General features: G+C 43.3%; 2 protein-coding genes across 2 annotated transcripts; both read left to right on the top strand.

Moving 5' to 3' along the window:
* Positions 1-50,445: 50,445 nt before the first annotated feature.
* Positions 50,446-201,960, top strand: C1QL1 (complement C1q like 1). The gene is made up of 2 exons (XM_082271256.1): positions 50,446-51,720; positions 201,013-201,960. The coding sequence occupies exons 1-2, from the start codon at positions 51,112-51,114 to the stop codon at positions 201,190-201,192; spliced, it is 789 nt and encodes a 262-aa protein (XP_082127382.1). The 5' UTR covers positions 50,446-51,111; the 3' UTR covers positions 201,193-201,960.
* Positions 90,992-92,950, top strand: LOC309566941 (uncharacterized protein; the record flags this gene model as incomplete). The annotated part of the gene is made up of 2 exons (XM_082272266.1): positions 90,992-91,321; positions 92,156-92,950. 2 exons carry the CDS (start codon positions 90,992-90,994, stop codon positions 92,948-92,950), a joined length of 1,125 nt encoding a protein of 374 aa, XP_082128392.1.
* Positions 201,961-288,358: the final 86,398 nt, after the last annotated feature.

Genomic DNA, 288,358 nt, shown 5'->3' on the forward strand with positions numbered 1-288,358 from the left:
GTAAAAATCTAAATTTTTTTAAATTTTTGGCCAATTTGTTTTCTGCTACCTATGTTTGGTAAAAAAAAATCACAATAAGCGTATTTTGATTGGTTTGCGCAAAAGTTATTGCGTTTACTAACTAAGGGAAAGATTTCTGTCATTTTTGGTGTTTTTTTTTTAATGAGTAATGGCGGCGATCTGCTATTTTTTTTGTGGGACTGCTACATTTCGGCGGACAGATCGGACCCTTGACTGACATTTTTGACACTTTTGGGGGTACCAGTGACATTTCTACAATAATCAGTGCTATAAATATGCACTGTTACTGTAAAAATGACACTGGCAGGGAAGGGGTTAATTTTATTGGAGAGGGAGGGGTTAATGTATGCCTGGTGCTTACTGACGTTTGTGGGGGGAGGTGACTAAGTGACACAGTGACAGATCGCATGTTCAGCTATGCTGAACCCTGCAATCTGTCACTGTTTGTCACTTAGGAGATCCGCCCGCTTTGTTTACACAAGCGGGCAGATCTCCAGACTCGATTCGGGGAAGAGCGGCGGCGATCGCCGCTGCTCCTCCCCTGGCCCGACTCCCGCTGTGACTGAAAACAGTGGGAGCGAGCCTCCGGCGGCGCGCGAGCGCCGCCCACAAGGGGATGAGTCTAGCGACGTAGGTCTACGTCGCTGGACGGAATCGAGCCACTTTGCCGCAGTACAGTCCCAGTGACTGGTCGGCAAGTGGTTAATGCTTGAACAAAGAGAAGTTTATTTCTCACAACAGGAAAAATGTGGGAGAGAGGGGTAGGGCACAGGACACCCTTAGTCAAAAACAGCAGCAGACTTGCAGATTGGCAGACTCCTTGGACAAAAATGTAGAAAAGGTAGACAGCAGTAAAGAAAAACTGGATTTTTGACTTACCGTAAAAAACAATTTCTCTCATCTTCATTGACGAACACAGCTCCTGATATTCTTAAAGTGGAGTTCCACCCTAAAAAAAAACTTTGCAGCCTCAGATAGAGTAAAAAAACCTGAAAAAAATTTTGATAATTAATATTTTTTTTTGTTTCACTTACCTTATTATTAATGAAAATTAACTTACCTTCCTTCCTCTTCCTCCTTATGCGTCCGCGGCCCCCGACATCACTTCCTTCTTTGCATTGCATCCTGGGAGATGAGCGTCATCAATCCCAGGATGCAATGGGAATGGCCAGTCGCTACTCTGATTGCCGATCGCAATCTACAGCGCATGCGCGAGATTGCGATCGGCATTCTGGGTAGCTGAAACCAGGAAGAAGCACACAGCGGGGGACACAGTGGCTTCAGACGCCCACACCGTAGATGGCTGCGCTCTTCAATCAATTTTAAAGGTAAGGTTTTATCTATATTCATTTACTGTACTCTACTGTAATGTGGGAATAATATAAGTGTTATTGGGGATAGTTTAGGATTAGGGGGGGATTTTTAGGTATAAAATGTTTTTGTGGCCAGAACTCCGCTTTAACCATTGGATTATACTGCCCCCTACAGGAGTAGGACACTAGGCAGAAAAAACATCTATGGACAGTCCCAGGGGGTATGCTCCCTCTCTCTGCTATAGGTACTCAGTTTTGCTACAAGCAGTGTCAGTGAAAATACAACTCCACAGAGGGGTGGGTGCTGTGTCCGTCAATGAACATCAGAGAAATGGATTTTACGGTAGGTCAAAAATACCATTTTCTCTTTCATACATTAACGGACACAGCTCCTGATATTCTTAACCACTGGGACGTCCCAAAGCAGTGTTAAACATGAGGGGTGGGAACAGCAAGAAATTCCCAAGGCTAAAAACAGTAGCCAACCAGGCAACAGGGGCTCAACCAAAACAACTGAAGCCCACCTGAAAAAAAACAATACACCCTCAAAGAGGACTAAGTCCTCTAAACAGCAGCCTGCAAAACCTTACGGCCAAAAGAGGCATCTGCAGATGCCAACACATCCACTTTATAGAACTTTTTGAAAGTGTGCACAGACGACCAGATGGCTGCCTAGCAAACCTGCGTCACTGACACCTGATGACGGAAGGCCCAGGAGACACTGAGCGCCCAAGTAGAGTGCGTCTTGATAGGGAAAGGAGAAACCTGACCCCTGATGGAATCTGTCTGATCCATCTGGGAATGGTCGCAGAGGAAGCAGACAACCCTGTCCGAGACCCATCCGTAAGCACAAATAGTGAGTCTGGCTTCCTAAAAGACTCCATAGCTGCCAGGTTCACCCTAATTGCCTGAGCCACATCCAAGGCATACAAGACAATTTCCTTAGGAAGTTTTGGCCTGGGACACAGGGAAGGCAACACAATGTCTTCATTCAAATGGAAATCAGAGACAACCGTTGGAAGGAATGACGGACAGGAGTGAATAACCACCTTATTTCTGTGAACCACCAAGTAAGGTGAACAACAGGATAACGCCGCCAGTCAACACAATGTCTTCATTACCACCTTCTAAAACAGCGTAAACAAGGGATTCTCCCAAAGGATCTCAAAGGTAAACTTCTGGAGGACCGATCGCACTGGAGCAACCAAATGGTGAACACCCTGAAGAAAGGTACGAACCAGGGAGTGTGTGGCCAAGGGTCCATGAAAGAAGACAGCGAAAGCCAACCCCTGGCCATTGATAGTACTCAAGGCCAATTTCTCTCCAACCCCCAGTGAAGGAAGGTCAAGATCCGAGCCACCAAGAAGGAGTGAGGATTAACTCCAAAGGAACTCACACCACGCGATATACGTCTTCCACGTACGATGGTAGATCTTCTTAGAAGTAGATTTCCTAGCTTTTAACAGCGTTGGGATCACCGATTCAGACAAACCCCTATCCTTCAGTACCTGGCTTTCAACAGCCAAGCTGTCAAAAGGAAAAGAAAGGATCCAGAAGTCAGCACCAGGGGATGAGGAGGGGCTCCCACTGCCGAAATCATCGCCCATAGGGCTCCACTGTCATGGCCACTGCTGTTTTCTATGGCAAACCGCCGCAAAATGGCCGCCAGACTGCACAAACATGCCCGCTGTGCATTGTAGCACAAAGGCTACAAGAAAATGGCGGCCCCGCACGGCATCACAAGGCTCCCAGGTATTCAGGAGGGATCCCTAGGCCTCAGAACAGGCACAGGCAGGTTGGGGGGCCCTGGCAGCCCTCCACCCCCCTGCACAGCCGATCGTCCAGTCGGCGGCAGCGCACCCCCCCCGCCCCAATTGCCAGCACAGCACAGCACCCTTCCCCCACACCGAGAGGTGTACCAGACCACCCACACAGCCCCAGCATTAGTGGAGGGGGGATAGGTGACGGGGGTGCCTAACAGGAAGGAGGGGAACCTAGGGGACCATGGAGGGGCCAGCGTCAACCTCAAAACCCTCCATGGGTAGAGGGGGACAGCTACTTACCATACCAGGAATCAGGTGGGCGCCGTTCCAGACAGAACCCCTCGCCATCAAAATGGGGGGCTGTCGGCCAGGAGGAACACCATGACTCAGGTCGAGACCCGATCGTATGCAACCTTGTGAGGCGTTTAACCCATATGTCCTTACTCCTGACTAGGCAGAAAAAAACTGAGTACCTGTAGCATAGAGAGGGAGTATACCCCCTGGGATTGCCCATAGATGTAGCCAGACTTTATTTTGCCTAGTGTCCTACTCCTGTAGGAGGCAGTATAACCCAATGGTTAAGAATATCAGCAGCTGTGTCCGTAAATGAATGAAAAAGAAAAGAGCTTTTAAGCTGGAACCAGCAATCTGTACTTTGAAGCATGAGCTGTCTCCTATAGGAACAATATTCAACTCACGGAAGGTGCAGGAACTCTCTGGATGATTCCATCTTGATGCTTTCCCAGGCTCTCCATGGTTCCCCGATCCATGGCAGAGTCACCTCTGGTAATTCATCTAAGGTCTCCATCCTTTTCTTTATGCTTCCAGGTAGTGAGCAGGCTCTCCCTTGCAGAGCTCTGAGCACATGGCTAGGCCTCAGGCTTTGTGCCTATCCTGCAGCAGCTGTTCCTCACACTCCCATAGAAAGGACCAAGATCACCTGACTTCCTTCAGATAAATACCTTCTCCCAGCATGCTCAGCGACCAGTGTGATTGGCTGAGAAAAGTATACATATTCATAACCTCAACTCACTTTAAGTCATCACACTAATCCCAAAGGTAACAGTGCCACCTATTGACAAAAGGTAGAAACCACAGCTAAACCAGGCTTAGGAGGAAATCCAATGATCACAAAGACTACAAATTAGCCAGGCTAGCTACCACCAAGCACAGCTAAATTTATTAGCAATCCTGTTTAGGACAAGGGTGCTCATATAATAAACCACATTTTCTCGTATTAAAAATACAAACCCTTGCTTTCCAAATGTTTAATGCTTTTCATTACTGTTTTTTTTTTTTTTTTACAATTTAGTAAAGTGTACTTTTTCCCAAAAAACTGCGTTTGAAAGACTGCTGCTCAAATACTGCGTGACATAAAATATTGCAATGTATGCCATTTTATTCTCTAGGGTCTTTGCTAAAAAATATATATAATGTTTGGGCTGGTGACAGGTATTTGGGTACCCTGATGACAGGTACTTGGGTACTCTGATGACAGGTACTCAGGTACTCTGATGGGCTGGTGACAGGTACTCGGGTACTCCGATGACAGGTACTTGGGTACTTGGAGTACCTGTCATCGGAGTACCCGAGTACCTGTCATCAGAGTACTCGAGTACCTGTCACCAGCCCATCATTTTCCCAAGAATTGTGGGAAAAAATTAAAACTTAAAAAAACTCACCATGCCTCTTACTAAATAACGTGGAATGTCTACTTTCCAAAAAGGGGTCATTTGGGGGGTATTTGTACTGTCCTGACATTTCAGGGCCTCAAGAAATGAGATAGGCCGTGGGTACATCAGGTGTGATCAAGTTTCAATAATTGGCACCATAGCTTGTAGATTCTATAACTTTCACACAGACTAAATAATAACCACTAATTTGGGTTATTTTTACCAAAGATATGTAGAAGTATAAATTTTGGCCCAAATTTATGAAAAAAAATTACATATTTGCAAAATGTTATAATAGAAACGAAAACAAAATGTGTTTTTTTCAAAATTTTCACTCTTTTTTCACTTATATCGCAAAAAAATAAAAAACCCAGTGGTGATTAAATACTACCAAAAGAAAGCTCTATTTGTGTGAAAAAAATTATAAAAAATTTGATTGGGTACAGCGTTTTATGACTGAGTAATTATCATTCAAAGTGTGAGAGCGCTGAAAGCTGAAAATTGGTCTGGGCAGGAAGGAGGTCTAACTGCCCTGTATTGAAGTGGTCAAAGTACTGGCACTTTTTACCCTAATGTTATAACTGCATTAGGCTAAAATAAAGTGTAGCCTTAAAGAGTAACTCCACTTTTGTTGAGAAAAAAACATTCCCCTCTGGGTGATCTCTGTACATTACAAGGATTTTAACAAACTTTGTTGTAGATTCCTACCTTTTGTTACTCTGAAAAAAATCATTGTTTATTCCTCTGTGCCTCTGTGCTGAGTGAGCCTAATGGGAGTGGTTTCCTAATTATCTGTCAGCTGTGGCAGCTGCGGGGCACTAATGAGGAACGCTGCTGGGCCTGCATCCCTTTAGACGTGTTCCTATTGGGAGGATCTCACCAAAAATGACATTTTTGTTGCAGGGGATGCCAGAAATCTGACTTGTATCTTAGTGCAGACTTCTGGGAAAATTGGTGAGCCAATCACACAAGCAGGAAATTATGTTTCTGGGGTGTGGTCAGTATACATTCTGTGTACAGAACACCTCCAAGTAGCCATATTGCATTGCATTTTCAGAAAAATACAACAGCTGCATATTGAAAAGGAAAGGTCATTTTTAATAGCAATCAATTACAATATGATTTGAGTCACATTTGTATATGCTATATTGTTTTTTCTTTATTTGCTGTATTTTTTCTCCTTGAAAGCGAAGTTACCCTTTAAGTACTCCTTTAATCCATAAACAATACAGAGAAAAAGACAGTAATCAATATTCTAACATTCGTAAATTTCCTCTTTCCAACTTCCATTACAATCATTTTCCTGATAATGTTCCTTTACAGAGAACAATATGATTTAAATGTGTGCTTCTCTACCAGTTTCCTTCCCCACATTTAAAAATATACATCTGCTTTTCAGCAAAATAAGCATCGTCGGGAAAAGCAAAAAGAGGTCACATTTATGATAGAAATAGTCAATATTACAATATCTATAAAATAAACATGCATTTGAGTTTAACTGCCAATATAAATGTGGACACATAATCAAAGAGGCCAGAAGGTTTCTAACATCATAACTGTGCATGAGTAATAAAATACACATAAAGTGCTAAAGTGGTAGTAAATCCAAAAACAAAAACAGATTATATTGCATTGAACATGTTAATGGGTGGATGTTCCAGTAAAACCGTACATTGCACCACACCCTCGTTAACTTGATTAGAGAGCAGCATTAACCACTTCTGGACAATAAGGATTTGCCCCCTTAAAGACCAGGCCCTATTTTGCGAATTCGGCACTGCTTTATTTTAACGGGCAATTGCGTGATCATGCGACGCTGTACCCAAACGCAATTTATGTCCTTTTTTTCCCACAAATAGAGATTTCTTTTGGTGGTATTTGATCACCTGTGCAATTTTTATTTTTTGCGCTATAAACAAAAAAAGAGCGACGATTTAAAAAAAAAAAAAAAAAAAAAACAATATTTTTTACATTCTGCAATATAACATTGTCAAAAAAAAAATTAAAAATCAAATTTTTTTAACATTTTAGGCCAATTTGTTTTCTGCTACATATTTTTGGTAAAAAAATCGCAATAAGCGTATTTTGATTGGTTTGCGCAAAAGTTATCGCGTCTACTAACTGCGGGAAAGATTTATGTCATTTTTAATGGTTTTATTTTTTTTTACTAGTAATGGCCTCGATCTGCAATTTTTTGGGGGACTGCGACATTGCGGCGGACAGATTGGACCCCCTAACTGACATTTTTGTCACTTTTGGGGGGACCAGTGACATTACTACAGTAATCAGTGCTAAAAATATGCACTGTTACTGTAATAATGACACTGGCAGGGAAGGGGTTAACAGTATAGGTGATCAAGGGGTTGTGACCCTAGGGGAGTGATTCTAACTGTATGGAGGTTGGACTTGTGAAATGACCATAGAAACATGTGATCCTATGTAGAAGGATCACATGAGCTCTGTGATCATTGCAGGGAGGACGGTCAGCTGTGTTTACAGTAGCCGACCGTCCTTCTCTCTCAGCGAGGAGGGATCGCCGGTGTCAGGCGGCAATCGGAGCCACCTGACACCTGCAGCCGCTTCCCAGCTGACGATCGGGGGCGGGAGTGCGCCCCCTAGCTGCCTTCAGGCAAGTGACGTATCCCTACGTCACTTTGCCTGTAGGAGCCAGACTGCCGCAGTAAAGATACTGTAGGCAGTCGGCAACTGGTTAAACAATGTTTAGGGCTTTTAAGGTGCAAATTAACACCAGGGATAATAAAAAATATATTTTATTGATGTCAATTTAAAAAGCATACATAATAGTATACCTTGTAAGCTTGGACATGTAATAAGCAATTTTCCATATTTGTCTCAACATGTTTCACTGTATCAAAACAGCTTCTTCAGGAGATTATGGGAAATGCTTTCCAATTAGTAGAAACAAACATTAATCAATTCAACATTTACAGAATAACATTAAAAAATTGCAACAATTCAATTAATATAAAAGAAGGTGCTTACATGCATCAGGTTTACTTGAAGGAATACATCCTCTCTGCAAATACAATTAAAAAAGGTTTCAGATATTACCTACTATTATGTAGGTTGCTGCATACAAGATGACCATATGGGAGACACTCCAATAAAGGTATAAATGTTTGAAAAAAAGCATTTGGTGTACCACAAGAGACAACTAGGTCCAGGATCTATTCATCTATGGAGGAAAAAAACATATATCTGAGCAACTGTAATGCATCTCAAATGTATACCTGGTTACAGTTGCCCAGATATATGTTTTATTCCTCCATAGATGAACACTAGATCATACGATTTTTGTTTAATCAGTACAGTTTTCATCGGAAAGTACAATACAACACATCACATCACTTCCAAATTTTTATTCTGTCGTAGGAGAATTTTCATACTTTAGTAAACCTCTTCATTTTCCATATGGAGACTAGCATGCAAAAAAAAAAAAAAAGAATGAACATTTGTCCAAATATATCATCACGTGTACTAGGCTTAAAGGCTATGGACATTTTCACATTTGCATATTCTTAGCAAGCAGTAAATTAGCTTGAAAACAAGCCATTTGTGGTCTATGTAGCTACCTACAGGCACTGTGGGACAATTAATCCTAAAATTTTACACTTACATCATTCAAGTTAGTTATCTCAGCAGATAACCCTCAAACCCTCACCACCCCACCACCCCCCACCCCCACACACACATCCCAATGTCCCTCCTTAGTGTTTATTAAGTTGTGTAGGATTTTAGGAATTTAGAACGCTAAAAGGCTCCAGAGCAGGGGTCTCAAACTGGTGGCCCTCCAGATGTTGCAGAACTACAATTCCCATGAGGCATTGCAAGGCTGAAAGTTACAGGCATAACTTCCACAGGCAGAGGCATGATGGGACTTGTAGTTCCACAACAGCTGGAGGGCCACCAGTTTGAGATCTCTGCTCTGGAACTCTCCAACCTTCCTATTGTCTACCTCCACACCTCCCAAATGTCCCTCATTTGGAGGGACTGTTCCTCATTGTGAACCAAATCCCTCTGTCTCTTGTTCAACCTCAGTTGTCCCTCATTTTGAACAGATGTGTTGGCCTCTATAACAAATACAATATTTAACTCCCAAAAGTGTTACACTACACTAAACCCTCCACACAAACCTTTTTAATATCACATTATTGTTTTAAAATCCACTATAAAGTAAACATAATGGTAAAAAAAGCAATTTTGGGTTTAACCAACCATTACATTTTTTTTAAATTATTTTTTCTTGTTTTTCAAGCAATATTTTTTTTTTGCTTATTAATTCTTCATGGGCCCTGTCAATAGGGGCATGGCAGGGGGTGTGTCCTTTGCCTACTCACTTTGTGCTAAAGGATGTCCCTCATTGTCATCTCAGACTGTTGGGAGGTATGTCTACCTCTGCTCTGTGAACTCTTCTGTACATCACCATCCTTCCCTATTTGTTATAATTGTAGACCACAACCCTGGAAATGTCCAACCTTCTCTATGGACCCTACCTTGAGCAAAAGTGTCTCTAGTCAATGTAGACTATGTAGAGGGCAGTTAGGTTGTACTTAGCCTGAGCAATAATTGTTCTTGTTTTATTTGTTTGTTGGGTTTCCTCTAAGTTTCAGATATTGTTTAATCTACCTGTCAGCTGTTAAATTATGAATATTTATTTCTCACTGGCAAATCACTTGGAGGTTTATTGCCATGCTGGGAAAGGATATGAATATTTGGGATGACATTGAAGAAGGGTCTTTTGCCTTCTAAGCTGTGGTCTGGAGAGGAGGCTTTGCTGGAAGCCTGTGCCTCCTAGGCCCACTTCCTGGGAAGGATAAAGCTGAAAGAGCAGCCTGAGCCTGGGCCAAGGGAATGTATGCTGCCTTGCTGGTGGGTACATTCCGAAGGCAGGGCCAGATTAACGTAGGGGCTATTGGAGCTGCAGCTCCAGGCCCCTACCTTTTATATAGGCCCCGGGTTGGCCATATTCACTGTTACCGCTCTTCTGTCACTTGTAAACACAGAAGTCTGGCTTCTATGCTCGCTTCCCCAGGCAGCACCCTCAGAACCTCCCCACACAGCAAGAAGGCCGGACAAGGAGGGACAGTTGCCGATGCATGGATGTGTTTATGGGCTTCAGAGACAGCATCCCATGTTGAATTAGGCATGCATGGCTGCAACCTTCCTCCTCTGGGTGCATGCCAAGGCACGGCCCTTAAGGCCCTTCAAAATCCTCAGCACCAAGCCCATGATGCTCTTAATCCGGCCCTGTCCGAAGGATTGGAGCAGGAAGATGGATGCCCGTGTGGAGAATCTTGGGAAAGGCTTTTCTGCTGAACAGGTCATGGAGAGCTTGGAACAAGCTGCTATCAGTGGGCATTGCAGGAAGTTTTGGCTGCTTTTTCTAGAATGTACTCTTTGCTTTTAGTGGTCCATTAATACAAATTCTCAGTCTTGACCTAAAGGCTCACAACCTGTATTGACTGATTGCTATAAGGCCAAATACTTTCTTTTTTAAAAATGAAGTGTTCTGAGACTTTTTTTACCTGGTTTGGGTATTTTGTGCCCTATCCCACTTTCCTGGAGTTTAAAGGATTTTAATACACCCCTTAACGCTCTAAAGTGACTAGCACACAATTTCCTGTTTGACTCATAACAGGCCAAGGATTATGCCCTGAGAGTTAAAATACTAGGGCACCAATGAGGAGAGATTCCCCTCATTTGCCCAGGAGTAAGGGAGTGCTACACTTTTTATTGTCTCCCTCTGATCTGTCAACTTGTCTGTATGGAATCTTCCCCATCTGCCATACTGACAGACTACAACCCTGGTGCTCTTCCTCTTTCTCTTCCTTCATCAATGCCCTGTCAACTCATCAGTACAACGCTATTAGGACCTGTGTCATGGCTCTTCTCCTAACCTGGCATCATTACATCTTACTGTCTGTTATGCTACCAGGCTACAACCCTGGTTTCATCAATTTCCTTCTCCTCTCCCATAACTGCATCACTGGCCTGTTAAGTCATCTGTATACTACTAGGAAAAAGTTGTCATGTGAAAGAAGGAAACACTGGCCCTTGGTGACAGGTCTCATTGTCATCAATTGATAGTGCAACCATACTCCTACTACATGGGGGCTTCAGACTCATTATAAGGTAGTTTTTTGCTTCCTGTGTCCATTTGAGGACATTTTTCTTTGCCTTGCCCTGGATATGCAACAGCATATGAGAGTTAATCTCTCCAAATCTACCAAAATTACCGGAGAGTTATCAGAAGCACAGGTGGAGGATTTTTCCTCCACACCCTTGTAGCCAGGTAGTCTACTGCAAATGTAGTTAGCACCAGGGGAAAAGGATTAATGCGCTATGTGCTCAGTGGGACCCCATTCTGAGTGAGGTAATAAAGGTGACTGGTAGAGTGGGCATTGGCTCAGCCTGTCTCTCCGAATGCAACACATACATCAGTAAAAGTGTGTAGAACATTGGATGAAGCAGCTTAACCACTTAAGCCCTGGAAGATTTTACCCCCTTCCTGACCAGGGCCTATTTTGCGATTCGGCACTGCGTGACTTTAACGGACAATTGCGCGGTCGTGCGACACTGTACCCAAACAAATTTGACGTCCTTTTTTCCCCTCAAACAGAGCTTTCTTTTGGTGGTATTTGATCACCTTTGTGATTTTTTGATCATGCGCTATAAACCAAAAAAGAGCATCAATTTTGCAAAAATAGCAATATTTTTCACATTTTTTTATATGAAATTCCCCAAAAAAAATGTAAAAATCAAAATTTTTTAACATTTTCGGCCAATTTGTTTTATGCTACATATGTTTGGTAAAAAAAAAATTGCAAAAAGCATATTTTGATTGGTTTGCGCAAACGTTATCGAGTTTACTAACAAAGGGAAAGATTTTTGTCATTTTTGTTGTTTTTTTTTTTAACGCGTAATGGCGGAGATCTGCGATTTTATTTGTGGTACTGCGAAATTGCGGCGGACAGATCGGACCCTTGACTGACATTTTTGATACTTTTGGGGTTACCAGTGACATTTTTACAGTAATCAGTGCTATACATATGCACTGTTACAGTAAAATTACACTGGCAGTGAAGGGGTTAACTTTTTTTTGAGAGGGAGGGGCTGTGTGTGTCCCTAGGGGCGTGATTCTAACTGTGATTGGCTGTGGCTTGAGCTGTAGGAACAGTGATCAACGGTCCTACATAGTAGAACCGTATGATCAGTGTTTCTACACAGGGGAGAATGACAGGCGGCTTGTTTACATTAGCCGCCTGACTTTCTCCCTCTGCAGCGACGATCGCTGAGTGACCGGCGGACATCGGGTCCGCTGGTCACACGCGCGGGGGGTCCCGTGACCAAGCGGGAGCGCGCCTCCGGGGGCGCGCGCTCACTCCCTAGACCCTACCAGGCTAGCGACGTAGATGTATGTCACTTTGCCTGTGAGGGGCTGACTGCCGACGTAAATAGTCGTGCGGCGGTCGGCAAGTGGTTAAGGAGGAACTCTGTACTTTGGGTACTGCACACATGTTGCTCATCTCTGAGTTTGGAGGCCATCTTAATGTTTGACTCTTACATGACTGCGGCCCCAAGCTGGTCCCTGGCATTGATGAGCACACCTTTGGGCGAAGTGTTACCCCACATGCAAGGGATAATGATCCAGTTCAATGCCTGGCATAACCCCAACAACCCACCCGGCGTAGGCATTTCATGTGACCCTTGCTTGGTGCCCAACAAGGAGGAAAAACATGGAAGATGTAACGACCACCCTGTCTCCTGCCTACCCTACACCCTTGCTCTAGTGACAACCCAACATTTTTTATCATCAGGATACATAGAGCGGCAAATCCCTCCAGCAGGAACACAGGCAACAATACAAACTAGACTAAGCTTTTAACCCCTTCCAACTCTTTTCAAAACGAAAAAAAATTAAAATAAAAATTGCCTTCACATACACTTTTATTTTATGTAGCTCTGGTCTACTTTCCACATAAACATTGTATCCTTTTCAGTACTCAGATAAGAGAGTTGATTGCAGAACGCAAATCACTGGATCAATGGTTCCTCCTTTATCGGAAGGCTGATTCTGAGGTTTCAGTCAGTCAAAGGGAACTACATAGCAGGCAGCATCTGCTGTGCTGTGTTTTTAGATTACCCATAATACTCTAGAAATCATTTATCATGTGTTTTTGTTTTGTTTTTTATTTGCGAAACAAATATAATAAAAAAAAAGTAAAAAACAAAAAAAAATATATAAAACAACAGTTAAAATATACATAAACTTAAAAAAACAACTATAAGTTTATGATAATACAGGGTATATATTATATTGAGATTTTCTACATTTACCTACAGTTCTTAATTATAAGGCAGCAACATGTATCACTGGCTATACTTTACAGGCCTAATTTATGACATTCAGTTGTCTTTTGGTGAGTTTGTTTTATTTGTGCGTTCAGGCATTTTCTTAGATCTTTTACTTTTGCTTTTATTGTTTTGTTTTATTTGATTATGGCAAGTTATAAAATGACTTCTCTAAGACATCTGTTGTGCACTCCGGAGCCTGTGAAGCAATTATTACACAGGCCAAGTTTTTATTTTGCCTCTCCTGTGTGGATGTACTTTTTTTTATTCTGCTTGCTGAGGTCAGGCAGGGCATTGCGCAGTTGATAATAATGCTCAGGAGATCAGCCGCTGGGAGTCGGCGGTTTACTACAGCAGTACGGATTTACTTTCATTGTTGTGTTTGTGTGAACCCCCAGACCCTCCCCATCAGACCAGAGGGCAGCAGACATTATTCTTCCCTATCCATGGAAGATTCCTCTAACTGAGTTGCGTAGACTTATTCTGTTCTCTCATTCACTGGTCGGGTCTAGCTCAGATCTCAAGGGTAGAAGGGCCACTGGACTTACTGCAGTCTAGCTGAAAATCAGGATATTGTTTTGGCAAAATACACAATGTAGTAATATGAAAAATAAGTTTGTAACACCCTTCTAGTGTAGGATGCTGGGTAAATTTTGTTTTGGCTCCTTCTGTAATCAAGGGAGCAGTGATCGTTTGTCTTGGTCTGTTCAGGGTTTCACAGACTGGAAGTTTCACTGCTTCCTCCTGCTTCTGGAAGAAGCTTCCATGTCTTAGGGAGAGAGATGCAAATAGACGGCCTGAATATTTATCATGCTTCAGCCAATCCCTGGAGAGTAATGTCCAGAAGGAAAGTGGAAAGTTGATAAATAGTTTGAACTACTGGAGAGCTGGGTTCCTTCTCCCCAGGAGGGTTCCAGAGCCTGAGGAGCTGCTGCCTTTGGGCAGCCAATGGACTGTGCATCTGTTCTAGAGACCTTTGTGGTGTAAGAGCTGAGGGCCTGGATGGATTTGCTTAGAAACTGATTGCAGTACCATCACCACAACAAGGCACCTGGTCTGGAAAAGGACTGTCTCCTTACTGGACCATGTCTGGAGGAAGCTAAAGGGTAGCAGCTGTCCTGGGGACTTGTAAGTAAAGACATAAAACTGATCCCTGTGACTGTGCAGTGTGTAGGCATGTGCAGTCTGCTTTCTCCACTGCTAGATTAATGCAGAGGGAGAGGAAGTAATGAGGAGCATGGTTCCTTTATGGGTTCCTGAGTCACTAAGACGGTGATACAATTGGATGCTGGATGCCCATGTGACTCTGGTGGGCATGTGACCCAAAAAGACAAAATTTTTAAGTGCCTCTTCGGTAGAAATATAAAGTCCAACTAGACTGCTGTGAAAGCAGGCAGGGACAGGGAGCTTGTCCTAGCTCAAAGCTGAATCAGTGTCAAGGGAAAAGAGCCATAAGCCGCACATCATGAAGCAGACCCATGTGCATGAAGTGAGATCAGTGGCAGCCTCAGCCTGGACTCATGCCAGGCCAAGGCCCCAACGTGTTTCACTCTGCCCCTTGGAGCTTAACCACTTCCCACAAACCGACAAACCTGTACGTCGGCTTGCAGAAGAGTTTTACCGGGGGGATGCCTGCGGCTGCAGGCATCACACCGGTACCGCTTCTTAGAGTCAGCAGTTGGCTTTCAGGCGATAAAAGCAACAGCCACTCGGCCAATATCCCAGCGAGCGGGAGGGGACAACCCCCCATCCCGCTGCCTTCGGCGGCTCTGCCAGGGTTTCCTGTCCCAGCGGGAGACACAAGCAACCAGTCGGCACCTCCACGTATTCAGCTTTGATCGGGTCTCCGATGTAGTAACCCAGAATCGGCATCACAATGTCACTTCCGGTTTACTCGGCTGCTAACGGCACCGATTTTAAAAAAGTGTCAGTATACAAAAATGCAGATTTTGGCATTTTGAATACTTTGAAGTGCAGTGGAGGGGTGTGGGGTCTTTTAGACCCCCGATCCCTCCATAAAGAGTGGCCATTACTGTCATGTGAAGTATCACCACGATCGCCAGAGCGAGAGCAATCATTCTAAAAAGAAACCCTCTCTGTAACTCTAAACTGGTAACCATTAAAAATTTTTAAAGCGTCGCCTATGAAGATTTTTAAGTACCGTAGTTTGTCGCCATTCCATGAGTGTGCGCAATTTTAAACTGTAACTTGTTAGGTATCTATTTACCTTAAATTGGGCTAACTTTACTATTTAGTTTTTTTTAAATGCAGTGAAATGTATTTTTTCCAAAAAAATTGCATTTGAAAGACCGCTGTGCAAATACCGCGTGACAAAAAATATTGCAATGACCGCAATGTTATTCTCCAGAGTCTTTGCTAAAAAAATATATATAATGTTTGGGAGTTCGAAGTAATTTTCTAGCATAAATAATAGGGATAGACCGATTATCGGCAAGGCCAATATATCGGTGGCCGATATGCACTTTCCCCAATATATCGGTATCGGCCCCCGGAACTGCCCGATATTGCAGATATTTTTGTGATGTCATTCTGCCTTTTTTAGGCCACCTCCCTCGCCTTGGACAGCCTCATCTGGAGTTGGGACTAGTCTTGCGGGAGTGTATCACAGCCATACACCCACCCACAGCAGCCCGGTGCCAGCCAACCACCCACATCCACAGGCCCTGTACCAGCCAGCCACAGGCACTGTACCAGCAAGCCAGCCACCCACAGGCCCTGTACCAGCCAGCCACCAACAGCCCCTGTGCCAGCCAGCCACCCACCACCGGATGCCAGCCAGCCACCCACCACAGGGTGCCAGACAGCCAGCCACCCACCACAGGGTGCCAGACAGCCAGCCACCCACAGACAGCGTGCCAGACAGCCAGCCACCCACAGGCCCTGTACCAGCCAGCCACAGGCACTGTACCAGCCAGCCACCCACAGCCCCTGTGCCAGCCACCCACCTACCGCAGGGTTCCAGCCAGCCAGCCACCCACCACAATGTGCCAGACAGCCAGCCATCCACCACAGGGTGCCAGCCAGCCACCCACCACAGGGTGCCAGCCAGCCAGCCATCCATCCACCACAGGGTGCCAGCCAGCCAGCCATCCATCCATCCACCACAGAGTGCCAACAAGCTAGCCACCCACCACAGGGTGCCAGCCAGCCACCCACCCACCATAGGGTGCCAGCAAGCCAGCCATTTTGCATTAAACAAAAATTAACATGTTGAGTACTAGATTTGTGTCAAAAATTGTCTTTATTTTTCAAAACTTTAAATGTACAAAATATCGGCCGATACCGATATGTTGTGACCGAAATATCGGTATCAGCCCTGAAAAAACCATATCGCTCTATCCCTAATATAAAATACTGATGGTGTGGGTGTGGAAAGTGGGGTCCCCCAGGGTTCTGTACTGGGGCCAATCCTGTTTAATTTATTCATAAATGATTTAGAGGAGGGGATACCTAGTACAATCACAGTATTTGTGGATGATACTAAACTAAGCATGCCAATATTTTCAATGCAGGATGTGGAAACCTTACAAGCGGACCTGAACAAAATAATGGGGTGGGCAACTACATGGCAGATGAGGTTTAATGTTGAAAAATGTAAAGTAATGCACTTGGGTGCCAGAAAACAGAAAGCAAGCTACTCCTAGGTGGGGAACCTCTGGGTGAGTCTAGGATGGAAAAGGACCTAGGGGTACTGGTAGACAACAGGCTTGGCAGTGGCATGCAATGCCAAGCCGCTGCAAGCAAAGCCAACAGAATACTGGGATGTATAAAAAAGGGGATTCACTCCAGAAATAAAGAGATTATTCTCCCTCTCTACAAGACTCTGGTCCAGCCACATCTGGAGTATGCTGTCCAGTTCTGGGCACCGGTCCTCAGGAAGGATGTGCTGGAACTGGAGAGAGTCCAGAGAAGGGCAACAAAAATAATTAGGGGAATGGAGGACATCAGCTATGAGGAAAGACTACAAGCACTGAACCTATTCTCTCTGGAGAAGAGACGATTGAGGGGGGATATGATATCAATACTGTACTGGCGACCCTAGCATAAGGAACAAACTATTCAGAGAAAGGGAATACAATAAGACACGTGGCCACTCACTACAACTAAAGGAAAGGCGGTTTAACCTTAAAATACATAGGGGGTTCTTCACTGTAAGAGCAGTAAGGATGTGGAATTCTCTTCCGCAAACAGTTGTATCAGCAGGGAGCATCGATAGTTTCAAAAAACGATTAGATGGGCACCTTAAAGACCACAACATACAGGGGTATACAATGTACAGTTAACAGTAAACACACACACTCATCATAGGTTGAACTGGATGGACTGATGTCTTTTCTCAACCTCACTAACTATGTAACTATGATTTTTACTTGTAAACAACATGTGTCAGAAAAAAGCTTGGTCCTTAAGTGCCGGTTCACACTGAAGCGGCACGACTTCGGGGGCGACCTGTGAAGTCGCGTGCACCGCGACTTCGGCACGACTCTCACAGACTTCATAGAATGAATGTCTATGCAAGTCGCTCCAGGTAGCCCCAAAGTAGTACAGGACCCTTTTTCTAAGTCGGAGTGACTTGTTTCGCTCCTATTAGAACCGTTCCTGTACTACACTATGGGATGCGACGGTGCGTGACTTGTCAGGCTGACCAAGTCGCCTGACAAGTCGTACTGGTGTGAATGGAGACTAAGGGCCTGATTCATAGTACGGAGAATTGGCATTTCGGTGGGATTTTGCAAACCGGTGAATTTTTAAGTCTGAAATTGGTATTCAAAGAACGGCGGGCGGAAAATAACGCCAACTGTGAGATTCATTAAGATCAACTAATGTCAGGACTGGACTTAAAAACAGTCCAGCTAAAAGGTGGACTAATTTTTTCAAAATCACAAAATATGGCAGGAAAAAAATAAAAAATGTGTGGGAAAGATGTGTTATATGATTTTGAGCTAAATTGCTTTTAAACTGTGTGAAAATGTTAAGTAGAAAAAAAGATATTAATAAAAGTGTAAATTGCAAAAATAGCTCCAGAGTCAATTTCTGGCAGATAGCTCATGTGAGCATGCTCCAAACCAAAAACTAGGCTGAAAATAACGTTTTTGAAAACGTTAGTGGGAGTTTTATTGAATTTGCGGCAAATACCGCCGCAAATTCGCGGTAAAACGGCGCTATTCCGGCGCTAATAAATTTTTTTTTTTTTTTAATTTTTTTTTTTTTTAATTTTTTTTTGCACATATCTATGTATGTCTATATATATACATGAATCACAAAAATATATATATATATATATATATATATATATATATATGTGTGTGTATGTATATATATGTATATATATATATATATATATATATATATAAACACACACACACACACACATATATATATATATAGATACCCAAAAAATAATTATATGTATATATATATATATATATATATATATATGTCTTTTATTTATTGATTTGCCTATGTGTATATATATATATATATATATATATATATATATGAAAAGGAACACTAACACGGCTCCTCCCCGAAAATTAAACATTGTATATGTGTGAAATTAATATATTTTTGGGTTGGTTAGATATAGAAAGTAACAATAATATATGTTTTTTTGCATATGTATATATATATATATATATATATATATATATATATATATATATATATATATATATATATATATGCAAAAAACAATATATTATTGTTACTTCCTATATCTAACCAACCCCAAAAATATGTTAATTTCACACATATACAATGTTTCATTTTTGGGGAGAAGCCGTATTAGTGTTGCTTGTCATATATAACAACATACAGTTGTAGGTAGTTCAGGGATTCGAACACCCAAATACACTGTTGCAAGGCAGCGGTGCTAACCACTTAACTACCTAAAGCTAATGACATTTTCTACAAAGCATGTGTGATTTGTACTTTAAAAAAAAAAATGATATATATATATATATTCTATTTAGACCCAATTCAAGCTCAAATCATTTTTATTTATTAAAATTTTTTGATGGACTAATTTAATCAAACTATATTAATTTTTAGAGCCCATTCACATTAGCGCGACTTGTCAGGCGACTTGTCAGCCTGACAAGTCGCGGTATGTCACGGTCCATTGAGTAGTACAGGACCCGTTCTAATAGGAGCGACACAAGTCACTCCGACTTAGAAAAAGGGTCCTGTACTACTTTGGGGCGACCTCGGAGCGACTTGCATAGACTTCCAGTATGTGAAGTCTCTGCAAGTCGCGGTGCACAGCGGTGCACGCGACTTCACAGGTAACCCCCCGAAGTCGTGTCGCCTCACTGTGAATGGGCTCTTAAGGTGCCAGTGCATGTATGCTTGGTATAAAGATAACAAGAAACAAAAAAAAAAAAAAAACCTCAGAGACCACAATTCCCAAATAATTAACCTAGTTTAGTAAAACTGTATATAATCAACAAATTTTTAAAAATAATCCTGCATGCTGGAAATTATATATAGGTGTTTAAAACATTTATTTCTGTGAAAAATTAGTATTTTAAACTTAAATTGATAGGCTAAGAAACTATCAGTGGCATATATTATGAAATAAATGTAACAAAGTGATTATGTTTGTGTAAATTGTGTTTTGCAAAAATGTTGCAAATATGTATTGAGCTTGAGCTTGATTAAATAAACTGACCAAAATATCCAAGTGGTTAGCACAGCTGCCTTGCAACAATGTATTTGGGTGTTCAAATCCCTGAACTACCTATAACTGTCTGTTGTTATATATGACAAGCAACACCCCAAAAATAAAACATTGTATATGTGTGAAATTATTATATTTGTTGAGTGGGGAGCCATATTAGTGTTGCTTCCTATATAGAGCTACATTACACTCTGAAAAATAGCAGTGTTTGAGCTTGCAAATCTAAAGCCCCGTACACACGTACCGATCGTCATCATACAAACGTTCGTCTTTTCTCCCCGGGATGTCGATGTCTGTTGAAAAGTGCAAAGACAGCACAAGAATTTTGTCCGCCGACTTCAGCTGACTGCAGAAGTGATGTCATGTAATGGTTAACTTTCCCTGTGTTTTTTCTTTTCTGAGCATGCCCAGTCTTGCAAATCTGCGGTCTGTCGGCTGATTTCTGTACTGACTGGCGAACAATCGTCCGTTCTGGTGTCGGCATACAAAAATTTTTATGTTTGCAAGAAAGACTCTTGTCCGCAGAATGTGCGCAGACAGCTGTCGGAGGCACCATACTAACAAGCGTACAATCGGCAGATCTTTCGTCCGCCGACGTTTGTATGACGACGATCGGTACGTGTGTACGGGCCTTGAGAATTTGCAAATTGATTGAACATATGCAGTGCAACCTCAGAACTCAGAATTCAACAACCCAAAAAAAGATATATAGATATAAATATAAAAAATTACTACATCAAGTCAACACACATAGGAAATGCTTTCAATAATCTCAGAATGAGCACAAAGTGGCTTTTTCATTTAGACTAATGGACCATACACACTATAAGATTTTCTGAAGATTTTTTCCTTTAGATTTACCAAAACCAGATAATATGAGGTCAAACCTAAACACTTTCAATTTGTATGCAATCTGGCAGGCCCTTGCACTACATAGAAAAGGTAAATCTGAAGGAAAAAGTCTTCAGAAAACCTTATAGTGTGTATGGCCATACATGATCCAATTTTCTTACAATTTTCTGTCCAATTTTCTTGAAATTTACCTTCAAGTATGTAGTACAAAGGCCTGCCTAATTGGATACAAGTGAAAGTGTTGTTTAGCTTTGACATCACATTATGTGGTTTGTGGTTAATCTATCAGAAAATTGTACAACAAAAATTGAACATGTATGGCCATACACACTATAAGATTTTCCGAAGACATTTTCCTTCAGATTTACCTTTTCTATGTAGTGCAAGGGCCTGCCAGATTGCATACAAATTGAAAGTGTTTAGGTTTGACCTCATATTATCTGGTTTTGGTAAATCTAAAGGAAAAAGTCTTCAGAAAATCGTAAGCCCCGTACACACGTACTGATCGTCGGCCGAACGATCGGCTGTCTTTTGTCCAGGGCTGTCCTGTCTGTTGAAAACTGCAAAAGACTGCACACGAATTTTGTCGGCCAACAACAGACGACTGCAGAAGTGATGTCATGTGATGGTTAACTTTCCCTGTGTTTTTTCTTTTCTGAGCATGCCCAGTCTTGCAAATCAGCCGATTGTCGGCCGAATTCTGTACTGACTGGCGAACAATCGGCCGTTCTGGTGTTGGCCAACAAAAATTTTAATGCCTGCAGGACAGATTCTGTTCGGCCGAAAATGCGCTGTCGGAAGCATCATACTAACAAGCCTACAATCGGCCGATCGGTCGTCGGCCGAATATTTACGGCCGAAGATCGGTACGTGTGTACGAGGCATTATAGTGTGTATGGCCCATTAAGCTGGCCATACATGTTCAACTTTTGTTGTACAATTTTCTGGTAGATCTACCACAAACCACATAATGTGAGGTCAAAGCTAAAAAAACACATTCACTTGTATCTAATTAGGCAGGCCTTTGTACTACATACTTGAAGGTAAATTTCAAGAAAATTGGACAGAAAATTGTAAGAAAATTGGAACATGTATGGCCAGCCTTAAGCCTCGTACACACGTACCGTTTGTCGGCCGTAAATATTCGGCCGACGACTGATCGGCCGATTGTAGGCTTGTTAGTATGATGCTTCCGACAGCCGACATCGCATTTTCGGCCGAACAGAATCTGTCGTGCAGGCATTAAAATTTTTGTTGGCCAACACCAGAACGGCCGATTGTTCGCCAGTCAGTACAGAATTCGGCCGACAATCAGCAGATTTGCAAGACTGAGCATGCTCAGAAAAGAAAAAACACACGGAAAGTTAACCATCACATGACATCACTTCTGCAGTCGTCTGTTGTTGGCCGACAAAATTTGTGTGCAGTCTTTTGCAGTTTTCAACAGACAGGACAGCCCTGGACAAAAGACGGCCGATCGGTCGGCCGACGATCGGTACGTGTGTACGAGGCATTAGTCTAAATGAAAAAGCCACTTTGTGCTCATGCTGAGATTATTGAAAGCATTTCTTATGTGTGTTGACTTGTAAGAAACTTGGATCATGGACGGCCAGCCAAACACTCATTCATTAGTGAACTGGTGATTTTGGTTTAGGAACCGACAGACCCAATTAATTACTTTGCTGGGCGTTTCCTATACTGGGTGGGTGTAGTTTAACCAAGGTTATATAAAGGGATGTATGAGATCATATCATTTGGCCTGTGGAAGGGCCACAGGTCTTTATGTCCGAATTTGCTTTTGGGGGGTGGGGGGGTTTGCTGGCATGCCTAAAGATCCATATTGCAGTAAGTGTATTCTGTTGGATGAATACTTTTCATGCTCTAACTGTTTGGTATAGTTTTTGCAAAGTGTGTCTTTATGTACTCTATACATGTTTTTTTTTTATTTTCATGCCTCTGTGTAGCTGTATGTTCTACTGATTTGATGGTATTTAAATGAAAAGGCAGGCTCATGCAAACAATTAACATAAAAGTATGTTGGGTATGTTTTATGCTTAATACTAAGGTGTCTACAACTTATTTTGCTTGACTTTTGGATATTGTAAGCTCTATCTATCCATCATATGTTGTATCTTTGCACTGTAATTTGAATAAAAATTACTTGATTTGGGGGTTTTGGGGGGGGGGGGGGCATTGCACATTTCACATTTCACATGCTTGCTTGAGTGATTACTGATGTTTTATACATGTTCAATAAAGCTTATTCATTTGTACACAGCTCCTGTTTTTTTCTTTTCTTCATATTTGTCTAGATGTAATTCAGATATCTTTTGTCTATTGAATGTAATCCATTTCTTGTACTTTTTGTGTGTGTGTGCAATGGCAGTACAGTATGAACATGGGTAGGGTTTCTCCATTTACTCCAGCGAAGTGTGTGTGTGTGTGTGTGTGTGTGTGTGTGTGTGTGTGTGTGTGTGTGTGGGGGAGAGGTGTGTGTGTGGGGGAGAGGTGTGTGTGTGGGGGAGAGGTGTGTGTGTGGGGGAGAGGTGTGTGTGTGTGTGTGTGTGTGGGGGGGAGAGGTGTGTGTGTGTGTGTGTGGGGGAGAGGTGTGTGTGTGGGGGAGAGGTGTGTGTGTGTGTGTGTGTGGGGGAGAGGTGTGTGTGTGTGTGTGTGGGGGAGAGGTGTGTGTGGGGGAGAGGTGTGTGTGTGGGGGAGAGGTGTGTGTGTGTGTGTGTGTGTGTGTGTGTGTGGGAGAGGTGTGTGTGTGTGTGTGTGTGTGGGGGGGGGAGAGGTGTGTGTGTGTGTGTGTGTGTGTGTGTGGGGGGGGGGGGGAGAGGTGTGTGTGTGTGTGTGTGTGTGGGGGGGGGGAGGTGTGTGTGTGTGTGGGGGGGGGGAGGTGTGTGTGTGTGTGGGGGGGGGGAGGTGTGTGTGTGTGTGGGGGGGGGGAGGTGTGTGTGGGGGGGAGGTGTGTGTGTGTGTGTGTGGGGGGGGGAGGTGTGTGTGGGTGTGTGGGGGGAGGTGTGTGTGTGTGGGTGTGTGGGGGGAGAGGTGTGGGGGGGGAGGTGTGTGTGTGTGTGTGTGTGGGGGGGGGAGGTGTGTGTGTGTGTGGGGGCTAAATTGTAAGAAAAAATTAAAGTGTTCATGTATATATTTAGCTAAAAATATATAAATTAAGGAATAATACAAAATTTCCATTCAGTCGCTGTGGATGAATGTAACCAAAACATTTAATAAAAAAATCACTAAAAATGATTACTAAATAAAAGATTGCTACAGCGCTCACTCACCTTTTTAGTTGGCTTAGGTAAGTGATGATGAACCTTGGCAACACAGGTGTTTTGTAACATTTCCCATGATGCTCACCTACACTGCAGAGTACATGAGCATTTTCGGAAATGTAGGGCAAAAACATCTTGGGGGGGGGGGTTAAGGGTTACCGTCACTGGCCTAGGTAAAACATTTTCAATACATTTTAGTTGTCTGTGTGCGCCATTTTTAAAATAAAGCAAAATCTCTTTACAATAAATTGCAAATGGCACATTGGCGTTCGCCCTGGACCAGAAATTACACCAAATTGGCTTGCACACATTCCAGCAAGTGGTCACTATCAACTGGCTAATCATGGTGAGGGCCACCTTCAGCTGTGAAGAAATGGCATTCATATGCAAAGTAAGTGTGTGTGTGTGTGTGTGTGTGTGGGGGGGGGGGGGGTCTGTGCTTGTAATCAGAGCATTGATTACCAGTGCAGACCCTTGGGGGATGCCACTAGAGCCACCAGTGATGCCCACCCATGCCACCATTGATGCCAATCAGTGCTCAGGGAACCTGTTAGTGCCCTCCTCATCAGTGCTGCCCATCATTACCATCTTTCAGTGCTGCCCACCAGTGTCAATCATTGCCCATCAGTGCCACCTATCAATGCCCATCAATGCTGCATATCAGTGCCACCTATCTATCTATCAGTGCTGCATATTAGTGTCTCATCAGTGCCTGCCAGCGCAGCCTCATCAATGCTCGTCAGTGCAACAAAAAACATATTGATTTACCAAATTTTATTACATAAACAAAAACACATTATTTTAGGGGTCAAACATTTAGGTCTTCTTTTTGCCAATAGATAAAAAACCTTGCAGTGATCAAATACCACCAAAAGAAAGCACTATTTTTTATGAAAATACTGTCATACATTTGTGTTAGGTACAGGGTTGCATGACCGCACAATTGTCATTCAAAATGCAACAGTATAAAAAGCTGAAAATTGGCCTGGGCAGGAAGGGGTGTAACTGCCCTGTAAGGAAGTGGTTAACTATTGAAACATGGGAATAAATATTCCAGGGGTAATCATGCTCAGCTCAATGGTTTAGTGGTTAGTGTTCCTGGCTATAAACACTGAGAGCATGAGTTCAAATCCCAAGTGTGCCATCACCTTCTTAAATTTTAGACAGCTATAAATAAATACTGAAACTTGGCAAATGCATAATTGCACCCTGCACATATGCATGTTTGCTTCTTGAATATACAAGGCCATTGACATGCAATTTTAGGTGATGTAGCCAATGTATTACTATGTGGCCAAAAAAAATTATGGCACACAGGGTGTTATCATGGTTGGGCCTTGAACTCATGACCTGGCAATCTTTGGCTGTGAGCTTAGCCCACTACACCAAAGTGCTGAATACAATCAGATATGCCTGAAAGTTTCAGATGAATAAAGAATGAAGACTGCTAATTAGACAGCTGTGTAGTCTGCTATTAGAAAATCTAAAGGTTAAAACACATAAGATACATAACTATACCTTAAAATTAAAATAAACCATAATAAATGACATTGCTGTGTTATAGTGATTCAGAATAGACAAATTTCCTTTTATGAAAAACACAAAGGGAATTTGGCTAACTCCAAACTCAAATTCAGCCTAAGTTAACTCCAAACCCGAATTCAGTCTAAGTTAACTCCAACTCCGAATTCATTAAAGCATCTAGTTGATGGTTTAACTCCAGCCACTTACCTAATTAGGATGCAATGAGTTTAGGCTGGAGTTATTTCTGGAGAAGTGAGCAGCTCTACTCCAAACTTATACTGAATTAGGCCCTAAGTGTTTAATCAGGGAGGTCATAATCTACTCTGGTGCATATCTTAGGTGTGGCAGAGTCTATTTAAGACCCTGGCTCCTGGAATTGGCGTGCATTCTTACAAGCGGAGAGATGAGGGACAGGTCCCTCATCTGTCAGGGAAAGTGTCTAGTGGTAGGGAGAGGTTCCTGACGAGTAGGGACAGACTAGGGATTTGCCATGCTTCTGCAGAAGCCTCCCCTTTGTGTCTGGACCTGCCAGAGACAACCACTTTGGTGAATCTGAATCCACTGTGAGTGTTTCCCTGGTGTGGTGCTGTCCTTCTGGGTTGTCTGTTCAGTTCAGCCTTTTCTTCAATACAAGTTCTACAACTGGACTCACTTCTCGCACCATGCTGCATCTACCCATAAGTGTTCTGTAAATCACATTGGCTGCCATTATTTGTGCATAATCACAAGGTGACCAGATACTAAAGAAACTTGCCACATAGTCTTCAACTGTAAGGCTATAAACTGCTCAGAACCTCGCTCATGGTCCGCAACTCTAAAGTCTTAGCTTGTTCAGAAAGTTACCTCATGGTTTTCAGTTGTGAGGGCTTACATTGTGCAACATTCACGTTTACTCAAGAAGACTGTCGTTTAATTGCAATGTGTTTATCATTTCGGAGTATATTATGCTCTAAACCCCTCTCCTGTTTAAAGTTTTCAAGCAATTAATCTTAAGTGGTTGTAAACCCCCCTGTATTGTTTGTACCTATAGGTAAGCCTATAATAAGGTATTTGTAATATAGGTATTGTAAACAGGTGATATTTACATTGATGCAGCTGATGACATCATCGGCGCATGTGCTCTGAAGGAACGGCCCCTCGTGCCGTTTCTTCAGAGCCCTGTGCCGTGATCGGCGGCTCCAGCATGCATGCACGGGAGTGACGTCATGTGGCTCTGGCCAGTAGCACAGTCGGAGTCCGCAGACCCAGAAGAAAGACAGGTGAAGATGGATGCGGCCTCCAGCAGGGACGATGCGGGCTTCGCTTGCAGGTGTCACATAATGTGCAAGTATGCGTTGCACACTAGCACATTATGCATTTACTTTGCAGGTAAACAAAAATATTTTTTTTTCCAGACTTTACTTCCCCTTTAAAAAAGCATCCTCTAGATCAGTGGTTCCCAAAGTGGGGGTCGCGACCCCCCGGGGGGTCGCGGAGTGGGGAGCGGGGGGTCGCGAGATGCGTGTTATACGCCGATATTAAAAAAAAAAACAGCCAGGAAGCATCGCCGAGAGCAGAAGGGGCGGGCCGGGCCGAGGAGAAGGAAGGACTAGCTGTCATTAGAGCAGAAGGGGCGGGCCGAGCCGAGGAGAAGAGAGAACGAGCGAGCGCAGTCATCGGTAGTCCCGCCTATGACAGACGTCACACGTCTCGGCAGAGGAGACGGGACTTCCGATGACTGCGCTCGCTTGTTCTCCCTTCTCCTCGGCTCGGCCCGCCCCCTTCTGCTCTTACGGTATGACAGCTCGTCCTTCCTTCTCGGCCCGGCCCGCCCCTTCTGCTCTCGGCGCTGCTTCCCGGTCTTTTTTGAAACAAAATGAGGTTAGTTCCAATGGCGCTTGCGATGCTGCATATTTGGACATTGCGCTTGCTAGGCTGCATGTATGGACACTTGGTGGGCTGCTTATATGGACACTTGGTGGGCTGCTTATATGGACACTTGGTGGGCTGCATGTATGGACACTGCTGGTGGGCTGCATGTATGGACACTGCTGGTGGGCTGCATGTATGGACACTGCTGGTGGGCTGCATTCATTGACACTGCTGGTGGGCTGCATGTATGGACACTGCTGGTGGGCTGCATGTATGGACACTGCTGGTGGGCTGTAATTTGTTAATAAAATAGCCTGGCTTAGAGATTGTGTTCCTTTTTGTTTTAGCTCTGTCAGTATGTAACCAAATCGCAAATCTTACATACGAGGGGGAGGGGGAGGGGTCGCGGGTCGTCAGCAATCTAATATTGGGGGTCGCGGTCTGAAAAGTTTGGGAACCCCTGCTCTAGATTAGGCATCAATAAATGTCATACCGTAGTCTGGACACGAACCAAATGACAGTCCTATCTGGACAGTAGCAGTCTGGATGTCCTCTCTTGGATGATATCCTCCTTCCCCCACCGCTGCCACATCAGTCATCTTAACAGCAGGTAGAAGGCATGGCATGTCTGAACAGAGGGTGGGAACTGCCCAACTTTTCAAGTTAAGTGGCCCATGATTTGTTGTTGGACGGTCCTTGCAAGCAATCACATGCACGTTAACATGAAAAGGGCACCGGCAGCTCCTGTCCTTTGTCCAGTCATGCTGTGCCTTCTGCCTTCTACCTGCTGTGTAAGGTGGGATTGGTAAGGTTGGAGGAAAGGCAAGGAAGGGAGGCTGTGAAGGAGACTGGGGTGCAAAGAAGGTGGGCTGTAAAGGGAACTGGGGTGCAAGGGAAGGGGGAGCTGTAAAGAGGAATGGGGTGAAAGAAAGAGGGGGTGTAAAGGAGACCGCAGAGCAAGGAAGGGGGGCTGTAAAAGGGACTGGGTTGCAAGGAAGGGGGGTTGTGAAGGGGACTGAGATGCAAGTAAGGGTGAGCTGGAGTGCAAGGAAGGGGGATGTGATGTGAAAGGATGACAGAGGACACTGAGGTCTTATCTTAGCCTGGGTTCACACTGATGTAATGCGGGAACCACAGCGATTCCTGTGTAGGTAACCGCATTGTATTTGACACGTAGACAATGCGCACTGCTTCCTGAAAACAAAATTTAAAGTTAAAGTAAAAAAACCTCAAGAGGGAACAGCCCCTCTTAAACAGCAGCCTGCAAAACCTTGCGGCCAAAAGAAGCATCCACAGATGCCAAAGTATCTACTTTGTAGAACTTAGTGAAAGTATGCACCGAGGACCAAGTGGCCGCCTTGCAAACCTGAAATACTGACGCTTGATGATTGAAGGCCCAAGAAGTACTAAGCACCCGAGTAGAATACGCCATGACAGGGAAAGGAGGAACCTGACCTTTAATAGAAGAGGTCTGAGTCACCATCTGTATGATCCACCTAGAGATGGTAGCCGAAGAAGTGGCCAGCCCTTTCCTTGGTCCTTGTGTAACCACAAAGAGCGAGTGAGTATGACCTTCGAAAGGACTACGTAGCTGCCAGATACACCAGAATTGCCCGAACCACATCCAAAGTATGCAGACAAAACTCCTTGGGAAAAGCCGGCTTGGGACACAAGGAAGGAAACACAATGTCCTCATTCAAATAGAAGTCAGCGACAACCTTAGGTAGGAACGATGCACAGAACCACTTTATCTAATGGACCACTAAATAGGTAGTACCACAGGATAATGCAACCAATTCCGACACCCTGCGGGCCGAGGTAATAGCCACTAAGAATGATACCTTCTGGGACATCGAAGGCAAGGGAATCTACAAAATATTCTCAAATGGAGGTCTCTGGAGAACCGAGAGACATGGACAGATCGGATTGACAGAGAGGACCGCCAGCTGCGTATAGAAATACCGGGGTTATTGCAGCTATCTGCGATACCAATGGTATTTAACACCAAAGTAGCGACATAAATACGTGGCGGGCGGTCCAGAAGTGGTAATGACACCCCCAACTCAGTATCCAGAACGCAGTGCGAACTGTGCAATCGGATGGTATCGGATTGCATGGGTCTGAACACCCATGCGATAGGATTCTAGTGCGGAAACAAAAAAAGGGTCCTGCACCATTTTAGTGAGAATGCGATGTAATTTCAGCCATACAAACTGCCAGACATTGCATGTCTGCATTGCACCAGTGTAAACCCAGCCTTAGAGTTAATCTGAGTTTTGCTTATTCAGGTTAAAGTTACAGGTTCAGTTAAAGCCATACTCTTGTGTTGCTTGGTTAATCCTTGAAGCCCAGCATGTATATTTTATGTGTTTTTTTTTATATACTTAAAGTGTAACTAATGGCAAAACTTTTTTTTTCTTTATTGCTGTCTATGACCCTGTTAGGGAGATTCGCCCTTCCTATTTGTCCTGTTTACCATTATCAATGAAAGTGAAAGTAAAAGAAAATTCCATATTTTGGGTTGCCCCCAGAAAAGTTATAGAGGGGAAATGTTCCAATGGAGACCCTAGTTCTGGTGACCTGAAGGTCCCTAAGGAATTCTCCTAATTTGCAAGGATTTCCTCTCACTTCCTGTTTGGCTATAGGACAGGAAGTAAAGAGAAGTCTCTGTAATAGGACAAAGATTGCAAAAAAAAAAGTCTGACAGGTGGTTATAACCCTCCCTTGCCTAATCCAAAATGAAAGTTTTGCCTGTAGTTTTACTTTAACTTTAGGCAGGCAATGTGACATGTAGGGTTCTCTTCCCCTTTTCTTCATTGCTGGCTCCCTTGTGAGAGCCATTTCTGTTCGTGGACCTATTGGCGATCTCACTGTCTAATGACATCTGGATCATGTATGCACATTTCACCTCCTTCCTAGGTTTGCATGTGTTGTGACAGTGCAGTGCCCTGCCACTAGGTTAGAAGAGGTAATTCTCAAATAGGGTTCCCATGGAGGCAGATTGATGGGCTTCAGCCTGGCTGTACTAAGCAGAGAAAATTTAAGGTCTGCTAGCTCCTGGTTTGGGTTCTGGAGTTTGGAGGCATTAAAGTCATAGGAGGGATGAAACCTCTAACCCTGTGTCCAGGTCAAACCAGAAACCAGCAGCTTAACAGGGCAGGTGTGCACAGCCCTTATAATCAAGTTCCTGGCAGTGATTCAGGGCTTCATATGGGAGACAGGAGGTCCACTGCCCAGAGGTCAGGACATGGCCCAGTTCAGTAGAGGGCTGCACGAGGTATGAAGAGCATGCATGAAAGAGAGGTACAGAGTTTGCATGTGAGCACACCACTGTGGTGGGAGGAAGATGGTTGGAAGGACCAGACAAGGCCTAGACTTGAGGCCTGAGCAGTTGTACTGCAAGAAGAAACCAGGGGGCTTAATAACAACAACTTGCTTTTGTGTTTGAAGTGGTGTTGGAACTCCCTGTTGACATTTTTGAACGTTTCCTGTCAATAAAAGTTGACCACTAAGCCCTGAAAAAATATTTCTGGCTGGACTGAACTCACTTGAAAGCCCTACACCTTGAGCGAAGCATCTAAAAGAAAGATCAACCCAGGAACATCAGCTAGGCCTTGCAAGAAAAACAGTCGAAATTAAGGAAAAAAATAAACCCGCATTTCACTCTAGAAGGACTGATATCATAACATATTGGCTACATTAATAGAGATATCTTATGTCAGGCAAGATTAAAGGGAAAAGAAGACAGGGATATAGAGGCTAAGGTGGATAGACAGCATTACTAAAACAATGAAGACAGACCAGCATGGCATACAGCTGCTGACTAATTCAAACTTTACAAGGTCATGAAAAGTCAAACCTAACCAAACTACCACACAATACAATCTTTGCAATAACAAAAATGATGATACACATTTCTTTACATTTATTTCCAAGACATTTAATGAAATAAATTGATGGTGTACCATATATATTTGGTTTTATGGTTTTATATGGAAATTATGAAACATATACTGTATACATCTTTCTAATTGCAACATTGAGTTCTTAAAGGTTTTGTTTTACAAGCTTTTTAGACATATGTTTTTACAGCTGTATTGCACTTTACTTAAAGCGGAGTTCCACCCTCAGAATCAATTTTTAAACAAAAATAGCCCATTAATATTAACCTCCCCCCATCCGCGCTACAGCCTATATACGGCTGCAGCGCGGATTTGAATTTTCGGGAGGCCGTTTTTAAACGGCCTCCCAGTGACACGCCCCCCGCGCGCTCCCGCGAGCGCACAGCGGGGAAAATCTGTGTCGGCCGTGTCCAAGGGATCGTGGTGAATGGCCAATCACAGCGGCCATTCACCACGTGATCGGGCCGTCCAATGAACGATGATCTCATATGTAAACATATGAGATCATCTCTCATCGCCGGCGCTCCTTCCTCACACAGAGCCTGCAGTGTGAGGAAGGAGGGGGAGCCTCACAGCGCCGGGGACACAGAGACATGTAATCAGGGCACTGATCACCAGTGCCCTGATTACTAAAAGGTAAAAACATACACACAGTGCCCCCCATCAGTGCCCACAGTGCCCGCCATCAGTGCCCCCATCAATGCCCACAATCAGTGCCCATAGTGCTGCCAGTCAGTGCCCATCAGTGCCTGTTCATCTAGGCACTGATGAGCACTGACTGGCAGCACTATGGGCACTGAGTGTGGGCACTGATGGTGCTGCCCATCAGTGCCGCTCATCAGTGCCACCCGTCAGTGTCCAGTGCCATCCGCCAGTGCCCATCAGTGCCGCCTATCAGTGCCCATCAGTGCCGCCCATCAGTGCCGCCTCTCAGTGCCCAGCAGTGCCACCTCTCAGTGCCACCTCTCAGTGCCCAGCAGTGCCACCTCTCAGTGCCCAGCAGTGCAGCCTATCAGTGCTCATCAGTGCCGCCTATCAGTGCTCATCAGTGCCGCCTATCAGTGCCGCCTATCAGTGCAGCATATTAGTACCTCCTCATCAGTGCCCATAAGTGCCACCTCATCAGTGCCCATCAGTGCAGCCTATCAGTGCCCATCAGTGCCGCCTCATCAGCGCACATCAGTGAAGGAGAAAAATTTATTTTCAAAATTTAGTCGCAGAAAATAAGAAAAACTTTTTTTTTTTTTCAAAATTTTCGGTCTTTATTCTTTTTTTTTGTAAAAAATAAAAAACCCAGTGGTGATTACATACCACCAAAAGAAAGCTCTATTTGTGTGAAAAAAATGATAAAAATTTCATATGGGTACAGTGTAGCATGACCGCGCAATTGTCATTCAAAGTGTGACAGCGCTGAAAGCTGAAAATTGGCCTGGATGGGAAGGGGGTTTAAGTGCACAGTAGGCAAGTGGTTAATACATCTCGCTTGACAAAACCGCTATTTGCATATTTATGAGTTGAACAGTGTATTTGTTTAGTGAAAATCTTACTTTATAAATTGGTGCCTGTGCGTTGTCATTTTTACTAAGGGCATCTGAAGCCGCAGTGTAAGACTTGGTGACCTTCTTCCTGCTTGCTGTTCATTCTGGCTACCCAGAATGCAGCAGGCAATCCCGCACATGGGCAGTACTATGCTTTAGGCATAGTACAGGTTGCTATATAGACGTCGGCTGAGGAGGAAGTTGCCGCCCTCTATATCCCTTCCCCCGCCTCCAGAAAGACACAAGTGCAGGAGACAGAGAGAGAGAAAGAGTCAGACATAGAGCCACATGATGCCAACTATTTTTTTTTTTTGTAAGGAATTTACGTTTTTATTTATCCGCACTTCCGGGTTCGGCCGCCTATAGGTGCTTACGTCACTCGGCAATTTGCAAGTGCTCCTGGGATAGCGGCGTCATGTTACCCCAGCAGCCCTTGCGAATCGCCTAATAATGAAATTTTACGTTATTTCCAGACCGGTGTCCTGTGGAATAATGCATGGTGGGACAGAACGGATTATTCCGCAGTCACACAGCTCTTATCGGGGCACATTAAAGGTGAACTCTCACCGCACGGGGACACGATATAAAGGAGAACTCTCATGGGGACACGGATGTAATATATGAATATTAAAGGGGAACTCTGACTGGAATATTAAAGAGAACTCAGACTGGAACACTAAAGGGGAACTCTGACTGGAACATTAAAGGGGAACTCTGACTGGAATATTAAAGGGGAACTCTGACCGGAATAATAAAGGGGAGCTCTGACCGGAATATTAAAAGGGAACTCTGACCGGAATATTAAAGGGGAACTCTGACCGGAATAATAAAGGGGAGCTCTGACCGGAATATTAAAAGGGAACTCTGACCGGAATATTAAAGGGGAACTCTGACCGGAAAAAATAAAGGGAAACTTTGACTGGAATATTAAAGGGGAACTCTGACCCCAATATTAAAGGGGAGCTCTGACCGGAATATTAAAGGGGAACTCTGACCGGAATATTAAAGGGGATCTCTGACTGGAACACTGGATGTAAAGGAGGACTCTGGCGGGGACACTGGATGTAAAGGGGCACTCTGATGGGGACACAGATGTAAAGGAGGACTCTGATAGGGACACATTAGATGTAAAGGTGCACTCTGATGGGGACATGGTTGTAAAAAAGGACTCTGACGGGGACACACTAGATATAAAGGAGCACTCTGACGGGGACACGGATGTGTCCCCGTCAGAGTCCTCCTTTACATCAGTGTCCCTGTCAGAGTGCCCCTTTGTTTGTTTGTTTCATCATACAAACAAACCTGACTGGATACATTTACCCTTTTTAAAAATTTTCATACACTTGATCTTGGTTGCCTCTGCATTCTTCGCATGGTGTACAAATGACCGCCTGCCTTTTGGAAGATGATTAATAAAAATTGAGTTGACAAGGATTTTTTCTTTAATGTAGATGACAAGATATTGTTTTCACCTTTTTTTGTCTTTTTTTTTTCCATCTCCTGACTGCTGATCTCCTCCTTCCTCTTTTAGCCATTTGCTGTTCGTTTTTCTTTCATTCCAGCACAGGCTGTACATCATTGATCTGTACTGACTTCCTGATGGTGACCATCCGCAGGAATCAGAGTTGACGTTTGCCCCCCTCCCTCTTTCCCCCGCAGCCTTCCGGGACATGTCACAAGTCCCAGAAAGCTGTAGGACCATTCACAAAGTGCTGCCCGGCTCGTACATGAGCAGTGGGTAGCCTGCTGTGAAGCCACAAGTAGTCACAGTTGGCTTTACAAAGTAAACATGCCAGCTCCTGGATCCGAAGACGGCCCAAGAGCCGACTCAGGTGAGGACAGCGCTGGATTCCTGGACAGGTAAGCATCCTTATATTAAAAGTCAGCAGCTACAGTATTTGTGGCTGCTTACTTTTCATTTTTTGTTTTAATGGTGAAGAAACACTTTAAAGCTGAACTCCAGGTATGAATTTTATTGCATAGTTACATAGGTCCAGTTTGGACTAATGTAAGTATACATACTCCATACATATGTGACTGCTGTGGAAGCGGAGAACCACTGTTGTAGTTGCCACTACTACAGTGATCTCTGCTTGTCTTCTGTGTCCAATGCCGAGCAACAGCTGCCCTGCTACATAGTAACCACAGGGAGTTGCTTGATCAGCATGGGTTCCATTTACAGAAAGTCTTGCATTGTTCTCAGTGAATGCATTGCATTTTCTGATTGGACAAGGTGGAGATTGTGATGCCAGCACCCTGCTTCTCTACCTCCTCCAATCAAATGATGCTTATCATTTATTTAGAACTAATGCTAGACTCTCTGTGAATAGTGCCCGTGCTGAGAGAGCAGGGCCACTGATAAGGCAGTACAACTTGTCCTGTTGTACTGGGCCCAGGCCTCAACAGCTAAACAGAGGGGTCCAGGGTAGCTTTGTTGTTCATTTTTGCCTAAATTAATCATTTCATTTTTTAAACCACACCCCATTTCTACTTACTTACCAGGGCTTAAATTACATTTCTCTGGGCCCCATCAGGTCAACAAAGGTGCCAAGGAGGTGGGAACAGAGGAGGGACTTTTTTCATTTTTGGGGGGAAGGCAGATAAAGTCAGTGCTGCTGTTCCACTGCACCCCAGGGGGTGGGTGGGTGTAGATGGGGTTGGGTGTGCCACATCAGGAAGGTTGTATGGGATCCCATGATTTCCAACAGCTGTGAGAGAGCAAACCCCTGTGAGCACCAGGGTTGCCACTCAGCACGGGACCCGGAAGACAGTGGCGATCACTGTAATACTGATGACTGCTACAGTGGTTTCCAGCTTCAACATCAGTCCCACAAGTATGATATATACACTACTGTGCAAATATTTTAGGCTTGTGTGAAAAAATACTGTAATTCAGAATGTTTTCAGAAATAGAAGTGTTAATAGTTTAATTTTATCAATTCGTAAGGGTGTATGTTGCAGTAGGTGGATGTCATCTCTTACATATCTTTCCCATGAACTCATTGGCCGCAAAGCATGGGTCACACAGGTCGCCTACCCTGGATTGGGTTCTTCTGGGCTACGCCAGTCGATGACCAGGACCACTCATTCTAGCACAGGGGTTACACCCTGCCCAAAGGGGTGTTCACCAATGCCAGAGACCAGGCAAGGGCCACGTTCGTGTGAAAGTCAAACATTAAAGTAGTCCCCCATCTCAGAAATGAGTCACTTGTGTGTAGTGTTGTATGCAAAATCTATCCAAAATATCCAAAGTTCATTGTCCTACACACTTGAATATGTGTTTGTGCTGCATTAGTAGGGAGCCTATGTCCACCCCACCAGTCAGTGTACCTCACTCCCAGTAACAGAATTGGGTCCTGCCGAGCATACAGCACAGACCTCATACGTGTTCTACTTAACGCTTGCCTCTCCGTACCTGGTCATTAGGCCATAGATCTCCGTAATGCCAATCCACTCCCAGGGACCAACAGAGATGGACCACTACGGAGGAACTGTAACAACGGACCCTCTTGCTACCGCAGGACCTGTCACCTAAACAGGTACCACGCCAATGACTGGTTGCAGTTCTTCCTGCTGTTTACTCATGAAGATTCCCTTCCCTCTTTAGCATTGTAGCTTAAACATTTGTTGTTGTAATGTGCAAAACCCCTAGTGTGCGGTTGTAGACTCAGACCCCTTAATAAGCACCAGGACCCCACATGCACCTCTTGAGTAACTTAAAGTGGAGTTCCACCCATTTTAGTAACTTTAGATGTATGTAATCCCCTTTAAAACGACTTTTACCAATGGAAACTTTTTTTTTGCTCATAAATACCTTATTTTCTTGTTTATTCCTCCTCTCCTCACTTCCGGGTCCGATCGGCGATGACGTCATTCAGCGATTCGCAGGGGTTGCTGGGATGTATTCCATGCCAGAAATCTCGCAGTATTACACAGGAGCTGAGCTATACTGTATGTATTGAGGCCGTGACCTGCCCCGCCTCAGCCCCGCCTCCTCTCAGTGAGCTGTACTGTATGTATTGTATTCAGGCCGTGCTCTGCCCCGCCTCCGCCCCGCCTCCTCTCAGTGAGCTCAGTGAGGATATAATGCTTCCAGTCCAAGCTCACTGAGAGGAGGCGGGGCGGAGGCGGGGCAGAGCACGGCCTGAATACAATACATACAGTACAGCTCACTGAGAGGAGGCGGGGCAGAGGCGAGGCAGGTCACGGCGAGATTTCTGGCATGGAATACATCCCAGCAACCCCTGCGAATCGCCGAATGACGTCATCGCCGATCGGACACGGAAGTGAGGAGAGGAGGAATAAACAAGAAGTACAAGAATATACAAGGTATTTACGAGCAAAAAAAAAAAAAAAGTTTCCATTGGTAAAAGTCGTTTTAAAGGGGATTATATACATCTATGTAATCCAATTTATTAAAAATGGGTGGAACTCCGCTTTAAGACCAAGCTTTGTGTGGTTAAACAACTTTTACTGAAAGCTCAACATGGAGTACATAACATGGCAAAACGTCCTTTCCCTAACTAACTTTAACAGCGGCTGCCCCAGTGTACCTGCATAGGCAAAGTTCTTATGGGTGAAGTCCATAACTGGCTCGACTCGACTGGAGAAGTCCATAGCTTCGGTGTATTCCAAGAGGCGGGTGCTCCTGAGATGAACTACAAGTCTCAGCAAGTCCTGCAAGGTTCCTGTTCTTTAGCCCAGTGCCCCACACTCTCATGGGACCCGAACCTCTGTCTTTTATATGTCACAGGATAGGGGGTCAGACCCCAAAAAAGCCCGCAAACATGAGCAGGGAAGGATGAAAAGCAGTACTCTTTTCCCCTAACCTGGGCAGCTACATAAGCCTAACTATATGAACGCAGTAGGTAACTTGCCTACAAATTAACAAAATGGAAAGTAAATTAACAGAAGGGAAACCAAAACAAATAAATAAGTGGTGTTACCACCTTTTGGCTTAAACAGCATCAATTCTTCTAGGTACACTTGCAAACAGTTTTTGAAGGAGCTCAGCATGTAGGGTTGGTTCAAACATCTTGGAGAACTAGCAACAGATCTTCTGTGGAAGTAGTCTGCCTCAAATCCTTCAGTGTCTTCATGTAAACCCAGGTAGATTCAATGATGTTGAGATCAGCGCTCTGTGGGAGCCAAACCTTCACTTCCAGGTTCCATCACGAACCATCACTCCGTTACTCTGAAGATAGTCCTAATGACATTGGCTGTATGTTTCGGATCATTGTCCTGCTACTGAATACATTTAAGGCCAATCAAATTCCTCCCTGATGGTACGGCATATCTGCTTGTATTTCTCAGCATTGAGGACACCATTGATCCTGACCAAATCTCCAACTCCATTTGCAGAAATGCAGCCCCAAACCGGTAAGGATCCTCCACCATGCTTCACTGTTGCCTGCAGACACTTATTATTGGACCACTCTCCAGCCCTTTGCAAACAACTTGCCCCCGGCTACAGCCAAATATTAAAAGTTTTGACTCATCAGTCCAGAGCACCTGCAGCCATTTTTCTGCATCCCAGTTTCTATGTTTTTGTGCATAGTTGAGTCGCTTAGCCTTGTTTCCATGTCGGAGGTATGTCTTTTTGGCTGCAAGACCGCTTCTAGCCAGACTTCTCTGGACAGTAGTTGGGTGTACCTGGGTCCCACTGGTTTCACTGATAAGCTAACTTATCCTTTAAGGCTCTGAGGAAGAGGTACTGCCTCGAAGCGCGTCAGCCGATTTCCTTGACTTAGACAGTGGACTCCAACATTATGGACGTTGTCAGTCGGATTTGATATGCTGGTTTACATCACTTGTTTGTGAGTAGACATTTTTTAACTATGTAATAATAAAAGCCTGCTGAAGATAATGCTCAAGGCTGGTGCGCCCTCTTTTTTTGTGTTTATGTTTACAACTTATCCTTTAATGACTGTGTTTCAACCTACATATGAAATTGATGATTTTTAGTACCTACTTGGTATAATTGGTTAATCATACACCTGACTCTAATCCTTAAAAATCCCTGACTTTGTGCAAGTGTAAGAATTAATGCTGGTTTGAAGCTAAAGGTTAAGCACATCAAATATTGATTTGATTTAGATTGTTCTTCTATTCATTCACTTTGCATTTTGTAAATTGATCGAAATAAACAAATAAAATATATATTTTTGAAAACATTCTTATTTTACAGCATTTCTTTATATTTGGCTAAAAGTTTTGCACAGTACTGTACATACTTTAGTTCAAGCATTGGTTCATAACTATGCAATAAATTCAAGACGTGGAGTTCAGCTTTAATGAAAGCTGCAGAATAAAAAAAGATTGAAAATGACTTTTGAAATTACATTGGAATGTAAACGATTATGTGGGATTTTAGTGAGTGGCTTTGCATATACTTTAACTTCTTGGACAGGTGATAGTAGCTCTGTTAGTGCACTTGTAACAAAAAAAAGTTGGATTTGATATAAAAGAAACTGGACTGGTTAATCTGTTTTTAATTTTTAATTGCTATCAGATACTTTAAAGGGATTGTATAGTACATTTTCAGTTATTATATATTTTAAGTTATTTTTAGTGTTTATTTTTAAGCCATTTTGCGGTGTTTATGTTATTTTTGCACTGGTTCTTCCAATTGTTATTATGATATAAAATGTCAAGATTTATGAATAAGCCACTCGTGGCCAGGGAGATTAGCCACTACAAGGAATCTGCCTAACTGCCTAACAGCTGTTGAGGTAAGATATCAACCACATAGGGAGTGCATTGTTTTCGAAGAGTCAGCATTCTCGTAGATGTGTATTATGAGATGAAGCAGTATAGCACAGCCTTTGTAAAGTAATTGAGCAAAGGTAGCTCATTAAAAAAAAAAGCAAGTCTATATTTAACGAGCATACCTTACACTGTCTCTTTTATTATAGAATTGTTTTTTGCATTCTGTTTATCCTTTGTGTATCTGGAGAGGAGTATGGATCTCTTAAAAAGCTTCTTGTGAGAAGTGACTGCTATGGTCTTATTCAGAAGAAGAAGGAGGACAGCAGAGACTCCTCTGGTGTAGTAATTTCGGGAAAAAATCAGAAAGTAATAGTGGAAAGCTTAGACTCAAATTTCTTTGGGGGGAAATCTGCAACCTAAATCTCACTTGTGAATAATTTGTCTGTTTCCATACATTCTTTAGTAGGAGCCTTTTTGCACTGCAGGCTGTTGTGGAAGATCAAGGGCTTGGTGTTTTCTAATAATTCGGTCCTGGTGTGTGTACTTGCATACCAACTAACTGTTCTGGGACTTGGACCAAATTCTGGGGTCCTGCAGACCAGCCCCATGTTCCAGGGCCAGGTATGGAAATGTGGAAATGCTTGTTTCAGCAACTGATGCCTGATGATGACCAAGCAGGGCCCTCTGATTCCTCCTGTATTGAATTGTATTGTAACTGTACTGTCTGCCCTAGTGTTGTAAAGTGCTGCACAAACTGTTGCCACAAGTACAGAGGAGAGTGGGGAAAACCCATCCCTATTTCCTGTTTCTGGCCATTTGATGATAAAGTCTGGAATAGACTTCCCCTGCTCTGAGGGGCTTCACTGGTCTGAGGCCTGAATGAGGTTTTGGAGGTTGGAAGGAGCTGATCTAAAGGCTGGAAAGTATTTTAAACTGAGCTGAGCTGGAATCTGAAGAAGGCCTGATTGAGGGTCTAAAAGGAAAATTAAAGGGGCTGATCTGAATTTTAAGTGGGTCTGATATTAGATCTGATTGTTAAGAGGGGCTGGTTTGGGGCCAGAGTTCAGAGGAAAGGGGTGTTGGGCGCTTGTGTCAGAAGGGTGGACACCAGTGTGAGACAGCCAGGTGTGCAGGGGCTGTAGTGGACCAGACTTCACTGGTAATGCTGTGGTTCAGGGCAGCTCTGAAAATCCCACTGGCAACAGAAGAAGAAAAACAGGCGCCGCTGAATGTAGCAACAAATTTATTACATGACAATGAAAAGTAGTAACTCACATCATAGTATTCTCAAGTCCCTGTTCCATAGTGTAAACGCTTCCTGTATTCGATCTTCCATGTCCCGACTGGCCCGCAGCCGGGAGATGACGATGCAGGAAGCTTCCCAGAGGAAGCTGGTTAGAGCGGAAGCTGCGGTGGACCGCAAGCTCACCAGAAGTGACGTAACGCGTTTCAGAGCATGCGCACTTAACTACTTCATCATAACCTGGGGTTTGGAACGAGGCACAGACCACTAATCCTAGGGCATTATTTTACTTCCACTGAGTCCTTTATCTACCCCCTAATGGCGGGGCATTTTTTTTCTCTCACTGACCAACAATGCCAGGCGTTTTTCTCCCACTGACCTATGAAGCTAAACATTTTTCCTCCCACTAACCAATAACGCCAAGCAATTTTCTCCCACCGGCCCACAAAACCTTGCATTCTTCCTTGGACTGACCATTAATGCAGATATTTTCCTCCCCATTGATGCTGGGGCATTTTTTCTCAAACTGACACCAGAATCTTTTTTCCCCACTAATGCTTGGACATTCTTACCTCCCACTGGCCAAAACACCAGGCTTTTCTCTTCCACTAACCAATGACTCATGGTATTTTTTTCTTACCAACTCCAGGCATTTTCCTCCCACTGCTCATTAAGAGAAGGGCATTTTTTATCTCTCACACTGACCACCCAGGCGAGGGCCATTTTCCTTTCTAAAGATCAGCAATGTAAGAAGGTCTATTCCATAATTTTAACTGCTGCAACGTTTTCTGTGCTGAATGTTTCTGTGCTGAATTTTGGGTCCTCCTAGCCCCACTGCTGGTTACTTACTGTAGTCACCATCCACCAACAATGGACTGAGCAATCTTTTCCTTGAAGGTGCTCTCCTTTAACATCCACCTTCCTGTCTTCCAGGCCCTAGCATATACCCAATATCAATGCTTCGGATTGGCTGTGGAATGATTTCCCTCATACAGCCCCCCCCCCCCCGCTGAAAGTCGCTGAGGACAGAGATTTATCAGTCCCTTTCTCTGCAGCCTCAGCCGCACAGATAAATGAATAGGACGTGCTCTGAGGCTTCCTGCTCATTCACAAGCTGAAGCATTGTGAACACACCGTTTACTATGCTTCAGTGATGAATGGACACAGGAGTGATTGCTACCGATTGCTTACTGTGTTCATTCAGGAAAGGAAGGGGCCAGTAGATTACATATTTATCAGCCCCTTCCCCATCTCTCCATCCTGAAACATCCTCCTGTGCGCCTGCAGCTGCTGCCGGTGGGAGAGGAGGGAAGCCCACATCGCTGTGGGGGAAAGGGGCACACGAGGGGGCCCGGACAGCAGATGGAAGGGGCACATTCTGTATGCTAGAACAACTCTCCCTGGGGAGGCAGAAGAGGATCAGTGTTTTTAATAAGACAGTAAAGCTGGCCATCCTGCTCAGCAGGTGCCTGGGCCCCCCTTTTAAACTGATGGGGCCCAGACCCAGTACAGGAGGGCTGGCTTTACTGCCTCATCAGTGCCTCATCAGTGGCCACTGGCAGGACATATAAGGTACATAGGCAGCAAGAAGTTAATTACAAAGAGTGTAAGTACCTGTATTTGATCTGGTACCAGCCTCTTGCTTTCACAGCACAGCAGGCCCGACCCGAGGAAGAAGCAGCACTAGGAGCCAATTAGTTCATTTGCTGGTGGGAGGAGAAAGCAGAGTGATATAGAGATGAGAGTGAGAATAGAGAAAAAAAAGAGGGCACACTGGCCTAGTGCATTATCCAACATATTTATTAAAAAATATGAATAAAATAATAAAGATGTATACTCACATCACAAACATAAGTAAAAACACGCTCGTCAGGCCACCTATCTCTCATCGTTTGCTCGAATCACTGAACCTGGCAGTGGGGGGTCCTGGATGAGACCCCTCAGGCTGGCGCAATTGGAAGGACTGCCCAGGACTGGCCTTCTTCTTCAGAGTGCCCTCTTTTTTTCTCACAGCACTGTCAGGGTGACCCCAGTCCTAGAGGGCTGCAAGGCATCTATGAGATTCTCCACGATTTGACCAGGCACCTGTGACACTCCACAGTCAGCTGACTCTAGCGTAGGAGTGTGTTGTTCTTTTCTGTTGGTGATATAGAGATGAACTCATCGCTGTGCTGCTTCTCCTTTAACAGTCCAGTAACAGGCCGGGGCTAGTCTAGGGTGACCTAGGCTCAGAAGAAGTAGGTGGAACGATGCTGGCCAGCAGACTGAGGACATCTAGTGGCAGAAAAAAATAACTCTCTGGATTGAGGGTGACTATTGCAGCAAAAGTTGGTTTTGTTTTTTAATCTTTTACAGGGATTTTATTTTTATATTTTTGTTTTAAACTGGATTTCAGCTTCAAGGATATAGAATCTTTGTTGAAAAGGTCCAACCATGCAAAAGTTTCATACATGCTACTTTTTTCCCTTCAACATTATAAATCAAATGATAAATTGTGACATAGCCTTACCTGGACCCTGTTTCATCACTAGACACCCGTCTGTTGCTGTAGTCTACAGCTGCCCTGACCAGACCTCACCCTCGGTAATGTTCAAAGATACACAACGCTGGTCTTCATTGTGAAAGGCTCAGCTTGATGGCCACCTTATTAAATAACCTCTTATATAGACAGTAGAATGCAGGCATTGCTACACCTTTATATGACACTACACAATGGATTTCTTTTTCAAATGTTATATAAACTGTGAAATGGAAAAACAGAACAGGGTGTTGCGTTGAAGAAAATCATAGTGTACAAGGTCACATTGGAAGCTATTATTGTAATATTTACCTAAAAGTCATCTTTTTTTGTGACTTTACCATTTGTGCTTACTTGCTGTCCCCAGTCTATTGTTCATCTGCATATGCAGGATCATTGCTAGCACTCCTACTTAGAGCCCAACTCTGGGTTCAGTGTTTCCCCCCACCCCCCTCCATTACAAATACCCCCTCTCCCTCATCCCAAATACCCTCTCTCCCTCTTGCTCCTCTGGGCTTGCCTCTTTCGGATTCAGGCTAGTCACATATCACACTGGCTTGCCTATATTCCTATCGCACACATTTCTGGAAACAAGGCTCATCAGTATTGGGTGCTGCAGTGATCACCAGCTGGATACCCAAAACATCAAGTCAAAGTTCATATTCACCAGCACACCAGGAATCTTCAGTTATCGTCCAAAGGTTTTTATTGCAGAACGATCACATCACAAAGACAAGTGCAACATTTCGGAGCCACGCAAGACCCCTTCGTCAGGCATATGATTCATCGCGAAGGGGTCCTGCATGGCTCCAAAATGTTGCACTTGTCTTTGTGATGTGATCATTCTGCAATAAAAACCTTTGGGCGATAACTAAAGATTCCTGGTATGCTGGCGAATATGTACTGTACATTGACATATCATGCTGGGTCCTCTTTGATCTCTTGAAGGAGAAGACAGTCCTGGATGATACAGATTCCATAATGCAATGTCATCAGTGTAGCGCACACCCTTAGGAGCCGCTGGTGAATTTGGTCCTATCTCCCCCTTTAGAGCACACACAACCAGGCACACAGCCTTTTCTTCATTCCTCCAATGGCTCAGAAAACAGTCTAGGGGTTCTTTTTAGGGTTTTTATTGGAACATGAACTTGAATAGGGATAGGGAGCATGGGATACTGCAACTGAAACAACTTGGGAACTCCTCCACTTCTGGCTGTACTTTACAAACTGCAGGCTACACTTCTTGGTGCACACTGAAAGTTTTACAGAATTCCTAATGCTGCTGGTGACTTCTACTCCCTTGGGAGATTAAAAACATGATCACAGGATTACTGGTTGTCAACTGCCGATATCCACCAGGCAGGGCTGGCACTACCGGTAAGGTGACCTAGGCAGCCGCCTAGGGCGCAACTTAGCAGGGGGCGTCGGCATCCTGCACCCAGAATCAGGATGAGGACCTCCAGCATCGCCGAAATTCCCATAGGAAAGCATTGAATAATGCTTTCCTATGTGGAGGTCTAATGCGCGTGCGCGGCCATTACCGCACATGCGCATTAGGTCCCCCCCGCTGGCTGACACGGCGGGGGAGGAGAGTAGGCGGAGCCTGACCCAGCGCCGGGGTAAGTCACTGAGGGGGTTTTAACCCCTTCAGCAACTTGGGATGGGGGGTGAGAGGGAGAGGGGCACTACAAGGTCCAGCAGTGCTAGGAAAAGGAATATGCTTTCCAGGGGGCAGCAATTTTTATTTTGCCTAGGGCGACAAAAATCCTTTCACTGGCCCTGCCACCAGGCTCTTTCTAGTGGGGAAGATGAAGACTCAGACCTCTGCAGGACAGCTAGACTCCTTCCCCCCAGCTTCCTCCTGGCTCTCTCCAGTGAGCTTTCTCTTGACCTAACTTGATCGCTGGACAATTGATTTGCAAAAAGGCCCCCAGCTAAGCCTAGGTAGGACCTTGGTGTCTTCACAAAGGCTTCTCTAGCTCTCCTGCCCAGGGGCAGAGCTCCTGCACAGGGGTCTCCTCCTGCATACCTCCTAACTTTCAAACTAGAGAATGAGGGACACTTAAGGGGAGTAGAAGCATGCGTCGTGCAAGGCGCGCTGCTGCAAAAAAAAATGAGCGTGGCCAAACTGAATGGGGCCGAACCACAAATGTGTGCAGTGCACAGTTGTGCTGTGGTGTTGTGGATTTTTAGGGGTTAAAAGATAACTCCTTTCCACTATCCATTATTCACCCTCTGAAAAGTGATCTACTGCAAATTGCTCTTCAGAGGATGATGCCAGTGTAAATGAGCACCTACGACATGCCATAAGTGAGAGTTCCAGGGTTAGGACAAACCATAGAATGCTTTCAGGGGGATGGGGATTACATTGGTCAGCTGTGTGTGAGTGCAGGAAGTGGGACGGCAGGGAGCGTGGCCGCCTGCGCTTATCCAATCGACTCCCAGGAACTCGGCTGGCTGACAACTCCCTGCCCCTCCCCCTATCATTAAGGGAAGGGAGCAGTAACAACAGCAGGGTGCAATAGGGACAGGTTAAGCAGATGGCTCTGGGGCAGTACTGCGGCCAGAGTCAGCTGACAATGGAGAGAAAGAGGAGAGAAGGTACACGGGGGACCGGGGGGAGGATGAGGGAGTGGGAGCAGGCAAGGGGGATACATGGATGCTGTATACATGATACCACACATTGTGATCCAATCTCTGTATTACAGCTGACATCTCCCCACCGGCTGCCAGACTGTCACAGTAAGTTACTGTGACAGACAGCCAGCGGAGAGATGTTGGCTGCCATACAGAGACTGTGTGGAACCCCATACACCCCACAACCAGTGCCCATGCTACCGTGCCCCCTACGGAAACAAGCCTGGTCTCCACTTCAGCTCCACTTCAGAATGCCATGACTTACATCAAATCCTGGGATGGTCCTGGAGAATCCAGGACGGTTGGGAGGTATGCACATGCAGGGCTGGTCCCAGGAACACTGCACACTGCTGCTCAGGCATCAGACTATTTATGGGCTCTTTCTCCACCTTCTGGGCACACCTCCCCAGGGACTGGCTGGAGTCCCATAAATATTTAGACTGCATGCTCTCCCTCCCAATATACTTCTAGAAACCTCTAGAAGACAGGAGAAAGTAACAGAATAGCCGCCCTAAGCTATAAATCCATGCTCCACTGATTACAGAGGAGCTAAACTAAATTTGTCTAGCAGCCTACCCTATACTAGGAGGGTGCTACATTAGCATTGTTTTCTTTATCAATACCCTAAGAGTACAAAGCACCGTGGTGATACCCCTTCAGGGACAGGTCATAACACTCAATCTTATAATCAGTGTCATTCAACCCAGAAAACTGAGGACATCTTTTGGCAAAGAATTGGTACTGCGTGGCACGGCTTTAAATTGAAGGTGAGTATTACAGCCACAGATTTTTTTTTCCTTTTTAAACCTCTAGGAGGTTTTTCCTTTTTGCAATTAGACTTACAGTAAGTTGAACTTTACATGTGACCTAGCATTGGATGTGTTCTTTTATGTTAGGTGCATGTGTGAGTGTAGCATTTTCAGGTATTTAATACTTTTTCCAAAGATTACAGTATTTCCCCTGACATTGCCTTCATCTTCTTTTACCTCCAGGAGGACGGCGATATCTTTGTTCAGGAATTATTAAGTGTCAACATCTACCAGGAATACTACAATCGTGTAAATCCTGGTAGCTGTGCAAATCATGGCTGTGTTTACAAATATCTAACACAGATCAGCCTCTTACCTGGTGACTTGCTTTACGTTTACAATGTTGCAGTTGGATTACTGGGGTTGAAGAGACTTCAGAGCAGAAGATTTCCCAAAACCATCACACTGCCTCCACCGGCTTGCCTTCTTCCGATACTGCATCCTGGTGCCATCTCTTCCCCAGGTAAGTGACACACACACCCAGCCATCCACATGATATAAAAGAAGATGTGATTCATCAGACAAGGCCACTTTCTTCCATTGCTCTGTAGTCCAGTTTTGATACTTATGTGTCCATTGTAGGCGCTTTTGGCTGTAGAAATGGATCAGCATGGGCACCCTAACCGGTCTGCGGCTATGCAGCCCCATACACAACAAACTATAATGACCATTTTTTATACTTTCAACACATCAACTTCAGGGAAAACATTGCTGCCTAATATCCCACTCACTTTCAGATGCCATTGTTAAAAGATAACCAATGGTATTCACTTACCCTGTAAGTGGTCATATAGTTGACCAGTGAATATATATGAATATATATATATACATATATATATATATATAAAAATAATAATAATTATATATATATATATATATATATATATATACACAGTGCCTTGCGAAAGTATTCGGCCCCCTTGAACTTTGCGACCTTTTGCCACATTTCAGGCTTCAAACATAAAGATATAAAACTGTAATTTTTTGTGAAGAATCAACAACAAGTGGGACACAATCATGAAGTGGAACGAAGTTATTGGATATTTCAAACTTTGTTAACAAATAAAAAACTGAAAAATTGGGCGTGCAAAATGATTCAGCCCCTTTACTTTCAGTGCAGCAAACTCTCTCCACAAGTTCAGTGAGGATCTCTGAATGATCCAATGTTGACCTAAATGACTAATGATGATAAATAGAATTCACCTGTGTGTAATCAAGTCTCCGTATAAATGCACCTGCACTGTGATAGTCTCAGAGGTCCGTTCAAAGCGCAGAGAGCATCATGAAGAACAAGGAACACACCAGGCAGGTCCGAGATACTGTTGTGGAGAAGTTTAAAGACGGATTTGGATACAAAAAGATTTCCCAAGCTTTAAACATCCCAAGGAGCACTGTGCAAGCGATAATATTGAAATGGAAGAAGTATCAGACCACTGCAAATCTACGAAGACCTGGCCGTCCCTCTAAACTTTCAGCTCATACAAGGAGAAGACTGATCAGAGATGCAGCCAAGAGGCCCATGATCACTCTGGATGAACTGCAGAGATCTACAGCTGAGGTGGGAGACTCTGTCCATAGGACAACAATCAGTCGTGTACTGCACAAATCTTGCCTTTATGGAAGAGTGGCAAGAAGAAAGCCATTTCTTAAAGATATCCATAAAAAGTGTTGTTTAAAGTTTGCCACAAGCCACCTGGGAGACACACCAAACATGTGGAAGAAGGTGCTCTGCTCAGATGAAACCAAAATCTAACTTTTTGGCAACAATGCAAAACGTTATGTTTGGCGTAAAAGCAACACAGCTCATCACCCTGAACACACCATCCCCACTGTCAAACATGGTGGTGTCAGCATCATGGTTTGGGCCTGCTTTTCTTCAGCAGGGACAGGGAAGATGGTTAAAATTGATGGGAAGATGGTTGGAGCCAAATACAGGACCATTCTGGAAGAAAACCTGATGGAGTCTGCAAAAGACCTGAGACTGGGACGGAGATTTTGCTTCCAACAAGACAATGATCCAAAACATAAAGCAAAATCTACAATGGAATGGTTCACAAATAAACATATCCAGGTGTTAGAATGGCCAAGTCAAAGTCCAGACCTGAATCCAATTGAGAATCTGTGGAAAGAACTGAAAACTGCTGTTCACAAACGCTCTCCATCCAACCTCACTGAGCTCGAGCTGTTTTGCAAGGAGGAATGGGCAAAAATTTCAGTCTCTCGATGTGCAAAAGCTGTAATCGCAGCAAAAGGTGGCGCTACAAAGTATTAACTTAAGGGGGCTGAATAATTTTGCACGCCCAATTTTTCAGTTTTTTATTTGTTAACAAAGTTTGAAATATCCAATAAATTTCGTTCCACTTCATGATTGTGTCCCACCTGTTGTTGATTCTTCACAAAAAATTACAGTTTTATATCTTTATGTTTGAAGCCTGAAATGTGGCAAAAGGTCGCAAAGTTTAAGGGGGCCAAATACTTTTGCAAGGCACTGTATATATATATATATATATATATATATATATACATATACACCTTTTTACCTGCTAGCCCTGCATTTTTTTCTGAAGAAGGAGCAGGGCTAGCACTCTGATAAATCAAAGGAAACAAATATTATATTACAGCTTACCAATTCTTAGATGTGATGGCTGCATTCATTTTCTTTTTTAGGCTTTCTTCCCTCATATTTTCATCTGGGGAGCCAAATGTCTGTTTTTGTTTTTTTTTTTTTCAAAAGCACAAGCACTCCAGCTGAATTTATCAGTTTACATGGATGTGAGACAAACCATTTAACATTGGCAGGGGTGATTAAAATGATCAGCTTTTATTTATTCATGCAATACCTTTAACCTCAGAAATGGAAAAAAAAAAAAAACTGTTTGCTGTAATTGATTACAAAGTGTGAGCTGGAATTTGGCTATAAATCTTTAAATGCATTTAACTCTCCTCCAACCAGATTGACAATGCTGCTATCTGCTGTGCCTCCTGTTCTCATTCATCCAGAGTTGAGTCTCAAATGATTGGTAAGCTGCACTATAATATATTTTTCAGTTTGGGATTTAATACCACTTTAATTACTTTGCTTTCCCCTCCTGTCAGGAAGCTTCCAATCTTAGATGGACAGTAGTGTGCAATGCAGTAGGACCTGATTAGACCTGCTGCTTCTTCCTCTCCCTGTCTGAACGCTGCTTATAGGAAGCGGATATAATGATATATTCTGTTACTTTTACCAGCTGTATGTAAAATAAATTTTTAATCATTATTACCAAATTTAATTATGTTATTAATATCTGTCAGGTATTCCACTTTATAAAAATTGTCTGTAAACGACTGACATATTGTAATTGTACACACATATATATATATATATATATATATATATATATATATATAAAAACGATATATAAAAAATAAATTTGTTTTGAAGTAATTTTTATTCTCTATCGCTTGCTCTCTCTTCTATAGTGCTTTCATAAATATGCTATAAAGCTAAAGTCACCTTACTTTTTTTTTTTTTTCCTTACTTATACAGTAATAAATTATCCCAATTTGGATTGGATATCTGAAGTGAACAAAAGAGACCTCTTTGGAAAATATGGTCTTAGGTGTATGTACCTGTTGGTAAACCCACCTAAAAAATGTTTTCCAGAAAAAGCTGCATACTGTTATTTAAACTGTAGGGGGCACTGCTCTGTCTCATATATATAAGACTCCTATTGCACACAGCATTCTCTCACAAGTTACATTCCCCGCTGCCTTTTACTGCTTTGCCTCAGCAGCTTTCCCCTGTCTCGTAATCTCCTTCTATCTGGCTTTCTCTTCTGTCCCTCTTCGTCACTGCTGCCTCTTCTCTGTCTATTCTCTCTACTTTAATCCTCTCATTTTTAAGTATTCACATTCACCTGCTCCCCTCCCCTCTTCTCTGCATCCTACCCACCTTCTTATCTCTCTTCTACAATTCCCTTTTTATTCTTAATCTTTTCTTTTCCTCACTGTTCTGTAATATATCATCCATTCACTTTTTTTTGGTGTTACAGTTTTCTGCCGTCTCTTACATTTTCTTTCTCATTTCTTTCTGAAATCTATTTTTACTCTTTTATTTTCCTGAAGTTTGGACAAGTTCTCACCTTTATTAATATTCAACCTTTTGTGCTTTATATTTATTTAACCTTCTTCTGTTTTTTTACTTTTATTACCTGATCCTGTATATTTTTTTTGCTTTTCTTTTTTTGCTACAACGCTGCATTGTGTGTCTCCTCAAAGACCACATATCCTGTTCTCTGGAGGGGCCACTTGCCTCCCCTCCACAAACTCCGGCACCATAGCTCCCCCCAGCCGTGGGTCCCCCCGTCCCTTGGCCCCATTTGGCCTTGGGAGGAAGACCTTGGTGGCAGTGGCAATTGGAGTAGTAATGGTGCTAATTTTGGTAATCCTCATTCCAGTATTGGTCAACTCTGTAGGCTCCGATGGCCACTATGAGATGTTGGGCACTTGCCGGATGGTATGTGACCCCTACCTTAGCAAAGCTGGGACAACAACCACAAGTAGCAGTATTCGAGCTGGCACTGGAGCTGAACCTTTAAGCGACAGAGGACAACCAGCCCCATCGACTTTAGTTCAAGGTCCTCAAGGAAAGGCTGGACGTCCGGGAAAGCCAGGACCTCCTGGAGAACCTGGGCTACCTGGCCCACCAGGTCCTGTAGGTCCACCAGGAGAACGGGGAGAACCAGGCAAACCTGGAACACCAGGACTGCCAGGAGGTGGAGTGACTGGTGCCATCAGTACGGCTACATATACCACAGTTCCACGTGTGGCCTTCTACGCTGGCTTGAAGAACCCCCATGAGGGCTACGAGATCCTCAAATTTGACGATGTGGTCACCAACCTTGGGAACAATTATGATGCTGCAAGCGGACGGTTCAGCTGTACAGTACCAGGCACCTACTTCTTCACCTACCATGTCCTGATGAGAGGTGGAGACGGCACCAGCATGTGGGCAGACCTCTGCAAAAACGGACAGGTGAGCATGCCAGTATTGGCACTTTTCAGATTTAACGTTGATACCTCTGATTTGTTTTAAGATTGCTTGGGTAGAACATTAAAAACTGAACAAAACCATGTTAACAAACTTGTCTGCTAATCTCGAGGCTGGACAACTTGTGACCCTCCATCTGCTAGGAACTACAATTTCAAGCAGACAATGACGATTATTATTATACATTGCATTGGGTTTATATTTATGCACATTGATGTATGTAACACTGCCTTACCTGAGCAGTAAAACATAAACATGTAAATAATTCAAAAATTCAAAATGTAAAATTTAGTATGTGTCTTTTGAGCCGGCGCTGTAGGCTCATATAAATGTAAATAGAAGTGTCACCTTCTGTTTTAATTAACAAAGAATTGTGTTAATTCAGATAGATAGATAGATAGATAGATAGATAGATAGATAGATAGATAGATAGATAGATAGATAGATAGATAGATAGATAGATAGATAGATAGATAGATAGATAGAATCTTTAAAAACAATATCTCGAAATAATCCCCCCCGGGATACTTTGATGTTTAACTATTGTATCCATGTTCATTCTACACTAAATTATCTAATCAGACTACAATGCAATACAAAGCCCATAATAATAGAATATTTATAATAGCCAATGCATGAAGCGTAAATTAAAAGTTAAATGCTTATCTGAATTGCTGTTATTCAACAAATATGTTACCACAAAGTCAAGAAAACACTACTAGGCAATGCAAAAAAAAAAAGCATTCATTTGCCGGGGGCAAAAATCAGGATCAAAAATTTCCAGGGACAGTCCTTCAAATCGAAGTCCCTACAAGTCAGAGACAGCTGGCAACTTTACAATTAGAAATTTGGCGTTTCTCCTTCACTTGCAAACTGCTAAAAATGATTTAACTGTTGAAACAACATCCGTCTACGTGATTGAAATGTAGCTTAATTAATTGTTGTTTAGAATAAAAAAGGACTGATTGAAAGCTAAAGTGGCAGCAGAACACAAAACAGGGGAGGAAAGGGGGGGGGGGGAGAATAGAGGGAAAGTGCTTATATTGTTTTTTTCTTTTTTTTTCGGAATTAGCATTGATCCTGGAACTGAACTTGTGTACAATCCCTTCTGGAGCGATGCCCTGATTGGCACTATCAGAATTAATTACCATGAAAGAGCCAGGCAGCCTGGAGGGAGAATGAGTAATGAAGATGAACTAAGGGGGCTTTGAACTTATACAGGGCAGTTGCATTGCAACCGTCACAATGCATTAAAGGGTCTTGTGTCCCAATAGTACATTATGTGCTGTGGTGCCTGTTAGCCTGCTAGTGCCACCTTAGCATCGAATCATGCAGATCTTTGAGGCACGCGAAGCGTGGTCACAATGGGTGGCTTATTAAATTAAGCGCCCAAGGGACAGTGGTTTTCTCTACTCCAGCGTTTACGTTTTAAATCACCCAGAGATAAAAGTGAGATAGCTTCAGTGGAGCAGAGAAAATGAGTTTACCCACAGGAAAAGAAAAACTAGCAGCCTGGAGCAAGGTAGACAGTTAGCACATGGTAGGAAAGAGAGTTTGCCTAGAGACAGGGGAAGAAGACCTGAGAAAGCAGAAAGAGCCAGCCAAGAATGCAGGAAAACCAGTGTGTATTATATGAAAGATATCAAGGTTTGAATAATGGATATGGGTAAGGCTAAGGTAGGCAAAACAACCTTCACTTTGAACAGAAGACATTCCAAAAAAAAAAGGCAAAATAAAGAAAAGAAAGACGGATGTACTAAAAGTCAATCCTCAAATATGAGTTTTTTTAAACTTTTCTTTTGAAGTGAGGATCATCCCAAAGCCAATAAATTGACATAACTTGGTTGACTTGGTCCAAGAGACAAAAGAATTATTTTTGTCTTTTAAGAAATTGGAAGAAAGTAAGACAAGTCAAAGAGACAACTATGCCTAGGAGAATAGCACTGCTTAGGCAAAGAGCCAGGACTGAAACACAAGACGTACAACAGTAGATGAAAGTCTTCTTCGGAGATAAAGTACTCGGTGAACAAGCATTGGATGAGAAGCAGGCCATAAGGAGTGAGAGAGAAAGAGACCAAAAAGGGACACATGAAAAGATAGATTGGGCTGGAGGTGAGGGGGAATAAGGCAATAAAACCTTTAAGACAAATGTTGATGGGGTCCAGAGGCAAAGTAAGCATAGTGGAAGTCATAAAGCTTATACAATAGACAATAAAAACACACCTTGTTGGATTAGAGAAACCTATGTGACAGCAGAAGTCAAGACTTTCAAATGAAGGGTTCCTTTACTGAAACTTTTGGCTTTTTGTTTATTGACTATAATAAATTTTATATAATTGTTTTTTAAAAAAAACCTGACAATGCTACTTGGATGGGAAAACTAAAAAATAATAAAATGAATAAAGCAGTAAAAAAATAGTAAGTAAGTATATGACAATTAAATTTTATGCTGCAAAGGCCAGCCCAAGTAAAGAAGGGTAAAAAAGAAAAATGTCCCGTGTTGTACTACTGGAAAGTCTATAGCAGGCATGTCCAACCTGCGGCCCGGGACCTCGGCAATGCGGCCCACTGACCCCTGACAATTTTATTTTTTTTGCTGGGGAGGAAGGAAGTCGGGTCAGGGGCACAGCCACAGCGGCTTCCAACTAACGGTAGGCAGAGCATGTGCAGTGTTTCTGACTCCTTCAAATCACTGAAGTGGTCATGGTGGTTACAATGTTCCTTTAATATCTCTCAGAACAAGTAAACCTCTGTATACTGATTCCATTTCATTTGATCATCCTCTAGTTGTATTAAATTAGTGTGGGGGGCGCGGCGGCATTTTATTACTTATATACCTTAATTATAGTAGATATTTTGTATGTGGCCCGAGAAAATTTCTCTATGCTCAATGTGGCCCAGAGAAACCAAAAGGTTGGACACCCGTGGTCTATAGGAAAGTCTCTAAAGGGAACTAATAGTCTTTCCTTCTTAGCAGCAAGAATAATGCAGAGATCTATATATAAAAAACTGTACCCAAAATCTCCCTTTCAGTTTCCAAAAAGTATTTACGCTAACAATGTAAGCTGTATAGCTAGTATTTTTATTTTTATAGTTTTGAATGAAGTGGGAAAGAATTAGAACACCTGACAAGTTTTAATTGCTGTCTGGATAGCTCGATTCCTATTCTTTATTTGTCCTGGTGACTATAGGCACTGAGACTTAAAGTGATAGGAAATCCAAATTTTAGAGTTGTTACTAAAACAGGAAGCAGGGAGAGATCTTCCAATGGGGACATTGGTTCTGGAAACTCCCTTCAGTTTGTAGTAATTTCCTCTTCCTTTCGGGTTGCATCTTCGGGACGGGAAGTGAAGGACGTTACCCCAATGAGGCCCACACAGCAAACAATAAACAGAGAGGTTAAAAACCCCTTCATACTTTAACCAAAGCTAAAAAAATATTTTTAAATTAGGTAGAATAATGCTAAAACCTCTGTCAGCTTTTTATTGTTGACTGTTTTACTTTTGCAGATTTCCCCTCACCTTCTGTCTACCTAGAACAGAAAGTAAGTTAGTCTCATAGAGACTTAAATAGCAGCAAAACCTGAAAGGGCCTCAAACTATCCCCCACCTTATCCAAAAAGTTTGGGGTATGGATACACTTTAAGTTTCTTGTTTTTTTTTTGTGGTTTAACATGAAGAATTCATATTCCAAATTCCTTGATAAACAAAAGGGGAACACTGTTATAACACCCAAGCTGGGAGTATAATGGAGGCAAATATCCTTGATTAGGACAGTATAATAATAGCCTGTGGTAAAAATCATGCAATATTCGTGAACAGGACAGCAGTCATAGGGCATCCCGAGCAAGATAATGTAACAAAGATAAACTTTCAGAGCACAACATAAGAATATGGTCCAGAGAAAGATGATCAGATGAGCCCAAAACAGGATTCTGTAAAATAGTCCAGAGTAGTTTACAGCAGTGTGGTCAATAGGACATACTGTAGGCCAGTGTAGGTTTTGGTGACAGCACTGGTAAACATTCTTGAGTTTAAATGCAGATAAAGCACAGATTAGGGCAGTGTAATATAATATAGAGTGGGACAGTTCATAATAGGGTAGTCTGGGATGGGCCACAGAAGTATATTATGTGATAGTCCAGCAAGACAGTGGTGGAGAGTCAGTTGTAGAAAAAATAAGATAAAGTCTAGACTGGGTTGGTGAATTACATCACAGGCTAAGACAGTGTGACATAGTCTAGATAGGGATAAGAGAAAATCCTATAAAACATTAGTCCACTTTGGGACAAGAAATGTCAGTCCTGTGTAGGACAGGAGAAACTGCAGACAAGTATGAAGCAAGAAAACCACTGTGGGGTCCTGTGTGAGACAAGAGTAATAGGAAGCAAAATGACCTTTGTGTGGTTGTATGGGGCAAGAGTAGTATAAAGCAAGGAGACCTCTGTGTAGGACAGGAGTAGTATGAAGCAAGTAGACCTATGTGTTGGGCAGGAATAGTATGAAGCAAGAAGACCTCTGTGTGGGACAGGAGTAGTATGAGGCAAGGAGACCTCTGTGTAGGACAGGAGTAGTATGAGGCAAGGAGACCTCTGTGTGGGACAGGAGTAGTATGAGGCAAGGAGACCTCTGTGTAGGACAGGAGTAGTATGAAGCAAGTAGACCTATGTGTTGGGCAGGAATAGTATGAAGCTAGGAGACCTCTGTGTGGGACAGGAGAAGTATGAAGCAAGAAGACCTCTGTGTAGGACAGAAGTAGTATGAGGCAAGGAGACCTTTGTGTGGGACAGGAGTAGTATGAAGCAAGGAGACCTCTGTGTAGGACAGAAGTAGTATGAAGCAAGGAGACCTCTATGTTGGACAGGAGTAGTATGAAGCAAGGAGACCTCTATGTTGGACAGGAGTAGTATGAAGCAAGGAGACCTCTGTGTTGGACAGGAGTAGTATGAAGCGAGGAGACCTCTGTGTAGGACAGGAGTAGTATGAAGCGAGGAGACCTCTGTGTAGGACAGGAGTAGTATGAAGCAAGGAGACCTCTGTGTAGGACAGGAGTAGTATGAAGCAAGGAGACCTCTATGTTGGACAGGAGTAGTATGAAGCAAGGAGACCTCTGTGTAGGACAGGAGTAGTATGAAGCAAGGAGACCTCTATGTTGGACAGGAGTAGTATGAAGCAAGGAGACCTCTGTGTAGGACAGGAGTAGTATGAAGCAAGGAAACCTCTGTGTGGGACAAGAGTAGTATGAAGTATGAAGACCTCTATGTGGTCCTGTGTTTTACAAGAGTATTATGAAGCAAGAAGTCCTCTGTGTAAGACAAGAGAAGTATGAAGCAAGAAGACCTCGGTGCGGGATAGGAGTAGATCATTGAAAAGAACATTAAAAATAAGATTTCACACCCAGAACAAAATAGGGCAAATAAGTCCAGAGGGCTTTAATTGGCTTGTTTAAATCCAGCCACCCAGAGGAACTGAAGCTTGGCCAACGCCAAAACTTGAGCTTCTGCTGGACCTTCAGAAACATTAAAAAACTACTATCCCAGGCAAATACCATTCAGAGGCAGACAGAACCACAAGGGAAGAGGTCAAATTCAAACAAGAACTAACAAATTACCAAGGCTGGTAGTTCTTTTGTAGAGAAAAGTACTTTATGAATGTATAAACCCCCTTGAATGGTATCAATTCCCCGTCCACATCTCTCATCTGTCTGACTGCCAGGCAAATGTATTGCTTTTACACTCACAATACACTGCGGTCTTCTCAGAAATGAAGCGGTAGTGACAAGCACATTGAGTAAAACAGCGCTGATTGTGTAATATGGGAAATCTATAAAAATCATGCAGTTGCAATGCGTAACATAATACAACAATGAAAGAGCAATATAAAATGTAATAGACCATACCTAAAGCTATTTAGCACAAAACATGCTCTGCTTTATAAATGATTTTTCCCTATCTTTTGGGGCTAAAGCAAAAAAAAATTGTCTCCCTGTGAAAATGACATTTAGAGATACTGAGAATAGATAGATAGATAGATAGATAGATAGATAGATAGATAGATAGATAGATAGATAGATAGATAGATAGATAGATAGATAGATAGATAGATAGATAGATAGATAGATAGATAGATAGATAGATAGATAGATAATAAAAATAAAGTTAGACATCGTAAGTTAGTTTTGTATTGTTGTAAAGTTCGGTGCATTTTTTTTTTTTTGGTTTCAAATAACATTTTTTTATTGGTCTATTATTACCTTTTTTGGAGAGTGTCCCAAAGCTGGATGCACATTTTAATGGCATTATACAATCTATTAAGTTAAGACACACATGGACAGAAATATGCTGGATCACGTAATAGCCACATATTCATAAAAAGTGAAACAGTGATGTAGTGAGTTGTCTGTAAAATATTAAAAAATTGTAATGTAAAATTAGAGCTAAACAGATTGCATAGGTGTCTTCACACCTTGCAATCTCCCCTTTTAGCCAATAATTCTTACATTTAGATTTTTGTAATATTCCACCCAACTTTAAGTTGTGCCATAAGATTGTAACATAAGGGGCCATATTAATGCATTTTTTTAAGTCAACTTTAAAAAATAGGTTATGGTAACAAATTACATTTTCATCTTTAAAGTGTTGCTTTGCTAAAATAATTTTATATATTCAGCTATATCTAGTGATACTATTTTTTAGTAGCATTCATCAGCCAATTTCATCCAGGGTTCTATGGAATCATAGTGTTCCTCCAGAGGCTGCTTAACCTGCAACTGATTGACCTCCTATTTGATAGTGGCTGCATTACAGGGTCAATGCCACTTAGCAGATCCAGCAGTACAATATCATTGATCTTTTTAGTTGTGTGTAGGGGTGGCATCCAATCATCACTAAAAGTGGGGCCATTTTACCGCCTAAACCCTGATACATTTTTAGAAGGAGTTCCCTGAGACTTGAAAATTATTTCAAGGGTTTCTATGGGGTAAAAAGTAAAATAAAATGGCAGAAAAATGTAGAAAAAAGCACAATTTAATACAGCAATGTCTTTCTTAAAAAACACTGAATGTATTTTTGCACAAAGCCAACATAAGTTCCTTAATCTGTCTTCACATTGGCTGCACTCTAGCTCTCAGACAGGGAACATGCTGACAGGAGGAGGGAGTAGAGTACTTCTCATCTCTTATTGTCTAATCAGAGGGCTGCAGATAGGGCATGCCACTGTAAAGAAAACAGTACATATGTGTATATATATATATATATATATATATATATATATATATACACACACATATATATATATATATATATATATATATATATATATATACACACAGTATAACACAGTATGTATATATATATATATATATATATATATATATATATATGTGTGTGTATATATACACACACACAGTATATATATATATATATATATGTATATATATATATATATATATATATATATATATACACAGTATGTGTAAATATATATTATATATATATATATATATAAAGTCAGTTTTTGGTTTAACTATTTGCTTAGAGTTCAGTTTTAATTAATAATAGTTAAACAGAATGGCTGTTAGTGTGATTGTGGTCACTTAACAGTGAGTATTAATGAATTAATGTTCAAAAAGTAATATGTCTTGTCTCATATATATATACAGTGCTGACAGGGCTAGGAGAATTCTATTGAGTGACAGGTGTGCTGTTCAATTGTAAGTGAAATCATTGTAATTGAATAGGACAAGGGATGAATTGCTTGCTCGGTACCCCAGCACTAACCGACTTCAACCTCCTGCCTAGCATCTAACCGTTCTTGGTGATACCCTCCGTTTTCCAGGCCTCCTGCTAATAACTCTTTAATTTATCCTGCTTGCTCCCTTGAGAAATACTTCCAATCCCATAAATGGTATTGTCAACAATGCAATAAGGAAGGAAAGCAGACAAGAAGGCCAGGAACTAATGAAAAGCAAGAGAGTCAAAGCAATCTCAGCACAGGGTTCAAATTCACTCCGCCAAACAGAGAAACACCAAAAAAAAATATTGAGTGTTTCCCTCATTTTGGTCAACCTTATAATTGGCGGCTCAGATGCCGACCATAAGACACCGGCATTGTAAGTCATTAGAAAAGGATGATCTCAAATAAAGGAAAAAAAAACACATAAAATTAATATTTATTTATTTACATGTTAATATATATATATATATATATATATATTATATATATATATATATATATATATATATATATATATATATATATCTTTCTTTAAAGATTTTGATAGGATAAGAAATTGAGATCACATTCTTTTTTTTATTTTTTTTTATGTTTGTTTTTTTTTTAACCATTTGAGAGATTTCCTATCACTTCTTGTCCTGTAGATCCAACAGGAATGAAGAAGTCTCTCTTCAGTTAAAGGGTAATTCTACTTTCATGGGGGAAAAAAAATAGCAAATAAAGAAAAAAACATTTAGCATATACAACTGCAACATAAATTATATTGTGATTGAATGTTATTAAAAATGACCTTTCCTTTACAATCTGGAGTCAATGTAATTTTCTGAAAATGCAATGCAATATGGCTACCTGGAGGTGTTCTGTACACAGAATGTATACTGACCACACCCCAGAAACATTTCCTGCTTGTGTGATTGGCTCACCGATTTTCCCAGAAATCTGCACTAAGATAAATGTCAGATTTCAGACATCCCCAGGAACAAAAATGTTATCGTTGGGGAGATACTTCCAAAAGCAACACGTCTAAAGGGATGCAGGCCCAGCAGATTTCCTCATTAGTGCTCTGCATGTGCACAGCTGATTGATAATTATAAAACCACTCCCATTAGCCCACTCAGCACAGAGGAACAAACAGGGATTTCTTCAGAATAACAAAAGGTAGGAATCTGCAACAAAGTTTGTAAAAATCCTTGTAATTTACAGAGATCACCCAGAGGGGAACGTTTTTGTCTTAACAAAAGTGGAGTTACGCTTTATGTAAATCCCCTCTTAAGTCCCCTATCAAAAAAGTGTGCATGCTTTAAGCTGTGCATACCTTGCACTGATTGGATGCATGATTCGTGCAATGTGTTGTACAATGCTTTGCCAGTGCTTGCTTTTTTTCTTTTCTTTTTAACGTTATTAAATTTGACAGTGTATATACAGTTACTCTATGCATTACAGTGCGTTGTGATGCGTTATAATGCGTCACAATGTGCTGCACATACAGTAACACAGTTAGTCGGCACACATGAATGTAGCACATTGGTGTGAAGTGAAGCTACAGGAGATATGGCAGACTGCCCTGTATATGTGTTGAGTCTGCATTCGGCAATACGTTGGGCAATGTTTGAACAAGCCCTTAGACAATTGTCACTGGAACCAGCATTACTATTGGAGGATTTCCAGGCTATTTCTGTTCTGGTGACAACATTTTTTGGTTGGATCTTTTTGTTGATAGATCTAAAAGGGATAGTACATTGGTACATGTATGGTTGACTCTGTGTACTATGTAGTACAAAGACATACCTACACAATCCATTTCAATTAACAAAGTCAGGTAGGCCTTTTCTTAAAGTGGGGCTCCAGCCCCCCCACCCAAAAATTAAAAGCCAGCAGCTACACATACTGTAGCTGCTGCCTTTTTTTGGGGGATCCCAAGCCAATTTTTTTAATCGGCTCTCAGGTGTTGCCACCGCCATTTCTTGTAGGGGAAACGGGCAGTGAAGCCTTGCAGATTCACAGCTGGGGTCCCTACTGCGCATGTGCGAAGCGCGCTGAGCTTTAGGAATGGCCCAGGGGTGGGGGAAGGAGGAGGGGGGCCATACTTCCGGGGGACCTCGCACCAAGGGTGTGGGAAAGGGTACCCCCCAGAAAGGTGCCAAATGTGGCAGCGGAGAGAGGGGGAGAAAGCAAACAAGCAGAGCTTCCCCTTTTGGGTGGAGCTTCGCTTTAAGAAGGTTTTACAATCAAACTGTGTAGTAGGTCGTCACCTTAAGCCCTGGTTCACACCAGTGCGATTCGTCATGCGATTTGACAGTTCAAAATCACACCCCATTGCCAGCAATGGAACCGTTTGAATCGTTGCAACTTTGAAAAAGGTTCCTGCACTATTTTTTTTTGGACTTCGTTGAGACTTGCAGAGATGTCTGTTAAATAAAGTTGCAAGCCGCAATGAAATCAGAGGTGCAAATCACACTGACCTGTGGCTTTGAAATTGTGCTAAAATAACGAGATTTCAAAGTCGCACTGGTATGAACCAGGGCTAAAGCAGAACCAAAGTCTGCAGATACTTACTTTCAGGGCTTTTTTTCTCAGAGAATAGGTGCAGGAGCTCCTCCCTTCTGAGTCACCCCTTGACTCTGCCCCTACCCACCTCCAAGCACCGTACCTTGGTTCCACCCCTTACCCACCTCCCAGTACCACCCTTTTTAGAGAATACAGAACCAAGTATCATTTTGTGGTGCTAACTATTTTGTATGGAATTTGTAAATGATAACAAGAAAGGCAGTAAAATAGATCTAGCGACAATGGAGACCCCAGCGACAATAGATACACCCCAGCAACAATTGCCTCCCAACAGCCAGCATCAATAGAACCTCCAGCAGCCAGCAACATTAGACCTCTTCCTCAGCAGTAGAGCCCTCTCAGCAACAATTGACCCCCTGCAACATAAGACCCACCCCCCAGCAGCAATAGATCCCCCACCAGCAACAATAAACCTCCCCAGCAACAATAGACCCTCCTGCAAAAATAGATTCCCCTCCAGCAACATAAGATTCCCCAGTAGCCAGCATCAATAGACCCACCGGCAACCAGCAACAAAGACCCCTCCCTCAACAGTAGATACCTCCCAGCAACAACTGACCCCTCAGCAACACAAAACCCACCCCAGCAACAATAGATCCCCCCTGAGCAACAGAAGACCTCCCCAGCAACAATAGACCCACTTCCTTCACAAAAATAGACCCCCTACAGCAATAATAGATCCCCAGCAGTCAGCATCAATAGACCCTCCAGCACACCCCAGCACCCCTTGCCATTACATACATTTAGTTCTGGAGGTTGCGGAACTGCGTTCCCCTATTGCGCCTGCAAAAAAAAAAAAGCCCTGCTTACTTCCTTTCCAATGATCTGTTGTTGCAAGCTCCCCTGCCAGCACAACATATTTTCTTCATAAGTGCTTAATCGGCCATTTTGATTGGCCATTTGGCCAATGCACATGCAGGAGTTCATTCATCTCTGCACCAAGGCACCATGCCAAGAATGTACGCAGCTCAGTGTACATTTTAAAGAAGACTGCAAACAGGCAGGTACATTTATTTTATTGTAGAAGAGACATAGCTTGCCTCTTCTGGAATAAAGAGCCTCTCTGTTCGCAATTTTCAATTGCTTACCTGAGGCCTCATGCACACGGAGCTTAAAAAAAAAGCAGGCACACAGGCATTCAGCATTTATTTATGCCTGTAAAAGCTTCTCTGTGTTAGTCTATGTGGCAATGCATATAGGAATTTACAGGCTTATGTGAAAAGGAGCATTTAGGGGCAGAAAAAAAAACACACCGAAGGTTCATCCTAGGAGGAGCTTTTGAGCAGAAAAAATATGCATAGGTGGATAAACACGTCTGAACGTGCATAAATGTACACATACTATACAGTATGTGCATAAATGGGTTCCATAAGTTCTTACACTGGGCCTACTATTCCCCTGCTAGATTGTCAAGAATTTACCCCACCAGAACAGCAGTCTTCCCTAAATATGGTTCAGACAATGAGGACTTCTTTCGCGTTGTATGGTCCTGCCCACGTTTGCAAGACTTCTGGAATGGAGTGGTGAATGACATTAACCTTATTGGGAAACTAAAGGTCCCGTTTGATCCTATACCCCTATTGCTAGGTATCTGGGACACATTACAAGCCCCTCAGTCCAAAAAACTGATTGTCTTCTATGCAGCCTTTTATGCTAGAAAGGCGATCCGCTTTCAGTGGAACCAGCCTCAACCACCAACTATACAGCTATGGAAGTCTTTAGTGAATGCAGCTTTACCTTTATTTAAAATGACGTATGTGGGATGTAATTGCCCGAAAAAATTTGATAAGATTTGGACTGCAGGGGTAAGGCGAGTCAATTGACTCTAGGGTTCGGAATACCCCCCCCCCCCCACTTTCTTCTTCTTTCTGCTTTTATGGTGTTTTTTTTTTTAGTGTATATGTGATATATGTATCGCTCATCTGCTTCCCCACTGGTCATACCCCCCTTTTTTACCCTATCATGGGTGTACCTTTTAGTGATCAACCGATATCAGTTTTTCGTTCCCGATACCGATACCAATATTTTGGCCAATGCATATCGGTATCGGCCGATATTTTTGTACGTTTAAATTATTTTTTTTTTTTCTTGACAGATACTCTTGTGGAGGGATCTGGGGGGTCTAAAGGACCCCAAACCCCTTCTCTGCACTTAAAAGCATTCAAAACGCTAAGTTTGGCTGTTTTGAATTCTGTCATTTTTTTAAATCTGGCGCCAGTACCCGGAAGTGATGTCATGACATCACTTCCGGGTTCTTGCATGGAGACCCGATCAGTGCTGAATGCGGCTTTGATCGGGTCTTTGACAGCCATGCATTCTCAGCCGCATCGGTTGTCATTACAAGACAGCCGACCGTCGGCTATGGACGCCGGTACCGGGGCGATGCCTCTAGCTGCAGGCATCACTCTGGTACAAGCACTTTCCCCAAATATCGGCAATATCAGTAACCTCCGGGGCCGATTCCGATATATTGGGGAAAGTGCATATTGGCCCTCGATATATCGGCTTTGCCGATAATCGGTCGATCCCTAGTACCTTTATCCCTCGCATGCCTCGTCCTTCCCATCCTTTGCCCCCCTCCCTTGTTTCCTGCTCAAGATATCCCTATTGTTCATTGAGTCCCGTAACTTGACTAGCTTTTAGTTCTGTGATATGGTTTGCTGGCCAATTTTTGGATGTTGGTTTATACTATGCTGTAGTTCTCACCAATCTGAAATGAATGTACCACTGCTGTTTTTTTGTTTTGGAAACTTAACCGACTGCTCACCACAGATATACTGCGGCAGGGTGGCTCGGCTCTGCAAAATCACGTAGATCTACGTGATTTTGTGCATGCAGCACCGGAGCCACGCTCCCGCTGTGTTTAGACACAGCAGGAGACGGGCCGCGGGAGGAGCAGCGGTGATAGCCACCGGCCTCCCGCGATCCTCAGAGAAACTAACAGAAGACCCGCCTGCTTATGTAAACAAAGCAAGTGAGTCTTCTGTCAGACAGACAGGGAGAGATCGGGAGTTTCAGAAACCCCGATCCCCCCCCCCCCCCCACACAGTGAGTAAGCACCAACAGGCATACATTAACCCCTTTGATCACCCCCAACTTTAACTCCTTCCCTGCCAGTGTCATTTATACAGTAACAGTGCATATTATTTAGCATTGATTATTGTAGTAATGTCACTGGTCCCCAAAAAGTGTCAAAAATGTCAGTTAGGGGTCTGATCAGTTCGCCGCAATGTCGCAGTCCCGCTAAAAATAGCTGATCGCCGCCATTACTAATAAAAACAAAAAAATAAATAAAAAGTCCAAAAATCTATCCCATAGTTTGTAAATGCTATAACTTTTGCGCAAACCAATTAAAATACACTTTTTTAAGATTTTTTTTTACCAAAAATATGTATCAGAATACAAATTGGCCTAAACTGATTTGATTTTTTAAATTTTTTTTTATTGGGAATGTTTTATAGCAGAAAGTAAAAAATATTGTGTTTTTTCAAAACTGTCGCTCTTTGTTTGTTTATAGCGCAAAATCTGTAAACCGCAGAGGTGATCAAATACCACCAGAAGAAAGCTCTGTGGGAAATAAAGGACATCAATTGTATTTGGGTACAGCGTCGCACGACCGCGCAATTTTTTGTTAAAGTAACGCAGTGCCAAATCGCAAAAAATGGCCTGGTCATTAATGGGGTAAAACCTTCCGGAGCTGAAGTGGTTAAATAAACTTTATGTTAAAAAAAATAAAAAATAAATGTGTTCCAATGGGCAGAATAAATTAATATTCTGGCCAGTAAAATGCATTCATGCTCATACGCCATATGTACATAAACACTCGTAAATGCACACATAAATGCTCATAAACAATCATACATATTGTAACATTAGAGTTGTTTTTCTCTGCCAAGTTCTCTGTTTTTCTGTTTTTTTCTCTGCCCAAAAATCTGCTTATTTTCATAAGCCTCTATGCATTAGGCCTTAATTCCATTTTAGGGGTCCCATGTTTCGACTAGGCCTCGCGGCAATCCAACCGTATTTAGGCAAGCCACACCCACTTCACCAAGCTCCACATGGCTTTTTTGGGAAGCTTGACATCAGAACTATCTTAGTAAGAAGGAGATAGAAGGGTGTGATGGTCATTTTTTTGCTCATTTGGAATCGATCCCAACTTTATGACAAGCGTTAAAAGATTTCCTTTGTAATTATTCACGATAAAAGAAATCTTTTATTCTTTTCATTTTAATTTTCATGGATAAGTTCAGCTAAGACCATGGTGATTAGTATGGATAAGCAGATAAGATGAAAGAGTGAAATGCATTAAATGTACATTCTATGCTTGGTTTCCAGGAAAAATCTGTGAGCTGCTATTGACACAAGTGATGGAGTTATTTTATAGATGACCCAATGAATGCAGAAAATGGGAATTCATCCAGTTCACAGTATCTCAATGTTGGCACATGTTTGAAAGGCCTGCTTCCAATAAGGCCAGGGCTGGAAATCACATTTCTTTTAACCACAGGGCTCTTTTCCGTTTCAAGTGATTGGGGACCCAAACGTGTGATTTGGGAAACATTGTATCCACACAGACACAGTCATTGGAGGGGAATTCCTTCCTCCAGGACATGTTCCTGCAAGCTTTCATGGTTCAGAGGGTTGGCCTCTTCCAGTTCCCCCGAAAGACACAACACCCGGACCCTAGATCCCAGGTCCTCCTGGGCAGAGTCCGCAGGTTTGCGATCCTTTACACACTTTTAGGCCCCTTTCACACATACAATCTGTTCAGTTCATCAGTTCAGTATCAGTTTTTCATCCGTTTATCATCCATTTTTCATCAGTTTTTCGTCCGTTTTTAGTCTGTTTTCATACATTTTTCATTAATTTTTCCATCCGTTTTTCATCCATTTTACATCCACTACCAATGCAAAAACGGATGAAAAACGGACCGTTTACATCCGTTTTTCGTCCGATCCATTTTTTTGACGGATGAAAAATAGGGCATTCATCCGTTCCAAAAAACGGACATTGACGGAAGCGGGTGAAAACGGATGTTAACGGATGATCATCCGCTGTCATCCGTTTTTACATAGAGATGCATTGATGTCCGTTTTTCATCCGTCAACGGACCAATGTGTGAAAGGGGCCTTATCCTTTCCTAAGATCCAGGGCTGACACCAGGCAAAACACCCTTTGCTGCAGAGACAGAGCCAACTTCAAACTTTGTTACTCCATATCGCTGTTGAGTACCTTTCTGACTTAATTTTCCCAGTTCAAAAATAAAAGAATGTCCAGTTGGGTTTAGTTAGAAATTAACTCCAGAAGAAGGATAAACTTAAAAGTCTTACCAGTAACAATCCAATCAGAAACCTTTCCAACACAGTGGTACAACAAGGTCCATCCTGTCCATTCTGTCCATTCCTGTGACAAGGATTATTATGATGGGGGGGCACCCCTCTGGTGGGTGTCACCTGGGTGCGATCCACACCCCCCCCATAGCAACGCCACTACACTTCTGACTTACTGTACATAGCTCTGCACTGTGTCCCTATATGGAGACTGCCATCTTAATAGATGCTGGGCTCTGCTTCCTCATTGCAGAGCCTCCAGCAAGGAGAACAGTGAGCAGCACAGTAGTGGCATCACCAAATCTCACTCCAAATCTCCTAAAACTGGTGGTCATAGGCAGCATTGCCTTAAATCAGCCTTTTTCAACCAGGGTGCCCAGGCAAACTGCCTTAAAATTGATCTAAAATTGTATACAAACCAGCAGGTGGATCAAGCCTACCCTTTAGTTACACAAAGCCATGCACCATTACGACTAGACACTGGCATCCTAACAACCAATGACATCATCAGCTGAGAAGGAGGATGTCTGTTACCTCCACAGCATCCTTGTTTGACCCTTCTCTGCCTCTCTCCCTCAGCACTGGGGTCATATTAGCTGACTGATGGAAATTGAGGGAGAAGAGAAACATTGGAATACTAGTTAGTACCAGTGTGCAAAAATGTATTTGCTTTGGAAGAATAAATCACCTCTAACGTTGGGTGTCCTACGTGTAGATTTTGCTGCAGTGTGTAAACATATTAGAATAGTTTTTTACATTTTAGAATGGGGTGCCTTGAGACTGTTCACAGATTTAAAGGGTGCCTTGATATTTTCTATTTTAAAGGGTGCCTTGACTGAAAAAAGGTTGAGAAACACTGCGTTAGATCTCACAATGCAGATTAACTGTAGTCACCGAAGTGCCTAGGTACAATCACATACCAGGAAGTGCACTGCTTTTTTTCAGGGGTACTGCTTAGGCACAATTGGCATTTTTTAGACTTGCCTCTAACATACCAAATCTTTACTTTTTTTAGTTCAGGTCCATTTTCAGTATGTGAAGTGCCAATAGAATGTTCAGGCTACGTTATCCAACAGTACCTCCTTCATATACCTTTAGCCGTTTTGAGGAACAACTCAGAGCTCTGAAGTCTGGAGTACAGTAGGGCTGAGCGAAAAGGGCACAAATGGGGCACAATCCTCCTCTATCTTTGGTTTGGCCTGGTCCTGCTTAAATGTTTTATCTTCCTTTGGCATATTTGTTCTTACAATAAGCCATTTAAAAATAAAATAAAGGTTAGAGTGGTTAGACCTTCATGACCACCACCACTGAATAATATAAAACTACACAAACGTCCTTTAACCCAGTAACGGCAAAGTTAACACTTATTCTAGTTCACGTAGACTGTGATGGAAAAGTATGACCTCCGCTATGGCTGATTACCACATTTACCAATTGCTAATAAATGGCTCCAATTTTGTAACAATGAATGGCGCAATTTCAATCTCTGACAGAACGTAGTCTTATCAGATCTCTGGTCTGTGTCCCGCATGGTTCCTCAGACGACTAGGCCTCCTGGCCAACGACGTTTAATTAATCAACCCGATTTCTGTCAAAAGGCAATGATCCAGTCATTTTATTAAAAAATATTATTATACAGAATGGGATCTGGGCTGGAAATGCCATATTGAATGGGCATTGGGCGTGAATACGAGCAGAGGATCAGCATTATTCCAGAGTCTTCTTGAAGACAAAGCTTCATTTTCCGTTCCATTTCCATTATACAATATTTCATGAAGCATAACCTGGACAAGAAAGCCTATTATTATTGTTATAGGACACTGAGGCTTATTTTGGTCTAATCCATGTAGAACATCTTAATCTTATATACATTTTTGTATGCTGCACTCGGTACAATCATTATTTAACCACTTCTGGACCGGAAGGTTCTACCCCCTAATGACCAGCCCATTTTTTGCGATTCGGCACTGCGTTAATTTAACAGACAATTGCGCGGTCGTGTGACGCTGTGTACCCTAATAAAATTTATGTCCTTTTTTTTCCCCACAAATAGAGCTTTCTTTTGGTGGTATTTGATTACCCGTGCAATTTTTATTTTTTGCACTATAAATAAAAAAAAAATAGCGACAATTCAGAAAAAAAAAACAATATTTTTCACATTCTGCTATATAACATTCCCAATAAATAATTTTTTCATTATTTTAGGCCAATTTGTATTCTGCTACATATTTTTGGTAAGAAAAAATACCAATAAGTGTATTTTGATGGGTTATCGCGTCTACAATCTAGGAGAAAGATGTATGTCATTTTTTTTTTTTTTACCAGTAATGGTGGCGATCTGCGATTTTTAGCAGGACTGCTACATTGCGGCAGACAGATCGGACCCCTAACTGCCATTTTTGGGAGGATTTTTGCTAAAAATATGCACTGTTACTGTAATAATGACACTGTCAGGGAAAGGGTTAACTCAGGGGCAATGAAAGGGTTAAGTGTATGATTAGGGGGTGTTTTCTCACTGTGAGGGGGATGGGCTTGCGGAATCAGCACAAAGACCTGTGATCATATATAGAAGGATCACAGGCGCTCTGTGTTCATTCCAGAGAGAACAACGGTCTGCTGTGTTGACAACAGCAGACTGCTGTTCTCTCTCCACGTGGAGCGATCACAGTTGCCCGGCGGCAATTGCGGCCGCCGGCCCCGTGAATCAGCTTCCCTGCTGGCTAATGGGGGAGCACGTGCGCCTCTAGGATCGCTCCCGTGGATCGTTGTACAGGTACTGTGATTCGTGCAGCCGAGCCAGCCTGCCGCAGTATATCTGCGACGGGCAGACGGCAAGTGGTTAATTCAGTTAATAGAAGAGTTATAAACACTTTCTGCAAGATAAATAAGTGAAAGGGAATGTATTGTCTTTACAGCGAAGATAGGTAGAGATAGTCATTAGATAAGAATGGTCATTAACCCCTTCCTGCAACCAAACTGATAAGAGGCATGGAGGAGCTCAGCTATGAGAAAAGATTAGAGGAACTGAATTTATTCTCTCTTGAGAAGAGGAGATTAAGGGGAGATATGATCAACATGTATAAATACATAAGGGGTTCATATAGTGAACTTGGTGTTGAGTTGTTCACTTTAAGGTTATCACAGAGGACAAGGGGGCACTCTTTACATCTAGAGGAAAAGAGATTTCATCTCCAAATACGGAAAGGTTTCTTCACAGTAAGAGCTGTGAAAATGTGGAATAGACTCCCTCCAGAGGTGGTTCTGACCAGCTCACTAGATTGCTTTAAAAAAGGCCTGGATTATTTCCTAAATGTACATAATATAAATGGGTACTAATATTTATAGGTAAAGTTGATCCAGGCAAGATCCGATTGACTCTCGGGGGATCAGGAAGGAATTTTTTCCCCTGCTGTAGCAAATTGGATCATGCTTTCCTCTGGATCAACTGCAGGTATAGAATTGTGTATATGGGATTGTATGGTTGGGTCTCCTTTTTTTTTTTTTGTTTGTTGGTTGAGCTAGATGGACTTTTTTCAACTTGACCAACTATTTAACTACTACTGATAATAATAAATGCATTAATAAATGTAAAAATAATAATTAATAAATAACAAATCAATACAATAAATTAATACTATATAATAATAAATAAATATTTAACCCCTAACCCTTAAATAATAGTAATAATAATAAAAATAATATTATTAATAATAATAATAATAATAAAGAACTAAACACCCTAACACAAAATAAATAAACAAACTATTACTATCAATAATATTAATACTTTATTATTAATATTTTTTTAATTCGGGTTTGGGTATTTATTTATTGTTATATTATTATTATTATCATTATTATTATTATTATTAATAATAATATATATTTTTTTAAGGTTAGGTGTTATTATTTATTTATGTATTATTACAAATTACTCATGTTTTTTATTTATTTATTTATGATAATTTATTTATTCATATATTATTATAATTTTTTTTCCGTTTGAGCAGAAAATCAAGCAAAAATGTGCGATAGAACACGCGAATGAGCACAAAAAAACTTGCAAATTACAGGTTTCTATTCATTGCTATGGGAATACAAATGCGCACATCTTCCCAATTCGAGCTACAAAAAAAGCTCCAGAACTTTTTTGAGCGTCAGGCGTTTGGTTTCAGGCGATTTGGAGCAGAGATCTGAACCGTCTCCATAGAGAATAATTGTTTTTTTTTTCTCCTCCAGCGTTTTGGAGCTTCAAGCTACAAAACGCTGAGGTGTGAATGGGGCCTTGGTAAGACAGGATATTGTGTGTCATTGACCAAAACAAAATACGTGAAACATAAAAACACATCAAAAACACATGAAAAATGCACAAAAAAGTATGAAAAATTAAAGTGGACAAGTGTACATCTTGGCTTAATGTATTTTCAAGCTTCCAATACAGCCCTGCAGCTGCCAAGACTTCTAGCCCTGGCAGTTTATGGCAAGGCATGCTGGCACTTGTGGTTCCTGCTCTGCTGTCAGCTGCAGGCTGCTGCTGCTGCTGCTTGCTGTGAATACCATTAGAATATTGGTTCTCTATTCCCCAGCTGCAGCGGTTGTCTGTAGTTTTTCTCCCTCCGCCTCTTGTCACTTTTCACCGTGCTGCAAGGCAGAAGCTACCTGCATAATCACTAATTAGGCGCTGGTGTTGTGTATAGCTCACACAGCCTGGGGCAAGGTGCTTTAGTAAATAGAGCAATAGATATTAGCAGGGAAGACCCGAGTCTCTTTATCTCTCAGCACTGGAATGATGGGTCTACGCCTGAATCGAACACCTGTTATGGAAGCTGAGCAACCATGCTTAGGCTTAGGGCCGGCTCACATTTCTGCATTGTGTTCTAGGTGTGTTGCGATTTTAGTGCCTTTTACATGCATTTTAGGTGCATTACCATTGAACTCCTAAGTAACATGCATTTTTTGAAAGAGAAGGTGTGAATGGGGCCGAAAAGAGACTTCCTTCCATTCCCTGCCATGGGATGGACAACCAAACATCTGCTGTGCATTAAATTTCCGGGCCCATGTATAAAGACAGCAAAATAATTGTTACACTATATTACCAAAAGTATTGGGACACCTGCCTTTACACGCACAAGAACTTTAATGGCATCCCAGTCTTAGTCCGTAGGGTTCAATATTGAGTTGGCCCACCCTTTGCAGCTATAACAGCTTCAGCTCTTCTGGGAAGGCTGTCCACAAGGTTTAGGAGTGTCTATGGGAATGTTTGACCATTCTTCCAGAAGCGCATTTGTGAGGTCAGGCACTGATGTTGGACAAGAAGGCCTGGCTCACAGTCTGCGCTCTAATTCATCCCAAATGTGTTATATCAGGTTGAGGGTCTGGACTCTGTGCAGGCCATTTAAGTTCCTCCACCCCAAACTCGCTCATCCATGTCTCTATGGACCTTGCTGTGTGCACTGGTCCAAATCATTTGGTGGAAGGGGGATTATGGTGTGGGGTTGTTTTTCAGGGGTTGGGCTTGGCCCCTTAGTTAAAGTCAAGGGAACTCTTACGGCATCAGCATACCAAGACATTTTGGATAATTTCATGCTTCCAACTTTGTGGGAGCAGTTTGGGGATTGTCCCTTTGCTGTTCCAACATGACCGCACACCAGTGCACAAAGCAAGGTCCATAAAGACATGGATGAGTGAGTTTGGGGTTGAGGAACTTGACTGGCCTGCACAGAGTCCTGACCTCAATCCAATAGAACACCTGTGGGAGGAATTAGAGCAGAGACTGTGAGCCAGGCCTTCTCATCCACATCAGTGCCTGACCTCACAAATGCGCTTCTGGAAGAATTGTCAATTGTTGTGCCAAAAAACTGCCCCAGTAGTCCAATTATTTTATTTTTTTTTTTTTTTTTTTATAAAAACGAGTAAAAAAAAAAAAAAAATACAGTGCTAACACCTATGCTAACAAACCTGTGTAAGAAAATGGTATATACCTACCTAGTTTCAGGTCATTTCATCTCCCCTGAGTCAGCCAGCCCCAGCTGCAGGGGAGAGGAGTGAGTGCTCCAACGCCTGGAGTGGTGACATCACCCAAAGACTTCAATGACCCATCTGTTGTCTGTGCTCCCTCCTCTCCTCTCCCCTGCAGCAACAGTGGCTGACACAGGGGAGCCGGATCACATATCCAGACGAAAGGGGCATGAAAATAGATAAGTATGTAGGTGGGGTGCAGAGTGGTGCAGCGGCAATAATTCACACAGGTGCAATGGAAAACTTGTATTGAAGTAATACAGCAACAAATCACAACAAACCCGAGTGGTACAGCTACCCAGCCAGGCACACTCACAGTTCCAATAATGAGAAGAAGTAGGTTCCAGCCAAACCGACAGCGTCTGTTGCAGAGTTGCCAGCTGTGAGTAAAATTACAGTTTGTAAAATCCAAAGGTTTTGCATCTGTCTGTGAATGTCCGTTAGTAACATTCATGTACACATGCAAAAAATACAGATTTTACAAACTGTTTGTAAGTTTACTGACGATAGGCAACATTGGTAAGTAAGGAGGGGACAGAATGAGGCCTGGCCATCTCTTGCCCAATCAGGAAGGTATCCAGAGAGATAGGACCTTGTACTTGCTCTCCTCATCAGGACCCTTTCCCTATCGCTAGTACTCTCCCTCACAGACAGGGTACCTTGCCCTACTGTACCCACTCGCAAGAAGCATGCCAAACCCAGGGGTCGGGGTCTTAAATAGGCTCTGCCACACCTAAGATGGCCGCCAGAGTCACATGTCCAATTGGATCATTGCCCCAGTGACTCAGAAAACCATAGGAGAACTCTGTTCCCCATTACTTTTTCTCCCTCTGCATTGCTGCCACAGTTGAGCGCCACCTGCAGTGGAGACAGCAGACTGCACCTGCCTAAAAGTATATACATCTTTCTTACACAGTTTAGTTAGCATACAGTAGGTGTTAGAACTGGGGAGGGAAAAGATGTAAGGCAAGTTACAGAAGGTGCAAACTGGAATTCCACTTTAAATTTAAAGAAACAGTAACAAATAATAAATCAACAAATAAACCAAATACACAAAAAAGAGGAAAAAAAACAGAAATACAAAAACATGTAAACATGCTCTAGTGATCACAGGATGATCACATTTAGTGTAAATAACAATATAACAAGGCAAGTGGGGAACATAAGAACCCTAAACTTCAGAAGGGCAAACTTTCCAAAATTGTGCTCATTGATGGAAAGGGTAAACTGGGACCAAACCCTGGGATCACTGACCACAGAGGAAAAATGGGAATGCTTTAGGAACATATTAAGCATATGCATCTTGCAGTGCATTCCTATGGGAAATAAATTTAGAAGAGACAAAGCCAAACCTGGCTGGCTAAACCGTAGCCTTAAAAAACTTATTAGGGGAAAAAAATTGGCCTTCAAGAAATATAAATCAGAGGGCACAGTATCGGCTTTCGAGCAATACAAGGAGGCAAATAAGAAAAGTAAACACGAAATCAAGATGGCTAAAATCAACTTTGAGAGACAAATAGCGGAGGATAGTAAAAAAAAACCCAAAGAAATTCTTTAAATATATCAACAGCAAAAAAACTAGGGCAGAGCATATTGCACACATAATTACCGATGATGGGGGGATGGTTACAGAGGACACTGAAAAAGCAACCGTGCTGAATGCTTTTTTCTCCTCAGCCTTTACACAGGAAAAGGAGGGGTACACTGACCATGACTGTATGGTTAGTAGTAATACACAGGACTTGCTACTATGGCTAACAGAGGGTGAAATCAGGGAAAGGCTGGATAAACTTAATACAAACAAATCACCAGGCCCGGATTGCGTACATCCGAGAGTACTCAAGGAACTCAGTAAGGTTATATCTAGACCACTGTTCCTGATCTTTGCTGACAGTATTAGGACAGGAGATGTACCAGGGGATTGGAGGAAAGCTAACGTGATTCCGATATTTAAAAAGGGTCAGAGGCATGTCCCGGGAAATTATAGGCCTGTCATTTTGACATCAATAGTATGTAAACTTCTGGAGGGGATGATAAGGGACTATATCGTAGAGTTTGCTAAAGACAACAACATCATTAGCAGTAATCAGCACGGGTTTACAAATGGGTGTTCTTGTCAAACCAATCTCTTAACATTCTACGAGGAGGTGAGCTGTGAGCTAGATAGGGGCAGACCAGTGGATGTGGTGTACCTGGATTTCGCTAAGGAGTTTGATACAGTTCCCCACAAGTGCTTAATTTATAAAATATGGTCTCGACAGCAAGGTTTGCTCTTGGATACGGAACTGGCTAAGAGGGTGTGTCCAAAGGGTGGTAATAAACAGCGCATACTCAGACTGGTCTGAGGTAGTAAGCGGGGTGCCCCAGGGTTCTGTCCTGGGACCAACCTTGTTCAATTTATTCATAAACAGCATTGAGGACGGCATCAGTAGTTCGATATCAGTTTTTGCAGATGACAGAAAATTGGCTAGGGCAATAACTGCACAGCATGAAGCAGATATCCTATAGAATGACCTGGACAAAATAACAGAGTGGGCAACGACATGGCAAATGAGGTTTAATGTGGAGAAGTGTAAGGTTTTGCACTTGGGGACTAAAAACATAAAAGCACAATACACGTTAGGAGGGGAACCCTTGGGGGAATCAAAAATGGAGAAAGATCTGGGAGTCTTGGTTGATGATAGATTAGGCAACAGCATGCAATGTCAAGCGGCAGCTGCCAAAGCCAGCAGAATATTAGCATGCATAAAGAAAGGGATGTATTCCAGAGATAAGTCTATAATCCTTCCACTTTATAAAACTCTGGTCCGACCACATCTGGAGTATTCTGTCCAGTTCTGGTCACCAGTCCTCAGGAGGGATGTGTTGGAGCTGAGAGAGTCCAGAGAAGGGCAACTAAACTGATTAGGGTATTGGAGGACCTTAACTATGAAGAGCGTCTGCAATCGTTCGATTTATTCTCCCTGGAGAAGAGACGCCTGAGGGGGGACATGATAGCAATTTATAAATATCTCAATGGGGATTTCAGCTTAGAAAAAAAGCTGTTCAGTCGAAGGGATTGCATGAGGACAAGAGGGCATACAATGCGATTAGAGGAGAAGCGTTTTAACCTCAGGCAACGTGGGGGTTTCTTTACGGTTAGGACTACAAGATTGTGGAATTCTCTACCACAAGAGGTGGTTTCTGCGGGAAGTATGGTGGCTATCAAAAGACTCTTAGACGTACATCTCAAGGATCAGAACATTCAGGGCTATGTGAGATGATTACAGCCACACACAACTACACAGGTTGAACTGGATGGACTATTGTCTTTATTCAACCTCACCTACTATGTAACTATGTAACAAAAACATCAGGGGTCAATTTAGAAATGGTCTCACCCAAGATTCACATATATTCTAACTTGATTCAATTTGAAAAAATATATAAATTCTGGGTGAGTTATGTGACTCTTGTGTAAAAAACAGACACTCCGAAAATAAAAAAAAAAAAAAAAAAAAATCCAAACATATTCTACCTAAGCAGCTTAAAGCAGAACTTCACTCTCTCAATAGGTAATAGATAGGGAATTATATCATATTTACTTGTTTTAAACTTTTTTTACGTTCCTTTAGTTACTTCCTGGTTTCTTTGCCTAAGCAAATGATGTCATACATCCCAGCAATCTTCAGGAGGGGAGGAAGGGTTCTAAGCTCAGCCTATCCATGAGCTAAGGGCAAATGGATTCCAGGAAGTAAATGATACATGAATCATCTGCCCTTACTCAAGATGGCCACTGCCAGAAAAGCCAGGGGGTGTTTTCCAAAATGACTTCTCAGCAAAATAAAGCATGGAGACATAGGTGGATGGGAGAGTTTGCTTTAAATATATAAAAAAAATAATTAAATAGCATTTTTGGTTTGTGGTGCTCAGATGCAGTGCAATTCCACAGAGAGTTACCACTTTGGCCAAATTGCTCAGATGGCAAAAATCATATTTCAAGGTAAAAAAAAAAAAAAGAAAAAAAAAAAACAATATATTGAACAAAGCTTCTTTCCAAGTATTTTTCCTGGAATTCTAATAAGTTACACTTGGTTTGGGGTTGTGTAAAGGGTGAAACATTTGCCTTTATGAATCACCTTTCTACAATATGTACAAATTATATTGGGCTATTTTCATCTTAGCTGGAGTATGGTGAAAATGAGTTGAGAAATTGCTCAGAGATGGTAATAAGTAAAACTGCGAAATATTTCCCATGAAAAAAGTGTCTAAACATGAATATACAACATTTATATATAGGTCCTGTTTTGTTAAAGTAACAGTATACAGTACACTGGTTTAACAAAAAAAAAAAAAAAAACATTTTTCAAACTCTTCCAAATCCCCAAACAATTTTTTTTTTTGCTGCTGCAACCCGCCTTCCTATTAGAGGGTGGCTATGTTCATTCTCCATGGTCTCACTTTATGTAGGAACATAGTAGGGATTGACCGATTATCGGCAAAGCTGATATATCGAGGGCCGATATGCACTTTCCCCGATATATTGGAATCGGCCTCTGAGGTGACTGATATTGCCGATATTTCGGGAAAGTGATTGTACCGGAGTGATGGCTGCAGCTAGAGGCATCGCCCGGTACCGGCGTCCATAGCCAACAGTCGGCTGTCTTGTAATGACAACCGATGCGGCTGAGAAGCCGCTCGGCTGTCATTACAAGGAGTGGGAGGGGACGTTCCCCCCCCCCTTCCTGCCGCCTTCCACGGCTTGCCCGGGTCTCCCGTCCCACCGGCCTGCACGGCCGCCGAAGACCCGATCAAAGCCGCATTTGGCTCTGATCGGGTCTCCATGCAAAAACCCGGAAATGATTTCATGAGTGACATCACTTCCGATGTACTGGCGCCAGATTTTAAAAAATGACAGCATTCAAAACAGTCAAACTTGGCGTTTTGAATGCTTTTGAGTGCGGAGGAGGGGTTTGGGGTCTTTTAGATCCCCATATCCCTCCACAAGAGTACCTGTGAAGAAAAAAGAATTAAAAAAATATATTTTTTTAAATGTACAAAAATATCGGCCAATACCGATATGCATTTGCCAAAATATCGGTATCGGCAACGAAAAACCAATATTGGTCGATCACTAGAGCATAGCCTCTCTCTTTTGCTCATGTGCACAGAAACACATTTCCATTTGGTAGACACGCAGTGGTGCCATTAATTGCTAATGGTACACCCGTGCAACCGCAAAAGCTGGCATTTTCGCACGCATCCAACCCTATGGTTCCTCAGCAGGCACGTTTATGGAAAAGATTCAGGAACGTCTTTTCCATGTTTCACATGTGTAGGGTAGGGCAGTCCATTGAAATGAATAGGCGGCCCTACACACGGCACGTGGGAATGTGCAAAAAAACATGCGGAAATATGCCCATCTTGGTCGCATCTGTGAACTAAACCTTACTGAATGACATTTAGTTTTCTAAAACACTGGGTTTTCTAAAAGACGGTTGTTATTTTTAATAAAGTATTTGATTATGCCTTAATTAATCCCCTGTTACATCTCAGCGCTGCTGATCCCCTCTGCATGCATTCCAGCGTTAGCTACATGGTATTTCTCAGAGCAGGACCATGCCTGCCTCTCATTTACATTGATATCTAACAAAATACAATGAACTTACCATTTTTACAGTTTACATTTTTCTTGTTCAATCTTTTTATTGAGCAAAAAAGGAATGTGTACATAGCAACACCACTTTGAAGATTAAAATAAAGGTGGGACTTGCACCGATTCATGGCAAGATAAACACAGCATATAAACATACACAATAATAGGTAATCATTTACGAGATCAAGTAACCGGAGCACTAAGCCCCGTAAAGTATGATTAACCAATGCACAAAAAATGCAAAAAAATAAATATCAAGTGGTCAATCTACAGCCTTGGCCAAAAGTTTTGAGAGTGACATTAATATTAATTTTCACAAAGTCTGCTGCTTCAGTGTTTTTAGATCTTTTTGTCAGATGTTACTATGGTATACTAAAGTATAATTACAAGCATTTCATAAGTGTCGAAGGCTTTTATTGACAATTACATTAAGTTTATGCGAAGAGTCAGTATTTTTAGTGTCGACCCTTCTTTTTCAAGACCTCTGCAATTTACCCTGGCATGCTGTCAATCAACTTCTGGGCCACATCCTTACTGATGGCAGCCCATTCTTGCATTATCAATGCTTGGTGTTTGTCAGAATTTGTGGGTTTTTTTTTCGTTCACCCGTCTTATGAGGATTGTCCACAAGTTCTCAATCGGTTTAAGGTCTGGGGAGTTTCTGGCCATGGACCCAAAATTTCAATGTTTTGTTCCCCAAGCCACTTAGTTATCACTTTTGCCTTATGGCAAGATACTCCATCATGCTGGAAAAGGCATTGTTCATCACCAAACTGTTCTTGCATCATTAGGAGAAGTTGCTCTCGGAGGATGTTTTTGTACCATTCTTTATTAATAGATTTGTTTTTATGCAAAATTGTGAGTGAGCCCACTGCCTTGGCTGTGAAGCAACCCCACACATGAATGGTCTCAGAATGCTTTACTGTTGGCATGACACAGGACTGATGGCAGCGCTCACCTTTTCTTCTCCGGACAAGGTTTTTCCGGATGCCCCAAACAATCGGAAAGGGGATTTATCAGAGAAAATTATTTTACCCCAGTCGTCAGCAGTCCAATCCCTGTACCTTTTGCAATATCAGTCTGTCCCTGATGTTTTTCCTGGAGAAAACTGGCTTCTTTGCTGCCCTTCTTGACACCAGGCCATCCTCCAAAAGTCTTCTCCTCACTGTGCATGCATATGCCTCACACCTGCCTGCTGTCATTCCTGAGCAAGCTCTGCACTGGTGGTGCCCCAATCCCGCAGCTGAATTATCTGTAGGAGACAGTCCTGGCGCTTGCTGGACTTTCTAGAGTGTCCTGAAGCCTTCTTCACTTCTTCTTTTTATGGGATTAAGCTCATTTTCATGGCACAGAGGGACTTTGCAATTAATTGCAATTCATCTGATCCCTCTTTATAATATTCTGGAGTATATGCAAATTGCCATTATAAAAACTGAGGCAGCAGACTCTGTGAAAATTATTATTTATGTTACTTTTGGCCACGGCTGTAGGCATTTCGTGGTACAGAGTTTGCATTTCAATTGTAGTGCAAAACTTCCTCAAATCGGGAGGAAAAAAAAAGGGGAAAAAGAACAGATGAGAAAAGAAGGAAAGGGAGGAGGTGATGGGGAGGGGAGGGAAGGAAGAGAGAAAGAAGTGATAGAGGGAGGTCACCTGGTTCACAGAGGCCAAAGCTATGATCCCTACATCAAACTGGAATAAGAGATCAGGGCTCAAGTAGAGAAGAGTCAGTCAGGGGGTAAAAAATTATCCACCCAAGCCTGCCAATCCTTAACGTGTTTGGGAACTGTATCTGTCAGGGTGGCTTCAATCTTACTTTAGACTATGGATCAACACTGGGTTTTTATTTTATTTTTTGCAATATAATTTAAAAAAGACCAAAACATTTTGAAAAAAAACTCAATATTTTGTACTTTCTGCTATAAAACAAACCCAATAAAACCCGAAAACAGGCAGCGATGTAAGGGAATGTTGCTTTGTGTGTGCAGGCCACCTGTATGCAGTACATTGCAGGCGGGCCACAAGTGCAATGCATTTCTGTGCATGTCGGGAAAAGTGCGCATGTGTAAATATAGCCTTACAGGGGCAACTACTTGTTGCACAGTCAGAATAGATTTAATGTGACGAGTGGCAGCTGCAGGCTCAGCAACATAAATTTACGTTGCGGGTTCCTTACTGGGTTGGGCCATGCGTTCGCCCCCTGCTGACCCGCGCTGTGGTTGGGCACAGTGCAATTTTTGTCAACAGGTGTTAGCCAATAATTTATGGCTGTAACCTGCTGATTTACAAACACACATGGCTCTGTACACAGAGTAGTGATCTGGTTGTTTCTTCTCCCTGCAAAGCAAGGAGAAAAAACAGCTTTATCTCTTAGTAAAACAAAGGGTGACCTCTACCCGTGCCACACCCCAAAAGAAGAATCAACAAAAAAATGCAAGAACAAATCTTACAACTGGTGGACTCTACTGGCACATTACATAAAAACAGTTTATTTGTACACATTTTTAAAAGGTGCTAACAAAGCGTTCAAAAAACAAACCACTTAAAAACAATTATTGTGACATTGTAGTTTAGAACTCTGACCCCTATATACCACCTTCAAGATAGTGATATGATACAGATTATCCTAACCAATGAAGGTGTCTGCATATTGCGTCTCCTCCGCTGGTCAACGCGTTTTGCTATGGTGTATAGCTTTCTCAAGACCATAAATGGAGGGTGTTACATTCTGTTGAATATAACAAGAATTTTTTTACCCACAAAGATATATATTCAATTTGTACAAATTTATATATGAAATTATACATCATAATAGTTAATAATATCAAATCCCATATATAGCAAAAATATCAAATCACATACATAGCAAGGGGTGAAACGTCTCATTTACCCAAAGACTTACAGCAGCAATGGTGGAGAACATTTAATGGTCACAAATACGTCTGGGGGGTGGACATAGGGACAAAAGGCTCACACTGGATCCACAGATACACTACAAAGGTAAAATCAACACATATTACAGACATCACACATTGTTAGACACACATTTGATCCCTTGATTGCCCCTAGATATTAACCCCTTCCAAGCCAGTGTCATTAGTATAGTGACAGTGTACAATATTATCACTGATCACTGAATACTGCCCCTATTTATGTCAGTGTCAGTTAGTTTACCTTCCAGCAAGGATCTGTTAGCTCCAGATTGCCAACCACACTATCACAGTCCCACTATATGTTGCTGTTGCTCTCCATTACCAGTATAGTGTCATAACTGCATACATTTTAGTACATATCTCAGTTTGTAGATGCCTTAACTTTCACGCAAAGCAATTAATATACACTCATTGGAATTTGTTTTACCAAAGACATGTAGCAGAATACATTTTGGCCTAAATTTATGAAGAAATTAAATTTGAATGCTTTTTTTATAACAGAAAGTAGAAAATATTTTTTTTCCTAAATTTTCTGGCTTTTTTCATTTATACAATAACAGGTGGTGATCAAATACCACCAAAACAAAGCTCTATTTGTGTGAAAATAATGGTATAAGTTTCATTTGCGTACAGTGTTTCATGACCACACAATTGCCATTTAAAAGTTGAGCAATGCTGGGGCATAGCTGGGATTCTGCCGGTAATCCTACGATAATCTTGGGACCCATCTCTCCCTCACAGCAGCACCGATTCTCACCCTTGGCTCCAGAAAGGTGTCAGTCTCGTCGCTGGTGTCCCTGCACTTATCTGGCAGGCTCCGATCATCCTGCTCGTCTCCTCCAGCAGGGGCCATCTTGGACACGAGGTGGCGGTGCCCAGCAATGTCGGTGAGCACATAGACTACCCCAGAACCCAGGGTATAGACTGGTCCTACCTCAGCTGACATCCTAGAGGCTATCAAAGCCTGTATGGACACCCTCATTACCAAGATTGACTTCCTGACGACTGATCTCAGTCTGATTCGCCATGATATGGATACATTTGATCCATGGTCTCTGAAGCTGAGAAGCCCATATTCCAGTTGAATGATTCCACTAGATCAAACTCCCGGGAGATTCATGCCCTACAATTGCAAGTAAAAGCGTTGCAAGAAAAAGCAGTGGATACCAAAAATAGGCTTAGACAGAACAATATTCACATTTTGGGCCTGCCAGAAAAGGCGGAGGGCTCAGGCCTGCTGAGTTTGTGCAGTCGTTTCTAATCAAGCTACTGGATCTCCCATCCATGCCATCCACTTTTGTGGTGGAAAGAGCCCATAGGGTTCCCCCGGCACCTCCAATTCCTGGGGCACCAACAAGACCCTTCCTGCTCCGACTAATAAATTGTTGGGATCCTGGCTGCGGATCATGCAAAACAAGATCCACATTACAGGAATGCAAAGATCCTTCTCTTTCCCGACTACTAACTGAAATCCAACAAAGATGTCGCTCCTTCACAGACGTTTGCAAGCGACTCCGGGAACAAGGCCTCAAATACAGTCTCCTATAACCTAGCAAGCTCCGGGTTGTTTACGGCGACAAAGCCAGATTCTTTGAATCCCCTGAAGCAGCAGTGTCCTGGCTGTATGGTCGTTGAAACGGAATTCCGGCATGATCTCCTAACAAGTGGTTTCCCACGTGAGGGGGCTACAGTAAATAACGAGGCTCTAGAGCCCCTTTTTTGGTTCTGTTATGGTGACCCCCTTTTCCTTTTTTCTACCTCCTTTTTTATTGCTTTGGCATCAAACTTTCTGGGCCCTCTTCCCAGGTGTGACTTGCTTAATCCATTGCGCCCTATCCATGTCATATCCTGCAAAAGGGCTATTTATCCTGCAAAAGACACCCCCATGGGCCTGATCTTCCTGCAGTTTCAAGATGGAGTCTTATTTCTGTAACGAAGCTGCCAAATAGATCTGATTTTCCTACTGATTATTACTACTACATTTTTTTCTTTTTCCCATTGTTTTTCCTTGTTTATTGACGTTACCTTTGGTAGGTTGGCCGCCCCTGGTGGCTCCCTCTGCTGATTCCCCCCCCCCCCTCAACTGGTGTTCTACTAGTGGTGGATACACATTGATCTGCCTTACAAGGATTGAACTCGGTTACTGGACGCAGTAGTCCTGTAGATCAAGTTGGTTTGAACACCTGTTCGTTTTTGGTATAGGCTGTTATCTGGACCCCTCTTCCATTTTAGGGGCGCCAGATACCGGCAGGGGAAGCACAATGTGCTGGGTTGGTTTAATTTTTTTTATGTTGTTTGCATTGTGTTTGGCTGCTTTACACCTCTTCAAAGACCTGTGTCATCATGCTGCCCACTTTGTGTTGCCCTGCGAGATACTTCTTTACTCCTGGTTAATGACAAAACCGGATATCTATGGAACCCTGTGATGCTGAGACAATCTCAGTTCTCTCCTGGAACGTAAGAGCCCTCAATTCCAAAATCAAGAGAGCATTGCTCTTTCGATACGTCAAAACATATAACCCCCACATACTTATCTTGCAGGAGACGCACTTGATGGGCAGTAAGTTGATGACTCTCAAAAGACTGTGGGTTCAAAAGGCATTTCATGTTTCATATTCCACTTATGCTAGGGGGTGTGTCTATACTTGTGAACAAATCATTGGCTTGTATAATTGAAGCAGTTCACACAGACCCACAAGGGAAATACGTAATATTGGTGTTACAATTATGGCAAAAGCACTAAGTTTTTGTTGGTATTTATATTCCTCCACCATTTCAACCAGCTTTGTTGTACTTGAATCTAGAGAGGATCGCCCCCTACCGTCCCCCCCAATTTACTTCTAATTGGTGACTTTAATAATGTGCTTTCACCAGACCTAGATAGACCCAATCCCACAAAGTCATCCACTGGTGATTTACTCAGATGGGCCTTATCAATGGATCTGACGGAGGACTAAGGATGGAAACATCCCACTACCAGGTCATACTCATGTTTCTCCACCCCATATAAGAATTGACCTGTCGTTTGCTAACCTCCCTATGCTAGCTGATATTGTGTCTGTGGACTACCTACCCAGTGGACTATCGGACCATAGTCCTTTGGCCTTAACTCTGAGATCCCATTCGGTGAGTGGTGGCTTTGTGTGGCATCTTGGCGCTCACTGAATCTCCCAACCCGACATATCTGGTCAAACCCCGCCTGCCTATATCGGAACATAAATGCCGGGTCCTCCTCCCCAGAATCAGTCTGGGACGCCTTTACTGCATTCACTAGAGGTCATTATATCTCGCTCATCAAGGCGGTCAAGCTGAAAAACCCAACAGCCAGCCACACCTACCTTACAAGCAGAAGTTCAGAACATGTCTGATGGATATTTCTCAGACCCTTCAATTGTTAATTTTGATTTGCTGCGGACTACTAAGAGGGCATTGCATCTACATATGTCAGAGGTTACCCGTTTAGACTTATATCATTCCAAACAAAGAATATTCGAACAAGGGGACAAAAAAGGTAAATTACTAGCAATGTTGTCACATCATGATGCCCTCCTCACAGTAGTCTCTGAAGTTACCTCTCCCACAGGGGAGGCCATTACTTTTCCCACGGATATCCTTAGTGAGTTTCAAAATGTCTACCAACGCCTTTATAATTCCACGCTGCCATCTGACTTCGATCCAACCTCTTTAGCCTCACTGCTGGACCCAGTAGCTCTGGGATGGCTTTCTGATGAGAAATGGTCGCACTTAGTGAATCCAATCACCTCGGATGGGGTTTTATCAATAATCCAATCCCTCTCTGTATGCAAATCCCTGTGACCTGATGTTCTTCCCACTGGGTTTGAGAAAGCCCACAGTGCTCTGTTAGCCCCTTACTTGCTTCCCTTTATTCACACTGCCTAGCGGAGGGCGCCCTACCTCCTTCGATGTCAGAGGCGCATGTTATTCTCATTTATACATTAAGGATCCCAAACAATGTGGCTCATATAGACCTATTGCACTCCTTAATACCGATCTGAAGATCTTATCTAAACTCCTTGCATCTGGACTTACTCACGTTCTACCCTCCATAATTGATTCAGATCAAACTGGGTTTGTGGCTAATAAATCAACAGATATCAACTTACGCGCACTATTTACGAATGCCAAACATGACAATCAGGGCTCTAGAGTCATTGCTTCCCTGGATATAGAAAAGGCATTGAATACAGTGGAGTGGCTTTTCCTGTGGAAGACTCTTGGGAGAATGGGGTTCTCCTTCGTTTTCATTCAATGACTAAAAGTGATATACCACTCCCCAACGGCTGTCATTAGGCTGATCCCTCCCATTTTAGCTACACTGAGGTACCCGGCAGGGCTGTCTTCTCTCTCCGGCTGTCCTGCTATTGCCATTGAACCAGTAGCTGAAGCTCTTCGTATAGCTCCCCTTATTAGGGGCCTGTGGCTGGAGTGGCTGGAGTTGAGGGTAGCTCTGTACACGGATGACCTCCTGTTATTTCTCAATGACTTTGCAGGGGGCATTGCGGATTCTAAACTCATTCCTGAAGTGACAGGTCTTAAGGTGAAATAGTCCAAGTCCCCGTTATTTACTATTGACTCAGAAGCTAGGGACAGCGTGATGTCTGACCTGCAATTCCAATGGGTAGAAACCTTAACATATCTTGGGGTACTGATCTCTAGAGATATAAATGACTACATGTCACAGAATATATCTAAGGTGGTTAAGCAGGTTACAGCTAAACTGAAAGCATCTGAGAACCTCCCTCTCTCCCTCCTGGGGCTGATTAATCTCATTAAAATGAAATTTTTTTCCAAATTCAACTACTTGTTTCGAAACTCCCTGCAGTGGATTATTAAGTCCTTCTTCTGGCAGCTGAATAGTCTCTTCTTGTCTTTTCTGTGGGGTCCTCACCCTCCTCGGTTCAAGTTGTCTCCATTGATGCGTCCCACCCCCAAGGTGGGTTAGCACTTCTGGACTGCCACAAATATTATTAAGCGGCCCAATTAGTTACTGTCTCCTGGTGGCTAAGGCCAGATTTATTTAACCCCTCTACTGTCCTGGAGGCTGCGGTGGTAGGGTCAGTGGAAGCCCTTAGATGTTTGCTATTCCATGGTCCTAAAGCTCCTTATGACCTCAAGCCCTCTGTGATGACTACTCTTAGAGCCTGGAGGGATGGGCTTAACTGCGTTCGCTACCTATGCACCACTGCAGTCTCTCCAGAAGCCCCATTATGTATAAGTCCTATGTTCCCTCATCTTTTTAGACTTCCTGAACCCATAGCATGGACAAAATGTAATATTAAAATAGTTCAAGATTTCTCCTGAACCCATAGCATGGACAAAATGTAATATTAAATTGGTCAAGACGTATCCTCAGATTTATCTATCTGCCCTTTTGATAACTTTGTTTCTACTCACAATGTCTCCGCTTAATACCTTTTTTGATATTTACAGTTATACCACGCTTTCAGAACCCAGTTCCCCCCTGGGGAAACTCAGCTGGTGGCCTCAGACTTAGAAAGGATCTTGGGTGATGAGAGTCTGGAAAAGCCTACTTCTACCCTATATGCACACCTACTTAGTGTATCTCTGCCTAATTTGGTGGTATTGCACCAATGCTGGATCACGGATTATCCCAAGTTGGATCCCAAGGACTAGGATGGCATATGGGATTTTCCATTCCAAATATTGGTCTCTTTGAGAGACTGCCTTATACAGTTCAAATTGGTACATAGGGCATTTTACACCCCTCACCACCTACATAAAATGGGGCCTATCCATTCTCCAGCATGCTGGAGATGCAGCCAACCCCGGGGAGACTTACACATATATTTTGGTCCTGCCCTGCGATCAGTGTGTATTGGTCTCAGGTGCTAGAAATGATCCAACTAGTAACTAATATCTCCGTCAATCCCTCACTGAGGGTGTGTTTATTGGGTCTAGTGGAAGATTTGGCTCCCAGAGTGGAGGATAGGACTCCTATTTGTCTCTTGCTGTTTTATGCAAAAAAAGCAATCACGCTTCATTGGAAAAAACAGAACCCTTCTTTTCTACCTTACTGCAAAAAATTGGTGAATAACGCTCTCCACTTCTACAAAGATACATATTTATATAGGTGCTGCCCTAAAAAGTATGATAAGTTTGGCCCAAATGGTTAGCGGAGCCCCCCCACGGCTGTGGATGGTTAGCATGTTTTCATTGCTCAAAATTGCAAACGCTGACCCATATTCTTGGTTGAAGGGGGCGAGGCTGAAGAGCCTGATAGATACTGGTCTAGCCACTTATTTGGGTTGCATAGTTTAATGACCTTCAAAATGTATCTAGTCTTACTTCTGTTGTATTGTTTTTTTTTTGTTGTGCTCCTGTGTGGGCTTTATATCTGTTCTTAAAAAAACTATATAAAATCCGCGCTTAGGATATCCTCAGTGGTTAGTATAGCTGGCTGCAGCCTACCTCAAAACTATAATCCTAAGATTAATAGTGCAAATGAACAGATAAAGGGAGGAAATGGCGCTGCCTGTAGCTTCCAAATAGGTTGGGGTGAAAAGTGCTAGGTGCAAATAAATAGTCAGTGCCCTGGTGTGACAAAGTGCTAGAATGCAAAAATAATCCAATATGTACCATATAAATGGATATGATAAAGTGTATAGTGCTCACTAATCCAAAGGTGTACAATAAAAAATGATCAAATGTGAAACAAGGTGCTAGAGTGCAAGTGAATGTGTGTACACAACTCCTACAATAAAAGTCAATCAATGGTAAAGCCTCAGTAAATAAATAATATAGGTGAATTCGTGTATAAATGTGTTAAAATTAAATCAATATAAAGAGCAATGATCATGAAATGCAATATGGGAAATCGAAATAAAAAATGAAATTTAAAAACCAATGAGTGTACCAAAACCACAAATCTTCAAAATCTTGGAAATATTAGAAATTAAAAAATCACAGATGTATATAAAGAAACAGCAGCAGGGACGCCCACCCAGTAGACCTGAAGTGGGTGTAAAAATAAATATACCAATAAATATATAAGGCAGTATGAGAACCAATATTTAGTCCATAGGATCAGAGATTAGTAAAAAATAATAAACACAATTTCCGGTAAAAAATCCACAGTATATGGTCCACAGGGTAAGCAAATAACTGTCCCAAAAGGAAAAACAGCTTTCCCAATAAAGTGACTTCAGTGCAGGTGATCCGGTAATTTCTTAAGGTGCTGGCTATGGTGATCACTCGGTGCTCCCCATGCCCCCTATGCCGCACTCACCAGAAACAATTACCCCTGCAGGGGTGATAGGCCTTGGGTATAGTATCGCCTCAGATGCCTCCGGATGGTGGAAGGACTCTCCGACCGATCCTCTCTACCCTGTATGCTGTCCTATCGCCTGCCTGGGTCCACTTGTACTGTACGCCGTATGGGTACTCCGCAGATGTATGTTGGGAAGAAAGGGCCTCACATAGAGTAGTATTGTACACCTTTGGATTAGTGACCACTATACACTTTATCATATCCATTTATATGGTACATATTGGATTATGTTTGCACTCTAGCACTTTGTCACACCAGGGCACTGACTATTTATTTGCACCTAGCACTTTTTACTCCAACCTATTTGGAAGCTACAGGCAGCGCCATTTCCTCCCTTTATCTGTTTATATCTGTTCTTGACAATCTTAATTGAGGTGTAAGTGTACTGTTTTATGTTTTAACAAAATAACAATAAAAAAGATTTAAAAAAAAAAGTGCAACGTTGAATAGCAAAAAATGCCCTGGTCATGAAGGGGGTAAAACTTTTCAAAGGTCAAATGGTTAAAGCAGATCGATACTTTTACATATAAACAAACTGTCTCTTCTCTCTGTAATACCCACCTTGTCCCCAGCACTGTCCCCTGAGGAAGCTCCTTTGACAGCCAGCAGCATTCAACTGACACCCTGTGAGCCCAGGCTGTCATAGACACACCCCCTGGGAGTGTGTCACCATATCACGCTGGGCTTACAGCAAAATACTGCGGAGAGTATGACATCAGCACCAATCTCTTCAGAACTGAAGATTGCTCCAGGAAGAAGAAGGCACAAGGACATCAAGTAACTGGCCAGAAGACCCCAGGAAAAAAAAAGTAATATGAAGGAAATTGTTTTAAAGAGCTTCGGGAGGGTGGTGCAGTAAGGGGGAAAGAACAGGATGGGCACTTTGTTATTTTAAACTGGAGTTATCCTTTAAGAATAAGTGCACCAAACAGGCTACTGGGGTACTAGCAAACTAACTCTGCTACATTGCATCTGTGCATAAATGCAGCCAGTGTGCCTATTCTTCCAACAAGCAAGAAATGTAATATCACAAAGTATCGTGTCAATGAGCTATTTTATTCCAAAAAAATTGTAAAGCCAAAATTCTGCAATGTTCAACAAACTGTTTATGACAGAATCTGCTAAATCAGCAGTTTGAAGGAAAACCAACATTTAAACACACGAGGAGAATATGATGTTCCAAACTTTGACAATGGTCTGAAAATGTAATATTCTACTGATCAGAGATTTAAAGGGGCCCACAGCACACTTCATAAACTTGGAACTTCATTAAAGGATAAGTCCACCCTAACACTAAAATCTCTTCATCTACAGACATTCACGATCTAAAGCAGGCCATACACGTTTCGAATTTCGTACGATTTGTCGTTCGATAAACGCAAGCGCCAGTCGTGCACATCGTCGAGTGTACCATCAATGTGATTCGAAAATCGTACGACAAAACACTTCTTCCTTCTGCAAGTATAGGAAGTGATGCAATGTTGTCTTGACCTTTTAACCACACCTCCACTGGGCACTCCCCCTACAGTTAAAAGTCGGATCGTGTCATTTGCGAACAGAGCAATCATTCGCCACAGCATACGACTATTCTCAGCAATAAAATGCCATTCAAGAGGTATAATAGGAATCAGAAAATGGCAGCAATGGTTATTGCATTGATTGCTTTGGAGGAGGAGAAGAAAAAGAAGAAAAATAGAAGGAAGAGCAGAGTGTGGGCCAAAGACTGGCTCATGCAACGAGAGCAATTTTCACATGTAAACCTGCTAACAAACCTCAGAGAAAATAATCCTGAGGATTACCGTAATTATTTGCGGATGACCCAGCAGTCCTTTGACATGCTATTAGCTCTTGTGCAGCCACATATCACCAAACAGGACACCTGCATGAGAAAATCTATTAGTGCAGAGGAGAGGCTCATGGCAACCCTGCGTTTTTTGGCAACAGGCAGGTCTTATGAAGACCTGAAGTTCACCACTGGAATCTCTGCCCAATCCTTGGGAAGAATCATACCTGAGACGTGTCAGGCCATAGTGAAGGTGCTCCAGCCACAGTATTTAAAGGTAATTATAAAAATTACAACTTAAATTAGTAAGAATATTACTGCAAACATAAGTCAAATTTTGTGAGTACATCAATTTTATTAAAAAAATATGTAACTTCCTGTACACGGTTGTCTGAAAAAGTTTGTATTTTCTTAAATCAATACATACCCATTTCCAAATCATTATTATGAAAATATATAATTCTTAAACAATAACCAATAAAAAAGGAACAAATACACCAAAGAAATGCAATAATATTGAGCAACATATCTAGAATTTTTTTTTACAGATTTGTGTATTGGGGGCCATGAAACCAAGAACCTTGAGGTGGTTCAGGACGCACTGACCAGCTTGGGTTTCCCTGTGATTGAGACATATTTGGGTGCCAATATTGGCCAGATGTTACAGGTGGAGCAGATGTTACAGGTGGAGCAGATGTTACAGGTGGAGCAGATGTTACAGGTGGAGGAGATGTACATCCCTGATACCCTATTATATCTGTGTTAGGTGTAAGATTGCCCTTTAGTCCAATGGCAATCATTTTATGCATTAAAGCTTCACAAATGTCTCGTTGCTCCATGGACATTCTCCGTAATTTGTGTGCAACCAGATGACCCACAGCATCACATTCATCATCTTTCTGCTTCATGATAGATGATGCATCCTTCAGCAAACTGGCAGTATCGTAGTCAAGATTTCTCTTCTTTCCTCTTTGAGTTCTCTGAGTTGATGTTCCTGGCTGCTCTGATACTGGGCTTGGTGTATCCTATAGAAACCAAAAAAATTAAGAAGAAAATATGATCACTAATTATCATTAAAACATGTTTTAATTTTTTTCTATCTTGCCAACAGTTTCCTTCTAAATCTGAAGAATGGAAAGAAGTTGCCAAAGAATTCCAGGACATGTGGAATTTCCCCAATTGTGGTGGCGCAATTGATGGGAAACATGTGAGAATTACACCACCAGCACATTCAGGATCCTATTTTTACAACTATAAAGGGTTCTTCAGCATAATTCTAATGGCAATTGTGAATGCCAAATATGAATTTATGTACTTGGATATAGGGAAAAATGGAAGAAACTCGGATGGAGGTGTGATAGAGCGCAGTCCATTTATGCATCGATTAAAAGAAGGAATGTTGCATCTTCCATCTTCCAGTGAGACAGTTGAGGGCCTTAATTTTGTGTTCATTGGGGACGATGCATTTGCCTTACATGAACACCTGTTGAAACCCTATCCCTTGCGCAATTTAACTGCTCCCCAGAAAATCTTTAATTATAGATTGTCTAGGGCGAGAAGGGTGGTAGAAAATGCATTTGGGATCATGGCCAGCAGATTCCGCATTTTCCACACCGCCATTAATGTTACAGTTGAAAAAATTGACATAATAGTGGAGTGCTGCTGTATGTTACACAATTATTTAAGAAGCACAACTGTGTCATATATGCCATCAACTGCAGTTGATATTGAAGATCTTACCAGTGGCACAATTGTGCCAGGTGATTGGCGAAATGACAGCAGTGGCATGGTAAATTTAGCTCCTGCAAGGCCTAGGCTACCAACTGCAAATGCACGTCAAAATCGCATTCATTACACAGATTATTTTATGGGTAGTGGTGCAGTTGCATGGCAGGATCGCATATAATCATATGTATTATATTTTGTAAGAAATGACTTGCTCTAAATAAAGACAGCTTAATAAATCATATACAATATATGAGTATTCTTTATTCTAGTTTTTGTTACATTCTACTATGACTGGCCCATGAGGCAGAAGGACCCCTGACCCTATAGTTGTTTCATTGGGCCCTCCAACCCCCCCCCCCCCCCCAAAGAAAAAATATTGTGAATTAAACGAAAATTTGGATATACCTGTGTCTGAGTCTGTGTCTGTGTCTGTGACATTTCCTCTGCTTCTGGGTCAGATATCAAACTGGAGTCTGATGCTGCACTTGGTGGCAGAGTGCAATGGGACTCTCTTGGATCATCTGTGTCAGCAAGAAACATCAGGTCTTTGAAGTACCACAAACGTGGGACATAGACATCATCAGCCCCTGCTCCAGATTTCTTGGATGCTTGTATTTTTTTATACTCCTTTTTAAAAACAGTCCGCAAGTTAGCAATCTTGTGCTTTACATATAGGTCATTTGGATCTTTGCAAACCTCTTTACATAGCTCCTTTAGTTCTTTGATGGCCTCATCACGCTTATATCTATTAGAATAATCCCTGGATTTCACATCCCATAAGCACGAAAATTCTCTGTATTTATCAATGAATTGGGGAAGGAACTCAGTAGATGTGAATGTGAGAGGCATTTTCCTTTAAAAAAAAAAATATATATATATATATATTTTACTAAGTTACCTTGCAAAGCCTTGTTATACATGTGTAAAATATAACACATAATGATTTTGCACATTAATAATGACTAAATAAGAAGAATAAATAATACTTAAGACAATAGAACTAACACGATATGCAAGTTTCATGCAGCCTGTTCATATAATGGATGAGCCATGTGCCATGAATCGTGACTGAGATAAATTTGGACAGGAGTGAGGTCTAATTTTTAGCCTTTTTGAACAGCTCCTATACTGCAAAAGGACTTCTATCAGTAATAAAATAGCATATATTTACATTATAACACAGTATTTCCGTAGAAAAAGTGAAATATGCAATGGAGAGTCAGCATTTTGAACTTACCTCAGGGATGTGTGTTCAGCGTTCTCTGCACGAATAGACTTTCCTACGTCCCGAAAAGTCGCTGCATATTCGTGCAATGCGCACGTGCGTTATATACCATGTACAGGCCCCGCCTCTTCTTTCTTTCGGGGGCTTGTGGGAGAAATCATGGCAGAGGGACAAGACATGGCAGCTTCTCAGAGCGAAAGATCTGGGACAGATGAGGAGCAGGAAATCGTGGAGGTGGAAGAAGGTCACCAGACAACCATTGTGACAAGCCCCAGGAAGAAGAAAGCCACCAACATGTCTTTGGAGGAGATGGTGGACATGGTGAACATTCTTCAAAAGAAGGATTATGACTGTCGGAAGCAAGTCTACCCTAAAAAAAATGTGAGAAAAGATCAAATTCTGGAGAAAGTTCTACGTGTCCTACAGAAAAACCATGGTGTTGAACGCACTAAAGATCAAGTGAGAAAACGCTGGTCTGACTTAAAATCCAGAGAATCCCATCAGCTAAGGAAAATCAAGAAAATTCTTCAAAAAAGTTAGTATAAACTTTTTAACAAGAATGTATGATGTTCTTGGGTTTTTCTGTGTGAGTGTATGTTCTGTATATGCCATGTGACATGTGCATGCAGAGAGTGCATACTACACAGCTTGCATCATTGTGATTTTCTATGCATATCTATAGTGTATTTTTGTCTTCTATACAGAAATAATATGCATAGTGTGATTGCATTTAAATATATGTATAGTATTTGAAGTTAAATACATGTATTTATTAATTTTCAAAGGACATTCTAGAAAGGCCCATGCAGAGGCGGGAAATGAACAGCAGACAAGTGCAGAGTCTGAGATGACGACTGACACAACACTGATATGTCTCACACCAGTTGAAGGCAGTGATTGGAGCAGCATTGCCACCAGTTCAGGTACATAACCAAATGTCACATAAACGTATGCTCATTATAACGTTTAGACTGTGATTTTTATGATTTTTCATGTTTTCTTATAGGCTTTACAATGTCTACTGCTGGCAGTTCTTCATTCACTTCTGCATCTGCAAACCGCATGATTGCTGATTTAATGCAAATCAATTCAGATATTGAGAAAGTTTGCAATAAAATGAAATTGGTTCAAGGCAGGATTTCTGATGTGATAGACCAATTAGCAAAGGTTTAAATACTCTGGAAACAAAAATTTTTTTTTAAGACCATGTTTCGTTATGGCACTTTAAAAAATAAAAATGGTTGTTATAAAGTAGGGGCCCATTCACACTGTCCGCATGCACCCACGTACTCCATTCTGCTGAAAGGGGGGTCCACGCCCAAATCCCCTATGAGCAGGTGTCTGACAGCTCTTTCTCTGCTCTTTGTGCAGAGACAGAGCTGTCAGAACCCCACCGTTCTCTTTTGGGGACCACCAGTCCATTTTCATCATATCCATCCGATCCGCCTGACAGATGTAAATGATAATTTCCATCCGTCAGGCTTTGATCGGGTCGGATAGCAGCGGATGTCAGTGGACATGTTTCCACTGACATTCGCTGCCCTATGGGGATGCATGGAACATTCCAATGAGTTCCGCCTGACAACATGACAGGCGAATCTCATTGGATTGTGTGAAAGAGCCCTTGCTCTGACTTGCACTTTATTAAAAATAAAATTGCACTATGTGACTGTTTATGTACTTTTGTACTGTTAAATTTTGGCTGTATGTACATATTTACTAACTATATTCATGTACATATGTACAAGCTTTTAAGATCCTAAATAGGGAAATGTTTGTGTGCTGGACATGCGCAACTACGCTTTTTGTTTATTGTTCATCAATAAATTGATGGTTATTTTGAAATTGGTTTCAAGTGTCTTTATTTCATGCATTATGTGATATCAACTGTATACACAGCTATTGATCTTTATGGTAGTATAGACAATGACATTCTCATCAAAATAATCTACTGTTAAAATGACAATTAGGATAACCATATGTTATTAATGACAAACAATATTGGAACATATACATCCTGCAGAAAGAAAACTTGCTGTACCATTTATTCTGCAGCTGTACAACAATGCAGTGGGTCCGTTTATTGAAAAAAGGTGTTAAAAGTCATTTTGCAATACACATACTTTTGTGTTTACACTTTTCATGCACACATATTGGCCTCTTAGCAGAGTTTGCTTGAACATATAATATTTGATGTATTGCGGTTTTTCGGCTGAACAGTCGTCCGTGTTGATATTCTTTTTATTTACCTTCCGGGTCATTCTTTTCGGAAACATGCGCAGTTGTGTGTTGTTCTGTGGAATCGAACGACTAAACCACTAATGATACGAAAATTGGACAAATTTCGCGGAAAAACCCAACATGTTGGATATGTGAATTTTTGATGTCGTACGAAAAACGCATAGTTTACATACCACACTAACGATACGAAAATCGTTCGATAACACTGGCATTTACGATTTTCGGACGATATTCGTATCGTCTATGGCCTGCTTAACACTAACCGATCTAGCCCCGTAAGGAAGAAATCCGTATACATACCTTTCTTTTTAGCCGATCCGACCCAACCCCACGCTGAGCTGTCGGACGCAGGTTCGCTGTGGAGGTGGGTGCAGAGGACACAGTAAGTTCATGGGTCACGTCACTTCCCATTCATTTCCCAGCCGTTTTTGGCCATGTCCTCTGCAGAGTTTCCGCCGCTGGGGATCGGGTCAGATCGGTTTCAAAAAAGGTAAGTATACTGATTTCTTCTTTACAGGGCTAAACAGGTTAGTCTTAGACAGTGGATGTCTGTAGATGCAGGAATTTTAGTGTTAGGGTTGACTTACACAATCTATTGGGATGGCAATGGGTGGAGGTTCATTAGATATACCTTATAGCCTAACTCCAGCCTTTTTTTTTTTTAAAGATTTGGATATCGTAGTCACGAGTTCAAGTCTTTATAATATTCACAAGACTAGGTCATCTTCTTCCATTGCTCTGTAGTCCAGTTCTGATGCTCACATGCCCATTGTAGGTGGTTTTGGCTGTGGGCACAAGTCAGCATGGGCATCTTGACTGATCTGTGGCTACACAGCCCCCCCCCCCCCCCCCATACACAACAACTGTGATACCCTGTGTGTTTTGACACCTTTCTATCAGAACCAGCATTAAGGTGTTACTAAACCCACAACAGTAAAATCAGTCTGTAAAGCATGCTTATTATACTGACTGTGGAACCTAAGGGGGTAATCCTCCGCATTGTGTAAAAAGGCTTTTTTATTGTGTCATTTCTGATCGTCCCCTTCTTTTACTGTCCCCAATCCATCTGCTGATAGAACAGAGCCTTGGGGTTGCTCTTTCTTTTTTTCTTTGGGAGGGTACGTGTGATCAGCACAGGGCCAATCAACACTGTCCAGACAGAGGGTCAGGGGTCATGCAGCCTCAATGAAAACTTCTCCTGCAAGCTTTAATCAGACACTCATAGAAGTCACAAGACTGCTATACACTGCTGATGAGTAAAGGTATTTTGCATTTTATATTTACTAAAACAATTGCATTTCCATGTTCTGTGTACTGAGAGAGACCAGATATAGTGAATGCAACATCCTGGGTTTAGTAACACTTTTACTGCTACAGTAGCTCTTCTATTGGACCAGACTACACAGCCCAGCCTTGTCTTCTTACGTGCATCAATGAGCATTGGTTGCCCATGACCCATTCTGGTTTTTCTTCCTTGGACCAATTTTGGTAGGTCCTGATCACTGCAGACCAGGAACATCCCACAAGAGCTGAAGTTTTAGAGTTGCTCTGACCCAGATGTCTAGCCATTACAACTTGGCTCTTGTCAAAGTCACTTAAATCCTTACACTTGAAGCTCTGACATTCTTTATATTTCATCATTTAAGAATCTGTCTCATACCTTGTACCTATTTTGGTCCACTCTGGGTTGACTTTCGTTGATGGTGTATATGTCTACCCCATGTTTTTCTTTTTTGTTTGCATTCCTCAAAATCAAACTCTTTGAAACAGAAAAAAAAAAAAAGAAAAAATCCTTACGTCCCGTGTATTGAATAAGGGAAGATAGGTAATTTCCTCTAATACATAATGACCAGTAATACAACATATTTACCCATAAACACACTTAAATCATCTATTATATAAATTCCTACTACATAAATTTACATTTAAATGGGGATACATCTACTCACTAGATTAAAAAATGTTTAACCACTGCATAGAAACAGGTTTCTTTACAGTAAGAGCTGTAAAAATGTGGAATAGGCTTCTAGACTGCTAGTTCTAACCAACTCAGTAGATTCCCGAATAAAAAAAAAAAGGTCTGAACCTTTTCTATACGCACAAAATGTATTTAGCTATTATTATATATTAAAAATACCACTGCAGATTATTGATGGAAAGGATTATATGGGTGAGATGATATGGGTTGTCTTTCAGAACGGAAAGGAATCGTTCCCCTGTTAATGCAGATTGGTTTGCGCTTTATTTTGCTTTTTTGCCTTCCAGCTGTCGGTTTAGGGTCCTGAGGTCGCAAATTTTTACATTTTTCTTTGAACTTAGCATTATTGAAGGCTGAAAAAAAAAGACACACTAACACCTAGTGGGGCGGCTGGAACTATATTGGATCCCCCTTGCCTGTCCAGAGGCTGCCTGCCCCGTTTTTAGTCCCAGAAGTACACCCACAAACTCAGACTCACTCTAAGGCCCTTTTCACACTGACGGCCCAGTTGAGTCCATCTGTCAGTTTTTCAGGCAGACCCGATGGGACCATCCATAACTCTCTATGGAGCAGTAGATGTCAGCAGATATGTGTCCACTGACAGCCATTTGATCCGGTCTGCTAAAAACAGGAGGATAGGGATACATTCGCCATCCATCCAGCGGATCGGATGACAGTCGGATGGAAAGGACAGGCTGCCTGTTTCAATCTGACTGCCCCAGAGAGAATAGTAGGCTGTGTCTGTGTCCGCTCTGCATAGCGGAGCGGACATGGACCTGTCATCCACCTGCTCAGCGGGGATTAGCGGACAGATCCCTCGCTGAGCAGGCAGATACTTTTTTTTTTGCAGATCTTGAAAAAAATGCAGGGAAGAGGCTTTAGGGTTGCAGGATACTCAAGGCACAAAATCTTGGAGGTCAGCTTCCCTGAAAAGCAGCAGTATTTATCCCTTTAGTAGCAGACCCAAAACAATGCTGGTAGTGGAGGGAACAGCCACTGAATCTGAGCCCTTATGAAAGCTATCACAGTCCTTAAGCAGCAACCTCTGTACGTGTTGCTGAAGAGTAAAGGGAACCCACCTTTCCAGCTGAACTTCCACAGGCAGGTTTCCTCCATTAGGCCATCAGCCTTAACACCTGCTGAGGCCTAGCAGCAAGAACATTTCTGGAAAACAGACATATGCCCCCTTCCTAGTGGGAAGCCCAGCAGAAAAAAAGAGCCTGATCAGAGCTCAAACATTTATCTTCTCCCCAGTCACGCCTTTTGTGTCAACCTAGAGATTGGCTAGGGTCAGATATCTATTCACAACCCAGTGACTGATCCCCCCAATATTCTTCAAGCAGCAGTCAGAAGCAAGCAGCCAACAGAGTTACGTCCTAAATTTAGCTAGCTTAGGACAGGGGCACTACGTCTACTATATAACAAGGTACCAGTGTAAGTGAATGATCATTATTGCTCCTGTTAATTCTAAAATATGGCTATGCAAGCCTAAAGTGGCAGAGGTGGGCAGCACAGTGGCATAGAGGTTAGCGATTTTGCCTTGCAGCACTGGGGTCCCAATTTATTCCCAGCCAGGACACTACCTATTTGGATATTCTCCCTGTGCTTTTATGGGTTTCCTCTGGTTTTCTTCAACACTCCTTATGCATGCTGGTAGGTTAATTGGCTCCTGTGTAACTTGGGCTTAGAATGTGTATGTATGCATGTGTATGCATGTGTTATGATTGCGGGTAGGGACTGATGTGAATATCCAACATTTGGCATTTCATTTGGCTACACTTGTCAGTTTTGTCTGATATGGTCTTGCTGAGTTACTTTTCACTACCTTCAGTTATACAGCAAGCGTACATGTACACAATGGGAATGCTGCTCCCAGGGTCAGATGATTTCTATAAGTATGGGACAAGGAGCCACTCCAGTTTGATGCATCTCAAATCTCATCAATAGAGTTTCTAAGGGCTCATTAGACCGGGCGATCTGGGGCAGATAGACTGCTACGTTCATAGGGGGTTAAACGCATCAGTACCCTGTGCTATGGGTGCATACAAACTGACTGATTATCTGTGTGCACATCCAGAAACGCAGTTGATGGACACAAATTGTCTGTATCCAGGGCTGGTCAGAGACCCCTAATTGCATATAACTGCTACAATTTGAGTGACAGCTGTGCCTGCCACTGATTTGTACAGGTGGCTGTTTACACACACCATGTACAGAGGGACGTTACCGAATCAGTAAGAGTTAGTGTCTTTGTCGGCGGCCTTCCCCAACTGCCTATGTGAATGCAGGCTATGTGATATAAGAAGAGATAGAAGAGTCTGTCAGATAGACACAAAAAATACTGCCCAAGCATATTCATCTGGTCCTCCTTCGCACTGGGTGCTGGCATTATGAGCTCATCCCACTCAGAACATATACAGTACCATGCTATATTTCCATAAAGTCTCACTATGAAGTTTAAACAAAGCAGTTGACTTCCGACATAGCCCCTGCCCTAAGCCAAGGCCCTTTGATGTGTTTCACCTTGACTGGGCTTTATAACCCCAATCTGGGACTATACCAGAAGCCATTGCCAACTGCTTGGATTAAACTTCATGATAAGATGTTATGGAAGTGCGGCTTTGTCCTAAATCTGTCAGGTAGTTTAACTTTCCAGCAACTACCAATAAATAAATTATCTCCTTTGAGTGGACTAACCCTTTAAATGTCAATCTACAGATCACCTTTTGCAACTATCACCTAATATTTTCGATTTGGTAGCACTATAGATCTACTATGGCCATCCTTTCCTGCCATACTGTATCAGCATAGGGATAGTGGTTTACATGAGGTGTAGTACAACACTTTGTCTATGTCTGCGTGTCACCGTAAGCCCTTGGTACTGAAAGTTCGGGTCATAAGACGTGACACATTCATACACGCAGGCCACTACTTTTAGGCACAATTATAATAAAGATTGACGTTTTCAATTCTGCAGTCCCTTGAGGGGTGATGTTCCTTTCCATCACACGTACATAAACCTACAAGCCATCAGATGGAAATGTCACACAGCAGTGATAGGTACAGCGAGAAGGCTCAGATTAATGGTTGCAGCTGGACCCTCAGTCCTAAAAACGGCCACAAAAATTACAGGTTATTTTTTTTAGATTGTTTCTCTATGACACAATGGGGGTTTTTGAAATAAGACCACAATCATGTTTTCATTATCTTCTTTCAGAGGATTATTTAGTATTTTGTCTACCTATTAGAGCATGTGTGCACATTGACACCTCAACATGACTGCCAAGCAGCTAGCACTTTCAGAAGGAGAAGTCAGTAATCTAACTATAACAGATTGTAATTGTGACAAACCCAACCAGGACAGGGGCTTTTGGAGGGGACTGCAGGGTGGCCTTTTGCCTACTGACTATAGGCCCTGGCTTTTAAGGGAGTACTACTCTTTGAGAGGTGTGTGCCTGGGGGACCCTTGGAGTGGTCTTGCTTCGAATCTGGATCTGTGTCTCCCCCGAAACACACCGATTTGGGTCCTTTGTGCCCAAACTAGCAATGACTGCTTTAGACTGTGAGACTCAGAGCAGATGTTAATATGATCGGCTCAAACCAACCTGATACTGGGGGCTTCTGCTATAGTCTTTTTATTAAGGTCCTCCTAGGTGTGCATTCCCATTGTTAATTGAGTCACCTATTGTTTGCCTGTCTGATCATCTCTTGGAGATGTGATTAATTTTGTTGGGACCACGTTACCTTGTTATCAAACCATTTTGGAATGTTTATGCTTATGATAATGTTTAATGTACTTTGTATCCAGGGTTGTAGGCTTGCTGCTGAACAGTCTGGGTGGGCACTGAGTAACCCCGGTAGCTGGTTGTTTAAATAGCTTAATGTTTGTTTATGTTGGCTGTTCCTTAGCTATGTTACTTATATTCCTGTTTTCAATTTGCATTATCATGCTAATATCCCCAAGAGGAGAATATTCCCATGGGGGATATAAAGTATGTGTCTAAGTTTTAATAAAGTGAGTTCCAGTTTGCATCTAAGCAGGTGTCATCTAATCTTGAATGCTCAGCTATAATACTTGGTTCCTGGTTCCAGGCTGGAGGAAGCTATATATCTTACAGAGGCAACCAAGCTGGGTGGTGGACGGTTCTGTCACAGTCATCAAAGATGAGCAGAGAAATTTTGGCTAATGTGATTTTAACGCAAAACCACCCATTTGGCTGAAGCAGAAGCTCTCAACATCACTCAATGAGCTTTGGTAACATTTACTTGAAAAAAGTTCTACCATTTTCTTAATTTTATTTAGAGCAGGGATCTGCTATTTGCAGGTTTTGGGTCAAATGCAGCTCATTGCAAGATTTTATGCAATCCTTTAACCACTTTAAGACCAGAAGGATTTGCCCCCTTAGGCCACATTTTGTGATTCGGCACTGTGATCATTTAATGGACCATTACACAGTCATGCGATACTGTACCTAGATAAAAATGTTCTTTTTTTCCCCACAAATAGAGCTTTCTTTTGGTGGTATTTAATCACATATGCGATTTTTATTTTTTGCGCTATAAACAAAAAAGAGCGACAATTTTGAAAAAAAAAACAATATTTTTCACATTCTGCTATATAAAACATTCCCCAAAAAAATAAATAAATAAAATCAAATTTTTATCACATTTTAGGCTAATTTGTTTTTTGCTACATATTTTTGGTAAAAAAAAATCACAATAAGCATATTTTGATTGGTTTGCGCAAAACTTATTGTGTCTACTAACTACGGGAAAGATTTATGTCATTTTTATTGTTTTTTTATTTATTTTTTTACTAGTAATGGCGGCGATCTGCGATTTTTTCCGGGACTGCGACATTGCGGCGGACAGATCGGACCCATAACTTAAATTTTTGACACTTTTGGGGGTACCAGAGACATTACTACAGTAATCAGTGCTAAAAAATATGCACTGTTACTGTAATAATGCCATTGGCAGGGAAGGGGTTGCCTGTGGGTGATCAAGGGGTTAAATGTGGTCCTAGGGGTGTGATTCTAACTGTGGGGGGGTGTGGCTTCTGAAATGACCATAGAGACATGTGATCCTATATAGAAGGATCACAGGGGCTCTATGATCATTCCAGGGAGAAGAATGGTCAGCTGTGTTTACAACCCAGTACATTGGTTTCCCCGCTAAAAAGCGGAGGCGGGATCGCGCTGCTGGTGGCGCGTGCTTGCCCCCCAGCCTCCTGCTCTTGACCAAGGTATAGCTACGTCAATTTGCCCAGGAGCGGCTGCCTGCCACAGTATAATCAAAATCTTGAACTGGCCGAATTTTAATCCATCTATGGATCGGTTGGTTGTTCTGCAGTCACTCTATCGACTGACTTCAGTACAACCAGCCTGTCTGTTTTTTTGGTACAATCACTGTCACTAGCTATAGCTGCCAAGAGTGATCATTGTATTCAGATGGGGGAAACCTCCAGCTGTTCAAATGCAATAGAGCAGTGGGGGGATCATGAACTGCTTTGATGGGGGAATCAAGCGATTTTCAAGAAAATTGCATAATGTATTTCCAGCCTAAGAGGGAGACTCAGAGGTAAGGAGGGAGGTAAGGAGGGACTGTGATGGGGACCCAGATGTACGAAGGGACTCTTATGGGGACCCTGATATAAGGGAGAACTGTAATGTATGGGGGCTCTGATCGGGACTGTGGTGTAAGTGGGGACTCTGAGGGGCTCCTTTATTTGAAAGTATCTTTGCTTTGTTTTTTGTGAAGTTTTTTCTGTTGTTGTAATTCATATGCTGATTACAAAATTACCTGATGTGTTAACTTAATATTGATTTGTTCATATAAAAAAAGATTTTTTATTTTTTTTGGCCTGTAAACATTTGTAAAATATACAATGTGGCCTTTGCACTGAAAAGTTTGGAGACCCTTAATGGGGAGGGTCATTTTTTTGGAAGGGTGGGGTGTATTTAAGGTTTTTTTTTTCTTTATTTAATTGATTGTCTAATGTATTTGCATTGTATATTTCATTATTATTATTAGTGTACAGTTACTGTCATTTTTAATTCACTTTTTTTACTTTATTTATTACAGGAATATATAAAGCACTTACAATTTATGCAGCACTTTTCAATATTGTACATTTACATTAACCACTTGCTTACTGGGCACATATACCCGCTTCCTGACCAGGTCAATTTTCAGCTTTTAGCGCTGTCACACTTTGAATGACAATTGTGCAGTCATGCAACACTGTACTCAAATGAAATTTTTATCTTTTTATTTTTACACAAATATAGCTTTCTTTTGGTGGTATTTAATCACCACTGGGTTTTTATTTTTTGCTGAACAAACAAAAAAAAAGACAGAAAATTTTGAAAAAAAACCAAACGTTTTTCATATTTTTCAAACTGGAATTTTTCTCCTTCACTGATAAGCACTGATGAAGCGGCACTGATGAGGCTGCACTGATGGGCACTTATAAGGCGGCACTGATGGACACTGATAGCTGGCACTAATGGGATTTTCCCACCAGTGCCACCTCATCATTGCCCATTAGTGCCACCTATCAGTGCCCATCAGTGCCACCTCATCATTGATCAGGAGGCACGAATGAGGCTGCACTGATGGGTGGCACTGATAGTTGGCACTGATGGGCAATGAAAGGTGGCAACGATGGGCTCTGAAAGGTTGTACAGGTGAGCACTGATTGGCAGCACTGATAGGTGGAACTGGTGGGCACTGATTAACAGCACTGGATTGCACTGATTAGCAGCACTGGTGGGCACTTAAGGGACCGAGGTCCCTCTAACAGAAGCCAGTTAACGGCTTTCTTCTTTTTTTATGCTGACAGTGTGGAAAAAAAAAAAAAAGCCCGTAACCGGCTTCTGTTTACTGCTGTGATCAGCTGTCATTGTCTGACAGCTAACTATGTGGTAAAGGGACTGCTGTAATTGGCCCTTTACCCTGCTCTGTGATCAGCCGTGTTCCAAGGACTAGGCAATCACAGAGCGTGCCACCCTCACACCCCCTGGGGCGTGCGGGCGGTGCCAGAACGGGAAGATGTCCATGTATGCCCTCCCGGCATTTGAAGCCCACAATGTTGCCGTCTTTCGTGGTTAATCTCTGCCCTGAAGAAGCTTACGATCTAAGGTCCCTATCCCACATGCATATCTATACTGTATATATATATACTGTACACATACTAGGGCCAACTTACATAGGAGATTTTTATTTTTTTTTACTGTTTCTTTTATCTTTCTATATAAACATAAGTAGGCAACATTTTTGGCTCAAGAACAGGTCCAGGATACTTAAAGAGGTTGTAATAAACCCAAACTTTTTTTTTTTTTCAACCTGAAAGAGAAACACATAATGAGCTAGTATGCATCGCATACTAGCTCATTATGAAATACTTACCTTAGAAGGAGCCCCGCCATGCCGCCCGCTTACCTCTATGATGGGCTACATGTTCAGTCGCCTGTCTTCCGGGATCGCGGCATCCGGTCATCTGATTGGCCGGAGCCGCGGTGAGCCGACGGTCACGGCACGGGGCTCTGAAGGAATGGCACCAGCGGCCGTTCCTTCAGAGCGCATGTGGCGGTGACGTCACTGGCTGCATGTAAGGTAAATATCTCCTAAACGGTACATGTTTAGGAGATATTTACAGTACTTATTGGTAAGCCTTATCATAGGCTTACCTATAGCTACAAGTTGCAGAGGAGGGTTTACTTCCTCTTTAAAGGAGGCTTGTATAAACTTCGGACCCATTTTCACCTTTTAAAATCCACCAAAAACATTTTAATTGAATTCCAATACATTTTACCAAATTGTCAAAATTTTACCTAAATTTCTCGATTTTCCTTGCAATTTTGGCAAAAGGAAAACTCAATTTTTCCCACCCATAATTGTAATGTTACAGCACATAAAATACTAAATTTGATAGTTTTAATGAAGACATTTTCAACTCATCCTATTTTTTTTTCTTGAAACGACCTTATTTGATTGCATTAAAGATATAGCAATACCTACTACGATAAGCATGAGATATCATGGGATTGTAATGTACGTGGTCGAGTTGCGTGGGGTGATGTAGCTGTAAAGGAGTGAGTGCTTCTTTGGGTCCGTTGCTTCTTCTTTGCTTCACAGTCGGCTGTCTCCTTCTATAATTCTGCTTATCTCATCTCTTTCCCTCTGTCAGTTGCTATCTTTCCGCGTTTCGCTCTCTCTCCGTTTCTCTTTCTCTATCTGTCCGTTTCCGTCTGCCTGCTCGCATCTGTCACTTTTCCCATCTCCCCGCAGCCTCTTCAGTCGCTCCCGCACTCCCACACTCTGCCTTCCCCTCTCTCTCCCATTTCTCCATCCAGTGTGCCGTCTTCATCTCTTCTGCTTTGTTTGTCATTCGCTCTCCATATTTAAACCATATTTAATAAGACATGAATGATGGTAACCCATAGCAACCCATTATCACCTTTCATCAGTTTACAGCATTCGGAACAATGAAGGGTTTTTGCTGATAGGAACTGTTAGGAATTATAATTGGTTTCTGCATTTAGAATATTGGTGTTTATATATGTAATGGTGAAATGTTACATTGCCTTTGCCTGTTAGCTGTAAGCAAAAAGCTAAATACACAACCGGAGTACAAATCTCTGCCAGTGGAGGTGTAATTCTGCCAGACAGCATAGCCAGGTTGGTGACTTCCACTTGCAGCAGCTCGGCTTGGATAAGAATATGCCCCCAAGTTGCTGATTGGACAGTGAAGGAAAAGTAGAGCACTAATAGGGTAAACCCTCTGCTCACTCTGTTTTACCCTCCTGTCTGCCGAACCTGATTGGCTCCTAACAGTTTGCTTCCATCCCCTTAGGCTTAGTCTTGTTGTACAGGGGATTATAAGAGGCTAATATGAAGACCAAATCAGGTATTTCCACAAGGTGCATCTAAAAAGAGATTGAATTACTCTTTACCCACTCCAGTTCTCATAATTGTATATCCCATATGAAGCAGAGCATCTTTTACATTTCCTCTACGGTGGAAATGTACATTTTTATTTAATGATAACTTTGTCGTAAAAAAAAAAGTCACGACTACAAATATTGTATGTGCTGAATTTTAATATACAAACACTTAGTAACCCCGGGATTCAGCCAGGGCTACTGTTAGAAATCAAAAGGCCACAAACAGCCTACCTGACAGCCCCCCCACCGAAAATATCAAATTATATTTTCTCTAAAATGCCACGGCTGGAATGCCAGAAATTACACCCTCATCGAACAAGACATTTTTAGGTGAAAAGCATGACTCTGCAAGCGCCCCACAACTGCGTGCAAGGCGGGGTTATTAAAGCAGGCAGTGAGGAGGCAATGTACCTCCTCACCACCTGTCAAATGCACTCTGAAGAGCAATCCAAATGTTGACTCTCGGCAGCGGGGACTCAGATGCACGGAGCAGGTGGCTTCGATTGCCGACTGACACCCGTGATCGTTCCCCACTGAAAGAGAAGAACGGTCAGCTGTTGTACACACAGCTGACCGTTGTTCTCTCTGGAATGATCACAGAGTGCCTGTGATCCTTCTATATAGGAACACAGGTCTCTGTGATCATTTCCCCAGCCACGCCCCCCACAGATAGTAAACACTCCCCTAGGCTCACATTTAACCCTTTGATCACCAACAGTATTAACCCCTTCCCTGCCAGTGTCATTATTACAGTAACAGTGCATATTTTCTTCAGCACTGATTTCTGTAGTAATGTCACTGGTACCCCCAAAAGTGTCAAAAATGTCAGTTAGGGGTCCGATCTGTCCGCCGCAATGTCGCAGTCCCGCTAAAAATCGCAGATTGCCGATATTACCAGTAAAAAAAAACAAAAAACAAAAATAATTACATAAATCTTTGCCGTAGTTAGTAGACGCGATAACTTTTGCGCTAACCAATCAAAATACGCTTATTGCGATTTTTTTTTTACTTTTACCAAAATTATGTAGCAGAAAACAAATTGGCCTAAAATGTTAATTTTTTTATTTTTTTTTAGGAACATTATATAGCAGAAAGTGGAAAATATTGTTTTTTTTTTCAGAATTGTCGCTCTTTTTTTGTTTATAGCGCAAAAATTAAAATTGCAGAGGTGATCAAATACCACTAAAAGAAAGCTCTATTTGTGGGAAAAAAAAAGGACATCAATTTTATTTGGGTACAGTGTCCCACGACCGCACAATTGTCCGTTAAAATAACGCAGTGCCGAATCGCAAATCCTTCCGGTCCAGAAGTGGTTAATAATTATTTTACATTTTTTTATTTATTTTTTTAGAATGTTTTTTAAGTTTTTTAACTGCCCTGTTGGGGGGCTTTAGTGAAATATCAGGGGTCTAAACAGAACCTGATGTCTCAAATTTGAAATTAAAGTGATTGTAAAGTCACGTGTTTTTTTTTTAAAAATAACAACCATGTTATACTTACATTCTCTGTGTAATGCTTTTGCATAGGGCAGCCTGGATCCTCCTCTTCGCTGCTTCTGGCCCCTCCCTCCTGTCGAGTGCTCACACAGCAAGCTTGCTGTGGGGACATCCGAGCTGAGCCGCAGCTCCGTGTATCCATTCAGACACGGAGCTGGCGTTCGGCCCTGCCCCCTCTCTCTCCTCATTGGCTAACTGGCTTTAATTGACAGCAGTGGGAGCCAATGGCGCCGCTGCTGTGTCTCAGCCAATCAGGAGGAAGAGTCCCGGATGGCCGAGGGACTCGTCGACATCGCTAGACAGAGATGGGGTTTAGGTAAGTATTAGGGGTTGCTGGGGTGGCTGCTACACACAGAAGGCTTTTTATACTAATGCATATAATGCATTAAGATAAAAAACCTTCTGTCTTTACAACTCTTTTAAGAATGAAACTATGGATATAGATTCATCAGTCCCTTTCTTTTCAGCCTTGGCTGCACAGATAATTGAATAGGGCAGTTAAATTACATATTTACTGTCATACCCCCTCTCCTGCTCTCCATCCTGAAACATCCACCTGTGTGCTGCAGCAGCTGCCAGTGAGAGAGGAGAGGACAAAAGCTGGCATCGCTGCAGGGAAGGGGGGCACACAGGGGGCTCCGACAGCAGGGAGGTGGGGGCACAGATACCAATCCCCCGCAGTACAGCTGGAAGAAGAAAAAGGAGAGGCAGGCAGCACTTCAGAGGGAGCCACAAGAGTCCGCAGTAGGGCAGTACAGCCGGCCCTCTTGTTCAACAGGTGCCCAGACCCCCCTTTTGAACTGATGGGGCCCAGTATAGAAGAGCCAACTATATTGTCTTATCAGTGGCGCTGGATCCAGCACTGTCTTTACCTGGACTGGTTCTTCGTTGGTCTTTGGGTCCCCAGTGCCACCATCTTGACTTACCTGCGCTTTGTGAATGGATCCACAATCTCCTAGGACAGGTGACAATCAGTGAAACTTTCTTTTGTAAGTGAAGTTCCACTTTAAAAAAAAATACATTGTTTTTGAAGAAAAAATGGGCTTTCTTTTGGCAATATTTTTTTTTAATTATTTTACATTCTATGGAATCTTTAAAAAAAAAAAAAAGACAAACACATTGGACAATTTCTACTTCTATTTTTTTTCCCAGTGTTAGTTTAAAATAAAACTATTTTATTGTAACTAAAAAAAAAAAAAAAACATTTTGTTTCTATAATTTGTCCCTTTTAAAATGACTTTAATAAAAGTTTTTTTTTTTTTTTTACATTTTACAGACTGAAAAAATAATAAACAAAACAAATCAAAATGAAAATTAAATTAAATTAAAATGGTGAGAATTAAATAATAGACAAATATTAGCTAAGGAGAAAAGGGGTGTAAGGAGTTAATTAGGACTAATTAGCATTAACTAAGGGCTAATTAGGGGTTATTAGTAATACATTTTTTTTTTTTTTTTTTAATGGTATTTATTTTTTAATTGTAAGGTTTCTTTAACCTAGAGCATATGCAGACTAAAGGTCATACCTCTGATCTGCATGTGTTTGAAGTAGTCTAACAATATTGTGTTATTCAATGACACTTGCTCGCTATCTGCAAATGTCATTTTACACAAAAGCGGCTGCATTTGACAGCTGCTCCTGCTATCTAATAAATTGCAATTCATGGCTGTAATTAAAAGTAATAGTGATGGGGGAAAGGTGGCAAGGGGAGAAGATCTGAATTTAGGAGATACGTCCTAAAACAAGCACTTAAAAATGTAACCAGCAATTTTTAAATATTTTTTTTAAAAATTGCTGATGCTATGTTAATGGGAGCACTCAACAAATATAAAGTAGGCGTTATCCCAATTTGGCTGCAAAAGTAGAAATACACTTTAAGGTTTGGTTCACATCTGTGAATGTCAGGCTCAGAAACGAACTGCTCTTTAGCAGATGCATGAGAGCGCCAATAATTCTAAATAGGAATTATAATTCCTAATGGCTCCCAAAAGAATACTATACCGGATATATAACAAGTTAATGGTACATATCCATATTCCCTTATATATTACTTTATTATAACTAAAAGATTATCCCAGAACTGCAACTGTAAGTATCTACCTAAGGGATTTATACCTTTCTATATTCAGGGCCCTGGAAGTAACTCACTCACACCCAACAGCATAGTGAATGGGTTATTTAATTTTAATTTCAGTATTTGGCTCTTATATACAGTATGCAAAATGGGATATACTTCCAGTCTATACACATCATATTCTACATATAAAAAAAATTGAATCATGCAAAACAGGAAAAAGTCCTTTACCATAATCGTCAGCGAAAGACCCTTTAAAATATGCCTTTACATACAGGAAACAGATGTACAGTGGGTACGGAAAGTATTCAGACCCCCTTAAATTTTTCATTCTTTGTTATATTGCAGCCATTTGCTAAAAACATTTAAGTTCATTCTTCTTCCTCATAAATGTATACATAGCACCCCATACTGACAGAAAAACACAGAATTGTTGACATTGTTGCAGATTTATTAAAAAAGAAAAACTGAAATATCACATGGTCCTAAGTATTCAGACCCTTTGCTCAGTATTTAGTAGAAGCCCCCTTTTGATCTAATACAGCCAGGAGTCTTTTTGGGAAAGTTGCAACAAGTCTTTCACACCTGGATTTGGGGATCCTCTGCCATTCCTCCTTGCAGATCCTCTCCAGTTCTGTCAGGTTGGATGGTAAACGTTGGTTGTCAGCCATTTTTAGGTCTCTCCAGAGATGCTCAATTGGGTTTAAGTCAGGGCTCTGGCTGGGCCATTCAAGAACAGTCACGGAGTTGTTGTGAAGCCACTCCTTCGTTATTTTAGCTGTGTGCTTGGGGTCATTGTCTTGTTGGAAGGTAAACCTTTCGGCCCAGTCTGAGGTCCAGAGCACTCTGGAGAAGGTTTTTGTCCAGGATATCCCTGTACTTGGCCGCATTCATCTTTCCCTCGATTGCAACCAGTCGTCCTGTCCCTGCAGCTGAAAAACACCCCCACAGCATGATGCTGCCACCACCATGCTTCACTGTTGGGACTGTATTTGACAGGTGATGAGCAATGCCTGGTTTTCTCCACACATACCGCTTAGAATTAAGGCCAAAAAGTTCTATTTTGGTCTCATCAGACCAGAGAATCTTATTTCTCACCATCTTGGAGTCCTTCAGGTCTTTTTTAGCAAACTCCATGCGGGCTTTCATGTGTCTTACACTGAGGAGAGGCTTCGTCGGGCCACTCTGCCATAAAGCCCCGACTGGTGGAGGGCTGCAGTGATGGTTGACTTTCTACAACTTTCTCCCATCTCCTGACTGCATCTCTGGAGCTCAGCCACAGTGATCTTTGGGTTCTTCTTTACCTCTCTCACCAAGGCTCTTCTCCCCCGATAGCTCAGTTTGGCCAGACGGCCAGCTCTAGGAAGGGTTCTGGTCGTCCCAAACGTCTTCCATTTGAGGATTATGGAGGCCACTGTGCTCTTAGGAACCTTAAGTGCAGCAGAAATCTTTTTGTAACCTTGGCCAGATCTGTGCCTTGCCACAATTCTGTCTCTGAGCTCTTCAGGCAGTTCCTTTGACCTCATGATTCTCATTTGCTCTGACATGCATTGTGATCTGGAAGGTCTTATATAGACAGGGGTGTTGCTTTCCTAATCAAGTCCAATCAGTATAATCAAACACAGCTGGACTCAAATGAAGGTGTAGAACCATCTCAAGGATGATCAGAAGAAATGGAAAGCACCTGAGTTAAATAAATGAGTGTCACAGCAAAGGGTCTGAATACTTAGGACCATGTGATATTTCAGTTTTTCTTTTTTAATAAATCTGCAACAATGTCAACAATTCTGTGTTTTTCTGTCAGTATGGGGTGCTATGTGTACATTCATGAGGAAGAAGAATGAACTTAAATGATTTTAGCAAATGGCTGCAATATAACAAAGAATGAAAAATTTAAGGGGGTCTCAATACTTTCCGTACCCACTGTATATACAACAGGAAAGCAAACTCAAGAAACAACTTTTCAGAATAGCAAAATATCCTGCAAACAAAAATGTTCTCACAACTCAGATAACAATGGGGCAAAACACATTCAGTTCCTTATCCTCTGAACCACCCTAGTGGAACCAAGGAGTCCCAGAACAGAACCTTACACCTTACTTAAGCACAGATTCTACCTCAGAACATAGTTTCTTTTTTTTTGCAATACATGAGTATCATAAGCAAATAAAAACAGTAATGAATATAAACAATATAACAATAAATTAAAATATCCAAAAGACAATTTCTTTAAGACTGTAACCAAACAAACCTTCCCACCAATAAACCTTAGCATCTTCTTCAAGGGCATGTATATAACACTTGCAAAACTGTATTTCAATCATGCTTACTTAATCTCAGTAATTCTTACTTATTCATAATTTTACCTATTTCTTTCCCAAAATCTCATTACCAAACTTAGCAACATCTACTCCCAGGGTAGGAGTAGAGACACAATAAACTTCATGAGGTAAACAATTATTTATATACATCTTCAGGTATACACAAGAAATGCAGTTTTATTAGTTACCTAATACCAACACCAATATCCTTGCCTTAGATAATTAAACAATAAATCTTGTGCATCTATTAAACATGACCCAGACTTATCTTGGATGCAATACAGCATTATCTGTCAGGATTGTACCCAGACTGACTAAAGTCTCAAATCAAGGATCCCTCCAGTCTGTAGTCACACACACCTCTTATTCCCTCATTCATTGGTCTTATTCCCTCATTCATTGGCCATCCATTCATTCACAGATTCAATAAAGTGATTCAATAAAGCGATTCAAAAAAGAGTTGTTTATGACTATCACTATACTGTGTATATATATATATACACAGTCAGGTCCATAAATATAGGGACATCAACACAATTCTAATCTTTTTGGCTTTATACACCACCACAATGGATTTGAAATGAAAAAAAGCTTTAATTTGAGGGTATTTACATCCAAATCAGGTGAACGGTGTAGGAATTACAACAGTTTGTATATGTGCCTCCCACCAAAAGTAATGGACAGATTAAAAATCATAAATCAAACTTTCACTTTTTAATACTTGGTAGCAAATCCTTTTCAGTCAATTACAGCCTGAGGTCTGGAACTCATAGACATCACCAGACGCTGGGTTTCATCCTTGGTGATGCTCTGCCAGGCCTCTACTGCAACTGTCTTCAGTTCCTGCTTGTTCAGTCAGGGCCAGAGCAAGCAAATAAACTATGAACTGCAGAGAGCGAGAAAGCATCTTTTAAAACTACAAAACTATGTGACATAGCACACACAAAATAATAGCTCAGAAAGATCTATGTAATACCATGGACTAATGGAACTGCTATGTAACAGCCAACATTAGAGGCAGATTACAAGTAGGCAATACCGGCTGTAGTAGAAAGAGTGGAGAGTTACGTGGCCTATTAAAGGGCCAATTAAAGTAAGGGCCTATTAAAGTAAGGAGAGCCTATTAAAGTAAGGAGTACCACAATACCATATAGTGTGCCCACATTGGAGGCAGTGTAAAGCAACATCATGAAAATGCTCTGGAAACAACATGAGCCATGGCAATCCCCAAAACAAATTCCCTGTTGTCAGGGGTAAATGCAAATCAGACAGAGTTTTATCAGGGAATAGAGGTATGGCTGTAAATCCCAACAATAAATTAACAAATTCCTGATACCCAACAGGGCTGAAAACTATCATGAAGGGTAAAAGGACATAACAGTCTGTAAATGCATACACAAACCATAATAAGGCAGGACAGTATAATTAGAACTCTTGAACATGAGTAATTAGTAGTTTATTTTGTTAGCATGCAAAACGTTAGCAGAAAAAAAAATAACTCTCAAAATAACACCTTGTATACTGTAGAATAAACCATTGAAAATAACCCAAACCTTTTATATTAAACTGGTAGTTTAACCACTTAAGCCTCGGAGGATTTGGCTGCTAAAAGACCAGGGGGTATTTTGCGATTCGGCACTGCGTGATTTTAACGGACAATTGCGCGGTCGTGCGACGCTGTACCTAAACAAATTTGACGTCCTTTTTTTCCCACAAACAGAGCTTTCTTTTGGTGGTATTTGATAACCTGTGCGATTTTTTGATCACGCGCTATAAACAAAAAAAGAGCGTAAATTTTGCAAAAATAACAATATTTTTCAAATTTTTTTATATGAAATTCCCCAAAAAAAAAGTAAAAATCTAAATTTTTTAACATTTTTGGCCAATTTGTTTTATGCTACATATGTTTGGTAAAAAAAATCACAAAAAGCGTATTTTGATTGGTTTGCGCAATAGTTATTGCGTTTACTAACAAAGGGAAAGATTTTTGTCATTTTTGTTGTTTTTTTTCTTAACGCCTAATGGCGGCGATCTGCAATTTTTTTTGCGGTACTGCGACATTGGGGCGGACAGATCGGACCCTTGACTGACATTTTTGACACTTTTGGGGTTTCCAGTGACATCACTGCAGTAATCAGTGCTATACATATGCACTGTTACTGCAAAATGACACTGGTAGTGAAGGGGTTAACTTTATTTGAGAGGGAGGGGCTGTGTGTGTCCCTAGGGGCGTGATTCTAACTGTGATTGGCTGTGGCTTGAGCTGCAGGAACACTGATCAACGGTCCTACATAGTAGAACCGTATGATCAGTGTTTCTACACAGGGGAGAATGACAGGCAGCTTGTTTACACAAGCTGCCTGCCTTTCTCCCTCTCCCCCGACGATCGCAGAGTGAGCGGCGGACATCGGGTCCGCCGGTCACACGCGCGGGGGGGTCCGTGACCGTGCGGGAGCGGGAGCGCGCCGCCGCCGCCACGCGCTCGCTCCCCAGAGCCTCACAGGCTAGTGACGTATATATACGTCACTTTGCCTGTGAGGGGCTGACCACCACAGTATATCTACTTGCGGCAGTCGGCAAGCGGTTAAGAACAGCTAAGGCAATATCTACAAGTGCCATAACAAGCATTTTAAAGAGAAAAAAAAACATACCAACAAATCGAATGAAGGCAGAATTCAACAGTGACATTAACAATAGAAGACCTAAACCGATGAGTTTGACCTTTGTTCAAAGTTTATCAATTCGCAAGTGCAAGTTTCCTGAGATTGGGTAGTCCACCTTATCAGGTTCCTCAGGAGAGGAAGTAGCTAAAAAAATGTAGGTACCTTTTAATACAGAAAATTTAGAAATTACGTCACAGTTTCCAGGTGCCATGCAAATTAAACAGTGCTCTTAATAACTACTACAGTAGAAAATAAAATTAGACAAACCATAACAGTAGCAAAAGCAAACTATAAATCAACATAGACATGGATTATTATTCATTACCCTATTATAGAAACCTGCATGAGATCAGCATTAGAGGCTTTAGCACTGTTAGCTATGGCGAATTAACTCCAGGCAACTGGCCTTGACACAAAGATTATTGTTAAGAACAACAGCATATCCTAAACCGAGTGTCCCTTGAAGCAATAGCAGGACTTATCTACTAAAGGGATAAACATAGGGGCTATAAAATCTGTACACTCGTGTGGAGGGACCCCACCATCCTCCACTATCATCTGCTCTAGACGGTGTAGGCAATCTTACTAGCTCCGCTCTCAGATCGAGAGCAGAAATCAGAAGAAAATCCTCAATCCCTAAGGGAGGTCCGGGACAAGGGTGCAGTACCATCCCTGTGTTGTTTATCATAGGTTCTAGGACTGAACAGATATCAACATCCTCCTGTATATGGAAGTAGTCCTGATCCATTTGGGTTTGGGGCACTTGTAGAAGTCCCCTTTCATCAAGAAGGGTCACTCTGTCAAGAACCATAGATTCTTGAGGTGGGGCACAAATCTGAGCATGATACTGTGGAGCACTGACATTTGGAAACAAAATCCTACTTGAAGTAGGATAAGATGAGCAATTATGCTGCACAGGTTCCAGCATAGTTAGCTTTTGAGGGACATAGGCAGTATTCCCAAACTCAAAACCATTTAAATTTAGTGAGGGGGCAACAAAACTCCCTATTCCTGGAGTAATGGGTCTATCAACCTGGGGTACATTTACAAAGCAGTAGGTGTGAGGGGCTTCTAATATTTCAAAGTATTCTGCACACTGGGCAAGGGAGTCCCTGATTGCATTCATTATGACAACTGTTAGTCTGGCCTTTAAATACATGTATACCCCCAACACGTGCTGAACTATCCCCGAAACTCTCTGAACATTTTCTAGGAACTGAACGTGTTTAGTATCTCCTTGTGATTCTTCCAAATCAGCAAGAAGAGAGTTAATTAATATTAGGGCAGAAGAGAGTGCTGAGAGCTGAGGCTTATGAGTCTTTGTGCGCAGTATAGAAATTCTCCTAGTTATCCTCCTTAGGCCATTTTCTTTCTGCTGTTTTATTCTAGCATATGCTTTAAGGCTAGTTTTCATTGCGAAAAACCCATGTGACTGTTAAGTCTGAAACAATCTATGTTTTCTTAATATTTTATGCCTTGCCATAGTAAATCTGAACACTTTAAGCGATAGTAAGTGCGGGATTTTCCCCTTACCCATTCTGCAAACAGAAAGAGCAAATTATGTGAGCAAACCAATGTACCTTTGAATGTGCAACTATTCTATGAGCAGGAAAACCTGCGGGCACTGAAATAGCCCCCCGCTAAATTTTTTAACTGTTGTGCATGGGCGTCAAGGCAGAAAAGTTGCACAATCAAAAAATACCCCAATTCTGACTCTCTCAGATTAGCACTCGTGTGTACGCAAAGGACAGGGAGTGTTATATTCTTTCAAGAGACTGACAAATACATCTACTTAGCAATGTTCTCTATACAAGCACAAATAGGCAAATATCAAGTAAAAGTTATTTACCTTAAAGATGTCTGGGCGTGTGGAAGGCAGAAACCTCTCAACTGAAAGGAAATCTTCTAGTCCCTACCTAATCCCTATCTTTACTGCCTAGGCTCAACAATATCCGTATGAGCTTCCACAGCTCAAGTGTGTTTCTGGCGCCGCTGTCCAAAATGGGGGGGGGGGGATTGGGAACAACAGTAAGCACCTAAACAAACAGCTGCGCCCAACGGGATGCACCCAAACAACCCAGCATCCAATGGCCACACACCATCCTAACACTTCTGATACCAGCTAAAAGAATACTATGATATATAACAAGTTAATGGTACATATCCATATTCCCTTATATATTACTTTATTATAACTAAAAGATTATCCCAGAACTGCAACTGTATCTATCTACCTAAGGGATTTATCCTTTTCTATATTATCTGTCTATGTAGTCTCTACCAACCTTTTCCGGCATATCTTTCCATTCCACACGTCCAGACTTCAGGGCCCTGGAAGTAACTCACTCACACCCAAGAGCATGGTGAATGGGTTACTCAATTTTAATTTCAGTCTTTGATTCTTATATGCATTAAGCAAAACAGGATATATTTCCAGTCTATACACATCATATTCTACATATAATAAAAATGTAATCATGCATAACAGGAAAAAGTCCTTTACCATAATCGTCAGCAAGAGACCCTTTAAAATATGCCTTTACGTAAAGGAAACAGATGTGTCTAGAACAGGAAAGCAAACTCAAGAAACAACTTTTCAGAATTGCAAAATATCCCGCAAGCAAAAATGTTCTCATAACTCAGATAACAATGGGAGGAAATTTACATCCTCAACAGCAAAAATGTCTAAGTTGTAAAGGGAGACATTTTCAGTAGAATTTAAAAGTTAAAGTAAAACTCCAACATTTAATTAAGCATGACTATATAACATTTAAATAAAGCATAATCCTAACAACTTCGCTATGCATTGGCAGACGCATGCGTCTTTGCGCATGTCAAATGGCATGGTGCCACAAATTATCTATACATTCAATAGGCCAAACTCACTAAGTGACAGCGTAATGAGATCTGAAAATTACAGTCATGTGGCTGAAAATAAAAATCCCTATACTTGTGTTGAAGCTTTGTGAGATAAGCCTAACATATATAGAAGCATTTGTAAAATGCTACTACTACCACTATGCTACAATGTGGCTGCAACATTCACCCCCTTTCTGGCACTCCATCCTTGCAATAATTCATTTTTGCCACAAGTTTCCCCAGTTTTCTGGGTTGAATGACACCCAGTGTCATTCAACCTGGAAGCTTGAGGACTTGCATCGAGTGTAGGACATCATCACGTCAGTTCTTCTCTCTGCATCATTGAAGGAACTAAGAGGAAGGAGACTCTGCATGTCCCATGAGCAGCCTGTGGACTTTGGAAAATGGTAAGTATGGAAAAAAAAGTATAATATACTGCTGGTGGGGGCCTCTGGTCCCGGGGGGGCTCTTCAAACACTTGACCTCCAGAAGATTTACCTCACTCAATGACCAGGCAATTTTTGCGATATGGCACTGTGTTACATTAACTGAAAATTGCACAGTCGTTCGACGCTGTACGCGAATAACATTTATGTCCTCTTTTTCCCCCACAAATAGAGTTTCTTTTGGTGGTATTTGGTCACCTCTGTGTTTTTTATGTTTTGCACTGGAAATAAAAAAGACTGACAATTTTAAAAAAATCTATATTTTTTACTTTCTGCTTTTAAACACATCCAATAAAAAAAAATGGAAAAAAATCTAATTTCTTCATAAATTTAGGCCAGTCCAGTATGTATTCTGCTATGTATGTATTTTTGCTAAAAAAAAAAATCCAGATAGGCTTATATTGATTGGGTTGCAAAAAAGTTATAGTGTCTCCAATCTATGGGATATTTTTATCTATTTATGTATTATTCTTTTTACTAGTAATGGTGGTGATCAGCAACTTATAGCAGGACTGCGATATTGCGGCGGACATTCTGGCACTGACTGACACTTTTTGGGGACCACTGACACTAATACAGTGATTAGTGCTAAAAATATGCACTGACACTGTACTAATGACACTGGCTGGGAAGGGGTTAACATCAAGGGCAATCAAAGGGTTAACTGTGTGCCTAGCCTGTGTTTTACTTTGCTGTGTGAGGGTCTTTTACTACTTTGCAGGGTGTCACATACCAGGTGCAAGGCCGAGGTGCTGACAGGGCTTCCCTTGCGGCTAAGTGCAGTGCACCCCTGAAGGAGGTACAGGGAATGCAGTGTCCAAAGAAGCACGGTTTGCCAGTTACTGTGGTCCGATGAGCTGATCACTGAAAGGTGGCTGGAGCAGGTAGGATGCACTGTAGGGCAGGTGTGCTTGGGTGGCACCAGGCGTACTTGGCAGTAAAGCAGAACCAGGATCAGAACCAGGAGCCAGGCCAGGGGTCATACACAGGAGTTCAATAGGTAGCGGATTCAGATAGCTGAACAGGAACAAGTCGGGGTTATAAATGGGTAGACGGGTAGTTGTAGAGTCGGTGAGTCAAGCCGTGGTCAAACACAATGAAGCAGACAGGATCAGATATAAGAAAAAGACCCTGATATATGTGAAAACACAGGAAATGGCCAAAGGTCTATCACTCCTGCCTGACCTTGTTAGATCATCTTCTCCCCGGGACTTCCAGGGGATGCTGGCAATTTACTTGGGATCGGACTTTCCTCCTCTCCCCAACTTCTGGGGGGAAGATTTATGCACCTCCATTTTTGGGGGGACCTTCCTGTCACCTTTATCTACAACATTTTTTGACGGAATGACCGTTGGGATGCTACAGACCCTCGTTGGGTGATTTGCAATAATCTGAATTGCTACATAATTTATATACATCTGAGCTTCTCCTAATGAAGCAAATTAAACATTTCGCGAAACGCGTTGAGATTCATGTAGCACAGATTGTTGCTTTTATATGATATTGTGCACAACAGGATCTACACAATACAAACTGTTATCCATATATGTAGTTGCATATACTATGAATTTGTATTTCATTATTTATCTATGTTTTTTCTACTGATAAATTTCACATGTTGTTACTATTGATTTTAAATGTACATTATGATGTGCAATAAACTTGTATATTTTTAACATTTGGTATGTGTCTCTTTAAAAATCCGGTGGGCCATTTACTGTGTTTGTGCAGACAGGAGCAGAATCAGAAGTACAAGCCAGAGGTCAAACCAGGAGATCAGAATAAGCAGGTCAAGGCAAGCCGGGTCTGTAATGGGAGGTCCAAGAGTCAGGATTCACAGGAGTACAGGAAACACGGGGGAGCTGACGATAATCCAGCAATGTAGTGCTCACAGCAGCAGGTTTAAATTGTCCAGTGGGCGCCAACATCTGTCACGCTGTGCGCACGCCATTGCGCAAGCGCGTTTGCCTGTTTGCGATTTGCCATCGCACATCTGCATACGCCCATGATGGATATTGGAAACTTTGCCAGTTGTTCTATGACCATATTCCTGACACAGGGACACAAATTCCATCCCTTCCCCCCCTGTCAGAATGGCGATCTGCCTTGTTTACATAGGCAGGTCTCTGCCCAATGATCGGCGGGTGCTGGACGACATCGAATACCCTGCACTCGCCGATTGGCCTCCGCTGTGTGTAATGACAGCGAAAGCAAGCTGCTGGCGGAACGAATGCGCACCCTCTACCCGGATGTGTCGGATCACGTATATATAGGTATATATACACGTGATCCGGCACACAGGTTCTGCCCTGTAGCAGTAAAAGTAGTTAATGATAGATGCTAGATCTGCTTAAAAAGAGTATCTCCAAAATGTTCAGTATAGAGATTTATTTATAAAAAATGTCTTAAAAATTACAATTACACTCTGATATATAAACTAATTTAATTTGAAAAAAAAAAAAAATCTTAATTCAAATCAGAAAAATTCATTATAGAGATGTACAGTCTTTCTAAAAATGGCTTACGGCTTACAAAAATAACCTAATACTTTAATTTGAAAAAAATGACAAAAAACGAAGTCAAATAATACAATTTAAAAATGTATAAAAAATTGAATGCAAATCAAAAAAATGAATATACAATAATGCAAGCCAATACGTTTACATTCGTAAAGTGTAAGTTGAAGAAAGCACATATCTGATTGGTTGCTGTGGGTTATTGCACATCACTGCTCTGGTATTATGTTACAAAATTTGCCTAATTATTGTCATCATTCTTCTTTTGAACCTGTGAATGAACAGATGTTGCTATCAGCCAGTACTGTGGTTATTAATAGTCAGGTGCTCAACTATATATATATATATTTGAAAGGGTGCCGCAGCCAAATCACTGACAAAGCTCTGTGCAATCCTACTGCAGAGATCTGGGTCATTGTAACACACTACGATTCTGTAGAATACTAATTACCTTCACCGCAATTGAGGACTGAAGTCTGAAATACACATACATTCAGTTTATGTCATGTGAATTGCCAAGTGGGAGCCCTGACATGCTCACTAGCGCTCACTCATTCTGGTATGTTCGGCTCTCTACAAGTGCGAATTTTAGGCTAAAATCTTCACCTGTACATACCAGCTTTTATCCTCTACACCTGCCACCATGAATGGAGGTGTGCCCAAAAATGAGACGGAATGAGATTACATGGTGATTAGATTCAGCCTTTTTTTAATGAATACGTTTCCTATTTTTTTTTTTTGTCTGCTTTAGTTGTACGTTTAACACATTTTTGATGCGTTTTAGCATGAGGCATGGAATCAACCATGGGGACAATGGGCTTTGCCAGAGGGGTCCCCCCTGGCAAGGCACCCCCCCCCCCCATGTTGAGAGCATGTGGTCTGGTATGGTTTAGGAAGATGGGGGGGGGGGTACGCTAGCACCCCTTTCTTTGCCAGCCAGGTCGCATGCTTGGATTAAGCATCTTGTATGGATTTTTAGGGGGACCCCATTCCTTTTTTTTTTTTTTTTGCATGAGTTCCCCCCTAAACTCTGTATCAGACCCGAAGGGTTTCCTGGGAAACCTCGTATATATATATATATATATATATATATATATATATATATATTTATTTTATTTAATTTTTTTTTGTGGGGTACAATCTTTAAATCCATGTCAAACTCAAAGGGTTTGGTATGGATTTCATGAAAAACCTCATGTATTTATTTTTTTTTTTTTTGTGGGGTACAATCTTTAAATCCATACCAAACTCAAAGGGTTTGGTATGGATTTCATGAAAAACCTCATGTATTTTTTTTTTTTTTTTGTGGGGTACAATCTTTAAATCCATACCAAACTCAAAGGGTTTGGTATGGATTTCATGAAAAACCTCATGTATTTTTTATTTTTTGTGGGGTACAATCTTTAAATCCATATCAAACTCAAAGGGTTTGGTATGGATTTCATGAAAAACCTCATGTATTTTTTTTTTTTTTGTGGGGTACAATCTTTAAATCCATACCAAACTCAAAGGGTTTGGTATGGATTTCATGAAAAACCTCATGTATTTTTTTTTTTTTTTTTTTGTGGGGTACAATCTTTAAATCCATATCAAACTCAAAGGGTTTGGTATGGATTTCATGAAAAACCTCATGTATTTTTTTTTCTTTTTTTTTGTGGGGTACAATCTTTAAATCCATACCAAACTCAAAGGGTTTGGTATGGATTTCATGAAAAACCTCATGTATTTTTTTTTTTTTTTTTTGTGGGGTACAATCTTTAAATCCATACCAAACTCAAAGGGTTTGGTATGCATTTCCTGAAAAAAACTCATGTATTTATTTTTTTATGAGTACCATCTTTAAGTCCATACCAAACTTAAAGTGTTTGGTATAGATTTATTGAAAAACCTCATGTTTTTTGTGTGAGGTACTGTCCATAAATTCATACCAAACTCAAAGGTTCCAATGTGGATTTCCTAAGACAGGAAGGCCCCTTTCAGACGAGGCAGACTCCGTCAAGCCGATCTGCCTGCTCAGAGGTGGATCTCACAGCTGATCCCCACTGAGCAGGCAGATGACAGGTCTGTGTCCGCTCTGCTATGCAAAATTGACACAGCCCACTGTTCTCTATGGGGCGGTCAGGTGGAGGTGGACTGCTCATCCCTTTCCATCCAACTGTCATCCGATCCACCGGATGGATGGCAAACGTATCCCCATCAGTCTGTTTTTGTTTTAGCGGACCAGATCGGATTGGACGCTGGCGGGTGTCATCTGCTGCTCCATAGAGAGCTATGGATGGTCCAATCAGGTCCGCCAAAAAATGGACAGGCGGACCTGATCTGCCCGCATGTGTGAAAGGAGCCTTGGTAAAGCGGAACTAAACTATCCTATTTTTTTTAGCAAAGGAAGCTCCCATCCTGGCCTCTGATTGATCTTCACCCTCCATTGTGCTGCACATGTGATCAGTTATGACACCAGCCATTGGACGGTTTGACAGTTTGGTTGAGAGCACAAGCAAATGTGACAGTTATTATTCCCATTATTAGTTCCACTTTAAGGTATATATTGTGCAACTGACAGAAAAACTGCATTTATTCTGGCCACCTAATCCAATATAACTCTGCAAAATAAGCAGCCAGTGCCTTCGGAATGTATAGGAATCTATAAAGGAAAATAGGGTTAAAAATTGTTGTTTTTTTTTTTTTTCTTTAAACTGCATTGGTCAAGAAAGAGTTGCGTATAAGGAGCCCGGCAGCTTCTGTATGAGAAAAAAATATTATCATTTTTAGTTTACTGTATGCAACGCCAGCGTTTTGGAAAATTAGGAGGCAAAAAAAGGATGGCCTGCAGGAGCTTGTGTCTGTTTGATAAAGACATAGAACCCCTCTTGTGTTAGGGAGAAGTGACAGCCGGAGCAGATACATGCTGATCTCTGCTGAAATCCAGGAGGAGAATTTTGCCTTGTTCTAGCGAGGTGAAGGAGGAATCTGAAGACAGTGAGACAGAGAACAGCAACAGACGTTCAGATAATAGTTACTTTTATCTCTTTATTTATAACAGATTTAGGGAAAATCTATATGGTAGTATCTCAAATAAAGGAAGGATCATGTGATACCATAGGACGGCTCACCCTGCACAACAATTAGTCCAAAATCAAATGACAGTCAACTGTTTCCGAGCTCAAAAGAGATACCTCATTTATAGATATGGATTTAATTGAATATATTAATATAATAAATTAATATAATATATGAATAAAACAAATAATATTAAGATATAATATACAAGATGTAATATAAATAAAAAAAAATATATATATATACAGTATATATATATATATATATATACAGTATATATATATATATACAGTATATATATATATATATATATATATACACATACACACACACACACACATTTATATATATTTATATATATATATATACATATACACATTGTATATATATATACACCTACACTATATTACCAAAAGTATGGGATGCCTGTTTTTACACACACATGAACTTTAATGGCATCCCAGTCTTAGTCCGTAGGGTTCAATATTGAGTTGGCCCACCCTTTGCAGATATAACAGCTTCAACTCTTCTGGGAAGGCTGTCCACAAGGTTTAGGAGTGTCTATGGGAATTCTTGACCATTCTTCCAGAAGTACATTTATGAAGTCAGGCACTGATTTTGGAGAGAAGGACTGGCTCACGGTCTGTGCTCAAATTGATCCCAAAGGTGTTCCATTGGGTTGAGGTCCGGACTTTGTGTAGGCGAGTCAAGTTCCTCCACCCCAAACTCACTCATCTATGTCTTTATGGACCTCGCTTTGTGCACTGATACAATTCATTTGGTGGAGGGGGATTATGGTGTGGGGTTGTTTTTCAGGGGTAGGGCTTGGCCCCTTAGATCCAGTGAAGGGAACTCTTAAAGCATGCCAAGACATTTTGGACAATTTCATGTTCCCAACTTTGTGGGAAGAGTTTGGCGATGGCCTCTTCCTGTTCCAACATGACTGCACACCAGTGCACAAAGAAAAGTCAATAAAGACAGGGATGAGCGAGTTTGGGGTAGAGGAACTTGAGTGGCCTGCACAGAGTCCTCACCTCAACCCAATAGAACATCTTTGTGGTGAAATAGAGTGCAGACTGTGAGCCAGGCCTTCTTGTCCAACATCAGTGCCTTACCACACAAATGCGCTTCACGTCAGACGTGGTTTCATCACGTCAGAAATCCCCCATCATATCCCTCCAATACATCAGAGACCCCCTTATATCTCCCTCTATACATTAGAGTCCTCCCTATATGTCAGCTCACCTCATCACATCAGACTCCCGCCACCAGTAAGTCTTCTCATCACATCACATTCCCCCATTACAGAGCACCCCCAAATAACAGAACACTCTATCACACAGTCTCCCCATCACAGGGACCCTTAGCACACAGTCCCCTCCTCACATCAGCTTTTGGCTCCTGCAGTCCGGCAGGAGGTGGAGCAAGTCTAGAGGAGCCTTATTTCCTTCCTCTCCTGAATGCTGGGGTCTGTATATTCCACCTGCCTCGAATTAGTGTCATGAGTTGCCATGGTGCAAGAAAGCTGGCCCTCCACATCATAGCAATGTAAAACGCCATGCGTAACTCATGACACTTGCAGCACTCCGGATAAACCCAAATGGCACCCCTGTTGAGAAACACTGTCTAAGACAGTTGTCACTAGAATTGGTGTCCTCATTGGAAGACCTTCCTTATGTCCTACTTCTTTGACAACTGTAACATTTTTGATTTCCATCACCAAGGACAAGGATCACCAGGACAATAGTGAGGATGTATCTCCCTAGTGGAGGCATTTTTGGCTTTACATATACTTTAAAACCTTTCCTGATGAGCTGACAGATACAAAACAGGGGAACTATAAAATCTTGTGGGTCGTAGACACAGGACTCGCCCAACCCTGCCCCAAGTCCCTATAGCAGCCATATGGCTTCTGTGACCATTTTTACAAATTTGTCAGAAAACACTTTTGGAGTTGCTTGCTATGAAAGAAGCGCTATCCTTACATTAATAAAAAGAATAGTAGCGCAAAAAGTCACTGGATGTGACTTTAGAAATGTAAAACAATAAAATCATACATAAAAAGGGTGTTACTAAAAACACTCTCATAGGGGTATAAAAGTCCTTTAAAGTCCATAGACCGTCCAGGAATAAGTGATGTTACTACTGGATCACCTTTTTTGTCCACCACCAAGTGTCACACCGAGGGGTCAGCAGAAATGGCAACTCACCAGATAAAGTGGCTCAGGTGTTCTCACACAAGAGCAAAATGAGCAGATATCCAAGATACAGATGATGGGTGTAGACAAACAACCTGGATATGTCACCGCTGCACACACTTAATCAGACCTCCTTTCCACAAATTTCCCTCAGCATAGTGGTCACATGCAAGGCAAAATAACCCCAATAGTGAAGTATTGTAAAACTCAGCTTTATTGAAAGATAGATTGCACTTACATTTGTAGGAAACAATCAGGCTTCTAAGTAGTAACAAAGCGGCCAGGGAAGGATCCACACTCGTGCAATCGCCCGGGTTGACTCCACGCCAACCCCGATACTTCCGGGTGGGTTCTCTTCCGTGCCACGTGATGTCGGATGCGTCGTCTGGTCACGCCCCGACGCGTTTCGTCATTTCCGACTTCAACTGGGGGCGTGACCAGACGTCGCCATCCACCATCTAAATACCTCCGCTGGAACGCACCGCGACCAATCGGCACAGCGGTGGAACGGCCGGAAGATAACCAGCGCTCACAGCGGCGGAAGTAAACAAACACATCGCACTTCCGGGTATCCTCTGCATAGGGACAACCATCAAGGCACCGCTGGGAAATACAACAGCGCCAGAAATGTTCAACCTATTATACAGAGGACACAGAGATGCTCATATATAAATCAAGCTAGATAGTGACAATAAGCACAATTGAAGCATTAATGGGAGACCCTTAAATTAATGCTTCAATTGTGCTTATTGTCACTATCTAGCTTGATTTATATATGAGCATCTCTGTGTCCTCTGTATAATAGGTTGAACATTTCTGGCGCTGTTGTATTTCCCAGCGGTGCCTTGATGGTTGTCCCTATGCAGAGGATACCCGGAAGTGCGATGTGTTTGTTTACTTCCGCCGCTGTGAGCGCTGGTTATCTTCCGGCCGTTCCACCGCTGTGCCGATTGGTCGCGGTGCGTTCCAGCGGAGGTATTTAGATGGTGGATGGCGACGTCTGGTCACGCCCCCAGTTGAAGTCGGAAATGACGAAACGCGTCGGGGCGTGACCAGACGACGCATCCGACATCACGTGGCACGGAAGAGAACCCACCCGGAAGTATCGGGGTTGGCGTGGAGTCAACCCGGGCGATTGCACGAGTGTGGATCCTTCCCTGGCCGCTTTGTTACTACTTAGAAGCCTGATTGTTTCCTACAAATGTAAGTGCAATCTATCTTTCAATAAAGCTGAGTTTTACAATACTTCACTATTGGGGTTATTTTGCCTTGCATGTGACCACTATGCTGAGGGAAATTTGTGGAAAGGAGGTCTGATTAAGTGTGTGCAGCGGTGACATATCCAGGTCGTTTGTCTACACCCATCATCTGTATCTTGGATATCTGCTCATTTTGCTCTTGTGTGAGAACACCTGAGCCACTTTATCTGGTGAGTTGCCATTTCTGCTGACCCCTCGGTGTGACACTTGGTGGTGGACAAAAAAGGTGATCCAGTAGTAACATCACTTATTCCTGGACGGTCTATGGACTTTAAAGGACTTTTATACCCCTATGAGAGTGTTTTTAGTAACACCCTTTTTATGTATGATTTTATTGTTTTACATTTCTAAAGTCACATCCAGTGACTTTTTGCGCTACTATTCTTTTTATTTATGTTTTCCAATATATATCGTTATTTGGTGAAGTAGCAGCAGTTTGTAGTTTAGCAGTTAATGAACTGACTCCTCCAACAAGCGCAGAGATATCCTGTTTGACAAATTTGTGTCCAGATATATACTTTATTAGCTATCCTTACATTGTTTAGCACATTTTTTGTAAAGTCTACAGGTAAAGGCCAGATTGGTGGATGGTGTTTGGACAACAGAGAAACTTGAAACTTTTTCTAACAAGTATGTCACTATATATGACTTCAACTTTGCTTTGTTATGACCAAAAGATTACATTGAGGCATTGGATGATAAAATGATCACATCATTTTCGGAAATGCTTTCCTGAAATTGGACCAGGTTGTGTTCCTGTCCATCTTCCAACCACGGGAACTGAATAAACACTTACATTTATACTCATTTAGGTTAAATACTTGCTAATATATTTTGTTCTTTAGAGATCTCTGGGGTAGTGATTTGTGATGTTGATACATACACAAATTGATACAAACATATGGTCAGGGCAGTACAGTCAGCCCTCCTGTACCGGGCCCCATCAGTTCAAAAGGGGTGCCTGGGTACTGCCTTACTGCCAACTCTTGTGGCTTCCCCTGCAGCGGCTGCCTGCTTCTCCTTTTTCTGGCCCGCATCCTCCTGTTGTCCAGGCCCGCTGTTTGCTCCCCCTCCCCTGCAACGCTGCCAGCTTTGCTCCTCTCCTGACTGCAGGCACTGCTGGCACACAGGGGGACCCCTGATATTTCACAAACCCCCCCCCCCCCAAAAAAAAAATGAAAAAAACAATAAATAAAAAATACAATTAAAAAAAAAAGTAGAAATGTTTTTTAAAAAATATGTAAAATTCTAAAAAAGAATTAGCAAAAATGTAAGGACTCATTCAAATCTGCTTTGCTCTCTAAAAAGCAGTCAGCATTTGGATCACTCTTCAGAATGCTTAACCCCGCTTTGCACGCAGTTGCAGGCTGCTTGCAGAGCAGTGCTATTCACATGAATGGGTCTTGTTTGATGGAGGGTATAACTTCTGCCATGGCCACGTGGCATTTTGGCGATAATATCAATTAATATATTTTTTGAGGGGGGGGGCCTGTCAGGTAGGCTGTACGGGGCCCTGTGATTTCTAACAGCAGCCCTGCATATGGTTATCAGTCTGTTAATGTATCTCCTGTTGTGGATATATTTACACTTTCCTTGTTCCATTGTAACTGACCATGAACTTGATGAAGGGTGGGGATGCCCAAAACGGTCTTTAAAAACTTGACTACCAGTGGAATAAAGGAAATGTGAGCATTAGGGAGTGTGGTACTCTTTGGTTTATAAGCCAAAGCGTGCCCATTTGTTGAACGGGCTTGATACAGAAGGGTGAGTCACTGCATTGGCACAGAGGTGCACATTGATACAGTGAACACTGAGGCATGGGTTGTGCAGTGGCAGAGGGCGCACAGGTAGATGTTGGTGCAAAAGACAGCTACAGAGCGGTCGTCCAGTTCTGGGATGGTATCAATAGTAGTTCTCTCAGAACCCTGCCCCCTGCGCCCCCTGCATGCCTCCTTCCACACTGTGTCTGACGGAGGAAAGGAGAGTGGTTAACCGGCAAGCCTGTCATCACATCATTTACACTGATAATAAGGGCACTGATCATCAGTGCCCTAATTATCAGTGCAGCCTCATCGTTGCCAATCAGTTTTTCCTATCAATGCCAATCAGTGCCTCCTCATCAGTGCCACCTGATCAGTGCCCATAAGTGCAGCCACATCAGTGCACATCATGAAGTAGAATAATTACTTAATTGTAAGTACTAAAACTAAGAAAAAATTTTTTTTTTTTTTTTTTTTTTTTTAATTTTCTGTCTTTTTTTCGGTTGTTTAGGATAAATAAAAAACCCAGTGCTGGTTAAATACCACCAAAAGAAAGCTCTATTTGTGTGAAAACATGATACAAATTGAATTTGGGTACAGTGTTGCATGACAATGTTATTGTCATTCAAAGTGTGACGGGTGAAAATTGGCCTGTTCAGGAAGGGGGTTAATGTGCCCAGTATTGAAGTAGTTAAAAAGACAAAAGTGACTGGCGCCCATTATCCTTTCTCAGTTCCCCATTTTAGGCATGGGCTCAGTCCTGGGGTTAAATGATAGCCCCCCTGCTGCCTCTGGAGGTGCTATCCTGCCTTTGGCGCATCAAAGGGGTGCTACATTGGGAAGCCCCATTTTGCATATACTCCTCTGTAAAAGTTTTAATTTGGTACATAGTATCAGTTATGCTACCATTGCATGCATGGGTGACCCCATAATGACTTTGTATCAGGAGATTTTAAAATGTGTCACTGTAAGTGAGAAGTAAACCAATTCCAAGTCATCAGTTAGTGAGAAAAGTCAGATACATAGCTCATTTAAAGCGGAACGCCACCCAAAAGGGGAGGTACCGCTTTAAGGACTCATCCCCTGCTCCTCTTGCACAATTGGCACTTTTGAGGAGCGGGGGGACAGGTACCTGCCCCCACTTCTGTTCCGAGTGCCGCGGTTCTCGGCAACAGAAGTTCTCCTTCCTCCCTCGCCCTGCAGTCTTGTGGGACACCGACAGGTCCCAGAAGACTGCATTCACCATTCACAATGCGCTGCGTGACTCGCGCATGCGCATTTGGCACCTGGCTGTGAAGCCGCAAGCTGTCACAGCTGGGTGCCTATGGTTAAGATGCCAACCCCACCAAGGGAAGACAGAGGGTAAGGACAACTGGACTAAGTGCATCGCTGGACCATGGGACAAGTGAGTGGCTGTTTTTTTAAAAGTAATTTTTTTGACAAGTGGCTGGAACTCTGCTTCAACCTTTAACACATTTATAATTTGTCAGTTTCAATGATATGTAATAAACAGACTTTGATTTGTAAATTTGGTGATTTGCTGTGTATTTTAATTCCTATGTACGAGAGGCCAACCAAACTTCAAGTTCCCTGGGTCTCCATATGAGGTGATAGCCAGATGCCTTGCATATGGCAAGTAGAGTATCCTGGGGGAACAAGGTGTCAAGCTTTATGAGCATTAATTCAGAACACCCATATAGCAACGTTTAGGTAATTTTAACCATTTTTCAAATAGCTTTCCATCACAAAAATAAATGAATAGGTCAAGGCAGACTATTACCAAAAGTCTTTTTTATAACAGCTTAACAATGAAAAAATTTTAAGTAGATTGTCATCATCTGCTTGATCATTTTTGCAATCGAAAGGCGGTGTTGAAATTGCCATAAAATTGCCATGTTTGAAGCTAGTAAAAAATGTGTTTCCCAGCTTTAAATTAGAGGACCATTAGTATGCCTCCTTTAAAATGCTACCAAATAAAAACATCCAGCCACCAACTTAGTAATTCATAGATCTTTGCCTGATAGCCATCATTGGGAAACTCAGTACTAACATAATATACTTTCAAATGTCACCTTTACTTCTGAATTTGGGAACGTTCTCTTGTTTATTGAAGCAGACAGAAAATGATAGAAGATTGAGCAGGTCACCCAAGATGAACTGCTTTGTTTGTGAAATGGTTACAAAAGATTTTAAGTCCGGTTATTTGGTTGGACCTGTCATAGTATGTCAGGGCACAAAAATTATTTGTACAGTCAATCGGTAAGGTGGAAGATTCTCAAATGTTGGCTGTCTCTTAGATAGCAAAGCATCTCATTGAAAACTATCTGAGTTACCTATAGCAACAAATATACGCCTCCTTTGTTTTTTATTCTACATTTGAGGCATTAAAGAGACCATGTCACTAGAATAAAAATGAAAAATAAAGCATCCTCGTGCTGGGAATATACAGTAACTGTCCCATTTGCATGTGCTCTCAGCCAAAGTTTCAAACCATCCAATGGCTTGTGTCATAACTGATCACATGTGCAGCTTTATGGAAGTTGATGATCAAACAGAGGCTAAGATGGCAGCTTCCTTGGCTGTAAACAACGGGGGGGTTAAGTTCTGCTTTAAGTTTTCCATTCTCATTATAGCAGTGTTAATTTCGTCGACTAAAACTAAATTAACATAATTTTAGTCGACTAAAATACGACTAAAACTAAAACAATTCAGATGACTAAAATACGACTAAAACTAAAATGGCATTTTAGTCTTAAGACTAAAATACGACTAAAACTAAAATGGCATTTTAGTCAAAAGACTATAACTAAAACTAAATCGAAATTTGCTGCCAAATTAACACTGGTGCATGCTCAAAGCTTAATACCATAAATAATAACATATTAGATTTTTCACTCCAGGACCAGCAGTAGTGTATAATGAGTTTGGAAATTGTAGAGAAATGCTTAAATAATGCATTAAAAATTACAATTGAACTACACCCATTCGATTATAGATGACTAAAATGAGTTTTAGTCGACTAAAATGTAGGACGTTTTAGTCGACTAAAACGTGTTGGTGTTTTAGTCGACTAAATACGACTAAAACTAAAACACTTGCAGAAGACTAAAATGGGACTAAAACTAAAATCCCATTTTAGTCCTAACCCTAAGACTAAAATTAAATTGAAATTTGCTGCCAAAATTAACACTGCTTTATAGGTAGCAAATGAGCTTTAAAACAAGTCCTCTCTGGCTCCTCTAGCTGCAGACACTATGAAGAACTTCATCCTAAAAGTTCTACCCTAAATCCCAAGTCCACCTTTGTAATAAAAATTAAAAAATAACAAGCCCATTACTTAAAAAAATAAAAATGCAGCTATGGCTGCAGTGCTCACTTTTTCCCTGACACTGTCCTTATCAGACTCCCCACTCTGCGATCCTTGGCCATTTCGTCTTCCAGATCCAGTGACATCCAGCATTGTCCAGCCTACTTTCGGTAAACCTAGGCCATCATGGACCCACCCCCTAGGGAAGCCATTATCACACAGCCTGAATTTACAGTACTTCTGGAGGGTTTACCACATGTCATTATATACACTATATTACCAAAAGTATTGGGACGCCTGCCTTCACACGCACATTAAATTTAATGGCATCCCAGTCTTAGTCCGTAGGGTTTAATGTTGGGTTGACCCACCCTTTGCAGCTATAACAGCTTTAACTCTCCTGGGAAGCCTGTCCACAAGGTTTAGGAGTGTGTCCATGGGAATGTCTGACCATTCTTCCAGAAACGCATTTGTGAGGTCAGGCACTGATGTGGAAAAGAAGGCCTCTCTGCTCTAATTCATCCCAAAGGCGCTCTATCAGGTTGAAGTCAAGTTCCTCCACCCCAAACTCACTCATCTATGTCTTTATGGACCTTACTTTGTGCAGGTCGCAGTCATGCTGGAACAGGAAGGGGCCGTCTCCAAACTATTTCCACAAAATTGGGAACATGAAATTGCCCAAAATGCCTCGGTATGCTGATGCCTTAAGAGTTCCCTTCACCGGAACAGAGGGGCCAAGCCCAACCGCTGAAAAACAACCCCACACCATAACCCCCCCTCCGCCAAATGATTTGGACCAGTGCACAAAGCAAGGTCCATAAAGACATGGATGAGCGAGTTAAGGGTGGAGGGACTTAACTGGCCTGCACAGTCCTGACCTCAACCCAATAGAACACCTTTGGGATGAATTAGAGCAGAGACTGCGGAGCCAGGCCTTCTCGCACAACATCAGAGCCTGGCCTCACAAATGTGCTTCTGAAAGAATGGTCAAACATTCCCATAGACCGGGGGTCTCCAAACGATGGTCCTCCAGTTGTTCAGGAACTACAATAATTTACAACGATTCATAGGACATGTGACAAAACAGCTGGAGGGCTTTAGTCTGGAGATCTCTGCCGTAGACACACCCTTAAACCTTGTGGACAGCCTTCCCAGAAGAGTTGAAGCTGTTATAGCTGCAAAGGATGGGCCAATTCCATATTGAACCCTATGGACTAAGACTGGGATGCCATTAAAGTTCATGTGCGTGTAAAGGCAGGCATCCCAATAGTTTTGGTAATATAGTGCGTGTCAATACTCTAATCTCAATGGTAGGCTTAGACAAGTGAATAGAAGCATATAGCAATGTCACCTGCTTTGATATAATGGGACAACCCATATTATGGCTGGTGTCTGTAACGCTCCTGCGTTTTACGTATGATGTGGATTTTCAGCTGCAGAAATATTCCACTTCAGTAGTCATGTAGAGAAACGCTGAGACACCATTCCCAACTCTCAATGACTCATCATGTGTGGATGATCTCAATTCAGCAAGTAAATACACACACTCAATAAGATGTTTCCTAGAGTGACTTATGTATATAGTAACACAGTGATGATAGGCTGAAGAGACAGGTTGGGTAGAGATGGTAGATGACAGACACTTGAAAGGAAATGTTTTTGAAAGTAAGATAGTAGCAGATGGGATGCAGATAGGTTTAGCAATCATGTATGGTAGTAGATGACAGAGTAGCAGGTGGACATACAAGAGAGATCAACCCAGTGCAAGAACAGGTGGTAGTAGGCTCAAGAGCTAGCAATCTTAGATAATGCAGATGTAGTAATAGTCCTTAGTATGCAGAGCTAGATAGTGTAAGCTTTAGTATAAAGGTTATAGAGGTTTCCCCTGTGGGGTACTTATCACTAATAGCAATGTAGCAGAGGAGAGGTTCGGCAAGAGCGGATGATCCGGTAGCGGGATACAGGGATCAGCGCAGCGTGGTTCCGACAGCGAGGTATGCTTGCAAGCATGTGAGCTTCAAGACAGGTTAGCATCAAGGCACAAAGCAGTTTGAACGAACACATGTGAGTGAGAGCCGGCGATCTAAATAGCCATCCAGTCCGTCGCTCAGTGATGACAGCATCAGTCTTAAAGGTGTATGCGCACCTTACCAAAAGAGAATGGTGGGGCGCATACACTTATGAAAGAGTAATTAGGGTACCCAAAGGTACCAGAACATTACAGTGTCCTAGGTATACGGAAAATGCCCTTTGTTCCAACCAAGGGCTCCTTGTCATTCTCAATCAAAGCTTTAACAGGTGTGTGAACAATTAGGATAAGACAATAGATTTAAAGATTCATTTATGTGCATGTGTTTATTTAAAGGTGATAATTAACATAGATAAAAGGCTGTGTCCTAGAATAGGTGTAAAAGTGGTATGTAGAATACAATATACTGAAACCAATAAAAAAGAACATATACCATCCAGACATCAAACCATATATTTCTTGGAAATTCTAACCAATAACATAGTCACATGCTTTGAAAAAATAAATACAAACTGTATTCATCTGTAAGGTGCATAAAAAATATAAACATTATTGGCCCCCATAGTATCAGATTTTCCAAACATGTACATTCCTTACCTTACTTACTTACCTTGCACAAACTGCTGGTGCATATTGGTGAACGACATGCGTTTGGGTTAGAGTTATGGTGTATTTGTTAGCTTCTGACACCTTGAAAACAATGATCAGCAACATAATTTCTGGAATTCCTTCTCAATACCTCCCTAGACTAATGCATTTTAGACCATACAAAACCATCAGTCATTTGCATAGTCTAAAACAGCCTTATTCAACTAGGGTGCCTTGAGGTTTCTTCAGGGGTGCCTTGGCAAAATTTCTAAAAAATTCTCGAAAATAGTATACAAGCCAGCAGGTGGATCAAGCCTGACTTTTAGTTACACAAAACCACGGGTTTTCATTATGGCTTCCCTGGCATCCTAACAACCAATGAAATCATCAGTTAAGCCCCGTACACACGTACCGATCGTCGGCCGAAAATGTTCGGCCGCCGAACGATCGGCCGATTTTCGGCTTGTTAGTATGATGCTTCCGACAGCCGACAGCGCACTTTCGGCCGAAAAGAATCTGTCTTGCAAGCATTAAAATTTTTGTATGCCGACACCAGAACGGCCGATTGTTCGCAAGTCAATACAGAATTCGGCCGACAGACAGCAGATTTGCAAGACTGGGCATGCTCAGAAAAGAAAAAACACAGGGAAAGTGAACCATCACATGACATCACTTCTGCAGTCGGCTGTAGTCGGCGGACAAAATTCTTGTGCAGTCTTTTGCACTTTTCAACAGACACGACATCCCGGGGACAAAAGACGGCCGATCGTTCGGCAGACGATCGGTACGTGTGTACGGGGCTTTAATAAGAAGGAAGTCTGTTGCCTCCACAGCATCCTTGTTCGACCCTCCTGTGCCCCTCTCCCTCAGCACTAGGGTGACATTAGCTGACTGATGGAGAGAATTTGAGGGAGAAGAGAAACATTGGAATACTAGTCAGTACCAGTGTGCAAAAGTGTATTTGCTTTGGAAGAATAAATCACCTCTAATTATAGGTGTCCTACGTGTGGATGTTGCATGTGGACATTGTGTAAAGCTATTGGAATAGTTTTTTTATTTTTTAGAATGGGGTGCCTCGAGACTGTCCATCATTTTAAAGGGTGTCTTGAGATGTTCTATAATTTTAAAGGGTGCCTCGATTGAAAAAAGGTTTAGAAACACTGGTCTAAAACCACCAGTCTGGTTGTCTTGTTATTGATGTTTCATGGCCAGTAAAGTTTTGATATGGCATTCGCACAGGCATGTTATTGATCACCTTGTTCAGGATTTACATAAGGAGTAGGGAAGAGTGCCCGACATTGCACCACTATGAGCCTTTATATCCAGTGGTTTGCAAGTGCCACCCTATTATATCTGAAAATGCTTGTCATCTATAAGAAATGGGGGGATTCAGACAAAAGGAATGGGGGCGGGCTTGTTCTGTACAAAAGATCAGCTACATCTAAATGTATTCATTATTTTACATGTAATAAAACTGAAGGAAACCCAGTCATATAATTCAATTCAGTGCAAGGACAATGTTTTAATTAAAGGCTTTTCCCTTCTAATAATGCTGAAAAAAAAAAAAACAGCAGCTCAGTTCAGTTCTGCATAGTTAAAGCTAAACTCTTGCCACAAAACTTTTATTTAACCACTTGCCGACCACCGCAAGTACATATACTGCGGCAGGTTAGCCCCGTGCAGGCAAAGTGACGTATGGGTATGTCTCTCACCTGCGAGCCAATAGGGGGCGAGCGCGCGCCGCCGGAGGCGCGCTCCCGCCCCCGCTCGTTCAGGGACACCCCCGCACGTGTGCCCGGCGGACCCGATGTCCGCCAGCCACTCGCGATCGTCCGTTACAGAGGGAGAAAGGCATGCGGCTGATGTAAACAAAGCCGCCTGTCATTCTCCCCTGTGTAAGAACAGAGATCATACGGTCCTGCTATGTAGGATCGTATATCTCTGTTGTTACACAACAAGCCACATCCCATAACAGTTAGAAGCACGCCCCTAGGGACACACTTAACCCCTCCTTCTCCAATAAAGTTAACCCCTTGCCTGCCAGTTTCATTTTTACAGTAACAGTGCATATGTATGGCACTGATTACTGTAGTAATGTCACTGGTACCCCCAAAAGTGTCAAAATTGTCAGTCAAGGGTCCGAACTGTCCGCCGCAATGTCGCAGTTCCGCAAATAAAATCGCAGATCGCCGCCATTACTCGTTAAAAAAAACAATAAAAACAACAAAAATCTTTCCCTTAGTTAGTAAACGCAATAACTTTTTCACAAACCAATCAAAATACGCTTATTGCGATTTTTTTACCAAACATGTGTAGCAGAAAACAAATTGGCCTAAAATGTTAAAAAATTTTGATTTTTAAATTTTTTGGGGGGGAATTTCATATAAAAAAATGTGAAAAATATTGTTATTTTTGCAAAATTGTCGCTCTTTTTTTGTTTATAGCGCATGATCAAAAAATCGCACAGGTGATCAAATACCGCCAAAAGAAAGCTCTGTTTGTGGGAAAAAAAGGACGTCAATTTCATTTGGGTACAGCGTCGAAAGACCGCGCAATTGTCCGTTAAAGTCACGCAGTGCCGAATCGCAAAATAGGGCCTGGTCAGGAAGGGGGTAAAATCTTCCGGGGCTTAAGTGGTTAAATATATTCCTCAGTTACCACAAAGGATATAAATCCACTTTGTGTGCACCAAACACCTTTGCATACTCAGATATTTAATTGTAAAACTACCAGTGACATCATCCCTGTGCTGTACATAGCCTAGGCAGAGAGCAGAGCTATGGCAGGAGCCCAAAGGCCCCACCCACTACAGACTGCCTGCAGAGAAATACAGGAGGGGGCAGAGACATGACCTGTCACCCTGAACAAAGAGATAGAGCAGCAGTGACCGGTCTTTACCACAGGAAGAGAAAGACTTTGTCAAAATAACTGCACCTGGTGGGTGGAGCTGGAAACCTTTGGGGGACTTAAAAATTAGGTTTGGCATTTTTTCAGAAAATTTATGGACCTTTGCTGTGGTTTCACTATTTGCCCAGTGATCTTTTTTTAATGGTCTGATCCATGAAGAAAATGGAAAAACAGACAAAAAAAAACAGGATGGAGAACAGCGAAAGTTCTAAGAAAGACATTTGTAGGAGGAAGATTCACACCATGAAGATCTGAAACCATCCAAATATTGAAAACACCTCCCAATAGTTAAGAACAAGTAATTAGCTAATTAAGCCAAAGACAAGCGCTGGCTTCCAGCTCTGGGGGCGTGGGATTCAAAACATGCTATCCCTGGAGAAATTCTCCCGTTATATATCTAAAAAAATGCAGGAACGTTTCCAAAGAACAGATGTCTTGGAAGAAACAGGATGAGAGGTTAGCGCATTTATAAAAGGGAGGTGGCAGAGAGAGGGACAGACTGCAAGTGACAGACTTGGATGCCAGTAGAGTGGAGTCACATAATGAAGATGACCTCTCCATAGTTTTTTTTTTTTTCATACCAGTGAACTACGGTGGAATCTGTTTATTTATAGAGCATCAAAAGATAGATCAGAAGATGTAGGACCATACAACAGAGTTCTATTAAATCACTAAAGTAACATTTGATAGCTAAACAGATGGAGTTAATGGAGTAAGCAGTGGAGCAACAATAGCTTTAGCTGCCCAAGTGGCTGCGAGGGTAAAAGGGGGCTCCTTAAGTGGGACATGTGTTTGCATGTGAGGATAACACATATTCATTCACTGTATTATTACAGCACAACTCTGGGAAAAATGTAAAATATCACTTGCAGTGGGGCTCTTCCCTGATCTTCTACTGCCCTGACAGATGGTACTCCCCAGCACTCCACTGTTGGACTGTCCCTCAGCAACAACACGCCCAACGCAGGGCTATAGACCATGCTTTGGTCTAGATAATGTCACGATCCTAGACCATTAGAATATAGAGAGAGGGGACTGCATGGACTGGTAAGTAAACCTTAGTTTTTTTCCCTTAGATCAGGGGTCTCCAAACTTCTAAACATGGGGTCAGTTTACTGTTCTTCAAGCTTTAGGGGGGCAGATTGTGGCCAGTGGGAGTAGGCTCTCTAGGGTCAGTGTCAGTAAATTATGATTTTAGAGGGAGGAAATTTAGATTTAGATATGATTTTAGAGAAATGATTAGTACCTCATCATTGGGGTCATTTGGAGGGATAGTGCCCCATTGATGTGTCATTGCAAGGAATAGTGCCCCATTATTGGTGTCAGTTAAAGAAATAATGCCTCGTTGATGGCATCAGTGGGATGAATGGTGCATCATCAATAGTGTCGGTTGGAGAAATAGAGACTCATCAATGGTGTCATTGGAAGGAATGGTGCCCCATCACCATAATTGGTGTCAATGGGAAGAATGGTGCCTCATCATTGGTGTCAGTTGAAGAAATAATGCCTCATCTATGGTGTCAGTGGGAGGAATGGTGCCCCATCACTGGTGTCAATGCAAGGAATGGTGCCCTTTGATTAGTGTCAGTTGGAGAAATAGTGTCTCATCAATGGTGTCAGTGGGAGGAATGGTGCCTCATCATTGGTGTCAGTTGGAACAATAGAGCCCCATTGATAGTGGAAGTGGGAGGAATGGTGCCCCATTATTGGTGTCAATGGGAGGAATGATGCCACATCATCAGTATCAGCTGGAAGAATAGAGCCTCTTCCATGGTGTCACTGGGAGAAATGGTGCCCCATCATTGGTGTCAATGCGAGGAATGGTGCCCCATGATTCGTGTCAGTTGGAGAAATAGTGTCTCATCGATGATGTCAGTGGGAGGAATGGTGCCTCATCATTGGTGTCAGTTGAAGGAATAGAGCCCCAATAATAGTGGCAGTGGGAGGAATGGTGCCCCATCATTGGTGTAAATGGGAGGAATAGTAACCCATCATTGTTGTCAGATGGAGGAATAGTGTCCTATCATTTGTGTCAGTTGAAGAAAAAATGCCTCAATGGGGTCAGTGGGAGGAATGACGACCCATCAATAGTGTCAATTACATGTCCGCCGGTCACTCGCGATCTCCCGGTGGAGAGGGGGAAAGGCAGACGGCTGATGTAAACAAAGCCGCCTGTCATTCTCCCTGATCTAACTGCAGAGATCATAGGATCCTGCTATGTAGGATCGTATGTCTCTGTGGTTACATCACTAGCCACACCCCTTTACAGTTAGAAGCACGCCCCTAGGGACACATTTAACCCCTGCATCTCTAATAAAGTTAACTCCTTGCCTGCCAGTGACATTTTTACAGTAACAGTGCATATGTATAGCACTGATTACTGTAGTAAGGTCACTGGTACCCCCAAAAGTGTCAAAAATGTCAGTCAAGGGTCCGATCTGTCCGCCGCAATGTCGCAGTCCCGCAAAAAAAATCGCAGATCGCCGCCATTACTCGTTAAAAAAAAAACAATAAAAATGACAAAAATCTTTCCCTTAGTAAACGCAATAACTTTTGCGCAAGCCAATCAAAATACGCTTATTGCAATTTTTTTTTTACCAAACATATGTAGCAGAAAACAAATTGGCCTAAAATGTTAAAACATTTTGATTTTTAAATTTTTTGGGGGAATTTCATATAAAAAAAATTTGAAAAATATTGTTATTTTTTCAAAATTGACACTCTTTTTTTGTTTATAGAGCAAAAAGTAAAAATCGCACAGGTGATCAAATACCACCAAAAGAAATCTCTATTTGTGCTGAAAAAAAGGACATCAATTTCATTTGGGTACAGCGTCGCACGACCGCGCAATTGTCCGTTAAAGTCACGCAGTGCCGAATCGTAAAATAGGGCCTGGTCAGGAAGGGGGTAAAATCTTCCGGGGCTTAAGTGGTTAAACAGAATGGGTTGTTTTACAAGGTGATCATTTACAATCACTTTAAGGTTCTCATGGTAATTTGCCAGCATGGTGATCAATTTCTGAGGACAAACAACAGACAGCAAAACCTTGAGTAGTAACTGGCCTCCATCATCCCTGTACTCTCAGTATCCCCATCCATGACAACCCTATATGCCTTCCTCGGACTGTAAAAATCTCAGAGTGCATCCTAAGCTAAAAACTGACAACTTCTTGTAGTTCTGAAAAAAAAAAACAGTTTGTATTAGCATTATGGATTATTTTGTGTGAAGATGAGGGGTTCCAGGAGGGGACCCGCGCTGTGTTGTCCGGAACAGGCTGAAGGGAGGCATTTATTGGATTTAATACTGTCCCAGGTGTGGGCATAATTTGATTCTGGCCCCAAACCCTGGGAATAAGCACCACTGGAATTGAGGCCATTTGTAATAGATTGAACCAATTCTCTCTCTTTCCTCCCCTGGTTGGATTGGATACCCGGTTTTGGGCAGGTTTCCCCTATTTTTGGACACAAATTACCCCTTGGAATATTGGGAAACCACCAGACCGTTTGAAGTGAATGTCCATAATTCCCTCTCAGATCATAATTCAACTTTTCACCCAATAGAACCCTCTTTACCAAGCACCCCTGAGGAAGCCAGAATAGCAAAACGCGCCGAAGAGGTTCGCTGCCCCCCTTCACTTACACTGGTCATACTGTACAATACAGCATATTTGTGAGAGGGGTTGAACTTCTATAGTTTGAGGGTGGTGACTGTTTTTGTGCAATATAATTTTTTGAAAATTATTTTATTTTTTATTGGAAATGAATAAAGTAATAGTTTTTTTAGGAATTATGTATTTTGAATCTTTCTGAATGGGGTAGGTCAACATTGTGAAAGTCCTGTTTCTTTTTCTTCTTGTGTTAAACTTCCATGTTTTGGGATGTGGTGTTCTCCCCTGCACGAGCGGCCTGAGCACTTGCTGGAGAGCGCGCCCAGCTCGCTCTGTGATCAGCGAGTCCATGAGATCTGTCCCACCCCCTTACCACGTGATCAGCTGTCAACCAATGACAGCTGATCATGTGAAGTAAACAGCAGCCGGCGATCAGCTGTTTTTTTTATCCTCACACTGTCAGTGTGTGCAGGAAAAAAAAAAAAAAACAATTGCCGGCTGCTGTCAGAGGGACATTGGTCCTTTAAAAAAAACTATCTATCCTACTCTGAATATTCCCTCTCTAAAATGTGAATCTCGTGCTGCCAGGGCAGTGCTTAATGTGCACATCTACCAGGCCTGCTTGTCTAACCATATCTCTAAGAAAAACGCTATCGTAACCCAGCCTGTCTATGGAGCCTCTCCTGTCTTTAGGCCTAATTATGGTGGTAAAGTCACCTCCAAAGTCAACCTGCTAGGATGTAAAAAGGAAGGGTTTGATCTTTGTGAGGAGGCATTTCCTGTCCCATTTTGACTGTGGTCCATAGATATTGATCAGGTGCAGGTCCTGTCCCCTAACAGAGACGTCTAAGACCATGCATCTCCCCATTTCTACCTCAATTACCCGCCGGCACCATATCGGTTTTATAAAGCACCGCAACTCCGCTGCAAGGCTCAGCCGCAAGAGACCAAAAGGAGGGACCGCATCTCCACTCCCTTTTTGCTAGATGGACATCGGCCAAAGTATTGAGCCAGGTCTCTTGCAAAAATAAAATCACAGCATCAAACTCACTGTCAGGACTCTGGAGGCGAGCCTGATGTGCAGAGGGTAGCCTCTAGCTCACCGAGGGATGGAGCACAAACGTGTCACCCAGGCAGTAGACGCAGGCTAACCCGAGGTGCGGAATCTAAGTGCCAACCGGTCTTCACCAGAGCCTCAGATGGTGAGGTTGGATTTTGCTGCGTGTATAGCACCAGGTCGCGGTCCTCGGGGTTGCCCTGCCAGGAGGTGAACAGGTCCGGATCTGGTGGCAGATAAACAGACAAGGATAAAGCAAAAGAGTGGTCACAAACAAGCCGAGGTCAGGGCGGGCAGCAGACAAGCGAGGTGAGGGACAAGCCAGGAGGTCAAACAGGAATCAAACTGGATACAACAGGTTTCAGGTTCAGGAACACAGGAGAAGCTTCAGATCAGACAGCAAAGACACTGTGCTTCTGAGGTGCTTAAATAAGGCAGCCTATTGCCAATTAATGAAATTAGTCTGAGCTAGGTTAACCCTTAGGTGGCAGATTCATGACAGCACTTTAGTGTGCACAGGGAGCGTTCCTGACATTGCCCCCCCCTTAAGGGCAACCTCCGGGTGCCCAATAGGTTTCTCTTTTGTGGGTGACTGCGAAAGAAAGCCTGGATAAGTTCCATAGCGTGGATGTTTCGTTCAGGCTCCCAAGAGTTTTCTTCTGGACCATAACCTTTCCACTTGACAAGGTACTGTAACAGGTTTCCTCTCTTCCGGCAGTCCACAATAGCTTCTACTTCATATTCCACATCTCCATCAATGATTACAGGTTCGGGTGGCTCTGAACTCCTACCAGGGAAGGTATTGGGAACTGCAGGCTTTAACAAGGAGACGTGAAATACTGGGTGAATGCGAAGTGAATTGGGTAAAGATAACTCATAGGAAACTTCATTAAGTTTCCTCTTGACCGGAAAGGGTCCAATAAACCTGGGAGCCAATTTTTTAGATGGACAGGCTAAACGGAGGTTAGTTGTGGACAACCAAACCTGGTCACCTGGTTGAAGAATTAATTCTCCCCTTCTTCTTCTATCAAAGATCTTCTTAGATGCCGTTTGTGCCTTAAGTATGGCTTCTTGCAGTAATTTGCTGTTGCGAGCAAAGAAATTAATAGTGTCCTGTACTGCAGGGACTCCAGAGTCAGACGGGATATCGGGCAAGAAGGATGGGTGGAAGCCGTAGTTTGAGAAGAATGGAGATTGTCCAGTAACAGAATGTTTAGCATTATTATAGGCAAATTCTGCGAATGGCAGCAAAGCCACCCAATCGTCTTGAACAAAGGTGGTAAAACACCGAATGTACTGTTCCAAGGTCTGGTTGGTCCTCTCGGTCTGCCCATTAGTCTGTGGGTGGTAAGCAGAAGACAAGGATAATTCAATCTTCAACAGACTACATAATGCTTTCCAGAAGCGTGAGGTGAACTGCACCCCTCTGTCAGAGACAATATTTGCAGGTACCCCGTGAAGCCTAACAATCTCTTTTATGAAGACTTCTGCGGTTTCCTTGGCAGAGGGAGTACCCCTGAGGGGCAAAAAATGGGCCATTTTAGACAATCGATCCACAACAACAAAAATGGCAGAGCATCCCTTAGAAGGAGGAAGTTCCACAATAAAATCCATGGCGATCATCCTCCACGGTCTATCAGGAACTGGAAGTGGTCTAAGGAGACCCCATGACTTACTTCTCGCGGGCTTGCTTCGGGAACACACAGCACAGGAAGACACGTAGTCCCTACAACTTTTTTCCAGGTCAGGCCACCAGAATGTACGCTGCAGCAAGTCAAGGGTCTTACGGACTCCAAAGTGACCTGCCAAGGGATGGTCATGACAAGAACCCAGAACCGACATTCGGACATCTTCTGGAATGAAGATCTTGTCCCCAAACCATAGCAAACCGTCCTTCGGTACCAGAGAAATTTCAGGAAGACAGGGAATACTCACAGAAGCCTGTTTAATATGAGCCATCAGATTAGTTATTGGAAGAAGAAAGTTACCTTCAGACAGGATGGTGTCAGGTACAGGAATTTCCTTCGGGTCATCGAACATGCGGGAGAGTGCGTCCGGTTTGACGTTCTTGGAACCAGGTCGGTAAGTAATATGAAATGCGAACCTTGAAAAGAACAGAGCCCACCGTGCCTGGCGTGGTCTCAGACGTTTAGCAGATCTCAAGTATTCAAGGTTCTTGTGGTCGGTGAAGATAAGGATGGGATGTGCTGCCCCTTCGAGTAAATATCGCCACTCCTCGAGTGCCACCTTGATGGCCAAAGTTCACGATCGCCCACATCATAGTTTCTCTCCGCTGGAGAGAGTTTGCGGGAAAAGAAGGCTACAGGGTGTACCAAGTCTTTAACTCCCTGTCTTTGGGAGATAACAGCCCCTACAGCCACTTCTGAGGCATCTACCTCAAGGAGGTAAGGTAAGGTGGGATCAGGGTGTCTCAGGATGGGAGCAGTAGTAAACAGCTTTTTCAGGACTGAGAAGGCGGTCTGGGCTTCAGGGGACCAATGGAAGCGAATGTTCTGCTTGGTAAGCTGTGTGATAGGGAAGATGATGGTAGAGAACCCCTTAATGAATCTCCTGTAAAAATTTGCAAATCCAACAAAGCGCTGCACCCCCTTTTTGTCAGATGGAGCCGACCAATCCAAGATAGCTGAAACTTTTTGAGGATCCATCCTAACTCCTTCGGTGGATATGATCAGGCCCAAGAACTGGATGCTTTGCTGTTCAAATTCACATTTCTCGGCCTTAGCATAGAGTCCATGTTGGCGGAGGCGGCCGAGAACTTTCCTGACGTGCTCCCGATGCTGGTCCAGAGATGCAGAAAAGATTAAAATATCGTCTAAATAGACAATTACGAAGGTGTCAAGCCAGTCTCTGAAGATGTCGTTTACAAAATGCTGGAATGTAGCCGGGGCGTTGCAGAGACCGAAGGGCATCACCAGGTACTCGAAATGCCCAAACCTGGTACGGAACGCCGTTTTCCACTCGTCCCCTTCGCGTATACGAACCAAATTGTAGGCCCCACGTAAGTCTAATTTGGTAAACAAGACAGCAGACCTTAATCTCTGAAAGAGTTCTGGAACCAAGGGGAGAGGATATCGGTTTTTAACCGTGACTTTATTCAACTCTCGGTAATCCACACAAGGACGGAGAGAGTGATCCTTCTTTTCTACAAAAAAGATTCCTGCTCCTGCTGGTGAAGTAGATGGACGGATGAAACCCTTCTTTAAGCTTTCGTCCACGTATTCCTTAAGAACCTCCAACTCCCGTTCGGATAGTGGGTAGATACGACCAAACGGAATCTCGGCCCCTGGAAGCAGCTCTATAGGGCAGTCATAAGGACGATGAGGGGGAAGGGTCTCAGCCCCACGTTTGCTGAAAACGTCCAGAAAATTATGATAAGCCTCAGGCACAACAGAGCATAAATCTGGATCAGATTCTAGGCACAGCAAGGTTCTGGAGGAGCTGAGAGAGTCAGGCAGGCAGGAATTCAAGCAGTAGGTAGACGGGAACTTGAGGACTCCAGAGGTCCAGTCGATTTGGGGGTTGTGTGCCTTCAACCAAGGTAACCCCAAGATGACTGGAAACAAGGGGGACGCAATAGCGTCTAGGCTTATTAGTTCCTTATGGTCGCAAGAGGAGATCATGAGGAGAGGAGGAGTCTCCTGGGTTACAGGTCCGGAACTGATGTGGGAACCATCAGCCAGGAAGATGGTAAGTCCTTGGGTCTTGGGTTGAAGTGGAATACCCCGTTGAACAGCGAATGACTGGTCGATAAAGCAACTACATGCTCCGGAGTCAATAATCGCGGTTACTGATATGCTACCTCCTGGAAGCTGAAACGAGACAGGGAAGGCTAGGTGAGAAGCACTGGAAGCGGATGCTGGACCACTGGATGGGGAGATGGAAAGGCACTTACGTAGCTTCGCAGGGCAGGAGCGCACGTAGTGACCGGCTTCTCCACAGTACAGGCAGAGATTGTTCTGTCGCCGGCGATGCCTTTCTTCAGTAGACAGGGCAGGTCTCTTAACCCCAAGCTGCATGGGTTCCGGGACATCCATAGCAAGGTTTGCAGGAGCAGAGCTGGTAGGAATCGGATTAAAGGAAGGGACGTTTACCGGGGCCGCGAACCGCGGCATCATCCAGGCTGGACGAGGCTGCTGGGCGGAACGTTCTGCACGGCGTTCCCTGAGCCGGCGGTCTATCTGGATAGCCAGATTTATTAGAGTCTCTAGGGTGTCAGGAACCCCAACCCGGGCTAGCTCATCCTTCAGCCCTTCAGAGAGACCTAAACGAAACTGATACCGTAATGCAGCGTCATTCCACTGGGTGTCGGAACTCCAAAGCCTAAAGTCTGTTACATAGTCTTCCACATCTCTTTGACCCTGCTGAAGCGCATGCAGAGCAGCTTCAGCGGTGGAGGTTCGCTGAGGGTCGTCATACAGCTGAGCCATGGCACTGAAGAAAGACAATAAGTACTTTAGATGAGGACTGCGCTCTTCAATAAGCCGATGAGCCCAAGACTGTGGTTCATCCAGGAGCAGGGAGATGACAAAGCCCACTTTGGTAGCCTCCAAGGAAAAAGTCCGAGGTTGCAGAGAGAAATATAATTCACATGCGTTGCGAAATGCCCTGAACTTGCCTCTGTCCCCTGAGAACTTTTCGGGTGTAGGGACCCGGGGTTCAGGTGGCAAAATCACTACTGTGGGACCTGGAGTAGGTTCTGCTGGTACTGAGGAAGAAGAATCTGTCATCACAGGGGGGTTCCCAGGTGCAGAACGCATCCGTTCCTCCAGATGCATGTAGCCCTCCTGAAGTGTCTTTACGGCTTGAGATAAAGTTGTGAGATGCTGGCAGATCTCATCCAATGGTGAGGCCCCTCTTGCAGGCTGCGACATGGCTGTCTGATACTGTCAGGACTCTGGAGGCGAGCCTGATGTGCAGAGGGTAGCCTCTAGCTCACCGAGGGATGGAGCACAGACGTGTCACCCAGGCAGTAGACGCAGGCTAACCCGAGGTGCGGAATCTAAGTGCCAACCGGTCTTCACCAGAGCCTCAGATGGTGAGGTTGGATTTTGCTGCGTGTATAGCACCAGGTCGCGGTCCTCGGGGTTGCCCTGCCAGGAGGTGAACAGGTCCGGATCTGGTGGCAGATAAACAGACAAGGATAAAGCAAAAGAGTGGTCACAAACAAGCCGAGGTCAGGGCGGGCAGCAGACAAGCGAGGTGAGGGACAAGCCAGGAGGTCAAACAGGAATCAAACTGGATACAACAGGTTTCAGGTTCAGGAACACAGGAGAAGCTTCAGATCAGACAGCAAAGACACTGTGCTTCTGAGGTGCTTAAATAAGGCAGCCTATTGCCAATTAATGAAATTAGTCTGAGCTAGGTTAACCCTTAGGTGGCAGATTCATGACAGCACTTTAGTGTGCACAGGGAGCGTTCCTGACACTCACTGAACAAAAGTAAGGCAATCACGAGCTCTTGCAGATTTAATGCTGCCATCAGGATGATCGGGGTCGTTTCTTAACCTCTACCACACTCTCATCACCCAAAACAGCTCTCTTCAGATTATGTGACTCCCCCTCATCCATAGATAATAAAGAAATAGACAAATCTGATAACAACTCATCCCCTGATAAAACAGAAATTGTGATGCCAGGAGGAACGCCTCCTGGGTCTGACTATAAGGAAGAAATGGCTGCTTTACTGGTCTCCACCCTTCCTCATCTGAATCCTCCTCAACAGAGGGTGAGACATGGGATATGGACACCCCCTCCCTCAACCCCATCGACCCCACCACCATCCAGCACCCCTGCACTCTCTTGGCCACCTTTGCAGTGTCGAGGTACAAGGACTGGAGGTAGAGTAGGCAGAGAGGGAAGATCAGCTAAACCTGACCCCCCCGCCCCAGCAACTTCTGCTGGTCTGGAGGATCTACGCACAGTAGATGTAGGAACAACCACAGGAGGGACAGACTCGGGACCACATCACCAGGGGAAACAGAATCTGACACAACAGACACAGGAGGGGCAACAACAGTTTCCTCCCTAGTTTCAGCTGCTTTATCCTCTTTATCAAGCCTCTGTCTCCGCTCCTGGCAAGTTATGTAGTGCCTCTGGGCACTGGCTATATGGATGACCCAGCTGCTGGCACAAATTGCACCGAATCTGGGTGCATTCTCTGGCCAAATGGCCTAAATCCTGGCACAGTGAGCACTTCTTGATGGTGCAGGATGATGCAAAGTGGCCTTTATCACCACATTTATTACAAACCTTAGGCTGACCTTGATAGAAAATGGTCACCCTATCCCTTCCCAGAAAGGCTGAGCAGGGCAGGTGCTGAACTACATTCCCCAGCACCCTCAATTTTAGTGACACTGTCCAGGCCCCTGTCCATATCTCATGCTCTTCAAGGACCTTCCGCAGTGGAGTGAGGACCTCGCCATATCGGCGTAGCCATATTACTAAATCAGCCTCTGGTATTGTTTCATTAGGCACAAATATTGTCACAGATTTAATCAAAGGCTGCCTTAAAACTACCTTTGGCACTAAACCACTTCACTGCTGAAGGCCCTTGCACCTCCTATATCTCTCCCAAAAGAGATCCACCCTCAGGTTTCACAAAAGATAAATCATTTTCATAACTTCCCACTGGGCAAATTAAAGTAAAAAATCACAGGTTTAAAAACCCATTTTCAAAACCAACTCAGCCACCCTCCCCCTTACTGGTGGGGTTCTCTCTCCCTCCCTAATTGTATCACCTCCAACAGGTATCTTCTCCTTCACCAGGACAGGGCTTTCAGCTGATGATAGTGAAGGCTGCTCTAAAACAGCAACAGGTGAAGCATTACTGACAGAGACTTTAATGGCTGCCTCTATTGCACATGGTGCACTCTGCTGATCTCCTCCCCCCACCAGCAATCAGCCCTGGAAAACCGGGAGGCTCAGGTGAAAGTGATGCAGACTCTTTGGAGCTGGCAGCCATCTTGCAACATGCAAGTGTAGAGGCACTACTGGTCTCAGCAGACACATGAACAGAAACACCCTTGTCCGGGGTGCTTGCTGCAGGTCCATGGTCCGAGTCCCTAAAGGCCCAAAGGCATCTCTGTCAGGGGTTTTCCTTCCATATCTGTAGAGGGATCTTTCACAGCAGAAAATTCAACAGGCAGCTGTTTGCAGAGCTCCTTCGCTTTCTGCTTCTCACCTGGGACACCATCCACCACAGCAGGTATGGCAGACATGTTAGAAGGCAGCATGGTGTACTGTGATTTTTCCACCAGTACTGGCTTAGCTAGTCTGTACCTCCCCAGCCCATCCTCAGGGACTTCTGATAGATCATCAGAAAAGGCAAACTTATCTGCTGTCAGGTGTTAATCCATCTGATGGATGAAAGTCAAGGTGCCATGTTCACTCTCAACCCCCTGGCTGGTTGCCACTGGAGATTCCCAGCCCTGACATGGAGGAGAGGTGCAGAGGCAGATGGAGCCGGGTCATCCATTACCTGAGGCTGCTGATCCATGGAACTTGCTGATGTCTGACTGGCAAATCTCCTCTCATTACCAAACTTTTCTGCAAAAGCTCCACTTCTGTCTTTCAGCTTTTCCAATATTAAAGATTGTTTCTTTACTTTATCCTCCATTTTCTGTAACTTTGGCTTCATGACCAAACGATTCCTACTCCAGGCCTGGTAGTACTTGGCTCTGAAGTTTTTATGTTCAGCTTTCAAACATTTAAGTTTCTCCTCAGCTCTTCCAAACGCCCGAAAATGATCAATGATCTTCTGTCTGTAGACATCCACATCCTCACCAGGGCCTGGACCCACAGTCAGGTCCTTCACCTCCTCCTCCTCACTAGGCCCCGTGTCATCAGGGGGATTTCTCCCAGGGCCTCCCCCAAGATCAGGCATTGTTCCTTGGCCAAGCTAGGAGTCAAGGCCCAGGCTTGAAAAATGCTGGTTCTCAGAGAGAGCTCCTTCAGTGTATCCTCCTCCTTCTCCCACTGACCACCAATGTAAGGGACATTCTTCACATTGACCACCAATGTAAAGGACATACTTCCCACTGACCACCAATGTAAGGGGCATTCTTCCCACTGAACACCAATGTAAGGGCCATTCTTCTTAATGAACACCAATGTAGGGGACATTCTTCCCAATGACCACCAATGTAGGGGCCATTCTTCCCACTGATCACTAATGTAAGGAACATTTTTCCCACTGATCACCAATGTAAGGGGCATTCTCCCACTGATCACCAATGTATGAAGCATTCTTCCCACTGACCACCAATGTAAGGGGCATTCTCCCACTGATCACCAATGTAAGAAGCATTCTTCCTACGGACCACCAATGTAAAGGGTAATTCTTTCCACTGATCACCAACGTAATGGGCATTCTTCCCACTGATCACTAATGGAAGGGGAATTCTTCCCACTGGTCAGCAATGCAAGGGACATTCTTCTCACTGATCACTATGTAAGGGCCATTCTTCTCAATGAACACCAATGTAAGGGCAATTCTTCCCACTGAACACCAATGTAAGGGCAATTCTTCCCACTGAACACCAATGTAAGGGGCATTCTCCCACTGATCACCAATGTAAGGGGCATTCTACCACTGATCATCAATGTAAGGGGCATTCTCCCACTGATCACCAATGTAAGAAGCATTCTTCCTACGGACCACCAATGTAAAGCGTAATTCTTTCCACTGATCACCAATGTAAGGGGCATTCTTCCCACTGATCACTAATGTAAGGGGTCATTCTTCCTACTGACCACCAATGTAAAGGGACATTCTTTCCACTGATCACCAATATAAGGGGCATTCTTTTTTTCCGACTGATCACCAATGTAAGGGGAATTCTTCCCACTGGTCAGCAATGCAAGGGACATTCTTCTCACTGATCACTATGTAAGGGCCATTCTTCTCACTGAACACTAATGTAAGGGCAATTCTACCCACTGAACACCAATGTGAGAAGCATTCTGCCTACTGACCACCACATTAATGTACTGTAAGCTGTAGATATGGTATTTATTGGCAGTGGCAGGGGTTCCATGAGACCTGAAAGTTATTTTAAGGGTTCCTCTATGTTAAAAAGATTGAGAAATGCTTGTGTGTGTAAATGTTTATTTATTTTTTTAACAAAATCAAAATTAACAGAGATCATAAAGATTAACAGAATAATCCCGATCAAGAGAAGACTCTTGTTGTAAAGACTTGGGAGTAAGTTCCACCATTCCTACACCTTGCTGCTCCCCCCCCTCCTTAGTTTCTGTGTATTATCTCCTTGCAGCTGTTCCCAGGCTCCCCACACCTCTTTCACACCCTCATCCCAGCAACCACTTTCCCATCCTTTCTCATGATTATTCCAGAATTAATTCTACCTTCCAACAAGCTGCTTGCCGGTTGACCCCCCACGTGCACGTGATGAAGGGGGGTGGGGGTCCTTGGCTCCATTCTCTATTGCATAAAATGAATACATCTGCTCCACATAAACACGCTGGCAGCTGCTGGGACAAATCCACCTCTTCAAATGTCGCTTCTGATTAGCTTGTCTTGGCAAAGCTTCGTCATTCTCTTGTGTGACAGAATATTCCTCCTTGTCTACGGCTCTCCCCCTCCCGCTCTTTCTTCTTTCTCATCCCTACTTTCAGCCGTCTGATGTTTTCCATCTCCTTAAAAACACCTTATTTTCTTTTCAATGTCTTCCCTCATTCCTCTTAGGTGCCTCCTTCCTTCTCCTATCCCATTTCTGTCTCTGTCTTGGTTCACCTGGAATTTTTAGGGACCATGGTTCTTGGTCTTGTTTTTTGCATGGGTATTATATTAAAAAAAACAACTACAATTGGGCTTATACCATTATTTTAATATTCAGTCTTATCGTATCTTAAATGTGCAGACTTACCCTTAAGGTGACTCTGTCGCTAGATGAAACAGTAAAGCTTTAGTTAAGTCTGCTTAGATTTTGCCTTTCCTGGTTCTTCCTCCCACTCATCAACATGCTGATCAAAAACTTTGGTTTTGGTATAATTTATATTCCTTTTTTGAGACTCAGTAGTATCATCACTTGGGTTTCTGTGCTTCTCTATGCAACGCAGGCAGATCATAGCTGGTGCAAAGAGGAATAGCTACCTGAAAACTTCACACCACCCTGCCTTGGTGCTCCTAGTGCAAGCACTAGGCTTGTTCCTGGGAGGAGCTATGAAATGGGAAAAAGCTTTCATTGGTCCAAAGTCAGTCCTGAAGAGCGAATGTTCCTAGGCAAACTGCATTTGAGCCTGCATGAATGAAAAAACTGATCTCCAATGAATGGAACAGTCAGGCCGGGGAGGAAAGTGCTAGAACATACTGGACATCTTTGGGTGGGGCTTTGGTGCTCTAGTGGGGGACACTAAGAACTACATTTGCTAATTTCCTAGGTTCTAGGCAGGCATTTGTAGTCATGCAAAATCAGCGATAAGGCATATCTCCAGACTTAGGAGGGAGCCACAATGAATACAATTAACCCTCTAGCAACCCATGGCTAACTGGCTGTACTGTTAACACCAAGCACTATAGGAACCACTACAGTTGGAGAACACCAACTCCCAGGTACACAGCATTTAGGAACCGGTGCTGCAGAGCTTGCACCGGCATCCACCAACCCAGAAAAAACTGTCACCTCTCTCCTAGTGACATGTCCACAGTTACCAGTGGATACAAGAAATGAACCTCACTATGTAACTCTTCCGTGACATCCAGTCTAGGTCCCTAGGTACGCTGTGCTACAGGTCCTGTCCCAGTATGTGGGGAACCAGCCTCAAGTGAAGGTGCCAAGTAGGGACGATCGAACTTTTGAAAAGTTCGGTTCGACCAGAACACCCGAACTTCCCGAAAGTTCAGTTCGGATTTCAGAACCCCATTGAAATCAATGGGACCCGAACTTCTGGAATCAAAAAACAAAATTTTTAAGCCCTAAAACCCAATAAATGCCCCTAAAAAGTGCCTAGGGTTCTGGGTCATGCCCCAGGGACTATTAATCACACAAAAAAAAGTTCTTAAAAATTGTCGTTTTTGATAGAGAGACAATTATTGAAAAAATTAAAAAAAAAAAGAAAAAAGAGATTTCTTTGGATTTAGTGTCTGGGGGGTCTAAAAGGTGTATCTGTGAAGTTTCAGCTCTGTAGCATGTCCAGAACCAGAATTACAGCATACCAAACCTTCAAAAATGACTTTTTTGCTTAACCGCACCTTTCTTTTGCTCCTAATCAACGGCTCAGCCAATGTGTATGATGGGGACATAATGCAGTGCACTGGGAACAAGATTAGATTTTTTTTTGGAAAAAGGTGCTGTCTCTTTAAATGTGCATATAATTAACGGGTGTATTTCCACAATGGGGCTATTATTACCAAATGTTTCAAGAAGTCCAAAGATGTATGTAATTGCACTTTATTTCATGTAAAATGGTGTTTGGTGCACTTTAACTTGAATTCTCACAAGAAACAGACATATATGCACGGATACATTGAGGGTTAGGGTTAGGGGTAGGGGCCACAATGTAGTGCACAGTGAACAAGATTAGAGATGTTTTGGATGAATACTGTTGTCTCTTGACTTTGAATAGAAGTAAAGGATGCTTAAAAATTGGGCATTTGGTGGTGCGGACGATGCCTTGACACCATATCCCTATGAAAGTGCTGGTAATGAAGGCAATAATTGCCTTTGTAAGGAAAAAAATTACAATGATATGCATCTGTGTGACAGGTGCGCAAAAATTGTTGTTTGGGTGTTGGCGGAGCCATACCACTGTAAGCCCAAAGAGCTGGTGTTGAAGAAGGCGTAAAAATTATGAAGGTGTGCACATGTGGAACAGGTGCGCAAAGATGGTAGTTTTGGTGTTGGCGGAGCCTCCCCACCATAACCCCAAAGAGTTGGTGTTGAAGGAGGCCCAAAAATTGTAAAGGCGTGCCCCTGTGGAACAGGTGCGCAAACATTGTAGTTTTTGTTTTAGCATAGCCTCCCCACCTTAACCCCAAAGAGCTGGTGTTGAAGGAGGCCCAAAAATTGTAAAGGTGTGCACCTGTGGAACAGGTGCGCAAACATTGTAGTTTTTGTTTTAGCATAGCCTCCCCACCTTAACCCCAAAGAGCTGGTGTTGAAGGAGGCCCAAAAATTGTAAAGGTGTGCACCTGTGGAACAGGTGCACAAACATTGTAGTTTTTGTTTAGCATAGCCTCCCCACCTTAACCCCAAAGAGCTGGTGTTGAAGGAGGCCCAAAAATTGTAAAGGTGTGCACCTGTGGAACAGGTGCGCAAACATTGTAGTTTTTGTTATAACCAAAATGAGGTTCTGTGAACGTAAAGAGAATGAGAGAAGGGTTTGAGGGCGGCACTATGGTCCAGGCTTAAACTGAGGCTCAACTGCCACATCACAATGATAGCCTAGTCTACAAGGTCTGCATCAGGTGCATCAAAGCTTGATATCCTCGACTGATTCATCTTAATGAATGTCAAACGGTCGACTGAGTCGGTGGAGAGTCTCGTTCGATGGTCTGTGACGAATCCTCCTGCTGCGCTGAATGCCCGTTCCGATAGGACACTGGAAGCAGGGCAGGCCAACAACTCCATGGCATACCGGGCCAGTTCTGGCCAGTGGTCTAATCTTAAGACCCAGTATGCCAGTGGATCGGATTTGTCACATGAAAAGCCTCCTGTGTCACTTTGTGCCCTCACGTAATCGTCCACCATGTGATGCAGACGCAGTCGATGCGATGTGGCAGCTGAGAGGCCTGGGCGGTGAGGACTAAAAAAAGACCGAAAGGCATCCGTCAACCGCACGCCTTCTCCAACGCTCCTCTCGTGACCACCAGTAGAATCCGTGGTAGGTTGTCCCCGCCCCTGCACCCTACGGTCGACTGAGTCGGTGGAGAGTCTCGTTCGATGGTCTGTGACGAATCCTCCTGCTGCGCTGAATGCCCGTTCCGATAGGACACTGGAAGCAGGGCAGGCCAACAACTCCATGGCATACCGGGCCAGTTCTGGCCAGTGGTCTAATCTTAAGACCCAGTATGCCAGTGGATCGGATTTGTCACATGAAAAGCCTCCTGTGTCACTTTGTGCCCTCACGTAATCGTCCACCATGTGATGCAGACGCTGTCGATGCGATGTGGCAGCTGAGAGGCCTGGGCGGTGAGGACTAAAAAAAGACCGAAAGGCATCCGTCAACCGCACGCCTTCTCCAACGCTCCTCTCGTGACCACCAGTAGAATCCGTGGTAGGTTGTCCCCGCCCCTGCACCCTACGGGAGTCGGGGAACATGTTCACCAGATTCCTCTTGAGACTGTCCTCAAGGGATTTGATCCTGTGGACTCTCTGGGTGGATGGGAAAAGCTCCGAGACTTTACACTTGTACCGGGGGTCAAGTAGGGTGGCCAACCAATAGTGGTTAGTCTCTTTAATGGCCTTGATTCTGGGGTCCTTTCGTTTGCTCTGAAGCATGATGTTTCCCATGCGTCGCAAATTAGCGAAGGCCTGAGAAGCTGAATCCTCGGGGTCACTCATAACGACATTATCTTCAACGGGCTCCTCCTCCTCCCAGCCACGTACTACTCCAAAGTGTCCCGAGGGAGTCAAACTAGGCCTTGCAGATTGCCGCATGTCTTCCTCCTCCTCCTCCTCAAACCCTGCAAAAGTTCCCGCAGAATCGTCCTCCTCCTCCTCTTCCACCCCTGGATCCTGCTCGGGCCTCTGGGAGCTAGGCATAATGGGGTCAGGATTCTCAGGATAAAGGGGGCCTTGAGAGGCAAGGAAGTCCTCCTCTTCCTCCTGCTGCTCTGCCTCCAGTGCCCTGTCCATAATGCCACGCAGAGTGTGCTCCAAAAAAAACAGTACCGGTAGGGTGTCACTGATGCATGCGCTGTCCCGGCTGACCATCCTTGTGGCCTCCTCAAATGGAGAGAGGACAGCGCATGCATCCTTAATCAAAAGCCACTGCCGTGGTGAAAAGAAGCCCAGGCGCGCAGAGCCAGTGCTGGTGCCGTACTCGCATAGGTATTCATTGAGGGCCCTCTGCTGCGTGTATAGGCGCTGCAGCATAGCCAAGGTGGAGTTCCAGCGGGTGGGCATGTCACAGATGAGGCGGTGTACCGGCAGGTGAAACTCGCGCTGCACTTCGGCCAAACGTGCAGTGGCACTGTACGACCGCCTGAAGTGACTGCACACCCTTCTTGCCATCCTTAGCACATCCTGCATTCCCGGGTACGAGTTCAAAAACCGCTGTACCACGAGATTCATGACATGCGCCAGGCATGGCACATGGGTTAACTTTCCCTGACGAAGGGCGGCCAGGAGGTTTGACCCATTATCAGTAACCACCATCCCTGGCTGCAGCTGGCGTGGTGTCAACCACCTCTGGGCCTGTGCCTGCAGAGCCCCAAGAATCTGAGGGGCAGTGTGCTGCCTGTCCCCTAGACACACAAGCTGCAGCACTGCGTGACACCTTTTGGCCTGAGACATAGAATAGCCCTTTGAACGTTTACGTGGTACCTCATCATATTCAAAGGACCATTCTGCAGAGGAGGGCATGGAGGAGGTAGAGGAGGAGGAGCAGGAGGGGGTAGAAATGATCGATCTACCCGGATCAGCGACACCACCAGCTGTTTGCAGACGTGGGGGCAACACTGGCTGCAGCACCGAGCCCTGGCTACAATCCCTTCCGCTGGCAAGCAGTGTCACCCAGTGAGCAGTGACAGAAATGTACCGTCCCTGCCCATGTTTGCTTGACCAAGTGTCAGCCGTCAAGTGTATCTTACGGCTGACTGACTTGGCCAGGGACGACACTACATTGCCTTCCACATGTTGGTATAGGGATGGCAGGGCCTTACGGGAAAAGTAATGCCGACTTGGCACCTGCCACTGTGGAACTGCACATTTTGCGAAGTCACGGAAGGGAGCAGACTCTACCAGGTTAAATGGTAATAGTTGCAGAGCCAGTAGTTTAGCCAAACTACTGTTTAGACGCTGGGCATGTGGGTGGCGGGGAGTATACATTTTTTTTCGTTCCAGCATGTGTGGAATCGAAATTTGGCGTCTAGATGTTACAGCTGGTGGTGTGCTGGAGGTAGATGCGACACTGCCTGCTATATCATCATCCCTGCCAGTGGAGGCTGCCAACAGGTGACGAGTGACTATAGCAGGGCCAGGAACAGACTGATGTGCAGGTGGAGCAGATGGAGCATGAGGAGGAGCGCGAGGAGAACTAGGAGGCCGACTGACCCGAGTGGTGGGTTGTCAAATGCCTGTTTAGGCAGCTTGTACCCAGGTGGTTGACATTTTTGACACGTTTTATACCCTTCTTACAAATCTTGCAGATCGCAACTGTTTTATCTGCATGGGATGTCTCAAAAAAGGCCCAGCAAGATGAGGTGTGTATAGTGGCCCGGGAGACAACAGGTGCGGCCTTAGATGGAGTAGGCCGTCTGCTCTCCCCTCTTGTTTGCTCTGCCTCCTCCTCAACCTCAGACCCAACATCTGATTCCATCAAAGACTGAGCATCAGGCCTGGCCTGGGAGACAACAGGTGCGGCCTTAGATGGAGCGGGCCGTCTGCTCTCCCCTCTTGTTTGCTCTGCCTCCTCCTCAAACTCAGACCCAACATCTGACTCCATCAAAGACTGAGCATCAGGCCTGGCCCGGGAGACAACAGGTGCGGCCTTAGATGGAGCGGCCCGTCTGCTCTCCCCTCTTGTTTGCTCTGCCTCCTCCTCAAACTCAGACCCAACATCAGACTCCATAAAGGACTGAGCATCAGGCTGGAGTAGATGGCCGACACTGTGGTCAAACAGCTCAGCTGACTCCTCTGCCATGTCTGAAGTTGGGTCTAAGGGAGGACATGAGGTGGACATGGACTCATCTGTATTTGTTCTGACAACTGCAGAAGACTGACCACTTTTCTCTGCCTGGGTCACTGTAGTTGCAGATGATGCCGATGATGAGGGTTTGGTCATATAGTCCACCACCTCCTGTACATACTGTGGACGTATAGCTTGGCCACTGCCGGAGAACAATCCAAATGGTGGCCTGGCTGAGGACTGACCACCACGTCCACCCCGGCCTCTAGACACCCTAGAAGCTGTGCCCCTTTCCGCAGCAGGGCCACGTATGCCTTTTCTTGGTCTACCAGGCATATTTCTCACTGATGCGTTGGCAACTGTGTGCGGTGAAAAACGCACACTGCTATGCGACCCACAGTTGTCGCTGGATACAGCACAGCAGATGTGTCACGCACAGTAGCAAAGCCTTTTGCACAGTGGACCTAACGCTTTGAACAACAGGCGTTAGGTTGTCACTGATGCGTTGGCAACTGTGTGCGGTGAAAAACGCACACTGCTATGCGACCCACAGTTGTCGCTGGATACAGCACAGCAGATGTGTCACGCACAGTTGCAAAGGCTTTTGCACAGTGGACCTAACGCTTTGAACAACAGGCGTTAGGTTGTCACTGATGCGTTGGCAACTGTGTGCAGTGAAAAACGCACACTGCTATGCGACCCACAGTTGTCGCTGGATACAGCACAGCAGTTGCGTGTCACGCACAGTAGCAAAGCCTTTTGCACAGTGGACCTAACGCTTTGAACAACAGGCGTTAGGTTGTCACTCATGCGTTGGCAACTGTGTGCGGTGAAAAACGCACACTGCTATGCGACCCACAGTTGTCGCTGGATTCAGCACAGCAGATGTGTCACGCACAGTTGCAAAGGCTTTTGTACAGTGCACCTAACGCTTTGAACAACAGGCGTTAGGTTGTCACTCATGCGTTGGCAACTGTGTGCGGTGAAAAACGCACACTGCTATGCGACCCACAGTTGTCGCTGGATTCAGCACAGCAGATGTGTCACGCACAGTTGCAAAGGTTTTTGCACAGTGGACCTAACGCTTTGAACAACAGGCGTTAGGTTGTCACTGATGCGTTGGCAACTGTGTGCAGTGAAAAACGCACACTGCTATGCGACCCACAGTTGTCGCTGGATACAGCACAGCAGTTGCGTGTCACGCACAGTTGCAAAGGCTTTTGTACAGTGCACCTAACGCTTTGAACAACAGGCGTTAAGTTGTCACTGTATTTTGCTGCCTAGCAAGCACGTACACCTGCTGTGATACAGCAGCACTGTGCCACGTGCTCACTAAACAGAACCCTCACACTTTCCCTACAGAAACTCAATTTTCAAATCTAACTAATGTAGTACAAAGTTCCCTAAGTACACTAGATATCCCTTTCCACTAAATAGAAAGCTCCATACAGCAGAAGACTGACACTGTCCCTTAAGTTTTTTTTTTTTTTTGTAACTCTAAGAACCAGCACAATCGCTGTATCTATCTACACTGACTGTAAGCTAAATACAATTCTGCTATATGGAGCTTTAGAACCACTCGATATATAGGAAATGTAGTGTAGCAAGCAGGAGTCAGACAGAACTGCTTCAACTCTCTTCAACAGGATCTGGATAACTGTGCTAGGGGTTAGGCGGGGCCATCTTATATAGTGTGGGGCGTATTCACTCCTGATTGGCCTCTGGTCCCCGTAGTCACTCCAATCACGTTCCTAGGAGACTCCTGCCCCCTCATTGGCTTTTGCAGACGTTTCTGGGCCAATCACGGGCTTTTAAAGACCAGTTCCTGTCCCAGTGCATTTTGGGCGGTTCTGGTGGCCGAATACCGAACTTTTGCCGCAAAAAGTTCGGTATTCGGCCGAATATCGAACATCCAATGTTCAGGTCGAACCGATGGTCGACCCGAACCGTTCGATCATCTTTAGTGCCAAGCACTTAACCCCCTTTACTACCAGAGTAACCGTCACCCTATGCCAAGTCACCCATTCCCTGGCTAGTTAGTTAATTAAAGGGTAACATTAGTGGGGAAAAAATAATATATGGTATACAATTGTGACTCAAGTCATATTGTAATTGAATGTTATTAAAAATGACCTTTCCTTTTCAATCTGCAGCTCTGTAATTTTCTGTAAAATATAATATGGCAACCTGGAGATGTTCTGTACACAGAAACGCCCCACAGATGTACGCCCCACAGAAACATAATTTCCTGCTTGTGTGATTGGTTCACTGATTTTCCCAGAAGTCTGCACTAAGATACAAGTCAAATATCTGGCATTCCCTGCAACAAAAATGTAATTTTTGGTGAAATACTCCCAATAGGAAATCATGTTTAAAGGGATGCAGACTAGGGCTGCTGAATATAATCGCTGAATCGATGCATCGCGATGCGACCCTTCGCGATTCTGCATCGATTCGGGGTGGTTGAATAATCGATTACCTAATGACGTCACTTCCGGGGGCGGGGACAGAAGTGACATGGCGGCGCTGGCCGGGCTTGTGGGATACGGAGCTCCTCCTCGCGGCGCGGGAGAGGAGAGGAGGAGAGCGAAGCTATCAGTGCTCTCTCTGGCCCCGGGATACACACGGCACGCCCACTTAGCACGCTGCTGCCCGACCGCCCGCTCTGACAGCCCGGCCGCCCGAAGTAGCGGCCTTCCCAGCTCGGTACACTTCTGGTAGCGGTGCGGTTCTCGGCAGACAGCCTGAGTTGACCGCAGGGGAGCGAGGAGGCCCTGCTTTCCGCCTGTACCGTGCACTGCACTAGTCCGAGCTCCAAATTCCCGACATGAGGCTCATCACCTGGGACCTGTCCGAGCCCTACTCCATACACCTACCGCTACTTCATCCACAACTGGCTGCAGCTCTGCTTCCTGGTAAGTCAGGGCACTACAGGGCCTAGCATTCCTCCTTACCAGGGCCTGCTATAATACAACTAGGGGCACTACAGAGCCCAGCATTCCTCCTTACCAGGGCCTGTTATACTACAACTAGGGGGACTACTACAGACTCTGTAGTCCCCCTAGTTGTTGTATAGCAGGCCCTGGTAAGGAGGAATGCTGGGCTCTGTAGTGCTCCTAGTTGTAGTACAGTAGGCCCTGGTAAGGAGGAATGCTGGGCTCTGTAGTCCCCCTAGTTGTAGTACATTAGGCCCTGGTAAGGAGGAATGCTGGGCTCTGTAGTCCCCCTAGTTGTAGTATAACAGGCCCTGGTAAGGAGGAATGCTGGGCTCTGTACAGAGCCCAACATTCCTCCTTACCAGAGCCTACGGTACTACAACTAGCATCAGGTAACTCTTCTAACCTGATGTGGCCTGCTCTAAAGGGGGATCTATGAGGGGACCTGTTCTACTAAAGGGGGATCTATGGGGGGACCTGCTCTACTAAAGGGGGATCTCTGGGGATGCTGGCCTGCTCTAAAGGGGGATCTATGGCGACCCTGCACTAAAGGGGATCTATTCCATAGATCCCCCTTTAGAGCAGGGTCCCCATAGATCCCCCTTTAGAGCTCAGTTCCCCTGGATCCCCTTTAGGACAGGCCCAGGCTCCCCATAGATCTCCTTTAGAGCAGGGTCCCCATAGATCCCCCTTTAGAGAAGGGTCCCCATAGATCCGCCTTTAGAGCAGGGTCACCATAGATCCCCCTTTAGAAAAGGGTCCCCATAGTAATCGTGATGCATCGTGATGCATCGCGGAATCGAATCGTATCGAATCGTGAGCTAAGTGAAGATGCGCAGCCCTAATGCAGACCCTGCCACTTTCCTCATTAGAGCCCTGCAGGTACAGCAGCTGGTTGATAATTAAGAAACCACTCCCATTAGATTGCCTTACCACATGGACACTGACAAACACACAGGGATTTCTTCAGAATAACAAAAGGTAGGAATCTGCAACAAATTTTGTTAAAATCCTTGTAATGTACATAGATCACTCAGAGGGGAATGTTATTTTCTCAATAAAAGTGGAGTTACTCTTTAAGCAATGACGCATGTACAGTATGGTTGTCCCTAGCGATGGCACTATAGCCTACACTGGACAGCAAACTACATGCTGAACTAAAATGTACTGTATCTCCTCTAACCTACAGTTCCTTTGTTACAAGCCCTGTTCTTTAGATACGCCATGTAATGCACCACTTCAGACCAGGCATTTATAAGAACACGAGTCCATTCAGCACATGGAGATGTAAAGAGTCCACTAAAAGAATGAAGATCCCCAAGGTATGGAAAGCAGAGTGGAAAACAGGCACCCCGTGCGGATAGACAAGGTGGCAGCTTACCGCAATACGTGGGCCTCCAAATTAATGGAAGGGCCACTTAAAGCATGAGCTATTAACTCTTGTGGACTGGACTCTCTCCTCTGCACGAACAGACCAGGCTTGCAATTCATCTATCCTCCGCTTACTCACAGATCCGGGTATGACTCCAATATATGTGGCAATATGTGGAGGATAAAGGAAAACATAGTGTATTCCCGTATGATAAAAAGATACAGCTTTATTCACGGTTCTACTTACACAGTAGTTGATATATACAGGTGACTGAGTATAAAAAGCGTCAGGGACATCACTCTGACGAAACCGGTCGGGAGGTTCCGGACATCGCGCTGGTCACGCCCCCAGGACGCCGGCTTTATGCTTATTACAGCGGGACGCCGCTTTTTATACTCAGTTGCCTGTGTATATCAACTACTGTGTAAGTAGAACCGTGAATAAAGCTGTATCTTTTTATCATACGGGAATACACTATGTTTTCCTTTATCCTCCACATATTGCCACATATATTGGAGTCATACCCGGATCTGTGAGTAAGCGGAGGATAGATGAATTGCAAGCCTGGTCTGTTCGTGCAGAGGAGAGAGTCCAGTCCACAAGAGTTAATAGCTCATGCTTTAAGTGGCCCTTCCATTAATTTGGAGGCCCACGTATTGCGGTAAGCTGCCACCTTGTCTATCCGCACGGGTGCCTGTTTTCCACTCTGCTTTCCATACCTTGGGGACCTTTATTCTTTTAGTGGACTCTTTACATCTCCATGTGCTGAATGAACTCATGTTTTGATGCATACCTTATCACTATATTTCATTTGTTTATTTTTCCTTAAGCACAATTAATTTTGATGTTCATAGCACTGCACTACTTGATATACATTATGATTGGGATTGCTATGAATCCAGTGCTCTAACTGCTATTTGCTTATGTCATTTATTACATTGTACCCATTATCATTAAGCGCAGGATTCTCCCCCTTGATCTTATTTATAAGAACACGAACTGAAGAAATGCAAACATACAGGAAAAAATGTTCTTGAAACTGCTTCACATGCATTTCTGTACAAAGGTACCTGAGTAGCAGTAAGTGCATAGTCCTTTATCTTTGTCTATTAAGGAAAATAATCCACAGAGGTAGAAAGTGTCCTTAGAGTCCATGATTGGCAATGATCCCTAAAGGCAGTAAGTCTAAAGCTGGCAACTGAAAATCCATCAGAGTCCTCGGGTTTCCAGCCCCTCAGGGAACCCTGACTGCCTCCCAACTGGGGGCACAGTCCAGCAGCATAATAGCCTACATCTTGACAGTGTTTCCCAGGCAGAGCTCTCAGGGCATTTCAGTGATGTGGAGTAGTGGCGGCTGGTGCTCCATGAGCCGGGGGGGGGGGAACAGGCGGACCACACCATACCCCCCCCCCCGTAACACACCAGCTCGACAGCACGCACATCACCACCCCCCACCCCCCACTTACATTAAAGTGCTAAAGATGCCCTGGAACACTCCTGCCTGGCCCCATTAGAAGTCTCCCATCAGCTTCATCTCCGGCGGTGGCTTCCCCTGGCAGCGACGGCGGCGGCTTCCCTGGCGTCTCCTCCCTCCTCCTCCTTATTGGCCAAAAGCATGGCCTCTCCTTTTGGTCAGTCGGAAAACGGTTCTCTTGACCCGCTTCCTGATTGGCCAGGAGGAGGATCCTTGTGACAATAGCGATTTTTCATTTGCTATTGTCACACAACTGGGTGGGCTCGGGGCACAGTGTTTTGCGCCCCGAGTCCACCCTTTTTTTTAGCCTGTGAGAGCCTCTGGCTCTAATCAAATGGTTAAAAAAAAATCCCCATTGAACTCCATGCGTCCGGCACCCTGCATGTAGATTAGGGGGCCGGATGCATGGATGGGGGGGAGCGGCACCCCTGTCCCTCATATACACCAGCCACCACTGATGTGGAGCTCTAGAAAATTGGCAGGAAGATCTAGCCAAGTTGATGAGAGGGCTTCCCTTACACTTCTTGCCTTGATTCCCCTGGGGATAATGACAGGATATAACAGGACGCAGAGTGGCATGGGTGCGTGTAGAAGATTCGGGTTAGGAGATCTGGCAGATGCAAAGCTGAAGACAGTGGTGCAGGCAGGCTGGTAGCTAGCAGGCGCTGGATCTCGAATACATGGTCAGACAGACAGGAGTCGGCAACAATCGGGCGGCAGGAGTGCAGAATCAGGAACCAGGAGCAGAGTCAAATTCAGGCCAAGATAAATAATAAGTGGGCAGGGTAGGTACCAGAATAGCAGGCAGAACGCAAGGTCAGAGTCACAAGCAACAGTCAGCAACAGGGGTTCAGGAACAAGTGAAGTCAACAAGCCAGGTCTGAATACAGAAGTTCATGGGATCAGGTCACAGGCAGAAGATGCTGACGACCACTCAGAAATAATCTAAAGACCTGTATGGCTTTAAAAAGTCCAGCAAACATGCACGACAATGCACACATGTTGTGTGGATACACGCTGGGTCCTAATTCCATGCACAGTTCTATGGGCCGTTATTTTGAGCACAGGCTTGAACATTGGCTTCAGCATGAGTTTGAGCACGGTTTTCCTGACATTTACATTGTAACAATTTGCACCTGGCTGGCTCATTTAACTTTAGGGACATTTCACATGGACTTTCCGCCTGGCGAACTCTGTTTTGCTCAGTGGGCGATCGATCCGCCGATCCCTGCAGAGCAGGCGGATGACAGGTCCGTCTCCGCTCTGTGTGCAGAGACAGACCTGTCAGATCCCTGCTCTCCTCTATGGGAGATCGGAATGAAAATGGACCGCCTGTCCATTTTCATCCGATCCTCCAGACGGATGGAAAATAGGGTTTCCATCTGTCTGGATTTCACGGACAGGATCGGATAGCAGCGGGTGTCAGTGGACATGTCCCCGCTGACATCCGCTGCCCCATAGGGATGCATGGAGCATCCGATCAGGTCCGCCTGAAAAAACTGACAGGGGGACCTGATCTGAAAGCCCGTGTGAAAGGGGCCTAAGACATGAGCACAGATAAGAAAAACAGGAACACAAAGAAAAACACATGAACCCCTTTGTTGCACCTGCCTACATGTCCTCCAGCCAGTTTTTCTCTGACTTGCCGGAGCTTTTATTTCACACAGTGAAATCAGGGTAAGCTATTTCAGTACAGGAGAGGAGGCTGCACAACTGTACACGACTGAAGGGGAGGCTGAAGTTCAGGAGGGGGGGGAGTGCTACCTGTAAAGAAAAGGGATAATAATACAGTACTTGTCCCACTGTCCATGGCACTGATCTTCATTCCAGGGTCCAGGGTAAGAGCTGTCCCCCCTCTGTGATTGCCTCTACCAGACCCTAGGAGTGGTCACAGTCACTGGCGGCTGGTGCTCAAAATTTTTGGGGGGCACAAACAGAAAAAATATAATAGGCATTGCTTTGCGGCAAAAAACGTGGCAAAAACTAGCATGACTTTGAGGTCTCAAAAGTGTGAAAGGGGCCTTCAGTAATCAAAGTATAGTGTGCCCCCATTCAATGCAGAGTTACCACAGCATGCCCCCATTCAATGCAGAGTTACTACAGCGTGCCCCCATTAAATGCAGAGTTACTACAGCATGCCCCCATTTAATGCAGAGTTACTACAGCGTGCCCCCATTCAGTGCAGAGTTACTACAGCATGCCCCCATTCAATGCAGAGTTACTACAGCGTGCCCCCATTCAATGCAGAGTTACTACAGCGTGCCCCCATTCAATGCAGAGTTACTACAGCATGCCCCCATTTAATGCAGAGTTACTACAGCATGCCCCCATTCAATGCAGAGTTACTACAGCATGCCCCCATTCAACGAAGAGTTACTACAGCATGCCCCCATTCTATGCAGAGTTACTACAGCATGCCCCTTTCAATGCAGAGTTACCACAGAATGCCCCCATTCAATGCAGAGTTAATACAGCATGCCCCCATTCAATGCAGAGTTACTATAGCATGCCCCCATTCAATGCAGAGTTACTACAGCGTGCCCCCATTCAATGCAGAGTTACTACAGCGTGCCCCCATTTAATGCAAAGTTACCACAGCATGCCCCCATTCAATGCAGAGTTAATACAGCGTGCCCCCATTCAATGTAGAGTTAATACAGCATGCCCCCATTCAATGCAGAGTTAATACAGCGTGCCCCCTTTCAATGCAGAGTTAATACAGCGTGCCCCCATTCAATGCAGAGTTAATACAGCGTGCCCCCATTCAATGCAGAGTTAATACAGCGTGCCCCTGGCGGAAACACGAGCGAAGTAGTCACTTACAGTACTGAAGACAGTTAGGCTGAGGCTCACAGCAGGCAGCAGGGGTCGGGAGTCAGGACGGTAACACTTTGGCTCTGGATCCTCTCTCGTCTCACTGCAATTAAAGGAACACCATTTTTTTTCTGCCTTGGGGGGGTGGCCCCTTATGCCCCCCCTGCGCCCCCTATGTACCAGTCACAGTAGTGATGGCAGTGGTGCAGACATTGGGATAGGAAAAGTGAATATAAAGTGGAACTTCTGCCAGTTAAACAATTTTCTTAATCCTGTCTCCCCCCCCCCCCTCCACAATTGAATAGAAATTTTAAGTTATTTAAAGTGTTTGACGTTGTGACCCCCCCTTCCCCCTTGCACCCTAGGTTTACTTACGTTGACGTGGACATCGCAGGAAGAAGCAGGGGACGCAACATCATTCTTGCCTAGATGAGAAAAAGGACGTTTGACTGTCAGGCGCATGTGCAGCATATAACTCTCTACATGCACAGATGTGCCACAGGTTTCTAGGACCTGATAGAGACCTGACTCTGCCATCTAATCTGTGATATAGGCACAAGGTAGCCAAAGCTACCAGGATCACAGATGTTGGTGTTGTTTGCACATATGTGAGAGACACCAAAAGAGACCAAGGACCTGGCAGGGCCTTTCAGCACATCTGAAAATGCATCAGTTGCTCAAACATGGGGGCTAGGGGAGGAGAGGCAGAGTAAGAATTTCAGAGGATAAAAGTTCCTCTTTAAGCAATTTTGTTTGTATAACTGTTGCAGAGTTTCTTACCCGGTGATCCTGCCTTTAAAGAGGAACTGCAGTCTGCTCACATAATTTGTAATAAAAACATCTTTGGCACTCTGAAGCTTCCCTCCAACCACTTTGCATATTATTTTATATATACTGTGATTCTGTACTTGCCAAATATGCTGCAGAAATCTCCATCCACTAAATCTGGCTGCAGCCATTTTAACTGTGGGCAGCTGAAGCCGCTGACTGTTCACTTCCTGGATTTACACAGACACACACACACATATACAGACACACATACACACATATAAACAGACAGACAGACACACTTGCACCACTACTTGCCTCCACATTTCTCCTCCCTGAATGAATACACATGGATTTCTGCAGTCTCCTGTTATCTCCACCCTCATCCAGTACTCCTTGGTTCTCCTGTGATTTATCTCTCCTCCACTCTCTTGCCCCCCCCCCCCCCCCCCTCGCTGGCAAACTCTCATGTATGAGAGAGCTGTGTATGATGTCATCAGCTTATGCATTTTACCACACAAGAAAGAGGAAGAGGGCTGTATAAGGTATTTACTGGCAGAAAAAAATGTTTTACTATCCAAAGTTAAAACAACAAGGGCAAAGGATTTAATAGATGGAAAGATGAAAAAATGACTGAAGAGCTGCTTTAACTGTACTCTCTGGTTTACACTGAAAACACTAAGCCCTTTTCTCAAAATTAGCAGCAATGCTGTCAGCTTGCCATGTTCACTCCTTAAGGTGGCCAATAGACGACCTATCAGGTCAGTTCATGCTTCCTGCAGACTAGAAAGAAGACTGGATAGTAAGCCCAACAGCCATCTGAAGCAACATGCTTGACAAACTGTAGTAGGCCGCACCCACTAAAGGCTGCCTGCAGAAAACTACAGGAGGGGGCGGAGACAAGACCAGTCACCCTGCACAAGACAACAGAGTGGCAGTGACTGGTCTTTGTTACAGGAAGACAATTCATGTTGGATTACTGCGCAGATCTGGAGGAATCACGAATCACACCAAGCACACCAAAATCCCGGTAAACAATACATATGCCTCTTGAATTTAGACAATATTTTATGGCGCTTTTCCACTGCATGGAACCGTACCGGTTCGGCACGCTTTTGTGCTTTTCCACTGCGGTACCGCATGGTATAGGGTCGGAACGTTTCGGTACGGTACGGTATAGGTTTGCTTTTCCACTGCATGGAACCGAACGGTACGGTACGGTACGGCTCTGAAAAAACAGTACCTACTCAATTGTGGTTCCAACAGGTACCAAACTGGTACCATATCCCACAATCCTTTGCATGCAGTCACTACTAGCCACTGATTGGTCAGAGAATCACACCCACCCCGTTGTTATTCCACCCACTTAACTTTAGTACTACTTTAGTGAAAAAGCAAACCTATACCGTACCGTACCGAACCGTTCCGACACTATACCATGCGGTACCGCAGTGGAAAAGCAAACCGGGCCAAGCAGGGCCGAGTAGAGCCGAGCCGGTACTAGCCGGTACTTGCAGTGGAAAAGTGCCATTATTATCTTGGAGTTCATCTCTACCATCTGCCCCATAACCAGCTCTCTGAAGATATATATATTACCTTATATATTTGAAATAGTGCAGTTCGAATGTTTGGAACTGTGCACGTAGGACGTGTGATGTCTACAGAAAGAAACACAAGCAGCTTTGATGGGAAAAAGAAAAACATTGCAGGTGTCTGAAGGCAAGCTGGATTCTGTCGTCGACTGTGAAGAATCAAACAAGGTGTTATCTATCAAATAGGAGCTGCCATGCGTCTCAATAAACCAGCAATAAATATATCCCCCGTGCCATCTAATCTGTGATATAGGCACAAGGTAGTCAGTTGATAGCACCTTCTGGTTAATGTTCTCAGCTAAGAATCTGTAACAACCATTTAAATTACTACTCTCCTTTTTTTAGACTATGTTAGATTTGAGTAGAGTGCAAGGTGCAGACAGAGACACTTTCTGCCAAAAGAAGAGGAGACTTCTGCCTAATGCCATGATGGCATGCTTGAAAGTGAACATCCAATAATCTGCAAATTAAAGGTGAGCTCTGAGATCCCCCCACATTTCAAGGGTTAAATGATTGTTATTTCTAGGTGTATCAGAAAAGGCTGCATTATTTAGCAAACTCCTCATTCTGGTTGGCTTTCGCCGATGCCCTCCTCTCCCCGGGGCTTTGGGCTGTGGGTGGTCCCTTGGCATCATCACATACAATGCAGAGCTAAGGAGGAGGTGAGCATGCGACCGTGGCTGAGAGCACCATACAGAGGCACAAATATATCTGTTGCGTTAATGGCATAATTAATACTTTACTTATAATCACAAGATAATGAGTAAGAAATCGTCATACTCTAGTGAGCAACAACAAAACATATCAAAAAAGTTCATATAGTGAAAAACAGTCCACTCTGATTATTTAAATAAATCCACCACCATGATTACTTTCAAAGAAGATCCATGTGCCACCACTGTTAGGGACAGATGTGCGCTTACAAGCTAATTTTGGCCCTCCATACAAAGAGAGGTAAAAAACGCTTGTATTCAAAATATTTAGATCATATCGCCACTTATCAACTGTATCCAATTCGATTCAGCCACCAGGAACCTGGGATCCAAGGAATTGCGACTCCGGTTCACAATAGTATAGCCACTCTGACTTCCAGTATATAATTTCTTAGAGGATGCAAAACACGCTCCACATAGTGTAAAAACTTTTAAACCAAACTTTAATATAAAGTGTTAGACTTACATTTAACTGTAGACGATTGCACGTTGTATAAAAACAGTCTAGCCGGCATACAAAATGAAAGATCGTTCACTTCCGATTATGCAGTGGCGTCAGCATAGGGTTCCGTCTGACGCGTTTCATCAACTACTTCCTCCGGGGCACAGAGCACCACACTGTATCACTGCTCTTATAAGACATTATAACAAACCAAGCCTCATTTTGAATATACATTCCTTTAATCCAAAGCTTGATCTGAATAGTTTCACAACAACCACCTTAACAATATCAAAGAAATTATAAAAAGGTGTTCATCATCGGTACTAATCCGAGGATTAACCCCTATGAGGGGAGACGTACAGTGATAGAACTACCAACCATGGGACTTTAAAGGCAGTGATTTTTATGGCAAGAAATAGATAATTGTAGACAAAACAGTTAAAAAGGTATAATTTTATTATTGTCAAAGTGACCAATTATTAAAATCAAGAATGCAAATAGGCATTCAAATAATGTGATTTTAATAATTGGTCACTTTGACAATAATAAAATTATACCTTTTTAACTGTTTTGTCTACAATTATCTATTTCTTGCCATAGAAATCACTGCCTTTAAAGTCCCATGGTTGGTAGTTCTAGCACTGTACGTCTCCCCTCATAGGGGTTAATCCTCAGATTAGTACCGATGATGAACACCTTTTTATAATTTCTTTGATATTCAAATTAGGAATGTGGCAGTGATCATTCGCTGAAGGTGTAACCAGTGTCGGCATTTTATTACTTTTCTACAACCACCTTAACAATGTAGGCAAATCAAGCCTCAATTTAAATCAGAGCGAACCTGTAAACAACAAAATAAACTACTACGCGATGATGCACGCCATCTAGAGGTTCAAAAGAAGACTAAACTCCAGAAGTTGTATATGAAGCCACCCACATTGGATTGCTACTCACTGCTCAACTGAATAAATTGACCACGAGGCACTGATTTTAACCAGGACTAATGATTACACCTGTCCATGAGGATAAACAAATTATTGTAGGTTGGTTTGAAATAAGTGGAAGTAATAAATTGACCCCCTTCTATAGAAATCTTTATACCAAAAAAATAAATCTCTGATTGCCTGGCCTCAAAATTTTATTTTATACCGCTATCATTCCTATTTAAAGCATCCATGAACTCCTGAAGGGATTCACAACAACCATCGCAAAGGAGTAGAACATATTCTACAGTATATACCTGGCCCACAACAGTTCAGGCCTTTGGCGGGAATAGATGAAATCCACTTCCCATCAGGCCATGAATAAATTAGCAAGGTTTGGGGCATACTTAGCCCCCATCGCCACACCTCGCTCTTGAAGGAAAAAATCTCCACCAAACAAAAACTTGTTGTGGTGGGCTGAAAATTTAAGGAGCTCCATAATAAACTCCTGTTGGCATCTGCTTAGCTGACATTTCCTCGACTGCAGAAAAACCCAACTTATGGGGTATAATAGTATTTAAGGAGGTGACATCCCCCATCACCAACTGACAACCTTCTTTATATTCCAGGTTTTTTAAAAAAGATTAGGGGTATGTCTGGTATCTTTACAGTATGACGGAATCCCTTTAACCAGTAGCTGAACGATCTTTTGTTTTCTATGCCGACTGGATCTTTTTTATACAATGCGCAATTGCCTACCGTTAAATGTAAGTGTAACACTTTTTATAAAAGTTGGGTTTTAATAGTTTTTACACTATGTGGAACGTGTTTTGCTTCCTCTTAGCAATTATATACTGGAAGTTGAAGTGTCTATACGAGTGTGAACCGCATTAGCGTTCCCTTTGATCCCAGGTGCCTGGTGGCTGAACTGAATTGGCGTTTTTTGATCTCTCTTTGTATCGAGGGTCAAAATTAGCTGCTAAGCGCACATCTGTCCCTAACGGTGGTGGCACTCACATAGATCTTCTTTGAAAGCAATTACGGTGGTGTATTTAATTCACATAATCCGAGTGGACTGCTTTTCACTATATGAACTGTATTGTTTTGATATTTTTTGTTGTTGCTCACTAGAGTATAACAATTTCTTGCACATTATCTTGTGATTATAAGTCAAGTATTAATTATGCCTGTAACACAACAAATGTATTTGTGATTTTGTACTTACTGAGATACAATATCCCACAGTACTGTTACAGATTTTGTTTTTTTATATATATTTTTGTGCACAAGCGCAGTTATATTTTTCTTTTTATTTAGTATTTACCATACAGATGCAGCAGGGCTGGACTGGATGGAGGAAGCCAGGAATAAGGTAAGTATTGCTTCTTCTTTCTGTACCCCATAGAATTAACAAGCCTTATAATAAAAAGATAGGGGACTGAATTCATTAAAAGAGGGATGCCAATATCCCTTTTAATTACAGCTAAACAACCAAAGTGTAAGTGGGACTTTCCTGGCACCCCAAGATCAATGTACAATTAAATAAGATAAAAACATTAACATTATTAGAATCAATACGCAAAGGTGGGGTGTGCTATAATCCTTCAGGGGAGAGAGATTTGTAAATCAAAAGCAGCCTTATATCTTGTCAGCGATGTTAAAAACATTTTGCTCCACAAAAGCCCAGATGAGTTACCTCTAGCAGTCACCCAGGTCAGGTGTGCCACTAGAAGCTGTTCTGTGCCTAGCTGGCCATATACACTATATTACCAAAAGTATTGGGACGCCTGCCTTTACACGCGAATGAACATTAATTGCATCCCAGTCTTAGTCTGTAGGGCTCAATATTGAATTTGCCCACCATTTTGTAGCTATAACAGCTTCAACTCTTCTAGGAAGGCTGTCCACAAGGTTACGAGTGTGTCTATGGAAATATCTGACCATTCTTCCAGAAGCGCAATTGTGAGTTCAGGCACTGATGTTCATCCCAAAGGTGTTCTATCGGGTTGAGGTCAGGACTCTGTGCAGGTCAGTCTAGTTCCTCCACCAAAATCACTCATCCATGTCTTTATGGACCTTGCAAAAACACCTGTGATGTACTACCTACCTAAAATACACAAGAGGTTAGAAAAACCACCAGGTAGGCCTATTAACAGCGGAGTGTATTTGGCTAATACCTTGACCAGTTCCTACTACCATTGGTACAGGAAGGAAGAACTTATCTGAGGGATAGTACCCAGTTGAGATCCGGGATATTGATAATATAGACTAGTATAGTCCAAAGAAATTGGATGAGTGGAGTTGCTAAAGCCCTATATGATGGCACAGATCTGAAGCAAGAACAGGTTCAATATATTTTGGAAGGTCTGAAGCTGGAAATGGAGAATAATTATTTCTGGTATGAGAACAACTATTATGTACAGACTAAAGGTGTGGCCATGGGAGTGTTGCCAGTCTATTCATGGACATGTGGGAGGAGAAACAGATTTATAGTATAGAGAGATCATACTTGAAATTCTACCGGCGATACATAGATGACATTATCATTCTAGGAGAATGATCTGAAGAGTCCCTGAAAAAAATTACTTGAAGAGATTAACCAGAATAGATACAGAATTTAATTTACTTGGAATTGGAATTGGCAACAGGTAGATTATGTATATCTTCAGATATACAAAGAAGGAGACAGACTACGTACCAGGACCTTCTTTAAGCCTACTGATAGAAATGGTTATACTGTATACCTGTTTCCAGCTGCCATCACCTGAGATGGAAGGGAAACATCCCGAAAGGTCAGCTAATGAGACTGAGAAGGAATTGTGATAAAATGAAAGACTATGATGAACAAGCTGAATTAATGGTGAAAAGGTTTGAAGAGAAAGGCTATCGCAGGGAGAACTTAGAAAGAGTAAGAAGAGAGGTGAGGAATATGAACAGAGACACACTGCTAACCAAGAAAGTGAGAAATAAAGATAAGAACATGGATCTAGCTTTCATTATAGGGTACAACATACAATTTAGGTCGATTGAACATATCGTCAGGAACTATTGGCCCATTTTAAAATCAGACAGGACTCTCTCCAAGATCCTTCCTAGTAGACCTAGGTTTATCTACAGAAGAGCACCCACACTCAGAAATCGTCTTGTACATAACATCATAGACCCTCCTAAAAATATAAGACTATTTCCAGAATTAAAAGGATTCTACAGATGCTAGAAATGCTTACCGTGTAAGGTAAACAAGAAACAACCAAGAAAGATAGTTGACTTTAGGTCTTTAGTCACTAACCAAACATTCCAGGTCAAAGAACTGATTTTCTGTAATAGAACACATGTGACATATGTGATTGAATGCCCTTGCTGGCTCCAATATGTGGGGAGGACCAGTAGATCCCTCTTCGTTAGGATCAGGAAACACATTAACAACATGAGAAAAGGGTTCCCCAAACATAGCCTATTTAGACATTTTTCAGAGGTACATAACAGAGACCCCAAGGGAATGACATTTAATGGGATAGATTTAATTAAGGGACATTGGAGAGGGGACAACAAGAAGTTTAAGGTGTCCCAAAATTAAACTAAATGGATTTACCATCTGGGGTCCCTACAGCCTGGGGGCCGGAACATAGACATTGACTTGAACTGTTTCATTTCCAATTTTTAATCTGGGTTATTTATCTATCGATACCAAATGGTTTAGTTTTGGGACCTATTTATACATATCTTGTTATGTTACAAAGCAGGTATAATCTTCATGCCCCTACCAGTGATTAGGCTTAGTATACTATCCATCCTTTCTAGAGATACATTTATACTTGTACCCCATGTTAGATTTATAATAATTTAATACCAACTTAGGTCTTATATATAGGATTCTCCTGGTTTCCTATGTATGCGTATATTGGCACGCATAGTCTTAGCTCACTTTAATACATTCCCCTTCTTTAGGTTATCGTATACATACACACACTACTTACACTCTAAACATTCCTGTATTTTATACGTAAAACTTTTTATATGCATATTTTTATATGTATGTTTTTCCATACATATAATTTTTTTATATTTACATTTTATATTTTTATTTTCAATTAAGAGGTACCCTAATTTGACTTCAGCCCAGAAGTGTTGTATTCATTACATTTGTTTTTTCTGTTATACATAATTTTTACAATTCCGGAAATATGTTTGTGGAGGCTGTATTTTGCGGAATATGGGTTGCCCAGCAGGAACTATATCTCCATTTACTAAGTGTATGACATTCTGAGCTGTGCAGTGGCCGCTTGGACTGGCTTCTGGTTATGGACCTTGTTGTTGTTCCTTGCTGCCTAGCAACTACATGGTATAAATACAGCTGAATTGACGTGAATGACGCTGCTCCTGATGATGTCATTATGACGAAACGAGTAGAGTATCATCGTGTCACTTCCGGCTTTGTACTTATGGTCCGTGGAAAGCATTGCATTCCGGACACGGCACCTGTCTTTACCCCACAAGCTTCCTTACTTCGTTTGTTTGTGAGTACAACTTTTATTGCTTTGGAATAAAATGTTTTTTTAATGGATTCACGCTATGAGATACCTCTTTCCATCCCCATATACCTGTGATGATATTCACTGGAATCAAGCATATTGTGAGATTGCGGTCTAGCTTGTGTCTGTTGCCCCTGTTAGAGGTTTCTAAAATTTCTTTTATTGTTCAGATTGTTTCCACTCACTCTTTTTAACATTTGGTTTCAAATAAAATTGTACTATTTTACCTATTTCTATAATTGTCACTTCTCTACTTCCTTCATGTGCATGCCTCGCTCAAACCCCAGTGGGACCTTTTTGTGCTTTTGTTCTATTTATTGGTTTGAAGAACAATATATAGTGTTTTTTCACGTTTTTACAACACAGACTGTATTTTTTTTTCCACCATTTGGCACTAGTCACTTTATATTGATATACTTTTTGAGCTCACTGTATGCGCTTTGCACTTAGAGCACTTTATATACCACACCATGGTTTAGTATAGATTTATGAGAATATTGTCTATTGATTCTTTGTGCATTATTTGTCATGCTGAGCACTTTAGTTTATTAATATATTACAGACACATATAGGATTTTTTATAGGCTATTAAATCTTCCTATCTGGCATTTACACTTATTTAAGATCTTTATGCAATAGTATTTTGCTTGGATATACCTGCAGTTCTTTCTAAGGCAGCACCACTCATCCCTCCCTTTAATTTCTACCACCCTAAACCTTGTGGACAACCTTACCAGAAGAGTTGAAGCTGTTATGAGGCTGTTATACCTGCAACAGGTGGGCCAACTCAATATTAAACCCTACGGACTAAGACTGGGATGCCATTACATTTCATGTGCGTGTAAAGGCAGGTGTCTAAATACTTTTGGTAATATAGTGTATGTTTTTATAGGCATCAACCACGGGGAACCTCATGGCTCTATGGTGTCTGAGCTAGCTGTATCACCAAAAGTCCAATCCCCCTCAAGGACCAAACGCAAAAGGAGCTGTGGGTGGTCCCTCAGTGTCATCACATATGAACTCTGCATTGTACATGGAGAAGGTGAGCATCTGACCATGGCAGGGAGAATCTTAGAGAGGCGGTAGGGCTAGACCGGTTTCATGGATGGAGGAAGCTCAATCTTTATTTTTTAACCCCTTAGAAATAAAAGTGTTAATATCCTTGCCGTGTAGGGGCTCCACTGAAAGTGTTATTTTTTTAGTTTTCTAGCTTTAAAGTGTAATTCTAGGCACAGTCTGAAGACCTGACTTTTCTCTTCTGCATTTAGATAATACAATTAGGTCTTGTCCCTGCCCCCATTGTGGGATTGGACAATAAAGGAGAAGCAGAAGACTTATGGAAATAAGTGCTGCGGGGCACCTGGTCAGTTCTATGTGCTGCTTCTCCCTCTCCCAGTCTGAGCTCTGCTGTACAGTGGATAGCTGTAGAGAACAAAAAAAAGGCGAATGCAGGTACTTAAACTCTTGCTACATAAAATACAATTAATACTTTTTAATGAGAACATCCCTAATAAATAGTTTGTTATCTACCTGGTGTTTAAAGTGACCCTTGCTTTGTCCTTTAGCACCCAATGTGAAATTCAACCACCCTCTCTTCATGAGATATGGAATACTTTAGCAGCATAGGATGCAAGTCTTGCTGTTTTTACACCCACCTCCTGCCAAATTGCCCAAGTCAGCCACCCCTTCTATCCACCCCTCGGCCCGGCTCTGCAATGGGTAGGAAGAAAAAGTCCATTGTATAAGCTCTGACCAGAGTGAGTTGAATCATTAGGGGAAGGAAAGAGAAGATAAGATGCGGAAGAAGTTGGCAGTTAGATAGGCTTGTTGCTATGCCCTGCAAAGGTTCACACAAAAGTTCATCAGTCATGAATGAAATATGGAGGCTGCCAGTTGTACATATCGTTATCTCTGTAGCTGTTCCAAATTTCAAAAGGAGAGGCCAGCAATAAGGATGAGCTCACAATGTTCACATCCTAGTCTGAACCCACCTAAGCAATCCCACAAGGAAGCTGTCACTGTACTGAGCCAATCTTACGCATCCAAGACACTCCCCACCCCACAGTTGAACCTATTCATGTCCTATGTATTTGTACATTTGCGGGATGGGGGTGCCTCGGTCCCTTATGATTGGAGCAGTAGAGATGACAGCTTTCTGATAGGCTTTCAGGTGGGTTTTGAACTAGGATCCAAACGTGTCTGAGCTTATCTCTAGTCAGCAGTGGCAGTCTCAATATTTGAACAATGACATGAACACCCACCCATGGACATGTTCACCTGCTGGAATGACGTTAGTCCAAAGTGTTTTGGCTTTTTTGTAGAGAGCATCGTTCTTACCTGTAGAGGAGCTTTCAATATATTATCTATATCAAGTAGTGTAGCACTAACCCCATGGGGGCTGCTGGTAATAGCTGATTCTTCCCGAATAGTACAGAGAATGCCCATCCGCACAAACGCCAATCCACATACACCAGCTCAAGTAAACTAGGGATGTCTTTTTGATATTAATTTCTTGAAGAACTTTACACAGGAGAGGGGTTAGGGCATGGGAAATGACTGCACAGTAATAGGAGGATACTTCTCTAGGCTCGCATACATGGTTTTCACTGGAGACACAGAGGAATAGCCAATGCTCTGAGACCCTATAGGAGACATCTCAGTCTATAGCTACTTCTGGCACTTACTTCCCAAAGTCACCAGGGATCACAATTCAGGGTCAGTATTCATAAGTACCAAGGACAGCTGCACACTTTCCAGCTTCCTCCAAACATATCCCAGTGAGGTAGACAATCTTTCTCCAGACCAGATCCCATAAGGTGAAGTCCCACATCCAGCTTCTCAAAAAGACTGCTTCAAGCTCTCAGATCTGCCACAGCTGAGACCTCAAGGAACAGCTTGTGGGGAGGTGCAGCATGGTGCAGTGGCAGAAAACAGAAAAATATTGTAATTGAAGCTGAATTGAATATTGTATTTTAAGTAACACACACACCAAGCCCAGCAGGAAGACAACCTGACTGGGAGCATTCACAGGAAGTAACAGCGATGGGTAATAGCACAAGGTCTTGGGTGTGCCGGCAGCATCTATCTCAAGGGGTGGAATGCTGCCTGGCCAGTCTGCACTCAAGGGGGGAGGCTTCCAGGAGGATGGCCTGTCCCTGCACTTTCCCTACTCATCTAAAAACTTCTTCCTGATGCTAATCACTATCCCAAACAGACAGATGAACTGTCCCTACTCTTGTTACATGCAAAACCTTCTACAATGAAGTGAGCTGCCACCTAGATAAAGGAAAGCCTGTGGATGTGGTGTATCTGGACTTTGCAAAGGCCTTTGACACCGTTCCCCACAAACGCTTACTGTACAAACTAAGGAAGGTAGGTATGGACCATAAGGTGAGTACCTGGATAGAGAACTGGCTCCAGGGGAGAGTACAGAGGGTGGTGATTAATGGGGAGTACTCGGATATCGAGTACAATCTCAGTATTTGCAGATGATACTAAATTAGGCATGCCAATATCTTCTATGCAGGATGTGGAAACCTTGCAAGCGGACCTGAACAAAATAACAGGGTGGGCAACTACATGGCAGATGAGATTTAATGTTGAAAAATGTAAAGTAATGCACTTGGGGGCCAGAAACCAGAAAGCAAGCTACTCACTAGGGGGGGAACCTCTGGGTGAGTCTAGGATGGAAAAGGACTTGGGGGTACTGGTAGACAACAGGCTTGGCAGTGGCATGCAATGCCAAGCCGCCGCAAGCAAAGCCAACAGAATACTGGGTTGTATAAAAAAGGGAATTCACTCCAGAAATAAAGAGATTATTCTCCCGCTCTACAAGACTCTGGTCCGGCCACATCTGGAGTATGCTGTCCAGTTCTGGGCACCGGTCCTCAGGAAGGATGTGCTGGAACTGGAGAAAGTCCAGAGAAGGGAAACAAAAATAATTAGGGGAATGGAGGACATCAGCTATGAGGAAAGACTACAAGCACTGAACCTATTCTCTCTGGAGAAGAGACGATTGAGGGGGGATATGCTATCAATGTACAAATACTGTACTGGCGACCCGAGCATAAGGAACAAACTATTCAGAGAAAGGAGATACAATAAGACACGTGGCCACTCACTAAAACTTGAGGAAAGGCGGTTTAACCTTAAAGTGCGTAAGGGGTTCTTCACTGTAAGAGCGGTAAGGATGTGGAATTCTCTTCCACAAGCAGTCGTATCAGCAGGGAGCATTGATAGTTTCAAAAAGCTATTAGATGGACACCTTAAAGACCACAACATACAGGGGTATACAATGTACGGTTAAAAGCAAACACACACACACATCATAGGTTGAACTGGATGGACTGATGTCTTTTTTCACCCTCACTAACTATGTAACTATGTAACTATGTATGTAAAATACATGCCAAGTCATGGAGTCAGGGTCTTAAATAGTCTCTGCCTGACCCAAGATGGCCATCAGACTTACATGGAGCACCAGCATCCAATTGGATAGCTGCCTTCTGTGACCCAGGAAACCAAAGTAGAACTAAGTTCCTCTTGACTTTCTCTCTCTCTGCAGTGCCGCTGCAGTTGAGCACCAACTGCAGTGGAGAAAGCAGACTGCACCTGCCTACAAGCTACACAGTCCATGGGCTACCTTAGGAGGGCAGCAGCCCCAAAAGCTCTGGAACCTTCCTTGATGAGGAAAGAACCATCTGCTTAGGCAACCTGCATATTTATCACCTCCTTGGCAACCTTCTGGGTACACTTACCCAGGCGCTGGCTGGGGCCTGATAAACATTCAGCTGAACATTTGAATCTTCCTCCTGTGCTCTGGAAGCCTCTTTCTGAGGCAGGGGGAAGCAATAAAACTCTCAGCCCAGAAAACCCTGATCAGATCAAAACAATTGACTACTCTCTTGAATAAAAAAGGAGCCAAAAACTAAATTTGCCTAGCATCCTACGCTAGGAGGGTGCCACGCAAGGATGCAATTTTTGGCCGATGCCAGAAATTGCCAATAAATCTGGGTGAAAGCCTATACAAACATATTTGACACATAGCACATATTAATTGGTATCTCTTGGAATTTCGGTCAGATGCCAAATAATCAAGGTGGAAGTCTGTACAAATGTTGCAGGTGTACCATGTGTTAAAAAGATTATTACCAGACATTGGATTAAACCCTGGTTCACATTTCTCCCCCAGAACAGAGAATTATGTTTTGGCTTAAGTCGTTTTATGACGTAGTAATTAAACCATCGCTTTAAAAAAAAAAAATATTCCCTTTAGCTTCATGAAGTTGCATGGTTTGTTAGCTTAATTTTTCCCCACAGATTTAGGCAGGCCATAGACCGATCCTTTTTCCTTTTTTTTTTTTTTTATTTAGCCAAAATTTTCTAACAAGTCCCCTTGACGGAAGTCGTTCATTAGAGTGTCTTCTGTCTAACGGGAGAAACCACATCAACATTCAGCCACTGAACCGGCTGAATTTTGATCCATCTATAGCCAGGTTTACTTTTTCACGCTATATGTTTCCCACTTGTGATGCTTCCCCAAACTTCCAGTTGGGGAGCACATCATTGGCCCTTTTGGCACAGTGTGCAGCACTAACTTGGGAGAATCCTGGAGCCACTGTCAATCACAGGGCTTGCAGAAGGAGCAGAGGAATTGGTTTGTGCTAAAGGCCTTTGATGATGCCTCACAGAGCAATAACACATCATATTCGGCTGTAGTCCTCATCAGGGTGGCTCCAGGGAGACCCAGTACTGTAGCGGAGCCATCCTTATAGGTGGAAATGCATGGCATGTTATTTTAATGAAAGCTGTAGTTGGAAAGAAGGCCTGTACATAAAAAGGGTACAGAAGAGATGGATATATCTGAGATATGCTTCTATGTATGTTGGTTTAATAACACTTTAGGTCTACAGTCCTGCTGTCACATTTACATCAACCATGTTGCCAGAGGAGAGTCTGTTTCATTGTTATTAATGTAATTCAGTTAACTGACAGAACTGAATCAACAAACTGGGTCAAATCCAGTAGCAAACAAACCCAAACAGGCAGACAAGACAAGGGCGTTACGCAGACACAAGGTCATGGTGGGCACCAATTAGTGGAATTCATAATACCCAGCAATACGAGTCAAGTGCTAGCATCTGGGTCAGAAGAACTTCAAACCCATCGCAAACCTTTACTATGATGGCAAGCACAAACTGCCCCTGAAAACAGGAGACTCTGGAAATTGTGCCAAAAAAACAACAGTGTCACCCTTTGGCCCCTTTTCCCTTTGTAACCTACTCCACAAACAGGGTGGAATCTGGTTTCTTTTGGTAAAAGAATGATTTTAAATTTAAAGTGACACTAAACTGGTTAAAAAAAAGTCCCTTCTATTGCTCTCAGCCTCCTCCAGATCTCCATTTTTTTTTATTTATTTTTTTTGCTGCAGTGATCCAACTTTCTGATAGAGGGTGGCTACGTTAGTTCTCTATGGTCCCACTGTATGTAGGAACCTACCTACCCTCTCTTGCGCTATCCTGAGATGGACTATGGACTATGAGGTGTGTAGTGTGCAAAGAGCAGTGCACATGACCACAAATGACAAGCACTGCTCATCCACCTGCTTGATCATCTGCTGGCGGCACTGTGGTTCCCTGGACAGAGGGTTGTAATTCCAGTGTCCACCTGCAGATGTCTCTCAGCAGCTACCGGACTTCAGTAATCCACCTGATGCTGGCTGACTGGAGGATATTTAGTTCCTCCCCTACTAAGTGCTACTTGCCCTGGTGTTACTATGTCAGGAATCAGTAGTAGAGGTGGCCAGATCTGCGTGGTTACACAGTTACACAGGAAACTGGGACCAGACTGAGTATACTTTAAGTGAGATTTATTTACAGTGAAACAAAATCCTTACAAACACAAGCACCAGTGGTGTCGGCGGGGGGGGGATCTGACCTGTCAGAATTGATAGCCCCGAGTTGTGACATGAGTCCAGGCCAGGCGGCAGGCAGGCCCAATCCGATCCAATCCTCCACTTTGCTCTGCTGGCTGGGCCTCTACTGCGCTGATTGCTAGTATCACCTGCCGTCTAGCAACCAGTGACGTCACCGTCATCACGTGACAGCCAGGAGAGCAAGGCCCCAGCATTCAGAGCGGAGGAGGATTTTAGTTCCTCCTCCGCATTATGCAGCTGGTAACCATCCATCCCAGTCTTTAAACTTGCACTTGTAGTAAAGAAGTGATGTGGTATGTTGATCTTTATTGAGTTTACATAATGTAGGAATTATTTTTTGCTCAGTTGTGGATTGTATCTCATTTCCAAAGTATGTTGTGCTGACTGAGCTATTGGTACTACTGATAGAATAATTAAATGAATCAGAAATCTTTCTTTAACCACTTTTTTGCAATAAGGCACTGTGTAATTTTACCAACAGTTGCGCGGTCGTGCGATGCTGTAGCCAAATCAAAGTGATGGCCTTTTTTTCCCCACGAATAGAGCTTTCTTTTGATGGTATTTGATCACCACTGCAGTTTTTATTTTTTTTGTGTCAGAAGCAAAAAAAAGAGGGACAATTTAAAAAAAAAAAAAACAATATTTTTTACTTTCTGCTATAAAACATCCAATGAAAAAATATAAAAAAATCTTATTTCTTCATCATTTTATTCCAATATGTATTCTGCTACGTTTTTGGTAAAAAAAAAAAAAATCCCAAAAAGTGTATATTGATTGGTTTGCGCAAAAGCTATAGGATCTACAATCTATGGGATAGATTTATGGCATTTTTATTTATTTTATTTTTCTTACTAGAAATGGCGGCGATCAGTGACTTATAGCGGGACTGCGACATTGCAGCATACAAATTGGTCACTTCAGGGGGCATTGGGTGGAGCTTGGGCGGGACTTACTTTAAAATGTAAGAGGGGTTATCAAATTTACCTTTGGGCTTAAGCCCCTGTTTTTTTTTCCCACCTAGCAACGCCTCTGGCCAGCACACAGCAAACATGACAGTATAAGTGAACCAAAAAACCCAATAACAGAATACTTGACTAATAACTAAGAAACAGAAGTCTAACAACTAACTATATATACATTATATACAAAATGGGGAACCCTATGAAGCAGGGGAAAAGTGAAGATACAGGGAGCAGATGGGAAGGGTAAACAAAATTGGGATCAGGAACAAGGGGGAGCAGGTACAAGTCAGCAGGATATAGGGTACAGTGTAGGAAGCAAGAGCAAGATCTAGGCACACAGCAGCAAAGCATTGGATCGGGAGGCACTTACCCGGGGAGGGCCTAAATACCCTCCTAGCACCCAGCATCAGATGGAAACTTATTACTAGATTCTGCTAGCTGCTGGGAGACACCCACTAGTGGACACTGGAATTAAAATCCTCTGCCCAGGGAGCCGCAGTGCCACCTGCAGGTGATCCAGATCCTTAAATGCCAATTCCCAGGTTCAATCCCTCAGCTAATACCCTTTTTGAGTTACTGTATATGCTCAGTAACTCAAATAGTGATGCTGTGATCCTGAGACACAGTTTCATTGGGGCAGGGAATAGAAACGCGGGACTGTACAGGCAAGTCCAGGACAGTTAGCATCTATGCAACAGAACCCCATGTGGCTGCCCCTCCCTTTCCCAGAGTGCTGCTGTAGATGTTTTTTTTTATTAGGACAAGTTTAGGTATTTAAGCTAGCTTTGAATAAAAATACATTTAAGATGGTTTCACATCTAAACGTTGTGGTAACACATACATTTTATTCCACATTATCATAACGCACAATAATGGTTAGTTGAAGTGCTGTTCATTTACAGTGCATCTGTAAAGTATTCACAGTGCTTCACTTTTTCCACATTGTGGTATATTACAGCCTTATTCCAAAATGGATTAAATTCATTATTTTCCTCAAAATTCTACAAACAATACCCCATAATGGCAACATTAAAGAAATTTGTTTGAAATCTTTACAAATTTATTTAAAATTTAAAAAAAATAAAAAATCACATGTACATAAGTATTCATAGTCCTTGTTATGACACTCAAAATTTAGCTCAGGTTCATCCTGTTTCCACTGATCATCCTTGAGATGTTTATACAACTTGATTAGAGTCCACCTGTGGTAAATTCAGTTGATTAGACATTACTTTCTGTATAAGGCCCCACAGTTAACAGTGCATGTCAGAGCACAAACAAAGGAATGCCATGAAGTCCAAGGAATTGTCTGAAGACCTCCGAGACAGGATTGTATTGAGGCACAGATCTAGGGAAGGGTACAGAAGAATGTCTGCAGCATTGAAGGTCCCAATGAGCACAGTGTCCTCCATCATCCGTAAATGGAAGAAGTTTGGAACCACCAGGACTCTTCCTAGAGCAGGCCGCCCGGCCAAACTGAGTGATCGGGGAGAAGGGTCTTAGTCAGGGAGATGACCAAGAACCCGATGGTCACCATGGCAAAGCTCCAGCATTTCTCTGTGGAGAGTGGAGAAAGGAGAACCTTCCAGAAGAACAACTATCTCTGCATTACTCCAGCAGTCAGGCCTGTATGGTAGAGTGGGGCGAAGGTTCATCTTCCAACAGGACAACGACCCTAAGGATACAGCCAAGATAACAAAGGAGTGGCTATGGGACAACTCTGTGAATGTCCTTGAGTGGCCCAGCCAGAGCCCAGTCTTGAACCTGATTGAACATCTCTGGAGAGATCTGAAAATGGTTGTGTGCCGGCAATCCCCATCCATCCTGATGGAGCATGAGAGGTCCTGCAAAGAAAAGTTAGAGAAATTGCCCAAAAATAGGTGTGCCAAGTGTGTAGCATCATAATCAAAAACACTTAAGGCTGTACAGTAACTGGTTTAAAAGGGGCTTCAACAAGTATTAAGCAAAGCTGTGAATATTTATGTACATGTGATTTTTTTTGTTTTTGATTTTTAATAAATGTAGCACTGTCCCCGTAGGGCTTGCTGTGTGATGACTTCTTGGGCCTCCTCTTATTACCTGCAAACAGTCACTTAGGGACAGTTCACACATCCATCCTTACTCCCAATGACTTGTTACTCAATAAACAGTCCAGGGGTTTTGGTTTTATATTTATTGTGGAACTTGGATGGGAGAAGGGAATAGTGAGATACTCCAAAAAGAACTATTTACAGTTGATAAGGCCAACTCTTACTTGGCCTCACCAGATTATTTGTGGAAGCAGACACACTGCTTTAACCAGACTGCCACTTGTATGTACGAATTAAGTCTTCTTGCTCTCTCTAGCAGCAGACTTGTTGCAACTACTTTATCTTCAGGACACTCTCTAGCATCCCCTTGACAGACAACCATCCACTGACCCTTCCTCAGAAGGGATGGCCCTCTCAGAACAGGCCCCACGACACAAATCTGTACACACTGTAAGCAGAATCAGATCCTCTCCAGTATCTCACTTCCAGTCAGCTCTGCAAGACCTCTGGGTTCAGCTCCTCTCTGACTCTCTGGCCCTCAGGACCACCTGAGACCACACGGCAGCTTCTACCGAGGGGGCGGGGCAACTCAGAGGCCCCGATCTCCAGCTGAAGGACCCCTAGCACATGTGCCTTTGGCATTTATACAGTATCCCAGCATGCACCAAGGCATTTATTTATTTTTTTGGTTTAGTTTTAAGTAGGGTGAGGTATCCTCCAGGAAAGCTTGTTCTCTGATTATGCATTACTATGTCCAAGTGTTTGTTTTCTCATGGAAGATCACACCTTACAGAGGAACCTTAATTTGCCACTGAGATTTCCATGTCTATTCTTATCCAGCTGTTCTCAACCAGGGTTCCATAGAACTCTAGAGTTCTTCCAAAGATTGCTAGGGGTTTCCTGAGCTGTGGATGATTGAACTGCCCTCAGATTGTTCCTGTTTAATTCCAGGTCCAACACTGCTTGGCAGAGCCAGTGGCATAACATGCTCCTTTTAGTTGTCTCTAAGGGCGGCATTCTGACAACCCCTTTAACCACTTAAGCCCCGGAAGATTTTACCCCCATTCCGACCAGGGGGTATTTTGCGATTCGGCACTGCGTGACTTAAACGGACAATTGCGCGGTCGTGCGACGCTGTACCTAAACGAATTTGGCGTCCTTTTTTTTCCACAAACAGAGCTTTCTTTTGGTGGTATTTGATCACCTGTGCAATTTTTTGATCACGCGCTATAAACAAAAAAAGAGCGTCAATTTTGCAAAAATAGCAATATTTTTCACATTTTTTTATATGAAATTCCCCCCAAAAAAAATGTAAAAATCAAAATTTTTTAACATTTTCGGCCAATTTGTTTTATGCTACCTATGTTTGGTAAAAAAAATCGCAAAAAGCGTATTTTGATTGGTTTGCGCAAAAGTTATCGCGTTTACTAACAAAGGGAAAGATTTTTGTCATTTTTGTTGTTTTTTTTTTTTTAACGCGTAATGGCGGCGATCTGCGATTTTTTTTGCGGTACTGCGACATTGCGGCGGACAGATCGGACCCTTGACTGACATTTTTGACACTTTTGGGGTTACCAGTGACATTTCTACAGTAATCAGTGCTATATATATGCACTGTTACTGTAAAAATACACTGGTAGTGAAGGGGTTAACTTTATTTGGGAGGGAGGGGCTGTGTGTGTCCCTAGGGGCGTGCTTTCTACTGTGATTGGCTGTGGCTTCAGCTGTAAGGACACTGATCAACGGATCTACATAGTAAATCCATGTGCTCAGTGTCTTTGCAGCGAGGAGAATGACAGGCAGCTTGTTTACACAAGCTGCCTGACATTCTCCCTCTCCCCCGCCGATCGCCGAGTGGACGGCGGACATCGGGTCCGCTGGTCACACGCGCGGGGGGGGTCCGTGACCACGCGGGAGCGGGAGCGCGCCTCCGGGGGCGTGCGCTCGCTCCCTAGACCCTCACAAGCAAGCAACGTAGCCCTACGTTAGTTTGCCTGTGAGGGGCTGACCGCCGACGTAGATAGTCGTGCGGCGGTCGGCAAGTGGTTAAGAGGGTAATTTTTCCCCCGACTAACAACGTAAGGGGCATTTTTCCCACTGTCCACCAATGTATGGGGCATTTTTCCTTTTGACCACCAATTTAAAGTGCATTCATCTCACTGACCACCAAAGTAAGGGCGATTTTCATACTGACCACCAATGTAAGGAACATTCTTCCTACTGACCACCAATGTGAATTCATTTTATCTCAGGTTCCATGAGATTGGAAATTATTTGGAAAAGTTCCTCTGGGGTAAAAAGATTGATAAAAGGCTGTTCTAATGAAAGCAGCTGAGACCTCTGTTTCCTTTGTTAGAAACAGACTGAATGTAAGGGACATTTTTCCTGTTGACCACCAATATAAATTGCATTCTTCTCACTGACCACCAAATTAAGGGGCATTTTACAACTGACCACCAATGTAAGGGACAGTCTTCCTACTGACCACCAAGGTAAGGAACATTCTTCCTACTGGCCAACAATGTAAGGAGCATTCTTCCCACTGACCCCCAAAGTAAGGGACATTCTCCTCAGTGACCACCAATGTAATGAGCATTCTTCCAACTGACCACCAATGTAAGTGACATTCTTTCCATTGACCACCAATGTAAGGGACATTTTTCCCACTGACCACCAAGGTAGGGGACATTCCAATCATTGACCACCAATGTAAGGAGCATTCTTCCTACTGACCACCATTGTAAGGGACATTCTCACTGACCAGCAATGTAAGGAGCATTTTTCCCACTGACCACCAATGTAAGGAGCATTCTTCCCACTAACCACCAATATAATGGACATTCTTCTCACTAACCACCAATGTAAGGGACATTCTTCTCACTGACCACCAATGTAAGGGACATTCTTTTCACTGGCCACCAAGGTGAGGGATATTCTTCCCACTAACCACCAATGTAAGTGGCATTCTTCTCACTGACCACCAAGGTAAGGGACATTCTTCTCACTGACCACCAATATAAGGGGCATTCTTCTCACTAACCACCAATGTAAGGGACATTCTTCTCACTGACCACCAATGTAAGGGACATTCTTTTCACTGGCCACCAAGGTGAGGGACATTCTTCCCACTAACCACCAATGTAAGGGACATTCTTTTCACTGACCACCAATGTAAGGGACATTCTTTTCACTGGCCACCAAGGTGAGGGATATTCTTCCCACTAACCACCAATGTAAGGGGCATTCTTCTCACTGACCACCAAGGTAAGGGACATTCTTCTCACTGACCACCAATATAAGGGGCATTCTTCTCACTAACCACCAATATAAGGGACATTCTTCTCACTGACCACCAATGTAAGGGACATTCTTTTCACTGGCCACCAAGGTGAGGGACATTCTTCCCACTAACCACCAATGTAAGGGACATTCTTCTCACTGACCACCAAGGTAAGGGGCATTCTTCTCACTGACCACCAATGTAAGGGGCGTTCTTCTCACTGACCACCAATGTAAGGGGCATTCTTCTCACTGACCACCAAGGTAAAGGATATTCTTCTCACTGACCACCAAGGTAAGGGACATTCTTCTCACTGAACTCCAAGGTAAAGGATATTCTTCCCACTGACCACCAATGTGACACATTCTTCCCACTGACCACCAATGTAAGGGGCATTCTTCTCACTGACCACCAAGGTAAAGGATATTCTTCCCACTGACCACCAATGTAAGGGACATTCTTCTCACTGACCACCAATGTAAGGGGCATTCTTCTCACTGACCACCAAGGTAAAGGATATTCTTCCCACTGACCACCAAGGTGACGCATTCTTCCCACTGACCCCTGGCACAGGTGAATTCATTTTATCTCAAGTTCCATGAGATTGGAAAATATTTGTAGAGTTCCTCTGGGGTAAGAAGATTGATAAAAGGCTGTTCTAATGAAAGCAGCTGAGACCTCCGTTTTCTTTGTTAGAAACAGACTGAAGTAACTGACAACAGCAGTTCAGACAAACACTGCAGTATGTTTTTATTTAACCCCAAATAAAGTAAATGCAAACAAATCAAACCAACCGGTACCTTCGGGTATAGAAAATAATAAATATAATATACTTTGTCTATCTTGTGTTTTGACAAATTGAAAACTGAACTGCATGAAATCTAGTTATTTAGAAAGCTGTCAGCTTGGGTGGAGGACAGATTAGATATTAGTAACTCTATGTGTGCTCCCTGGATGAGGCTTCAACCAACCAATATCCAGCACTCTAACGTACTTTAATATCTAATATCTCTTCATTATTGGGTGTTTATTTCTTAGCCTTATTGGGTATTGTTTTTTTTTTTCTGCTGTCTCCTAACCCATACACCCTGGTGGCATGATGACCTTTTCAAAGCCAGGGTGTGGACTGCCAACCAGTCCGGTTTTCACCTTGCATTTTATCTAACAGTTAATGAAATCAACTGAAATCTGAAATTTTGTGCTAATTTTTTTCACCAATTTGTCTTTTCCAAACCTCATGTACACTATATTGTCAAAAGTATTAGGGCGCCTGCCTTTACACACACATGAACTTTAGTAGTATTGCAGTCTTAGTCTGTAGGGTTCAATATTGAGTTGGCCCACCCTTTGCAGCTATAATAGATTCAACTCTTCTGGGAAGGCTGTCCACAAGGTTTAGGAGTGTGTCTATGAGAATGTTTGACCATACTTCCAGAAGCGCATTTATGAGGTTAGGCACTGATGTTGGACGAGAAGGCCTGTCTCACAGTCTCCGCTCTAATTTATCCCAAAGGTGTTCTACTGGGTTGCGGTCAGGACTCTGGTAACTCTGGTAAATTCTGTTGGAACCACAGTCAGGAACGCAGCCAAAGTAGTGCAAAATTGCTTTGCAACACGCAGTTGAGGGGGCAGAGTCTAGACAAAAAATGAGCATAGTAAAAGCAAGCTTACCAAAAAAACACATGGTCAGGAAGCAACGCATTAGGCAAGTGAGGTGGGAGGTGTATGACCTACCAGTTTACAATAAACAACATGGCTTCAGCCTAAGAATGTGTTCCAACAGGTAGATCAGTGAGACGTAGATCATACCAATATGCAGTCCAAAAACCTAAAGAATGTGAGGGATAGGCTAACTAGCTGGGAAAAAGAAAATTTAGTGTTCTAGGAAAGAACACTAAATTGTGGCTCCATCCCCCTAAGGAAGCCACATGTCCCTGTGGCGTAACACGTAGGGGTTGGGTAGCAGGAAGGCACGGCGATTGTACCCTGCAGGAGAATCTGTGCCAGTGGCTTGTGAGTTGTCACGGACACAACAAATAAGCAAGGAATTTAAGCGTTTTTAGTGTGGTGCGCTCTAAGTAGGGATAGAACATTTATCGGCAAAGCCGATATGCCCTTTCCCCGATATATCGGTATCGGCCCAAGAAATAGCCGATATTGTCGATATTTTTGTGATGTCATTCTGCCTTCTTAGGCCGCCTCCCTCGCCTTGGACAGCCTTGTCTGGAGTTGGGACTAGTCTCGTGGGAGTGTATCACAGCCATACACCCACCCACAGCAGCCCGGTGCCAGCCAGCCACTCACATCCACAGGCCCTGTACCAGCCAGCCACAGGCACCGTACCAGCGAGCCAGCCAGTCACCCACAGGCCCTGTACCAGCCAGCCAGCCACCCACAGGCCCTGTACCAGCCCGCCAGCCATCCACAGGCCCTGTACCTTCCAGCCACAGGCACTCTACCAGCCAGCCACAGGCCCTTTAACAGCCAGCCACCCACAGCCCCTGTGCCAGCCACCCACCCGCCACAGGGTGCAAGCCAGCCACCCACCCGGCACAGGGTGCCAGCTAGCCACCCACCCGCCACAGGGTGCAAGCCAGCCACCCACCCGCCACAGGGTGCCAGCCAGCCACCCACCACAGGGTGCCAGCAAGTCAGCCATTAGGCATTAAACAAAAATTAACATGTTCAGTACCAGATTTGTGTCAAAAATTGTCTTTATTTTTCAAAACTTTAAATGTACAAAATATCGGCCCATATCGGCCGATACCGATACATTGTGACCAAAATATCTGTATCGGTATGGGCCCTGAAAAAACTATATCGGTCTATCCCTAGCTCTAAGCATCTGAAATTTGTGAAGAGACACTCATGTGGATTTTTAATAAATTATACTTGGTTGTGCAATATTAGCGCTATTGGCAATTTTTTTACATGGTAAGACCATCACGAGGTGAGGAGACACAGCAGAAGCATTAAGAAGGACAAGGAGTTCATTAAATTTTAGTCCTGCTAGAACTTACAAGAGTTCTTTGACCAAACTTAAATGTGAGGTCACATTTGTGCAGGTGAGAGCACACCTAAAGGAGGAGCACGAGTGAGGTGGTGCACTGGCACTTTATTTGAGCACTTAACACGGCTGAAAGAGAACATAGTGAAAATTACAAGGGGCCACGGGTAGATAGACAGCCATATGGCAATATAAATAGACTGTCTACACTGGATGTTACATTAGAGACTGCAATAACTACTTACTCATTATTTTTTTTGCACTCATATTATGTGAATTTGCTATTATTACTTTTATATGTTTTTATTCATATTTATTGTTCATTGGTAGCATTGTTGCAACAGAGTTGTATAGTCAGAGGCGTAACTAGAACCTTCAGGGCCCCGGTGCAAGAAACCATAAAGGGCCCCCCGAACCCCTGGCAGCACAGTAGGGGGCGGACCAGGGGAGCACACAGGGGCCCAGAGACATCAGAACACAAGTGAACTGGATAGGAGGGTGGGCAGGGCAGCATACAGAGGAACCAATCTCCTCCATTTTCCTCCTGCAGCTACAGAAGGAAAAAGGAGGACAGTGATTTATCTACATGCTGCCCCACCGCTCCTCCTATTCAGGTGTACAGGGGAGCTGCATGGGCCCCCTGGAGCATGGGGCCCGGTTGCAATTGCAACCCCTGCAACCCCTGTAGTTACGCCCCTGTGTATACTTACTCTGATGTAAGTAATCACGGAAAGAGGGATTTGGATACATTTAATCACTTTTTTTTTTTTTGTAGAGTTTACACTTTATATTATTTTGTTAATTTACACTGGGCAAAAAAAGCGTTGCACATTATATGTTTCGTTTAATTATGATGCACACTAATATGGGGATGTGAGAAGTGCTAGCAGCTGCTGTTTTAGATCATCACATTGGATATAGTTGCTCGCAAGATCCTAACGAGTAAAGGATGAAAGATGCAGCAAAGAGCAGATTAAAGAAAGTAAAGGAAAGACAGGGCAGAAAGATCAGTAGAGGAATAAAGGAGAAGCGGGAAAAGAACAGTGAAAGAGGTAGGAAGGAAGGGAGGAGGGTGTCCCATTCTCCGAGAGGGATCAGTCTGTGGGTCTATCTTGGGTAAGTACAATTGTAGGCAAAGGGACATAGGCTATTAGAAAAGATCTAATGTCCATGGGGAGTATACTGTATATACAGTACATATTTGTGATATCGTTGGGGTTTTACTCAAGTCTAGTGCTTTCCATCAAGTTCAGACCAGCCAGGAAAGTTCTTTTTCAGGGCTCTTGGCCCACTTATATTTTAAAGAAAAGTTAAAAAATAACTTACAGGATTACCCTCACAAGGGATTTAGGCACTAGAACATACATTTTCCAGTTTCCTGGCTATACAGGATTTGTAGCCCCTAAGTCTGTCTCTTGTACAGAGTCACCACTTTGTCTCAGCTTTACGACCAATCAAATGCATATCCGGGCTGCACAGGCTGCTGCCTAAAGACACACTATCACCTACAGCCTATCAAGCAATGACCTGGCCAGATCTGGCCACCTCTTCTGGAGCCCAGGGTAGACACTCTCATAATGTCTTTCACATTGATTAAGGCTGTGCACACCTGCACCATCAGGCTGAAGGTCTCCAGTAAAATATGAACACAGGATTAGAGGCTTCATCTCTTCAAAGACTCTTCAAAGTCTCTGGACTCCAGAACCCAATCCTAGAGTTACCAGGCACAGAGAATAAAAGCAAAAGCCATTTTATTCATTGAGATTAAACATTCTGAAGCCCCTCAGCCTGCATCAGTGAGAACCCTGTGTGACATTTAATCCTTTTTCCATTGTGGCAGGGCACAGGACACACATACAGTATATATATACAGTGGGTACGGAAAGTATTCAGACCCCCTTAAATTTTTCACTCTTTGTTATATTGCAGCCATTTGCTAAAATCATTTAGGTTCATTCTTCTTCCTCATGAATGTACACATAGCACCCCATACTGACAGAAAAACACAGAATTGTTGACATTGTTGCAGATTTATTAAAAAAGAAAAACTGAAATATCACATGGTCCTAAGTATTCAGACCATTTGCTCAGTATTTAGTAGAAGCCCCCTTTTGATCTAATACAGCCAGGAGTCTTTTTGGGAAAGATGCAACAAGTCTTTCACATCTGGATTTGGGGATCCTCTGCCATTCCTCCTAGCAGATCCTCTCCAGTTCTGTCAGGTTGGATGGTAAACGTTGGTGGACAGCCATTTTTAGGTCTCTCCAGAGATGCTCAATTGGGTTTAAGTCAGGGCTCTGGCTGGGCCATTCAAGAACAGTCACGGAGTTGTTGTGAAGCCACTCCTTCGTTATTTTAGCTGTGTGCTTAGGGTCATTGTCTTGTTGGAAGGTAAACCTTCGGCCCAGTCTGAGGTCCAGAGCACTCTGGAGAAGGTTTTTGTCCAGGATATCCTTGTACTTGGCCGCATTCATCTTTCCCTCGATTGCAACCAGTCGTCCTGTCCCTGCAGCTGAAAAACACCCCCACAGCATGATGCTGCCACCACCATGCTTCACTGTTGGGACTGTATTGGACAGGTGATGAGCAGTGCCTGGTTTTCTCCACACATACCTCTTAGAATTAAGGCCAAAAAGTTCTATTTTGGTCTCATCAGACCAGAGAATCTTATTTCTCACCATCTTGGAGTTCTTCAGGTGTTTTTTAGCAAACTCCATGCGGGCTTTCATGTGTCTTACACTGAGGAGAGGCTTCTGTCGGGCCACTCTGCCATAAAGCCCCGACTGGTGGAGGGCTGCAGTGATGGTTGACTTTCTACAACTTTCTCCTATCTCCTGACTGCATCTCTGGAGCTCAGCCACAGTGATCTTTGGGTTCTTCTTTACCTCTCTCACCAAGGCTCTTCTCCCCCGATAGCTCAGTTTGGCCGGACGGCCAGCTCTAGGAAGGGTTCTGGTTGTCCCAAACGTCTTCCATTTGAGGATTATGGAGGCCACTGTGCTCTTAGGAACCTTAAGTGCAGCAGAAATCTTTTTGTAACCTTGGCCAGATCTGTGCCTTGCCACAATTCTGTCTCTGAGCTCTTCAGGCAGTTCCTTTGACCTCATGATTCTCATTTGCTCTGACATGCTTTGTGATCTGGAAGGTCTTATATAGACAGGTGTGTGGCTTTCCTAATCAAGTCCAATCAGTATAATCAAACACAGCTGGACTCAAATGAAGGTGTAGAACCATCTCAAGGATGATCAGAAGAAATGGAAAGCACCTGAGTTAAATATATGAGTGTCACAGCAAAGGGTCTGAATACTTAGGACCATGTGATATTTCAGTTTTTCTTTTTTAATAAATCTGCAACAATGTCAACAATTCTGTGTTTTTCTGTCAGTATGGGGTGCTATGTGTACATTCATGAGGAAGAAGAATGAACCTAAATGATTTTAGCAAATGGCTGCAATATAACAAAGAGTGAAAAATGTAAGGGGGTCTGAATACTTTCCGTACCCACTGTATATATATATATATATATATATATATATATATATATATATATATATATATATAGATATATATGTACACACACTCTCACCAACCACTTTATTAGGTACACCTTGCTAGTATTGGGTTTGACTCCTTTTGCCTTCAGAACTGCCTTTATTCTTCGTGGTATAGATTCAACAAAGTGTTGGAAACATGTTGCTGCAGATTTGTCAGCTGCACATCCATGATGTAAATCTCCCGCTTCACCACATCCCAAAGATGCTCGATTGAATTAAGAACTGGTGAGTGTGGAGGCCATTGGAGTACAGTGACCTCATTGTCATGTTCAAGAAACCAGTGGTGAGATGATTTGAGCTTTGTGACATGGTGCATTATCCTGCTGGAAGGAGCCATCAGAAGATGGGTACACTGTAGACATAAAGGGATGGACATGGTCAGCAACAATACTCAGGTAGGCCGTGGCATTTAAATGATGCTCAGTTGGTACTAAGGGGCCCAAAGTGTGCCAAGAAAATATCCCCCACACCATTACACCACCGCCATCAGCATGAACCATTGATATAAGGCAGGATGAATCCATGCTTTCATGTTTACGCCAAAATCTGACCCTACCTAGCAGCTGAAATCGAGACTCATCAGACCAGGCAACGTTTTTCCACTCTTTTATTGTCCAATTTTGGTGAGCCTGTGTGAATTGTAGCTTCAGTTTCCTGTTCTTAGCTGACAGAAGTTGCACCAGGTGTGGTCTTCTGCTTCTGCTACTGTAGCATATCTGCTTCAAGGTTTGATGTGTTGTGCATTCAGAGATGGTATTCTGCATACCTTGGTTGTAACAAGTGGTTATTTTTAGTTGCTGTTGCTTTTCTATCATCTTGAACCAGTCTGTCCATTCTCCTCTGACCTCTGACATCAACAAAGCATTTTTGTCCACACAACTGCCGCTCACTGGATATTTTCTTTTTCGGACCATTCTCTGTAAACCCTAGAGATGGTTGTGCAGTTTTTGAACTACTCAGACCAACCGGTCTGGAACCAACAACAATGCCACGTTCAAAGTCACTTAAAATCCCCTTTTTCTGCTCGGTTTGAACTTCAACAAGTTGTCTTCACCACATCTAGATTTCTAAATGCATTGAGTTGCTGCCATGTGATTTTTTTTTAATTGAAAGGTGAAGTTCCGCTACCTCCGGCTCTAAATCTGTTCTTCCCCCTCACAACAATCATTTGTAAACACAGAAGCTCAGCTTCTGTGTTTAGTAGTGACAGCGCTCCACTCCAGGCAGCTTGCACAGCTCCCTCCCTGCCCAGCAGTCAAGGCTGGAAGAAGGGGGTGCAGGTGACCAGGGAGCAGTGTGGCTATGAGCAGGGAAGAGGCATCAAAACTAGTGATCGACCGATTATTGACAAAGCCGATATATCGAGGGCCGATATGCACTTTCCCCGATATATCAGAATCAGCCACCAAGGTGACCGATATTGCCGATATTTCGGGAAAGTGTTTGTACCGGAGTGATTCCTGCAGCTAGAGGCATCACCCTGATACCGGCGTCCATAGCCGACAGTCGGCTGTCTTGTAATGACAAGCGATGCGGCTGAGAAGACCTGGGAGACACCGGGCGACCAGCCTGCTAGGCCGCAGAAGACCCGATAAAAGCTGCATTCGGCTCTGATCGGGTCTCCATGTAAAAACCCGGAAGTGATGTCATGACATCACTTCTGGGTACTCGGCGCCAGATTAAAAAAAAATGACAGCATTCAAAACAGCCAAACTTGGCGTTTTGAATGCTTTTAAGTGCAGAGGAGGGGTGTGGGGTCTTTTAGACCCCCAGATCCCTCCACAAGAGTACCTGTCAATTGATAAAAAAAAAACATTTTTTAAATGTACCATAATATCAGCCAATATTGGCCGATACCGATATGCAATGGCCAAAATATCGATATCGGCAACGAAAAACCTATATCAGTCGATCACTAATCAAGATCCCCATCTGTTACCTGGAGAACAGATGCCGACGCCCCCCACTGGATGATCCCGCTACAGGCAAAGTGTGAGAGGCCGCAAAGCCGCATAGAGCGTGCAGGTAAGACAAGTGGAAGATGGTGGAGGGGGGGCAGAATATGAGGGCAGTGGAGGGGAAGAGTGGAAATGAGATGTCAACAGGGGTTCAGAGGTAAGGCGCTATGGAAGAGGGCTGAATTCTGCACCCTGTGCTGAGCAAGCCCTTGAATTCTGCATCCTGTTTGTAGTGCACCCATGAACTTTGCACCCTGTAAGTAGTGCACCCCTTAACTTTGCACTCTGTACATAGCATACCCCTGGACTTTGCACTCTGTGAGTAGCACACCCCTGGACTCTGCACTCTGTATGCAGTGCACCCCTGAACTCTATACTCTGTGCATAGTACACCCCTGGATTCTGCACCCTGTGCAGAGCACACCCCTGGACTTTGCACTCTGTATGTAGTGCACCCCTGAACTCTATACTCTGTGCATCCCTGGATTCTGCACTATATATATATATATATATATATATATACACAGTTTATATATATATATATATTTGTATATATATATATATATATATATATATATATATATTGTACATAGTATATTATGCAGACAGCATTCTTCCTTTAAAAAATGTACATTGCTTGAACAACTCCAGCAGTCAATCAACATCCACTGGCCGAAGATTGGCTTGACTTGCCAAACCATGATGCCCATTTTTACCTATCTTCCCTTCCATTACTGACGTGACAGCTGGATCTACTCTAAAGGCACCATTTCGCTTTAATTTGGCCATCAGGGACTAAAGTCTAGACTAAATTACTCCCTAAAATATATATACCTAAACATTTGCGTGTCAACATAAAAGAGGACGTTGGCTGCAATTCTTTAAGAAGAGAGTCTACAGTGTTGAATTAATGAATTGGGATAGCTGCTGGTGGAACTAAGTATTAGGGAGTAGCTTGTTAGCTTAACCCTATCATCTCATACGAATTACCTCATTTGTTAGTTGCCTATTGTAAAAATGTTATCTGTAAAAATTTTTTCCTTGCAGGGAGGACTGGGACTTTTAATGAGTCACATAGTCATCTTCCTCCCCGCTCCATCTCTCTCTCTCTCTCTCTTTCTCTGCAATGTCTTCTTAGTTCTTGGCAGCCGAGCTTGTAACTTGAGACATTAATTACTAGCACAGTGTGTTGTTTATCCTCCTTATTAACACACCTGTGCTGTTGGTACTGTGTACGAGTCGCTGTCTCGCTTCACGTGTGCTTTTGTCCTGTCAGAATGGTGTCCGCTCTTCCACTGGAAATAGAGGGATTACTGATTAACCCCTTGAGAGCAGCCTGCACCATGCCTGAACATTGATTTCCGATAGGGAATGCGGGGATTCAGAGGCTGGAGAGTCAAGGGTCTGCCGCATTTGAGATGGTGCGCTTTATAAAAACGGAAAAAATATATAAAAATATATTGGCTTTGTGATGTAGAAAACGGAATCAAATTTCTCCATCTCCGTACAATTTTAGGTCTGCTCTGATGGATCTTGCAAGATTAAAGCACAGTGGTAATTACACCTTGTGCTTTTGCCTAATTAGTGCAATATTTTCTTATTTTACTTTTCTTAAAATGTCTGGCCTCCATGACAAATAAACAAGTGAGCCTAATTACTGGTTCTCCTACTACTTTAGGTAGGCCATTTATAATATCATACACTGCCTGCCTGCATTGCAGGTAGATGAGATGTATGACACAATAGCAGACATTAAATGTGTGTGTTTAATACTGTTCAAATACTTTATTTTAGTTTTAGATAGGCTCTGGAGGGTTGGTTTGAACCTGTGATTCTTCCTGTGGCAAGTTTTACATTCCATAGTTCTCATCCCAACCTTTACTATGGCTATTAGGAGACTGCCATATTTGATGGGTTCTTTGTGTCCTTATTCCATATTATATAATGATTTCACCGCTGTGTTTAACCTACTGTTGTCCGTCTTAAACCTTATTTTCAGGTATAGATTGCTCACTCTAAAATTGTGGGCTTCTCAAAAAAAAAAAAAATTGATCTCTAATTTTCCTAAGACCAATTCAACCCAGACCAGAGCCTTGTAATAGTATTATATACAGTAAGTAATAGTGTCATCTGAGTTGTGATGTTTTTTTTTTTTTTTCAAATATACTTTAAAAGAGACCCCAGTATGGACCAAGTGACACAGTTGCTTGCCCTAAAGCAGAGATAGAGATATCAGCTGTAGTGGGGCGTTGAATCTTGGAGCCTTGGAAGGTCTAACTTCAAGGATCTCCAGGGTTTTTAAGAAATTGTTGCATTTTTTTTACAGGACCCTGACCACCTTAAACTGAGCAATCTTTTTTTGACAGACTTACTGTTTACAGTTAGGAGAGCGGTAGAATGTGTTTCTACATGCTACTGATGTTGGGCTGCTCCCACTACTACAATATTCCTGCCTACAAATGGCTTGAGTAAATAAACCTTTCAGAAAGTGTTCAATTTCTCTTTTTCTTCTACACTCTCCATAAAGTTTGTACTTTTTGATTAGTCTTCCAATACAGGTTAACCCCCTTTGCTTCTCTTTGCAGGTTCGTGCGAGTGCCATTGCCCAGGACGCAGACCAAAATTACGACTATGCCAGTAACAGTGTGATCCTCCACCTGGATGCAGGAGATGAAGTCTACATTAAGCTGGACGGTGGTAAAGCTCATGGGGGCAATAACAACAAGTACAGTACCTTCTCTGGGTTCATCATTTACTCAGACTGAGAAGGCCCCTGTGTGGACAGCGCCCAGGCTCACCTTCACTGCCAGGAAGCAAGGAGCCCACCAGAGAAGCATGGGCTAGCTACCTGGAACACTTATGTCCCCTACACCGCACCTTGTGTGCCTGGGGTTGTGTAGCTGCCTCCCCTTCTCTATGAGTCTTCATCTCTTGTGTCCTTATCTCACTCCTGCACTTTCTCCTATGCTTCACTGTGTCTCTGCTCAATAAGACCTTGCTACTGCCATCTTGTTTTAACTGCCCTCCCCCATAAGCGCTATTATATCCCATTACTGGAGCTCATGTCACTTTACCTTTTCTTCCAATGTTCGCAGTGATCTGCTTTCCCATGATATGTCCTTCAATAGCTTACAGTTGAGACACTTATTTTTCTCTTGCTAATGGAACTAAAGACGTCATTTGAACATGACATCTGTGACCTGACATTGCTAAGAACTGAGTCTCATCCCATGTAAAAATTGGCCTAGTCCAAGCAACATGACCCTCTTCAACTAGGTGGATCTTTAAACATAATGTTCTTTGCATTTCACAGTTTTTTTGTGTTCTCCTTTCATAAATGAATTTTCCTACCTGGCTTCATCCTTGCATACCCAGAAAAGCCTAAGCATCTTTTAACACTTCTTTTTCTAATAATCCTAATCATATAACAAGGCCTATGCATGATTACCTCTGTAAAGACTGATGCTTGCATGCCTCTACTACACCTCATCTTAAAAAACCTCCACCAAACCCCCGTATGTATTCTCACTGCCAAGCCTACTTTATGCTCATGCAACATTTCATCCTTCTCAATATGTACCATGACTTATGCACAAACACCTCAGCCAACTGTAATGCATGTATCCTTTTGCCTCATATTTTCATCCTTCCATCCCATAGCATGCATTTGTCTCTTTATCAGACCTATAAAAATCAGCATTAATGCCTGTGTAGTACCTGCAACGCATTATTTTTCCATATAAACCCTTAGATTTGTAACCATCCACCTTAAAAACCATATCCATGCTCAACTGGTAACCCTAATCACAGAATTTCTTCGCAAAATCCAAATTTGTGCAAACTTGTAATCCTTGCTGTAATCCTCCAAGTCCAATTGTATAGCTCTGAAAAACAATCTTGCCTCTTGGTTTCCACTACACGTATTCTCGATTGGAAGATACCTAAGCTTATAGTTACAAGCTTCGTTATCCCTAATTAGTCTTATTTCTTGCTTGTTGATCTTGATGGGAATATTAATTACCTAATTTGTACTAGCCTGTGTTATGATAATTTATACTTTATTAACAGTATAATACTATTATAATAATAGTTATGTATAATTATTATTATATATAATATAATTACTATAATATATTAATATATATTTATATTAAATATATTATATATCAATATATAATTTTAAATCTAATTTACGTTAATTACTTTGAAATAAAAGTACCTCGGTTACAATATTTCCATTCAAGACAGGATAAACCCATCTTCGCTTCATCATAGCTTCTTTGGTTTCCTATACCTTTCTTGTAATTATTCATTGTATCTAAAATATACCCACAGCCTCCTTCTTGATGCCCCCTTCTACCTCATTATCTGTATTTCTAGAGTTCCCAAATAAATTGTGTAATTATTATATATATTCTAAGAGAGAGAGAGAGAGAGAGTCGTAAATAACTCTTCAAACTAGAACATGTACATCACGCATTGGATAATCGTTCCAGCAACTCAAAAGCTCTGCTATCAACACACAGTCTATCAAATTATGACTTTTCTATCATTTGATGGCAGAATCAATCAGATTTAGCAGCAGCTTTTTAAAGGCGTTCCTAAAGACTTGTTAATTAAAAAAGTAACACTTTAATGCTAAAATAATATGTTTTTCTGTACTTTTCCATCCACGTCCATCTGTGAAGTTTCACAGCTTTTTATTTTTCTGTACTTAAAGATGCAACCCCGCCGAGCCTTATGATAACCTGGACAAAACTAGAGAACAGTAGACACATTAATCTTCAAGAAGGCCAGTGACTGTGACCTGTTGTGAACGGCCAATGGTCTTGTAGGGCCTAGATGAGAAGGGCATCAAGGCCTAGGCCTAAGTTGGCAGACTTTTAACGGGTGATTTAATAATCAAGTGATTTAATAAGGGGAAAGCAAATAAGAGATGTTAACCTGGCCAGCCAGTGTTGTTAGTTGTTATTTTCGAACCTGCACCAGGAAAATTGCAAATTGAATCTTGACCTTGATTTTCTTTCCTCTAGATTTAAAATGTCATTTTTGTTTTGTCTTGTCGTATATCTTAGATAGGTAAGCATAAAAGATAAAACAGCAAGAAGTTAAAGGTTCAACCAACTCAATAGTGATATCTTAGTTATAAATGGAACTTTATGGGCTGAGCTTGCCCTGGCTTTGGATACTTAAGAAGTAAGATCTGAGAATACTCTGTTCTTGTCTATCTGGGAATTTTGGTTAGCTGGCCCAACTGCAACTGTTATAGAATGCATATACTGGCCACATAAGGTGTGTAGCTCTACGAAATCAAGCAAAACCACCTCACCAATAGTGTCAAATAGTGTCTACAGGGCATATAGGAAATTGTCAGATGGTTTATTTCTCCAGCATATGCCAAGAAATTAAGTATAATTTTGGTTGGTACTGACACTTTAACTAGAAAAAGAAAAAAGCAAGTGAAATTCAACCGCATCACCACTATGCCTCCCAAACTATGTCAGAATGGCCATCGTACCTAGTAGAGATTACTATAGTAGGCCAATATCTCATGTGGCTTAATTAATCATTTTTGATGTGAGTCAAATCCCCCAAAAAAATACTTGTACTGCATTGTAGTATCTTTTTGTAGGACATAAATCCATAACTGTAAATTATACTGCATTTACTGGGGTTAATGTACTAAAATGTAGTGGTGTGATGTTCACTGAAAACATTCAGTCATGTGCGAAGTGTTTTGTTCAAAATTCCCATATACGAGGTTGAATGTTTGACATCAATTGTAAAATGTCTGATTACATATATTTTTTTTTTATTGTTTTATTTTTGAATTTCTGTTATGGACCTCTCCAAATTACTGATGACTGATTCCAGTAATACAAACACCGATTTCCTTATATCTGTATGTCGTTGTTCCCAAGTGTCTCATTTTTAAGCATTCATTTTCATAATCTCTAAAAAGAAGTAGGGGCTTTATATTGGTATGATTTGGAAGGGTGGTATAGACATAATGATAATAATAATGCAGTTAAAATACATCTTTGATAACTGTTGTACATGGCAAAAAAGTTGTAGTTCTGGTCAGCTTGTAGTAGGGCATGGGTCGTGTGGTGGGAGTCACATCCTCCATGTTTTTCTCCACGTTGGGTGCCAAGCAAGGGTCATATGAAAGGCCTACCCCAGGGTGGGTTCTTCTGGGCAACACTAGGAACATTGAAAAGGTTCACTACCTTACAAATGGGGTACCTTTACTGGAACAGATGACTGGTCTCTAACAAACTCTACCTATATATAGATATATATTACACACCAGGGTGGGTTCTTCTGAGCTACACTAGGCACTTTGAGCAGGGTCATTGCCTTACACATGGGGTACCTTTACTGGAACAGACGATTTGTCTCTAATAAACTCCTTTGATGTATTACACACTATCATGGTCTCTGATAAATTTAGGAGAGACACGGAGAGCCCTTGCCCTCTCCACCTGTCCAGTGTATTACGGCTACCTCACTCCCAGTAACGGCAACTTCACTTAGCTCTTCCCCCTCCATACCTATGTACAGGCTGGGGACCTCTGCGTGTCTTATCTGCTCTCATTGCTATGGGAGACAGACCTGCTCATGGAGAGAGTGCCAACAACAAGCATGACAGGCTGCTAGAAATACCTTCTTTAACCTTCGTAACCACTGTATCTTCACGTGGTGTTAACTCTTGTGTTGTTATTATTATTATACAGGATTTATATAGCGCCAACAGTTTGTGCAGCACTTTAAAACATGAGGAAAACATTGCAGTTACAATACAATTCAATACATGAGGAATCAGAGGGCCCTGCTCGTTAGAGCTTACAATCTAAAAGGCAGGGTCAAGTTATACAAATGGTAATAACTGGGGGGGGGGGGGGGGGTGAGCAATGGAGAAAATAAAAGTACAGTTGTTAGGTGGAGGAGGGATAGGCTTGTCTGAAAAAAAAAAAAGTTTCAGGGACATCCTAAAAGTGGATAGAGTAGGATGTAGTTGGACAGATTTAGGTAGGGAATTCCAAAGGATAGGAGAGGCTCTGGAAATGTCCTGGAGGTGAAAATGGGGTGAGATGACAAGAGAACTAGACAGCAGGAGGTCTTGGGGGGAACGAAGAGAACAATTTGGCTGGTATTTTGAGACAAGGTTATTGATGGAGCTGGGGGCCAAGTTGTCAATGGCTGTGTAAGTTATTGTTAGTATTTTGAATTTAATTGGTTGGGTGAGTGTAAGCTAATGGAGTAATTGGCAGAGACGGGTAAGGGGGATGAGTCTGGCAGCAGTATTGATGATGGACTGAAGGGGGAATATCCTATTGAAAGGTAAGCCAATGAGGAGGGAGGTCAAGGCGAGAGATAACCTAAGAGTGAATTAAAAGCTTTGTGATGTCATTGGTTAGGAAGGGGAGTATTTTGGACATGTTGCAGAGGTTAAGGCAGCAAGTTTTGGAAAGTGATTGGATGTGGGGCCGAAAGGAGAGTTTAGAGTCCAGGATAACACCTAGCACCCTGGCATGCGGGGATGGGTTGATAGTTGTGCCATTGATCGGGACAAAGAAATCAGGGCAAGGGACATGTGGGGGAGGAAATATTATGAGCACGGTTTTGGACAGGTTGAGTTTGAGGCAGTAGTGTGACATCCAGACTGATATGTCTGTTAGTAATTTTGTGATGCGTGAGGAAACTAATGGATTGAGCTGAGGGGTGGAGAGATAGATTTGGGTGTCGTCAGGGTAGAAATAATATTGAAAGCCATGGGAGGCTATCAGCATTACACCCCTTGAGTAACTTCAGACCAGTCAAAGACAAAGTTTCAAAAGTTTTACCACCTGGTTCATTTCAGATAACAACAGTAACAGCCTTTTCCTAAAACCCCTAGTCCCTAACTCAGGCTTGTGGCTGCCCCAGCATACCTGCAGAGGAAAGAGTCTATCTTTGGTAGAGTCCAATGTGGTAGTATCCAGGATTGGCGTATTCAGGGCAGACTGCTAGTCCCAGCAGCTCCTTCAGGCAGTAGTAGAGTCCTGAGGGCAGATGTGCCTTAATCTTTATTCAGGACTCTGTATATTCAGCAGGCCAAAAGGATGGAGTCTGGTAATGGTACCAACAGCTTCATGTGTGCATGTGAGTGCCCCAAGCCCCTTAAGTATAAATCACTGCCCCTTTTATAATACACAGAACCAGCGAGTGGGACCCAGTAAAGCCCCCCAAGAAAAAAACAGGAAGCATAATTATCACTAACCTTTCCAGCTGGGGAGCATTAACTACCTGCCTACGAGCTGGTCCCATGATCTAGACCAGTGGTACTCAATCTTATTGAGACAGGTGCTAGGTAGATTCCTCCAAAACTCAAAAAAATGTCCCAACAAAAAAAGTTTCTACTCATACTATAAAATCATGCAGACTATGTATTGAAACTTTGAAATGCTCTGAATGAGTCCGGGTGTCACTGTGAGTGGGGTGGTTGAGACATTCTGGACAGGGGTAAGGAATTTGCAGTAGACCTGGTGGTCCTGTAGGAGATGAGGTTTTTGGAGGAGGCTGGGGTCTCTCCAAAAGGATAGAGGCTTTGCCGGTGGAACACTAGAGGCCACTGAGGGGGCTATTAGGCACTATGGGAGGTGTGGAGGCACTGTGGGACACTGTTGGAGGTTGGGGGCATTGTAGGGGGCTAGAGGCTCTGCAGCAGGCTGGGGAGGCACTGTGGGAGGCTGAGTGGCACTGTGGGAGGTTAGAAGATACTGTGGTGTGAGGGCTGAGGACTCCCAGGGGACTTGGGGGCACAGTGAGGGGTTGAGGGGCACTATTATCAATTAGCGGTTGGGGAGTTGGAAGACAATGAATTAAATTAGAAGATATTAAGCTTGCTGGAGAGCCTGTGGCCTGTTGATTGAGAACCACTTCATTGCATCAATACAGTTTAAGAACACTCACCTCAGACAACTGATTGGGTAGTGAAGGAGCAGCAGCAGCAGCAGCCCACTAATAAGTTCATCCCTCTGCTAGCTCCTCTCTCCTGTTCCTTTATTTTCATGCAGCAGAACCTGATTGGCTGCTGGTACTGACCCTTCGTCTTTCAATCTACTGTGAAGAGGACTACAGGAAGCTGACAACTTCATAATAATGCAGGCAATTATGCTAGCTGCTCTTTGAAAAAAACTACAGTTCATTTTTTTTATTATTAATATCTTTTCAAATTCCTTTTTAGATATTTTTTGGAGTTTTGCTATAGATGGTTCCTATAACTAATATTGATCAACAGTTTACAAGTCTTAGATTACAGGTCTTCAGGAAGATTTGGTTGAACCATCAAGGCTCCTGCCTGTTTTTTTTTTTTTTTTGCATGTTCCTCTCTTTTTTTAAGCATGGAGCCAGTTCTGTATAGTCAAGTGACTGTTCTACAGGATGATACAGTAGCTTAACCAACATGTCTGCCAACATTTACTTTTTTGCTAATAGCTCTGTTTTGGAAAAATGTACTAGTGCATTACTGTGAGCCACTTACTTGCCAGTCTTAGGACTAAAGTAGCCAACTTTCTTTCACCTTTGTGCATATTTCCTATGTTTTTGAGAGATGAAAGAGGAATACCTTAGTGTACTAATGTATAAAGAAAGAGAATATGACCCTAACATAACCCCCCCATCTAAAGCAAGAGGTAGGAGCTGGACCAGTCATTCTCAACCAGGGTTCCTCCCATTTTGATGGTGCCTGCATGCTTTAGCTGTTTGTAAGGGTAGCATTGTAAGGGTAGCATCATAATGGTTAGGGAGCCAAGCTTCACACTGACCATCAATGAAATGGAGACCACCACTTTAAGGATGTAATTCTTCACACTGACCACCAGGGTAAAGGACATTCATCCCATTTTCTATCAATGTAAGGGACATTTTTCTCAAAGGCCACCAATGTAAGGGGCATTCTTCTCAATGACCACCACTGTAAGGGTGGCTTTCTTCACATTGCCCACCAATGTAAGGTTGTAAGACAATTTTCCAATTGACTCTCAATTAACTTGTTTTAGCAGTGGTTTTCTGAGACCTGAAAACAATTGCAAGGGTTGAGACCTGAAAATAATTGCAAGGGTTGCTCTGGGGTAAAAAGGTTGGGAAAGGCTGAGATAGACAAAAAGTGGTTGATTTACTAAAGATATGTACATATGATCATGCATTGATCCTGTGGGAACACTCAATTCACACTATGATGTTTATACTGTAACTTTATGACTCTCTACCTGATATAGAATGGGTCCCCTTTTGCCACCAAAATAGCCCTGGCCCATTAAGGCATTGACTCCACTTTACCTCTAAAGGTATGCTGGGGTATCTGGCACAAAGCTGTCAATAGCAGATTTTTGAAGTCCTTTAAGCTGCGAGGTGGGACTTCCATGGATTGGACTTGTTTTTCCAGCACATCTCACAGATGCTGGATTGGATTGAGATCCAGAGAATTTGAAGGCCAAGTCAACCTCTCAAATTCCTTGTTGTGCTCCTCAAACCATTCTTGAACCATTTTTGCAGTGTGGCAGGATGTATTATCCTGGTGAAAAGGAAGCTGTCATGGAATACCGTTTACATGAAGGGGTGTACTTGTTCAGCAACAATGTATAGGTAGGTGGTACTCATTAAATAGTATCCACCTAAATAGCAGGGCACAAGGTTTCCCAGCAGAACATTGCCCACAGCATCACATCACTTCCGCCAGCTTGCCCTCTTCCCATACTGCACCCTGGTGCCATCTCTTCCCCAGGTAAGTGTGAAGGTAGGTGCATTCTTTATAGGGTGCATACCACTTCTTGCTGTTGTAGCGCACTATGTATTTATTAGTGAGTTTTTGTATAGTAGGCTGCCTAGTGTGTTTGGAAGGAATTAAGGCTGCTAACTCCTTGGTGTTCATAGCTTTGCTCCCTGCGGTGGGCTATAAACACAACTCTTTTTGGGCTCTTGGCCTTCCACATGGGAAGAGACAGGAAGGAATGCTGCAGGATGTAGTCCTATTGTGAGCATGTGGCTTCCCTCTTGGGTAGTAGTCAGATTGTGGACCTTATTCAAGGGGCTCTTCCTATCTAAGAGGTATGAACTGGGCATTCTAAGCTAGGGTGAACTAGAACTGTGTATGAAAGAATCTAGGACAGACTGTTATACATTCATTTTATTACTATGAGAAGCTTCAGTAAATGTTACAAACATTCCACAAAGCCTGGTCTGAAGTTTCTAAAAGGGGTTCAAGATGCATGTAAGGAGTTGTGCTCGCTTTTAAGTTGGAGTGCTGCTTAAAAGCATATTTCTCTTGGCCTCCACCTACTTAGTTGGGCATTAGCAAGCAAAGTTCTCCAGTGTCCTCATTAGGGATCCTTAAGCCCAGCCCACAAGCGACAAACACACCAGCCATCTTCATGACATAAAAGAAGACGTGATTCATCAAACCAGCTTCTTCCATTGCTCTGTGGTCCAGTTCTGATGCTATTGTGCCCATGGCAGGCACTTTTGGCTGTGGACACCGGTCAGCATGGGCACCCTGACCAGTCTGCGACTATGCAGCTACATACACAATGACCATTCTTTCTGCTTTCAACACATCATCTTTAGGGACAACATGCTTACTTTCTGTCTAATATATTCCACCCACTTTCAGATGGCATGGCATTGTAGTTAGTGTTATTCACTTAACCTGTCCGTGGTCAGTTATGGTTGGTCGGTCTATATATGCACTAATAAGTACATAGAAGGTATTGTATACAAAAATGTGTGCAGCGCTAATATACATAAATCATGTCATAGAATACACCAAATGTTGTGCCAGAAAAGCAAATCAATAGTCCAAGTGTGCATAAAAGTTCATAATCCACAATTGAAAGCGTCCGTGATATAAGGAGTGTCAGAACACTCAGCAAATAGATAGAGAGAGAGAGAGTGCAGTAATAATGATGAATCCACCTCTAGTGAATAATGCAATATTGAAAAGGTGCTCCTCCTCCACCATTCAGATGCACTCACCAGAAAACATATGGGAAAAAAGCCTTGAATATATCAAATTGAGAGCTGGAGATCCATCCTAATCTGCAGTATCGTCCCCTTAATTGTTGAGTATGAGTACACTGTATGAAAGCTCACCAAGTGGAGCCAAAAATACTTATATAGTGTAGTATTTATTAAAATGAAATGCATGTACATGTCACAAAAAATAAAACAAAAATGGCCAACCACTCCAGTTAAACAGACCCTAGTTCCTGAATCGAGAATACAGCATTCAGACGCCAGCGTGTAGGCCCCTCCCGACGCGTTTCGTTTAAAAAGACGTTATCACAGGGATCTGCCTATTTACATAGGAGGTATTGTACTGTAGATCTCAGTACACATGCACAGAAGCTCAACAATTATTCAGCATATGAGATGCCACCTAGCAAAACATAAATGTTGCAACCTGCCATATGAATATTTCAAGTTTTGATGAAACGATTACCCATAAATTGCGATCGAATTGAAACTGAATTCAGCTGAAATATTTGCAATCTAACATATGCCTGTTCAATCGCAGTTGTTTAGATTCTATCAGCCATCCATCGATCGAAACAGCAGATGCACTCATTTGTATTGTCGCTTTAATAAAAATGACAGCAAAAGTTCGGATGAACGGTTGGATTTCCTCCTTGATGGTCAGCATCATCGAAAAAAAGGGATATTCTGAAAAAATCATTTTATCACTCTGGTAATCGTTAAAATAAACAAAGAATCGCGCAGCCCATGGCAAGCAAAAATCCATCATGTTTGTAGAAGTAAATGAAGACAAACATTTGACCGTTTTTGACAAACAACATCCTTATTTAACTTCATACTAGTACGATATATAGACAATATTTGGACACTGCCGATACGCCGCAGCTAAGAGCTTTTAACCCTTTGTATGTGGGTTTGCTTAGCTTTATTGAGTTATCCACGGATGTGATGGATGCACTTTTCATATATCTAAGCAACACAACCTTAAAATTAAATGCTAAACTCCAATCAGATGTAAAATGTACGAATTGTATCCATCAATACATGTGTTTATAAATATAAAGATATATATATATATATATATATATACACACACACACACACACACCAAAAGTATTGGGACGCCTGCCTTTGCACACACATTAGCTTTAATGGCATCCCAGTCTTATGCTGGCCATACACGTATAGATTTTTGGACGAGAATTTTTCTACGCAAATTCTTTGAACATTCGATGAATGGACAAATGTTGTTCAAAAATTGTCTTTTGCTTTGAACATTCAATTTTAAAATGAATGTAACTCTTTAGCAATAACCACAAACAGTGCCCAAAAATTAGTTGATCAAGAAAAGTTTTCCTTCCTGCCCCTTCAAATTTTCCAGTCATTGCAGTAGAAAACGGACATCGATTTGACCCCACTAAGGATTAGAAAATGAAACGAATTTTCCTAAAATGAAAATTTCCAAACAAAAATCTATACGTGTATGGCCAGCATTAGTCTGTAGGGTTCAATATTGAGTTGGCCCACCGTTTGCAGCTATAACAGCTTCAACTCCTCTGGGAAGGCTGTCCACAAGGTTTAGGAGTGTGTCCATGGGAAGGTTTGACCATTCTTCCAGAAGCGCATTTATGAGGTCAGGCACTGAATGCAATCTTGCAATCTGCTGTAATTCATCGCAAAGGTGTTCTATCGGGCTGAGGTCTGGACTCTGTGCAGGCCAGTCAAGTTCCTCCACCCCAAACTCACTCATCCATGCCTTTATGTACCTTGCTCCAGCTACGATCCCCTTCCAGCTATGTGCACAAAAGCCGTGGCTCTCCGGGGACTCTCCCTTCTCATTGGCTGAGACTGTCACTGGCATTCAGAGCCAGTGAGCCAATAAGGAGAGAGAGGGGATGGGCGGGGCCGCGGCTCTGTGTGTGAATGGAATTGTAGAGATCGGGTCAGGAGCTGCTTGCATTCGACAGGAGGGAGGGGCCTAGGAGCGCCAGCGGGAGACCCAGGAAGAGGAGGTTCGGGGCTGCCATGTGCGAAAAGCCTGCACAGAGCAGGTAAGTATAACATGTTTGTTATTAAAAGAAAAAAAATTGCCTTTATTATTACTTTAAATTTATTTTTCTAAATGCAAGCAGTATAAGTACTAGGGATCGACCGATTATCGGTAAAGCCGATATATCAGGGGGCCGATATGCACTTTCCCCGATATATCGGAATCAGCCCCTGAGGTTACCGATATTACCAATATTTCGGGAAAGTGCTTGTACCGGAGTGATGGCTGCAGCCAGAGGCATCACCCCGGTACCAGCATCCATAGCTGACGCTCGGCTGTCATTACAAGGAGCGGGAGAGGATTTCTCCCCGCCTCCAGCCGCCTTTCCGCGGCTCGCCCGGGTCTCCCGTCCCACTGAGAGACCCGGACATCCTACCTCCACCGCCACCGAAGAGAAGACCCAATCAAAGCCTCATTCGGCTCTGACATGACATGTCATGACATCACTTCCGGGTACTCGGCGCCAAATTAAAAAAACTGACAGCATTCAAAACAGCCAAACTTGGCGTTTTGAATGCTTTTCAGTACCGAGGTGGGGTTTGGGGTCTTTTAGACCCCCAGATGCCTCCACAAGGAGTACCTTTGGAAAAAAATATATATTTTTTTACATGTCCGAAAATATCGGCCGATATCAGCCAATACCGATATCCGATGACCAAAATATCGGTATCGGTATTAAATAGAAACATAGAAACATAGAATGTGTCGGCAGATAAGAACCATTTGGCCCATCTAGTCTGCCCAATATATCTGAATCCTATGAATAGTCTCTGGCCCTATCTTATATGAAGGATAGCCTTATGCCTATCCCATGCATGCTTAAACTCCTTCACTGTATTTGCAGCTACCACTTCTGCAGGAAGGTTATTCCATGCATCCACTACTCTCTCAGTAAAGTAATACTTCCTCATATTACTTTTAAACCTTTGCCCCTCTAATTTAAAACTGTGTCCTCTTGTGGTAGTTTTTCTTCTTTTAAATATGCTCTCCTCCTTTACCGAGTTGATTCCCTTTATGTATTTAAAGGTTTCTATCATATCCCCTCTGTCTCTTCTTTCTTCCAAGCTATACATGTTAAGGTCCTTTAACCTTTCCTGGTAAGTTTTTTCCTGTAAACCATGTACTAGTTTAGTAGCTCTTCTCTGAACTCTCTCTAGAGTATCTATATCCTTCTGGAGATATGGCCTCCAGTACTGCGCACAATACTCCAAGTGAGGTCTCACCAGTGTTCTGTACAGCGGCATAAGCACTTCTCTCTTTCTACTGCTTATACCTCTCCCTATACATCCAAGCATTCTGCTGGCATTTCGTGCTGCTCTATTACATTGTCTTCCCACCTTTAAGTCTTCTGAAATAATTACTCCTAAATCCCTTTCCTCAGATACTGAGGTCAGGACTGTGTCAAATATTCTATATTCTGCCCTTGGGTTTTTACGCCCCAGGTGCATTATCTTGCACTTATCCACATTAAATTTCAGTTGCCAGAGTTCTGACCATTCTTCTAGTTTTCCTAAATCCTTTTCCATTTGGCATTTCCCTCCAGGAACATCAACCCTGTTACATATCTTTGTGTCGTCAGCAAAAAGACAAACCTTATCATCGAGGCCTTTTGCAATATCACTTATGAAGATATTAAACAAAATTGGTCCCAGTACAGATCCCCGAGGTACCCCACTGGTAACATGACCTTGTCATATTGGTCGATCATTAATATATATGCTAGGTGTATTTATTTAAAAAAATGCTATCCATCCTGTAAAACTACATGTACATTTGTTTAGTGCAAATTGGGGCAAAATCAAAAATTATTAGGTAATTTCTTTTTTATCTGCTGGTTGAATGTTATTCATTAACACAGAATAGAGTGAATCAGAAAAATACTGCATTATGGCCACTAGATGGCGCTGTGGCTAAATACTTATTTATTAAGACCGTTAGCTCCATCTAGTGGCCCTAATTCAGTATTTACCTCAATCACTTTATTCTGCATTAATGAATAACGTTCAAACTGGAGAAAAAATAGCCTAATAACATTTGATTTTGCCAGCAGTCCCAGAACGAAAATACATGCAGTTTTACAGTAAGAAATAGTTTGTGGAGACAATATGATAAGTAGCAGGGTTGCCAACCTCCCGCTGCATTTTGTGCTGACAAAACATGGGAAATTTACTGACGGAGCTCCTACTAAAAACTAAGACAATCAATATTTAACCGCTTTACCACTGCTCACATTGCTGCTACTGCAGCAATGTGGCTCGTTATCGTCCAGCGACGTAGACCTACGTCGCTGGACTCCGCCCCTTGTGGGCGGCGCGCGCGCGCCGCCGGAGGCTTGCTCCCGCTGTTTTAAGTCACATCGGGAGTTGGGCCAGGGGAGGAGCGGCGGCGATCGTCGGGGAATCTAGTTTGGAGATCCGCCCGCCTGTGTAAACAGAGCGGGCGGATCTCCTAAGTGACAGGGAGTGACAGATTGCAGTGTTCAGCATAGCTGAACATGCGATCTGTCCCTGTGTCACTCAGTCACCTCCCCCCCACACGTTAGTAAGCACCAGGCATACATTAACCCCTCCCTCTCCAATAAAATTAACCCCTTTCCCTGCCAGTGTCATTTTTACAGTAACAGTGCATATTTATAGCACTGATTTCTGCAGTAATGTCACTGGTACCCCCAAAAGTGTCTAAAATGTCAGTCAAGGGTCCGATCTGTCCGCCACAATGTCGCAGTCCCGCAAAAAAATCGCAGATCGCCGGCATTACGCGTTAAAAAAAAAACACCAAAAATGGCAGAAATCTTTCCCTTAGTTAGTAAACGCAATAACTTTTGTGAAAACCAATCAAAATACGCTTATTGTGATTTTTTTTTTTACCAAACATAGGTAGCAGAAAACAAATTGGCCAAAAATTTTAAAAAAATTAGATTTTTACATTTTTTTTGTTATAAATATTGTTATTTTTTCAAAATAAACGCTCTTTTTTGTTTATAGCGCAAAAAGTAAAAATCGCACAGGTGATCAAATACAACCAAAATAAAGCTCTGTTTGTGGGAAAAAAAAGGACGTAAATTTCGTTTAGGTACGGCGTCGCACGACCGCGCAATTGTCAGTTAAAGTCGCACAGCGCCGAATCACAAAAAGTGGCCTGGACGTAAGACAGCAAAATCCTCCGGTGGTAAAGTGGTTAAACAGTATATGTATATGGAAACATTGACAATACACCTAACAAGTAAGTTGCCTGGTTTACACTTACAAAAGTCAACACGGCATGACAAATTATCCATCCCTGATATTTATGGACAGTTTTAAAAGTCACTCATTTTTTACAAACTGTCTGTAAATTTACTGACGGTTGGCAACCCTGTTAGGTAGTACTACATCTAAAGTACAGGTATAAGTATAGGCATTCATAGGTCAGTGTCATTTTGTTAACACCTTCCAGTCCAGCCTATTGTATAATGACGGCGGGGTAGGAGCACTGTTCTTGGAGGACATCATAGACGTCCCCCCAGGATCAGGCCGCGCTCTGGGGCGATCTGTCCACCGGACACAGCTGATGACTATGACTGTGGCCAATCACAGCAGGTCACATGACAGTTATACACAATAAAAGGCTTTGTTATATGCCTTTCATTGTGTACTATTGTGATGAGCTCTTTGATTGGTCACAATCATGACATGGTACAGAGAGGGAGAATCACAGTCCATCTGTACCATGTGATTAACTGTAGCCAATCAAAGCTAATCACAATAGTAAACACCGAATGAGTAGTTTTCATTCAGAAAAAGTGGTTACTTATAACTGTAAAATTCAGTTATAAGCAACTATAGTGTATGTAAACAAAAAAAAAAAACATAATCCTGATCATCTCCCCAGAGTAGTGCAATGTAAGTATAAAAAGACTGTATTTCTCTGGTCAGTTTATGTAAATAAAATTGTAAACAAAGAACAAAATGTAATGAAAAAAAAAGATAAAATATTATTAAAAATTGATATTAGTATTATTATTTTTTTTACACACTGTCACCAGGCAGTGTCCTTAATCACCGCCACACCAGTTATATGACTATACTGCACTGGTGACAGTATGTAAAAAATTTTAAAAAATATTTTTTTTACATTTCTTCATTTTCAAAAAAATTGTGACAAAAAAAAAATTACAATTTCAAAAAACTTGCAATGCCTCATTTTACTTACCTTGGACTGCCTACTTTCCAAAAAGGGGTCATTTGGGGTCCCGGCATTTTGGTGCCTCAAGAAATGAGATAGGTCGTCAGTACATCAGGATTAATCAATTTTCATATATATACCATAGTTTGTAGACTTTCCCACAGACTAAATAATAGACACTGCTTTGGTCATTTTCACCAAATAAATGTAGCATGTAACATGTGTACATGTTGGTCTGGTCTACATTTATGAAGAAAGATTTTTTTATTTGCAAGAATTTATCACAGAAACGAAAATTAACATATTTTTTTTTTCTAAATGTTTTCGTTTGTTTTGCAAAAAATAAAAAAAAAAAAACAGCGGTGAATAAATACCACAAAAAGAAAGCTCTCATTGAAAAAATGATAAAATATATGATGTCATATGAGTACATGACTGCGGAGTTGTCATTCAAAAGCTAAAAACTGGCTTGGGCAGGAAGGGGGTAAAAGTGCCCAGTATTGAAATGGTTAAAGACAGTAGTTAATGAGCGCCAATCTCTTGTAACAATTTTAATAAGAGAAATAAGGGTTACTTTTTATGCTGTGTGGGTTAGATGCACGGAAAGCGGAGTCCATCACTTCCAAAGATAACTCGTAATAGAACTCCATGGTAAAACGTTTTACAATATGTGAAAATTGAGAAGGCACATTTGTAATTGTGTTTTCTTTTTGTTACATATAACATCCATCCAAATTTGCAGAAATACTCTACATACAGTAGAAATATGAGAAAAATGGAAGAAACAGAGAAAAATAGAGAAAGAGAAAAAAGAAAAATGTCGGTAGTCATTTTATATCCAAGTCAAGATATCCAACCCAAAACAGGAAACAACTGTGGAGGAAGGAGGGACAGAGAACCTTCCGTGGGATGCTTAATGTGGATCATCAGATATACAGTATATTTTCTTTTTCAATAATTTTGTATTGTAGGTATATCAAAAATATTCAATAAAACAAACGCACCTAGTCCACTCATGCAGGGGCTGCGACTGGCAACATAGCGAACATAAATGTACATACACAGCATAGGCGAAGGAGGGAGGGCCTTCTTCTCAAACAGGAACATCTCACCTAAACAAAACATATATGTTTTTTGGGGAAAACTCCATAATTGCCAAAGTGGCCAGGACCTGTATGTCAACGGCTCCTTAGTGGGTAGTCTTACAAACCAATAGGCAGTTAAAGAGGGCTGAAGATCCCATCAAAAGAAGAAGAGTAGAAAGCAAGACAGGAGACAGAAGGAAAAGTAAAGTGAGGAAAAGAGAAGAAGAGTAGGGACTCAGGGTTGTCGACCCACGCTTGTCAAGGGAGGATCAGGTAAGGCATACGCCAACCAAGGTTCTCAGATCTTAAGGAACTTAGTGTGCATTTCGTGAAGAATACTAGACATTTGTTCATTAACCATCATGGCCGTAAGACGGTCCCTCACTACCTTGAAAAGGACTGTAGGTTTCTTCCAGGCAGGGCCGGCCTTAGGTGTTCAGGCGCCCTGTGCGAGCTAATCCTGTGGCAACCCCACCGCGTGTGACTTTTCTTTTTTATGATCACTAATAACTTAGCCCCCCTTACATTAGAGACCCCTCACAGAGCCCCCCTTAACATCAAATACCCCTTTACATTAGAGACCCCCACAGAGCCCCCCCTTACATCAGAGACTCCCCCCACAGAGCCCCCCTTACATCAGAGACCCCCACACAGAGTCCCCCTTACATCAGAGACCCCCACACAGAGCTCCCCTTACATCAGAGACCCCACACAGAGCTCCCCTTACATCAGAGACCCCTCCACACAGAGCCCCCCTTACATCAGAGACCCCCACACTGAACCTCCAGGCCGCGGTCGCCGCTTACCTCCCGCCTGATCATCTGCGAGCTGTGATGGCCGCACGGCGCCCCCGTTGCCCATGGCGCCCTGTACGGCCGCACAGCTCGCACACCCCAAAGGCCTTCCAGGTCTGGGCAATCGTCCTTATGGCTGCTATGAACAAGCAAAATGACAATTTTTGTCAACGAGCGAATAAGCCTGGAATGGGGCAATGCAGCAAAGCAATTTTGGCCTCCTTTCGGATATTTAAATGAAACGGGGAATACAGCAGATCAAACACCCGGGACCAGAATCCCACCAGCTGAGGGCAGGTCCACCAGGTATGCAGAGTCCACCAGGTATGCAGAGCCACACCCCCTGAAAACAGCGATCACTATAAGTAGGATTAGCATGGGCAATACGGGCCAGAATCCAATACCACCGCAACAACACTGTATACGCTGCATCTAAGGTGGCAGTATTAAATTAAGATTTAGTGATTGAAGACCAGGCCTTGCTTCAATCCACCGGGTCGATCTCAGTACCCAGTTCTTGCTCCCACTGAGCCACATAAGAAAGTGAAGTAAAAGATGATCGACCATTCAAAGACGCATAAAGAGTAGAGATAAGATCCGGGGAGTGCTGAGGAATATGCTTGAAGGTAGTTTTCTGAAACGGATAAGAGGAAGTATGCCAGAGAGAAGATACCCAGTGTTGGAGCTGGAGGAAGCGAAAAAACTCTGCCTGGGGAGGATATACAGTATATTTTCATTAAAAAAGTGTTTGCATGCTAAGTAATGTGTAAGTGTTCTACTTCCAGGTATCTCTTACCTCTCCCTATCTCAGGTAATGTAGAAGGAGCACCCGCCTTGTGCATCAACTGAGACATAATTTATTTCCAAAGATAATGGAAGGTACTCACAAATCATAGAGAACAGCAGGTTTATCAAAGATCTCCATAGGAACAACCAGAATCAATGTGTACGCTTCCAGATGTACTAGGAAGATGTCACAAAGATGCTAACATGTTTCGAGGATGCCCCCTCTTCATCAGAGTAAAATATGGTCTGATGAAGAGGGAGCACCCTCGAAAAGAGTCACTTCACTGAAATTCAAGGATAGCTTTTTAATGATAAAAAGTGGAACTTTTTGAAAAATATTGATGTACATTATGACATGTCATTAATTTATCCATTCAAATGTTTAAAGTTACTAAAAGGTCTACTTTAAATACCACAGGTTACAGGTCATACCGGACATGCTTACATGCATCTCTGTGCCATGCAAGGGAAAAGATCAGGAGACAACTTTTTGCTTTCTGAGCTATTCCCATGCATATGTCAGGGAGGTGGGTAAGTGGGTATGACTTGCAATCTGGGGGTGAGCAGTATTCATATAGTCTAGAGCCTCTCCGGGTCTCTGGCAGAGGGACTCGGGCCTAAACCAGGGATTGTTCTTCCAAATAAGTGACAGTTATGAGTTATGCCCGTGTGGCCTGTCTAAGGGCCATTAAATCCTCCATTTATAGTGGTATTAAACATAAATCTAGAAATGTATTTTATTGCAGCTCAGCAATCATTAGCCGGGCAATGACTTCAGCACTGTATGTAGAAACCTTACAAGAAGATAAAAAAATGGGATGGGCATCTACATGGCAAAAGAGGTTTAATGTTGAAAAATGTAAAGTAATGCATTTGGATACTAAAAATACGAACACAAGTTACCAGCTAGGGAGAGAACCTCTGGGAGAATCTAGGATGGAAAAGGACCTGGGGGTCCTAGTAGATGACAGGCTCAGCAATGGCATGCAATGCCAAGCTGCTGCAATCAAAGACAACAGAATATTGGCATGCATTAAAAAGGGGATTCACTCCAGAGATAAAATAATAATTCTCCCACTCTACAAGACTCTGGTCCGGCCACATCTGGAGTATGCCATCCAGTTCTGGGCACCGGTCCTCAGGAAGGATGTGCTGGGACTGGAGAAAGTCCAGAGAAGGACAACAAAGCTAATAAATGGACTGGAGGATCTCAGCTATGAGGAAAGACTACAAACATTGAACTTATTCTTTCTGGAGAGGAGACGCTTGAGAGGGGATATGATACCAATGTACAAATATCGTACTGGTGACCTTAGCATAGGGAACAAACTTTTCAGTAAATGGGGAATTTAAAAAGACACAAGGCCAGCCACTGAACATGCAAGAGAAGCGGTTTAACCTCAAACTGTGTAGAGTGTTCTTTACTGTCAGAGCAGTAAGGATGTGGAATTCTCTTCCACAAGCAGTGGTATCAGCAGGGAGTGTCAATAGTTTCAAAAAGCTATTAGATGGGCACCTTAATGATCACAACATACAGGGATATACATTGTACTATTGACATAACACACACACCACAGGTTGAACTGGATGGACTGGTGTCTTTTTTTAACCTTACTGACTATGTAACTATGTAATATATTGGTGATGTACAGGAAATAAAAGGCAGTTTGCATGTTTAAGTACAGTTTATATCTACAGGTGGTGTACAGTTATACCTAATCTTACATTAAGATAAAAGATATGTGCCCTGTCTATTGAGATCCCGCAGTTTATCCCTGCTCGATATTGATAGGAATCTTCTGTGTCGGAAGCTTTGTCTTTTCTGTCTTGTAATGTTTCTGTGGAATATCGAACAAATAATTCTTGTAAACATAAAATCCTGCCAGAATTGCAACTTCTGTGGTTTTTGTATTTCTTTCACATGCAGCTCTAAATGAAAAACGTCATTCTAAGTAATTAAAAGCAGCCAATCAAATTTCAATTTTCTAAGCCAGATTAATTAAAGATGGTAGAGTGTTTGACAGGTGAGGGTGCCACACACAGGCTTGAAAAGTCCAGTAGAGAGCTTTATTTGTCATGACAGAGAAGAAAAATCTCCAACACGTTTCAGGGGCTGAGACCTCCTTCATCAGGGCTTGTATGTGCATTTTAGGATTCAGATTTGCAATGGACAATAACTGCAGAAATGGAAGAAAATGCACTGTAGATCTGGCGCCAGTGTAATTAGGGCTGGTTCACTCCACAAAAATATACTCAAGACCCATTCTGGATACGTTTCTGCATGCACGTTTTTAACACGTTTTTGATGCGTTTCCGGATACATTCCAGATGCTTTTTTTTCTTCTTTTTTTCTGTTTTTTTTTCACTGTACTGGGGTCCTGTGCATTTTTTATGCATTTTTGATGCGTTCCAGTACAGTCCAGTGCAGGAAAAATGCAGCATGTTCTACTTTTGTTTTCTGGAACTGGAAAGCCTGACCGCACTGGTGTGAACTATGCCTTTGCAAACCATATAACCTACTTTCCATGCGTTTTTGATGCAGAAGAATTTGCACTGGACTGCATGTGGTGTGAACTGGCCCTAAACGAATTCTGACCAGTTACCGCTGGTGGCTGCACTTTGCACCTTCTTCTTTACCGAACTGAATAAACTGGAAAATGCATAAAGTACTTCTAGCATGGCCGGTATTCATGTTAATGAGAGAGCATATTCTTATTCTTAGTACAGCAAAGTGTTTTCTGATTGGATGAGGTGTAGTTCATGACATCACTGCCTTTCCCCTCCACCTCATCCCAATAGAGAACACTAATTTGTATAACATTCAAGGCCTTCTCTGAATGACAGCCTAGCAGGCAACCCCCCTGCGGTTGCTACACAAACGCTACAGCATCCAGAAGCCCATGACCATCACTGTAGTAACTCAGGCTACTACAGTGATTGACAGCTTCCACAGAGACCAACCGGGCATCACATATGCATACAGTACTAATATTGTGTCAAGCTGGCTTAATATAAAGCTGGTTATAAACTAGATGGACTTGTGTCCTTTTTCAACCGATCACTTACGGTGTTCATTCGGAAAAGAAAGAGGCTGGTAAAGGACATATTTACTGGCACCTTCCCCAGCTCTTCATCCAGAACATCCCCCCTTACCCCCGTGTGCCCGCAGCAGCCAGCGGGAGAGGGAAGCCGGTATCACTTGGGGAGACAGGGAGGATGATTTCTGCTGCAGGGGTGCAATTACAGAAACGATGCCCTGTGTGCCTCCCCCTGCAGAAGCTGAAAGCAGTCTGGAGGGAGAAACTGGCTTTCAGCTGCTGCAGGCGGAGACACAGGGCATCATTCCTGTAATTGCAACCCCGCAGCACCGATCATCCTCCATGTCATGCCCACATCTGATTCCTCCTGCTGCCCGAGCCCCCCTGTGTGCCTGGGCCCTGTACAGGACGACTGGTGGTACCCCCTTATCAGTGGCGCTGGGCAGGAGAACATTTTTCTCCAATTATAAATTTCTGAAAGTGTATGTGGTTTTCATTCAGTAAAGTCCATTAATTCACCAATCAAATGGTAAAAGCAAATGAAATCTTCAGTTACTTTTAAACGACATTCGAATGTACTGAGAATTTTTGTACAAATTTTCCTAAGAATTTTTGTAAGAATTTTCATTCAAAATTGGAATAGTGTATATCCATCTTTAGGCTAAAGCTGGCCATATATGGATTGCATTTCAATCAGTGTGCAGTCTGTCTGTTCAAAAGAAACCGATCGTGAAACAGGCTTCTGTCAAACAGTCCTGCTGGAAAATCAGCATTCGATCAGCGCATGCAATCAATGGGCTGCCAATCAGTATATTCTGACGTAGGGGGAGTCCCGCTTTTAGAATACAAAGACACAGCAGGGAGAATTTTCCTGTCCATGTTAATTGTGTGGATGGGGAAGTCGGCTCAGCTTTTTTCGTTCAGCCAGCCGGCATGTATGAAAAAAAAATAAATTGGGCCCCGGGCAATTAAAGTCATTATGCACTAGTATGCATCGCATACTAGCACATTATGACAGACTTACCGAAAGACAAAGCCCTCCAGCAGTGCGCTGTCACCACTAAAGGCACCTCCACCTTCACCCGGTATTCTTTCGTGGTTTGCGGTCTTCGGCTAGCTGATCGTCTGAGCCGGTGATGATGCCACTCCAGCACATGCACGCGGGAGTCGCTGTTTACAGCATGGCTCTGAAGGAACGCCCGGGTATGCCATTCCTTCATAGCACATGAACCTGTAAATACACTATACTGTCAAAAGTATTGGGGGCACATGAACGTTAATGGCATCCCAGTCTTAGTCCATAGGGTTCAATATTGAGTTGGCCCATTCTTTGCAGCTATAACAGCTTCAACTCTTCTGGGAAGGCTGTCCACAAGGTTTAGGATCAATTTGGTGGAGGGAGGGATTATGGTTGTTTTTCAGAGGTTGGGCTTGGCCCAAGTTCCAGTGAATGGAACTCTTAAGGCATCAGCATACAAAGACATTTTGGACAATTTCATGCTCCCAACTTTGTGGGAACAGTTTGGGGATGGCCCTTCCTGTTCCAAAATAACTGCCTACCAGTGCACAAAGCAAGGTCCATAAAGACATAGATGAGTGAGTTTAGGATGGAGGAACTTGACTGGTCTGCACTTCAAACCTGATAGAACTCCTTTGGGATGAATTAGAGCGAAGACTGCGAGCCAAGCCTTCTCTCCAACATCAGTGCCTGACCTCACAAATGCGCTTCTGGAAGATAGGTCAAGCATTCCCATAGACACACGCGTCAACCTTGTGGACAACCTTCCCAGAAGAGTTGAAGCTATTATAGCTGCAAAGGGTGGGCCAACTCAATATCGAACCCTACAGACTAAAGGCCCGTACACACGAGTCGAAATTCGTCCGACGACCGATCTGCCGATTTTCGGCTTGTTAGTATGATGCTTCCGACAACCGACTCTGACTTTTCGGCTGAAAAAATCCTGGTGTGCAGGCTATAAAATTTTTGTCGACCATCAAAACACATCCAATTTTCATCTCATTAGTACAGATTTCCATGGAAAAAAAAATCTTATGAGCAAGACTAGGCATGCTCAGAGATGAAAGAACACAAAGAAAGCAATCCAACACATGACATCACTTCTGAAGTAGAATTCTGTCGTGCGGGAAAATTTGTGTGCAGTCTAGAGCACATTCCAACCAACAGACACCACTCTGGACAAAAGACGGACGACCGTTCGGCGGAAATTCGTTGCGTGTGTACGGGGCTTAAGACTGGAATCACACCAGTGCAATCACAGACATCGCAAGTGATTCGTACCGCATTGCTGTGCAGATCACATGCGATGTCTGTGCACACAGTTTGTATGGCTGAATTTGCTTCACATTCAGACCAAAATCAAACAGGGCACTTTTATTGGGCCGCACTGGAATCAGATCACATGGATGTTCACACTCAAGCGATCCGATTCCTGTACCATTTCACAGTTCGCACTGCGATCTGCAAACCGATCTGGGGGTGTCATTAACTTTACATTGACACTCGCAGCAGTTTGCAGATGTCAGTGTGAACCGTCTGTGATTCATGTGCAATGCGGGAACCCGCACATGATTCACAGGGTTCCCCGCATCGCACCAATAAGACTGGGATGCTAATAAAGTTCATACGCATGTAAAGGCAGGTATGCCAGTACTTTGGATAATATAGTGGTGCACATTTAGGAGATATTTACAGTACACCTTAATATAGGATTACCTCTAGGTAAACTTCATACATGGGAGTTTACTCCCACTTTAAGCCTAAAATTGGTACCACAGCCACGTGCATTGCACACATTTGCAGGGCGTTCACGGCACTTCCCATTTCACTTGAATGGGTAGTGTTGTAAAACATCATGACCACAGCATGTAAACACAGTCTGCTTCCTTTATTAGTTAAGGGGGGACGCTAAATATGTGGCTCAATTGCAGCTTTTTTTTAACACCCCCCTACCGCAAGTCTAAATCAGCCATTAGTATGCAAAATGTGTCATTGCTGGAGTTCACCTTTGACAATGAAAACAAATTGGTAAGCTTTAATATTATAAACTCTTGTTTTTAGGTTTAATAATAAGTAAGGTTAAATGGCATTTGATGCTTGAAGGGAGCGAAGATCCAAGCCAAGGGTGGTGAGACAGGTATGCATTACTAAACATCTTTTTCTTGCTTTCCTTTATAAAGTAAGATTTTTGATGGACCCCATTCAGTTCACTTGACTAGAAAAAATGCAGGCCTAAGCACCGAAAAAGCAGCATGCCGAGCCTTTTCTTACAACACAAAGGGCTTCCGCTGAAAACAATGGACAACGCAACGGAATGCAGCACGAGGCATCCATAGGAACAAGCCCTCACTGTGCCTTTAATGTATACGAATTGCACAAACTCTTTTAAGTTTTCATTTTACTGGCCTTTCACGCTGTTTAAAGACGGCATCGGGAGCTTCTGAAAGCGGCAGCCTTCAGAAACCATAGTGGAAGGCAGTAAAAGGAGAACGTCAAGAAGCTTGTAAACAAATAGGGATCAATAAAAATACAAGACCGTGTTCGCACCGACGAACTCCGGCCAGACCAGCGTGATCCGTATCAGCACTTTTCAGCCTGGATATGGCGCGGTTCCCGTTTCTGATCTCCCCCGGCGCCTCTGGGGTTATTCTTAATTTATTTAAAACTGGGCTAACGGTTCATGAAATGACTTCTGAACTTTTACAGAGTAACATTGCAGCTGGATAGGGTGGCAATTGCAGCAAAATAACCCAAAAAAGTAAAGTAACATAAATAGTGTAAGGTATATAATTAGCTTCCTTATTTATTATGGACTACAAATTTCAGTATCAAACAATATTTTTTCTTTAGTCAGTTGAATATTGCCTATTTTATAGACAAGGCTTATAAAAGACAAGCTCGCCTTTTCATTAATACCCCCATCACTCTTGTCCATCCACCAAACCAACCTTCCCTAACCTTTTAAACTTTTTGGCCTCAAGGAACCCCTGCTAATTACTATATTACTTGATCTTAAGTTCACAGTACATTAGCATGAACAGTAAGCTGACATATGAGTATGAATATAATTAATAAAAGAATATGAATACGTGGCATGTTTGACAACCACTCTGTATGACAAAACTACTTTTAGTAGCAACAATGAAATCAAACAATAATTTGGCCAGAAAAGAAATACAGAAATTTGTATTGTTTGGCTGGTGGTGAGTGGAAAAGTTCCCTCTTACATTAATGATCACTAAAGAAGTGCTTATTACATTGGGGCCAGTGAAGTGTACCCTTACATTAGTAGTGAATAGAAAAAAGCACCCCTTAGATTGATAGTCAGTGGGAAGAATGCTTCTTACTATGTATGCTGGACAATATGAAGAATGCTCATTATATTACTTGTCAGTGGGAAGAATGCCCCATTACACTGGCATTCAACAGGGTAATGCCCCTTACGATGGTGATCAATGGAAAAATGCTTGTTACATTGGTTGTCAGTGGGAAAAATGTCCCTTACAATGGTGGTCAGTGGGAAGAATGTCCTCCTTATCTTAGTGGACAGTGTGAAGAATGCTTCTCATATTAGTAGTTAGCAGGGAGAATGCTCCATACATTGGTGACCAGTATAAAGAATGTTCCTTACCTTGGTAGTCAATTGGAAAAGTGTTGCTTACATTGCTGGTCAGTAGGAAGAATGGCCCATTACACTGGTGATCAGTAGAGGAATGGCCCTTACATTCGTGGTCAATGAAAGAATCCTCCATATGTTAGTGGTCAATGGGAAGAACGTCCTCCTTACATTGGTAGACAGCGAAAAGTATGCTTCTTAGTTTGATTGAGAGTGAGAAGAATGCGCCTTACATTAGTAGTCAGTGGGGAGAATGCTGCTTACATTTGTGACCAGTGAGAAGAATGTTCCTCATCTTGGTAGTCAATGGGAAGAGTGTTTCTTACATTGGTGTTCAGTAGGAAGAATGGCCCATTACACTGGTGATCAGTAGGAATGACCCTTACATTGGTGGTCAGTAGGAAGAATGGCCCATTACACTGGTGATCAGTAGGAATGACCCTTACATTGGTGGTCAGTCGGAAGAATGGCCCATTACACTGGTGATCAGTAGGAATGACCCTTACAATGGTGGTCAGTAGGAAGAATGGCCCATTACACTGGTGATCAGTAGGAATGACCCTTACAATGGTGGTCAGTAGGAAGAATGGCCCATTACACTGGTGATCAGTAGAGGAATGACCCTTACAATGGTGGTCAATAAATAATGCTCCAAATGTTAGTGGTCAATAGAAAGAGAGTCCTCCTTACATTGGTGGACACTGGGTAGTATGCTTCTTGCATTGGTTGTCAGTGGGCAGAATGCTCCTAGTATTAGTAGTCAATGAGGAGAATGCTTATCTCTTTGGTGGTCAATAGGAAGAATGTCCTCCTTACACTGGTGATCAGTGAGAAGAATATTTCTTACCTTGGTAGTCAATGGGAAGAGCGTTCAATACATTGATGGTCAATGAGAAGAATGCTTCTTATATTAGTCCCACAGATGAACAGATCCCCTGATGAACTTGAAGTGAAATGGAAATGAATGTGCCTTTAGAGAAAACCGTCTGTTCTGGTTTTCTCCAGCCTGAAATCAGAGCTTAATGGGCCCATGTTAGGTCTTTAGGGGGGTAAATGGACGAGCATCCGTTTACATACTTTTACTTCTGATCCATCTTATTTAGGTCTATAAATTGAAAATGAATTTAACATTCCACTTTTTTTTTTTTACCTAGATGGTCTCTAGAAAATCAGATGTAAATGGAGGCATGTTCATTTACATCAGCCTGCCCTCGGACCAACACTGAGCTTCTATTCATATCTGCCTGAAAAAAAAGGTTAATCAGATAGGAATGGCCGTGTTAAAGGGGCTAAAAATTTAAATATTTTAAAACAACTTTGAATTTACATTAACATGGTAAACCTTATATGAGATTTTTGTGATTGGTTTTTGTTCTATTTTTTATCAGAAAATGTAATTTCAGAAGGTAGGTCCTTTCACATAACATACAACGTCTTGCCTATGATGGGCAGAAGCCCTGCTGCCCTCCTGTCAAGTTTGAGCAGTATATTCTATACAAAGGTAAGATCAATGACATAAGCACATGACTTCAAACTGGAAGAAAGCCTAAAACAAACCTTAGAATGTATTTTTTACTGGGTAGTTGATGTTTGGAATAGACTTCCAGCAGCGAAAGGGAGAGAGTTAACTGTATGTGAATTAAAACATGATTGGGACAAACATAGATCGAAAAATTCAAAAAACAAAAACAGCGAACAAATGAAAAGAAGTTTTAGAATCAATGACCCCTTAGTCTTTTTCTGCTGCCATTCCTCTGTGTTATTAGGTTCTGTCTGTCAGACACTGTGTGGATGCTGGTTGATCACAGGCGGCCCCTGTGTCTGCCTTGGGCAGGGAGGTGAAGTGGATGTCTCATGGAAACATGAGGGTTTTTGGTCTCAGAACTTAAGGCGGAGGTCTGGGGCTCAGCTGTTTCCTCAATCAGGGAGGACACTCCAGGGCTCTGAAGAAAGGATATGACATGGGTGATGTAGCCATATTCAGTTGGCTGACTTAACCCCTACATGGCTCCTGTACTTCAAAAGTAGACACTCTGGAGATAAAATGATGGCTATACCGGCCTTTGTTTACGTAAAGCAGTTTATCCTTCTTGGTTCTGTTTTTTCTTTCATGCTTTAAATCGCTTAAAAGTGATGTAACCCCAGTCACTAAAATCCCAATATGTTTAAACTTGAAGCCTAAATTTTAAGGAATACCTAGTAGCACAGTCCTCTTGTAAGCAGGTTAAGTTTAATGCTACCCCCAGCTGGGAGGGTTAGAGTTAATATTATTCCCAGGTCTTTCTTGGCGGGCTTTCTTGGGCCCGCCCCCCTAGTCCTGTGCTGTATAAAAAGGGACAGGGGTCTGATCCAGTGGGGTGCTCATGATCTAATCTATGATGCCATTGCAGAAGTCTGTGCATTCAGCCTACTGCCAAGTCCAGAGCACCTGAGGATAAAGAGCCTTCTACAGTGTATGGCACTGCTGAGATTTTCAATTTGTCCGAAGATACCACCTCTGGAGATCTGCCATTATTTCTTTCCTGTGGAGGTATGCTGGGGCAGCTACAAACCTGAGTTAGGGGGTAGTTTAGGGAAAGACTGCTCGTTACCTGTGTTTGTTTGCCATGCTGAGTCATCTAAGTAAAGCTCTTGAAACCTTGTCTTTGCCCAGTCTTAAGTTACTAAAGAGGTGTAATGCAAGAAACTGGACCATATAGTCTACAGCTTTGAAGTAGTAAAGACACAAGTGGTTACCAAGGGTAATAAAAGGTTTTGAAAAGCAGCCTGTTGTAAGTACATATATGTGACAGGTAAGGTTACCTCTTGCAGGAGTGGTTGTCAGCACTCACTCCATGAGCAATCTGTCTCCCATGGTAACAGGAGCAGATCAGCACCACAGAGGTCCTCAGCCTGTGTACAGGTACGGATGAGTAAGGGTTAAGTAAGTGCATGCATGGAGTCCACGCTAGGTGCATGTCAGGGACTCAATACCATGCGCAGGCGCACTGGCGTCGCTAACCGGCGAACGCCTATGCGCATGCGCTGAGGCTACCTTGGGTAGTTTGCGGCTATCTTGCGTCGGCGCGAACGCGCATCCGCATGCAATCCGCTTTTGGCGCCAAACTGCCTATTTAAAGCCAGTGATCACTCTGAGTCATTGCTGTGTGATCATCAACTCTCCTGTATCCTGTGCCTGTTTATACTGTATCTGCTGTTCCTGTTTACCTGACCCGGCTTGTCTTTGGATTCTGATTACCTGCTGCACGCCCTGACCTTGGCTTGTCCTGAAGATTCTCCTGCCTTGTCCTGATCTGTTTACCTGCTACCGGCTATTGGTCCTTGACCTGCTCCTGGCTCACCCAGGAATCTGGGGGACCGGGACCTGGTGTTAGCAAGCAGCCAAGTCCATCCCCACCATCTGGGGCCCTGGTGAAAACCGGCTAACACTTAGACTCCGCGCCTCTGGTGAACCTGTGCCACGCCAGTTACCTGGTAAGCCACTCCTCTTACGTCAGGCTCTGCCACGTTACCCCATGACAGTGCATGGCAGGAATCCATTCCATTACTGGGGTGAGGTAGCAGTGGCACTGGACTGGTTGAGAGGACATCAGCTCTGCGTGTTCCCCCTAAATGTAACAGTGACTGTGGTAGTGTTTATTACCATCAAGAGAATTATCTAGAGTTCTGACATCTGTTCAAGTAAAGGTACCCCATGTGTATGACAGTGACCCTTTTCAAGTTGCCTAGCGTAGCCCAGAAGAACCCACCCTGGGGTAGGCCTCCTATGTGACCCACATTTGGCGACCCATAAGGAGGGGAACATGGAGGGAGTGTCACCCACCTATTCATACGCACCATCACCCTTTAAAGTTGAATTCCAGGTATGGATATTTTTTTATTTACAGTAGTTACTGTATATTGGACCAGCTTGCACTAATGTAACTATGTATATACTTTACCTGTGGGATTCCTCTAGAACAAGGATCCTCAAACTACGGCCCTCCAGCTGTTGCGGAACTACACATCCCATGAGGCATTGTAAAACTCCGACATTCACAGACATGACTAGGCATGATGGGAATTGTAGTTCCTGAACAACTGGAAGGCCATAGTTTGAAGACCCCTGCTCTAGAAGTTGGAAACCACTGAAGTAGACATTGCTTCTACAGTGATCTCAACTTTCTTCCAGGTCCCATGCTAAGCAGCTGCCCTGTGGCTTACTGAGCACAGGAGATCACCCACTTAGTCGGGGCACCATTCAAAGAATGCTTTGCATCTTTTCAATAAATGCAAACCATTCTCTAACTGGATCAGGTGGAGATCGGTACATCACCACCCCACCTCACCACCACATCCAACCAGAAAACTCTTAGCGTTTGTTGAGAAAATGGCGCCCGTACTAAGCAAAGAGGTTTTGCCAACCATAGTGATTTCCAGCTTCTAGATGTATCGGCCACGCATAGTATATGCATAGTTACATTGGTCCAAGTATCCATACTTGGAATTTATCTTTAAAGTTAAACTTCAGCCTTACCTTCAGTCCTGCACAGTTATACATGAAGGAAGGGCTTAACATATTCTCCTTAGTTTGGGGCTCTCCATATAGAAAGTGTCCCTCTAACAGATCCCCTTATATAAGGCTAGTAGAGTCCAATATACTGTAGAGTGACAAAAAGGGATCCCCCCCAGGAGGTACTTCCTTTATGACCATGGGACAGGAAGTGAAAGGAAATCTCCCCAATAGCAATGGCCAAATAAACCTCCCTTAATCTAACCAAAATGAAAAAAAAAGGCTTAGTTCTACTTTAGAAGGAGGCTTCAATTTTTAAGTCTCACATCTCTGCCACCTAACCCTCTCCTGAACTTTGTCTGAACTCCGGTTCCACTCAAAGCCACGTACATAATATGTGGCTTTCATTATGTAAATCCATTTTAAAGGCTGTACAGTCTAATCTGCATGTATGCAAATGAGGCCAACTTTTCACTGTACTGCCAGTCACCTTATTTTGCATACACACAGCCAAGACATTACAGCCCTGGTCCCTGGCAGAAAGAAGTATGAAGGTGACTCAGGCTTTGCCAGAGAACACAGCAGTACTGAGAACTTGGCCAATTCTCTGTAATGCTAACGGCTGTAACTTTTAGCAACCAATCAAATTCACTTACCCATAGCAACTGGATTTTGATTAATTCTGAGTTTAATTAGACAAATGAAAATGATTTCTGATTGGTTGCTGTGGGTTGAAGTCCTCTGCACACATTTTTTGGCTTACTATAAAAATCTGCCTATTGCTTCCTTCAACTTACTCTCCAGATTTTGATATATGCATTTAGATCAGCTTTCCAGACATGCTCTGCCATTTCTCTGCTTCTGTCTGCCAAGCTGCCAAGGTGTAGCGAGCAGGTCCGAAAAAACAGATGTTTCCCCCTCCCATTTCTGTATTAGCAGAATATTCTCACACCTTGGCACAGCTTGTGAAATACAGACGTACCTCCCCCCCCCCCCCCCCCCCCAATATCTCTCCCTCCCTAGTGTGCTCAACACCATGCACCTTGTCATGTCTTTACTGCACTGGACAGGTGATGGACCAGCTGCTGAGGAACTACAAGTCCCAGCATCCCAGCCCGTCTTGCCATATACACTCCTTGAAGGGTATATAAAACAATGAATTGCTCTTCTTTGATCCCTTTTGGGCTGCTAAATATATTATTTAAGTGGTTCTAAAGGCTCAAGGTTTTTTTTTAAATTCATACATTTTATGCATGAAGGTAAATAAACCTTCTGTGTGAAGCAGCCCCCCTAATACTTACCTGAGCCCCATCTTGATCCAGCGATTTCCACGAGAGCCTTGCCTCTCCGGGGACTCTCACTCCTGATTGGCTTTTGGCAACAGTGGGAGCCCGTTGCTCCCGCTACTACCAATCACAGCCAGTGAGCCAATCAGGAGATGGAGGGGGCAGGGTTGTGCCGCTGCTCCATGTGTGAATGGACACACAGAGCAGCAGGTTAGGAGCGTGCCTGCTTGGGTGCCCCCAGAGTAAGCTGCTTGTGGGAGGGGCAGTAGGGAGGAGCATTAGAGGGGAACCTGAGAAGAGGAGGATCCGGCTGCTCCGTGCAAAACCAACTGCACAAAGCAAGTAAGTATAATGTGTTGGTTATTAAAAACAAAAAAAACAAGACTTTAACCACTTGCCTTCTGGAGATTTACCCCCTTCATGACCAGGCCATTTTTTGCGATACGGCATTGTGTTATTTTAACGGACAATTGCGTGGTTTTGCGATGATGTACCCAAATAAAATTGATGTCCTTTTTTTTGTCCTACAAATAGAGATTTTTTTTGATGGTATTTTATCACCTCTGTGGTTTTTATCCTTTGCATATAAACAAAAAAAGACCAACAATTTGGAAAAAAAACAACCTTTTTTACTTTTTAATCTAATTTCTTTATCAGTTTAGGCCAATATGTATTCTGCTACAGGTTTTTTATTTAAAAAAAATCCCAATAAGCATATATTGATTGATTTAAAAAAAAGTTTACAAACTATGGGATAGATTTATGGAAATTGTATTTATTTTTTACTAGTAATGGAGGCGATCAGCAAACTATAGCGGGACTTCGATATTGCAGTGGAAAAATCAGACACTGACACTGTAGAACACCTTTTGGGGACCAGGGACACTAATAAAGTGATCAGTGTTAAAAATATGCACTGTCACTGTACTAATGACACTGGCTGGGAAGGGGTTAACATCAGGGGTGAGGAAAGCGTTAACTCTGTGCCTAGCCTATGCTTCCTCACTGTGGGGGAGGTGCATGAACTATGGGAAGGCAATAATCAATGTTCCTGCTTTGCAGAGACACAGGATCAATGCCTTCCATACTGACAGAATGGCGATCTGCCGGTGAACATTAAGTCAGCAGTACTGGCAGATCAGCTCCCGCTGTGACTAATCGTAGCAGAAGCGGGTCGCCGGTGGCGCACCAGAGTCAAAAGTGCAGGACCACGTACTAGGTACGTATGTACAGGAGAGCTGCCTTGCTGCTATATTTATATATATATATATATATATATATATATATATATATAGGTGCGCAAACATGCGCTGCATAAAGATTAGTAAAAAACAAAATACAAAAATCGCCACTGCTGGACAGTATTGTATGCGTGTATGTGCGGATGCATGCAAATATGCGTTTAGGACACATCCCAACAAAAGCTAGAAGAATTTTATGCATGTGCACAGTGGCGGCTGGTGCTCCATCAGTCGGGGGGCGGCAGATGGACCCACCCCAATCACTCCAGCTCACACCACCATATCCCCCCCCCCCCCACGTGCCACTTTACTTACCTTGCTCCACGTGGCTGACAGGCAGTGGCGGCGACGGCTTCCCCCTCAGTCTCTATGTTCCCTCTCGGCAGTCGTCTCCTCCCTCCTTCTTCACCAATAGGATGCCTTCTCCTTTCGGCCTATCGGGAAACAGCTCTCAGGACCCGCTTCCTGATTGGCCAGGAGAAGAATCAGTGTGGTAACAGCGAATATTCATTCACTATTGTCACACAACTGGGTAGGCTCGGAGCGCAGTGCTATGCGCCCCGAGACCACCCTTTTTTGAAGCCTATTAGAGCCTCTAGCTCTAATCACGTGCTTCAAAAAAAAAGAATTCCCCTATTGGAATCCATGCATCCGGCGTCCTGCATGTAGATTAGGGGGCCGGATGCATGGATGGGGGGGTGGCGCCCCTGCGCCCCTAATGGACAGCCCGCCACTGCATGTGCATATCATGCAAATACTGTATGTGCATTCACTATACTGCTTATCCTTGTGTTTTTTTTATGCAGGAATTTTCTGCCAAGAATCTGATGTTCATACATTGGTACAATGTGCAAGTACCCTAAAATTGTTTTGTTGCGTCTGTTCTATAAATTAAAAAAACAAAAACTGTTTATAAAGCCAGAAGTCCAGTAAGCTCCTAGCTTCTTGTAGTAAATGGACAATGTTGCACTGAAATCATAAACTAGGTTACCAGCAATGCCCAGTTCTCTCTGTAGACAACATTGACTCCCATCAATGTTTTGGAGATTAGTAAATGGGGAGGTGTTCTATAGTCCAAACACAATTCCTGTCCTGGGGTGAAAACACTGCTAACTCAGCAATGTGCATGAGCCCAGCGGCTCCAGCCGCTGTCTCTGTCCGCATTGCATAAATTGATAGCAGCAGGAGCCATTGGCTACCGCTGCTGTCAATCAAATGCAGCGACACGGGAGCGGGGCGGAGTCCCGCTGCTGCGTGCACTCGGGAGCGTGCCCACATGGGTACCCCCAAGGAAAGCGACTCTCCGTGGGGGTAGCTGATGAACGGGAAGAGCCAGGAGTGCAGATGGGGCACCCCAGAAGAGGAGGTTTGGGGCTGCTCTGTTCAAAACCCTTGCACAGAGCAGGTAAGTATAACATGTTTGTTAATTTTATTTTAAAAAACCTGAAGCTCTAAATCCCTTTAACTACTTGCCGACTGCCTGTCGCAGATATACTGCGGCAGGCTGGCTCGGCTGCGCGAACCGTGGTACCTGTGTATGGCGGTTCGCAGGAGCGTTCCTGGGGGCATGCACGTTGCCAGAGGCGCGTTTGAGCCCCCAATTAAGCAGCAGGGAAGCCGCCGGGCACCCGCGATCGCTCCCCATGGAGAGAGAGTTGTTCTCTCTGGAATGAACACAGAGCGCCTATGATCCTCCTATTTAGGATCACAGGTCTCTGTGTTGATTCCACAAGCCCATCCCCCTCACAGTTAGAAAACACTCCCCTAGGCATACACTTAGCCCTTTGATCGCCCCTGAGATAACCCCTTCCCTGCCAGTGTCATTATTACAGTAACGGTGCATATTTTTAGCACTGATTACTGTAGTAATGTCACTGGTCCCCCCCAAACGCGTCAAAAATGTCAGTTAGGGGTCCGATCTGTCCGCCGCAATGTCGCAGTCCCGCTAAAAATCGCAGATCACCGCTATTACTTGTAAAAAATAAATTAAAAAAATAACTTAAATTTTTCCCCTAGTTTGTAGGCGCGATAACTTTTGCACATACCAATCAAAATACTGGGATTTTTTTTTTTTACCAAAAATATGTAGCAGAATACAAATTGGCCTAAAATGATGAAAATATTGTTTTTTTTTTCTTTCAGAATTGTCTTTTTTCTGGTTTATAGCGTAATAAATAAAAATCGCACAGGTGATCAAATACCACCAAAAGAAAGCTTTAGTTGTGGGGAAAAAAGGACATCAATTTTATTAGGGTACAGGTTAGTAGGACCGCGCAATTGTCCATTAAAGTAACGCAGTGCCAAACAACATGTTACAAAAGGTGAACCTTTTCTTTAAAGTTACTCACAGAAAAGAAATGGCTTGGGATAAGCGAAACCTCCTGAAATTCCAAGAAAAATTGGGAGATTTAGCGGAAATTTCACTATTCTGGCTAAATGCTTTGAAGCCCAATGGAATACACAATGAAGGTGATTTTTGGTGGTATATAAGCTCGTAATGGGCTTTAAATGGCACCTGTGGATACAGAAGATCCTTTTTAACTATTTTGGGCCTGTTCTTGTATCAGAAAGAAAAAACTAGACTAAAACAATTTGATTGTCACTAAACAATATGCTTTTTTCTTAACCACTTCCTGCCCACCATATAGTAAAATGATGGCGGGCGGGATGTACTCTTGTTCTGGGATGACATCAATTGAGGGTGCCCCAGAACCATGGATCTGGCACGCCTGCGGGGGTGGGTAGTGTGACAACCGTGGCCACTCCATGTTCCTGGGAATACATTACAGCCTCAGCAGTGCCCCTCAGTGACACCAATCAGTCCCCATTAGTGACACCAATCAGTGCCCATCAGTGACACCAATCAGTGCCCATCAGTGACACCAATCAGTGCCCATTAGTGATGCCAGTCAGTGCTGCCTTTCAGTGTCCATCAGTGCCTATCTTTGCCCCCTATCATTGCCCAACAGTGCCACCTATCAGTGCCCATCTGTGCCCCCTATCATTGCCCAACAGTGCCGCTTATCAGTGCCCATCAGTGCCACCTATCAGTGCCCACCAGTGCCGCCTATCAGTGACACCTATCAGTGCCCATCATTGCGGCATATTAGTGCCTCCTCATCAGTGCCACCTCATCAGTGCCCACCACTGCCGCCTCATCAGCGCACATCAGTGAAGGAGACAAATTACTTATATACAAATTTTACTGACAGAAACAGAAACTTTTTTTTTTTTGGTCTTTATTTTTTTTAGTAAAAAATAAAAAACCTAGCAGTGATTAAATACAGCATTTGGGTATAGTGTTGCATGACTGTGCAATTATCATTCAAAGTTTGACAGCGCTGAAAGCTGAAAATTGGCATGGGCAGGAAGGAGGGTAGAAATACATTTTACGGCAATCCAGGTCAATACAATACATTTCAACTTGCACATAAAAGTACATTTGTAAAGGAAAGCAAATACAAACATTGTAATGTCATCTAACCGATCTCAAACAGAACATCTGCACACTGAGACATCAGTGGTACCACATAGAAAAAGTTAGTATTTTAGAGGTCAGCTGTAGCAAGATTGAAATCAAACTCTATGGCCTACCTGGGCATATAAGGATACTCTGGTAAATAAGCTCAGTAGGGCTGAGTCCAGAGGTATCAAGCCACGGTCCCCATAACTTTTCAAATTTACCTGGGCAGCCCCTGTGTTGGTAAAAATGACTTCCCAGGAGTAACGAACTGCCTATGGAGGTTACCCAAAACTTATGTGTAGGGATTTCCAAAGTTGTAAGATTTGTTTTTGGGCATGGAAAATGGCACAACCCATGGCTATCCTGGGACATTCTTCCTGTACAACCTCCTCAAGGACACTTAGGAAACAGCATTTAGGATCCAACGGGATATTTACCGGAAAACAACAAAGAAAATGGCCTCTGCCCCCACCTATAACTGGCCTTCATAGCAAAGAACACATGGAAGGGCAACTCACATGAAACACAAAAATAAAATTCCCAGTTCAATTTGCTAACCAGTTTGTTTACCAACCAAATTAACCTGTCTAACAGTTTGCGTCAAAACAGGGGTTTAGTTAGCACACATTTGCAAACGCATGTGTAAGCTGCAGGGCCACTCCACGGCACCCTGTATTACCTGCAGTCCTAACTTTATAGAATTTTTGAGTCTTCACAGTGGAAGCACATGCATGCTAATGGATAGATAGGGGGCAGGTGAGCCTGGAGGTGGCCCATCCCTCCTGAAAGGTACTTTGGGGCATAATGGAAGCCCAGCCAATGGTATTACAGCAAAGGTAGCCAGTATGTCCACTCACCAGTATACATAAACAACAAAGAAAATGGCCTCTGCCCCCACCTATAACTGTCCGTCATAGCAAAGAACACATGGAAGGGCAACGCACATGAGACAAACAAAAATAAAATTCCCAGTTCAGGAGGGATGGGCCACCTCAAGGCTCACCTGCCCCCTATCTATCCATTAGCTTGCATGTGCTTCCACTGTGAAGACTCTCATTAATTTACTAGAGTTAGGACTGCAGGTAATACAGGGTGCCGTGAAGTGGCCCTGCAGCTTACACATGCGTTTGCAAATGTGTGCTAACTAAACCCCTGTTTTGATGCAAACTGTTAGACAGGTTAATTTGGTTGGTAAGCAAACTGGTTAGCAAATTGAACTGGGAATTTTATTTTTGTTGCCTAAAAAAAACACAGACGGCCACAGAGGGATCAAACGCTGAGGCACCTTTGCCAGAGCACTCCCCCCTGTATCCTGTATTTTGTAGCCTGCTGCACGTTGCCTATCACAAAAAAACACTGTCTGCTGAGGGATCAAATGGCTGCAGCTTGTGAGAGCGGAAGGTGCAGTGTTCTGTACTCCACCCCACCTCTCAGTGCAGACCAGCCAGGAGCTTGTTTTGGTGCCAGTAAACTCCCTGTGTAAGAGAAAGGTGTGGTGCGGCCACGCGGATGGTGTGGGTAGGGAGCCTGTCTTCCTCCTCACTACCTCCCTGTGAACTGTTCTGTTATGTAGACTGTGTTTTCTGGTAACAAATTAACATTGCTCCTAAATGGGACTGGGCTGTATCTTTGATGTACTGGGTTGAGGCTGTCTCTTTGATGTACTGGGCTATGGCTCTCTCTTTGATGTTCTGGGCTGAGGCTGTCTCTTTGCTGGACTGGACTTGGCTGTCTCTTTGATGTACTGGACTGAGCTATCGCTTTGCTGGACAAAACTGGGTTGTCTCTTTTATGTACTGGGCTGTGGCTCTCTCTTTGCTGGACTGGACTGGGCTGTCTCTTTGATATGCTGGGCTGTGGATGTCTCTTTGATGCACTGGGCTGTCTATTTGCTGGACTGGTCTGTCTCTTTGCTGCACTTGGCTGTCTCTTTGATGGAATGGTCTGTCTGCATGCTGGATTGGGCTATTTGTTTACTGGATATGGGGATATCTCTTTGCTGGATGTGGGGCTGTCTCTTTGCTGGATATGGGCCTGTCTCTGTGCTGGATGGGCCTGTCTCTTTGCTGGATTTGGGCCTGTCTCTTTGTTGCATATGGGCCAGTTGAAATCGTCTCAAAGTGCCTCTGAGCTTGGCCTAGGGGAAGGGGTGAGTTCCTGCACCTCTTCGCTGAGAAAAAAGCCCTGCTGATGCCTACACATTTTTTACCTTTTTTAATGCAGGGGTCTCCAAACTATGGACCTCCAGTTGTTCTGGAACTACAATTTCCATCATGCCTAGTCATGTCTGTGAATGTCAGAGTTTTACAATGCCTCCTGGGATGTGTAGTTCTGCGACAGCTGGAGGGCCATAGTTTGGAGATCCCTGCCTTAAAGCAAGGAATGCATTAAAGTGTTAGTCCACCCTAAAACTAAAATCCCTACATCTATAGACATCCACAATCTAACTCCAACCTATCTAGCCCTGTAAGGAGGAAATCAGTATACAGGCATACCCCGTTTTAAGTACAATCACTTTATGTACACTCGCGAGTATGGACACAGCCTGGTCAGCCCAGCATGGCACTACTGGTTTCTAACATTGGCGTCTATAGGAAATCTTGGTCATCTTGACATGGCACTGCTCCCAAACCATACGTGACAGGGATACCAAAATTACGGAGCACAGAGAGGGGACCCAGGACTACAACATATCCTATTTGTGGCTGGCCAGCTTGCCTGGGTAATCTACCATGTCATAGTCGTGGATCCCCTTAACATGCTCCACAAGCTTGGTTTCCTTGTCACTTTGGGAGCAGTGCCATGTCAAGCTGACCAAGATTTGCTATGGAGCTAGTGTATTTACATGCATTGAGAAATGAAAAAAGGTATTGCTTCACTTTCAGTACATTTTCGTTTTACATACATGCTCTGGTCCCATTGTGTACTTAAAAGTGGGGTATGCCTGTACATACCTTTTTTGAAGCCGATCTGATCCTTTCTCCAGTGTCGGAAGCTCTACAGAGGACACGGCCGACAACGGCTGGGAAATGAATGGGGAGTGACATCACCCGTAGAGTTACTATGGGGCCTCTGTCGTCGGTTGTGTCCTCTGCACCCGCCTACACAGCGAAGCCGCCGCTGACAGCTCAGCGTGGGATCGGGTCGGATCGGCTTCAAAAAAGGTGCATATACTGATTTCTTCTTTACAGGGCTAGATAGGTTAGTGTTAGAACATGGAGGTCTATAGATGCAGGGATTTTAGTGTTAGGGTGGACTTCTACTTTAAAGCTGAGTTCCACTTCTGCTTATCTGTCTCCTACCCCCCTCCAGTGGCACATTTGGCACCTTTTGGGGGGGAGGGGAGAGCGGGTACCTGTTTTTGACAGGTCCCCTGTCCCCACTTCCGTCAGACCTCCCCACCGCGAGGTTTGTCAGAAGTTCCGCCCACTCCTCCTCCCACCTCCTTCCAGGCCAGTAACTGAGCGCAGCATGCTTCACGCATGCGCAGTAGGGACCCGGGTGTGAAGCAGCATGACTGGGTTCCCTTACCAGCAATGGTGGCGGAAGCAACAGACAGCTGATGGAAACATCGGCTGCGGTGCCGACATCGCTGGACTCCAGGACAGGTAAGTGTCCAAATATTAACCACTTGCCGACTGCCGCACTACTATTTACGTCGGCGGTCAGCCCCTCGCAGGCAGAGTGACGTAGATCTACGTCGCTAGCCTGTGAGGGTCTAGGGAGCGAGCGCGCGCCCCCAGAGGCACGCTCCCACTCCCGCGTGGTCACGGACCCCCCCCCCCCCCCGCGCGCGTGTGACCGGCGGACATCGATCTGCGATCGTCGCTGCAGAGGGAGAAAGTCAGGCGGCTGATGTAAACAAGCCGCCTGACTTTCTCCCTGGTGTAGAAACAGTGATCACACGGTTCTACTATGTAGGACCGTTGATCACTGTTTCTACAGCTCAACCCACAGCCAATCACAGTTAGAATGACGCCCCTAGGGACACACACAGCCCCTCCCTCTCAAATAAAGTTAACCCCTTCACTGCCAGTGTCATTTTTACAGTAACAATGCATATGTATAGCACTGATTATTGCAGTAATGTCACTGGTAACCCCAAAAGTGTCAAAAATGTCAGTCAAGGGTCCAATCTGTCCGCCGCAATGTCGCAGTACCACAAAAAAATCGCAAATCGCCGACATTACGCGTTCAAAAAAACAAAACAACAAAAATGACAAAAATCTTTCCCTTTGTTAGTAAACGCGATAACTTTTGCGCAAACCAATCAAAATATGCTTTTTGCGATTTTTTTTTACCAAACATATGTAGCATAAAACAAATTGGCCGAAAATGTTAAAATATTTTGATTTTTACAATTTTTTTTGGGGAATTTCATATAAAAAAATGTGAAAAATATTGTTATTTTTGCAAAATTGACGCTCTTTTTTTGTTTATAGCGCATGATCAAAAAATCGCACAGGTGCTCAAATACCACCAAAAGAAAGCTCTGTTTGTGGGAAAAAAAAGACGTCAAATTCGTTTAGGTACAGCGTCGCACGACCGCGCAATTGTCCGTTAAAGTCACGCAGTGCCGAATCGCAAAATAGGCCCTGGTCAGGAAGGGGGTAAAATCTTCCGGGGGTTAAGTGGTTAAAAGTCAGCAGCTACAGTATGTGTAGCTGCTGACTTTTAATTTTGGGAGGAGGGCCGGAACACCGCTTTAAGGTAAAAAATATGTAGGCTTTAGAACTACTTTAATGGTCCTCTAATTTATTTTCAGAAAATTATTTCTTACTGTGTTTTTCTACTTCCTTTTAGAGTTTTCCCTTTAATTTCCATTTGTTTGGAACGAGCAGTGCACATTAGTTGTAATAATGTACATTTCTTTATGCACATTATATCCCATAGTCCATTTTGTGAGCAAGCAAGAGAGGGTGGCTACATTCCTACATACAGTGTGATCATGGAGAACGACTACAGCCACCCTCTAACAGGAAGTCGGATCTCAGCAGAAAAAAAAGAAATTTGGAGATTTCAAGGATCTTAAGTCGAGATCAATAGAAGGTGTTGAGAGTATATACATGAATATAAGTACATTTATGAAAATTAATTTTTTATTTAAACCAGAGTTTAGTTTCAATTTATTAACTAAAATAAATAAAATGAAGGTAACTGTACACAACTGTCAAATGCACAAAAAAGGAAAAAAATACAAGAGATCGTTCACACTAGGGCAGTATGCTGAATCCACAGCCTCTTGTGTGCGCTGGGAGACACAGAGCCGATGTGCTGATCCCATTGTATTGCACTGATTTTTTTTTTTTTAGCAAAACTTTATTGAAATTTCTTGGGTGTTGGTTTGCGTTGCAACTCACTGCACTTAATAACCACTTAAGCCCCGGAAGATTTTACCCCCTTCCTGACCAGGGGGTATTTTGCGATTCGGCACTGCCTGAATTTAACGGACAATTGCGCAGTCGTGCGACACTGCACCTAAACGAATTTGACGTCCTTTTTTTCCCACAAACAGAGCTTTCTTTTGGTGGTATTTGACCCCCTGTGCGATTTTTTGATCATGCGCTATAAACAAAAAAATAGCATCAATTTTGCAAAAATAACAATATTTTTCAAATTTTTTTATATGAAATTCCCCAAAAAAAATGTAAAAATCAAAATTTTTTAACATTTTCGGCCAATTTGTTTTATGCTACATATATTTGGTAAAAAAAATCGCAAAAAGCGTATTTTGATTGCTTTGCGCAAAGGTTATCGCGTTTACTAACAAAGGGAAGATTTTTGTCATTTTTGATGTTTTTTTTAACGCGTAATGGCGGCGATCTGCGATTTTTGGGGCGGACAGATCGGACCCTTGACTGACATTTTTTACACTTTTGGGGCTACCAGTGCCATTACTACAGTAATCAGTGCTATACATATGCACTGTTACTGTAAAATTACACTGGTAGTGAAGGGGTTAACTTTTTTTTGAGAGGGAGGGGTGGTGTGTGTCCCTAGGGGCGTGATTCTAACTGTGATTGGCTGTGGCTTGAGGTGTAGGAACAGTGATCAACGGTCCTACATAGTAGAACCGTATGATCACTGTTCCTACACAGGGGAGAATGACAGGTGGCTTGTTTACATCAGCCGCCTGCCTTTCTCCCACTGTCACGGACGATCGTGAGTGCCCGGCGGACATCGGGTCCGCCAGGCACACACGCGGGGGGGTCCGTGAGCGCGCGGGAGCGTGCCTCAGGCGGTGCGCGCTCGCTCCCCAGAGCCTCACAGGCTAGTGACGTACCGGTACGTCACTTTGCCTGTGAGGGGCTGACCGCCGCAGTATATGTACTTGCGGCGGTCGGCAAGTGGTTAAGAAAATGACTGCAGCTTTCTTGTGTAAATCTATGTAAAGGGCCATACACACTATAAGATTTTCTGAAGACTTTTTCCTTCAGATTTACCTTTTCTATGTAGTGCAAGGGCCTGCCAGATTGCATACAAATTGAAAGTGTTTAGGTTTGACCTCATATTATATGGTTTTGGTAAATCTAAAGGAAAAAGTCTTCAGAAAATCTTATAGTGTGTATGGCCCATAAGGAAGTTACTTGCTGAACCAGGAGAGTTACTAGCTACCGGGAACATCAGCAATAAAGAACATGGCATTATGCATTGGGGCTGCAGTAGAAATACCTGCAAGCATACTACCCCAATTCCCACCTCTAAAAAAAATCTAAATAAATCTAAAAAAAATAAAAAGGATAGAAATTTTCACCTAAGCAGCTCAAATACTTGTCACAATTTTCCCAAGGTCACACAGTTGTTCCCTAGAGAAGACAGTTTTGCCCAGATTAAGCTTTGATCCAATGTCTAAGGAAAGCTCTCAAATCTACCAGTCCTTGTCTGCAAAAATAATCAAAGGGGCAACTTAGAAAACCTAACGTAATTAATGTTGTCCCTGCTGTGATAAGTTGGTGTACCGTCACCTTTGCTATAAATCTTCTACATTGGCCATGTGATCAATATCCCTGGCAATCACAGACTCTTTTAGGGAAGCTTTTGATAAGACTGAATACCACTGTGCCACAGTCTGCCCCACACTGCACTCCTATTAGAACATGCTGCAATGCAAATGCTATAGTAAGCACTTATGTGCATTGAGGCTTCCAGTTCAATACACCCTTTCTATTCAGGCATTTAGACTGGGCTCCACATATTCATAACTACTGTACATACACTATTTTACCAAAAGTATTGGGACACCTGCCTTTACACGCACATGAACTTTAGTGGCATCCCAATCTTAGTCCGTAGGGTTCAATATTGAGTTGACCCTTTTTTGCAGCTATAACAGCTTCAACTCTTCTAGGTAGGCTGTCCAAAAGATTTAGGAGTGTCTATGGAAATGTTTGACCATTTCTCCAGAAGTGCATTTGTGAGGTCAAAGAGTGGGATGCTATTAAAGTTAATGTGAATGTGGGGCCCCCACTTTGTGGTAGAGCTGCCGAGGATGAGTCATTGAGACCAACCAGCACATCCTGATTTATGGATAAGATATCCAACTCCTCACATTTAATTTTTTGGGGACTTCCCATTCCATGTGAAGGAACTGTGTACCAAGCAGTCAATAATCAATCCCCTGCACTGTTCATACCTGGAAGTCTGGGTATTTCTCTTCGCTCCCGGCACTGAACTTAGCAGCTGGAGTGCAAAGGGAAGACCATGAAATCTGTTGCAGGGTCGGCATTAAAGTGAACCTGTTACCTTGTCTTCTTGGGCAAAGGATCACTTTTACATATTGGCAAATATATAAATATAAATAAAGTCACCTGCCTATCATGTAGTCTATTTGTTGTTAGAGTAAAAATGCCCTATATATTCGGGCACCTTAATATTTCACATGAGCTGCAATATATCTGTGGACATGATAGCTAGCATAAATGATAGCACTGATTAGATCAAAGAGTAGGAATCCTGACAGAGAGATTTCATTGAGTAAGGTAATTTTGTGCTGTGCTAGCTGGCGGGGTTGGAATTTTTGGGAAGAACGTTCTGCAGGAATTCCCTGAAGGAGTTAACACTAAACAACTCAATTATAGACGGTTTTAATGCGGCAAAAGTAGCTCCCCTCCCCCCGGCTTGGGTCAGTTCCTCAGATAAAATCACTGAATCTACAGATCTGGAGTCCCAATTAGGAGGATAGGTAGAAATCAGATGGGGAGTAGAGGGTTGAGGGGGGAGACACGAGCACCAGTGAGATGAGATGTCAGCTGGAAAATCCGATGGGAAGACAGCAATTACTGACTCAAATCAAGCGTCCTCTATACACCCTGAACCTGCCTGAAGTGTGCCGACTAAGAATGTGTGTTCTGCAGTGCAGGAGGGGTGCCAGGCAGAGGTTGGGTGGGCTGCAGGAGTGTGTTTATGTATATGTGCACAGACTCACCTATACCTGTCGTAATCAGTAAGCCTAACTTTGGGCTATTTTTTTTAAATGTCCCCTGGCCCCCTAAAAAAAAAAAAATAAACAGATCTAGCTGTACTAATCTTAGTCATTCAAGCTGCCCCTGCAGTACCTCTTCTTCTCCACTGGATGTCCTAAGTCTTCCTGATTGAATATTGCCCAGCTTCACTCAAAGACTTAGGAAAGACTTCAGATGCAGGGCATCATCGACCCTGAGCATGGCACCCTGCAAGCAGAGAACATGTGACAGCGCCACTCTCAACATCATCATCGAATGCGGGCTGAGCCAGAAAAGTCTATATATCAGGGACGTGCGGTAAGGTCAGTGGCTGAATAAACCCCCGGCCCTCATCACCATTTAGTGAATAAACCCCCACATCACCATTTAGTGAATAAACCCCCACATCACCATTTAGTGCGTAAACCCCCACAGCGTAGTCGAGCGCTGTGAGATGAAAAATTTCATCTTCATCCTAAGCCAATTGGATTATGCCTAAAAATGTGGGCGTCAGGACGCAGGCAGTCAATCCGATTCCCCCAGACAAATACACGTCTGGTGAAAGGAATCTATTGGACAGGAGATTTTTATTTTTTATTTCTGCATTTTGTAACAGCCCTGAAAATGCTGGAATATCACAGGTCAACTACAGGGCTGTTACAGAATGCAGGAATAAGAAATAAAAATTACACTGTGCTCTATATAGCTATCAACAGTCCTAATTTTATTAAAGTGGTAGTAAACTCAAAGAAAAAAAAAACCTGCAAGACAAAGGCATAATGAGCTAGTATGCATCGCATACTAGCTCATTATGAAACACTTACCTTAGAACGAAGCCCCAACATGGACCCCCGGACATCGCTGTGGGAGCTGACATGATCCCTCTGCGTCTCTTCCGTGTTCGGCGGACCTTCAGAGAGCATGCGCCGCACGCGTCAGCGGCTGCATGCAAAGCAAATATCTCCTAAACCGTGCAGGTTTAGGAGATATTAATTATACCTACAGGTAAGCCTTATTATAGGCTTACCTGTAGTTAAAAGTCCAAAAAAGCGGTATACTACCGCTTTAAAACGAGTCCTTATGTTGGTTAAATTAATAAACTATGAGAACTAATGAAAGTGCCATATATAATCTATATAATAAAGGAATAGAACCTGAACCAGTCTCTGATTATATAGATTATACACAGTATAGCACCTTCATTAGCTCCCATAGTTTACTAATTAAACCAGCATCAGGACTTCGTTTAGCAAATATAAACAATGTTCAATCCACACATGTGAGAGCAATAATTCTAGCACTAGATCTCCTCTGTAACTCTAAACATGTAACCTGTAAAAATGTTTAAGTGTCGCCTATGGAGATTTTTTAAGTACTGAAGTTTGGTGCCATTCCACTAGTGTGCACAATTTCAAAGCATGACATGTTAGATATTGATTTACTCAGTGTAACATCATATTTCACATTATACAAAAAAATCAGGCTAACTTTACTGTTTTTATTTTTTTTTTTTAATAAAAAAAAAAAAAAAAATAATGCATTTGATAAACTGCTGTGCAAATACCATGTGACACCCATTTTATTCCCTAGGGTGTCTGCTAAAAATGATATATATATAGTTTGGGGGTTCTGAGGCGTTTCCTAGCAAACAAATTACGATTTTTACATGTCGGAGTGAAGTGTCAGAAATGGCCTGGGTGGCAAGTGGTTATTTACCATAAGTAAGTAATAAACAAATAATTATTATATATTGATTTTAAGATAATGTACTATATTTTAAAAAACTGTACTCAAGCAGGTGGCTTAACGGACAAATTATTGAAGTTTGAAGTTATAACTTCAAACCAGTAATTTCACAGTAAAAAGATAAATAATAATTTATTATGTTATAGATGTAGCACCCTCCTAGGTAGGTGCTAGGAAAAGTACATGGGAGGCCCTGTCTGCTTATCAGGGGGCCTTGATTGTTCAGTTAGGCTGTCATGTATTCCCAGGTGTGCCTGTTGAGCTTGGGGTGTCTCCCCACTATGTCCAATGAGGGCTCTTATTGGACAGTGGAGGGAACCTGACCAATAGCACACCAGGGCTTGTATCTACCCCAGAGGGCAGAATCTGAAAATTGGAAGGGGATATAAATCTGACAGAGCGTCGTTGGCAGGAAGCAGAGTTCCAGGAGGAGGGTGACGGCTGTCTCTTCTCCTGATAGCATCAGGAAAGGTGTCCTGGGCAGTCGGCCTTGAGGACAGAAGGTTGAGCTGAGCTGCAGAGAGGGATCCGATGTGCTGTGGACCGAGTAGAGCTGCTGGAGCAGAAGTTTCCAGAAAAGCAGTGTCGTGAGTACTCTAAACTGCCAAGGGGTCTGCCTAGGATAGGGGACCACTCCAGAAGGTCAGAGGTATCCAGGAGCCAGCTAACCAGAAGGAAGCTTAGAAAGGGGGGAGCTCTTTGACCAATTGTAGGGTAGGACTTCAGGTACCTACCCCCCAAATTTTGGGTCTCTATGACCCAAGGTCGCCGAGCTACGACCCTCGAAGCTCAATCAATTTTTTTATATATACAGTAATCCCCCGCTACATCGCGGTTCAGTTTTTGCGGTCCCGGTAATTCGCGTTTTTTTTTGTAATGTTATTTTACTATATAAATCATTTAAATTGAAATATTTTTGTGTTTTCCATAGCTCTTGCTATGTCTCTCAGTATCTTTTATGTGTTTAAATGAGTTTCTATTGTTTTAAAAGTGTGTTTAAAGACCTTAAAATGCTTCTACACGTACAGTGACAGTAAAAAAACATGCCTACAATGCATTTTAATAGGGTCTTTCTATTTCGCGGAATTTCACTTTTCGCGGCTGGGTCCGGAACGTAACCCCCGCAATGGAGGGGGGTTTACTGTATATTAATGACAGGAGTACTGTAAACTGCCCAGGGGTCTGCCTAGGATAGGGGACCACTCCAGAAGGTCAGAGGGATCCAGGAGCCAGCTAACCAGAAGGAAGCTTAGAAAGGGGGTGCCAGAGTCTAAGCCCTAAAAAGAAGTGTGTGTGTGTGTTATAACTTCAAACCAGTAATTTCACAGTAAAAAGATAAATAATAATTTATTATGTTATAGATGTAGCACCCTCCTAGGTAGGTGCTAGGAAAAGTACATGAGAGGCCCTGTCTGCTTATCAGGGGGCCTTGATTGTTCAGTTAGGCTGTCATGTGTTTCCAGGTGTGCCTGTTGAGCTTGGGGTGTCTCCCCACTATGTCCAATGAGGGCTCTTATTGGACAGTGGAGGAAACCTGACCAATAGCACACCAGGGCTTGTATCTACCCCAGAGGGTAGAATCTGCATCCTGGAAGGGGATATAAGTCTGACAGAGCGTCGTTGGCAGGAAGCAGAGTCCCAGGAGGAGGGTGACGGCTGTCTCTTCTCCTGATAGCATCAGGAAAGGTGTCCTGGGCGGTCAGGCTTGAGGACAGAAGGTTGAGCTGAGCTGCAGAGAGGGATCCAGTGTGCTGTGGACCGAGCAGAGCTGCTGGAGAAGAAGTTTCCAGGAAAGCAGTGTTGTGAGTACTGTAAACTGCCCAGGGGTCTGCCTAGGATAGGGGACCACTCCAGAAGGTCAGAGGGATCCAGGAGCCAGCTAACCAGAAGGAAGCTTAGAAAGGGGGTGCCAGAGTCTAAGCCCTGCAAAGAAGTGTGTGTTTGTAAAGAGGGCGCCGGTGCGGGCCCTGAAGAGTTAAGCGTTACAGCAGATATACAAGTAGCTACCTCAAAGGAAAGTGTTAAGGGAGCTTCTACAAGGACTTTGTGCCACAGAAAAGTGACAGGAGTCAGTTCAGTGCTAACAGACCGCAAGTCAGCGTTCATTAGCGCCAACTGCCGTTGACCGGCAATCAGCCAGCGTCAAGTCAGCGTCAGCAGGCATTTTTTCAGTTGTCCCCCTAATATTGTGCATAGTTGAGCCAGAAGAGTATCCCACTCATCCCTTCTCCCATCCAAGTTCTCAAAACTCAAAGATACTGGACTGATTCTTGTCTCAATGCTCACACTTGGAGAATATGCCTAATTGTGCTGCTGTTGCTAGCGGTAACCCTGGCGGACCCATATTCAGCAAGTGGCTGGGAATCCTGCTACATACTGTAACATAGAGCAGCAGCAGGTTCTCCCTCTTAACTGTCGGAGAAAAACATGGGATTTTGGGTAAACCTTATACCCATAAACCCATGTTTTTTCTTGTACTTTGTAGTTAGGAGGGCTGGGCTGGAAGGGAGCATTTGCCCCCTTCTATGACACTACAGTGAGAGGAGAGCCTCCACTGCAGAATTTTTATTGGACAGCTTGGACCAATGGTGCTTTACCATTGGTCCAAGGCTCCAAGCTGTCCATTGAGCTCAGTGCCTCTGACAAGAAATCAGAAGCACTGTGAGCTCATCCTCTCAGTCTGCTGCAAACACCTTTTGACAGGCTGTACAAGGAGCCCTGTATCTCTAGAACCATAGGAGCTCTTTGACCAATTGTAGGGTAGGACTTCAGGTACCTAACCCCAAATTTGGGGTCTCTATGACCCCAGGTTGCCGAGCTACGACCCTCGAAGCTCAATCATTTTTTTTATATATATGTTAATGGCAGGAGAGGCTCTGCCTCCCTTGACTGCATATGCCTGCTATATGCTGTATGTATGGTTCGGCTTAATCTCCCCAATGGCATACCTCCTAACTTTCTGAAAGGGAAAAGAGGGACACCCTTTAACAGAAAGTGCTTCAGCGACTACTTAGCCCCTGCCATGTCACTAGTCATGTGGCCCATTAAGAATTTAAGAGCAAAAAATTATTTGCTAAGCCTACAATTGCTCTCTTTTCCATCCCTATGTTTCCTTTATACTGGATTTTTAAAGCAATAAATAGGTTTGTCTAAAAGGTTTAGTGTAATGTAACACTTTGTTAGGGCCTGGATTTAAACCCGGAATGCTGGACATTTCCCTGGACAACTCCTTGAATGATCCTGTCTTGAACCTTATTTGTCTTGAACCCTGAATTCTTTGCTCATCCCATGAACTTCCTGAATTAAGCCATGTCTCTGCACTTCCTGTTTACCAGAATATTGTACTCTCTCCTGCCAATATCTCTCTCCTGTCTTCCCTGCTACCATCTGTATCTTCGCTACCACTAATTTCAACCCTTGGCATCTTCTTCAAATACTCTTCTGCTTTATCCCAACTTGCTTATCTGCTACTGGACCCTGGCTTGCTCACCACTTGGTGGGACAATACTGAGGCCCTGACCTGGTACTAACACACAGCAAAATCCATCTCCACCATCAGGAGCTCTGGTTAACACCGGTTAGTACTTAGACTCTGCACCTCAGGGTGACTGCTTGTGTACCTATCCTGCTGGTCGGTGGTAGTTCCGCTACTGCTATAGCAACTGGTCTTTGAGTCTGACCCCTGATCATGACACACTTTATGTAGTTAAGTATTGTTTTTTTATAAATGCCTACACACTAACGCACTTCTGAAAAGGAAAGAAGGACAGAGGGATTTTGTTCCAAATGAGGGACAGTTCGGAGGTATGCCCAATGGGGACACAGATGGCCAAAAAAAAACTCTAGCTGTACAAGGAAATGTTCTGAAGGCAGAATGAATGGAGTTCAGATTTGATATTTTTTGAAATCCTGTGTCAAAAACAAAAAAATTATTTTGGGGGGTTCAAAGGGTCACCCCTCATCAGGGCTTAGTATTTCTGAATGAAGCATGCATGAATTGGTACAGTTGGAGGGATCCTGGAAGGTAATTAGTATGACCAGCATCTAAAGTGCTTTTTGCACTTTCTTCTCCTAATTCAAGGCAGATCATCCCCCCTACATGACTAACTGAAAATACACACTGAAATAAGGCCCCACACCTTCCTTCGGCTTCCTGCAAAAAAAAAAAAAAAACTTGGCCAAGGTACTTACCCTTTTCTCTTTGTACAGAATTGTAAAATGTTGTCAGAAGTTGGGCTTTAAAGGAAACATGGCGGCAATGAAACTTTCACTGGTGACTTCTCACCCCCCATGGGTTAGTTGCCTAGCTGACATGCACACCCTGTGTCTTTGATCTGAACAAGTGTGCAGATAAGGGTTCTAACTTTCCTGATCTTTTTACTTGTTCTAGTTCAGTAAATTAAAAAAAGAAATGACACCAGAGGGTCAATATAATGGCCAGGAAAGCAGCCTATTTCAGAAGCAGGTCAACAATGGCAATCTGTTTTTTTGTCTTAGGAAAAGTATATTTTAAGACGTGTGGCCAAGAACCGCAGGAGTTGTCTTATTACATGTAAAAAATAAGCAACCCCATAGTAAACCAATATTTCTCTGTCTTTGAATACCCTTGGGCCCTATATTGAACCAATTGCTTTCATATCACAATTTGACAATCTTGTTTGCTGTATGTCTATCAGATATTCATGGACAATAGACTTTGCTGTAGCTACCAGAGATTGCGATGCCAAGATTAAAACTATACAAGGCATTAGGGCCAGACCAAGGGGTAGGCAGAATAAGTGTCTGCTTTAGGTGCTCCAGCAAGAGGGGGGCGCAAATTGGGCAAAACCTGCATTCTATTCTGCTGGGGTAGTTCACAACTCATTGGGGGAGATGCACTTGGGCATTTGGCCTTGGGTGCTAAAGATGCTTGTCTAGCACTGAAAGGCATGCATAGTTTATAGGCATAGAGACTTAAAAAGAGACAGTTTCCCACTTTAAGTTCGTACACCTTGAGCCCATGACTAAAAGAGCTGGGCAGACTGTGTAAGCACAGGGGCAAAGAGGAACAGTATTGCTTGCACTATCAGGCAGGGCGGAAGTCTCAAATCTTTTATTATACACTAGAATGTGTTACTGACAGTCATCAGTGTGTTGTGCAGGAGACTGTATGCCGCCTCTGGCAGTCCTAGCGCCCTAGGCTAGGTCTCTGTTAGCTTTGAAGGAATCAAGCCTTGGCTGGTATATTAAGACAGCAGTACTGGTTTATAATAGGGAGAGCCTGAGTCTTAGCCCACAGCTCTAAAGGAACAATTATGGTTTTACAAGGAAGAACACATGGTTGGAGTGAATAGCTTGGGGCCTATGACATTTGAAATATGCGCTTATTAATTGGACTAGTGTCTAATAGAGTTAGCAGAAAGTTTAGAGTTTATGGAATACCTTTTGTTGGCTAACTAATGTTATTAAAGGCGCCAGCTTTCAGGTCCTGTTAGTTTCCTCCTTAGACCTAATACAGTTGTATAATGGCTGGGGAAGGAACCTGGTGGGACCTGAAAGCTTGAACTTTTCTGTTTCAGTATTTTTTATTCGGCTTTCTATCATGCTTTTAGTACAGAGGTTGAAAAAGGATGGGATATCATTAATTAGAGGTTTTGAAGCCCATGCTCTATATACAGTAGATTCAAATAAAGAACAAGAAAACACATTACAAAGCCCCTGGCTCTTGGCACACCCAAGGTAATGAGAGTTAGGGGTAACACTATATCCTGCACCAATCCAGCCTCAAAAAAAAAAAAAAAAAAAAGCAAGTAATCAATCAGAAAGTAGGATGCAAAAGGGCAGTGCATGTATTGGAAGAACCTCTGTTCTATACATGTTGTCAGGACTTGGATCACCTGCCGCTGGCACTGTATTTCCCAGAGCGGAAGACTGTAGTTCGGGTGTCCACCAGCGGGTGTCTCCCAGCAGCCAGCTGATCCTAGTTATCAGTCTTCACCTGATGCTGGCTGCTGGAAGGGTATTTAGTCCGTAACCACTACTAATCCCTCTTACATCTGTGTTTTGCCATTGTAATGCTTGCTGAGTTATCCTGAGTCTAATACCTGCCTCATCTCGCTTTAGCCCTGCATCCTGTACCCTGCTGCCTCAAATCTGCTTGTTCCCGATCCCAGTCCAGGTCCTCCCTTCCTGACTGTTCCTTGCACCTCCAGTTTACCCTATTGATCCATGCTTCCCTTTTGTCTGTATATATTGTATTATTGTTTGTTACTTAGGGGTTGTGTCACTTTGGTTTATGGTTCAATATATCTTTAGGTTTGCTGTGTATTCTGTTTGCTGGTGTTTGGATGGATTCTGTTTTACTGTAAATAAATATTACTCAAAGCATACACAATCTGCCTTCAATCTGGTCATCCCTGCTGCTAGATACCTAGATAGATAGCTAGATAATTAGGTATCCCTTACAGATAAACTCTCCAATGAGAACACAATCTGACAGACATTTTGATTCTACAGTACCTAGTACCAGGGCAGGTCCGTCCAACGGCCAGGGCAAGGAGGTGGAAATGCCCCCCCCCCCTCCCTTGCTGCTAATGCGTGATGTAGAATATGTTTACCACCCTGCATCCATTTTTGCTTGGTTGCCCATGGTTGGCATGGAGTTTTGCACCACACATGGGTGGCCAGTCACTTTCTTTCCAGCAGCTAGAAGAAGTTGCCCACCGTGTGATTTTCTGGCTAGGTGTGGACAGAAGGGGAGGAAAATGGGCATGCTTGAACATGGTGCAACAACAGAAGCTGTAAGATAAAATAAAAAAAAACATTGTCCACTGGTTTTCAGCCACTGAACTGGAGCTTGCAGTGAGGAGGCACCCTTCCCTACTACTGTGCCCTGAGCAACTTACCCACCTGCCCACCCCTTGTCCTGCTCCCACCTACTCTGTTGAAAAATGTTTGTCTCTTAATTAGTATTGCGTTTTCCACATACACTATATTACCAAAAGTATTGTGACGCCTGCCTTTACATGCACATGAACTTTAATGGCATCCCAGTCTTGGTGCCTAGGGTTCAATATTGAGTTGGCCCACCCTTTGCAGCTATAACAGCTTCAACTCCTCTGGGAAGGCTGTCCACAAGGAATATTATATGTGAGGTTGCTGTTCCTTAAAAAGGTGTAGTTCCTTAAAACATATATATATATATATATATATATGAAAGGGTGCCCCCACTATGAAAACCTGATATGTGTAAACAGTAGCGTAAATTCATATATATATATATATATATATATATATATATATATATATATATATATATATGTATACATATATACACACACAGAATATCAAAGTTCAAAAAACAATAGAAGTCAAAATCAAAATCAATAAAAGTCCATCATATTGGTGAAAACGATTGCAGTTCCATCATAATTAAAGTACGGAAGTGCCAGGTGCTGTAAACAAAATGTGTGCAGTCCGTGCTCCCCTCCTATGTGCCCACTCACTCATCAGCTGCCATAGACTTCCATAACAGAAGTCATGTGTGCTTTGCAAAACATCTCAGATGCTGGGATTGGTAGCCCTCCAATGGAGCTCCTTCTTTGTGGATGCGGATTCCCTTCATGTATGGTATATAGTAAAATGCCAGAAAAGAGAAGGAATATATAGTGTAATTACGTTTATTAAAATTATACTAAAAATCACATTATTTCACTCACTTTTGTACAAGGTAAAACAAGCATAAAAACCAGAAACCGGAAGTATGCCGCCACTTGCATGTCACCGGCGGGATCTGACGTCACCACCAGCGGTCAATTGATGCGTTTCATTCCTCCCACAGGTTGTTATCTTTGCCTTTTAATAGCCTTTGATAACGTCCTGTGGGAGGGACAAAACGCGTCACGTGACCGCGGGTGGTGATGTCAGATCCAGCCAGTGACATGCAAGTGGCTATCTCTGGTTTCCGGTTTTAAAGCTTGTTTTACCTTGTACAAAAGTGAGTGCAATACTGTAGCACTACTCCCTTGGGAGCTGCTGGTTACGGATTTCCCTGGGTTACCCATAGCAACAACTTGACAATATAGCATATTCAAAGTGCTCGGCTCAGTCAGAAAAGGGTTTATGTTTTTTTTTGTTGTTTTATTTGAGAACTTGGATAGGAGAAGGGATGAGTGGGATACTCCAACTGTATAAACTATGCACAATTGCTGGGACTTCTATATAATGCTGAGTGCGTGTCAAGGCCGCTGCTTCACCTTGCCACTTTAGTGAAGAAGAAATACTGAACTGTACTGCACTGTGAGTCACTCTTCAGGGTCATACTTGGCACCCCCTTTGTCCCTACTCTTCAGGGTTCTGAAACTTTCACCCCCTTTACTCTGACACTCTGTGTGAGCTGGCCCCTTGATCCTCTGACTTCACTGGAGTGGTCCCCCTTCCTGGGCAGACCCTTTGGCAAGTCCCCTGGTACTCACATACACTGTTTTTCCCGGAAGACTCTGCCAGCAGCTCCACTGTCAGCTGTACTGGATCCTCTGCGACTCAGCTCCACACCTGGTTCACTAGGCCGACTGCCTAAGACCACTTTCCTCATGCAGCAGGAGGAGAGACCAGCCGTCAGCCTCCTCCTTGGACTCTGCTTCCTGCCAAAGACGCCCTGTCACATGTCCCCCCCCCCGGCTTTTATGAGCAATCCCAGGATGCACTGCAAGAGTGCCCCCCCACAAAACCCAATGTGTCACTGGTCAGGTTTCCTCCACTGTCCAACAGGCTCCCCTATTGGATGCAGTGGGGACACTCCCTTAGACCCAGTGAATCACACCTGGGAACATTCAACAGGCAACCTAATAGATCAGGCTCCCCTGATAGGCAGATGGAGCATACAATGCTTTGAAGCTAGCAACTAACTAGGAGCGTGCTACATATACATGAAGGGAATCCGCATCCACAAAGAAAGAGCTTGGTTGGAGGACTACAAATCCCAGCATCTGAAATATTTTGCAAAGCACACATGACTTCTGTTATGGAAGTCTATGGCAGCTGGTGAGTGAGTGGGCACATAGGAGGGGAGCACGGACTGCACCAATTTTGTTAACAGCACTTTGCATGTTAAATGTGTAGCGCCTAAAGTGAATGAACAACAGTAAAATGTGAATACTGTGTTATATATTAATAAAGCTCACTGGGAGCCAGATGAAGTCTCCATAGTGTGGTATTTATTAGATGTGTACGTTAAAAGCCAAAAAAAAATGAATCATAAAACCATATGACAATGGGTGCCACTACCGACCAGGTATCGGACAGTGGCCTGACGTCAGCACTAGAGTCTCCTCCCCGACGCATTTCATCCAATATGACGTTATTCCTTGAGACACTAGTGCTTGCGCCAGGCCACTGTCCGATACCAGGTCGGTAGTGTCATATGGTTTTAAGATTCATTTTATTTTGGCTTTTAACATAAACAATCAATAAATACTACACTAAGGAGACTTCATCTGGCTCCCGGTGAGCTTTATTTACCACAGCTACATCTGGATGGTGCGAGTTGCTGAACAGCCCTCCCCACAGCAGATGGCGGATCTATACTGAGTGCGTGTTTGCTGCTGTAATGGCAGCCAGCTTTTCCGGTGAGTGTCCATTTCATAGGGGTGTGGTGGATGATTCTGGAGCACTGTACTGGATCACTTCTTCACTTTTCAAGTCACCACCAATTTTTTGTGCACATCTTGCACTAAACTTTGTGCTTTCACTAATAAGAATTTATTGCTGATCCTATCATGGGACTGTGCATTTAAATCTATATTTTTCATTACATTGATTTTTTATTGTTGATTTTCATTTAAGATTTGACTTAGATACATACATTTTTTTCACTTTAGCACTTTTTTGGACTTTATTTTAATGTGTTGTCCATTTATAAGGGTCCTTTCACATGGGCTTTCTGCCCATCCCCACTGAGCAGGCGGATGACAGGTCCATCTCCGCTTACTTTGCAAAGACAGACCTGTCAGATCCTCGCTCTCCTCTATAAGAGATTGTATGAAAATGGACTGCCTGTCCATTTTTATCCAATCTGATCCGATCCTCCAGACAGATGTAAAATAGGATTTCCATCCGTCCGGATTTCACGAACAGGATTGGATAGCAGCGGGTGTCAGTGGACATGTCACCGCTGACATCCGCTGCTCCATAGGGTTGCATGTAGCATCCGATCAGGACCTCCTGAAAAACTGACAGGCGGACCTAATCGGAAAGTAAGGCCCGGAGCAAAAGAGCGGAGAGAATAGCGTAGGGCCAGCATGACCAGGTGAACAGGGGAGTGGTAGGGGTTAATTCAGTTTAGGATGTAGTTAGTATGGTGGGGGGGGGGGGCCTAGGATTGTTTAGGCTTAGTTAGGGGAGGGGGCTGGCAGGCAGGAAGAGGTGGGATCTGCTGGGCGCCAAAATTTCCCCTCAGTCGTTAGAAGCAGCGTCCCTCCCTCCCGCCCTTATATTCCGGATCTATCTGTTATGGTTTCGTTTTTTTTTTTTTTTACTTTGTTTTGACAGGTTTGCCTGGGATTTCGTGGCAGCTGTGGCGTTTTTTGTTGGTCTTTGATGGCAGGTGCAAGAACCTTTAAGCCAAGGTAATGGTTCGGGACCCACTGGTGGTAGGTTCCCTCTTGTGCGTTCCAGTTGATGTCAGTTTGACTGGAAGGTAAAATGGGTACACTGCGGGTAGAGTGTTGTCTCCGAGCTGGCGTTTTGCGGCTGGAGGCCTATTATGTTTAAGTGGGCCCGCAGTGTAGTATTTATCGGAACATTAAATGGGGGGGCCTCAAAGACCAACAAAAGCTTTAACTGTTTTTACGTTTCTGTTTTAAGGAATGTTTTTTTCCTTTATGTTAATTTAATTTGGAATTGGTTAATAAAAGGGCTGCTATGGCCAATTTTATTCCACTCACAGTGTCATCTCGATTATTGGGATAAGTTAAAGGTGAAAAGGTGCTAGTGGGTGGTGGGTTGGCCTTTCAGCCAGGTTAATAGGGACATCTGTTCTACACTGGTCAAGCCCGCGTGAAAGGGGCCTAACACAGTATTCACATTTCACTGTTGTTCATTCACTTTAGGCGCTACACACTTTTTCTTAAAGCGAAGTTCCACCCTAATTTTGAACTTCACATCACGCATATCTACTGTATATCCCTATCTAATCTCGATTTTGCTATTTTTTTTTTTTTTTTTATGTTCCCTTACCTTATTTGTAATGGAAAAATAACTTACCTTCCTCCCACTTCCTCCTTATGCGGCTGCAGCCGCCAACGTCATTTCCTGCTTTGCATTGACTCCTGGGAGATGAGTGTCATCAATCCCAGGAGTCAATGCGCCTGCACCAGTGTCCCTCGTCACTTCCGGTGCAGGCACGAGAACAGCTTCTGGTCATGCGCAACGATGCGGAACCAGCTGTGGGAAGACGCGCCTGCCCCGGAAGTGGGTATAGCATTCTGGGACTCGCGAAATCCAGGAAGATGGACAATGCGGCTTCAGCTGCCCACATCGCAGATGGCCGCGCTGGACAAGAACTTCACAAGGTAAGTAATTCATCCTGCAGGTACACTAAACAGGGGACAGTTTAGAGGATATCATTGTTTAAATGCACTAGCCCTGACTATTCTAGGGGTATTTTTAGGTAAAAAAAATATATATTTGGACGGAACTCCGCTTTAAAAATAATTATACATTTAATGTATTACTTATCTGTGACAGCTGCTGCCCCACCACAGCGCAGAGATACACCTTTTTTATTTCTGATACTTTAATTATGATGGAACTGCAATCATTTTTTACCAATATAATGGACTTTTATTGATTTTGATTTTGACTTCTATTGATTTTTGAACTTTGATATTGTGTGTATATATATGAGTTATGCTACTGTTTACATATATTAGGTTTTCATAATGGGAGCACCCATTGGTGGAGCACCCCAAGAACAAAAGGCAGACAGAAGTTCAGACAAAAGACCTCATAATGGACCATGGTCTTAATAGATGTTGACACCTGTGCTCCACCAACACAGGACAGGCAGTTTGGCCTTCATTGCACAGAACCAGAGCTTGCGCTGATGCCATGGTGACGTTACTCTAAAGCCCCCTGTAGGTGTATGTGTTTGTGGCAGTGGAGGCCTGTCAAACACCAGTCAGTAACATATTAAAGATATGATTATTTTCCAAATATGCCCACACAGGGTAGATGATGTGGTGCGCTTCAGTTGTTGTTATTGCTATAGTTAGAACTTAATACAATAACACTGAGTACCCTGTCACATACTAGTTCTGTGCATTCCTACCTGCAAATAAGACCTGTCACAGTGATGGAAACCGGGGGACACTTGTCACTTACATGAGTGTATGCAGAGCAGACAGCAAGAATTTTTGGTGCAATTACAAAGCAGCCTAGATAGATAAATGAAGTTACCCGTACATATACATCCAGTGCTAGCATTCATACATAAATGACAAGAATTATTTAAAAAATACATTGCTCTACAGCAATAAATTCATTATTGTGCTTATTTAATACAGCACTGCAAAGATCAGCAGTGTAAAAAAAAATAGGAGTAACCCATAGCAACCTGTCAGTTGTGTTTACTGACACCAAATAACTGCTTGAGACATTATGGTTGCTATGCATTACAGCCCTTGTCTCAGTCAATATGCTTATATATGTAGAACATTTTCATCTATTTATATTACATATAAGTACTTATTTGTGATTACCACCCAATAAAGCTGTAGATACCATTTCAGGTTTACCTTGCTACTTGGAGCTGCTATGTTGAATTAAGGGGAATGGAATACCTCATATTTGAGGATAGATTATATAGATTATAGTTATTCACTCTGAAGAAGAGGAGCCTAAAGAAAGTGTAACCCCCCAACAAAAAGAAAAATGATCCTGGTCCCCACTTGAAGACCAGGTCTTTTTCTGACATTTGTTGCTTACAAGTTTAAATTAGTTATTTTTGCTAGAAAATTACTTAGAATCTCCAAACATTATATTTTTTTTTTTAGCAGAGACCTTAGAGAATAAAACAGCGGTCGTTGCAATGTTTTATTTCACACTGTTTTTGCGCAGCGGTCTTTCAAACGCATTTTTTTGGGGAAAAATACACTGAATTAAAAAAAAAAAAAAAAAGCAGTAAAGTTAGCCCAATTTTTTTTATAATGTGAAAGATGATGTTACACTGAGTAAATAGATACCTAACATGTCATGCTTTTAAATTGCTTGTGAAATGGCGGCAAACTACAGTACTTAAAATTCTCCATAGGCGACGCTTTTAACATTTTTAACGGTTACCTGTTTAGAGTTACAGAGGAGGTCTTGCACTACAATTATTGCTCTCACTCTAACAATCGCAGTGATACCTGACATGCGTGGTTTGCACAATGTTTACATTTGCGAGCACGACTTACATATGAGTTTGGTTCTGCATGCGAGCACGGAAGGATAGGGCGCTTTCATTTTTTTCTTATTTATTTTACTTTTTATTTTTTATGTTTACACCGTCCCTTTGATTTTTTTTTTTTTTCACTTTTAGTGCTGTCACAAGGAATTGAAACATCCCTTGTGACAGTAATAGGCAATGACAGGTACTCTTTATGGAGGGATCTGAGGTCTATAAGACCCCAAACTCCTCTGCACTTAAAAGCATTCAAAACGCCATTCTTTCAGAGGCCCATTTGTGAAGTCACAATACTTTTGACAATATAGTGTATCTGTCCATCCTTATACGACATGAGAAGATACCCGGGCTTTCTGTGATACATGTTTGATGCTGCACCCTATTCCATAGAAGAGTGACGGACTCTTTTAATTCTGTTGGTAAATCTTATGTGACAACCAGTGCTCCAGATAACACAAGCAAAATCAGGATTGGTTGTTTTTGTTGGATTTTCTAGGGCCATAACAACCTACAAAATACAATGAGATTTTCATCATGGATTTAAATCCCATGAAAGAAGTAGAAATGAATGCCATGGTCAATCACCCCATCTGCATTGGATGTAAGGGGGAACCCAGTTTATTTCCACATGGCTGTCACACATATCTGGGCTCTACCTATACATACAGGGTTGCAGGCCATCACTGGGTGTTCAGCCCAAATCACATACTGTCACGTGAACGGATGTCCAGATGTCGGTCCGGGACCTCTTCATCCGTGCCTATGGTCATTTCACTTTTAGCCCATTCCCGTCTGCAATACTCACATAGGCCTAAGTTTGACTCATGGTTTAGACAGAAGTTACAGAAATTCAACCAACCACCCAGGGCCCTTGAGGCCACCTGATGCAAGCTCCATGAGGGGGCCAGGGCCGGCCCTACCATGGGTCCTGCTGGGTCCATTGGACACAGGCGGCACTTTAAGAGGGGCGGAAAATTGACACCTAAGATTTTTTCCAGCAGTTTTGTGTGTCATCCAGGGGCGGCCGCTCTGCTGCCCTGTAAAAAGGTCACCCTGCTGCCCTCAACACACATATTCAAAGTTGCCGGGCGCGAAGGGGCTCGCACACAGTCTAACACCGGCTATTAAACACCCGAGCACACACGAAGAGCTCAGGTGTGTGTGCTGCCGGGTACCCACAGGAGACAGAAAGCAACAATAGATTCCTTCTCCACCGGCCCTGCCAGCAGCCGATGTTCAGGCGCAGCTTGCATTTCTATTGGGTGCAACTGAAGGAGGGGATGAGGCCAGCCTCGCGCCCAGCTCACCTTCTTCTGCTCTGGTGCATGCATGGGAGCACTGGGAGAGAGCAACAGAGAGGTAATATAAGTTAGTTCTGTGTGACAGGATACAAAGCGTGTCCATCATTTTTTCTAGTAGTGGCTGCTGATCTGCTGGATGGCCAAATGTTGCATAACCTGTCATGCTCAAAAATCACTCTACAGCCCTACCATGCCCCTATACTACTCCAGCCTGTCTATATACTACTCTAGCCCACCCCTATACTACCCTAGCCCACCCCTATACTACCCTAGCCTGCCCCTATACTACCCTAGCCTGCCTGCATACTACCCTAGCCTGTCTATATACTACCCTAGCCTACCCTTATACTACCCTAGCCCATCCCTATACTACCCCAGCCTGTCTATATACTACCCTAGCCTGTCCTTATACTGCCCTAGCCTGTCCTTATACTGCCCTAGCCTGTCTATATACTACCCTAGCCTGCCCCTGTACTACCCTAGCCTGTCTATTTACTACCCAAGCCTTTCCATATGCTACCCTAGCCTTCCCATTTACTACACTAGCCCGCCCCTATACTGCCCTTGCCTGTCCATGGGTAGCACCCTCCTAGGTAGGTGCTAGAAGAGAGAGTATTGTTTCTTTCTGCTTACCAGAGAGATTGCTAGGTAGGTTTATATCTGCATACCAGAGAGTAGGTCTGCTCATATTGCAGCTCAGTTTGTGTGAAGTGTTTCACACTGGTCCAATAGGGAGGCATATTGGACAGTGGATGCTGGGATACTGTATAAATGCCAAGGACACATGTGCTTGGGGACTTTCAGCTGGAGAGCGGGGTCCCGGTGGGAGGGGGCGGCTGCCCCTCCTCTGTAGAAGCTGCTATGTGTCATCAGGTGGTCGACCTGAGGGTCTGTGAGTCAGTGAGAAGCTGAACCCAGATGTCCTGCAGAGCTGACTGGAAGGGAGACACTGGAAAGGATCTGATTCTGCCTACAGTGCATACAGATCTGTGTCATGAGGCCTGTCCTGTGAGGGCCATCCCTTCTGCTAGAAGTCAGTGGACCATTGTCAGTCAAGGGGATGCTAGAGAGTGTCCTGAAGATAATGTAGTTGCATCAAGTCTGCTGCTAGCGAGAGCAAGAGGACTGAATTCTTCCATACAAGTGGCAGTATAGTGAAAGCAGTGTGTCTGCTTCTACAAGTAACCTGGTGAGGCCAAGTGAGAGTTGTCCTCATCAACTGTGAATAGTTCAAGTTGGAGTATCCCACTATTCTCTTCTCCCATCCAAGTTCCACAATAAATACCAAAAACCAAATCCCCTGGACTGTATATTGAGTAACGAGCAACTGGGAGTAAGGATGGATGAGTGAACTGTCCCCTAGTGACTGTTTGCAGGTAATCAGCGGAGACCCAAGAAGTCATCACATAGCAAGCACTACGGGGACAGTGCTACACATGTACTACCCCAGCCTGTCTATATACTACCCTAGCTTGCCCCTGTACTGCACTAGCCTGGCCCTATACTGCCCTAGCCTGCCTATATACTGCCCTAGCATGCCCCTATACTGCCCTATGGACCTGACAGTGGGGGCTTACACACACAATCTAGTGGCTGCAGCCACCAGGATTGCGTGTAAGACTGACAGGCAGACTGGTTTCAAACACTCCCGGTACCGGTACCTCTCTAGTGCTGTTGCCTGCAGTACCACTTCTCCACCACAAGATGTCCTCAGTATTTTAGACCCTGCATGTCTCATTAAAGAGAACCTGTCATCCAAAAATCATCACATAGGGGACAAAAATCCCTATGTGATGAAAAATAAAATGATCTGAAGACCAAGACACTTGGTCACATGATCTTTGTCAAAGAGGAGGACCAGCAAATCTGAATTCTGACCCTCTCTTTTGGCAGAGACCACATGAATAAATAAGAATTTCACAGCTTTACAAAACATCTGTTAACACGGCTTGATGGCAATATTTTTCTTTCTCGGGTCGGTTATTTCATAATTTTTGTCATGATTAAAACGTTCCTCCTGTCAGTCAAAAAATTACAGCTGAGCTGCTGCAATACTGTCACTGTTAGCATATAAAAGTTGAGAAAAAATATATATATTTTTCTATCTGCCAGCCTAAGGTTTCTAAATGAGGAATTATCAGTATAGAAAACAATGGTACAGGTTTGACAGGTAACCCCCTCAACACCAAAGGCCTGGATCAACTATTATACAGTGACAAACGCTCACTCACAAAACAAAAGTCAACGTTATTTTTAGGATTCTTTCAAATCGGTTGCTCTGGGGTTCGGGAAGAGCGAAGTGACATGTTCCCTAGGGAGCAAACGTGTACCCAAATAGGTCGTTAATTGGAGCCGTTAAATGTGTATTTTTGGTGATGTTTGATGCAGAGCCTGATGGAGGTGAGGAGGTGCACAGCTGTTGTGTAGCCTGTTATCTATCACATCTTCAGGATCCGGGAGGGAGAGAGGGCGGGACACCGCATGGAAAGGTGCCAGACCTCAGGATATCTTTAACAATAGGGAGAAGGTGACATGCAAAAAAAATATGTTAGTACATAAGGAGCTGCAGCACTTGAAGCACAAGTTGGAATATATCAAAGAGGTTTAAATAACTTTTGCAGATAAAAATATAAGGAGCCAAAGTAGTTTTTTAAACCAATCACTAAAATCTCATATATGCGTTCAAGCCCAACTCTAGCTACTTTTTTAAAGTCACCCTAAAGGTTTGGGGGGAAAAAGCAGATCTGGCTGCACTACTCACCCCCTTTCTAGTGCTGTTGCCCGCAGTACCTCTTCTCCACCACAAGATGTCCTCAGTCTTTTTGATTTGAAGCTCTTAGGAGGCACCATCATTGTGCTGTTGTGGAATCTTTTCTTGTCAGGTACAAATACCTGTTACCTGTTAGTCAGTGATACCAAATCAGAAATATGTAGCTACATAGAGATCAGACCAGACTCAGTTGTTGAATCAAAGTGATCTAAATTTTATTGTTCCGCGTCTGAGATTAAATATACCATGTGACGTATGAAAAGTAGGTTGTATTAAGATATTCATTGACCAATCACGAGTTAGCAGAACGTTTTAATAAGTTTAGTGTTAAAAGTCTATATTGCGACCCCTGCAATTTTCATCAGAGACTTTCCAAGGGACTTTTGCAGAAGATACATATATGTCCTGTGGTCAAGATATCCAGACAGGGTTCGTATTCTGAGATAGGGAATTTTCATTGTTGCAAAATATTTCAGCCCATCAGATATATTTGTAGCTTTTGAAAGTTGCATGAAACATGAAAGAAATAAGATAGAGATATAGGATTAATATTTTGAAGCCATTTTGTCTTAAGTAGCCATCTTTGCCACCTCAGTGCCTTGCACCCTCGGTGAGGAGAGCAGTGCTGACTACACTTACTGCTTACTGCTACACTTACTGCCACATTAGTGGTTCTCAACCTTTTTTAAAACCAGGACCCGGTAAATTCTTCCAAAATCTTCCATGCTCCAACAGTGAAGAATAAAGTTTATACTCACGCAAGAAAAGTATGAGAATGCAAAACATCTACTGAAATGCTGGAAGGCTTTAGGTGGGGCTAGATGTCACTGTAGGGTGGGGTGGGGGGGCAGGTGCAGATTTGGTGGCCCTGTATGGGAAGAGGTTTCTGTTGGAGGCAGGGGAGCACTGTGATAGGTTGGAGGCACTGTGGGACATAGTTGGAAGTTAGGGGCACTATAGAGGGCTGGAAGCTCTGCAGAAAATTGGGGAGCACTGGCTGGAATAAGGGCTAGGGAGAGGCAGTGCAGAGTTGAGCTACAACATTTTAGTATACTTTCAAATGTAATTTTCAATATTTTTAAACCTGCAGCTTTCATTATGTAGCCCCTTGTCCTAAACAACGGATACTATGCCAATTTCGTTGTTGGCTGGGCTGTATGGCTGGACTGTAGTTGGCTGAGACCGATAATATAGTTTTTCACCTAGTTTTTCCATAAGCTTAAGTTGGCTTGCGATTTCTTAATGTCTCCAATAGATGTCACTGTATCACTGGTCATAGTATACGATTTCACAAATAAAACTATATATAAGTATATAAATATTTGTATTGTTTTCAGCTAATCCAGTAGGAGGTTTAGGCCACTGGTGCATGCTGGTGGAGGATATAGATATTTGGGACAGGCTATGCATTCTCTCTCTTTCCTTGGGCTGAAGTTTAGGGAGATGCTACTGAAAGGAGCTCTGCTGTTAGGCCCAATAGACTGTTTTGGGACCTTACGTGTGCTGAAGTGGTCCTGAAGCAGTTCTACCTGGTCTGGACTGGAGGAAACTGTGTCAAGGAGGAGACCCAGGGGAGGCCCCTTGCTGGATGGAGATGGGAAGAAGGCTTGCCTCTCAGAAGGGCCTAGTGACTTACTTGGAGGATGCACTGAAATTTGGGAATGTGCTGACAGTGTTGCAAGGTTGGCTTAAAGGTTCTGACACTAAAGCTGGACATTCATCTGGAGAGTCTGTAAGTGATCTACTACAGTATCTGGGACATCCTATTCCTCACCACCTAAAAAATGAAAACAAAGGTTAGTTTATTTATTTATTTTTTTAATTACAAACATGTCATCCTTAACAGCTCTGTTTAATGGTTCTTGCACAGAGCAGCCCCAATTCTCTTCTTTTCGGGTCCCTCTCTGGCACTCCTGGCTTCTCCCCCGCTTGCTATGGGGGCAGTGGTGCATGCTCACTACCGAGCCCCACTCTATACCAATGAGGAAAGAGAGACCCACAACACCCGAGGCTCCTGTGCACATCGTTGGATCAAAAGGGGGCTCAGGTGAGTATTGTGGGGGACTGAACGGCTTACCTTTTTCTTGCGCCCCCCGGAGGCAGGAAAAAAAGGAGGGACCCTGGTTATTACGGGGTGTCTTACCCTTGGAGGATTGAGGAAGAAGAGTACTCTTCCCGCCAGTCAGCCCCTTGGTTAACTCATCCAATGAGTCGCCAAACAACCGGTCACCCAGAAAAGGGAGATCGGCTAAGGCTTTCTTAGAAGCTTGGTCAGCTGTATCGTGAAAGAGCGCCAAAAATCACCCGCGTCCCTGCCGGCGTGGGCTCATTAGCCAATTTTAAAGTATCCCGCACTGAAATAATCAGGGCTTCCACTAAGGCGCGTTCCCGTGCTGCAGCTGAAGAAGACAGGTCATCTTCACCATCTGACTGTGAGGGCAGCGACCACTCAGGTATGGGGGCGTCCGAGGCAACCCCATCAAGCCTCTGAATCAGAGCACACCTCCATGGAAGGAGAAGCCGTTTTTGGCTATCAAACTTTTTCATGATTAAATCAACTTTAGTCACCAGGCTTTCCAGGGCTGCTGAAATCGTGGCCAGTGACTGCGATCCGGACTGTCTGGGTGTCGAGTGGGTCTGAGGGTGATCGCACAGTTTGGGACTCCATATTGCAATTTTCAAAAAACGATGTAGTGTCGCTTTAAGGGCGTTGATCGCCGTATCCACCACTGATCGACACAGTCTGCAGGGAACCCCTTTAAACCAAACTGACAGCAGAAATTGAAAGGATATGCCCGCAGGGACCCCAAGTACTGTACCACTTTAGACAAACTGTCCTCCTGAATCCTTCAGCAGCATGGCGCGAAAGGCAGGAAGTGACCTTGGCTCAGCAGCAGGAAATGACTACACAGGAAGTGATGTCGCCTGAATAAGGTTACACTGCTGAGTATAGCACCAGGGCTATACAAAGATGGATGCCCATACAAAACAATAGGAAGCTACAGGGAAAATGGCTGCCCCATACAAGGCTATGGGGGAAAAAAATCACATTGCCCATAATATGGCGGCGCCCACGACGACCCACGCGGCTAGGGACCGACACATGAAGGCCTCAGGAACCACAACAGGTACCAGCAAGCCCAAGGTACCATGTCACCACCCCCCCCCCCCCCCCAGAGTGCCAGGGCACTTTAGACACCCAGCCACCATGAGAGCAGGGGGTCTTGGGAGGAACAAAGAGAACAAGTAGGCTGGTATTTTAAGACTAGGTTAGTGATGTAGGTGGGGGCTGAGTTGTGGGTGACTTTGTAAGTTATTGTTAGTATTTTGAATGTAATCTGTTGGGTAAGTGGCAGCCAATGGAGGGATTGGCAGATAGGGTGTCACATACCTGATCCAAGGCCAAGATGCTGAGAGGGCTCCCTTTGCAGGTAAGTGCGGCACACCCCTGAAGGTGGTACAGGAGGTGTAGCGCCAAAAGTAGCGCTGGTTACCCACAGGGTGCTGAAGAGCTGGGCCAGTGGACCCCTGGAGGGTGCTGGAGAAGGCAGGATACACAGCAAGGCAGATGTCTCTCGAGAACTCCAGAGGAACTTGGCAGCCTTGTGCACAAATGGAAGCAGTGGTAAAGTCCAGGCTGAGGATCAAACATGGGTAGTCAGTCCGAGGATAAGGCAGGTAGCTAAACAGGAACTAGCTGAGGTCTTAACAAGGAAGCAGGCAGGAGAAGATAGCAAAGTCTGTAATGTGAGCCGAAGTCATACACAGGAAGGCTGACAGATAGTATGGGGTCATACACGGGTGATCAACAGGAGCAAGATTGGGGAAGCAAGCTAGAGGGTCAACGCCAGGAGGAGAAGCTCAAATAAGGTCAGGAACAAGCTGGGTCACAAGAGGGAAATCGAAAAAAAGTATGCAGAAGTTCAGGAACACGGGAAGGCTGACAACAATCCAGCAATCTGATGGATGCCACAGCAGTCTTTTTTAGGCCAGCATGTGGCCGTCTCTGTCACGCATTGCGTGCGCCGTTGCGTTCACGCATTGACCAATTTGCGCCTCTGCGTATGACTGTTAGCCGCTCCCGCGCCAGGGCGCACAGGGATGGGCTGGACTACTGCCAACATTGCCAGTTCTCCTACGGCCATTTTCCTGACATAGGGGTAGCAGACACTGAGTAGTTTGTAAGATGGATGAGTCTGCCAGCAGCATTTATGATGGACTGAATAGGGGATAGCCTATGTAAAGGTAAGCCAATGAAGAGGGAGTTGCAGTAGTCGAGACAAGAGATAACCAGGGAGTGAATTAGGAGCTTTGTGGTTTCATTGGTTTGGAAGGTGTTTGGAGATGGTTTGAAGATGTTGTGAAGGTTGAGGCGGCAAGATTTGGAAAGTGATTAGATGTGAGGCCAAAAGGATAGTTCAAAATCCAGGATAACAGCTAGCACCCTGGCATGTGGGGATGGGCTGATAGTAGTGCTATCGATCTTGACAAAGAAATCAGGAAAAGGGGCACGTGGGGGAGCTCAGTTTTGGATAGAATGAGTTTGAGGAAGTGGTGTGACATCCACGCTGATATGTCTGTTAGTAAATTTGTGATACCTGAGGAAACTGAAGGAGTGAGCTGAGGGGTAAAGAGATAAATTTGGATGTCGCCAGCATAGAGATGGTATTGGAAGCCATGGGAGGCTTACCAAGGGAGGAGGTGTAGATAGAGAATAAGAGGGGTCCAAGAACAGAACCTTGGGGGACCCCGACAGAGAAAGGGAGAGGAGAGGAGGAAGAAGAATTGTAAGTTTGTAACGCTCTGGCGTTTGTTTTAGTGAACTGGATTTGCAGCTGCAGAATTTCCACTCAGTAGTCCTGTAGAGATGTGTTGAATCACCATATCCAACTCTCCAGACTCATCATTGTGGCCCAGCCTGCTTCAGCATGCACATATACAGACACTCAGATAAGATGTTCCTGGAGTGATAGTTTGTATGCGATAGTATAGAGGTGATGTGCTGAAAGGACAGGCGTGAGTAGTGATAGCAATGATAGGCACTCAAGTAGTAATGTTCAGGAGTGTTAGCAGATGGTGATAGATAGTATGCAGGTAGGTTAGCAATCATGTACAAGTAACAGGTGGTAGGGGACAGCAGATGAATGTACAGGAGATGCTAACTTAGTGCAAGGGTATAGATGGTAGTAGACTCAAGAGCTAGCAATCTATGTAACAGTGCAGATGATAGAAATAGTAATGCATAGATAGCAACAGTCTTTAGTATGCAAGAGTAGATAGTGTAAGTTGATAGGAAGGAATCCCCTGTGGGGTACTTATCACTAGTTGGTTTAGAGAGGTGAGGGGTCCAGTAATGAGATAAGGATCCGGTAGCGAGATATAGGATCAAGTAGCGAGATACAGGATCAGTAGCGAGATACAGGATCAAGTAGCGAGATACGGGATCAAGTAGCGAGACTAGGATATAGTTGGTAGTAGACTCAAGAGCTAGCAATCTATGTAACAGTGCAGATGATAGAAATAGTAATGCATAGATAGCAACAGTCTTTAGTATGCAAGAGAAGATAGTGTAAGTTGATAGGAAGGAATCCCCTGCGGGGTACTTATCACTAGTTGGTTTAGAGAGGTGAGGGGTCCGGTAGTGAGCTAAGGATCAGGTAGCGAGATACAGGATCAGTAGCGAGATATAGGATCAAGTAGCGAGATACAGGATCAAGCAGCGAGACTCCGGTCTATCCAGATATTGGGGATATAGCTGGAGGCTTCGGCAGCATCACACAAGGCTGTATAACAGGCGGTTTGCACGAACCTTGTGAGTGAAAGCCGGCGATTGAAATAGCCGCTCAGAGCCGCGCCTAGTGATGACGTCATGAGAGTTGAAGGGACAGGTAGCTATATGCATTCCACCTACCTGAATGGTGGAACGCAATGCGGAAATAAGAGGCTGGAAGGGTACCGAAGGTACCAGGATCTTACAGTACCCCTCCCCGTAAGGCCAGCTCCGGAAGGCCTATAGCACTGGTCTCTCCGGGTATTTGGAGTGGAACCTTCGTATAAGCTTGGGAGCGTGAACGTCAGAAGTAAGCATAGCTTTCAATGCTTCTTCAAATAACCTCAGATCCTCCCTACGTACCACCGTGCCATTAGAAGCGCGTGTGCAGTCAGGTGCAAGAACCTCAATATTTTGATTGGAAGCTATAAGGGTGCTTGCCAAAACAGGAATTTCTTTAGGTAGTGGTACAGGAGGTTTTTTAGAACATGGTACAGGGTTCACTGGAGTTGAAGGAAGGGCTTCTACAGGAGTATTTATTCCAACATTTGCCAAATTCTGGGTGTCCTTTTCTGATATAGAACGGGGACAGGGCTGGCAACAGCCTTGGCAATTTCCAGGCTGTTTTTCAGGGAAGACAGCACGGATTTGCTTGGCCTCCACTGGGAGAGCCTTAGGCCTAGATGGTCGGGTTGGGCAAGATGTAATGAAATGTCCCCCCACTCCACAATAAAAACAAAGGCCACAGATTCTCCTGTGATCTTTTTTTTGTAAAGACAGCCTAGTATGCACGGTACCAATCTCCATAGGCTCCTCATCAACTTCTGGAGGACCAGGGTCTAAAGAAGGTGTGTCAGAGTGACAAGGCTGACTGTTTAAGGCAGGCTTGTACTACCATGACCAGGCAGAATCACCATACTCATTTGGTTTTCTTTTTTCCCTAGGTACCCGGGGTCTGCGGGAACCTGGAGCAGGTTTAGGAGTAGGTTTTTGGGAGGGGAGACACTGAGAGTGCATGGCAATTGTAAATGACTCCCAATTGTCTAGGATAGGACTTTTCTCTTGCAGTTTCTGGTATGCCCATGTTTTCATCTTTCCGGAAAGCAAATTAATGGCAGCATGAACTTTAATAAAGTCATTATGATAGGTCCTGGGCTTAAGGACAAATAGGAGCTCACAATCCATCCGGAAAAAAAAAAAATGAGGAATGGGAACCATCAAACCTGTCTGGTAACAGGACAAGGGGTTCTGGGGGTTGAGCAGCAGTAGGCTGTGACACAGAAGCTAATTGCTTTTTTAAGGTATGGTTTTCGTTTAGTATTTCAGTAAGAGTCTGAACTAACCCATCTACCTTTTGTGTTAGGTGCATCACATGAGTGGCTAATTCTGCTGAATCCATTTTTTTTCGGGTTCGTGCAATCTGTAACGCTCTGGCGTTTGTTTTAGTGAACTGGATTTGCAGCTGCAGAATTTCCACTCAGTAGTCCTGTAGAGATGTGTTGAATCACCATATCCAACTCTCCAGACTCATCATTGTGGCCCAGCCTGCTTCAGCATGCACATATACAGACACTCAGATAAGATGTTCCTGGAGTGATAGTTTGTATGCGATAGTATAGAGGTGATGTGCTGAAAGGACAGGCGTGAGTAGTGATAGCAATGATAGGCACTCAAGTAGTAATGTTCAGGAGTGTTAGCAGATGGTGATAGATAGTATGCAGGTAGGTTAGCAATCATGTACAAGTAACAGGTGGTAGGGGACAGCAGATGAATGTACAGGAGATGCTAACTTAGTGCAAGGGTATAGATGGTAGTAGACTCAAGAGCTAGCAATCTATGTAACAGTGCAGATGATAGAAATAGTAATGCATAGATAGCAACAGTCTTTAGTATGCAAGAGTAGATAGTGTAAGTTGATAGGAAGGAATCCCCTGCGGGGTACTTATCACTAGTTGGTTTAGAGAGGTGAGGGGTCCAGTAATGAGATAAGGATCCTGTAGCGAGATACAGGATCAGTAGCGAGATATAGGATCAAGTAGCGAGATACAGGATCAGTAGCGAGATACAGGATCAAGTAGCGAGATACGGGATCAAGTAGCGAGACTAGGATATAGTTGGTAGTAGACTCAAGAGCTAGCAATCTATGTAACAGTGCAGATGATAGAAATAGTAATGGATAGATAGCAACAGTCTTTAGTATGCAAGAGTAGATAGTGTAAGTTGATAGGAAGGAATCCCCTGCGGGGTACTTATCACTAGTTGGTTTAGAGAGGTGAGGGGTCCGGTAGTAAGCTAAGGATCAGGTAGCGAGATACAGGATCAGTAGCGAGATACAGGATCAAGTAGCGAGATACAGGATCAAGTAGCGAGACTCCGGTCTATCCAGATATTGGGGATATAGCTGGATGCTTCGGCAGCGTCAGACAAGGCTGTATAACAGGCGGTTTGCACGAACCTTGTGAGTGAAAGCCGGCGATTGAAATAGCCGCTCAGAGCCACGCCTAGTGATGACGTCATGAGAGTTAAAGGGACAGGTAGCTATATGCGTTCCACCTACCTGAATGGTGGAACGCAAAGCGGAAATAAGAGGCTGGAAGGGTACCGAAGGTACCAGGATCTTACAAAGTTACGCTAAAGGTTCCGGTTGGATGAGTAATAGGGTGACGAGGTTAATCAGCACCTCCAAATGTCCCTATTGTGCCTGCTCCTGTATTGTTTTAATTTTAGATGGAGAAGAAAGGAATTAGAACACCTGTCAGGTTTCTATGGCTGTCTGTGCTCCCCGTTAAGGAGATTCACCCGCTCAATATGTTCTATTTGCTGTTCACCAAGAGTGAAAATGCTACATTTTGGGCTGTCATGAAAACAGGAAGAGAGGGGAAATCTTCCAATAGGGACGCTGGCTCTGATGATTCTGATTACAATCAGGGATTTCCTCTTGTTGAAGGGATTTCTCTCACTTCCTGATTGGCTATGGGACAGGAAATGAAGGGAAATCTCTCCAATAGGACACAGATGGCAAAAAAAAAAAAATGAACAGGGGTTATAAACCTCCCTTACTGCATCCAAAATGAAAAAAAAAAAAATGTTTTGCCTTTATTTCTACTTTAAGGTAAATTGGGAAAACTTTCTTACTTTAGCATGGTTGCATTTTTACGGGATGGTATTAGTCACTCTCTGAGCATTTTCCCTCCTTTAACTATCTTCAATGAGGTCACACTGAATAAATATTTCATTCATTATTGGTACTTTTCTATATTTGTGCAACTGTTAAAAGGGCAAATCTTATTCATCAAGTAATGATAATTGAATTAATGAATCCCGTATAAATTAGCTGCTAATTACTACCTCGATGATAGCAAGCTCCTGTAGACGTTAAGGAGAATAAATTTATTAGGCGAAAATATACCAAGAAGAAAATAGAGAAATGGGGGGGGGGGGGGGGGGTATGATTGCTGTGTGGTTTCTTTAACACGAAATACAATGATTAAAATTTAAATATAAAAAGAAAATGTAAAATACAAGTTGTTTTGGAATTGATTAGACTACTATTCATCCCAATAATATTTTTGACCACTGCAAGATCTGTCCCCTGTGCAGCAATTCTTACCTTCATGCTAATAGAGTTTTGCACCTTAAAGCGTTTGTTACCCCAACCCCTTCCTGATATGTGCCTGCTGTACCATGTACTTTTATGAAAAAGTATCCTGTTCTCTTTGTATTGCTTCCTTTGTGTGACATCCCTGGTTGTCCTGCCAGTCCCTCTGCTTTCCCATTAAAAACTGACCACATTAAGCAGGAGAGCAAACCACGGTCAGTTTTTTATTTATCTGTGCAGTAATCCAATGTGACATTTTGCCTTCCTGTAATAAGGCATTAAATAGAAACTAGAATAACATGGACTTTCTAGGCACCAATAGTAAAAAAAAATCACAATTTTTATTATTAAACAAAGAATAAAAAGCACATAACATCACACATAAAAAAACACATATAAGATTTAAAAAAAACAATCTCCAACCAACATATAACCCAACCTCATGTGTCTATCCCAGGATGGGATCCCCCAATGGTTAGCACAACGGTTACGGTTAATAAATGAAAAGAGAGTGGGTTCTTGCTTGACATGTTTCGCGACGTGTCGCTTCCTCAGGAGCTCGTCAGAACATTCCCAGGATATCTGCAATGATGTGTAGCAGAAGTGAAAGGCCTTAGTGATTTCCTCAACTCATAATAGTACCAATAAACCAATAGGTCTTGGAGGCCGTTCATCTGATGGTGAATAGAATACCAACAGCTCACTGGTACCCTGTACCTCAACGGTGCCAGCGTGGGATAGAGTGATGCGGTTCATATGTGTCACATTTTGGGAAAGGCGACAAATGTAAGGGCATATATGTCCCCCAACCAGGGGAGGACTGGGCCAGGGGGCAGGGGGGCATTTGCCCCCCCCCCCCCCCCCGGGCTGCTCTGATACCCCGTAAAAAGGCTGCACCGCTTCTGCCACTGACATGCCTAAAGGATTCCCGGTGAAGAGAAGTAAAAATTCCCCACCACAGACCTACTAAGTGTGGGATGAAAACAAGGTCAGAGTTCAGGTTCCCCCCCCCCCCCCCCCCAGCATGGATGGTGTAAACGGTGTGTAAGCAGAGGCTGGATCCATGGCCCACTGAAAACTCTCCTCCCCCGGCCAGCCTCAAGTTCGGCCAGTGAGTAGAGAGTACCTAGAGTGGAGCTCCAGCCTGGAATGAGGGTCAGGAGGAGGCCGGGAAGAGGGAGAGTGGGAGGAGGGCCGAGTCACTGCACCATGGGCCTCTGTTTTATTCTTGTCCCCCTGGGCTCAAAATTGCCAGTAAGCCCCTATCCCCAACATTAGATGATGGTGAATAGTGGCAATAAGGCGGTAACCTGTAGAAGGTTGCAGATGTAATAAATAGGCCAGTAGTTAATAGAGATGAATATCTTAATCCTGGGTAGTGTGTAAGTACCCACAAAGGTTGCTGCAGTACAGGTGGTTTCTCCGCTGTTGCACAGATCACCATATTATACGCACTCGTGGTACCACCCCACGGTAGTGCTCAGTCTTTCTTTTTTGTTCCCGTAATAAGGACCAGTCACTGCTGCTCTCCCTCCTTGCGCAGGGTGGCTGGTCTGGTCTCCGCCCCCTCTTGTAGTTTTCTGCAGGCAGCCTGTAGTGGGTGGAGCCTGATGGGCCCCTCCCACAGCTCTGCTTTCTGCCTAGGCTATGTACAGCACAGTGATGACATCACTGTTCATTCTTACAAGGTAATGACTGGCTTTGCAAAATGGTTTGCCATGCACAACGTAGATTTGTACCCTTTGTAGCTATTGGCTATTAGCTAATATATTTAAATTTTATGTTTATATAAAAGTGTTGTTTCTGGAATTCAGCTTTAAATAAAACCTGACTGGCTGTCATTGGTTCCATCATCCTACACTTTTTTTCCCCAGATCTTATTAAAAAGGACTTTATGTATTTTATTATGTCGCTGGGCCCAAAATGGTGCCAAAATCCTAAATCTGATTTTTGAAAAAAAAAAAAAAAGGATTCTTATAAGGATAAGCTGCTCCATGGCATCCATGAGGTTAAGTGTCAGATAGTCTTCAACTCCCCCAGTAAAAAAAAAGGGACAGATATCATGTCTCTCTGGCAGGGGAAGAGTTAAGGCGGCTCACCCCGGGCTGAGAGTGACCCATTTATTGGAGCGGAGTGTGTATACAACCCTGAGCTGAGCCAAGCCTGAAGAGTGTGAGCTCCCGAGATTAGGGCAAATCTCTCAGCCTCGTTACACAGCGAAGATGGATCTCGGCAAAGAGACGTACACGCTGCCAGGAGAAAAGAGGGGGCTGCTGCTTTGACAAGTGACATGTTATAGATACAGGGATAATTACTCACACAAACACGATCGTCTGTCTGCGCTTATACGCCATATACATCTATTTGCATTACTGAATGACACATGACCGCGCTGACTGAACAATGGCTAAATAAGAACCCTCCCGGAATCTCACATATAGAGCTAAGGATTTTATTTAAAGGAACAGTCCACCCAGAACTGATATTTCAGTTTTTGCTGAATGCTGGAGGGTCAATCTACCTGCATGTTCTTACCTTTCAGGCCTCTTTCACATGCAAGGTTTAATTCAATGGGCCATTCAAGTCAATGACGCCATCGTCAAGGGACCGTTCAAGTCAATGACGCCATTGTCAAGGGGCCGTTCAAGTCAATGACGCCATTGTTAAGGGGCCGTTCAAGTCAATGACGCCATTGTCAAGGGTCCGTTCAAGTCAATGATGCCATTGTCAAGGGGCCGTTCAAATCAATGACGCCATTGTCAGAGGGCTGTTCAAGTTAATGACGCCATTTTTTAAGGGGCTGTTCAAGTCAATGACACCATTGTCAAAGGGCCATTCAAGTCAATGACGCCATTGTCAAGGGGCTGTTCAAGTCAATGACGCCATTGTCAAGGGGCCATTCAAGTCAATGACGCCATTGTCAAGGGGCTGTTCAAGTCAATGACGCCATTGTCAAGGGGCCGTTCAAGTCAATGACGCCATTGCCAAGGGGATGTTCAAGTCAATGGGGCCATTTTCAGTGGGGCCACGTCAAACACGGCCACTCAAGTCAAAAGGGTTGAGTCACAACCACGAGCCAAGCAGTTGCAATGCATTAATCCTATTATAAATTTCCATTTGGCAAAAAAAAAAAAAATTTAATAAACAGGCATTCAGGAGGCCACAAGTCACCTCTTGAACACCTGCTTAGCTGCACTATAAAAAGCGATCCACCAGAGATCCGTTTTCAGAAAATGGACTAGAGTGAGGCTGGGTTTAAACTGATGCAAATTGAATGCAGCGAAACCTGCATCCAATTCGCATGACAGGAGACTGTGACCGTCTCCAAATGGAGCCAGTTCACATATCTCCGGGGCGGCTTCGGAGCAGATTGCACAGGGGTCCTGTGCGTCTTTGGCTTAGTTTCAGGTCCAAATTCAGGGGGGCTCATTAGGAGGAGTTCCCAGGAGGGACCCACTGTCCCAGACTTTCTCTGACTTCACTCATAGATCCCAACCGTCCCTGATTTTGAGGGACTGTCCCTGATTTGGAGAAATGTCCCTCTGTCCCTCTTTCCTCTTCATTTGTCCCTCATTTTGGTCTGATCTATATACAGTAGTTGTATAAAAAGTGCACTTTTTATCTTTCAAAAAGTGTTTCCCAGTGCTAAAACTTTCCTCCAATTTATAAATTACTGCATCTGTAAATTTTAAAAGACAGTAAAAGGAATAATAGTGGTAAAAAAAAAAAAAAAGCACTTGTGGGTTTAACCAAATTATATTTTTTTGTATAATTCTCCTTTAAAGGGGGCGTGGCAGGAGGTGTGTCCTATGCCTACATAATTTTTCTAGTAGATGTCCTTCATTCAAATCTCAAAATGATGGGAGGTATGCTTCACTGGCTGCATGCTTAATCTGCATTAATAACTAAGGAATCATTGAGAACATTGGGGAGCAGTACACATAATATGATCATTTTACATTTCTCATTTATATAGTAAAAACTTTTAACCACTTCAGTTCCGGACGATTTACCCCCCTTCCTGACCAGGCCATTTTTTGAGATATGGCACTGTGTTACTTTAACTGAGAATTACGCAGTCATGGGACACTGTACCCAAATAAAATTTATGTCTGTTTTTCATACAAATAGAGCTTTCTTTTAATGGTATTTCATCACCTCTGCAGTTTTAATTTTTTTTGCGCTTGCGCTATAAACAAAAAAAGACTGACAATTTAAAAATATATATATTTTTTACCTTCTGCTATAAAACATATCTAATAAAAAATGTTTTAAAAAATCAAATGTTTTCATCAATTTAGGCCAATATGTATTCTGCTACATGTTTTTGGTAAAAAAAAAATCCCAATAAGCGTATATTGATTGGTTTGCGCAAAAGGTATAGCATCTACAAACTATGGAATAGATTTATGGAATTTTTATTTATTTTTTACTGGTAATGGCAGTGAGCAGCAACTTATAGAGGAACTGCGATATTACAGCAGACAAATCGAACACCTGACACTTTTGACACTTTTTTTGTTTTTTAAATTCTTTTTATTACATTTTTTTCAAAGACAAAAAAAAACAAATACAAGAGAAAAGACCATACCAATACAAAACATTTAAAAAAAACATGTAGTATTCCTTAAATAAACATAAGGGAACAAAAAAAAAAAAAAAATAACCATATACCCCACAGTATACATATAATTCCTGGCTTTTTCTCTTCTATAAACCTTAATCTTTGAAGCATTGATACCTTTACCGATCTACTCCTCCTGACTGTATTTGGGGGTCCTCTCCCCAGGGAAGAAGAGAAAAAAAAAAGGAACTCCACCATAAACGTGAAGAAAATTGTGAGGAGGAGAATAAAAAAAAGAAAACATTTATAGATAAACGAGACTTAAAAAAACAAAAAAAATAGAATAAATGTGAGTTATTCATTCATCAATTAGTAGTAAGTATTTTTTATTTTTTTGGGAACTGGGAACCAGTAACACCAATCCAGTGATCAGTGCTAAAAATATACACTGTCACTATTCTGACTCCAATTATTGTAATAGTGAGTTATCCCTTGCTGAGACCTATAAGCAGATGCAATCACCGCAGACAATTGATATCAGATAGCTTGAACTCACCAGACACTGTTTCTTCCATCCAGGTAGGTTTTATTGCAAGTAGTAGGTATAGCAGACTATAAAATGTAGCAGATGATTCAAAGATGGTATCTGCAGGTCAAAACATGGTAATGTGTTCCCGGATGCGAGCAGTTTTAATGAAAGCCGAGACAGATGTGGCCACCAGAGCGCCGCAACCCCTACCCCCTAAAAAAAAAGAAAAAAAAATGACAAAAAGAACAAATAAAGTTTTGAAAAAAAAAAAAATTGTGTTCGCAGGCCTATGCGCTGGGCCTGGTGGCTACGGGGGGGGGGGTTTACAACCCAGAAGAGGCGCCGATTGGCTGCCTTCTGGGGGCGTAACCTGGGCGCAGGAAAAAGCGCTGAGCCACCCCCACCTTCGTGATATCCTGGCTGTGATTGGTCCAGTCTCCAGCCTGGACCAATCATCATCCAGGACATCGCTGACTCGCAATGGGGGCGGTGCCGGTGCGTGCGTCAGTCACGCACCGTCACCGCCCGATCTCCTTCCCGCCGCCCGAACCGGAAGACAGAAGACTGAAGAGGAGGACGTCCACGGCGCTGCTCGTCTCGGTTCCCGGAATCCCGCCGCCGTCAGAAGGTAAGTGATTGAAGCCGACCTGTGCCCTCACCTGTGCCATGCCTGTACCATCACCTGTGCCATGCCTATGCCATCACCTGTGCCATGCCTATACCATCACCTGTGCCATCACCTGTGCCATGCCTATACCATCACCTGTGCCATGTCTATACCATCACCTGTGCCATCACCTGTGCCATGCCTATACCATCACCTGTGCCATGCCTATACCATCACCTGTGCCATACCTGTTCCATGCCTGTGCCATGCCTATACCATCACCTGTGCCATGCCTATGCCATCACCTGTGCCATGCCTATACCATCACCTGTGCCATGCCTATACCATCACCTGTGCCATACCTGTGCCATCACCTTTGCCATGCCTGTGCCATGCCTATACCATCACCTGTGCCATGCCTGTACCATCACCTGTGCCATGCCTATACCATCACCTGTGCCATGCCTATACCATCACCTGTGGCATGCCTGTACCATCACCTGTGCCATGCCTATACCATCACCTGTGCCATGCCTATACCATCACCTGTGCCATGCCTGTGCCATGCCTGTACCATCACCTGTGCCATCACCTGTGCCATCACCTGTGCCATGCCTGTACCATCACCTGTGCCATGCCTATACCATCACATGTGCCATGCCTATACCATCACATGTGCCATGCCTATACCATCACCTGTGCCATGCCTGTACCATGACCTCAAAGTCATGCAATTTTTTTACCGCGTTTTTTGCCGCGAAGCAATACCTATTACATTTTTCTTTTTGCACCCCCCCAGAAAATTTTGAGCACCAGCCGCCACTGGTGGCCATCTCTATTCCCCCAAGCATAAAGAAAGAGGAACATGAAATACATCATAACTGGGAGGGGACAGGAAGGAACACATAAGGGAAAGACAGGAGGGCAAGTGCAACAACCGAAACAACCACAAGATGGCAGTATAAACCAATTATAAATACATTACTATAACTATGCATTGTTACATATTGGTGTAACAGCACAGTCACTGTACTAATGACACTAGCTGGTATGGGGTTAACACCAGGGGTGATCAAAGGGTTAACTGTGTGCCTGATCAGTGTTTTTTTTCTTCTACTGTGTGGGAGGTGCTTTTACTAACGGAAGGCATAGATCCATGTTTCTGCTTTACAGGAACACAGGATCAATGCCTTCCACACTGACAGAACGGCAATATGCCTTGATTAGATAGGCAGATTGCCATTCAGCCTGTGTACCGAACAATCAGTGGGTGCCGGCGCTAATTGGGTCACAAGCACAGCGGTAGCGAGCCTCTAGCGGCGCGCTTGATACCTGGAAATGCAGGATCACATATATATACGTGATCCTGCGCAACACGGCCACCCTGCTATGGGTGGGCAAGTGGTTAAAGATATTCCCTAATAGCACAAAGGATATCAATTCACTCAGTGTGCCTTTGCAAACCCAGATATTATCTTGTGTATGAAGCTTGTGCTGTGGGAGGGGCCCAGCAGAACCCACCCACTACAGGCTTTTTGGAGAAAACTACACGAGGGGGCGGAGACAAGACCAGTCACCCTGCATAGGGAGAGAGAGCAGCAGTGGCCGGTCTTTATTACAGAAAGCAAAGTTCCTGGACAGGGCGAATGTATTTAGACTCCCACCCCCCCCCCCCCCCCCCTTACTTCTACAAGCCAAAATACTGGTTGGAGACTGTAATGTCCACTGTTTTCCTGTGAATACTGGAAGTTCAGGAAAGCGGCACTTAGGGAGCAGGGCCAGCGGCACTCAAAGATGTATACTGCAAGTGCTGGGAGAAAATTGGAACGTTTGTTAAATGAGTTTATGTTATGTGTTATGCTAAAAAAAGCTGAGGGTTTAATACTACGGAAGTGTTAGCCAGTGCTTTGGTATTTGGGGCTCTTTACAAGTCAGAGTTAGTTAGAAGAACGTTTGGATTGTCTTCTTGTTCAAATTATGGTTAAGATAACAAAATGGATGCCCCATTGCTAATTCCAGGAAGATTTACTTTAACCCAATTAACCTTCAGGTTGTGCAGTAACTTAACACATTTTCTGAGATAACAGCCAGGCAGATCTCTAGAGTATTGGTGTTCTAACAATATATAGGATCACTGTGTACCCATCCGTACCGTGCTGCTGTGTGTATATGAACTGGGGGAGTAATGAGACAGGCAATGCATACCAAGTGTAGTACAAAGTATTCAAGCCATCCTACCACAAGGAATTCATCATTAAAAAAGGAACTCCAATATTTTTAATTTTACAACAAAAACAGCACTGTTCCTTTTGTGTGTGCATTGAGCTACGGTTCTGTCGGTGTCTCCTGTGTCATGTGGCTGGTAAAACTGTGACCATATATCAGGGCTGGGACAAGGGGTGGGCAAGAGGGGACGGCTGCCCTGGGCGCTTTGGTATCATGTGAAGAAGGGAGGACACCACAAAGATTGAGGGGGAGGGGATTTGTGTTGGAAGGGGGCATTTGAGGGGCAGCAGGGGGTAAGTATTGTTTTAGGAGGGGAGTTTGGGGGGGGGGGTGGTAATAGTGGTGATTTAGGGGGATTTGTGTTGGGAGGGGGGGGGGAAGATTTTTGCTAAGAAGGCGGATTTGGGGGCAGGGAGGATTTAAAGTGGGAGGGGATGTGTATTACGAAGGCAAATTTTAGGAGTAGAGAATTTTTACTAGAAGGGGGTAATTTTTTTTGGGGGGGGAGCATTTGAGCTGGGGGGGTATTTGGGGGATGGGAGACAAGAGAGGGGGGATTTCAGCAGGGGGGATGATTTGTAGCGGGAGGAGGGGGAATGTATGCTTAGGGGGTAAGCATGCAGATTGGTGCTCATTGTTTTTGGGGGGGATTTTTGCTGACACATAATGCTTATATTTCTGGGGGGGGGGGGGGCGCAGTTTGGCATGTTCTCCCTGGGTCCCTGGGCTCGAGATGACCTTTTCCCAGCACTGCCATATATTCTGAGACTCTAATTTCTCTATGTGCTTTCTGCTTTGCTTAAATCTGCACTGTATCTGCTGTGGTAACACATCCCCACACCTCAGGGCCAAGACAAAGTGTGGGCAGGAGGGAAAGGCGCCCCCAGGCGCAGCTGTAGGATGGGCGCCCATCACCGCATGCATGCTTCAGGTCGGTGGCTGGCACTGTGTCTGCTGCAGTAATATACTCACACCTTAGAGCCAGTAGAAGGGGTGGGCAGGAGGCGCAATCTGATCAGTAGCCGCAACCAGTTGACCATGGCTTCATGTCTGCTCTGACAGCTACTGCTGTCACACTGTGCTCCAACATGCCCACTTTCCATCCCAATCGCCAAAAACTGACATGAAATATGCACTGTGCATGCTACCTTCTAGCTGCTGGAAAGCAAGTGATTGGTTACGTATGTGCAGTACACACTGCATGCCAACCATGGGCAGCCAGAGCAAGGGGGCAGAGAATAAGTGTAGGGTGGCACACCCATTCTTTGGCATGAGGAGGGCTTAATTCTGTATCGTTGTCCTGGGTTCTGGACTAACCTGTCCCCGTATTACCACACCTCCACAGCTGTGCCTAAAACATGAAACACTCCATGGGGTGGGTATTGGTTACTACAAAAGTCAGAATGTTTATTGAAAACAATTATCAGATGGGGCTAACGCGTTTCGGTGACCTGGTTTAGGACTGGATCCAAACAGTTATCCTGGACACATTGCAAATTGTCAACAAGGTTTAACAATCAAGCTCTAACACAGGTCTAATTGCTTCTCATCATATCCACGGGTAGTCCAATCATATCCACGGGTTCAGCCTTGAGCAAGGAAAAGGTGCAGATACTCCCTCCTTTTGTCTCTACCCCCTTCCCATCTCCAAGCACCGCCCCTTGGTTCCACCCCCTACCCAACTTCCAGTACCGTCCCTTTTAGAGAATACGAAACCAAGTATTTTGTATGGAATTTGATACTGATAACGATTACGAAAGTAATGCTATAAAATAGATCCCCTGCAGTTAACAACAATAGACATTGCCCCCCATCAAAAATAGACCCCCAGCAACAATGGATCCCCTCATCAACAATAGATGCCCTCAGCAACAATAGATCCACTCAGCAACAATAGATGCCCCCAGCAACAATAGATCCACTCAGCAACAATAGATCCACTCAGCAACAATAGATCCACTCAGCAACAATAGATTCCCCCAGCAACAATAGATCCACTCAGCAACAATAGATCCACTCGGCAACAATAGATTCCCCCAGCAACAATAGATCCACTGAGCAAAAATAGATTCCCCCAGCAACAATAGATCCCCTCAGCAACAATAGATCCCCTCAGCAACAATAGATCCCCTCAGCAACAATAGATCCCCTCGGCAACAATAGATGCCCCCAGCAACAATAGATCCACTCAGCAACAATAGATCCACTCAGCAACAATAGATTCCCCCAGCAACAATAGATCCACTCAGCAACAATAGATGCCCCCAGCAACAATAGATCCACTCAGCAACAATAGATCCACTCAGCAACAATATATGCCCCCCGCAACAATAGATCCACTCAGCAAAAATAGATCCACTCAGCAACAATAGATTCCCCCAGCAACAATAGATGCCCCCAGCAACAATAGATCCACTCAGCAACAATATATCCACTCAGCAACAATAGATTCCCCCAGCAACAATAGATCCACTCAGCAACAATAGATGCCCCCAGCAACAAGAGCCGCCACAAAAAATACCCCCACCCCAACAACAATAGATACCCACTAACAATAACAGATCTTCCAACAGCCAGCAACAATAGACCCCTTCCTCAACAGTAGATCCCTCCCAGCAACAATCAACCCCCCTCCAACAACAATAGATCCTCCACCAACAAAAATAAACCTCCTCAACAACACTAGACCCCCCCCCCCACACACACACACACACAACAATAGATCCCCCAGCAACCTTTGGGATGAATTAGAGCGGAGACTGCGAGCCAGGCCTTCTCGTCCAACATCAGTGCCTGACTTCACAAATGCGCTTCTGGAAGAATGGTCAAACATTACCATAGACACATTCCTAAAACTTGTGGACAGCCTTCCTAGAAGAGTTGAAGCTGTTATATCTGCAAAGGGTGGGCCAACTCAATATTGAACCCTACGGACTAATGGGATGCCATTAAATTTCATGTGTGTGTAGAGGCAGGTGTCCCAATACTTTTGACAATATAGTGTAGTATATGTATGTGTGGAATCACACAAAAGAATTGCTTGTTTTAATGAAACCTCCCTTTCTAAGTCCATCCGTCCATCCATCCGACTCTTCGTCTCTGCATGGTCGTTTTCTGCCCATGTCTCCCGTTTGACATATTCGCATTTTGTGTCTGAATAATTGAATTGTTGGCAGACAAAGTGTGAATGTACCAGTCTCAGTAAACCTCCCGGATTTGTTTGTGTTCTTATGTAAACTGAGCTACAATCCGCAGTAAATCTGTTTTTGTGAAGCAACCGCATACTGCAGCTCCTGAGATGAAAGATATTCCACATATTAGGCTGATACAAGGGATTGGGATGTTGGGGCGCAGCAAAAACCTGCATGCCGAGGCGGAGTGTGACGCTGGAGGAAAACCAGCCAGCTGTCTGAGTACAAGTCACTACAATGCCTGAAAAAAATAAAATAGCGTATTTTGATTGGTTTGCGCAAACGTTATCGCGTCTACATACTACGGGAAAGATTTATGTAATTTTTATTTATTTATTTATTTATTTTACTAGTAATGGCGGCGATCAGCGATTTTTAGTGGGACTGCGACATTGCGGCGGACAGATCGGACACCTAACTGACATTTTTGACACTTTTGGGGGGACCAGTGAAATTACTACAGTAATCAGTGCTAAAAATATGCATTGTTACTGTAATAATGACACTGGCAGGGAAGGGGTTAACCCAGGGGTGATCAAAGGGTTAAAGCGGTTGTATCCCCAAAACAAAACAAAAAAACCCTGCAGGACACTGGCATAATGTGCTAGTATGCATAGCATACTAGCACATTATGAAATACCTTACGGTCACCCAGACACAGCTGAGGGAGCTGACACGTTCCCTCGGAATCTCTTCCGGGTTCAGCGGCTCTGGCGCTGTGAGTGGCCGGACACGCGATGACATCACTCCCGCGCATGCGCGCCGGAGTTCACTTTCTGGAAAGGAGCTCTGAGGGTCCAGCAAGATACGCCAGACCTTCAGAGTGCATGTGCTGCTGGTGTCAGCGGCTTCATGCAGGATGAATATCTCCTAAACTGTGCATGTTTAGGAGATATTAATTTTACCTACAGGTAAGCCTTATTATAGGCCTTATTATAGGCTTACCTGTAGGTAAAAATTAAAAAGCGGAGTATACTACCGCTTTAAGTGTGAGCCTAGGGGGTGTTTTCTAACTGTGAGGGAGTGGGATTGTAACATCAACACAGAGACTTGTGATCCTAAATTGCAGGAACACAAGGGCTCTATGTTTAAAGCAGAGAGAACAACGGTCTGCCGTGTTTACAACAGCAGACCGCCATTCTCTCTTCACGGGGAGCGATCGTGGGTGCCCAGCGGCAATTGCGGCCACCGACCCTACGCCTTGGCTTCCCCGCTGGCAAATGGGCGCGGGGGCCCACAGGATCGCTCCCGTGAACCGCCTTACAGGTACGGCGATTCGTGGGAACCGGCCGACCTGCCGCCGTATAACCACTTGCCGACTGCTCACAGTATATTTACTGCAGCAGTCAGCCCCTCACAGGCAGAGCGACCCTAGCCTGTGAGGCTCTGGGGAGCGAGCGCACGCCGCCGGAGGCACGCTCCCGCTCGGTCACGGACCCCCTGCGCGTGTGACCGGCGGACCCGATGTCGCGATCGTCGGGGGAGAGGGAGAAAGTCAGGCGGCTAGTGTAAACAAGCCGCCTGTCATTCACCCCGGTGTAGAAACGATGATAACACGGTTCTACTATGTAGGACCGTTGATCATTGTTCCTACACCTCAAGCCACAGCCAATCACAGTTAGAATCACGCCCCTAGGGACACACACAGCCCCTCCCTCTCAAATAAAGTTAACCCCTTCACTACCAGTGTATTTTTACAGTAACAGTGCATATTTATAGCACTGATTACTGTAGAAATGTCACTGGTAACCCAAAAAGTGTCAAAAATGTCATTCAAGGGTCCGATCTGTCCGCCGCAATGTCGCAGTACCGCAAAAAAATCGCAGATCGCCGCCATTACGCGTTAAAAAAAAAACAACAAAAATTACAGATATCTTTCCCTTTGTTAGTAAACGCGATAACTTTTGCGCAAACCAATCAAAATACGCTTTTTTGCAATTTTTTTTTTACCAAACATATGTAGCAGAAAACAAATTGGCCGAAAATGTTAAAAAATTTTGATTTTTACATTTTTTTGGGGGGGGGAATTTCATATAAAAAAATGTGAAAAATATTGTTATTTTTGCAAAACTTGAAGGAGTCAGAGAAATAGTGCAGCGCAAAATAAAACACAAATAGTAATAAATATACACTGCCTGGCCAAAAAAAAAGTCACCACCTGGAACTAAGCCACTAACTAAACTAAGCATGCAGTAAGTAGCCTATTGGATATCCTATTGGATAGTTACTGCATGTGCCCAATGAATGAGGTCAGCTGACTACCTGAATATTCCGAATGACCAGGTTATTCCATCAACAGATTTTTTCTTCCCTGATGGCACGGGCATATTCCAAGATGACAATGCCGGGATTCATCGAGCTCAGATTGTGAAAGAGTGGTTCAGGAAGCACGAGACATCATTGTCACACATGGATTGGCCACCACAGAGTCCAGAACTTAACCCCATAGAGAATCTTTGGGATGTGCTGGAGAAGGCTTTGCCCAGTGGTCCGACTCCCCCATCATCAATACAAGATCTTGGTGAAAAATGAAGGCAACACTGGACGGATAATAAATCTTGTGACATTGCAGAAGCTTATCGAAACAATGCCACAGAGAATGTGTGCTGTAATCAAAGCCAACAAAATATTAGAGCGTATGACCTTTTTTTTTGGCCAGGCAGTGTATAAAAGTCCCATGTTTTCAAAATATCTATGTGGATGAATGAAAGAAGCGG

The sequence above is a fragment of the Pelophylax lessonae genome (genome assembly GCF_965119305.1).
Source record: "Pelophylax lessonae genome assembly, chromosome: 11".
Classification (NCBI taxonomy): Eukaryota; Metazoa; Chordata; class Amphibia; order Anura; family Ranidae; genus Pelophylax; species Pelophylax lessonae.

What these genes read in the sequence shown, in the direction of transcription:
- C1QL1 (XM_082271256.1), top strand. Translation starts at nt 51,112, where the DNA reads ATGGTGCTAATTTTGGTAATCCTCATTCCAGTATTGGTCAACTCTGTA. An exon ending in ACCTCTGCAAAAACGGACAG is followed by an intron (nt 51,721 to 201,012) that starts GTGAGCATGCCA and finishes TTCTCTTTGCAG; the next exon opens with GTTCGTGCGAGTGCCATTGC.